The sequence below is a fragment of the Eulemur rufifrons genome, chromosome 11 (assembly GCF_041146395.1).
Source record: "Eulemur rufifrons isolate Redbay chromosome 11, OSU_ERuf_1, whole genome shotgun sequence".
NCBI classification, from domain to species: Eukaryota; Metazoa; Chordata; class Mammalia; order Primates; family Lemuridae; genus Eulemur; species Eulemur rufifrons.
The window spans coordinates 2,613,296-2,871,554 of record NC_090993.1 but is presented as its reverse complement, the minus strand read 5'-3'; the positions used below and the strand labels follow the sequence as shown (position 1 = coordinate 2,871,554).

Sequence of the window (258,259 nt, the reverse complement as noted above, 5' to 3'; positions counted from 1 at the left end):
TAATATAGGGTGCCTAAAAATCTTATTTCAAGGACTATTCAATAACATGGAAAAATACCTCATGTTAAATTGAACAGAACATAAAACTTTACACACTTCATCATCTGAATGTTCCTATAAAATGTATGTACACACAGGACTTGCAAGAAATACTGCAAAACATTAAAGGTGATTATCTTTGGATGGTGGGACTGTGGGTGATTTTAATTTTTTCTATATTTTTCTGCACGTCTCAGGTTTCCGTAATAAACATGGACTGTGTCTGTAGTTTTCAGGCTATTAATTTCTTAAAGGGAAATAATGAGCGTCAACATTTAGACAGGTTTTCTCCTCCTCCTGCCCCTCTGGAATCCCCCCTCATTGGCCTGGGGGGACAGGAGGGACCTGATGAAGCCACTTTTGCATGTGTTCCTCAGCTCCTCTGACTGACCCGGCTCCCGAAGGAAAACAGAGCTGCTGGGATGTATTTTGCTTCCCTTTGCAATTCCCAAGAGCCTGCTTTGCGAGACTCCTGAGTCGGTACTGACGCCTGACGGGGCTCTGAAATCCTTGGAGGGAAAACCCCCCAGGAGAATGTGTGCAGATCAACAACCTGGCTGGCGGTCTGTCCACAGCAGAGTGTCCGTGACACAGAGAGCTCCCGCGGGAGGCTGACTCACGGGGGTGGGGCTGGGCAATGCTCCCACTGTTCACGTCAAATCCCATCAGCGACAAATGACAGCAACCGGCTCTCCCCATCTCCCACCCCCTGCCCCCCCCCCATTCTCTGAAAAAGTGGCAGGAAAACGCAGCGGGGCAGAAAGGGTGTCCAGTGTGCACACTGCGTTCTGGAAACCCCTCCCAGAAGGAAGCACTGTGGCTCACAGCTGCCTGGGTCAGGATGCAAAAACCGAACTTCGGAAGCAGCCGCCGCACACGTCCGTTCCTCGACTGATCGGGGTCTAAAGGCTGAATCAGCCAAACCAAGGAGCCCGACCCGGAGACTCTCCCCCACGATGGTGCTGCGTCAGCAGTTCCCGCAATCATTCCGGAAACCGGGTGACCCACTTTCCTCCACCTCCTTTTCATGGCAGAGAAAAGTAAAGGTTTTGGCCTTGACATTCAAGGCCAACAGAACCAGGCAGCGAATAGATTTTAAAATGCCACAGCCAACCCCAGTGCTCATGGAAAAGGACAGAACGAAGGCAGACCGGAGTCACGGCGCTTTCCACAAACGCTTGGGGCTGCAGGGGAAGGGCCGCATCTCAGACACTTGGTTTCTTTCTCCCAGCAGCTAAATGAACAATGCCCCCCGCCTGCAGAGAGGGCAGCACGGGTTTCAGACACGTCACTTTCAAAGGTCATGTGGCGAGCTCGCGGCACCTGCATGACTCCTGGGAAGGCCCAGAGTCTACCCTCGAAATAAGGAAGGCCGCTAAGGTCAGATGACACCCTGAGAAATTCCCGCAGCTTCCGTGCCCACTTCTGTCCCCCAGCCCTGGGCACCTGACCACGTACTTGGCCCCAGCTGACCATGCCTCTGTCCGTCCAGCTCAGCTCGCATCGTGATGCACCACGGACCCGCTGTGTCGGGTTCCGCCCGACACAGCGGGGAGGCTTCAGCCAGAGCTGGGGCCTGAGTCCCAGAAGGAAGCCCGGAAGGACCACCCCACGCTCCCGGACCACAGGCCCCAGGAACCCTCCGATGGGGCCTCCAGAACCTCAGCCCAAGCTCTGGATTTACCTCCATGAAGCCTTTCCCACGCGGAAGTACCCAGGGCCCAGGCAGAGTTCTCTCATTTCCTGGAACAGCCTGGGAAAGGGCAGTTTGGGGGGAAGTGGCAGAGGGAGCCCCTGGCATGCCACCCTTGAGTAAGGCCCAGAAATCTGTTGTTTTGTTTTGCTTTTTTAAATGAGAAGCTGCAAGCCAGAGGTTCGAGTTGAACCACGTACTCCCTGGCTGCATGGCCTCGGACCATTTAATCTGACAGAGCCCATCTTCTCTTCTGTGTAAAGCAGAACAGGCATACCTTGCAAGATTCTCGTAAAAGCTAGAGATAATACGTAAAGCATCCAGCACATAGTAGGTGCTCAATAAATGGTAGCTCTAAAGAAGACAAAATAGAGGAGGGGACATCGTGGGAGGGGATATATGGAAGCCTCTAGACGCACCTCTGGAAAAGTTACTAATCTGCTGGAGCACCAGACACACCAGCTGGCCTCAAAGGCCGGGCCCCAGGGGGAGATCCTGTTTCCATTTAGGCCCAGCCCAGGGCACTGTGGCCACGTGAATGTTTTGTCAAATGAAAGGGCACTTCCACAGGACAATGTCAGAGCCGGAGAGAATCTTAAAGGCCATTTAGTCAGTTCTTCTGGGTAACTTAAGTCCAGAGGGGCAAATGGAATCAATTAGAGTGCCATGACCAAAAGCCACCATTAAAACTCAGGTCTCCAAAGTGCCCATCAAGGCGCTCTTCCCTGCCCACGCAGCACCTGCGAGGGTCACACCGACAGGCAGCCCCCACTGCACACCACGTGGGCTCTCTGGGAACACACTCATATTTATTTACAAGGCGTGTACTTTTGCCACGGGCAGCTGTGTGTCTAGAAATGCCCCTTAATCACTCGCTCACTGGATCATCTTAAAATCCAACGAATTCTCGATCCTGTCCCCCTACCCACAACTCCCACCCCAGGGCCCACTCTGCTCTCCCTCGGCTACTTCTCTGCTGTGTGTGTGGCTCCGTGGGGGAGGTGACAGGGCCCTGCTTTTCTGGGCCAAAAGGGAGGATGGGAAAGTGTCCTGCTGTTGCGAATGCTAAGATAAATAAATGCTCAGATAAATTGAGTGCTCTCTCTCCACACCCATCAAATCCGGTTTTCCAATACTCAGTGAGGGGAAAATTCTGAAGGCATAATATCAACAGAAAAAACAGGATGTGAAAACTTCATCTAGCATTTCCTACCTCCACAGATACATTTGTATGCGCACAGAGTGGAGCCCTGGAAGGAAATGCATATTAAGAGTGGTTCTCTCTGTGCTGAAGGCTAATGGATGACTTAATAAAATATTTCCTCTATTTTCTAGAATGAATATGTAATACTTTTATTAAAAAAAAAAAAAAAAGCCAGGAGGTGTCTGGTTAAGGTACAGCAGAAAGGTGGGTACCCTTTAAATGTTTCCTCCCCTGCTCTAGAATTTTAGCGAAGATGAACAAGCAAGCCATCTTCCCAGACAATGAAAAGGCTATAAAACAATGATCTCCCCTGTTGACGTTTGGTCTTTCCTGAGGCCTGATCTGAAATCATTCTTTTCCCCAGACATTAACATGGTGGTCAGACCACCTCCAGGCTTGGAGCCCATGTCAGATCCAGCCGGAACATTCCTCCTGGGCGAGCCTGCCTTTCGGCCCACCAGCCTTGCCCCCAGCTGTAGCGGCCCGGGAACAGGTGGGAACACTTGCAGGAACATTTGCTGTCTTGTCGGTTTCCAACTAAACAGCATCCAAAAGTCAAAGCAACAGCTGAAAAACAGCCAAAGCCAAATGTTTCATCAGAAACATGCAAGTGACCTACACACATTGCTTCAGTTTCTTTGGGGGGAAAAAAAAAATCTTTTTTGTTTGTCAGGAAGTTGCTCATGGAGACTCTGCAGAAACTTTCTGGGCACCAGTGCAGAAACATGGGGCCGGGGGGGGGGGGGGGCGGTGAATGTGGCGAGCCTCTTGTGCAAAAACTCAAAACATAAAGATGACGTAGCCCACTATGTTCAAATCCAGGTGCTCAAAGGCACGGAACCACGTAACTGGACAGCTGCTTAAGTCCCTGAACTTCAGTTTCCCTGGGGAAACTGACTATAGTAACTACTTCAAATCCTAGCACTTTGGGAAGCCAAGGGGGAGGATGGCTTGAGGCCAGGAGTTCAAGACCAGGCTGAGCAACACAGCAAGATCTCATTTTTACAAAAAATAGAAAAATTAGCTGGGTGTGGTGGCATGCACCTGTAGTCCCAGCTACTTGGGAGGCTGAGGCAGGAGGATCACTTGAGCCCAGGAGTTTGAGGTTGCTGTGAGCTAATGACACCACTGCACTCTAGCCTAGGCAACCCAACGAGACTCTGTCTCAAAAAAATAAATAAAATAAAAAAATAGCTACTTGAATTCTTAGGATAACTGTGATAACTACTGCACAAAATAGCTTTTCATTGTATATGAGTAACTCATAAACAAGGTACGTTATGTCATTACTAACATCAATAACAGACAAAGGCCAAGGTAGGGGAGAGTCCCTCATTTGGCAAACCGTGGGCTGCGAGCAGCCGGGGAGGGCAGGGGAGAGAAGGCACACCAAGCCTCCACACTGGGCAGAAGACTCCGGCCAGGCCCTTCCTCAAGCTCATCCTCTTCCTCCTCCTCCCTTCCATTTTCAAACAAGAATAGGCCACTCACTCCCCATACACGAACAAGTCTTGCACTCAACGCTCGGCACACGGGCATTTCAACACCAGAGGATGCAGCTTCCCCCCAAATCTGAAACAACATCCACTCACTCGCAAGCAACATGCCCCCCGAGCCCCTACTCCAGCCTCTATCCGGGAACCCAAGGCCGATCCCGGAGGGACAGACGGCCTGCCACGTCCGCCAGCTGAGGGCAAGGACCCCAGGCCCTCCACCAGCCGGGCGGTCACACCCCCACACAGCCACATTCAGCAGAGCGGAAGCAGCTTATCCAAAGCCTTTAATTACCACCAAAGGTCTTGGCTGAAGCTCTTGGAGCTCAGGTGTCAACAGAAAGGTCTATGTAGACGCAAGGGGCCTCCATACTGGAAGTTTCTTCGCCCACAACAATGGCAACCCAGCCTGCGGCCTTTGAGTCAGACTGGTCCGCAGTTGTCTGCAGGGGATGCTCCCAGGTTCTCACCAGTGAGTGGGGACGGAGCTACCTCACCAACGACACCTCACCCAGCCCACACCCTTCATGAACTTAAGTAACAAGAGGACACTTGCTAAGCCAGCGGACGCGGAGGTTTTATCTAACTAGCAAAGGGCTGAGTTCTGGTCCAGGGGATGGACGGCACAACGAGAGGCCGGCCGGGACACCGGGGTCTCAGCCTGGCTCTGCTATGTCCTACCTGGGCGACCTCGGGCAAAGTCCCTTTAGCTCTGTGCGCTCAGTTTCTTCGTCAGGAAAATTCGGGGTCCACGCTAGCTAGCTTCAGTTTCAGTTTCCTTCAGCTTCGAAAGCTTGATTCTGGGCGTCTCCCCACAGCTGTCAGGTGCCTGATAAAACCACAAACCCCGCCGCTCAGGCCGGCCCCGCGGCCCTGCCCCTCGCGCGCGGGGCGACCCCGGCTCTCCCCTCGCGCCGCAGAGCACGCCCGGGGCCCGGTGGGCAGGCCGAACGGACTGGGCGCCACCGAGGTCCCCGGCAGGAGGCAAGAACAAAATGCCCCCGCCACACGCCCCCCAGCCCCACGTGCACTGTTCCTTTAAATGCACCGGCCCCGCAACAGCGCGCACCGCGCCACACCGCTTGCGGGGCTCCGGCGGCGGCGGCGGGAGGGCGCGGGGCGGGGGTCCCGGGCGGCGGGAGGCCCGGGGGCTGCTCTGGCGCCCCTCCCACGCCGCAGTTCCGGGGCGACCCCACCGCCGCCTCCGCGGGACCCTCCCCTCTCGGCCGCAGACGCCGGGAGCGCTACGCACGCAGGGCCGCAGCCCGAGCCGGGGAAGGGACCGCGACCCGGGGCGCGCGGAGAGCAGGGCAGGGCCGGGCCCGCAGGCCGCAGCTCCGCCCGGCCTTCCGCGCCGCGGGCGACAGGGCCCGCGCCCCAGCCCCGCGCGCTCACCTGCTCCGCCGCGGCGCCCGCGCGGTTCACGCCGCTGGCGGAGCGCCCGGGCGACCGGCGCCGGCGCAGACCCCGCCCAGGCCGCGCGGCCTCGCCCCGCCCCGGCCTCCCGCGGCCGCGCCGCGCTCCCCGCCGCCTCCCCCGCCTGGAGCCCCGGGCGCGCGGGGGGCAGGTCCCCGGGCGCGGAAGGGCCTGGCCCAGCGCCTTCTCGGGCCGCGCGGATGGCGGCAGCAACCTGACGCTGGAACCGGCAGTGACCCGAGATCGGGTGGGGGCCGGGCCTGTCACCTTCCTGCGAGCCAGGCTGCTCCACGGGGCAGCAGGGCGTTTGCTGCGTGTGCACTCTCTTCTCTTGCAGTTTTAGCACCACGTCCCCTCTTCCGCCCTCACTCCCCGCGGGTTTTACTCTCACAGAGAGCACCGGTGGCCCGCTGTGAGCTGGCTGGTGGCTGGCAGCCCCTGGACAGCTTCAGGATGGGGACCGGTCCCCAGAAAGACTAAGGCAGGGTTCGAGCGTTGAGACTTCCAGCCCCTCCCCCCAACCACTGGGGAGGAGAAAGGGGCTGAGGGTCAAATCCATGACCGGTGGCCGGTGGCCGATGATGTCCTCAATCCTGTGTACGCAATGCAGCCTCCATAAAAACCCAAAAGGACAGGGTGGCGTGTCAGGAGAGGGGTGGGGGCGCCCTTGCTCTTGCGCCCTTGCTCCCACATGCCTTGCTCTACGCATCTCTTCCCTCTGTACCTTTGCAATCCTTTGTAATAAACCGGCCAACGTGAGCGAAGTGGTTCCCTGGGTTCTGTGAGCCGCTCCAGCAAATTAATCGAATTCGAGGAGGGGTCGTGGGAACCTTGATGCCTTGCTGGTCAGAAGCGCAGGTAAAACAACCTGGGCTTGCAGCTGTTGGAAGTCGGGGCAGACTTGGGGACTGAGCCCTCACCCTGTGGGACCTGACATATCTCCAGGTAGATAGTGTCAGAATGGGATTGAATTGCAGGACACTGAGCTGGCGTCCAGTGCAGAACTGATCACTTGCTTGATGGGTGGGGACCTCCCCCACCCCCCACCCCCCACAACATCTGGTGTCAGAAGCGTGTTGTGACATTATAGTGGGAGAAACTGCATCATATGTTATATGTTTATTTCCATATCTTTGAGTGATAATGATGTGTCAATGCAGATCTTGCAAAACTAAAACTCCCTACCCATTAAACAATAACTCCCATTCCTCTCCTCCTAGCCCCCAGGGGCCACCATCCTACTGTCTTTTTCTGGGATTTTGATGACTAAAATATGTCATATAAGTGAAATCATACGATATTTGTCTTTTTGTGTCTGGCTTATGTCACTTACCGTAATGTCTCAAAGTTCATCCAGGCTGGAGGATGTGTCAACATTTCATTGCTTTTTAAGGCTGATCATAGATCGTTGTGCACACAGACTGCGTTTGAGTTACCCACTCATCTGTCATTGGACACTTCGGTTGCTTCCACCCTTTGGCCATCGTGAATCGCGCTGCTGTGAAAATGGATGTGTAAATGTCTCTTTGGGACCCTGCTTTCGATTAGTGTATTTATATGTCCAGAAGTAGAATTGCTGGATCATACAGATAGTAATTCCTTTTTTGATTTTTTGAGGAACCACCATACTGCTTTCCATAGCAGCTGTACCATTCTGCGTTCCCACTCACGGTGGACAAGCGTTCCAATATCTCCATCCTTACCAACTCCTGCCTCCCTTTTCTCCCTTCCTTCCTTTCTTGTAGCCATCCTACTGGGTGTGAGGTGATGTGCACTTTTACTTTTTAAGCTTTTATTAAAAGCCTGGTGTCTTTTCTTAAAATTTTTTATTTCAATACATTTAGTGGGTATGAGTAGTTTTTTGGAACATGGATGAATTATATAGCAACAAAGCCAGGGATTTTAGTAAACCCGTCACCCAAAGAGTATACATAGTACCCAGTAGGTAGTTTTTAGGCCCTCACCCTCTCCTCCCCCTCCCCCTTTCTGAGTCTCCAAAGTCCCTTATACCAATCTGTGTGACCATGTATACCCATCATTCAGCTCCCACTTATAAGTGAGAACATGTGGTCTTTGTTTTTCCATTCCTGAGATACTTCACTTAGGATTATGGCTTCCAGTTCCATCCAAGTTGATACAAAAGACATTCATTCTTTTTTATGGCTGAGTAGTACTCCACGGTATGTATTAATATCATATAGACCACATTTTCTTCATCCACTCATCAGTTGCTGGGCACTTAGGCTGATTTCATATCTTTGCAATTGTGAATTGTGAGGCAATAAACATACAAGTGCAGGTGTTTTTCTGATAGAATGACTTATTTTCCTTTGGGTGGATACCCAGTAGTGGGATTGCTGGATCCAGTGGTAGGTCTACTTTTAGTTGAGGAATCTCCATGCCGTTTTCCATAAAGGTTGTACTAATTTACATTCCTACCAACAGTGAATAGGCCTTCCCTTTTTACTGCTTCCATGCCAACACCTATTGTTTTTTGACTTTTTGATAATGGCCATTCTGACAGAGGTAAGGTAATATCTCACTGTGGTTTTTGTTGTTCTTGTATCCTTTCCTGGAAAAGTCTGGTGTCGTTTAGGCCCAATCTACTTCTTTCAAACCCTATTAAGTAGGCACTTTACTGTTCATTTGTGCATTTTATTTCTCAAAATATGTACAGTAGGATTTAGGAGTAACTGAGTTGATAACTTCAGGTGGGAGGACGATTTGGCCAGCGGAGACATCTGCCCCTCAGGGTGATTCAGCCAAATATCCTGACTTGCAAGATATTTCTTTCCCAGCCTGAGCGAGAGAGAGACTCCATCTCGACTAAAAAAAAAAACATAGAAAGAAATTAGCTGGACAGCTAAAAATATATATAGAAAAAATTAGCCGGGCATGGTGGCGCATGCCTGTAGTCCCAGCTACTCGGGAGGCTGAGGCAGGAGGATCGCTTGAGCCCAGGAGTTTGAGGTTGCTGTGAGCTAGGCTGACGCCACGACACTCTAGCCCGGGCAACAGAGTGAGAGTCTGTCTCAAAAAAAAAACAAAAGACATCTCTTTCCTCTTTTACAGCTCCTCCTGAATGCCTGTCCCAAAGCTAGATGCCTCTCCCCAGAGAATAGCCTCCTCAGATGGAATTCTTGGTGTGGAGTCCAAGGTGCTTGGATATCTTCACAGGTTACATGCTACACGTGTGTGAATTTACTTGTGGTTGCCTTAGTCTCGCTGAGATTACGGAAGGCAATCATTATTAGAACATTATGCATTATGGCAATGTGCCCTAAAGTCACATTGAAGTTAGTACAACACAGTAGCACAGTTTTTCCCCTTTTGACCCCTAGTCAGGGGCTCACCCCCTGGTTACTGCCCGATGGATGGGCTCAGAGGCAGCCCTGAGCCTGGCGGGCAAGTGGGGCTGCGAAGCATGTTCTCTCCCACTGGAGGGCGCTCAGCACCTTTGTTGAGATCTTCTTGGGAAATCCAGGGAGTCCTCCGGCTCTTTTCCCTTTTAACTCGGCCTCCCTGGGTTCTCATTTTAGATGCTGGTCTTGGGTGTTCAGACCCCGAGACCCACCTGAATCAGGAACATCATATTCTCCCGGGGTTCTTGGCGGTGACCCCCCGAGGGAGTCAGGGTCCCTGCTGGAAAGCGGGCTGTGAGAATGGGGTGACACCGGGCCGGGGGCACTTTTCACCGGGACACTCCAGGCCCACACAGGTGAAAAACGAAAAAGAATGCCTTTGCTCCCCTCTTGTTTTGAGTTCTCCAAAGGAAAATAAAATTTAAAAATTAAAAAAAAAAAAACAGTAGGGGGCCAAAGAAAACTGTGTTCATCTGCTTTGCCTTCCTCTGTGGCACTTCCTAAAAAGTTGAAAATTGTGTGGGAGGCAGAGGAAGCCACCATCTCTGCTTCCTCACTTGATTGTGTGACCTCTGAGCAGCATTTGGATTTTGTAACTCTTAGAGTCGCCTGGAACTGGCGACCGGGCCCCACCTGCAGGGGTTCTGAGTCAGTAGCCCCTGGGCATGGCCCACCTCGGCCTTTTTGGCAAACGTTGCATGGCCTTCTCAGGCAGATGACACGTAAAGAAACTTTCCATGGGACTTGTGTCCTCTGGTGCCATTCACTTAATCTGATCGTTCTAATGTAAGTCTGACATTCCCAATGGGAACCATCCCTGCGGGAATGCCATAAATTTTAACATTTCAATTAGACAGCGCATCCCTTTTTCTCTTGCCTAACCGTGAGCGCCCCCTGGGTGAGTTCTATCTTGGGTTCCGAAATGTCGTGTTTCCCCGGAGCCCCCACCTCGATTCTAACTTCTATTTCCCATTCAGGACCCTCAGTCTCTGACTTCTGATGCTTTTGGGCTCCCCTGGGCCTGGCAGCTGTGTAAATTGCTTTCATACATTGCATTGAGCTCTTGGGAGAAATCCTCCCTCCTGGGATAGAAGCCCCCAAATGAGAGCCTGGCTTTGCCTCTCCTTCCCTAATATCTGGGCCTCCTTCAACTCCTAAGTCACACAAACACACACACACACAACACGCAGCTGTAACAGCGGTGGCTGCTCTCCAAGCACAGCCCGGCTGCCAGACAATCACTAATTTTAAGGCTTTGTGTGGTACCTTCTGCTTTGATGGTGCTCGGTAAAAGTTGAGGTCAATGCATTTAAGAATCGGTTGTTACCCTGCCCGTGTGTGGGACAGCTAGGATTAGGACATGTTGAACAAAAATTCACTTTGGAGAACTTGATGCAGGGTGGCAGGTAATTGGAAGGGGAGTGCTCCTGGCACCTGTTAGACTGACGCGAGGGGGGGTCTTTTGTTAGAGCCGGTTCCCCTTGGCCCCAGGAACAGAGAGGCAGAGTCACTGAGGCTGCAAAAAGGCAAAGGAGTTTATTGGCTAGTTCCAGCTAGGCTCCAAGTCCCAGAGCGCCAATGCAGTGGCCTCTCCACGAACCAGGACCCCGCCCTGGGGTAAAGGTTAAGCTTTTATACTTTTCTGTATGCTAGTTTTCACACGACACATTAGTCTGCACACGACACGTTAGTCTGCACACGACACACTGGTCTGCACACGACACGTTAGTCTGCACACGACACGTTAGTCTGCACACGACACACTGGTCTGCACACGACACACTGGTCTGCACACGACACGTTAGTCTGCACACGACACGTTAGTCTGCACACGGCACACTGGTCTGCACACAACACGTTAGTCTGCACACGACACACTGGTCTGCACACGGCACACTGGTCTGCACACGACACGTTAGTCTGCACACGACACGTTAGTCTGCACACGGCACACTGGTCTGCACACAACACGTTAGTCTGCACACGACACACTGGTCTGCACACGACACACTGGTCTGCACACGACACGTTAGTCTGCACACGGCACACTGGTCTGCACACGACACGTTAGTCTGCACACGACACGTTAGTCTGCACACGGCACACTGGTCTGCACACGACACGTTAGTCTGCACACGACACACTGGTCTGCACACGACACACTGGTCTGCACACGACACGTTAGTCTGCACACGGCACACTGGTCTGCACACGACACGTTAGTCTGCACACGACACGTTAGTCTGCACACGGCACACTGGTCTGCACACGACACGTTAGTCTGCACACGACACACTGGCCTGCACACGACACACTGGTCTGCACTCCATCCCCCTTTAGTTTATTTGCTCTTTTAGAAGTGGCTGATCGTGTTGGCTCCTGGTTTGTTGACTCTAAGCTTTGGGCTTTTCGCTGGCGCCAGTTGTAGTTAACGTCATCCAGGGGAAGAGGAGGGTCTCCGACGGGGGAGGGGGGCTGTTTTGCATACCTTCTAGTTTTTGGTTACAAGCGATACTGGGAACACACGCCCTGCACAAGCCGTTCATGCGCTGATCATGTCTTGCCCTCCTTATCTACTTAGTTGGTTGGAGGCCCCTGGACTCTCCAGCCCTTTATCAGGAAGCAACTTGCGGTCACCTCCCCGGGGCCTTGTTTTCCTTTGCTTTAGTGAAGCCTGCCCTGGCTCCACTTACGCTAAGCACCAAGCCAGCAAGCCATATACACAGAAGCAGAACTGGGCTGTTAGCTTCTCACATCCAGGAAGCCTAGCCTATCATGGAGTTACCCTTGCTCTTATCCCTGTTTTTCATTCTGATTAACTATATTTATCAAACAACTAAAAGCAAGCACAGTCACAGAAGCGAATAGCATCAGTTCGAACCAAAGAGAGCACACGTTTTCCTACTATCAATTCCTGTTCTTCACTTGAAGACTCACAGCGGCAGAAACTACCGCATCTTCAGCACACGTGAGAATGAACACACACGACACCAGTTTTTCCATTTCCTACCCCTTCCAGGCTCCCAGCCGTCAGCACCTTCTTGCTTCGTTCTTACAGTAATTACCAAGTCTCTGGTTGGCAGTCCCCAGCTATCTGCCTGGGTCTGCTGTTGAGATCTGGACCAAGTCTCTCACCAGTCTGTAGTGACCCTCCCCCCATGACTCAACTGCCAGAGGCAACTTCTTGGGGATTTTTTTGTTTGTTTTATTTTTTTTGTTGTTGATTTTTAAAATTTTTCTTTCTTTCTTTTTTCTTTTTCTTTTTTTGTTGTTTTTAGAGGCAGCTTCTTGGAAGACTGCTCCCGAGCCTGCCTTCTGAGCGGCCACCCCACCCACCCCCAATGGAGTATCAACTCCCAGGCCCAAATGGCAGCCATCAAAACAGCTGTCCGGCAACACAGAGAGGCCCAGAGTCACAAGGAAGGGGGCTCACAAGTTTGCCTGGCCCTAAAGAAGGTGGGCACCGTGGCCCAGGTTCCAGACCTCGCTCGTGAATGCCGAGAAACTTTGTCTTGTCCGTGGCTCAGCAGTGCTGGGACCCAAGGAGCTCTGGGTCAGACGAGAGGCTGATGCATGAAGCCGTCACTTAAACTGACAATAGGATCAGATAGTTGCATCAGCCCAATCAGCCCGACAGGCGGGGGCAGGGCTTGGGGGCACTTTGCTTGGTGGGTGTGGCTCACAGTAAGTGCGGGGAGAGGTGCGATTCCAGTGTAAATGGGACGGCTCTCTGCTTGCCTTCGGTCAGCAAATATTTAGCTGGAATCTTTTTCATAGCTACGCCAGTTGTTGATGGCTGGTGTCTGTTTGAGTTGGCCAGTGACTGTGCATATCAGTTAAATATTAAGGCCACCACCCTTAATAACAGGTGCACGTACACCTGCTAGAACAGTCAGAATTTCTAATAGCCTGACGGGACCGACTGTCTCTCTCCAGGACTGACTATAAGCACCTCATTAGACTTTAAGAGGTTCTACTCTTTGGTTAACTACCAGCACCTCGCATGTAGTAAGCTGTTCAGCAGCACAATTAGGTGCTCATAATGTCGCGCTCATGCTGGTGCCGGGATGGGCTCTGCCAATTTGCCCCTGTGCTTCCCTTTTCTGAGCCTCCATGGCTGACCACGGAGTGTCTGTAAACTGTGACACTCTTTCTTTGCACACACCACACTGTCCTGGGAATCACTGTCTTTCAGGTAGCCTGGCTGGCTCACCAATGAATATTTTACTGAGCACTTACTGTATGCCAGGCTTTGGAGAGGTGGCAGTGGATAAAACAGTCATGGTTCCTACCTGCTGGAGCATAACATCTGCGGAGTCAGGCCTTAAACACAAGAGATGAGTGATATAGACAGAGAAGGACCCAGGGCCAAGGGGGCACAGGGCAGAGGGGTGGGGTTGCCTCCAAGAGGAAGGGATGTTTCAGCTGAGACTTCCGTTAGTTGGGCGAAGGGAATGGGGACAGGCAGGTAAGAAGATGAGAAATCCCGGCAAACAGCATTTACAAAGGCTCAGATGTGGGAAGGTAAGCGGGGTGGCGCGGCAGGAGATGAGTGGGAGAGCTGGGCTGCAGGTGTGATGAGGATTTGGGGTGTCATGGCCAGATGAATGCACTGTGTGGGGGTCTCTCTCTCCAGGGAGCAAGGGCTCCCGCTGCTTGTGCCAAAGCCAGGCTTCCCCCCGGCGTGAACTCCCCTGTTGCCAGCTGTGGCTTGAGCAATCCACGACGGCTTTGCTGAGCCTTCCTGAGACCACGGGGCCGCCTAGGATATGTCTACCCTCCAGTCCCACCCTCCCCTTCCCTTGGGGTCAGATTTGCATCGCAGCTTATGACTCTCCCAGACTCCTCTAATTCCCACCCACATTTCTTCCAGACAGTTCCCCAGGTAAAACCCTTGCATGTTTAATTCTAACTTGGGGTCTGCTTCTTGGAGGATCTGGGCTAGCACACGGGCTTTACTCTAATGATAATGTGAAGCCATTGGCCGGCTGTAGATGAGGGAGAGACAAGATCAGATTATATCCGCCAAAGATCAATCTGGCTGCAGGGTGGAGAACTGGACAGGAGGGGACCGAAAGTCGGGACCGGAAGGCCCCTGAGGAGGCTGTTCCAGTGACGCAGGTCGGGCGGCTTGGACCAGGGCGTGGGAGAAGAGACTCACACGTGGGTGGATGTAGGAGACAGCTGGGAAGAAGAGGTGGCACTCGGTGACGGATTGAATGTGAAGCGGGAGGGAGGAGATGATTCTAGAATCCTGGCTTATGCCACAGGGGGACAAAGCTCATGCCTGGGAGTCGCATCCAGTCCTGCTTAGGACAAGACACAGAGTCTGGCCCATGGAAAGGTGAGCTCTGTTGTCAGCTGCTACCTGGGCGGAACAACCCCTGGGAACCTCCACCGCCACTGGCTTGAGTTCACGGTCACCGAGCAGACTTCCGATTGTTCACTTGGCCACACAGGTGTTCAGACAGCAGGGGGACCTCTCTGGGAAGGAATCATGTCCACTGAGAAGCAATAAACACACTCATTGGCATTCTAGCTTGTTCCGCAATGTCATGCCTGTCCAGTGGGCCGGAGCCAACATCTCCGAGTCTGGGATACTGGCAAGGCCGGAGGCTGACTCTGGACTGCGGCGAATGCACCAGAGGAACTCACTCTGCTCCCGGGCCCTTTGTGTAGCCAGCCGGCCGCCCTTCCTTAGAGACACACGGGGGCGAGCTGAACAACGGTCCTAATTGTGTCCACGCGCCGAATCCCGGGAACCCGTGACTGTGTTGCCCGATGTGCTAGAAGGGACCGTGCAGATGTGATTACGTCGAGGACCTTGAGGCAAGGAGACCCTCGGGCTATCCGGGCAGGGCCAGGGGAACAGCAAGCGTCCTCGTAAGAGGGAAACAGGAGGATCCGAGGAGATGTGAGGACAGAACCAAGAAGGGGCCGTGCAAGGAAGGGGCCGTGAGCCAAGGAACGCAGGTAGCCTGAGCAGCGGTAGGAGCCAAGGAAACAGGTTCTCCTAGGGCCTCCAGAAGCAATGCCGGCTTGCCAGTGCCTTGATTGCAGCCCCGTGAAGCTGACTTTAAAATTCTGACCTCCTGAACCGCAAGAGAATACATTTTTGTCATTTTAAGCCACGAAAACGACGACTTTGTGGTAAGTTGTTACAGCAGCTGTAGGGAACTAATACGCACACCGACTGCACCATCTAACCTTTGCAAGAGACAACCAAGAGCAGACTGAGTGTAGACAAGCCTGTGTTCAGGCCACAGTGACTAAAATGAGGGACCGTGCAGAATGGATGTGTCACCTGCTGAGCATCTTTTAAATAAAACCTTTCCTATTTTTAGGGACTTCTAGGCCAGACTACATTTCCCAGGATCCCTTGCAGCCAGGACATGAGCCCCACCCGTCAGATGCCCCTTTCCGGGAAGACCCTTGGAGGAATCCTCCCCTGGCCTTCGCTGGGCTCAGTGGAGCAGTCACTGAGAACTCAGGGGCGGCAGGGGCAGAGGGCCTGGCAGGGGCGTCCCATCCCGGTATGCAAAGTGCCAGCAGCACCTGCACTCGCCGTGGGGGGACGATCATCTGGGTGTTGTTCCAGGCCGGAGAGCCTGCAGGCCTGATTTTCCAGCCTTCCTGGAGATTCTGTGAGCCCCCCAATATCCTTCAATAAATCGGACTGCTACTTCATCGCGGACTGTGGATTCTTTCGTTTGCCATTAGAATTCTGACGGACGTGTCGCCTTCGGGTGCGGTGGTAGCCTGTGGATTTCAGCGCTGGAAGGCGAAGCCTCCTGCCTTCTCAGCCAGGCGGAATTGTTCAGGGAGATCAGGAAATGGGAGCCAAAGCGCACATTAGCGTCCCGTCCCAGCTGCAGGGCCTCACGGCAGCCACACAGCAGCTGGTCCTCCTTGCGCGGCCACGGCGGGGACCGTGTCCAGATAGTAAGTGAGGAATGAGTGACCACAAGATGCTCAGGGGGGCCCGTCTGGGGGAGATGGGGGATGACCGGCTTGGTTTCCTCCGATGCAGGTAAAAGAGGTGCTGGAAGCATCCTTCAGAGTCAGTTTCCCCCAGGGGCAGCCAGTTCCCATCTCAGTTCGGGGCGAGGTGCCCGAGCGCTCTTGACTTTCCTCGGCACCTCCCGCCCCCCGAGTCTGGGCCAGGAGCACTCACGCAGAAGCCAGATGTGCGCCGAGCCCCGACACACAGCCGCTTCCAGGAGCTCCCGCTCGGCCTGGAACACTGTCAGGGCGATGACAGATGGGCCTTCTCCCCGGGGTCGGCTGCCGATGAAGTCATCCTTTCCCTCTGGACTCCATCAGGGTTAGCCTTGGTATTTCTGAGTCACTTGGCAGTTTATAAGCACCTTGGAAACCAGAAGTCCTGTGTGAAACATCTCCGCAAAGGAGATGTTTATCCTGCGCCTTTACTTCTGAGGATGCTCTGGAGACCCTGAACCAAGAATGTCGACCAGAAAGTTAAATATTAAATCGAGGGTTTTGAGACTTAAAGAACATTAAAGAAAAGGGGGAGGGGGGAGAAACAAATTGTTACTGGAAGTTCAGGAAGGCAAAGGAATTGTATTCGCAGCTGCTGTAAAATCAGATCCCCGTAGCTAAGCTCTCCCACGCTCTCCAGGGGATGGCGTTGGTGAGTTTTCTTGGATATCATAGGAGCAGGCAGGTGAGGTCGGCTCACCTACGGCTTCTTCCAAGAACACTGATCCCAGGAAGTTTTCCTCCCACGTGATTGTTGAGGAGGGGTTTTCTGATTACTATTGCCTGAAATCTACCCTTAGACATTTTTATTCCTTTAGCCTAACACTAAAATATCCTAATCCAAAAGTCTTTAGGAAGATAAAAGTTAAGACCTTGTCAATAATACGTGATTTGATAGTAGTTAGTATGTAAGTCTTCAATCTGATGCTTTCCAACATCCCTTCAGCAGAGCAATTGCTCAAGAAATTAGTATCAATAGTTACGTTTTTTATGCGAGGGAGGGACAAGGACATTAACTGATGAAGAAATTACAGTGAGGGAAAAACTGATGCTCCACAGTGAGCCGTCGGAAAGGAGAGTGGACAGCTGTCGTGTTGGGACCCATCTCCTTCCTTGGTGTGTGTGCGCTTTATTTATTGCACTGGAAAGTAAACCCCAGAGAGGGTTTGCTCTGAGCCTGACCCTACTAATTAAAAGTAGAATTCTGATAGAAACTGAGATTACTACCCAGTGTAACGCAAAAACCAGTGGTCTGTGTTAATCGTGCTTTGCTGATACGGCTGCAAGACATTGGAATCATTGCTGAGTGGATGCAGGGAGTTCTGACGGAAGAGTAATTTCGGTTTAACTCTTGTTTTCCCAAGTGTGTGTTCAGTTAAAGAAGAGTCTTCAGGCCAGGGGAGGTGGCTCACCCCTGTAATCCTAGCGCTCTGGGAGGCCGAGGTGGGAAGGATCACTTGACCTCAGGAGTTCGAGACCAGCCTGAGCAAGAGCGAGATCCCATCTCTATTAAAAACAGAAAAAATTAGCTGGGTGTGGTGGCACATGCCTGTAGTCCCAGCTACTCAGGAGGCTGAGGCAGGAGGATCACTTGAGCCCAGGAGTTTGAGGTTGCTGTGAGCTATGATGATTCCGCTGCACTCTAGCCTGGGGGACAGAGCAAGACTCTGTCTCTAAAACGAAAAACAAGAATCTTTAAAGATCTACACTGCGGCTCCAGGTGCAACCACTAGGTATACATAGTAAATGCAGGAGACCAAGAGCTGTCCTTCCCAGCCAAGGGCCTCTTGAGTGACATCCCCTTGTCCTCACAGACACTCAATTCACTTCCTGCAGGAAGGGTCCCTGTCCCTTCCCATTTCTGGAGCAAGTATATTACTTTTCCACCATGGGCATTCTTGGCCAGTCTCTGTACTCCTCAAGAAAATCCAAACATTGTTCTCTCTCCTGTCGTTTCAAAACAGTCTCTGTCCCCAGAGCTGGATCTCAGAGCTTGGCAGTCCCTGGTCCTGTCTCCACGTGTCCAGGTGGGATGCATTTGACAGACAGACCTTAACACACTCATCTACCCACCTTGGCCCCTGGACACTTCTTGACACTGTTTAGACCCCACATAATGTGCAGACTTTACTCAGATGACCTGCTTTGCAGGGTCTGGACTCCTGGAGCCTGGAAATCCCTGGAGCGATCAGTAAAGGTTACCGGTTAGTTTTCTCCAGTGCTGGCTCCCGTTTAATTCCAAAATGGTCTAGTACAAATGACCCAAGCGTTTTGTTGTTGGTGTTGAGACGACCCCAGCCCTTCCTGCACCCCAGGAAGCAGGATGTAGTCACTCTTCAATAATCTATGAAACACCAAGCATCACCTACTCCACGTTCTGAAAATGACAGCAAATGTTTTAAAGTACAATTGCAGCCGGAGGACATGGCTGCCTTAACGTGCATCCTGCTTTAGAACTAACAAAACATCCCCTTTAGCTCTTGGCTTCCTCTCCCTCCCCAAAGGAATTTGCTATTGTTTGTAAATATAGTATCCCCCTAACACCAGCTTTATTTAACCACATTTCAAACTTAGCCTTTCTGAACATTCAGACTAAGTAGACTTTAGTTTTTTGGAATCAACCCCAGGGGGTAGAATACGCATACAATAAAATGCACTTTTTTTTGGTTTTGTTTTTTTGAGATAAGGTCTTGCTCTGTTGCTGGGGCTAGAGTGCAGTGGTATCATCACAGCTCACGGCAACCTCAAACTCCTGGGCTCAAGTGATCCTCCTGCCTCAGCCTCCGGAGTAGCTGGTACTTACAGGTGCGTGACACCACTACGCCCGGCTAAATTTTCTATTTTTTGTAGAGACGGGCTCTCACTCTTGCTCAGGCTGGTCTTGAACTACCGACCTCAAGCGATTCTCCTGCCTCAGCCCCCCAGAGTGCTAGGATTACAGGCATGAGCCACTGTGCCCGACCCTAAAATGCACTGTTTCAAATGTACAGTTCAATGAATTTTAACAAAGGTATACCATGAATGTATGAGGAATGTAACCATCACCATATTGAAGACATAGAATGTGTCCATCACCCCCAAAAGATCCCCAAGTCCCCTTGCTTTCAACCCCCATCCCCATCCTCAGCTCCAGGGAACTACTGATCCACTTTCTGTCATTATAGTTTCATTTCAATGGGCTTTAATTTTAATGAGAATATACTATAGTCAATAAAATGGAGTTAGTTCTACACACTTTTCCTTGAAACCTTGCAAGGGGTCCTCATGAGACAATTTTAACATTAAAAACATAGCAATTGGTATGTTATATGAGCCACACAAAATCAATCCCTTTGCTGATTTCCTTTCCTTCATTAATGTGGTAAATTGTTTTCAACAATGGCGCAAAAAATTCCTCCCTCCCTATGACCACACACCCCTTCTCTCATCAAGAGCCACGGTCTATCTTCCCTTCCCTTGGACCAGGAATAACTTTTGACTTGATTTGACTAAAAGAATGAGAAGGAGGGGATCTTTGCCAGTTCCAGGCTCACGGCTTATAACACCTGAGAATGTCTGTTCCCTTTTGGGGATTCAGCTGCCATGTACATAAGCTCAAGCTAGACAGAGGCCGTGGGGACAGGGAGAGCCCAGCCAGCTCCCTGCTCCTCAAGCCACTCCATTTGAGGCACCAGACACGTAAGTGAAACCACGTTGGGCGTTCCAGTCCCAGCCAAGCTCCCAGCTAAAGGCAGCCACAGGAGTGACCTCAGTCAGCTCAGTGCAGAGCAGAAGAACCGCCCAGCTGAGCCCAGCCAACTCACAGCATTGTGAGAAATAAAAAATCCTTTCTGTTTTAAGCCACTAAGTTTTGGAGTAGTTTCTTACACAGCAAAAACAATAACTAAAGGCATTAGGAACATTGATGGAGGGCGATGCCCTTATAGAAACACTGGAAACAACATCAGCAAAGGGAAAGGACATGCAGCCCCACAACACCATGAAGCACTCTGTCTGCCCACTTGTGTATTCCCAGATTCAGCTCATTACGCCTGCTCCCACCAAAAGAACCAGAACCCAGGGGGTAGTCACTGCCAAGAGAGCCTTTTCTAGGGGCTCTCAGAAACTCAATGTGGGGAGTTGGCTCAAGGAGAAAAGGGGCCCCAGATCCTCCCTTTCTCTTTGTGGCTTTGAAAGGCAGAGTCTCACATGGGTGGGAGGAGTCATAGCTGAAGAATGTGAGTCTCTAAAGAGACCCAGGATGATTTAAGAGGTTAACAGCTTCTCAGGGCCAAGTCTCCCTAGGAAGACCCAGATGAGAAATGATTTAGGAATTCCTGTGATCAAAGGCTGGCATGGTCTGCAGCAGGCAATAGCTACTCACCAAAGTGTGTGTTAAATCAATCAATTTCTGCCTGAGGAATCTGGATATTCCACAGGCCGATTAGATTTAGGGAATCCAAGACTGGTGCTAACATATCCACCAGGCAGGAACAATTCACTTTGACAATTCCTAGATCATCATGCACACTGCACACCAGAGTCAGCTGTAGAAAATTTAATTTGGCGATGAATTATTTGGCCTGTTGTAGACTTAGCCTTCACTTGGCATTTAACCACAGGGTGGGAACAAGTTTGGGACGTCCACAAGAGCCCATCCTCACTTGCTCCTCGTTCTGTCTTTCCTGGAAGACCCAATCATCGTCAACCAAATCTCCAGGGCATGGAAAAAAGACCTCCTCTAGCAGCAACTCATTTGAATAGAGGAGGACTCCTAATGGGGTATATGTAAATCGCTGCTCTAAATGTTTGAATAACCAGGTGGTAAAGGCAAGGGGACCAGCATTTCCTGATAAGTACAGGGAGTCTGCTCCTAGCAGGGGCTGTTTTGAATTGCATATGGTGAGTGACAGGAGTAAAACTCCTTCACCTGTTTCATCTGAAGGCTCCACACGTCTGTGAGCCCTTACAAGGAAGGAGGTTGGGGACAGGAGGAGTTTCCTGGGTTGGAGCCAGATGGATGTTTCTGCACCTCTAGCTTAGTTTTTTAATATTTGCAACGTGCCTAGCACATCCTCTGGGTCTTCACTGTTCCCTGTGCATGCATTGAGGTGGCTTTCCCTAGTGTCACCTCCCAGGGAACTGATGGGGGGAGGCGGAGTCCTCCTCCTGCAAGAAGGGCCATGGATGAGTAGCAAAGACCAGCAGTGTCTGGGACAGGCCAGCAGTAAATGTGGAGCAGCACCAAGAGGATGTCAAAAAGTCAGAGTTTTCACTTTCTAAATTGGTTTGTGTCTTCTTGAATCAATCAAAAGGACTTGACCCCGTGCTTACGCAAGACCTCCTCACGCTACGTCAGCGTTTAGAATCGCTTTGAGTGCTGCACACATAAAAGGTGCAGTGACTTGTTCTGAGCTCTGTCTGTAACTGGAAGATGGCCACACCCTTTGGCATCTGAATGAGTCGGAAAAAGGCCCCAGGGTGTCCTGGGCTGGGGACACCAGGTGACTGTACAGAGTCCATGCCAGCCAGGAGATCCCAGCAGGTGCAGGGCTGATGGGAAATGCGCAAGCGTGGACGGTTTTCCTGCCTAGACGGAGCAGCGTCCGGCTGAGTCACTGTTGCCCCTGCCTGGAGCAGTGAAGTCACGAGCTCTGTGCTCCGCTGTCCTGTCAGCCTTTCCTTTCCGTCCCCTCCGCCCTCTCGCCTTCTCCACGACAGCAAACTAATTGCACCTAGATCCCAGAGCACGCTTATTTTAATAGGCTTTCCCTTATAAACTTAAGATATGAACAAGAGGGTCGAATGGCAAATACCCCAAAAAGCAAGAACCAACCACACTCTGCAAAACCAAGCTACCATCAAGGATTTTTAAAACTAAACAAGAAGCCGAGTATAATCCAGGTTCAGGGCAGTTACCAAGAAATCTCTATGCTTAGTGCTTTTGCAGGCTGAGGAATGATATTGACGTTCTTAGTAATAGCCTTACGACATGGTTAGATCCTCAAATATATTTAAAAATTATTTTTGAATTTTGTTATTAATATCTAATTTGTATGCACTTCACATCCATTTTGGAAAGGAACAAGGTACCGTAATAATAATATATTTTCATGTTTAGTTTGCAAGTATTTTCACATACCCACCATTTCTTTGGTCTTGCCACAGCCTGTTGAACTTGAACAGGTCAGAGACAGCCTGCCTTCTTGGATCTGTCTGATCTGTAAGCACAGGGCTGGAGCACCCACCAGCATGAGGATCGTGGCAGGTGTGTATGTCTGGCCCGGCCTGCAGACGTCTGGAAGGCTTTCCTGGGCTTTCCAGATACTTTCTGACGACGTGTTAGGGATATCCCTTTAAGCTCTGTGGCACGCAGGAATGCAGCCTCATTGGCTGGGGATATTCCTTGGACCTTGATAAAAGGTGAAGTTTACCTTTGGATCCTTTTAGTCACAAGATACAGAAACGTGTTTTAGTTGGCTCAGGTAAAAAGAGGACATTGATATCAGGATGTGCTGGTGTCTCAGGAAACCCAAGGGCAAAAAGGGTAGGTGGCCTTTGTGGGGGACTGGAACCAGAACAAACGCAGGTGTCAAATGGTGTCCCATTTCTGAATCTGCGAGCAGAGAGTGTGAGACTCTTCCACCGCCCGGGCAAGGCTGGGCGTCCGACCTGCTCAGTGTGACCATGCAGTCCCCACCCAAAAGGGGCGGGGCAAAGACTTGAAAGCCAGAAAACACACCCTATTGTATATAAAAATTGGGTGTGTGATGAAGAAAGCATAACCAATGGGAGAGATTAGCCAACAAATGGAACCAATACCATTTAGAGGTTCACTTTAGTTAATACACCAAAATAAGTTCCAAACTAATTAAAGGGCAAACATTTTAAAAAGGTATTTTTAAAAGGATGCCATAAAAACAAAAAGAAAATACAACTCAACATTAATTAAGGCTTTAATGAAAATAAGAGAATGACTTCTAAGCCCAGAAACCACAGGGAAAAAATCATAAAGAAATGTTGAACAGGTTTGACACTTACTGAGTGCTTTACTGTAACTAGTCTGTTTTTAAGGACTTTGTCCACATGATCTAATGTATCTGAATATGAAGATGGTATTATTATTCTCATTTTTAAAGCTGAGTCAGCTGAGGCACAGAGATGTTAAGTAACTTGCCCAGCTCCTACAGTAGGCCGTAGAGTCCATTCTATACCCAGAACGGCCTCTCCCTAGCCATGCTCTCACCCTCTGTGCCCTGTGGTCTCTTTCATACAAATTTAAGTAGGTTAAAAGGGGCTAAGTGCGGTGACTCAAGCCTGTAATCCTAGCACTTCGGAAGCCTGAGGTAGGAGGTTCCCTTAAGGCCAAGAGTTTGAGACCAGCCTGGGCAACATAGCAAGATCCCATCTCTAAAAAAAAAAAAAATTAGCCAGGTGTGGTGATGCCCACCTGTAATCCCAGCTACTTGGGTGGCTGAGGTGGGAGGACTGCTTGAGCCCAGGAGTTCAAGGCTGCAGTGATCTGTGATCACACCACTGCATTCCAGCCTGGGTGACAAAGTGAGACCCTGTCTCAAAATAAACCAACACATAAATAAATAAGTTAAAAGGACAAAGTTCATTCACTTTTTCATTCCACATGTGTTTGCTGAGCTCCCACTGAGAGCAGACACTGCAGTGGACACTGTGCAGGGACACAGAAGGCCGACAAGACCCCTGACCTCACGGCACTTCCGTGCCAGGCTCCAGAATCTAGAGGAATGCAGACCCTGCAGAAGCAAATGAATGAATGAACAAGAGGGTTTCTGACTGGAGCAGGTGTCGCTAAGGAGAAAACAGGGCTGTGAGGTGCACGGTGACCAGGCAGAGGCTGGGTGGGGCTGGGTGTTCGGAGAGGGCTAGAGGAGGGAGACCGGCTGGTGGGTGCGATGTATGGAGTGAGGGAAAAAGAGGGACTGAGGACTCTGAGGCTCAGGGCTAGGCTGAACTGCAGTGTCATTTACTAAGATGGGGAGGACCAGAGGACGTACAGCAGGTTTAGGGAGAAAAATCTCGGGTTCCATCTTGACATCTTAAATAGCCCATTCGCCATCCAAGTGAGGTCACAATCCATGCAGAGCAAATGTCACGAAGCATAATCTCAGATACATTTACAAAAACCCACTCAACTCCCAACAGATGTGTTGGCAAGGGACGGGGAAAGATACTATGGGAAAGATACTATAGGAAAGGGAAAATATAACCAACAACAAAAAAAAAAAATGGAAAAATATTCAGTCTCACTAGTAATCCAGGAAGTGCAACTTGAAACATTGATGAGATGGTACAGTCCTTCCGGTATCCTTGGGGACTGGATCTAGGATCCCCTCGGATACCAAAATCCAGGGATGCTCAAGTCTGGATACAAAATGACACAGTATTTGCGCAGAACCTAAGCACATCCTCCCGTATACTTTAGATCATCTCTAGCTTACGTATAACACCTAATACGTGTAAATATAAATGTTACGTAAAGATTGTTAGACTGTATTGTTTTAAAGTTGTGTTATTTTTATTGTTGTATTGTTTTTTGTTGTTTTTTTCCCCCCAAGTATTTTCAATCTGCAGTTCGTTGACTCCACAGAGGAGAGGTCCAACTGTTTATTTTTAGCTACTAAAAATATTTTTTAAATAATAACACCCAGAGGAGCCCGGGTGAAACTGGTACTCTCATACATTGATGGTGACATTGTAAAGTGGCCCAAATACTTTGCAAAGTAACTTGGCAGGATTCATAAAAATTCTTATATTCTTTGTGCTAGTTTTTTCACTTTGAGGATTCTATCTTAAAGAAAAGACACCGTGTGCCCATGGCATTTACCATGGGGATGTTAATGCTGAAAATTCAAAACACAAAAACAAAGTAGGGGAATGGTTATATACATCCTGGTAAATCTCCTCCATTTGAATGCTGTGCAGCCATTGTCTACACTGGCGGGTTTACCTCAAGTAACTAATGGGGTGGCGGAAGCTCCAGCCTCCTGGTGGCCGAGTTGATCCCAGCAGGAGCTGAGGAGGCCAGGGAGGCCGTGGCCTGTCTCAGGCCTCGTGTGGGGCCCACGCTTGGTGAGGGCAGGCTGCAGGCTGGTCTCCACAGCCTGGGCACAAAGGGATGGGACGCTGCGGCTCCTGGAGCTGGCTGCAGTCCCTGAGATGCCCAGAAGGTGAGGGGACCTACCTCCCGCAGGCCTGTGCCCCATGTCTACCTTACGTGGTGGGATTTGCAACTCCAGCCTGCACGGCGGCACTGACCCTTCCCTGGGATGACGATACAGCCCGGTGACCTGTGCTGCCTGGGGAGGGACCTGGCCGTGGATGGGAAGCTGTCACCCTCCCGGTTGACCTCGCTGCATTCTGCATTTCTCCTGTCATCTGCACTGTGCCTGGGCTTTGTCTTAAAGGCACCCGAAATCACAGGCAAAGTGGTTCAAGGTCATCTGCCGTGCAGCTACTCAGCGAGCTATTCAAACACAGTCAAGCTGCTGCCCCCAGTTACCAGGCAATTTCTGCGGCGACGGCTAAAGCCGGCTTGGAATGCATTCTTCGGTCTTTGGTGGCTAGCTGGAAATCAGCAGCCTTCTCGGAGGGATATTTGGCAGAAGTCAAATGACCTCCCAGTTTTCCCATCTGTGTAAGCAGGAGAGCGCTCAGCCGCTGCCCCCGGAGAGCCTCTGCTAGAGCAGCCTCATGACCCCGCTGAGCTGCTTTGGCCAAGGGCCCTTCAGAAATGACCTGAGGAAGTAAAATTGACCAGAGAATGTGGCCAGCAGTATCGGAGGAGGCTCAGAGGAACGCTCCCATCATACCACGGAAAATCAGGAATCCGGAATCATTTCACGCTCCTTCCCATGACCCCCTCGGACAGACTACTGTGTCCAAGCCAAACAGCACTCGGGAGCCTCCCTGGCCCCTGAGCTGGGCCCGGGCTGCAGTCCAGGGGCGCCTGCAGACGGGGCTGCCGAGGGGCCAGCCTTGCCCAGCGGGGCTGCCGCAGGGGCTTGCAGAGAGCTCCAGGGTGAGGGCAACAGTAGCAGGCCACCGTCTTCTGCACGCCGCAGACACTGTCCTCAGCCTTTTGTTACACATGCCACCATAGCTCCCGGTGGCCGCACACCTACACCCTCCACCAGGCACAACGCAAGCCCTGGGACCCTGGCTTAAATACCAAGGAAGCCTCAAGCTACCGCATAAGAACGTCCCTGATGGGAATGTTGACCGCTTCCTGTGCTGCCCTCCTCGGTTCCCACCTCACTAGACACTCAGCACCGGGCGGGCAGCGGAGACCTCTTTAGAGCGCCGGTCCTTGCCCCCACACCACGCCCTGCCAGGGATCTGCCCCACGACCCCGCCCCGATGAATGCAGGGGGTTGGGCCTCTTACCCGTTGGCGCGGCTGGAGCTCTGGCTGGAGAGGGGCTGATCTGATTTCTCTCTCGATTCATTCTGAATCGGGAAACTGAGGGAGCAAAAGATGGTATTGTCAGTTAGGAGGGAGTAGGAAGCGTGGGTAGAACAAGCCGGCTCGAGAGACAGAGCAGAGCAGACGGGCAGGGAGAGACACTGATTCTCGAAGAATGATCGTAAGAGCTAGAGTGGGAAGGAGAGACAGAGACAGAGATACAGAGAGACTGAGAGAGACAGAGAGGAACAGTGTGGTCTGCATGGGTTTCTGTTCTTCTCAAGCTCATCTCCCTGGCCTTGGACTCCCATGAAATATCCCCAGGATGGGTCCCTGTTTTCCCGGGACGGAGCAGGCTTGAGTGGACTCTGCTCCCAACACCCACTCCTGGGCTTCAGCATGCACGGCCCAGCCCCTCTCCTGAGTCCCCCTACGGTGCCCTCAGGGCCCTGCCTTGCCTGCATCGTCTGCAGGGCCGGGGTGGGGTTTTCCTGCTGGCTCCTCCCTGCCTCCCGAGGGTTGGGCACCGGCTCTCAGAGCGGCGGTCAGTCCACAGGAGCCCTGGGAGACCCGGGTGGCACCACGCAGCTGCGCCCTCCGCCCTCGCAGACACAGCAGCACGCAGCCTGTGGCACCATAGGGCCAGCAAGGGGGCTCAGGGTGCCCCGAATCCCCTGAGGACCATGCAGAGGACCTAGCCCCGGGAGCCTGGAATGCCGGGAAGAGGCTGCAACAGTGCACAGGTGTCTCCTTAGCACGCAGAGGAAGCACCTGGCTCCCGGGCAGCAGCGGGGGGCACAACTCTTTCTTAGAAGCCCTCTGGGGTGACTATTGTCCCTACGTTACCAGGCTCCAAACAAAGGGAAGCCCCCCCTGCAGAGCCTTTCACACAGACTGGAGGCTCTGACGTGTCGTCCTCGGGACAGCAGGTTCCAGAAGCATCCCCGGGGGCGGGGCTGACATTTCCTTAGACCCCAGGAGGAGGAAGCCGGTACTTCCTGTTAGCTCACCCCTGCTCCCTCGCAGGTGTCTGGCTGCACGCTGGGCCTTCTCGGGTCTGGGAGCCCCACAACCACCCTGATCCGCACACACACAGCCCCGTCCCCAGCTGAAAGCCACGGCTCAGTCCTCACCGGTTCCAAGCCCAGGGCGTGGAGGGCTGGGTGGGCCGTGTCGCCTGGGCTTGCCTGCATTCCACGCTGCACCAGCATCGCTGGGTGCTAACGCCGGCCAGGGCTCGGCCCACACGTGGTGAGTGGAAACCTCCAGGCCTGCCGCTCGTTGTCTGCGCTTTCCAAAGCTCCCCAGGCTGGGGCCGCGAGTGAGCCACCCCAGCCACTCCAGATTCAGACACCGGCCCAGGGAGGTGAGTGTCTTGCCGCAGCCACTCAAGCTTTTAGCCGCGGCGCTTTCCTTTCCAAACAAGGCAAATCCCCACCGAAGATCCCCTCGTACAGTCTCAGCGGGGCTGTTTCCTCCTGGGCTCCAGGTGAGAAAGGAAATGGACAGGTGATATTTGTTTAGCACTCGCTGGGGGCCGGGGCTGGACACGCCCATGTGTCCACACCCCCGTGGAGATATGTGTGTACACGTGTGTACTAAAAAGCTTCTTAATCAACCCTGGTAACTCCCAAGGGCAGAGCCAGACCAGGTCTGTCTGCCACCGTGCGCATTCTCAGGCCTGAGCACGGTGGCCGCCATAGGGTGGTGCTCACCCAACATGTGTCAAACAAATCCAACTTCCAGCTTTTAATGGCTTCTGGTAACCCCGCCTTCCTGGTGACCTCTCTTTGCAGATCAGCTCCAGCGGTGCTCCTGGCCTGCGGAGAGAGGGGGTGTCCTGTCGAGCAACACCTGCTTCTAGACCTTTGCAGAACTGCCTCCCCCTTCGCTGGGCCAGGACAATCGCCTCCTTCTGGGCTGCTGTGCTTCCCACCGCGGTGAACGCCACCTCCATCGCTCAGTCGCCCAGCGGGCATCGGGGCTCCTCCCAGACGCCGACCTCACCCACTGGACCCAAAGGGTTCTACCTCGTACATAAGTCTCTCTCATTTTTCCTTTCCTGCCTGCGAGCCTCAAGCCCCCCTCTCTGCTCCTCCCACAGATGATTTCTCTCTCCTCTCACTTCCCAAAGAGAAAGCGTGTCGGGCTGATGGGTCGGTTTCCCAGACACTAATCGGGCCACCGTTCCTTACAGGTGCCACTGAGGATGTCCGTCACCCGTAGCAGGGCAAGCATGTCTACACCTTCCGGGGCTGCCCGAGGCTTTTCCTCACCCCTTTAAGAATCCTCGCACACTGTCGGTGGGAACGTAAATTCGTGCAACCACGATGAAGAACAGTATGGAGGTTCCTCCAAAAACTAAAAACAGAACTACTATAGGACACGGCCTTCCCACTGCTAGGTGTTTGTCCAAAGGAGGGGAAACCAGTGCATTGAAAAGGTATCTGCACTCCCATGTTTATGGCAGTATTTTTCTGGTTGTCAGGGCTGAAGTATTCCCAATCTGGGTCATCTGAAATGTAGCTCAAAAAACTGTGGTAAAGTTCATGTAAACCCAAATGAAGAATCCGGTTCAGATTGCTTAGCTCGGCATCAGTGCAGAAATCCAGACATGTACTACCTGTCTTCCAGTGGCTGCACGTCTGACAGGGTGTAAACAAAGTGTTTAGACAACTGACACATTTTCCCACACCCGTCCGGACCTTTGGGGTCTACAGCAGTAACCTCGGCTTAGAGTCTCTAATCCATTCCAAATGGAGCAATGAGAAGGTTGAAATCTGGTAACGAATAGTCATCAGCCCAGTTCTCTCTGGTCCCACAGGGACGCCATACTGTTTAGGATGAAAAATCTCAATTTAAAGCACGTTCGTGCTAGCTGCCACCCTATGTGCTCCCTGCCCAGCATGTCACAGATGAGATCTGCAGCCCATAAAGGCAGAACTTCAATGGCATTTCCACCCAGCTGGGTGCCCTCACCCCCACACACAGCAAGGAGAGAGAAGGGACAGAGATTCCCATCGCCTGCCTTGAACATGTCACCGTTCCATGCGCGGTGCAGACGCAGCCCTGGAACTGCTCTCGTCCGCCTCCTGCAGAGGCTCAGCTCTGTCCCGAGCACCCTCAGGGGCTGACGTTCACTCCCCGCCCGCATCTTCCAGCCCCCGCACAGTGGGGCGTCCAGAGGTCACCACTGTCCCCTGACCAGTCTCTTCTGGACGTGGAACTCAGCCTGAGAGGCGTAAAGTAAACTGTTTTCTGATGACAGATGGTTCTGGAGTGCAAAATAAAAGCGAGAAAAGAATAATGATACTAGTTATTCCAACTTTTTTTTTTCCTCTAGGGGAAATGTCATACATAAAACAGAAGGAAGCAAGGTTTTGCCATAAAATAAATTTTCCCAGAATACTCCAACAGTGGCTCTGTTGAGTGGCCAAGGCCTGCTTTAGATGGACTGGACACTTAGCTGAGGATGAGAGGAGACCCCAGCCCAGGCCTCTGGAGTTCCCTAGGACTTCCTGTGGGGACGCCTGGAGTGGGACCCGGCTCGCCCAGACAGAGCAGGTGGCCAGCAGCAGCTTCTCCCGTCCAAGTACTGTCCAGACCCGACCCTGCTTAGCTTCCAGGATCAGAGGAGGCCGTGCATGTCAGGGTGACGTGGCCACAGACACGCAGGGGCTTAGCAGCAATGGCCAGCGTAAGGATGGAGCCCACCGGCACTCACCTTTGGGGGGTGTAGTGTGGTCAGTTCTTCTAGATCACAGTATTTAGGAGAGGTGGGCGAGAATGGAGCCAGCGGGGGAGGTGGAGAAATAGACAGCGTCCCTAGAACCCTTTAAAGACCCACAGTGTTCATCTCCTTCCTCACTAGCCACTTCTGAGGTCTGTTTTTAAGATCATTCTAAGCCAAGTCTTCTCCAGGACTGGTAACCTTCAAGAGGGACTGCTGGACCAATGGACATTGGGTTTGACTGTTTGTGACCTGGGTCCACCAGCAAGCTGATGGAGCCCGGTGGGCAATCAGGTGGCACATTTGTTCACTGAGCATTTATTGTGCACCTGCCATGTGCTAAGTCCTGTCCCAGGCAGTGGGGTACAGGTGCAAGCAAACAAGCCCTCAGCCGTGAGAAGCTGACAGCTTATTGTACGCAATCTGTATGATCGCAAGTAAAACAAAATCACCTGAAACACACCCCTACTCACCTGAACAAAAAACAATACAAAGGATTAAGGAAACAAAAAGTTGGTTCTTTGAACAGATAAACAAAATAGACAGACCTCTTGCTAGATTAACCAAGAACAGAAGAGAAAGGACCCAACTAAGCTCAATCAGGAATGAAAAAGGTGACATTACAACTGATACTGCAGAAATACAAAACATCCTCCATGAATACTACGTAAATCGCTATGCACATAAAATTGAGAACGTAGAGGAAATGGACAAGTTCCTGGAAACACTCAACCTCCCAAGAATCAACCAGGAAGAAATATAATAGAACTCCTGAACAGACCAATAATGATCAGTGAGATCAAATCAGTAATAAAAAACCTCCCAAACAAACAAAAAAGCCCTGGACCAGATCGATTCACAGAAAAATTCCATCAGACCTACAAAGAAGACCTGGTACCCATAAAACAGAAATTACTCCATAATACTCAGAAGGAGGGAATCATCCCCAACTCATTCTCAAAGCCAGTATCACCTTGATACCAAAGCCAGGAAAGGACACAATGAAAAAAGAAAACTACAGACCAATATCCCTTATGAATGTAGATGCAAAAATCCTTAATAAAATACTAGCAGACCAAATTCAACAGCACATCAACAACAAAAAATCCACCAGGACCAAGTGGGCTTCATCCTACGGATGCAAGTTTGGTTTAACATATGTAAATTAATAAATGTGATTCACTACATAAACAAAGACCATATGATCATCTCACTAGATGCAGAAAAAGCATTTGACAAAATCCAACACCCCTTTAAAAACCTTCAACAAACTCGGCATAGAAGGAAAATATCTCAGAATTATAAAAGCCACATATGACAAACCCACAGCCAACATCACACCGAATGGGGAAAAGTTGAAAGCATTCCCCCAAGAGCTGGAACAAGACAAAAATGCCCACTGTCACCACTCCTATTCAGCATAGTGCTGGAAGTCCTAGTCATGGCAATCAGGCAAGAGAATAATATTAAGGGCATCCAAGTCAGGAAGGAAGAGGTCAAACTATCACTGTTCCCTGCTGATATGATCTTGTACCTAGAAAAACCCAAAGATTTCACCAAAAGTCTCCTGGAATTGATAAATAAATTCATCAAAGTCTCAGGATACAAAATCAATGTATATAAGTCAGTAGCATTTTTATGTGCTAATAATGGTCAAGCAGAGAGTCAGATCAAAGACTCAATACCATTCACAATAGCTACAAAGGAAACAAAATACCTAAGAATATATTTAACCAAGAAAGTGAAAGATCTCTATAAGGAGAACTATGAAACTCATTTTAGATTTCTTTAAAAATAAAAGCCATTAACTACCTTTTTTTCCCCTTCTTTTGCAAAGATTTCCTCTCAAGAGCTGAACTAAGTGTCTCTGCATCTCTGCTTACTTGCTAAAGCATGCAGTGTCTTAAGCAGTTTTCTTCCTATGCCGCTTTTCTTAAGAAAAATCAGACACGCATCCTTTGCCTTTCTTCTAATGATGCAGCAGAAAACATTTTCAACTTGACACTCTTCCCCTCCTTCTTCTCCCAAATCAGTCTGGCATTTTCCCACTTTCCACCTTCACGTTCAAGGTGAGTCTGCATGGTGAGAGCCAGGTCGTGGCCAGAGTTCACCTGTACTCTGTATACTGTAACAGTCTAGTTTTCCTTTAACTCAACAGTAATACCTGGGCATGATGGGAAAGGAGCTTTGGAATCAAGCAGATCTGAGTTCAAATCCTGGCTCCAATACTTACCAGCCCTAACCTTGGGCAGGTCACTGAACCTCTCTGACTCTGTCTTCTCTTCTGTAAAATGGGTTGAGAGGAGCCACTGAGACCAATTGTTGACCTTTCTAGGTTGCGAATGATGGAGACAAATGCTGCTCACCGCAGGCCAGGAGGGCTGTTGTAAAGCCAAACTGGAAGTAAAGAAACACAGGGGATCAGGCGGCGTCAGCACCGTCAGACCTTAAGGAGAAGCGGGGTGTTGCTCCGGTTCACAGCAGCAGGTGGGCACGTGCTGGGTCCCACCTGAGTGACGCTGCCCAACTCGTGACTCAGATCACCGGGGACTCTGCAGAGTCTGTGGCTGGTCCCCGCTCTGTCTCTCCTTATGAGCCTTCTCTCACCTCCTGGCCTCTGCTTACTCACGAGTTTTGTCACTGCCCTTTTCCTGGCCATCGCTCAGCCTCAGGAGCCCTCCACGAGTGTCCCCTCTGCCGGCTCCCACAGGGCTGCGTAGGATGGGTAAGGCTCCCAGGCCCAGTCGGGAGCAGGTCACAGGGACACAGCAGGGTTGCTGTGCCCAGGAAATGGCCAGGGGCTTCCTGGAGAGCCACAGCCAGGCGGTCACGCGGCACACAGCCTGTCCAGTCATTGGCCCTTTTCACAGATGAGCAAATGGCTCCCCGGGAAGACTCAGCATTCCCGAGTGACAGAGCAGGTGTCAAACGCAGCTCTGTTATCTCCAAACCCTGTCGCACTCCTCTGCTTCCCGTTGCTGTTCCCCCACGCAGGATGCCGAGGGAGGAGGGGCTTCTCCTGACTCCGCCTGCTTTCAGTCCCTGTCTTGATGTGACCTGGGTGTCCCCCTTCAAAAGGCCCATCAACCCCCAAACATTCCCCCACCCCAAATCCCCTACTGGTCCCCGATGAACGAGACAGCAAGGGCCTGGCCTCCCCAGGGCCCCGGTGAGCCTGCCATTGGCGTGACGGTCACATGAGTCCCGGGATGGGGCAGGGGAGGGCCCAGCCTTAGGAAATGGGGGACCAGGAGAGGTGGCCGCGCGCGGCTGCAGGGCATTCAGGGCAGCCTGGGGCGCCAGAGGGGAATGAGGCCCATGCAAGGGCTCCACTCTGACCGCCCCCAGGGGCCCCTAATAGATAGCTGATGGGGTTTTGGGGTCCCAAAGTAGAGCACATGGTTAAACATATGTTTAGACAGTGAGGCGAGAGATTCAAAATCAGGACTGCCCTGGAAAATCCAAGACCCACTGCGGTGTTCAGGTTGGGTGGCATGTGGTCGGGTCAAACTGCATTTGAGAGCTTCAGTCAACCACAGCTGGCAGGGGCCCAGGAAGGGGGCGGCTTCTGCAGACAGATAAGGCCGGTGTGAGAGGCGCCCGCCCCGCCCGCCCCAGCGGCCCAACTGCTTCTCAGTTCCTGCGGTGAACTCGAGTGACACAGGACCTGTTACCTCCTCCTTCTCCTCCGCCACTTGTCTTCATCCTGTGTCCCCTCAGCCACTGAAGGTCTGATTTGTCGTCCCCTCCCAGCTGGCTGGAGCAGCAAGTGCCCGCCATTCCTGCCACTTTGCAGATGGAGAAACGCAGGCCTCGGGGAGGTGGGAACACTGACCGAGGTCACAGAGCAGGTGCAGAGGCCGAACAGGCTCAGCCTGAAAGCTTCTGCCATTTACAAGCCCGTCCTTCGTATCTGTCCCCAGGAAGATAGGATGCCACGTGCCCGGCACTGAGTTAAGTACCACGGCAATCAAAACACGAAAAGATGGAGATTCCCGCTCAGGAGCTACACGGCCTCCTTGTGGAGGCGAAACAGGAAAGCAGAGAACAGGGCCTGACATTCAACCTGAGCTCAGCTCCCCACGCTGTGGTCGGAAGAGCTGCCTTCTGCAAGTTTGCACCAAAGGTGCCACGTGGGCCAGGGGAGCCCCTGGGGGGTGAGATTCTCCCAGGAGGGGCAAGCCACACAGGGTCCTTTAATGTTGAGGCCTGTGGCAGTAGGGAGCAACCGTGTGTTGTGGAGCGGCCAAGTACAGAAAGCAGGGCTGTGGGGGGCGGGGGGTTTACAAGCATCGCAGGATGGACCGGGAACGGGGAGGCAGGAAGGAGGCCCTGCGGCAGGCCACGGCCAACGCAGTGATGATGGGGACAGCGCAGAGCTGGGACTGACAATGGGGCTTCCTCTCCCCCCAGCCCAGGCCATCACACCCGCACGGTAACACCTACAGCCTCTCCTCCGCGATACTCGGCCCACTTGTAACCTAACATCCTCGTGTGTGTGTGTGTGTGTGTGTGTGTGTGTGGTTGTTTAATAAATGTCTGTCCCCACCTCCCTCCAAGCCCGAACGCTTCATGAGGGCTGGGGGTGCATCTATGTCATTCTCTGTGTCCCCAGCACGTAGTAGCCTCTCCGTAAATGACTGGTGAGCGCGTGACTGAAAGACAGACTGGACAAATGAGTGACCAGGTCACCAGTCTCCACACAGTGTGTTTTGATGAGGCCGTTTTTTATTCCCTTTCAGTTTCCAATTCCTGCTTTCCTGGGGGGTGAACGGATATGCTCTGCTTTTCTGTTCCTCTCTGGTTCTAAAGGTAGAGTAATAGTACCACTTAAAAAAAAAAAGATCGATATTTCTCTGAGATATGTTTCCTTTCTTTCTGTTTATTTGCTCTTTCACTTTTTGACCATGAGAATGAATCCTGGACATTAGAGGAATTTTGAAAAGTAGAAAAAAGCATAACAAAGCCAGAAAAAAACCACTCATGATCCCATCAGGAAGAGGCTTTGATGATCAGCTTGTTGGCGTGTTTTCTTCAGGACTTCGACAATTCTCAGGGGCAATTCTTAGGGACTTCAAGGGCATCACCCGGAGGACTCCCAGGTCTCCAGCCCAGCTGCCCCCTTTCTCAAGCACACCAGGAGCCATTCCTCTCCCCGTCTCTCCCCCTGTCCTGGGGTCTTCCCAAGGTCTCGGCGAGCTTTGGAAAGGTTTGTCCTTCCACTTATTAATGGAAATGATGAAATGTCTTTGGACTTGAGCTTTTCACCTGCAGCCTGGCAGCCACGCTTTCCCAGTGAATGGGTGTCAGGTGTACATGTGTTTGGGATTATGCTAATCTCTTGCACTATTATCCTTTTCTAATTTTTCTCAGTCCCCTGGTTTCCTCGACACTTTCAAACAGTTGAATCAGCCATCAGTGTATCACCAAAAGGAGCTACGAGGTTTCTTCAAAACGACTTGCCCTAGGTATTTATAATTTGGGGGTTTTCAGGATGATGTTCATTCACTCTCCTGGAATAACGCTGGTACTCTGGAAATGATAGAAGAAGTATAGGAATGATGGAAAGAGGTTTCATCTGTATGACCAATTTACACAGTTGGCCATTGCAGCCCCAGAGCTCTGTTGAGAAGGATTCGGAGGCCATGTCCAAGCTCAGTGGGAAAAATCGATGCGGTTGATTAGTGATGTCTGCTGTGGGAATGGAATTGGAATATAGAACAGAAGCTTTTATTGACATCCTGGAATATAAGAGGGTATACCTTTAAGGAGCTTAAGGATTCCTACGGGAAAGGCAAGTTAAATTCCAAGTCAAATAATATGTGCTAAAATGGGTGGTATGGTAGGAGTTCCCCGGAAGGAGAAATGAAAATGGGCTGGAAGAGTTTTGGAAGAGGTGGACATGAGCTGGTCCTGAGAGGAATCTCGACAGTGGCCAGGCAGGGAGGGGACAAGAGCGTACAACAGACTAAGGAAGGTACCATGATGCCATCACGTCATGTCTCAGGGGACTGTGAAGAGCCCAACCTCTCCAAAGTAAAGATAAAACTTTAGAATATGTGTAACCTGGATTTATCGGATAAGTTAAATCATACCTAGAACAGACTAAAAATGCATTTAAACTTTTAAAAGCAATGCTTACCATTTTAAACTTGTGAAATGTTTAAAAATAGAGAGGAGAAAACCTGAAGAATGACATATATACATAATACACATGTATATTCTATTCTTCATAGTTTACATTCTGTCACACTTGCCTCCAGCCTCTTTTTGTTTTTAAAGAAATAAAATATTACAGATAAAACCTCTGTCCCTTGACCGCCCCCTCCATCTCCTTAGGGACAACCACTATCAGAAATGTGATGTTTATCCTTCTACTTAATTTCTCATGCCAACCTGTGTACGCACAGACATCTCTTGACTCCTTTGCATTCCTTTATTTTGAAGAGCTAATAGTAATTCTCTACTTTAAATCCACTCAAACCCACAGCCTCCCTTGCCAACCACTTCTCTTAAGCCATTTGCTTCAGAACCCCTCAGGACCCTCCCGCCGATCCCGTCCCCACCTCTGCCAAAAACAGGCCCTTCCCCAAAACATGCTGCCTCTCCTTCCTTCCAGAATACATCTTATCTTTTTCTTCCCTCCCTCCCTCCAAGGCCAAGGCCACACGATCTTTCCCTTATTCTGAACTCCCTCAGTTCTGGCATATTGGACCTGGCCCACGTGGTGACCCATCTGTATAAGTTGCATATTGTCTGTTTTCTCAAGTATTTAGGTGAATTAGAGAATCACTATGTGAGAGGAGAGGTCACAACGTATCTCGTCTTCGTCATCATCTAGTGGCACAGGCCTTGGCTTAAAATAGGGCTTCAACGATCGCTTCCTAAAACCGCTCCGAAGGGTTTTGCTAATCCCAGTGTCAGAGACGGACAACTGTCCCCCTTTTTCTACACGTAGACGGGCAGAAGGGATTCAGAACTCGGGCTTCACAGGCTTTGTCAGTACAACCCTATACCGATAGAGTCGGATTCCTTTCTCGTCTTACGTATTTTATTTTAATAATTTAAAAATATTATCCTGAGAAGGGGTCCATAGGCTTCATGAGGCTGTCAAAGGGGTCCGTGGTACAAAAAAACAAAACAAAACAAACAAACAAACAAACAAAAAAAACCCCTCAAAATCCCCGCCCCACCCCGTTCAGAAATGAGCAATAACCAACATGGCGGCGGAGTGTTTCCATTTATTGTCGCGCATTTGTGTGATTGTCGTACACTTCATGCATTTTTATTTGACGATAATTTGTGTTCGTTCATTCGTTTCCCAACACGCTTAGTCCAGGTCAGGGTCGCGGTGGCAGGAGCCTGTCCCCGAAGCTCAGGGCTCAAGGCGGGAAGGAGGCCTGGAGAGGGCGCCACCCGAGACAGTCACGCTGGGGCCAAGGAGGCCGCCAACGACCCCACGGGCCCAGCTTTGGGCGGTGGGCGCAAACCAGAGGGCCCAGAGAAACCCACACAGACACGGGGAGACCGTGTCACCTCCACACAGACAGCAGCTGCAGCCGGGAATCGATTGTATTTTTCCTCATCAACATTACAACGAAATGACATCGAGTGAAACGATGTCATTTGAGGACTTGCACCTGAAGGGTTCCAAGTGGGGAGGATGGAGGAAAAGCTCCTCAGAGAGTTTAAGAATAACTCGTCACCACGCCAGGTTCACAGCCACCCTGAGGTTCTGCTGTGAAATGCTATCATTGAACGGATTACCTGGATTTAAAAAAATTATTGAGGCGCAATTCACATGACATAAGATGAACCATTTTAAAGTGACAATTCAGTGGTATTTAGGGATTCACTGTGCCATGCAAACCCCAGCTCTGTCTAGTCCCCAAATATTTCCACGGCTCCAGAGTAAAACTCGCACCCGCTGAGCAGTTTCTCCCCTGTCCCCACCCCCAGCCTTTGGCAGCCACCAGCCTGGGCTACGTCTCTACGGATTTATCTGTTCCAAATATTTCATGCAAATGGAACCAAACAACACGTGACCTTTCGTGTCTGGCTTCTTTCACTTAGCACAATGCTTTCGAGATTCATCCACACTGTAGTGTGCGTTAGTACTTCCATTTTATGGCTGAAATATATTCCACTGTGTATCCATAAAACAGTTTGCTTATCTTTTCATCCAATGATGGGCATCCGGGCTGGTCCTTTTCCTTTGATCAAGGCCTCTGTAAAAGGAAATATTTGCAGATCTGGAAATTTATAGGCAGGGTCTCATAGATAGGGGGCCGTGATTCATTTGGGGTCACCATGTCAGGCTGTGTCACCCTCCGTTTGGGAGTGTCTCGTGCACTCCAGTGCCCCTGGGGCTATAAATGGTGCGACTCAGAAAAACTCATTACAATTATATTTCATATTTGCTTCTCAACTTTACAACGACCACCTGAGACGATCAGGACAGAAAAGATTATCCCCACTTTATAGGTGAAGAAACTGAATTCTAGAGACTAGAAGTGAAATGACCTAGCTGGGAATTGTGGAGAGTGAGCCCCAAGCCTTCCGACCGAATCTAGCCCCCGCCTCCTCTAAACAGTTATGGTTGACAATAACAGCAGTCAAAGACACAGTCTCGGGTAGGAGGCAGATTTATGTGTCAGGAATAAATCTAACGGCGAATAAATGGAAGCAAACAATTGCAAATCTGTATGAGCAGGAATGAGATTCTACCCAAAGACGGAAAATACTTTTCTTGACCCAAACACTCCATCCTCATTGTTCTCCATCTAATCGCTGCATCTACTGCCCACACCGCAAAGCATCTGACCAGCAGTTCACATTTCATCTCTGTGGATCCTGCTTCCTGAAGACCTGGGAAGGTGGCTTCCCGGACATGGTGGGCGTAGTGTGGGCAGAGAATGTTCGGTATGGGAGCCAGGCAGCAGACTGCTCCCTTATACATGGAGATGCTTGAGCAATGTTTGCAGAATGAATGAACATGGTTCAAAGCACTTTCAAGCCCTTTCTTCTGCTAGGCAGCTTATTGTTTTTGCATTGTCTCTACCAAAAGTCCCAACCAAACAGTGGCCATCAATAGTTCAGGGCCTGTACCTTCCCCCATCTTCAGGGAGAAGGAGGAGCAGAGCTTTCTATGTGCATTAGTTAGGGCAGAGGCTAGACTGTTGTCACAAATAGGCCCCAACATGCCCGTGGCTTAGAACAAATATGTTTCAATCTCTCTCATGTATAGTTCCGGGTGAGCATTCCAGGCAGGTGGGAAATTCTGCTCTGCCTGGTCATTCAGAGATCCAGGTCCTTTCCAAGTCATTTTTCTGTGACATTGTTGTCCTCTGCATGACAAAGCTTGGTTGCTGCAAGTTCCAACTGTCCAGATGGAGGAAAGAGAGCAAAAGCATGGAGGAGGAATGCCCATTCTTTTAATGCCTAGCAAGAGTTGTGCATATCGCTTCTGCTCATACTCTATTGGCAGGAACTTTATTACACGACCGTACTAACTGCAACAGAGGCAGAGAAAGGTAGTCTAGCTGTGCGCCCGGGGAGAAAGGGAGAACTGATTTCACGTATCTACCACCTCCTATGTGCTTGCAGTTTATTTTTAGCAGGTAGCAGAGAAGGCTCATGTCCACTCCCAGACAGAAGGGCTTCTCTGCTTGGCTGGAATCTTTTTCCTGGCCTGCCTGCTCTCACGTGGAAGACGGTCCAGTTTGAAGGATGCAGATGAACACAGACGTGCCCGTGGGAAGAGGAACCCCTCAGTCTGGAAGGGTGAAGGGAGAGAGGGAAAACCATTGAGAGAGAGGAAATCAAACATGCTTGTGTACCATAAACTCTCAATCCATACAGGGTGGTCTCCTCCGACATTTGAAAAAACAGTAGGTTTAAGACAAGGTGCTCAGCTTCACATAGTGAGCGAGAAATGCATAGAATTTTCAGAGAAGTGTCTAACAACACAGGGATTCACCTTTCAACTTGACTTTGGGGAGGATACCGATGCCCCCTATCCATGTGCATGCCCCTCCCCCGACACCCCACCCATCGTATCCTCTTGGGTTGGGCCCCTACTAGCAACTAAGGGAATGGAAGGGGCTGACCCCGCCTTTGTCTGGGCACCTATGAGAGACCTTTGAGCACAGGGACAGGCCGGCCTGGAAACAGCTGGTCTTCATCAAATGGCATTCATCCATGTCACAGCCACCTGCAACGAGAGCTCTTTCCTGGGGACTTAAAACAACACCAGGAAGCTTTTAGGGGAGAAAACACCGGCAAGTGCCGAATGAAACCCCTCGATGGCCATCTTCATGGTTTGAAGACTCTCGGGACTGAAAACCATTTTTTTATCTCCCTGCTTCTGGCAGATCCGTGGCCCGAGGAGGCTTCTTCCCCAAGCCCAGCAGCAAGACAGCTTCACCTCTCTGTTGTGATCAGGGCTCAGTGACTTTAAGGACTTGCCCCAGACCCCAGAGTCCCTTCCAGACTTTGTGGTCCCCCGAGGCAAGGTCCAGATGTCTCCAGAAGCTCCGCTGCCCGACGGTGGAAATTTTGATTGCTTTCCTGCAGCTTCCTGTTCATTTCAGCCCTACGAAGGTGCTGTGGATTATCTCAGCAGTGTCAAGATGCGAAATAAATTTCCATGCGAGGGAAAGGCCAAAAACACCAGGACTGGGGGGTGGAGCGGCGGGACAGGAGAGGAGAAGGAAGTGAAAAGTCCTAGCTGACATACTGCAGGCCGAAGAAACATCTTTTGCTCTTTTCCGGCCCTAAGAATAAAAACTCCCTGATAGGGCTGTGCTCTTCTTCCCTATTAAGGAGATGTGGTTTGGGCTGGAGGAACGACTATTCCCAGTAAACGGAGGTGGACACCCTGCCTTTCCCTTTCTTTTCCTTTGGGAGTCACACGGGCTCCTGCCTGTGGCCCGAGACACCCTCCCCAGCACGATCACGCTTCGTTTGAATCACTAAAACCGTGTGGGGTTTCTTGCTGTGGTTCGGGCCCAGCCCCTTATTTGGTTTTGGAAAAGGCCACTTTCCTGCTGATTCATTGTGTTCCTATCGTGCTGGGGACAAGGAGAGAAGGACATGCGGGGGCTGTGAGTGAGGGGACAAAAGACTCAATCAACACAGCAGAGACATGGGTGAGCACGTGTGTTCATCCCTGTTCTCGTATGATTAAGCACAGCAGCTCGTGTGAACACAGTTGACTATTGCTTTGCTGAGAAAGGGCTTTCGGGACATCCAAGTTCATCCTGTTAGACGTTGCTAATATAAGAAGCCATAGGACGGTGCTAATGGGAGACTTTTGTGGTCAGACAAACGTGGGTCCAACGGTTGGTGCCCCGGCCTCTTGGCTGTGTGCCCCAGGACAGTCATTTAACCTCTCTGAGCCTCAGTTTCTTCACTTGCAAAATCAGACTGAGAACACTACAGGAGGCGGATGGTCGGTGGCATGTGGCAGGATGGAGAAGGTCACTAGGGAGAGGCCGGCTGGGCAGCCAGGTGGAGGCCTCTCAGGGCCACAGTTAACTTGGCAGATTGGCCACGGGTTTGGTTCAGTAGTGCAGGCTCAAGAATCAGATGTCACACGCCATGAGGGTGCTGATTTTTTTCAGGGTCCAACTAACAGTAGCCAGGCTCACAAAAACTGATGTATACACCAGAGTGCCAAGTCACCGATTCAAACTGAGAAACCCAGTCACTCAGAGGACCAGCTGCTCCCATCCCCAGTCAGAGCATTCCCAGTCCACAGCTGAGTACGTGGGAACTTGGCTGAGGAACAGGGAAACTGATTATAATTATATTAAATGGTCTGTTATCTGCTTACTCCTTGAGTCCATCTCCCATGAGTCTCCTGTCCCCACACCACAGCCACAGCAAGCAGCTTCTCCATGGACGCGCCACGTTCTCTATTGTGCACATTTGTTGGATCCCCACTCGGCATCACGTCCACTCCTAATAATGTTTCCTAATGATGCTCACGTTTTGATCCACGTCTCACACACACACACCCTATGGGCCTCAGGAGGATGGTTCTGCTCCCAGCTCCTGCTCCAGTCTGGACCATGGTTGGCCAAAACAATCCATAAAAAATTCCACATCTCAGGTAAACTATCCATCAGGGCAGATATGTGACTTCGTTTGAGCTGGTCAGGGTGGATCTCGGGAATCTTGCTGGAAATACAGGAACAGAGTTCTTCTCTTCTTCCGGTCTCTGTAGTTTGTGGATTTTCTCCTAAAACAGCTGCCGCCAGCTTGCCTCAGTGAAGAAAGCTAAGGATGAAGCTGACACACACAGGAAGGCAGAGTCCAGAAAATCATGGAAAATAGGTCCAACGTCCTGATCAAGCCATGCCTGAAGCTTCATTCCTTTAGCCAAAAGGTTCTCAATTTAAGGGTGTGGGTGAGTAAATAGTACTGCTCCTTTGGACATTTTTGAAACGTATAGTGATCTTCTGGTTGTCACAGTGATTGGAGAAGTTACTGGTATTTAGTTTACAGGTGCCAGAAATGTTAGACGTTCTGCGATGTGTGGACAAGCCCACATGGCAGAGAACTGTCTCTGATCCTGCAAGACTTGTGCGTGTCTTACCCAACAAAAACGTTCGGGACAACCCTGTTGTTTTAGTTTAGACCTCCCCTCCCCACCCCCATCTACGAGGGGGTGACAGCCCCTTCTCCGCCTCCCCTGGGCTGTGCTTGCCTTTCTCATCACGTGCACCTCACGGTTTGGAGAAGTGTCTGTTTATTTCTCCCTCCTCCAAATGCAAACTTCTTGAGCACAGAAGCTGTGACACATTCCGTGAGCTTAACAGAGCTCCAGGTAGGTCGTAGGAGCTCAACAAACCTTTGGTAAAAACCAGGCAGGCAGATGGACACAACCATTTGTCTTCCAATTCTCTGTTCCCTGTCCCCTGCCGAGACTCACCCGTTCCTTTCTGACCTGTGATTTTTTAACCACAGCCTGGTTCTCCAGCTGCCTGTCAGATACGTGAGTTCCCAGATACCTTTCCAGGCAATCCCTGCCCTCGCTCCTGCCTTGGGTTCCTACTCCTTTCTCCGCGGCTTCCTCCTGTTTCACCCGCCCAATCTTCATCCTCACTGCCCCCATCCCCGAACGGAACCGTCGGATTCCCCACCCTGCCCCCAACACACGTCTGACCATCTGAGTCACTGGCTCCCCGTCCCCTGCAAGGCTCGCAGCTGCACCAGGGTGCCGCCCTCATTCCAGGAGGGGAGCGAAGGGAGCTGCCCAGCAGCTGCTGGAATGTTCTGGTAGGTATGCCACTCCTGTGAAGCAGATCTGAAATCTAGAGAAGCTATTCGATTAAGACTCATGTTCATTTTTTCCTGTGCACCTAAGTTTCATTTTTTATTCTCCAAAGCCGTATTTAAAGAGGAATTCTTTTCCAAGTTCAAAAGGAGCCCAACCAGCCCTCCTGGTCAATGAGCCCGCGTTGCCGTGAGAATCAGCTTCGGTTTCTTCCTGCTCTGCCCAGGAGCCCACGCGGATCATAAAAGAGCGACGTTAATCGTCAGTGACTCCTTGCACTGTTACCCTGGGAACGGCTCCAAATCGGTGAGCTTCTTTTGGTGGCAGGGAATGGAGGGATTATTCAAATCCTCTTGCCACACTGACGACAATGACCGGGAATGTGCGCTGAGCACTGGCTCTGTGATCCCCCAGATGGTGTCACGCACTGTCACAACAGTTCCATGCACTGCGCGTAATCGTCCCCTCTTTATCAACGCAGAAATGGAGGCACAGGGGGACTTTCTCAAGTCACAGAGCGACCAACGGGCGGTGCTGGATGCTAACCCCCGAAGAAAGAAAATAACACGGGAAAAGGAGAGGAGGAAAGATTGCAGGAAACATTCTAGAATGGCACAGTAGCAACTCCTGGGGAAAAAAAAATCAAGATCGCCTAACAACCCTGATCTAGACTCGGGGACGGAGGTGGTGCAAAGGCTGGCGTGTCAAATGAGGCACATTTTATCATCATCGCCACAATAATAATATTGTGTTTTTTTAATGCATGGACTGGGTGACTGAGGAGAACTCTATGTTGTCTTTTCCCCAAAACAATCAACAAACTTCCTCTTATGAAAAGGGAACTATGAGAACAATTTAACGCAAACAGGCTATTCTGGAAAAGCACACGTGACATTTCACTATCCTGCTGGGACCTCAGGGACGGCGGAGATGGATGGTGGTGAAGGAGCGGAGGACGAACGATATTGGTAGCGGATTTGGTGTGGAGGCCTCCTGGGCGGGGCCAAGGTCGCTGCACTGTGACCGGCCATGGACCACTCTCCACGCTCTGCTCCCCCCGGGCCGTGCGTTGGGGGCCCCGCATATTAAACACATGCACAAAAAATAACACATAGGGGGCTTTGTCACAGGCATCTGGTGCTCAATGCCGGCCCTGGGCACCGTGTGGCCCTAAACCTCCGTTCTATCGACTGACACTGTTCAGGCCCCAGAGAAACGCTTCTCCGCCTCTCTTGCCCTATATTTTCAAAACAAAAAGTGACCCTATCTGAGTGTCGTGGTTTGTGGGTTGCATCCCTGCCAGCGCTGGAGATGGACACTGTTTTTGGAGTGTGGGAAGATTTGAGCACTGGAAGAACTTAGATCAAAGACGAATCAGTGAATTTCAGGTCCTTCAGCATGAATGCAATGTATTTTTGTACACATCATTCCCAGGTCATGTCAAATACCCGTTTTCTTACTTCTCTTTGGCTTCCCATGTGCGATTCTAGAGGCCTCACTGGTGCGGTATCTGCCAGAGTCGCACATGGTGGCCTTGGCATGTTTGGCAATATTAATCCTGTCTCTGAAATTTGTGTATATAGTCAATTCTCACTATGTGAAGTAGGCTTGCTCGTTGTGTGTTTCTGTTTAGACATCTTTTAAAATACATATTGGTGTGTTGTGTATTTCAAAGTAGCTAGAAGAGAGAGTTTTGGATGTCCTCAGCAACAAGAAATGGTAAATGTTTGGGATGATGGATGTACTATTTACTCTGACTTGATCATGACACGATGTCTTAATACATATGTATCAAAACATCACATTGTGCCCATAAATGTGTGCAATTGTTACGTGTTGATTTAAAATAAAACAAAACAAATAAAAATAAAATACATATTGTTGATGCATTAACAGTGAACTCATGACCAACAGCACTGTAACCCGTACCCGAATGACGCTTGTCTAACACACCGTGTCAATAAAGCACGTCCCAGCCTCTTGCTCTGGGTAACGCTACACAGCGCTCTAGCCCTGCCCCTGGCGGCCATTTTAAACAGTGTAACCACTTACGAAAGGCACACAAATTTAAAAACAGATGGCGCTAAACAGACTAAGGAAAGGACCTGTGGTTACAGAATGAGAGGTGAAACAGGAAGGCAGAGTGTCACCTTGTTTGATCTCGGCCTAGAAATGCGTGGGGAGGGTGACAAATTTTTCACTGCTCTTGCACAGACGGCAAATGCCCTACAAGGCGCTGAGGATCCACTATGAGGTTACAAGAAATTTTATCGAGGTAGCAAATTTGTAAATACATGGTCTGTGGATAATGAGGCCAAATAGCGTATGGATCTAGATGCAACTCGCGAAGTGATACTCATTTTCTGTAGTACGTTAACGAGTTGAGACCAAAATGCTGAAATTGTAAACAGCTTTATTTTTATAAAAAGATGTCACGAGATTTAACTACATTTTCAAAAAAGTAAAAAAATTTCATCTTTGTTTAAATCATTTTGATCTCAAATGTTCGTCTTCATTCGTTATAACTTGGCTTTAAATTTTAATAGATTTAAATCTAAATGTTTTAGAAGACAAATAACTCTAAAAACATACGATTTTAATTTTTTACATTTTCTTTATATGTTTGTGAAAATATATTAAGATTTTGAGCACTTTGCAATTGCTTTTATTATTTAACTTAGATCATTGCTGATAATGGGAAACAAATTATGTGAACATCTTTATAACAATAATATAATGTTGCTGAAGTGAAAGCAAGCAAAATTGGTTTTGTGGAATAAATAATATGCTAGTATGTGAATTATGCATGTCTTTATTTTGTTAATCATGTAGGTATCGGCAGCCCATTCACAGAAGAGCAGATATGGCCTATATCAGGCATTAGATTCCCATAAGGAGTGTGCAACCTAGATTCCTCACATGCGCGGTTTGCAGTAAGGTTCTTGCTCCTATGAGAATCTAATGCTGCCGCTGATCTGAGAGGAGGCGGAGCTTATTCGGGGATGCGAGTGATGGGGAGCGGCTGTAAATACAGATGAAGCTTCGCTCGCTCACTCACTGCTCACCTGCTGTGCGGCCCAGTTCCTAACAGGCCCTGGATCAGTACCGGTCCTTGGCCAGGGAGTTGGGGACCACAGTCCTGTGATAATGAAATTCAGAGGTCTTGATAGTTCATTGACTTGCAGTCATATAAAAGTCAGAGCTTCAAGGATATTTTAACATCTTATTGTTACAAAGAGAAATGTATTAAGGTGGAGGATAGAATATATTTTATATAACAGCTTATTGTCTTAATTTATTACTCCTTAATATGCAGACCCGTGGTACGGGGAGCTCCAGTCATGCTTTCCCGCTGGGACCCATTTGCATCTTGGCGGGCGGCTCCTGTGGAGACTGGGGGTACCCAAGGCACTTTGGGGGCTGTGTGCCGGAGGAGCAGCAGCCTAGTTTAGCAGATATTCTGAGAACCCCATCAGGTGGAGCCCCAGACTGCAGGCAGCAACAGTGTCAATGAGTTAGAAACTTTCCAATAATGGTGCTAAACACCCTCACAGTGTTGGAAAAGGCCAGGCTGGTGGCCGAGAACACAGGGATTAGGAAAATGCACGGTGGCTGTGACAGTCACAGCAAGGAGAGGACCCTTGAGCAGCAGAGGGGGTCAGAGGGTGTTTGTTCTGCTGAATAGAGCATGAAATCAACGTGCTTTGCCAACCGGCTCTGGAGGAGACACGGTGGACCTCTCCAATGGGACCACGTCCCGGTCCCGGGTGTCAGGACCCATTCTGAGCATGGAAGCTTCCAGGCTACAGAAAACATGTCTGTCCTGAGGCTCCCACCTCGGAGTAGCCCCATAGCAAAGCTTCTCCAGAGCGTGTTTACGGGACGCTAAGGAGAAAGCGTGGAGCCCACCCGCTTAGGTTGGCACGGCCTCCAGGTGTCGAAGTTGGGCTGTGAATCGTCTCAGCAAAGGTTCGGCATCTGCGAAGCCTCCGGGGACACAGAAAGTGATCTGGGTTCTGCTTCCAGTTCCCAGTTTTTGTACTGACGAGCTGCACGACCTTGGACGATTCCTTTAACCTTTGCAGGCCTCTGTTTCCTCGTCTCAGAAACAAAAGCACAGTCTTAGAGATGATTTTTAAGGTCCCTCTTGCTTTGCAGCTCTACAATGTATCTGCCAGAGGGATTCCTTCTGTGTGTCTTGGACTGTTTCCAGTCTCAGGATTACTTATTCCAACAGGCAGTTGTTCTTCGTGTGCTGGCCTCGGGGAGAACCCAGACATTTTACGATGTTCTGGGGAAGCCGGGGTGGCAGGGAGTGCCCGGTGGCCGTGCCCTCTGCTCCAGCCTGAGTCCCTGGCGCCGTCCCAGCCTCTCTGTTGGAGGTCATCCCACCCTTGCTATGCGGTCAGACACGCTACCTTCAGGGAAATGCTCACAAGACAATAGTTGTCTTTGACAATCTGAAGTCCTTTCAGCTACGGTAGACAGCCCTTGCAGTCTATACGGGGTTCAGCTGGTAACTTTAAACCATGATTTATTTGCATTAACTTAGTCCATACAGATTTAAATGGGGGATAACAGTACCTGCCTCATAGTGTTGCTGTGAGAGAAAACGAGTTCATACAGAACTTCGAACAGTGCCTGACATCATAAATCCGGTAAGAGTTAGCTATTAGGCACCTACTGCATGCTAGGCAGGGGCTCGGTGCTGGAACGCCAACGGAGCAAGGTGAGCTCCTGGAAGAGCGCCTAGAGGCCAGGTGGGTGTGTGCACAAGAGTCCACCGTGAGCGATCACACAACACAGGGACAGACTGAGGTTACGGGGGTGCAGACGAGGAAGGTATTGATGCTTCAGGGAAGGGGAGAGGAACGGAAGACGAGGTGGACACCTGCCACCTCCTCATGCCCAACATCACATCCTCCCTTCTGCAGAACCCATCTCACCCGGGGGAACCCACCCCAGGTAGTCAGGTAGGGCTGACCCCAGAGGAGGGCAGGTGACCCAAGTTTGGCCGCTGAAAATATTCTATCTTCCTGCTGAAGTCATCGGCTCAGGGGTGAGCATGAGGCTCCCACTGGGACAATTAGAAAGCTCCCCGGCACTTTAACCAAACCCATCGGAAAAGCATTCATTCTCGCTTTGTCTGGGATCGTGAGACTTAAGGGCAGCGCACGCCTGCAGCTCCCAGCGTGACCGTCTTTAACCTTAGGTGGAGAGAAACGAATCCCAAATCAGAGGAAAAGCTGGGCGTCAGCGGAGAAAGAGAGAGAGAGACAGACAGACAGACAAAGAGGCCGTGACAGTCTCTGAACCTCTGGATCCACTTGAGCCTGAAGCTACAACCAGCAACTCCAAGTTACAGGAACCAATAAAGTCACCCTTTTCCCAAACTGAGTTGTATTAGGTTTCTGGTGTTTGCAACCATCAACCCTGGCGAATACAGAAAGTTTCAAAGAAGAGAGGACAAGTGAACTGGAATTCGAAGAACATGTTCACCAGGCAAAAAAAAAAAAAAAAAAAAGACACATTAATCTTTGAGATTCAGGAACAGATCATAATTCCCAGGAATTCTTGAGATTTCTCAAAAAAATCATTGTTATTCTGTATTTTTATGATACTATTTACATGTTTTTAAATGAGTGACCACAATAACAAACGATGAATTGTGTTCCTAGAGTAGGGTTCCTATGTTTTGGAGGTTTTCTGTTTAAAAAAAGATATAATAATAAATGTATAATTCATTATTGTTATGAAGAAATATATGGTGCTTATAGATTATATATTTCAATAACATAAAAATAAACTGCACCTGATATAGACAGTTGATAATAGAAAACATCAAAAGAGAAGATGAACACATACTACATACAAAATAAGTCATTAAAAATGGAAAGATACTATCACAAATACTAAAAGTTATTATTCTCAAAATGAAATGTTTGAACAGCTTTAATTGCCCTACACAATAATCTCGATCTTTCTTTCATGACAACTATTGTGCAGGTGGAAAGACACCTTTCATTTTGTGTTGACACAGGTCGTATTAACGACGCGCATTCGTCTTCAGACGGCTTCTTTCCTTAAACCTCATGAACCCCCCTGTGCTAGCTTCAAACCTTCCTTCTGCAGCTTCCTCCCCTCTCTCAGCCTTCGTAGAACTGAAGAGCATTCGGTTCTTGCTCTAGGCTTTGGCCTAGATTAGGCTTTGGCTTAAGAGAATGCTGTGGCCGGTTTGATCTTCTATCCAGACCACTAAACTTTCTCCACATCAGCCGTGGGGCTATTTTGCTTTCTTATCATTCACGTGTTCACTGGAGTAGCTCTTTTAATTTCCTTTGAGAACTTTTCCTGTGCGTTCACAATTTGGCCAAGTGTTTGGCTCAAGAGGCCTTGCTCTCAGCCTGTCTGAGCTTCCAACCTGCCTTCCTCCTGAGCTTAATCATTTCTAGCTTTTGAGTTAAAACGAGGGATGCGCAATTCTTCCCCTCACTCGAACACCTGCAGGCCGTTGCGGGCTTATTAAGTGGCCTAATTTCAGTGTTTTCAGCAGGAGGGAGGCCGAGGGGAGGGAGAGAGATGAGGGAATGGCCAGTCAGTAGAGCAGTCAGAACACACACACTTATTGATTAAGTTCACATCTTACATAGGAGCAGCTCGTGGCATCCCAAAACAATTATAGTAGTAACCTCGGAGATCACAGATCACCATATCAGATGTAATAAGAATGAAAAATGTGAAATATTGCAGGAGTCACCAAAAGTGACACAGAGACACAAAGTGAGCACCCGCTGGTGGAAAAATGGTGCCGACAGACCTACTCGCTCAATGCAGGGTTGGCACAAACCTTTGATTTGTAAAAATCACGCTCTCTGTGCAGCACAAGGCAAAGCACGATAAAACCAGGCACACCTGTACGTGCGTGTGTTTGAGAGGGAGAGAGTGGGAACCAGCCGATCCTCCGACCCTGAGGGCTCCGCCTCACACGCAGCCAGACGCAGACCGCTGAGCACCCCGCTCCCCTCCTGGTCCCCACCTGGCCCCCGCAGCTGCCCCCCGTCACCTGCTCTCCTGCCCCTCCACAGTCTGTTCTCCACCAACAGCCAGAGGACTCCTTCTAAAACGTGAGTCGGATCGTTTTACTTCCCTGTTCAAACCTTCCAGCAGCTCCCCTCTCGCCCTGGCAAAGCCTCCATGGTCTCCCGGACCTTATGCTCTCTGACTCGCCTGTCACTCGCTCTGGCCCAGCCACAGTGGCTGTCTTGTTCCTAGACACCCCCCCCCCCCAGGTGTGCCCCTGCAGCCCAAGTTCCTGGGCAGGGGCAGGTCAGCAAATACCTATCAGGTGGTCATCAAATGAAAGGAGCGTGAGGATTCAATATCATGTCATTTAATCCTTCAAGAACCCTGTGGGTAAGCAGCAGTACCCGTATTTTGTGGATTAGGAAAGTGATCTTTCAGAGAGGCTACCTAACTTCCAAATTCACGCAGCTGTACGTGGAAGATCTGGGATTTGCACTTATATCCATCATACTTTTTTTTTTTTTTTTTTGAGACAGGGTCTCACTCTGTCACCCAGGCTGGAGTGCAATGGTGCAGTCAAAGCTCACTGCAGCCTTGAACTCCAGGGCTTGAATGATCCTCTTGCCTCAGTCTCCCGAATAGCTAGGACTACAGGCATGTGCTACCACACTCATCTAATTTTGTTTATTCTTTATTTTTGTAGCGATGGGGTCTTGCTATATCGCTCAGGCTGGTCTCAAATTCGACCTCAAGCAATCCTCCTGCCTCAGCCTCCCAAAGTGCTGGGATTACAGGCATGAGCCACTGTGCCTGGCCCATTGTGAGCTTTTTAACTAAAGGACCCTATGGATAACAATCAAATGATGAATAGGGAAAACTGAGGTATTTGGCGTCTTATACCAGGACCACAGGAATGGCTTCTGCACTGAGCTCTTTGGGGGAGTATCCTCTTAATCTCCAGATCAGTCCAGATAACCTCTCTTTGATCTCTCATAGCCCCAGAGAATACGGCTACCTTATTTTCCCTCCTCACTCTGAGATAGCTTAAGGTCTGTCTCCCTCCCTAGAGACAGACTCTAAAATGCCTTGAAATTATTCCCGCCCGCAGGTGTTCACAGCCGTGTGTGAGTGGCCCAAGACTTGCTTCTAAGCAATAGAGACAACGGGATGTCACTTCTGTGATTATGTCGTATCAGACTGCAACTCTGTCTTGTGAGCAGACTCTCTCTGCTGCCTTCGCAGTGTGCGTGCTTTGATGAAGCAGGCGGCCACGTTGAAGAGGTCCCCGTGGCAAAGCACCGAGGGCAGCCTCTGGTCAAAGCCAGCAAGTTGCTGAATCCCAGCAACCGAGCCAGCTTGGAAGCAGATCCGTCCCCACTTGAGCCTCAGATGAAACCCCAGCCCTGGCCAACACCTTGAGTGTCACCTGAAGCAGAGGACCCAGCTAAAACCACATTGCGTCTTGCAGAAACACCGAGATAATACATACTATTGTTCTCAGCTGCTAAGTTTCTGGTAATTCGTTATACCAATAAATAACTAACACACGCTGTTACTCAGGTGCGAGCTCCTGAAAGGCCCAGTTGGTGTTTGAGTGTCTTGCTCATCTTTGACGTCTCAGTGCCCAGCACTGGAGCTCTGTACATATTTCTGGCCCCGCTGAACTGTTACAGCAGGTGTTACAGCGTGTGGTCCCGAGGACAAACCAAGGGGCACATGGCGAGTTGGAGAATTAAAGTTTATTCGCCGGCGGGCTCAGAGGGGTCTCATCACCAAATTCTGAGCCCCGTCTACCCAATTTTTCTGACTTTTATTAAGTTAGGGTGGTCCAAGGGGTGGGGTCTCAGGTGGCTAAGGTAATAGGTTAGTTGAGGGGCCAGGTAACAGGTGTGGTGTTAGGCTGATGTGTCAGGTAATAGATCAGTTGATGGACCAGGTGTTAGGTTAGTATTATGTTGATGCAGGTCTTCCGTGAGGGTTGGGGGTCCTAGGTGGGTGCTGTGCCAAGTAATAGATGGGGGTCTTCCTTATCAAACTGGTCTCTGTCTCTTTCTCCTCTGATATATCCTCCATGTTGCCTCAGAGAGATCTTGCTAGAATGCTATTAATAATTTAATTGTGTCACTCTTTGCCTAAAACTCCTCAGTGGCTCCCTCTCATTTTTAATGAAAATCCAAGCTACTTAGCATAGTAATTAAGGAACTTCACCATATGTCCCCAAACTGCTACTCCAGGCTCTTCTCCCCACACTACAGACACCCCCGTCACCCGACGGTCCAGCCACGTGGACTCACCACTCCACACACCTGCTCCTCCATGGCTCAGGGCACGGCACATGCTGTGGGAGACTCTCCTTCTTTTCCTAGTGAACTCCTATTCATCCTTCACAGCCCACTGAAATATCACCCGCCCCTAAAGCCTTCCCATCTCCTCCCCTAGCCCAAGGTCAGCCCCACCACTGTGCTGTCTTGGTACTGTGAGTGCTGTTATATCACATATCACACTGAATTTTGGTTATTTTGAAGCTTGGCTCCCCTTCTAGTCTTTGAGTTCTCTTCATGTCCTTCTCTTTCCCTTCTCGCTGGCTGCAAAACCCAGTGATGGTGTGATGAGTAAATGAACGGCATCAATAACAATACCCAAAGCTCAAACAAGGATCAAACAGCAGCTAAACAGGCTGCATTCGTGGATCCACAGGAGAAGTTCTGTAGACACCTGGCGCGTCGACGGAGGGTGGTTTGCAAGCAGGATAGATACAATCTCCTGTCGCTGGTGCTGTCTCTTCGTTGTAGGGAAAGGAGAAATGGGAGGCACAAGAGATTTCCCGTTTGTGCTGGAGACAGCTGCCTATTCTGTGTTAGAGCATTGCATGGTAACCTTCCCCGAGCCTCTGTCCTCAAAGACCCAGTATGCAAACCTAACACTTCCTTCTCATTCCTAGACTCTTAAAGGAAGGATGGACTCGGAGGCCCTCCTGGGCTCCCCTGGACTTCCTGCTGGAGACCATTCAAACACAAGGCCCACTGTGGCAAAACCCCAAAGAAAACATTCTGTGCATTTCCTGTAACTTATAGGTCCCGATGCTCTTTCTCACCACTTATTTTGGTCCTCGAGTTTCCACAGATGTCACATAAATCCATGCAGCCAGAGAAGGGTGCTGAGACTGTGCCTCGCCCCTTCACCCTCTGAGATTTAGAATGAGGGCCGCCTTTTCGGTTACAAACAGGCGCAGCGTGTGGGAGGGATTTCTGCAGAAGGCTGCAGTGCAAAGCCGCAGTCAACGCTAGACTGAGAGCAACCGACTCGGTTTCACTGAAAACCAAGTCTTGACAGCACGTTTCAACAAAAGTGTGTAAGTTGATATTTAGAGATGAAAAACAAGATCACGTCTTTTCAGTCGTTCTCGTATCAGTTCATGGTTGTTTACAGACAAGGAAAAAAGTATACATCTATGTAGATAAACCATTGGCTCAAGTAATGGCTGTTCTGCGGCTTTTGGGTCTCCGTGAGTAAATGAGATTTGCAACAGACACAATGCAACTGCACAATCTGTTGTTCACATGGTTAAAAAGAGACCATTTGTAACCAGATAATTGTTCCAGTGTGCACGTGTGCATGGGGTAGATTTATAAGTGGCCTGTGCTTTGCTGCAGAAATATTTCAGATCAGCTTGGTTTTCCTGTTCCAGCACCACCACAAAACACCCTCTGGATTTAGGAGAGGCGGAAATTCCTTCTGCTGTTGCCCTTACCTGAGTTGGAGACGATAACCAGTCAGTAAGCATTATCAATTACCTTCCCTACACCAGACGCGGCAGATACAAATGAGAATAAGTCCTCAGAGAGGAGGAGGCGAAAGGTAGCGGATTACAGCAGAGTGTGTAGGGAGGGAAGTGTTTAGTAAATGTTTGATGAATGAATGAATAAATGAAGAATAAGCTATTACAATAAAGAGGTGTGCTCAGGAAGACATCTGGCTAGGACTAGGGTGTGGGAGGAGGAGGAGGAGGCCATCAGGGAAGGGTTCCTGTGCAGGAGACATTGCAGGATAGATGGGAGAGCTGAAATGATTGTAGGTGGGAAAAGACAAAGAGGTCAAGACAGGTGAGGAAGGCAGAGGAGCCAGAGGGAAGGATCTGGAAGGTGAGAGATGGGTAATCAAGTTGGAGATGCAGGTTGGGTAAAATTGTACAGGCCTTGAATGCCAATCTCAGCACTCTTATGTTCGCCTACAAGAGTGGAAAGACAACAAACGGTTGATACAGATAAATAAAGGTTCTTGGAGAAGGAAAGGAATTTGCACGTCTCCTGAGCCATACAGAGGATGGGATGACTGGTCCCACTTGCAAGCCTGAACCATACTAGGGTGGGAAAGAAGAATTAATAAGACAACAATGTAGCTTTCCATGGAAACACAACACGGAGTTCCCCAGGCAGGTGACTGGACCATTCCAAATGAATGAACTAGTGTTCTGGCATCTTAGCCTCTCTTGGCCTGAGTCCAAGTTAATGGGGAAAATCAAGGAGCCAGACCCAAGGTTAGTCAGGGAGCCTCTACCAAGTCCAGCACACTCTGAGAAACCAGCCTGTAACTCTTCAGCAACCAGCCTTTCTGGTCTGACTTCCCAAACTATAAGACTCACTTCTTTCTGAAGTGTCTGGTTGGCTCCCCAACTGGAAGGTCATCCCATAATAAATTGTCTGCTGGGCCAGGTGCAGGGCTTACATGTATAATCCCAGCACTTTGGGAGGCCGAGGCAGGAGGATCACTTGAGGCCAGGAGTTTGAGACTGGCCTGGGCAACATAGCAAGACCCCATCTCTAAAAAAAAAAAAATTGTCTGCTCCTCCACATTGGGAAATTGCTAAAGGCCTAGCAAGTCGGGCCTGAAGATGGGTCTTTCTTATGATTAAGGCACTTTGGGTTGCAAGGAACAAAGCTATACTCAGCACCAGTAAATGCAAGTGTGTTTTAGGGAAGCACTTTAGGCTCTCACATGAACTAAGGGCAGACACAGATTGCCGCCAGGCCTCGTAGGGACGGGATCTGGAAAGCCACCAGCGAGCACAGCAACTCCCTGCCTTTCTCCCTCCATGGCTTGCGTTAGGCACCGTGGGGTCCCTGTCTTGACTCATCTGTTCTGTGCTCCCCTCTCGGCTCACCAGACATCCTTTGCCCATTCCTGGTTCTCCCTGACAGCTCTCGAAAGTGGCCTCATGCACGGGCCCTGTGATCTCTTTGCTCAGTTCCAGTAAGGAGGATCCCAAAGTCCCAAGCAAGGAACTCAATCAGGCACCTCGTATTTTCACGAGGGTCATTGGCCAGCCTGCAGATCAGAAGTCTTTGGGACCCTTGTCCAGCCTGGTCTAATTAGCTACAGCTCAGAGTGGTCCTCACTCAGGGAGCAGGACAGGAAGAGCACGTGTGTGGGCTGTGAACAGGCATCCCTTGTGTAATTTTCTGTGCCCGAATATGGCGTAGCTGTCTAGATGTTATCAGACTTCAGAGTTTCTGAAGCAGGAACAGAAAGAAACTGCTCAGCCGGACCACAGGCTCCTCCATGGTTGCTGGTGCTGCCCTCCGGGAGATCAGAGCTGTGCCAGCTCAGGAAAGAGGGATTGCTGTGTGCTGAAGAAGCTCCTTCTAGAAGCAATTATTTATTGAGTACCTGCTATGTGTAAGGCAGACTCTGTTCTAGCAACACTAAATCTTGGATCCTTTTTTGGTATGAGACGCTAGGGGGTTGAAAGCCTACTTTAGAAAAAGTGTATCTTTTGAAGCACTTAACCTGTGCATTATCTAACAGGACGTCATGAGAACACCCCAGAGGTGGGTATTACAAGGCTTGCCATTTTACAGATCTCAGAGCCAAGAGTGTTTCAGTTACCTGCCCGAGGGCACATGGCTACGGTAGATGGAGGCGTCTATTAGAGCCTCAAATCCATCCGAGCCAGGCCTCCCTCTTGCCCTCCTTGGCACAGCTGAATGGTGGTGACACCTTTCTTGTTCTGGATGTGCTCGTGGCTCTGGCCCCAGACTGGAGGGCAGGGACTGTGTCTTCACCACCCTGTCTCCAGTAGCCATCGCAGCCCTGACACACGATAGCCATCGTTCAATACCTGAATGAATAAATGATTTATTGCATTACTCAGATCAAAGGGGAGGTGAGGGAAACGAGAGAAGAAGGGCCCAGGGAGGAGACAAAGGGCGGTGCAAAGGGGCTTCTTTGTATGCAGCCTAGGTCTGTGCTGGATGGGAGAGGATGTGGTGACCTCCCTTAGGGACACGCCTTGGCCTCAGTCATGCCTGGGGTCAATGGTGTGTTGGGAGCCTTGGACTAAGTTTTCAAGCAATGAGTATAGGGCAAGGGGAAGGCTGACGGAGACCTTGGCACTAGCCAAGCGTAGCAGTGGGAAGTACTTCTTGCTGTCTGGGAAGTAGAAAGTGGCTGATGGTGTTGATTCCTTGGTCCTTTTGCATAGTGATTTGTTGGGTTGCGAGATTCATTTATTTTTTACATTTAATAAACAGGAATAGATCCATCCAGCGGGGAGCTAAAATGTAAGGCTAAGAAGACAAATTCACCAGGGTCCTAGCCCCCCAAAAGCTCACTCCCTTGTTAAGAACAAAGAAAGACAGGAAGATTAAAGATTATTACACGGTGCACAAAATAATTTAACAGAGTTATACACGAAGTAGAAAGAGGACACAGATATTTCTCAGACACGACACCAGAATTAATTGGACCACATCACAGAAACATGTGAGTGAATAAATGAATGAATGATTTGACGTTTTACCCAGAAGGGATATTATATGTCAGGCATTATGCTTGGGACCAGGATGAAGGCCAATAACATCCTCATCAAAGGCCGTACCTGTCCATAGCTGTGTTTTTAGAAAACATCTGTTAAGTTGTAATTGCTATACAACAAACGACACATATTTGTATTACAATCTGATAATTTTTCTCATGTCCATTTAAAATCATGGAAGACAACTAGATACTGCTTCCAGAGGCAAGAAGCCCACCTTGCTCCATCTTTTCCCCACCTTCTGCTGCTCTTCGTGGCACAGTTAGAATTTTAGAATTATTATCTATTCCCACCTCCAGCCCAAGGTAGGACTCTCTTCTGCATGTCACACCTGATAGCTGCTGGCTGCCTTCTGAGTGAGAATTCTTCAGGCTGACTGTATATTCAGGAAGTCTAAGTTTCTCAACTAGGGAAGGCTGATAATGTCTGGCCTTGAGGTGACAAGGAGGTTTCTCAGGGCTCAGGAAGCTAAGTTTCTGTGCTCAACGTATGCATTGCTAGATCCTTCAGTTGCTTCCACCTTGACATCTGAAATGGGTGTTGGCCTCTCCTAATGGTGGCCTCTCAGCCATAAACTCTGATGATTGTTCTCCTGGGAACTGGCAGCTCCTCATTCTTGCCACTAGGAAATCAAATTAGGGGCAAGGATAGGGCTGGCTTCTCTTCCTTAGGAACTGCTCAGATCCTGAGTCAACATCTGGGAACTCTGGGCTCTTTTCACTTAACCCCATTGGGGGTGGGAGGGGAATTAGATTCAATCCTTCCATCACATGTTTAAAAAAATTAGAAAGGATTCAACAGTGTCTGATTCTCAGGAATTCTTGGCTAGAAGAGCTCTTGATTTCAGATTTAGCATGAGTCTTTTTTCCTGATTGAGCAGCAGGTTGCTTTGCTCACTGAACAGTATTGTTACACAAACAAGCAGGAGATATTTGCTGCAAGCAAAGTCAAAATTTTCATTTGAATTTTAGCTAATCAGGATTTAAGAACTGATTCAGATTTTGGACTTTTAAATCTCCTGAGTCTTACAGCTGTGTTTCCCCCCCTTTCCACTAAATACTGCAGTTTAAGATTTAGGGAATTATGCAAAACACACTGGCAGTGCCAAGGGTTTAAACCGGGTAGGAGTGTTTGGCCAGTAATGTTGGCTTATGCTCCTTCCCCCTTTTTTTGCTGATGGTAGGGGAGAAAGGCTCTGGAAAATTATTGCACCTGCAGGAGTCTATGGGGGAGCAAGGGGGTTTCAGACATTACTCAGATCTTCTTAGTTCCAAGACTATACTTTTTCTTAAAATAACTTTGAGAATTAAGTGCAAAGATATGCAAATGTCACATTTGCTGTGTGCATTTGTAAATGTGCAACGTAAAGGTGTATTTATGCATCTAGCAATTGCACTGCAAACCCATCTGCACCTCATAGCCCCACCAGTCGTCCAAAACACTACTGTGATGCACTTAAATTCTTCACCTTTGCAAGGAGGTGCCCACAGTGTACCTTCTTTGAATTTGCATAATTGTGTACAAGAACACAAACCGTTTATACAGGATTTTAGCTTGCTTTAAATGGTGTAAAAAGGTCCCCATGATTTGTTTAAAACACACACTCAAAACTTTATTAAAAACATTTTTTTTCAAAAATAGTTTCATAATGCTAGACATCAGCAAGCCTCGATCGAGGGGTGGAAAATGAATTGTATATCTTTAAACCGCAGAAGTTAAAAGGCGTTTTTTTTTTTTTTTTTTTTGCTCGCTAACAATGGAAACTTTTTTTTTTTTAAGTGTTTCCCTCCCTCGGTCTTGCCAAGCAATACAGAAAAAAAAAAAAAAAAAAAAAAGAAGAAAAGAAAAACTTGTTCCGCTGAGTTCAACCCCAGACAGGCTCACAACTTCCTTCCTGCTTTGCTCCCCCCCACCCCGCAAGCCTCCGCCTTTCTACCTCCTCCCTCCTCCACCCCCCCAACTATTTTTTTTTTTTTTTAATCCTACACTGAACAAACACTGAAGTAGCCCGGAGCAGACACTGACAGGGGTAGCGTCTCCAGCGCCGAGAAGGGCGTGCAGGGCCGGCTTGGCGTCGCCACCGTCCGGATCGCTGGGCCCCTGCTCCGGGGGCTTTTCCTCCTTTTGCGCACCCCCTTTTCTGTCTCCCGTAGCCTGCCGCGGAAATTACTTCTGGGCATTCTTTCAAAGCCATCTCGTCCCTACAAGGTCTGCGTCTCTGGGCACACAGTCTGCACAGGACCTGGAATCCGAGGAATTGCAGGTAAGCTGGGCGGCTTTTTCCCAGTCCTGCCTCTGCACCCCCTTTCCCCGCGCTCTCGGCTCGGGAGCGAGTCTGGGCGTTCCAGGGTCGGAAACAGCGCGAAGGGGTAGGCTGGGGAGACGGAGAGGAGGAGATTTGATTTTGGAGGGTGGCGTGGAGTGGCGGTAGGGACAGGAGGAGAGAGGAGTTCTCGGCACTTCTCCAGCCCGGCTTCCGGGCCGCTCGCGCCGCGCCGCCTCCCCCGGCGCGCCCGGGGAGTCGCCGGGCTCGGGCCGCGGGCGGCTGGGCTGGCGCCGGGCGAGGCCGCCGGGGATGCGGAGGAGCCCCGCGCTCGGCCGCGCGGCGGTGGGGGGCTCGGGCGCGGGTTGGGGGGGGCGGGTTGCAGGCTGTGTGTGCCCAGGGCCGCCGCCAGGCTGTGGCTGTGCACGCCCCGAGTTCCTCCGAGTGGGCGCGGGTCCCGGAGCCCACAGGGGCACCGGCGTCCTCGGTGACGGGACTGACTGGCTGCACGCGCGTGTGCGCGCGCGCACACACACACACACACACACACACACCTCCCTCCGTGGGGGGCGACGGCAGGGGGACGGCGAGTATTGGTTCCGGTACAGGGGCCGTGCAGAACCTCGGCCCCGGGCACGCGCAGGCGCGCCCACACTTACAACACACACTTGTTTAGGGACAGGCGACAAGGCCAGTGCTGAAAAATGCTTCGGCCGCGGCCCCGCCGACCACTCGGGCCTTCGTAGGCCGAGAGACGCAGCCCCGAGGCCAGGGTCGGGAAGGTAACGGCGGCCGCTGGCGGCGGTTCGGGGAAGGCAGGGCCAGCTCGGGTCCCTCCGAGTCGGTCTCTGACGCCCAGAGAGCGCGGAGCAGGGACACCCTGGAGTCCAGGCGGGGGCTGCCCCGTTACCCTCCGCAGCCAGTGTTTGCCCAGGCCGAGGACACCCGGCGGCGGTGGCGGGAGCGTCCTGACCCTGGGGGAGGCGGGAGCCAGCCGCGCCCCGCACAGGATACTCGGGGACCGAGCAGTTGCACATCGGCCCTCGCGCCCGCGTGGCTCCGGAGACGAGTCTGAGAATTTGGAATTTGAAGGGACCTCCGGGCGCATCACAACCTGGGGCGGGGGTGGGGGTGGGACACCTATAACCGCGCTGGCGACCGAGGCAGCCGGAGCCTCCCAGTCCTGCAGGTGACTCGTCCAGCGGCACGGGGCCCCAGGCAGACTGCGTTCCCGGGGCTGCCTCTGGGCTCCGCCCGCGGCCCCCCAGCCACCCCCCGCCCCCGCCCCCCCCCGCCCGCGCCCTCGGGGGTCCTGACTTTTCCCCTTGTGTCTCCACAGCGGCTCGGCTGTTTATGGAGCTCTGGGCGGGGGCTGAGCCCGCGGTCGTGCCCCCCGCCCGCCGCCCCAGCCATGCCGCCCCGTCGGCGCGCGGAGCCGCGGCGCCCAGGCCTCCGGGGCTGAGCCGGGAGCCGCGCGGGGAGGCGGCGCGGGCGGCGCAGCCGGAGCGGGAGCCGCGGCGGAGGGCAGCGCGGCGGACCCAGTACTATGGCTGTGTACTGCTATGCGCTCAATAGCCTGGTGATCATGAACAGCGCCGACGAGGCGAAGAGCGGCGGCGGCCCCGGGCCCAGCGGCAGCGAGACGCCCCCGCCCCCGGGGAGGGCCGTGCTCAGCCCCGGCAGCGTTTTCAGCCCCGGGAGAGGCGTCTCCTTCCTCTTCCCCCCAGCCGAGTCGCTGTCCCCCGAGGAGCCCCAGAGCCCCGGGGGCTGGCGGAGCAGCCGGCGCAGGCTGAACAGTAGCAGCGGCAGCGGCAGCGGCGGCGGCAGCAGCAGCAGCAGCAGCAGCGTGGGCAGCCCGAGCTGGGCTGGCCGCCTGCGAGGGGACAGGCAGCAGGTGGTGGCCGCCGGTACCCTCTCCCCGCCGGGCCCGGAGGAGGCCCAGAGGAAGCTGCGGATTCTGCAGCGAGAGTTGCAGAACGTGCAGGTGAACCAGAAAGTGGGCATGTTCGAGGCGCACATCCAGGCGCAGAGCTCCGCCAGTCAAGCGCCCCGCAGCCCGCGTTTGGGGAGGGCCCGCTCGCCCTCCCCGTGTCCCTTCCGCAGCAGCAGCCAGCCCCCTGGAAAGGTCCTGGCTCAGTGCTCCCGGAGCGAGGAACGGAGGACAAAGTCCTGGGGGGAGCAATGTCCGGAGACTTCAAAGGCCGACTCTGGGAGGAGAGAAGGGCCCAGCCTATGCCCCTCGCGGGACAAGGAGGGAGCGGCCCCTCTCCCAGGCCGGGCTGACCCGGCAGGATCAGGGACTCAGAGTCCAGCTGCTTTGGTGAGGATGGAGAAGGGCGTTCCTGCCGGTCCTCCCTGTGGCTCGCCCACAGCTGTGGAAATTGACAAAAGGGTCTCTCTTTCGGGAACTCAGAGCTGCCCGGCTCCCTCACTGGGGCTGGTCGGAGCTTGCATAGTGGTGGACACAGAAGTGGCATCGAGAGCCACATCCTCTGGGCCACACGGTCCACAGGATCCTGCCCTCGCTGAGCGGTCGGCGAGGGCTTGCGAGCCTGAGGATCCGCACCCCTGGGAGGCCCCGGTGGGGAGGCAGGGGCAGTTTCTGGACAGTGAGCCGAGGCCAGCCTCAGACAGGGGCGGGCCCCACGGTGGAGAGCCCCCTGGGCAGCTGGGGAAAGGAAATCTGCCCTGTGCTGTGCGGGCCTCCAGGGCGCCTGAAGCGGGTGCAAAGCCAGAGGACACAACGCTGAGTGTGCAGAGCTCGGAGCCCTTTGATGCCCCGAGCTGGTCCAGAGACTTGGGCGCAGTAGGCCCCGGGGACGCCCGAAGTGGGGCCCTGGGGGGCGGAAGCCCTCGGCAGCCCTCAGACAGAGCGGAGGAAGGGTCTCCAACGCTGGGCTTGCTTGGGGGCAGCCAATCATCGCAGCTGGGGACTAGAGAGGTGGAGGCGGGAATTCCTTCTGGCAGGATGCTGGAGCCTTTGCCTTGTTGGGAAGCCGCTAAAGATCTGAAAGAACCTCAGTACCTTCCTGGAGACAGGATGGGTGCGCAGCCTGGGGGCGCCCGGGCCTGGCAGGGCCCCGTGGAGGAAGCCGGTTTGGCCTGGACGCGTGGCACGGGGGTACAGTTGGAAGGGACTTGGGAAAGCCAGCGGCAGGACACAGACACCCGCCCCAGTCTGGAGCTGCTGCCCCCAGATCAGAAGGACAAGCCTTTGCTGAGAGAGGCCTGCAGCCCCAGCACCATCCCCGCCGTGGTCATCACAGACGTGGGCGCGCAGGAGCACAGCGGCCTGGAGGAGGTGCAGGGAAGCCCCCTGGGCAGCCTGCCCCTGCGGAAACTGTCGTCTTCCTCGGCCTCCTCCACCGGCTTCTCCTCATCCTATGAGGACTCGGAGGAGGACATCTCCAGTGACCCTGAGCGTACCCTGGACCCCAACTCGGCCTTCCTGCATACCCTGGACCAGCAGAAGCCCAGAGTGGTAAGTCTTGCCCCGAGATTTTTCTAGAGCTCATGCTGCTTTCAGCAGACCTTTGATTCCCCCATGTGTCTCCTTTTTCTGACTTTCTACTGAGTCATGAAGACTCTGACTGGGGCCCCGGGGACAGTCACAACTACCAGTTCTCTCCAGGTGTGTTTGCGGGGGTGCTGACCCGGCACTTTGTGGCTTGGACCGGGAATCCGGGTGACTTCTGCTATTTCCATGTAATCTTGAGAAACAAATTTTTAAGGTACTTCCTGTAGGTCACCACTCTTGTTGGGAAGATAATACTCATGAGTGTCACCAAAAACTTCCTGATTAATCCCCAAAGACAGGAACGGAGCTGTGCATGTAGCTTTTGTCTGATCAGGTGGAACACTTGAACCTGTGATTCATTCAGGCTGAGGAAAACTGACAAGGATGTCATTGAATTAACTTGGCCTCTGCTCCTAGGCTAGGAGAAGGAGTGGCGTGATTCTCTGACAGGGCCCCAAAACCTGTAGCTGTGGTTGTGGCCGATCTGCTGGGTGAGGAACCACCAGGCCTCGGTAAGTGAAGCCAGGTCATTGCAATGTTCAGTGTGGTCACTGTCACAAACTGACTGCATCGACATTGCAGTGTGATGTATGAACTCAAATGAAAAACCTTGCTTTGAGCTAAGCAGTTTTGTTAGTGTCAGATTATCACACTAGGTTGAGTTGCCTGGGACAGGCACGTCAGGTAGATAGCTCCTAATGGATGTGCACTGTTGGCTCGTATAGGTCGACATTTCAGGTATGTTTTCATGCGAATCTAGTTTGGTTCATCCCACTGACATCTCGTTCTGGCTACGGCAGTAGACAGGGGTTTATTTCTATCACATGGTTAATCGCAGTTGAAGGCTGTTTTTACTCTGGAGGATCAGAGCGTCTTACGGAAGACGTAAGAGTTGAAGCTAGCACTTCTGCAAAGGTCTGGACTTTCTCTTAGCTTTTCCAGAGAGCACGGGGAATTTCCTACTTCAGCGTGCGGGGGGTGGTTGTGCTACCTTGAGGGAAAGTCTGCATTGTGTTACGGTAGGCAGCCTTCCGATTTCAACGTGGATGTCGAATACTGTTCATCATACCCCAGTAACTTCCTCCACCGCCGGTGAAGGCGTTCTATTTCTACCGTACATCCTTCACTAAGGTATTTTGGATATCAAAGTGTGTTTCTCTCTGACTCCCGTTTCAGAAATCACAGTCTGGATTTTTGAAGACCAGGCGTTTCTTTTCATGAAACTGCTTTCTGCTGATCTGGAAGCAAATGTGCATGCAAAATCCGGCCCCATCAGCCTGGCATTTGTGGCCGGCACAGGGCCCCGGGCATCTTGCACCTGCTGTCAGGCCTGGGCAGGCCACCTTTAGAGGGGGGACGGTCCACCTGGCGGGGCAGGTGGAAAACGCTTCTCTCTGAAGGTGTGGCCCGCACTTCTCTGCCTTCCTGCCCAGCAGTTAGAGGCCTAGTGAGTAAGGGAGGGTCCCTCGTCCCATTCCTCCCAGTTGCTTTTGGAATCCCAGCGCATAGCGGGCGCAGCCAAATCGCTTTCACTTGTTCTCCAACTTTCTATTCGCCCTTTCTAGTGGTGCATTAGCAGCTTCTGTTGGCTGGTTATCAGAACGATTCGTATGTCCCGATGTTTGAAAAGGGCTCTTGTCTGGAGGAGAGTTAAAGGGGAGATAAATAATGGCAGGCGATAATTTGTTTTTTTCATTTGTCAGAGGAGTGCCCACTAAGAAACCAGGGGGTTTAGGGGTGTTTTCAAGTTAGCTACCAGGTCCAGAGGTAGAAATGAGGCCGGCCTGTTGGTCTAGCCTCCCTCCCACCTTTAAGCAGGTTTTCAGGCACCCACAGAGTAGAGCCAGGGAACAGCCAGCTTTGCTCTCTGAATCACGTGAGACTGATGGGGGGAGAGAGAGAGAGAGAGAAGGGGGGAAGGGTGGGTAGCCAACTGGAAATTATGGGATCCGAGGGACTTTGGAGCTCTGGTTGGGTGCTTCCAGGACAAGCAAAGTTTTCTTCTTGCACAGATTGTTATCTGTAACACCAAAGCATCTGTTCATTGGATCAAAAATCACTAGATTACCTCAGATTGATATTTTGTCTGCAGAAGGCCAGACATCTTGATCGACTGGGCCTTTCGGCCGGGCTTTTCTGTGTTGGGTTAGATAAACCCCAGGCCGGCTCTGTCTGAGCGTCTACCACTCTGAAACGTCGCGCTCCCTTTATCGGACTTTGCTGCGTCTGTCTACACTGCTGCACAACACTGAAGCCGCACGCTCTTCCTACGTGCTCACGCTTGCTTACACTCACCCGCACGTGCTCACGCGCGCGCACACACAGGACTGAAACGGCATGGTCAGCATTCCAGTCGCACAGCTGACCTTTGGCCCTCAGACCCATCCCAGACACTGAGAATTGATCGGGGCCGCCCTACCTGCCCACGGAGGTAATTGACACGCCTCCTGCGGCAGTCCAGTTCCTGCCTAGGAGTGAGCGTGTGTGACGTGGTGTGCAGGCCAGAGGCGACAGCGTATCTGCTTACAAAGGCCCAGACGCTTGAAATCTGCTCGGAAGTAATTGTGTCACACACCTAGTGTGCAGGGGCTTTAATTCGGGCACATTCACACTTACCTGTTCTCTGAGCTCTGAACGGGACCACACTGCACTGAACAAGGATGCTTCTCTGTTCTCTCACACAACTGAAAATTAATCAGCAGTTCTTTACTCTGCTGTATCATTCCATGGAAGAGTCTCTGGGCCATTGAAACACCAGGCTGAAAGTGCTGTATTAAAATATGATCGCATCTTACTTTAAAAAATAGATTTTATTGATTTATTCCAAAATTGTACTATCAATTATATATACAAAAACAAAAACGCTAGCCTAGTTACCTGGGGGATTTATAAGGAAATATGATACAAAACCTTTGCCTTCTTGGTGCTTACTATTTTCTAAGGGCTGCTGAAATTTTTTTCCTTGGCCTTTTTTTTTTTTTTTTTTTTTGTATCGACTAGTTTTGTTGTCTTTTTTTTTTTTTTTAAGTGAAAAACTAACTCATACACATAGTAAAAAATGCAAACAGCTTAAAGTGGTGTTATGTGGTTTTGAAAAGTGTGTCAAAATTTTAGTTTTGGGTAAACCAAAGTAAAATTTAAAAGCCTTAGAGGGGCACTTCAAAAAATGGTGAGTAAACCTTTTAAGTGGAAAATTCTTTTTTGGAGGAGGATGGTGAGAGCCCAGATTTGTGGGGTTCCGAGTTCAGGCTGCACACTCTCTCGTGGGTAGGCGGAGAGAATCTTCTGGCAAGGCCTCGGCAGGTGTCAGATCTGGGAGGACCTGAGTCATTGACGTGAGGTCCCAGGTGTTACTCTGACCTGTGTGGGGACAAGGAAACCAAGACCCAGAAAGGCAAAGGGACCCAGGAACACATGCATGAGCTCTGCCTCTCTGGCTTGGTTTTCTCCTTTTAAAAATGTGCATATTCCATGAGGATAATCTCCTGGGGTCCGTCCAGTTCCAAATCTCTGTGACTATATAATTCTGGACATTTGATTCAAAACCTAGTGTATGTGACGTATGCATAAGGGTGTCCAGAAGTGTAACGAGATTTCTTTGGTGTGTGCCTCAGGCACCCAGGCCAAAACTGGGCACCTTTTTGTGCTTTTGCTTGAAACCAGCTGACCGATCTTCCTGTCTGCTCTCTCTACCAGCAGAATGGCTCTTTGCAATTTCACACTGAACAAGCATTGTCAGAATAAATCATCAGTGCGGTACCTAAGACTTTCACTAGACTGGTAGTAGAGACTGCCGGGAGGATGCCAGTACATGGACCTGAAATGCAAAAGCTGCATTTTGTTTAAAAACGAAAAGGCTTTGGCCCCCTCTGATATTAAAGTTTGGAAACTGAGGCTTTGTCTACACAGAGCCAAAACATCACATCAAAGACCTTGTCTTTGCAAAGATAGAAATATTCAGCCAGCTTAAAATCCTTTCACATTAAAGTGAGGTTATAGAGAAAAAGAAAGGTTGATTCTCAACATTGTTACTTTTCATGCAGATGTTTAGGCTTTGCAAAAATACAGCTCAAGCCTTACCTAGCCTTGCAGGTAAGAAAACATATTAGCCAGTTGGTTGCTGCTTTTAGGGAAATGTAGTTCAGGTGTTATGGATTAATAAGTCATGTTCAGAACTTTCGTTTTTGAGTGCTGAATTGCTACCCAGTCCCTTTTCTGATTTTGTTGGCACACACCTGTTAAATGTAGTTAGAGATTAGATTAGGTCTGTGTAGTTTATTTATATTCCTAGGAGTATTGATAACATTATTTAGGCTTATTTTATTTTGTCAGGTTTCAACTTAGTTCTATCTAAAGGTAGAATTTTAAAGTATTTAATGGAAAGGATTTTGTGTCTTGATAGAAAAAACTCTGTAGACTTCAGATAATCCGCAGGTGATTTGGAATTAACTGGGGAACGCTTCTCAGTTGTGTTGTGGTCACACCATCAGCGTGGAGGGTTCTGTGGGTTTTGTTAGAAGAGACCTTGGCATCGTGGGTTATGTCCATTGTGCTCTCAGTTGCATGACAAGAAGGGCTTGCGGTGATTTTTTCCTTCCCTCGCTGGGTAGAATCGGCGTTGTGAATGACGTCTTCCAAAACCGATGGCACCAAACCCAACCGTGAACTGGTTGGTAATATGAAAAGTCCTTGAGGGTGCCAGCAGCCTCTTTGGGATTTTGTGTGACCAGACTGGGTGCCCTTCCCGTGGTGACAGTTGTGCCGCAGCCAGTCTCAAGCAACATGGAGCAGAAACACCTGTCATCTCCTTCAAATCCGTGGGTCCAGTCCCTCTGACTGTGGAGCGCCGCTGTGGAAGTCTGGAAGAATCTGCTGACCTGGTGCTACGACCCTATGGTCAAACTCGACTTCTGCAGTTCTGCCACCAACCTTAAGTCTCACGGAGGTCCTCCCAGACCCCCCCCCATCATCTTCTTACCGGCCCCCTTTCATTCACCCCATCTTCCTGGTGAAGACGGCAGCCCTGATCCATTTTTCCAGGAGTGAACTATTACTTTAAAGACAGTTCACGTCTCCTTGGCTAAAAGACAACATAAATATATATGATCTCATTAGGAAGTTAGGCCTCTGTGCTTGCTATTAAAAAATAACCAAAACTTTTCTGTAGCTTCGATAATTAACACACCCTAAATCTGGGTTTGGAAGAGGCTTTACAGCTCATTTCCTCCACTGTCCACATTTTGCAAACGGGGAAAGCAAGGCCAGAAAGTATTCAGTGTAGTTGGAAGACCCATGTTGACACTCTTCTTTTCACGTATGAAACTTCTTTAGTGGGTAAGCTCCTTACACGCTTTTGCAGATACACCTTGGCTTTAAACACGGTACGTGCGTTTAAAACATTTGTTAAAGGAATGAGTGAATCAGTGAATCAGAGAAAATATCTCTGCGGCAATATCTACCCATATAAGCAATATTGAAGCACCTGGAAGATGAAGAACAAAGAAAGCGAAAAAAGGACAGAGAAGGCAAGTTCGTTGCTTGTCCCTGTGACCTTGCTGCCACAGGAGTAGGGATGCTGGACTTGGGGTTAGGACACCTGGGGTGGAATCTTAGCCTGCCCATGGCCTGGAAGCGCTGTGAAAAATAACGAGAGTGGTTGTCACTTCATGGAGTGGTGAGCGTTCGGGGATGTCATGATTCTAAAAGTGCCTGGCACAGCACCTGGCACATAGTAGAGGCTCAATTAATATTAGTGGAGGTGGAATCAGGAGGCATTGTGAGTACTGGTGAGGCAATGTCTGGAACATTCAGTGGGGCCTGGAAGAAATGCTCCGTAGCGATCCCAGCACTTTCATCCTAATGCAATCCTGGAAAATGATGGTGCTTCACCAAGGAAGGCTGGGATGAAATTAATTTCTCAAAGACCAGTATTCCCAGGTTACCTGTGAATTCACAGACTGTTGCGGAACCAGATTTCATTGCCCATTTAGAACAAGGCTGGCCTTGCCTTTTAGCTGTCTCCTAGTGTAGTTGTCTTTGGTTCAGTTGCAGGGTGGGGATTACTTTAAGGCTCAGATGCCAAGAGACAGGAGTGAATTGCTTGGTCAGCAGAAGTGCACGCTGTATACAGTCCCCAAGGGACAAGGTCAACCATGACACATTTGCAGACTGTGTGCTGGGAAGACCACTCTGGTGTTTCTTATTTAAAGGCAGGGCCTTCTGACTTTGTCTGACGTCGAATGACTTGTGATTATCATTTCACCGGCCAACACTCAGGCTTTTGACTAACTTGCCCGGCGTGTTTCTCCACAAGTCACTGTTAGAAATCTGATCTTTTCCCCTCTGTTGAGCTTTACTTGGGCATTTTATTGATGTGATATCCCTTAAATGGAAACCCGTTCAACAAAAGATCTCTTCAGCCACAAATCAATACTATATTTTTTTATCTCCTGAGCTTTTGACGTCTATTTTGCTCCAAACCATCTGTTAAATTTGGTAAATAATCAAAAAGTAGGAGCTATAGACAATAAGAAAACCAAAGGCAATAAGGAAGCAGAACGAATCCCTGCAATCCATGTTTATGAATGATTTAATTTGGGGTGGGGGGGGAGGATATGTTTTTTATTTTCCCTGTCTCTGAATAAATAGAAAAATGTCTCACCCTGGGGCGGGGGTGTTGGTGGTGAATTTTCAGCCAAAGAGGATCCTGCCTCGTCAAGCTCACTGTTATCCTGTTAATCTAGCTTCTTACTTTTGTGGTGAGATGATACTGGGTGGAAAGGGAAAATGAAATGATAGAGCGTCTCAAACAAAGGCATTGAGATTATTTCCGTTGACCTGGTGACCAAGATTAGGGTTTGCATAATGCGGCGATAGGAACGTGCGTTCATGACGCAGGAGGGTATCCTCGGCCAAGAAGAACCAACTGCTCTGGAAGGGTCACGTTTATAAAGGCGGTCTGGGTGCATCCAGGGAGGTGCTTTTGCCTGTGGCCTTTTGGACAGTGGTGGCAGTTTTCTTTCTTTACTCCCCTTTAAGGCTTCTCTGCGTCCTGCCCCCTCCCCCCATGCCTTTGAGCAGAATGAATAAACTGATTGTACTGTTTTCCGAGGAGACGCTGTAATACATTTTATATTACCGGTGCTGGATATTTTCATACGCCGCGGGGAGCGTCCAGCCTGCTGCGGGCTGGAGGGATTTGGTGCCCTGGGGGACTGGCCGTCCACCCAGCTCAATCCTCAATCCCCCTTGGTATGCCCCGACTTGGTGGGACCTGGGCAATTACAAGGGAGGTCACGGCACCGCCCCCCCCCCCCCAGGCGGTTCCCAGCGAGTGTTTTTCCAATTTCACTGACATTCTTTCCAGGCTCAACTCCATTTGTTTTCCTCTTCTCTATGGCAATTGGTGACTGACCGCGTCTTAAAGGGTCTAATTCAGCAGGATGTCCAGGGAAGGGCCTTTTCTCCTCTTGCATAGGAGCCGTTGTTGTTTTAATTCTTTGCATCTGCGGGGGTGTGTCATATTTGCTTTCTGCACTGAATAGCGGACTTAATAAAATACACCACGGAGAGGAATTTGGGAGTATCGCTTCTGTAATCCTTATCTAACCTGAATCTATGAGCAGGAAACTGAAAAGGCCTGGGTATGACAATGAGATAAACAGTTTAATCTCTTAACAATGTCAAGTGGAAAATCTAACCGCCTGCCAGTAGCTTAAGAAAAGGCCGGGAGATTTGGTTTGGGACAAATAACCCCGAGACCCGGATTGCTGAGCCAAGGGTAGGAAAATCGGTTGCCATGTGATAAAGCTGGGAGGTCAGAAGGTCACCGTTAGGGTTTGAGAAACTACTAAAAAATCCTTACAGATACAAAATGTGCTCGTGTAGGGGACGCGTTGAATGTGTTCTGATTGACATTTTAGTCTGTGTGAGGCCACTGAAACTTTTTCTCCTCTTCTTTTAACCTTTCTGCTTCATCACCCTCATAGTCATCGGAGCGTTAAGCATGCATTAGTATGAGTATCTTGCTAATTCCAAGTAATTTAGGAGACTCGGGGCCTTGGGGGAGGACTTCCTGGGGCACACTCGAGGAGGGCAGTGTGCTTGCAAGGCCAGTGACTCTCAGATGCAGCACTTGGTCTCTTTGGGCCTCTCCGGGCTTTGGTTTCCTCATCTGTAAAATGGGTGTATTGATGGTCTTCCTACTCCATGCGGTCTTTGTGCAGCTCAGATGCGATTGTGTACACAGAGTCGTTTTGGGAGAGGGTGAATTATTTCCTGCATACATTAATGTTAGTTATGAGCACTGTGACTTTGCTTTTAAAGTGTTCCGAATAGAAGCTGTACCAGGGCAAGCCCGGCACTAACTCGGGGTATTCCGACCTTGTTTGTTAAAGAGCAATCGCTAATGACCGTGTCAAAAACAATCTTTCCGTCCGCAGCAGAGCCACTGCAGAAGTGCATGTGGGAGTGGGGGACACCCGGGGGTGAGTAGACTTTCTGGGTAACGTCCTGGTTCCGTTCAGCTGCGATGGGGTCTCCTCCCGCCCGAGTGGCCGTCTGGGCCGGCGCGGACCGTGGCCGCGCCTCCCCCGGGGCTGCGGTCTGCTCACTCCTCAGCGGGCCTGCAGATGTGAGGGGCGTCAGGGAAGGCTGGACTGAGCCAGGAGGGCGCCACAAAGCCGGGGTCTGGTGTTTCTAGAACGGGGCTGTCGGCTGCTGAATAATTTCGGGGAGACTGCACTTTAGAGCACTGATTGTTTTTTTTTTTCCCCAGTACCATGTAGTAGTTTTCTGTGTCCTGCAAAGTGAAGAGAGGAATTCAGAAAAGTCTTGAGATTTTAAAGCAGATATTACTTTCAGCAAATATATATATATTTTTTTTTTGTTGTTGTTGAGACAGAGTCTCACTCTGTTGCCCAGGCTAGAGTGAGTGCCGTGGCGTCAGCCTAGCTCACAGCAACCTCCAACTCCTGGGCTCAAGCGATCCTCCTGCCTCAGCCTCCCGAGTAGCTGGGACTACAGGCATGCGCCACCATGCCCGGCTAATTTTTTCTGTATAGATTTTTAGTTGTCCATATAATGTCTTTCTATTTTTAGTAGAGACGGGGGTCTCGCTCTTGCTCAGGCTGGTCTCGAACTCCTGACCTCGAGCGATCCACCCGCCTCGGCCTCCCAGAGTGCTAGGATTACAGGCGTGAGCCACCGCGCCCGGCCTCAGCAAATATGTTATAGTAGGTGCCTGTTGTGTGTGGCCAGGCCCTGGGCCGGGTCCGGAAACTTCTGCCTCCTTTCTCCTGGAGATGGGTCCTCCCTTGGGGTGCGAAGTGCATGGTGCGCCCCAGCAGCTGCCCAGACAGTAGACACGGACACCCTCGTCTGCAGATACCTGTGCTGAAGAGAATGGCTCAATTGATGCCGTCCCTGTCCTTGGGGAGCTGCCCTCTAAGACGAAGCTGGTGCCAACAGACATACTTGAGATTTGCGAAACTCCAGAACAAGTTGTATCACCGTTGAACAAGCACATTCATTAAATATGAGTTAATAAATAATGAACGGGTGTTGGCATGCGGATTACAGAACGCTTTAGGAGGTACTGTGAACCGGGAGGAGAGGAATTGGATCTGGGCAACAGCCACTGGGGGGGTCTGGGGAAAGGCTTTGGGGAACCTGCTACCTCTGTGAGCAAGGAGAGGTTGGCGTGAAAGAGGGCACCCCCACCCCCACCTCCAGGCCTTATCGGTGCGTTAGATTCTGCACAAACTGATGCTCAGCTGAGGAAAAGTGCAGAGCTTGGATGGTGGCACTGTCCCTGTGCTCTTGGGAGCCAGGAGGGGCCCCAGGCTGTCCCTCTCACCTGCAAAGAGCCTTGAGGGGGGTGGGGCCAGGGCAGTCCTGGGGTTGAGTCTAAACTCTGGTACCTCCTGATTTATGCTGGACCTGTGGCCTCCGCTGTTCTCTCTGAGCGGGTGAAAGGGAACCAGGGTGCCCGAAGGAGGATCGCTGACTTAGGCACTTCTTCCGCCGGGAGAGAGGAAGCAGGGGTGCCGGGAGCTCTGTGACACGGTCTGCAGGAGGGGCCTGCGGGAGGAGGCTTGCTCTGCCGAACGCATAAGCAAGACGCTCTGCTGGGGAGCGCGGGGCCTGAGCCAGCCAGACCTGAATCACACCCCGACTCTGCCCCAGACCTTGGCAGGGGCTGGGCTTGTCTGAGCCCCAGTCTCTGACAGGACGATAAGGACCCTCTGTCAGGGGCTGTTGTGAAGATGAAACGGAATAACGTGGCTCGAGTCCCAGGCGAGGAGCCGGCGTGGAACGGGGGCAGCGCCCTCCTCCCGGTTGTGAAGAGCATCTCGTAGGTGGCTGCTCCAACTTGCCTTCACCACGTGGCCCCGGTCACGTCATCCCAGGGACAGCGAGTTGTCGAGGATGATGGCAAAATAGGCAGCAGGATTTATTTTTCCAAGAGGTTCCTCAGTGGCGGGAGAGGCCTCACTTTGTTACCAGGGCTCAGAACTTGAAGTTGAAAAAAAACAATCCCCTGTATTCAGCTGCCGGCAATGGGTGTCGGGTTGCATATCCCGCCCCGCCCCCTCCCCCAGCCTCTTGGAGGTGGCAAGTGGCTGAGGTCATCCAAGCACACAACGCCCAGCCTTTGGGGGTGCGAAGTCTCCCTCCCTTTTCTCCCCTCTCCTTGTGGCTCTGCTCTCTTGTTGTGTCTTCAAGAGGGACCCAGTCCTGTTTTGCATCGCTTTGGCATCTCTCGCCTGGGAGGTCTCTGCACCTGTGTGTGATGTCTTTGGCCTTCATCTCTTCCCTGCACCGCACCTGGTGGCCGAGCTGGGCACCTGCGTGTCAAAGCAGGCTCTTTCCGAGATTGCAGAGATGCTTTATTTTACTGCACACCCAGCGAGGCCCCAGCACGTAGACGTTCGCAGGGACTCGGTGGACCCGGTGGCTCTGGGGTCTCTGAAGTCCTCTTTGCAGCACCCCGGCCCCTCTGAAGTGAGCAGCGCAGAGCCTTCCCCACGCTTCGCAAGTCACAAGGCTGCACCTTGCCGTGGTCCTGGAGTGGAAGGAAAACCCCGGCGTGTGGCCGGGCTGAGCTGATGAGCCCAGGACACCAGCTCACTTCCGAGTCCCGGGAGGGCCTGCAGGAGCCCACGCAGACGTGGCGGGGGGCCGGGGCTGTGTGGGGACAGGTTCCATCTGAGCGGCACCACCCGACGTCACCACAGCCCTGCGCACCCCCCGGCTGCCACACACAGGCCGCACACTGCATGTGTGATGTCCAGCTCTCTCCTTCCTTCCGGCCGTAACAGGGAGTGGACAGCCTGCAGCGCTGACCCCGGGCGTTTGCATCTGTCCTGCCCACGCGTGTTCCAGTCGAGCCTTCTCGGGCCCCAGGACCCTAAGGCGTGTGCACAGAGCTCTGCACATGCTTCTGGAGAGCCGTGTCTCAGGCCCGGCGTGCGCTAACGTGTCCCCAGCCCCCAGTCTCCTCCTGCCCTTTGCCGGATGGAGGGGTGACGTCTGGGAGGAATGAAACCACAAAAAGAGCTTGTTAGCATGTGGCTGTGTTGACCTCAGGGGTGGTCTGACGGCCAGGGCGCCGGACAGTAACTCCCTTATTGCCCCAACCTGGAAACGTACACAGCTTGGTGATTAGTTTCGATCCCAGGCTAAAGCCGAACGGAGCAGCATCTGGGCAGCTGTTTGCTTTGCGGTGTCACACTGTGCATTAAAACTCGGCTGCTCTCCCCCGGCCGTCTCCCACCTCATGCGGACGCTGAGAAGCTGCACAGAGGCCTGCAGGCCCCGAGGCCCTTCCTGGCATCCTTTCTTTGGCAGTCCGGGCTGGCCTATATTTTCTGGTCTGTCACCATTGGCCTCAGATACCACATTCCCAGGGGAAGGCAGCAGAGTCTCCCAGGAGTCGCAGCAGCGGCAGAGAGCCCTGGGGACCCAGGTGGTGCCGGAAGGGAGGTGCTCTGAATGCACCAGGTGGCAGGCCGCTGGGGACCGTGAGCCCGGCCTCTGACTGTAGTTCGGGAACAAGTGACACTGACTTTGGAAAGAAGATTTTAAGAGCTTCAGAAAATAGGTCAGTACGGCCCCATGACCGGGTCTCGTAAAAAGAAATGTGAGTCCCGAGTATAGGTTTTAACAGGTAAGTTGCAGGAAGCATAGACTGGAGCGGATCGATATTTCTTACGAAATTCACTGGGAGTTGTAACCATACTGCAAGTTCAATACGAATTAACCGGTAGTGCAGCCGTGAAAAGTGCTGGGCGGTCAGAATGCACAATAATAATGAAAATAACGGCAGCTGTGATTTCAGAAGCATCTCTTAACGTACTAGGCATGTCCCATCGGTTACTTGATTTAATTTTTGCAAGGTGTGTCTTGTTTTCTGCCTTTCACAGCGAGGAGCCTGAGGATCAGACAGGTGACGCTGTCAGTCCCAGGGCCACAGCGGGTCAACAGCAGGGCTGTGGTTTGAACTCCTCCGTCTCCCAAGTCCTTGCCCCATCCCGTTCCCCCCCCCCCACCCCGTCTGCCTAGAGGACAGAGGGAGGCGGCTCTGTGCCGAGTGAGCGCTGGGTTTCGTCCTGGACCTTGTGCTTTGGGAGGATCGGGGCCCAGTTTTATTGGCTGCAGAGACAGCTGGGCTGAGTGATGAGGGCTCCGAACCATCACCCTGGGAGGTGGTTGAGGGAATTGGGATTGGCCGTTGCCTTGGAAATACTAGACCTGGGGGGCAGCGAGTCACAGTTGCCCTGAAGTAGTGTTTCCGTCGGGTTCCAGATCAATTTTCTATTCGCAGAGGTGGAACTAAGAGAGGATTCTTTTCCTTCCAAATGAATGGGACTTTGTTTAAACGCACAGACTTAATAGCTGCCACTGTAGCAAGAGTGAGCTTCGGGAGCTGCCTCTCCGCCCTTAGGCTGGGGGAGAGGAAGAGAACTCCTAACCCTAAAGGGCGAGAAAAGGTCACGCTTCCCCCTGCTGCGGGTCCAGCTGGCAGAAGAGGAGGGGGCGCCCCTGGGCCCCCCTGTAGCTCGGCAGTGGAGGGGCAGTGTTGCCGGCAGGACTCGGGGTGGTGTGGTTGCTTCTTAGCAGATACAGAGCCCAGATCTAGTCCTGTCTCCCTCCTCCCCACCCGATCAAAAGACACAGGTAAAAGCCTATCGTAGGCTTATAGTATCAGCACCTAAAAATTGGAATTAAATGCAGTCAAGTTGGGTTACCTGCTTACAGACGTCATTTAAATTAGGAGGCACGGGTGCTGGTTCTGAGGGGGTGGTAGACAGGAGGCCCAGGTTTTTAGTAGGCGATTGTCTGGGGGTTCCTGACCTACAGAAGAGACGGCACGGGGACTGAAGGGTGTGACCTCCAGGCATGCGGTGGCACCTCCTTGGAAAGCACACAGCAGCAGTCACCACGTGAGCATTGTGAGCCAGGCGGGGTGGCCACCCGGGATGCCTTACTGAAGGCGGGTGACTCAGCCGCTGCCTTACAACCTTCAGAGATTCTGATTAAACTGTCCCTTTTAGGAGGGGACATCTGTGTTGCTTCCCATGTTCAGCAATTTTGAATAAAGCTGCTGCGAACATTCGTATACACGTTTTTGTGCAACCGTAAGCTTTCATTTCTCGGTGATAAACGCCCGTGAGCGCAGTCGCTCAGTCGAGTGGCAGCTGCGTATGGGTTCTGTAAGAAGCCACCTCGCTGCGTCCCCGAGTGGCTGCGCCATCTGACATCCGCCCGGCGGCGCACGGGTGCTCCGGTTTCTCCACGTCCTCGCCTGCATTCGGCATTGTCGCGTTTCATTTTAGCCACTCTGGTGGGTGTGCAGGGCCCGCTCCTTGTGGCTTTCACGTGTTTTTCCCTAACGGTTAGTGATGGTGACCACCTTTCCACGTGCCTGTCTGCCGTCCCCTCCCATGGAATGATCTGGCTAAACAACAGAACGATTGCACAGAGGTGCTGGGAAGGTGGGCTGCTCTGGGGGCTTTGCCTCTCGGGGCTTCAGGTGAGGGAGGTTGGTCACCTGCGAGGTCCCTTCCTGCTCCCAGTGTTCTCTGAGTCCAAAATAGAGTCACACTCGTGGCGGGCACCGTTGGCGTGAGCTGTGGCGTGTAGGAAGCCGGGATGGGGCCCGGCCCACGCCCCCTCCCCTCCCCTCCCTGCCCAGGCTGACTCACAGGTGCCGTATTTAAGGAAAGTTGTTTATTGATTGTTGGGCCTGGAATTAAAAAGAAAAACAAAGAAACAGATACAGAGAATATCTCCCGGCCTTGGTGTCCCCAGGCCTCTCCGAGAGGTGGGTGTCACCGACGGTTCCCCTTGCGTCTCTGCAGTCTTGGGCCTGTGCTTTGGGTTTAGTTTTGCAACAGGGTTGGTCATGCTGAAGGTTCAACTGCTTCCCTTTTTTATTTTAATCAAACAAAAAAAGAAAAAGAAAAAGAAAAAGTGTGTATATAACGTAGAACTGCTACTTACTAACCGCAGTGACTGAAGTGATTTTTCTCTTTAAAACCAGCCCTGGACATCACCCTTTCCCCCCCGGGTCACGAAGCTGAGCTGTCCTTCCTGGCTTTTTCCTCCCGTCTGGGGAGGAGGCGGCAGGAGACAGTGTTGGTGGGGTCGCCGCCACTGGAGAACCTGCTGGAAGGTTCGGTCTGCGCTGGGAGCAGGGTGGATGTCGTCGGCTTAAGAACGTATTTGTGTTTGTCTTCCTGCCTAATGATGGATACGTGTCTGAAATACAGCATCCTTAGTCCTAATTTCAGTGAGTCATAAGAAATTAAAAGGCATGGTTGTTTCTTCCTTGGTATAATGAAGTATAATATTTGCAGAATCTCCTTTGGTGAACTTGTATAAACAATCTATCACAAAGCAAGTATTGTTTTCTACGTGGGCCTAAAGGAGTTTTGGGAAATGAGCAGAGGAGTTTTACATGTCTCCTCTGAGCCCCGGGAATGGACATAGCCCCACGGACACAGAGGATCACGGGCTTCCCGCCCGGTCCCCGAGGCCCCTTGGAATCACCCAGCACATTTCAGGGGTCATTTGATTGGGCCAAAGACCAAAGATGGATCCGAATCGAATGATGGTTTGGTTCGGAATATTTTTTCTGGTTTGGTATGTATTGAAAACCTAGGTTTGATGCCGGTTTGAAGTTGTTCAATAGGTTTTTCTTTTTAAACTCTCGTTACCCTCCTGATTCAAATTAAAATTTGCGATTTGTGTTTGGTTTGACTTTGAATACATAAAATGTATTAATGGCCCCTGGGGAGTAGTTCATTCTGATTCAAGTCACTTCTCCAGATAGCATCATTGTTATAAAATTTATTTCCCGTGAACTTACATTCTTCCACGATGGTTGTGTGTGTTGACCTTATGGTTTCTTAAATATTCTGGGCAAACTGAGAGTTAGCCCACTTGGATCTGTACTTTGCAATGAACGAGAAGTAATAAATACTTTATGTCAAAACCAGCAGAGGTTTTGTTAAATAGAATGCACAGACTTTGCCCTTTTGGTACCAGGCAGAGGGCTTTTTTCTACAGCTTGCAACTGGCTATATTTCAGGAAAAGGTGAACTAACTCTCTACTCATACAGTCCACAAACATTTATTGTGTGCTGTTGGGTAGGGTAGAGATACGTGTATAAGTAAACCTCAGGAATTCCCTACCTTCTAGGAATTTGCAGTTCAGGAGAGGGGGCAAATTACAGTGCCTGACATCTATCACACATTTATTGCGTGGCAGGCACTGAACGAGAAGTTAAGTGACATGCCTAAAATCACAGTAACAGAAGAGTCAGGATATGAACCCAGACATGCTCATCGTAGAACCGAGTTTGTCAACCTCGGCACTGCTGACATTTTGGGCCAGATAATTTCTTATTGTCGGCGCTGTTCTGTGGACCGTACGATGTTTAGCAGCATCTCTGGCAAATACTCACAGCACCTTCCCCCAGTTGTGACAACCCACAAATGTCTCCAGGTATTGCCAAATGTCCCCGGAGGGGCAAATTGACCCTGAAAACCACTTCTCTAGAGCTTGTCCTCGTAACCACTACTAGCTACCCAGGTGGGTGAGTGCCAGAGCATAGTGTAAGTGTGTTTATAGCAGTAAGTCCAGATTCCTGCTGGAAGCAGAGGACAGATGCCAGCACTCTCCGGGGCCGTAGAGAAGAGAAATCTTCTCGGCTATGGTGCTAGTTGAGTTGCTTTTTGAAGGAATTCACCCAGTCATTTGGAGTAGAAGAACCCACATGCATAGAAGCATGAAAGTACGAGACAACAAGGCAGCATTAGGGGGTGACCTGTCGTTTGACCCTTCGCTTCGCTCTCCATTGCTGTTTCCTTGTTTCCTCTGTTCCAACAGCCAGTGGGGCTCACGGCAGCTGTACAGTGGAATCCTTACTTCACATCAACGGTGCGTTAGTCAGGATGGGCCAGGTTGTGCTGCAGTAACAAACAGCCCCACAATCAGCAACTGAAAACAGCAAAGGTTTATCTCTTGCTTCGGACACATAGCTGGTCTGGGTCGGCTGTAGGCTCTGCCACTGTTGTCCTCACTCTGTGACTAAGGCTGGTCACCGGACAGAGGGAACCAGGAACACAGTGAATCACACGCTCACTCATAAAACTGCAGCCCAGAGAAGTGACACTTATCCCTTCTGCCCACATTTAACTGGCCAAGCGTGTCTCCTGTCCTCACCTAAGTTTAAGGGGGCAGGGGAGTGGAGTCCTACCGTGTGCCCAGGGGAAGAACTAGGATACTTAGGTGACAACACTGATGTCTACCACAGACGTCAAAGGCCCATACCCAGAATGTTCAAGCACGTACCGCTCCTCATCCTCTCTCTGAGAGCCTCCCTAGCTTGGCTTTAACGAAGGGCCCTTTGTCCAACTCAGTGAGAAATTACTGAGCAAAAAGAGAAAACCACACGGCCAAGATTCCAAAAAATTTTAATTCTCTGAGTAAGTCAAAGGAGGTCCTCGTGGGTTGGGACCAGGTCACAGGCCCTCAGTTTTAAGAGTCAGGATATTGGGAGTGGGAGTAGGAGAATTAATTTAAGTAAATAGAGCCCGGATGTGGGATATTGTTTTAATGGGGAGGGGTAGTTGTTTGGGACACCAGTAGTTATCTCAACACCCAGGATGCTTTCTTTGGCTGTGACCGTAGTGAAAAGAACAGTTTAAAAGCCGGAGCCAAGTGTCAGGCACTAAGATGGTGTCCTTTGTGAACTCTAAATTTATGGGGCCGTATCTGAGATATAAGACACGCCAGCAGTAGCGACCGAGAACATTCTGGATGATACTAGAAAGCCTAAACATTCATTCCTTATAAACCAAGGAGCATTCTCCTCGTTAGAAACTCGTTCAGACCACGACTCTGTCCCCGGCCCTGGGGTGAGCAGATAGAGAGGGAAGCTGGCTGCCGTGGATCTAAAACGGGATGGCACCGGAAACTGTGGGGAGGACGCGGTCCTTGTCACCCCTCGACAGAGGGGGCACAGAGGTCTTAGGAAAACAGAAATAAAAATAGCAGTCGTTTGCCACTTCCCTCCCCAATAAAGTATTCTCTCCAGACCTGGTCTCTATTTCTGAGCTGGTTCTCGCTGTGGGGTGCAGGGAGCCCGGGGAAGCGAGGGAGACGTTGAGGGTGGGCGTGTGCGGGAGGGGACACCGGCACCGTCGCAGAGGGAGGCACAATTGGCAGCAGGCTTGGGACCGTGGGGTGGGGGCGTCCCAGGGATGTGAAGAGGCCGAAATGGCCAGCCGGGTCCCGAGAGTCTCCTCCCCTCTGGGGTCTATCGGAGCACGTGTGTGTAGGCGTGTGCACGTGCAGGGGCGTTGTGGGGCGTGCAGGGCGTGCGGGGGTGCGGGCACGTGCGCCCACGGGAGGCTGCAGTGGCAGCCGTGTGCAGCTGGGTGAGCATTACTGACCGCCCTGTGGTTTGCTGATAGCTGCCTAGGCCGGGTTGCGTGTGCTTCCTCCCGCCCCTGGCAGACACTCCAGGGCACCCGGGGATGTGCCGTGACTCCGACATTTTCACACCCGAAGCCTGTGCTGTTGTTCTCACCCAGAAAGGCCGGCCCTGTCCTCCTGGGAGCTCACGCAGGACACCCAGGACCAGATGACAGGCGGGGAGGAGGCTGGGAGCCCAGGCGGCAGGGACAGATGAACAAGGCGTCAGGCCGGGGAGTGGGGGGCCGGGGTGAGCACCGCTTCCTACCGGCAAGCGCACCCTCCACGGCGACACAGCCCCTCCAACACCTTTGTCTTCTCCGCTGTAAATGGGCGTGTTGCCTACAACTGTGCAGGAAACATCTGGAAACGCAGGCTCGGGGGATGTGTTGGAGTAATGGGGGCCCTGCTGGTGCAGCGGAGGGCTCTCTTTGCTTCTTTCTCGGCTGCCCACTCCGTGGGAGTAGCTGCGGACACGTGCTTACCCTCCACTTGGTCTAGGGCTGGGACTGTGTCCACGGTGACCAGGACGGCCGGGGAGCCAGACCACTGTGGCCCTCAGAGGGGCCTGCCTGGTCCCAGGAAGAGGCTCTGGGCTGTGGGGACGGGGCGGCAGCAGGCCTCGGAGGGGGCTGCCTTCCAGGGAGCCCTGCTCGCCCCTCGCGTGGTGGGAAGGTGGTTGAAACCCTGCTCTTACCCCCAGCCGTGAGGTCTCCGGAAGACAGAGGTGCTATATATAAAACTGAGGCTTATCTCATTCTTGCTAAGTTTCCACCCTCGCGGCTTACTGTACCCCGCCGGGGAGAAGATTTCCTGAAGCCCTTCTCTGGAGCTCTGGGGCCCGGCCGAGGGACGCTTTGAGACAAAGAAAACCTTCCTTCCAAGGAGGCCTGTTGCAGAGGTTGCTTGAGAAGAAGGAGGAGAACAAAGGTGTCCAGGAAAATGCTCAGCCTCACTCTGGTGAGCTTCCCACCAGATGACTCGGGGGCCACCCAAGTGGCACCAGCCTGCAGTGAGACCCTTCATTGTCCCCTTCTTGCCTTTTGACACGGAGTGTCTGGGGTAGGGGTGGAGATGGTGTTAAGCCATGGCAGAAACCCTGGTGGGTTCAGCTCAAACCCCAGAGGAAGGACGGGCAGCTCCGAGGAACTTGTGTTTGGCGTTTGTTGCCGCCATGACAAATGATGGGAGGTCCAGGTGGGTAGTTTCCACTTGAGTTTGGTTACCCACAATTTCGCTGGGCAGTTTTGCCAAAAGGGCCATGGCTGGCGTTGCGGGTGGCACCGTTCTCATTGCTGGGGACTTTCCAGCACGTGGCAGGTCATTGACCATCTTTGGCCGTTGAGCACTATTTGTCAGTAGTAACTCCTCAGCCACCATGCAACACGCACACATACACACACACACACACACACACACACACGCTTCCAAATACCCTGTAGGGCCGGGGGCAGGTACTGCATCTGGTTAAGAACCATTGCAAGGAATTATTTACTTTGGCAAAATCTCAAGAGGATATCAAGCTGGTGTCAAAGGATTTGGGGGAGGCGGGTAGGAGGGAGGTGGGGGGTGTGAGGTCGAGAAATGTCCTGTTAGCTTGGACAGGGTATTGGCCTAATGTTTTTACATGATAAAGTTTCATTTTATCGTACTTATGAGCACCCAAGTAACTGGCACCCTCAGTTCATTGGCGAATCTTTCCCATTTGTTTTATTTGGTTTTTGTTCTTTCCTCTGTCTTATTAAGCACTGTCACGTATGGGACGATGTCACAGGTGTGGGACCAGAGCAGCTGCACAGGCCCCATGCTCAGAAGGGGCTCACCTTTAGGGTCGAATGCTCTGCAGTCGCTGTCTTGAAGTTCTTAGTCATTCTGGGAGTTGGGGTTCTGTACGTGAAGGCCAGTGGGACAGTGGAGCACGAGACCCGGGGCTTCAGCCACACCTGGCTTCCCTCTTCCCATCCCAGCAACTGCAGAGGCCGTGGATCCCACTGGGGCCTGGGCAAGGGTTTGGGGAGGAGCAGGGTTGCTAGGACGTGGTGGCCATCCCCACCCCAGGCTGGCAGAGCCACCAAGTGGACAACTTGGTGGGAACAAGCCTCCAAGTCACTCTGGATCCAGACACCCAGCATGTCTCGGTGTGGAGGTTGCGGCGACTTCAGGTGCTGCCCGTCCTCTGGCGGGTCAGTGGGGACAGGAGACCTGGTGTTCCCGGCCCAGCGCCTGGCGGGACAGGAAGCCAGTGGGCCGGGCCCCCAGGGCCTGTGAGGGTCTGCGCTCACCCAGAGAGCATGACGTTCAATAGCAAATGAGAAGCGCCCATGAGGTTGAGAGAGAGCCTGCAGAAGGAAGGAAGGAAACCGTTTGATATTTTGGTACCCTTCCTGGCACTTTTTCCTGCTTTTTGAGCAAGGGGTGCTGCGTTCTCGCTTCCCACTGGGCCCCGCAAGTTCTGTGGCCGCCCCCCGATGACCTCAGTCCTGCCTGCAGCTCCTGTTCAGTTTTTCCCTCCGGTTTCTAGGAAGAAAAAAGACAAGTAACTAAAAGGGGTCACCGTGAATACAGAAGCTTCCATTTGTTTTCTCCCTTAAATCCAGCTGCCCTACCGCAAACTTCTCTTCCAAGACGACCCGCTGGCACAGCACCTTCTAGAGGAGGCAGCGCTGCAGGGGCGCGGTGACAGGCGGGGAGGACGAGTTCGTCTGTTGCTGGGATGCGGCTGAATTTTATGGCCCGTTGGTCGGGAATCTTCCTGCCGGGGAGCTGTTTCTTCACAGGCACTTACTGTGTACCCAGCTCTGGGCGGGACGCTGCAGGGACACAGACGGTTCCAGGAAATGAGGCTCTGTGCTCGTCCGCGGGTGCGATGAAGGGATTGTTCGTGAGCATGGAGACAGGGCCTCGCCAAGCAGGTTAAGCCTTGTAGACGGTGGACAGATGGCAGCTGGGCCCTGCCCACTGCCTCTTCCCATCGCTGGTCCAGAGTCATGGAAGTTTCACACTTAGACAGAGCTGGGTCAGGGAAGGGTCGTCTTCCACTTCCTCTAAGCGGTTCTTGTAGGGCATGTTGGATGTCCGCAGCCACTGTGCTCCCCTCCCCCACCCCGTCTCCACTCCACAGCTGGCTGCATAGTTTCCAGACTTGGGACCACAGTGACACCCGCGCCACACCTACGTTTCAAGGCTCAGCCACTTCTTGTTTACTGCTGTTTACTCGAAAATACACATCAGACATTCCTGGACCCATCAGAGACCTCGAGAGGCCAGACGCTGGGCATGCTGCGGCTGCTGAGCCAGACACACCCAGGGCAGCCCTGGGCAGGGGAGGCCGGCTCTGTGGGGTGCAGGCGCAGATCTTTGTTCGTCACCTGGCCGGGGGCGGGTGGGGGAGGGGGCGGCCCATAGGGGACACACTCATGCTAAAAAGTCATTCACTGTTTACCTGAAATTCTGACTTAACTGGGCATCCTGCACTTTCTCTGGCAGCCCTGCTCCAGAGGGCAGTTTGGTCCCAGGCTTTGCTGTGAAATGGGTGACTCCCGAAAGGAGAGAGCTGATGGCCTGGAGGCCTCTGGGGAGGTCCCCTATGAAGCAGCCAGACGTCCAGGACTCCGCTGCCGAGTGCTGCCACCTGCTTGCTGTACCGTGCGGAGTTGTCCTTAGGCCTGGTGTAGCTCTGTTGTCCGGTGGGGATGAAATACCAGTGCCTTTTCTTCTTCCAGCCCCACCAGGCTCTCTCGCAGGGTGGGACAGAGTTGAGGGGTCCTGGCGGATCCTGCCAAGGCTTGGGTGGGCCTGCCAGGCCTTCACGAAAAGGCTGCTCCGACTCCCTGCCTCGTGAGTGAAGATGTCCTCAGCTGCAGGTGGCAAAACTGCAGCCCTGCTGGCCGGAGTGATAAAGAAAATGTATTATTTCACCTTAATTAAGAAGTCCCAGCAGAGGCAGCTCCAGCCTTGGCAGATTCATTAGTGCAGCAGCGTCACTCAAAGACCTGCGTTCGTTGCGTCTCTCTGTCCTGTCCCCACAGCACGCTGACTCAGCCCTTCTCTCGGTGGCAGAATGGCTGAGTGTCCGGTGTGGACATGGTAACATCCCAGGGAGGTAGAAGAGGGAATGGCTTCTGCTGGTGTCTAAGACTAAGACATCTTTCTCAGAAGGCTCCCAGCAAACATGATGTCTCATTGACCAGAAAGTGTCACATGCTCGTGCCTAAGTCTGCCCCTGGCATGGGTGTGGCTCAGACCAATTAGCATTGACTCTCAGAGTAGCTCCGGGAACACACGCTGTATCGTCCCTTGGGGCAATAACATATGTAGACACCCAAACGAAATTAGGTCCCTTGGATTGTTCCCTCCTTCCTTCTACACAGGGGTTGAGACAGTGCTGATGTTTCTCTTTGTTCTTTTTGGTTTTTAATAAAAACTTAAACATTACAGAGAAAGAAGCTAATGATACCCGTATCTGAATGAACAGTTTAACTCATTCTAAGCACACTCGGCCTTGGATAAAGTGCCTGATGTTGTTTTACGTAGCGGTGATCTGATTGCGCTAGTTTTATCTTTCTTATCATTTGAATGTCATTTCACGTTTTCATCTTCACGTATTGGCGCAGCTCATCAGCTCGCCTTTGTAAATGAGTGCGCGATGGTAATCACAGCTGACTTTTATCAGGTACTCACTGTGTGCCGGGCGCCGTTCTAAGTGTCTCCAGTGGAGTCAGTTCTCATTAAGTCCCCACGGCAACCCATCTTCCGAGGAGGAGCAGAGCCATGAACTGCAGGCTGATTCCTGAGTGCGAGCCTTGAACCGCGACCTACCGTACCCCGTCCTACTTCTGCCCTCTGGGGCAGCTTCCAGCTTTTGTTGCAGCTGTTCTTGCCACAGGCAGCAGTGAGCATTCTCCTAAAAATTAATCTTTTCCTCCTCCCTTTAGTTATTTCCTTGGGAATTGTTCCCCTCGGTGGTATTGCTGGGTCAAAGCCCAATCCCGAGGATGATGGATAGTTTGTTTTATCTTCCCACACTCCTCTCCGGAAAGACGGAACCAATTACAGAGTTATCTACAAAGTCTGAGTCTCTCCACCACCGTCGGGTTTTATTTGTAGTTTGGAATTGTCTCATTGTCCCTTAAAGTTTTAATTTGTGATTCTTCAGTTTTCAAGAGAGACTCTAGACAGTTCCTTGTGACGGTGGCCTTTAGTGACTCCTGTGTCAACTGCCTATTTGTCCCCATTGAGCAGCCACTGACCGCACGTGTTGGTGGCATTTGTATATAGTAAGCTATCAGTTATGTTATTTATAAGTCTTTTTCCATTCCATGTTTTTTTCTCAAAATTGTACTTTATTTTGCAACAGTATTTTTATTCTGAATTATTCTAATAGATCCTTTTTTTTTTTTTTTTTCCCCCTTGTCAGCTTGTTTTTAATTGCCCTGGCCTGGAAACAGACACCACATGGTACTTGAGGGTGATGGTTTTTACTAATTTTTGTTATGCAAACAACCTCTGTGATGGATCCTCAGAGGATTGAACTGTGCCTCAACTTGTGGACTGGGCTTTGTGGAACCTCCTTTTTGAGTCCCCAGGAAGTAATTTGTCTGACAGCTGGTGCTTGGGTGCTAGCTGGCTGGCCACTGGCCACATCCAGCCACCTCAGTCCCCTGGCCATCTGTACACCTCAGCAACTGAGTGGCGACCGACACACCCAAGCCCAGAAAGCCAGACAGAGTGGCGGCTGGAGACCTCACGGAATCCTTGTAATTAGAAGTGGAAAAGACCTGTTAGCGCATGTGGTCTCCTCCTCCTCCTCCCACAGGGCCCAGCCAGCTTTAGAAGGTGACATATAATTTGGTCTGTCACCTGGAGCACTCAATTGCATTTTCTGGGCCTTGTCTGTGAAAATCTAAGAGTTGGACCAGATCAGTGGTTTTTAACCCCTTTTGGGTCTTGTGCCATTTTGGAAAGTGGTCGAAAGCCACATACGCTCTTCCTGGAGAGAGGCACATTTCACAGACCACGTTGCCCTTTCAGGACATTTATAACTACCGAAGCCTGTCTACATCCCAGCCCACAGTCTGCAGGCTTAGAACCCAAAGACTCGTTGGTCCAACGTCCCTCTCGGCTCAGAAAAGCCACATTCTAGAAAGTTTCCTGTCCAGGAACCTGGGTGTGGAAATGGGCAAAAGGGAGTCTGTTGTACTTACTTGGAGGAAACCACTGTCCAGCCCAAAGGGTTTCATTATTGGGTATTTTTATTTACTGTTTTATCATTTGCTATTTTTCAAATTTGGGTTCAATTTTTTGGTACCGTGTGTTCTTTCCCTTCATCTTACTCTTTTTAAACTTTGTACTGTCTCTGACAGAAACTGTTGAAATCTTCCAGGTTTGTGGAGTGGAGATGGGCTTGAAGTGCATCTTGACCTCCCCTCACAGGAAGGGGGAACATCTGCCCAGGTGTTCTTGGCAATTTCCAGCAGCTGTTAACCTCTGCCTGCTCACCCGTAGCCTCCTCTCAAGGCCCTTATAGCAGCTTGGAACAAGACAGGGTGAGCTGGCTGGGTTGATGTTTATGTGAACAGATGGGTGCTTGGAAGATGGGGGAAAATCTCTTTTGATTGCTCCCTGAGTGCTTTCCCGGCACTCTGGGCTTGCTTGGTTAAGAGGCTTTGCTTTAGTTCCCAGGGACTTAAGGATTTCCAATTGCTCAAATGACCTGCCTGACAGGGAGTTGTAAGGGATGACTTCAGCCTCAAAGATCTGTCCTCAGCGCTCAGGAGAAAACTTCCAGTGTCCTTTGATATGGCTGGAGAAGAGATGCCCACAGCCTCCAGTTGTAGAGGCCAGCCTAGCCTCCTGGAGTGGGTGGAGGTAGTCGCAGATACAAGTCTTCCTGGTGGGGGGTTGAAGGTATGAGCACACAGGTGCTTTCGCATGTTTAGATTTAACCCAGGAAGTTGACAGGGCTCGGGGCAGGAGGAAGAGAAGCAGAATCTTCAACTCTAGTTTTATGTTTCAGGAATCTCTTCCCTCCCTCTGGCCACCAGAATGTTTCTAGGAAATGTGGGGCAAGTGATAAAGGAATTAGTACCTGAATATTTTACAAAATTTTATTTTATTTTATTTTTTGCTATGTGGGAGAGTGATTTGAGTGTGGGGAGCCTTTGGGTCACCAACCTTTAAACTTTCTTGAGCCCTTCTGGTTCTACCATTGTTAACTGATGCTGTTCTTACTTCCTACCCATTCTGGAATTCATCTGAGCATTTAACACTTTTGACCAAGCAAGAGCAATGCTGTGATTCTTTTTGAAGTATGCACTTTTGCCAGTACTTCTTTCAAATTCTGTTTTATGAGGAGCTTGTCCCATGATGCAGAAAGGAGCCTATGATTTTAAGAAAGTTTATTCCAGCTCAAGATTTCAAATGAAGCTGAAGCTGTATGAAGTCACAGGTTTCCTCATATCAGCTGCAGAGGTGAAAGCCGCTTACTCTTAGACTGGACACAGCATCGTTGAACATCCATTACTTACTGTTTAAGTAGCCAGTGATGTCTGAAATAAGCCTGGCTATAAAGTTGCCAGAATGATGCACTGGTTTGTTTCACGCCACTGTAAACTCTGTTCCCCTGAGCCATTTTTATCTCCGGTGCTTTTGTCGCATCTTTTTGCTCATTTCCTCTGACTGAAAAAATATTGCACTCCCCAGAAAGACAATTTGCATTGCAGCCTGCTTAATTCAATTTTTTATAAAGACCTAGGAAAGAAACTACTGGGTTCTCCTTCAGCCTTAACATCTTCATCAGCACACACAAGAAGTTTATACAGGAAATTCTCACAATGTTGACCAGTTATGTTGGCTGTTGGGGTGTGGCCAGCCTAGAGTATGTAATGTTTTGTAACGGTAAGTCGTGTTACTACTTTCTTGGTCATGTATAATTACATTGGGGATCTAATTATTGAGTTAATAATTTGTAATTGGTAATTTTTATGGCATGCTCAACATTTTTCTGAAGTGCTTATACTATTAATGCTTATACTATTAATGCTTATACTACTTAGTCGTTTAGCAGCCCCCTCTCCTTTTCATACTGGAAAGGTAAGCTGAATTCAGTTTAAGACTGAATTATCAAAAGTTGTTTGGAGTCTGAACAAAGAGTATTTAGAGCCTGACCCTTGCACTGTTTGAGGTGTAGGAAAATAGAAGCTTCAGGCCAACGGCTTTGGATGCAGAACCAGTATCCTTTGCAAACTGTCTCTGGACTTGGGCACAGTGCTATTGGAAGAAATGTAGCAGATTTTTATTTTATTAGTCCTTGCACAAACTTAACTGGTAGTGGGACCAAAAGCTGTTACTCCTGGGGGTGAAGGGAATGGGGGAAGACTTAAGATTTGGGAGCCTGCTGACTACAGTACCCCTTTCAGTTCTCCCCAAAAGCCCTGCGAAGGTAATACCCAGCTCACAAAGGAGGAAACCCGCGCTTAAACACATCCATTCTCCCAAGACCACGGAGGTGGCGAGTAGCAACTGGGATTCTGTCCACAACACGATGCAACAGGCAGCCCCCCGTCTTTCCCGCCCGAAAAGCGAAAGCGAGCGTGCAAGGGAGCATTTCAACCGCGCTGCTGCCTCTGCCGCCGGCCGCAGGCTGGAGATGCCCGCTTAGGGGGCCCCGCCTCCCGGTCACGTGACCGGCGCCGCCGAGCATGCCGGGAGCGGCTCCCCCTGCGCGGCTGCGGGCTTCCGCGCGTGGGCGGCGGCGGGCGGGGCGCGCGCGTGGGGCCCGCGAGAGGGGGTGGGGGCTGGGCTGGGGGGGGAAACCGCGGCCAGGGAAAGACCCCCCTGGCAGAGCTGGCCCTCCCCCACCTTCCCGGGCCGCGCCCCCCGCCTCGGCCGGCGCGCCTAGGGCGGTGGGAACCCGGCCTGAGCTGAGGGCGGAAGGACCCGGTGTCCGCGTCCGCCGGCTAATTGTAAACAAGTCGAGCGAGAAGTGAAGTCAGGCCCGTCGCGGGGTCCCGGGTCTCCCGGTCCCCTGGTCCCCTGGTCCCCTGGTCCCCTGGTCCCCTGGTCCCCTGGTGCAGGCCCTGGCTGGTTTTGCAGAGGCCCAGCACATAACACCCACTTGTTCTTTCTAATGCTTAAGGCGTAGGACTGTGTGCGATCTGATTTTTCTAGCAATTTCTGCACGTTTTCTTCCAGACACACCAGACATTCCTCAGGTTTCCTCATCATCACTTTCTCTCACGTAAACATACACACTTGGCCCTTGGCAAGCGGAGTGGAATCTCGGGTCCTTGTCAGACCTCAGTGTTTAAGCTGCTGAAACACAGGGCATATTTGGTTTAGGTATTTTACTGTTATGAAAATAAACCACCTCCTGCAGTTAGACCAGCTCAGATTTTTTTCCTGGATAGGGTCAGTGTAGATTAGCTTTCAGAGGGAAAAAATGTTTAATTAGAAAGGAATAAAATTTTAACTCCTAGATCCTTGAGGTTGCAGGGAGCTGGGGCAAAGAACAGTTACAGATAAGTACAAAATATGCCAGGGGCCAAATTGGATTGTAGATATCTTTTGGGTATCGGTGACTTTCCTTAAACTTACTTTATTACTCTTAGCACACTGCCCCTGGTTTCCCAGTTGGGACTCCACTCGAGTCTTAGAAGGTTCTAGACTGCCAAAGTGGGACGGTACCCTGTTAATGGGTCTTCATTATCACCTGCCCAGTAAAGAGACTGGCAGGAGTTGTGTTTCATGGGTTTCTTGGAGCTGAATGAGTGAAGTAAAGTAAATGATTGCTTGCCTGATTGAATGAAGTACTGTGCACCTGTAGTCAATTCCAGCTTGCTTTCTCTAGGCTTAGTGTGCATTGTTGCCTGCCTTTGCAACAAACAGCCACATGTGGCCTTGAGAAAGGTAGAAGCAACCCAGCATAAGGGAATACTTTTTCCATCCTCACCGTGATGAAATCCAGGCAGCCATCAAGTGGACCTTTCTCTTGGGAGAAGAGTTTCCCTGCTCAACATAGACCTGAGGCAGTTTTCCTGTCTCTTTTTGTTCCCTGGCATTTTTTTTTGGTCTTAGGTAAGCATTTCCTGCCTTTTCTGATCTCCTCTCTGTGTGTGAGCCCGGTGTTGGGGGAGGAAGGAGGAGGGAGTTTTCTAATAGGGGAACCACTGGTAAGCAGGAAATGGCTACTTGTGCTGCAGAGTTGGTGATGCCGATGATGCTGATACCACGAGAAGTCAGAGTAAGGAGGATTGTCACCATGACACTGAGCTCTCAGATCACAACCGGTGGGTTAGTGAGTGCCCCTGAAGTGTGCTCATTTCAGTCCCAGTCAGCAGCAGGCTTTGGGAAGACTCTTCCCACCCCTCCTCCTCCCTGCAGTGCTGACAGTTTGCTGAGCGAGTCTGCACAGGTCTGTGGAGCTTAAGAAATGAGGTCTTTGGAGAAATGGAGAAAATCAAGTTTTTTGAAGTAGGGCTGTTGTAAGCAAGATGTCCGCGTGCTCAGAGGAATTCTCCTGTTGGGAAGTCACTTGCTGTTCTGTCGAAATGATACTTCCACAAGCAAGAGTTCTGGGCTTGTATAGCAGGGAGCCTCACTGCAGCTCACAGGCTGGCGTCTGGTCAGAGCGCCAAAAAGCATTTGAAGTTCTTGGAGGTGTGTTAGCATGAAGAATCAGTGCCGTTGGGCAGCGAGGACGTTGAAAAGTCTTGTCCATGTCCACAAAGGCCATTTTGGATCGCCTGCTTGCTGGTCGAAGGCATCCATCTGGTGCTCTATATAATCTAAAACCCGGGGTCAAAGGGAAAGTTGCAAATGATGACAAACCCAGATCCAGAAGAAGATGCTGGCCTTGACGAGGTGGTGAATTTCTTCTGAGGTTCCCAGCATCTCTCTGGATTCTCTTCCTCTCTTGCTTGAATTTTGTTTGGGCTCCCGCTCCCTCCTCACTCTCTTCAGGGTGGCAGGACTCAGAAGGTGGTTTCCTGCAGTCGGGCAGTGAGTTTCAATCCCAGCCTGGCCAATCCCTATTAGCGTTTTAGGCAAAATACTTACCTTCTGTGAAAATACTTGCTGCATTGGGTTTGTGTGAGGACCAAGCGATGCAGGTGAAGTGCCTTGCATATATGGTGGATGGTGGTTATCGTCTGTAGGGTATTGTTTTTTAATTAAGGAAGTTGTGCTATACTGGGTGCTATGGAGAGTATCACAGTAAGAACTATTCTGAAAAAGCTGACAGTAAAGATGATGTTAACATTTATTGAGTGCCTAGTATGTGCCACACATTGTTCTAAGTGCTTTAAGTGTTTTGGTTTATTTAATCCTCATAATGCCCTGTGTGGTAAGTGCTATTAATGTATCTATTTTGCAGATGAGGAAACTGGGACACAGAGGGGTTAAATAACTTCTGAAGGGTCAGAGAAAATTCTAGTATGTGAACACAGGTGGCCTGGCTGCAGAGTTTGGGCTCCTAGCTGCTCTAGTCTCCACTGCTCCAGTACAAGCTGTTGTATCGGGGAATTGGACAGTGTCATCAGCAGCCCGCGGGGTGCCTGGTGGTGCTGAGACCATCAGAGATCATCCTTGGGGTCCGCAGCCTGAGCAGTCTCTGTGACAGCGCTGCTGTGACCAGGAGGCTGAGACCGTCCCCCTACTACCAACATGGTAGAAAGCCAGCGCTGTTTCCTAATGGGAAGGTGGTGGGAGGGAGAGGAGGCCAGAGGGCCATGGAGAGTTCAAGGACCCCAGGGAAAACTCAAGCCATTGTTCCTTGCCCATCAGCTCTTCCCTCTGTCCTTCCCAGCAGTTGTTAGAATTTCCTGGTTTGATACTGGGTTTCTAGCTCTTTCTTGAGCTGCCCGGCTCAGCCCTCTTAATTTTAAGCAAATAAGTGCAACAGATTGGAGGTGGTACCAGCTGGAGCTATGAGCAGAGTAGTGGAGCTGGCCCTGTCCAGGGCTGTCCCTGGAGACCACCAGCTGATCTGTGAGTATGCAGTCAGCGGGGCGGGGCGAGAAGCCAGGGCCAGAGCTGAGCTCCAGCCCTGCGACCTAGAGGGGAGAGGCTGCCCCGCGTGGGGTGCTGCTTTCCGTGACCTCCTGTCCTCCTCTTGCTGTGACCCTGGTCAGCGGCTGCCTAACTTTGGAGTTGGCTACCTGGGGAAAGAGTCTTCCATTCTTCTCCAGCCTCTGGCGACTTAATAACACCCAATTTATATATAAGTGAATAACACCTGTTACCCAGGCCTCTGTGTCTTTTCCGGAGACGGTTTAGTCGGGCCCTGCTCTGAGTCTGGGGAAAGGCAAAATGAAATGTCAAGACACACACTTTGCAGCCTTACGGTTCTGAAACGTGTGTCCTGTAACGGGCTCGGTGCATTCCTGCCCTGACTGAGGAGAGGTTTCTCGTCACCCGTGCAGGCAGCATCCCTAGCCCTGCCCCTCTGGCCTCGAAGGTCAGCTCTGCTGAGTCCAGAAATGAGCTGTAGCTGCTGCCTCGGGGATCTTAAGGAGGCTGTGACCTTTCTCATCTGTCACATCAACAGAGATTTCCTGAATATCCACTCTGTGCCAGGCACCAGCGAGGTGCTGTGGAAACAAAGATAAATCAAACAGAGCTCTGCCCTTAAGGAACTGTCCAATTTGGGTGATTCTCCTTGGCCCCTTGACAGTTACACCCATGACATTTAGGGGACAGAAAACAAGATTTGAACCGGTTGGGCAGACACATCCAAAGCTGCCTTTCAGCACACGGTGCTGTTCTGCCCGTGGGTCAGTGTCCCTCCGTCTGTCTGGAGACCCTGCCTCCGGGTCTGGTGGCTCGGGGCCTGTGGGCCGCCTGCCATGGCTGTGACCAGGACTGCCCCAAGAGGGTTTGGCTCTTCTCGGGGACCCCTTAGCACTCTACGAGGGCACATCTGACAGGCTAGGCCAGAGAACAGTGGCTTTCCTGGGGCAGCTCTTAGCGTGGAGAGTTTTGGGTTCTGTGCAGAGGAACCCAGAGAATTCTTCCCCTTTCACAAGTGCCACCTGGGGCAGGTGGCCAGTGTCTTCACCAGTCATCCCTGCCCTCTCTAGCTCCCACAGTCATGGTGAGGAAAGGGGACTTAAATGCTCATCCAAGTGCTTAGAACTACATAAGGCCCAGTTCACATGGGAGGTATGTTGGGTTTCAGCTTGTCCCTCAGGAGAAATGGCCAGCCGTCGTCTGCGGAGTCAGGCACAGAGATTCCCCCCCTGAACTCCAGACACTCATCGTTCCGGGGGTGATGAGAAGAACTAGGTGCCTTCCTTGCTGACGCCGGGGCTGTGTCTGCTTTGCAGAGCTCTCTCGTCTGAAAGGGGGAAATTCTGTGTCTCGTGTTTTTGGCACTGTGTATTTGTGATCTTTTCAGATTTGCTTATTGGTGCAGAAAGGGGAAAGAACCTTAAGATTTCTTGAATCTTTGCCAGACACTGTGCTGTGTGCCCTAAACGCATCAGGCCTTAATCACTCCTCACAACAGCTGTTTTTACCTTCATCCTTCAGACAAGGAAATAGATTCAGAAAGGTTAGCCGGGTTTCGACAGGCACGTAGCCTGAGTCAGTGGGATTCTTCCCGAGTCTACCAACTTTCAGTGGATGCCCGTGTTTCTGGTTCCATGAACTATATTGTGTGTCACTCTCAGATGATAACACTTCCACGTTAAAGTGAGTCTGTTTGTTTGGTGGTTGCTGCTATGATTTATTCCCAAGAAGCCTGGATGAATGAGCTTCGTGGTTGTGCCCCGTTTTAGGGGCCCTGTACTTGTTCTTCCTGCAGGAAGCTGACATCATCGATCTGTGCCCTGGGTTGTTTTTCTGGAGTGGGGACAGGTTGTGCTGGCCCCCTTCCCCCGAGTAGCTTGCTGTGGGGGGACTCAGGCCTCGAGGGGGGCTTGGGCCACATCACCTCTGCAGTGTCTCAGCTCTGAGATTCTGGGACTTCAGCATGTGATGACACACTTAGAAAATATTAAGAGCCCTAACCGGATATAAAGGTGTTCTGTTATTTTCTTTCTCATTGCCAACGCCAGCCGTGGGTTCTATGGAGAAGGTCAGGCATCTCAGCGTTCACTTGTCTCCAAAGGGACCGTGAGAAATAGTAGCAGCTGCTGATGCTCCAGCTAGAACAGGGGGTCCTCAGGAAACAGAGTAGAAGGTGCCGGGGCCAGCCTGGGCCGTTTCCTCTCTGAGCCCTGGCCTTGTCAGGGGTAGAGGCTGGTGTTTGAGATAGTAAAATGCAGTTGCTGTCTCCCTACCAGGGTTGTGTGTTATACCTAATGCTGGTTACCAGTGAGCGCCTTCTGTGTGCCCAGCACTGTGTTAAAATACACACACACACACAGATTAACAATTTTGTACATATGTATGATATGTAATTATTTAATCCCATACCAAAACTGTGAGGATAGATATTATCATCCCCATTTCGAGATAAGGAGGCTAAGGCTTAGAGAGATGAAATAACTGGCCCAAGTTCACACAGCCAGTGCTGGGCAGAGCCAGGGTTTTCACCCAGCAGAGTGAATTCCAGAGCTCCCCAGGTAGGGGCGTTAATGAGTGGGTCGTGGGCCAAGCTGGGCGCCCTGGGCAGGGAGCGGGAAGGAGCTGGATGGAACAGGAAGAGTGAACGTGGAGGGCTGGGAATGAATATTGGAGGGCTGGGAGAGGTTAGCTTTTCCCTCTGCTCCACCTTTTTCTGTCCTCTTCCCTTTCCTGGCCCTGTGTCCCCCTCCTCTGCTTCCTCCCCCCTTCTCTTTTCACCTTGAACCCATTGTCCTTGCCTCCCAGGTTGGGTTGGGGAGGGGGACGATGTTCACAGTGGTTGTGGCCCTGCCATAGTTTCTCCACGTCTCCTCTGCCTCCCCTGTGTCCCCTGTCCTCCCTCCCTTCCCCTCTCTTCCTCCTTGTCATTGATCTACCAACTCTGCCCAATTCCTGCTGCAGGGAGAGGAGCGGGCAGAGCTCCTGCAGGGGAGGTGGGAGGCTGTGCAGGGAGTGTCAGGTCTGGGGCGGGGTGAGAAGAGGGAGAGGGTGCTGGGGCAGTGCCAGGGCGGCTGGCCCGGGTAGGGTGTGGGAGATGCCTGGACGGCCTGCTCTGTCCCTGCAGCCCAAGGTCACGTTGGCATCTGCGGAGTCCTGCAGGGCTGCTGCGCGCCCAGCCGGAGGTTAAACCCACCCCTGCCCCCGTCACCACACACCAGCGGCTGGGAAGCCAGTGCCCACCTCGCTTGGCACAAGTGATTTCCGTGAAGCCACTATACGGACCTTCGCTCTCCTTTATTACTGATTTTGGCCTAACATTTCAATCAAAATAGTTTTGACTCTTTATTTCTGTGATTTATCGTACTCACTGTCTCTCTCAGCTTTTTGGAAGGGTAGGTAGGAAGAATGAGGAGAACTAAATTCAGATAATGCCCTGACAACTTTTCAGCTGTGGAGCTTGGTCAAGCCAGCTCAAGGTTTAACCCAGTGGTTTTCAACTGGGGGCTTTGTCATTGATAAAAAGGTTGACTAGGATTGGACTCAGAAAGGAACCTTCTAGGGTCCTAATGGAAGCAATCTTTAAGGTTCTTAGGGGTCCATTATCAGTGGCCTCTAGGGGAGTATAGCTGTTCAAAGAGCTTCAAAACTACTCAGTCATCATTTGACACAGATTTTATTTTTCCATCTTTTCACGCAACTGGATGAACTCTGAACACATTCTCTATGGCATTCTTCCTGGTTCTGTAACCTGCATCAAAGGAAGACATGAGATTGGTTTGTTGAGATTTTTTTTCTTAATGAACCCGTGTAGATTTTTAGCGACTTCTCCCTTTCTCTGTAAGGGCTCACAGATCGCCTGTTCTGAAATACAGCCCTGTGTTTGCCAGTCTGAGGCTTCCAGAATCCAGTTTGGCAAAACCTTAGGCAAACGGTTACCCAGATAGTCCTCTGACCCTTCCCGTACTCTCTGTTGTGTGGTCAAGGTTGTTAGCAATGGTTCTGTGAGCACGTGGCTGTGGTCTTTTAGGGCCATCCTTGAAGACAAAGCGTGCCGTGAGAACCCATTGGGGGTGGGGCCACTGGATAATTTGAATTTTCTTGAAAGCATTGGTGTGAGGTTTTTTGGGGAAACTCAAGTCATCCAGGGAAGAGGAGTAAGGTACAAGTCAACTTTCTTTCTGATCCATGAGGTCAGCACAGACCTTTAACTTAAAAAGGAGGAACGGGCTCCCATGAACCATAGTAGTTTTAAAACCACAGATCATGACCTTCAAATGGGGATCAGTTGAGATGGTCACAACCAACCTGTTTTAATAAAACAGAACAGAATAGAGTAGAAAATATCAAAATGTATCGCCCAAAACAGTGGTGAGTGCTGTCCTGTGAAACTTGTGATTTCAGTTCTATGTCTGTGCAGGTGAGGAACGTGCTGGGCAGGCTGTAAATTACATTACTTGCAAAGGGTCGCAGTAAAGGACACTGGTGTGTGGCGGTGGGGGAGGAGGGGGGGACAGGCCGTGCTCCCAGGTCCACATAGGAAGTGGTTCTGAAGTCTAGAAATTAAATTCTCAAACAGCGACTCTCAGACAGGGGTTTCCCTAATCCCGCGTGGCAAAGAGGTGCTCAGTGTTGCTGGCCGGTGTTCTATTCAGACCAGCCAGGAAAGGGAAGGGACGGTGGAGGGTCTGGATGCTTCCAGAAGCACGAGGTTGCCTGAGCTTCTGTCTGGTGTGTTCTGCTCCTGGCCCTCCGCGTTTCCAGCAGGACCCGTATGTCGTCCTGCTTCTGAGGAGGCAGAGCCCTGTGCTGTCTGCTCCCAGGTTGACCAGAAGTGGCTCTTGTAACAGTGCCAGCTGCAAGGGCTCTTGGGTCCCTGCGGGAAGGCAGCCCCCGAGCTGGGATTCAGATGCCCGCATTGCTCCCTGACTGGCCGGACTCCAGCACCGTCGGGCTTGAAGCAGCTCGTCAGGGATGCCCGTGGAGGCAGGAACCCCCAGGCCCACAAGAAGGCTGAAAGCTGTGAACTTGGGAGCTGGATATTGAGATTTTGTTGTCTGCTAATTCTTGTTAGGAAAGGAGGAGAGGGAGGAATGAGACCATGTTCACGTTCGCAAAAACACCTGCGCAAGGCAGTGTGGTTGCACGGGAGTTTTCCTTTTTACTCTTCTCCTTCTTTCTTTTTTTTTTTTTTAAAGTTGGTATGTTCTCAGCTGGGCGCGGTGGCTCACGCCTGTAATCCTAGCACTCTGGGAGGCCGAGGCGGGAGGATCGCTCAAGGTCAGGAGTTTAAGACCAGCCTGAGCAAGAGCGAGACCCCGTCTCTACTAAAAATAGAAAGAACTTAGCTGGACAGCTAAAAATATATATAGAAAAAATTAGCCGGGCATGGTGGCACATGCCTGTAGTCCCAGCTACTCGGGAGGCTGAGGCAGGAGGATCGCTTGAGCCCAGGAGTTTGAGGTTGCTGTGAGCCAGGCTGACACCACGGCACTCTAGCCCGGGCAACAGAGCGAGACTCTGCCTCAAAAAAATAAATAAATAAATAAAGTTGGTATGTTCTTCAAACCTGAGTGTTTATATTTGGGGCATTAACGATTCTACATTTGAAGAATAAATCCCTTGAATGACATGCTGCCTTCAGCTTTCGTTCTTGGGACTGAGCTGGGTCACCCATTTGGGTGTGACTTTCCCTTAGTGTGGCCGGCTCAGAAACAGCCGGCACACACCCTGCGCAGACCGGCAGGCTCCCTGGAGTCGGACGTGGGCTTGGGAGCCCAAGTTCAGCCTCAGCTGCTCTGTGGCAGGGTGGAACCCAAGTGGTTTATGTTAAGAAGTCCAGGGCTGCAGGATGGGAATGCTTTCTTTAGCAGCTTAAGCCCTTTAAAAATAATTTCCACTTTACTATCTATTTAAAGAGGCTTTTGGACTTGTGTTTATGAAATCTCTTCCCACCGTTTCATGTGAGTTGGGACATAGCAGCTGGGATGATGTTCTTTTTTACCCAAATGGAAAGTTAGGCTGGGCTGGGGGCTATGGAAAACTTGGAGAAGTTTAGAAGCCAGGCAAGCAGGATTTAAAAAAGAAAAAAAAAAAAAGTCATTCTGAGAGGCAGCCTAGTGTAATGGAAAGAGTGTAAACTTTGGAGTCAGATGACTTAGAGTTGAGTCCTAGCTCTGCTCCTTGGGCATATTGCTGAATTTCTTCCATTTCCTCATTTATAAAACTTGAAAATTACAGGGTTTTGAAGGCTCAGTGAAAAATAAAGCTGTGGCACTTTGCACATGCTAGACCCTTGATAAATACTGATTCCCTCCCAGGACTTTTATCCTTGTTTCCCCAAGGCTCTTAGGTTTCTTCACCGGCCTTTGGTAGGTCACCCATTTGGGGTTCAGCAGGTACCTGGGGGCCCAGAGGAAAACCATTGCTGCAGACTAACTCCGGGTGGGCCCCGGGTGAGCACTGAATCTGCTTTCTCGATTAGGGCCCACCCGACACAGAGATGCTTTCCGAGCACCCTTGCAGCTTCGTGGTTGGTTTGCGTAGTTTAAACTTGAGCCCTCAAGTACAGTGACACGATCGGGAGACACAAACAGAACATTTGGAAGCAGAGCTGTTGGGGTGGCGTGATGGACTTCTTGGCATTACAGTATCATCATTTATTAGGGAAAGTTGAAATGGGTCAGAGAACAAAGTTTTCCTAACGACATCAGTCTGGGGACTAGCAGTCTCTTTTCATTGTTCCTCCATAAAAATACTTGTGCGCCGTTCTATATTGGGCCAAATGTGGTAGCCAAAATACTGTTTTGTACATTTCGGGAGGGTAGTGTCTGCTGCTGATTCAGGCTCTCGCTGGGGCGGTCTGTGCGTCTGGGGGATTTTCTGGGGCCGGTTTTAGCACGCCTGCTTACCGTGCGTGCAGAACGCTGCCCGGCCGGGCTGCCCCGGCCTCCTGCTTCTCTGGGCTGAAGCCTCCTGAGCCACGGCTGGGAGGAGAATAGCAGATACTGGTCATATCCACGTGTCCACAGTTCATTTGAGAAAGAGACTATACAGCCACATCCCCAAGGAGAAGAAATCAGTTTGTGTTTTTGGAAAAAAAGTGGCAAAATATACATAACGAAATGCACCATTTTAACCATTTTTAAGTGTACAGCTCAGCGGCTTAAGCCCATTCACGTTGTTGTGCAGCCATCGCCACCATCTGTTTCCAGAACTTTCTCATCTTCCCAGACGGAAACTCTGTCCCCATTCAACGGTGACTCCTCACTCCCCTCTCCCCAGCCCCCGGGAACCTCCTGCTCTCTCTGTTGCTGAGAACCCAACTACGTAGGTCCCAGCTAGGTGGCCTCATGCAGTGTTTCCTTGTGCGTCTGGCTCATTTCACGTAGCGTGATGTGTTCGGGGTTCATCCGTGTTGCAGCATGTGTCAGAATTTCCTTCCCTTTTAAGGCTGAATGATGCTTCCTTGTGTGCCTACATCGAGTTTTGTGTATCCAGTCACCGCCGGTGGACACCTGGGTCACTTCCATCTTTCGGCTCCTGTAAGAAGCTAGTTGTGACGTGTGGAGACGCAGGCCTGACCTCCCTGCCTGCGTGGGAGGTGGGCAGGTGGAAGAGACGGTCCCCCGTGTGAGCACGGGAGGACGTGCAGACGTGTCTGGGTGTCCGTCTGTCTGTCTCAGCTGACGTAAATAGCAGAGGTGTGAAAAGTCCTGTTTTATATCTGGAGAAACTCTCCCTGCCCGCCAGGCTTGTCAAAGCCTCTCGATGAAAGGGTAACAGAAGGCGAGTGCTCGGCCTGGGAGGAGATGCAGGGAGTGTCGCTGCTCCGGCCGCCTGCCCTGCCTCAGCCTCCTGCCCGTCTGTGTACTGCCTGGTGCTGAGGACCAGTTTGGGCGGCTGACAGCTGCGGGCCAGGACCAGCCCTGTCATTGCTCGGTTGTGTGACTTGAGCTAAGTCACTTTAACCTCTCTCAGTCTCAGTCTTTGCATTTAAAAACAATGTTTTGATATATATTAAATGTAACGTATCAAAAGCTGTTGCCTGGTACTTGGCTTATGGCAGGTGTTCAAAAAAACCTTCTCCTCCTCTCTCCACTGGAGAGTGAGCATCTTGCCAGGTGGACCTGGTTGTATTTACCTGTAGGCCCCAGGCCTAATGCAGTGCCTGGCCCGCAGTGGCAGCTGCTGGCCGAACGCTTACTAACTTTATCCCGGGCTTTCTGGGAAACAAAGGCTTTCCCAGAACAGCACTTTCCAGAAATGTCCTGAGCAAACAGCACCGGTGGAGTAAGTGCAGAGCCTCCTAAGGGGACTGCTTTGGAGAGAACATTATTTATTTGGATGGGTAGATCATGGCTCGTTTGAAAAACAAAAACCTAATCCTGGCCTCATTACTTTTTCTCGTCATTGCCTCTTTGTCTGAGTGTAGAGAGCTTTTAAGAGATTATTGGTTGGAACTTTAAAAATAGGCCAGTTGTCAGATGGCTTGGCAAGAAAACATATCCCAATGGCTTTAGGAATGTTCATAAAGCTAAACATCTCTCCGTGGAGAGAGCTGTTTTGATCACTGGTTGCTGGATGCCCCGAGGAGGTCAGAGAACACACTCGGCCCCCGGCTAGGCCTGTGGAATCTTGATGGCAGTGAAGTGGGGGGAAGATGGAATGAATGGTTGGCGGTGGGAGCAGAGAGTCCAAAATCGATCATTCTTTCTGGACCCTCCCAGCCCCACCCTCATCCCCACCCGTCTGTCTTTGGTTTGATCGATGAGAGTCATACCAGCCTCCCTGGGTGGTGGTGTGGCTCCGGCAGAGAGAAGGGTACGAGGATTGTGGCCGGGTTTCCAAATGCCAGGTGAAAGGGGACGGAGAAAGTTCTTGCATAAAAGCCCTGCCTTGGACTCAGCAGGCTGCGCCATCTGAATGCTGCAGCGGCCCTGCGGTCTGGGCAGCCCTGAGCAGCCTGCTAATGGTGACGGGCTTCATTAGCATGGGACAGTGGCCCTGGTGCGCTCCAGGGCTGCTGCTGTCCGGGGTTGCTTTGGAGATGAAGACCTCCTTTCCTCCGTTCTCCTCTCGGGCCTCGTTACTGTCCAATGCCAAGCATAGCAGAGTGGGGGTGTCTGTTCTCTTGGCTTACATGGGACAGTCCTGGCAGAGAGGGGGTCAGGGGTGTGTTTTCGTGCTGGGTCTCCAGAAACAGCTCTGTAAAGTGGCTCCCCGAGGGATGTTGTCGGATTCGTCTTTGCATTTCTAGTGCCAGTGTGGTACCTGTCACATAGAGGGGGCTGCGTGCCCTTCTTTCCTGGAGTCCTTAAGGGCTGCAGGGATCTCTCTTATAATAACATCTGAGCCTTCTTTGTCATTTCAGAGGGACTCAGAATCATTGCTTAACCCTATCAGAAGTGTGAACCCTCTCAGAAGCGCTAAGCCCAATTTTATATTTGCTTGCCTGAGGCTTGGGCTTCAGAAGTGGTATTGGCTCCCACTTTTGGCCTGTTTTTCCTAAGGAAAAGTTAGGGTGGGTAGGGGCTTCCTCCTGTTTCTTGTTAAAAGCAGGGGGGAGAGTCACTTCAGAGACCCCCGTGGCTGCTCCGGGCACAGACCCCTGAGCGTCGTAGGAGCAGCTCTTTCCCGAGCACCTGTGCGAGTTTGGTGAGCTCCTTGGGGCGATTCGGGGGCGGCACCTTTGTACCTCTGTCTCTGTTGTCTTGAGCAGAGAGCCACACCTCAGTGGCCGCTTGAAAATGAGGGGCGACTGTGGTGCTGCCCCCCTGGAGCAGCTGCCCCCAGCTGGCATCTGTGAGGCCCCTTCTGTGCCAGGCAGGGCGGGAGGGTGCCGCGTCGCCAGGTAAGTGCCCGGCACGGAGCTGGAGCTGCCGGAGCTGCCGTCACAGGGCACCCCTCGGTTCTGCTGGCCTCGAGTCGACAAGTTCAGAAGCAGATTTTGTTTCAGAGCTGCGCTGCATTCCTTTCTCGGGTCGCACCCGTGGTCTCCGTGGAGAAAGCCATTCTAGGGACAGAGGGCAGAGTCTGTTTCCCAACCTGGTGCCTGCGCCCGACGCCAGAACCACAGGGTTGGCAACGGAGACTCCGGGCCCCAGTGTCTCCTTTTTAGGCCCACTTTTGGTGGCTTCTTATGGACGGTGGGCGCGAGTTTAGTTTTCATCCAAGGATGGGAGCCGTAGACTCATGCCTCTGAAAGAGCTCTCTTCGTGAGTAATTTACAGCTCTGCATCGCGTGGCCTAAACATTTGGCCGGGATTCCGCGCTAGTTCTGCCCTCCCTCCTTGACCAGAGTTTATTTTGCTCCACACTGAACTTATCTCAGCGCAAGTGTAAATGGTGCTATAGAAAGATTCCTTTTTTTAGGTGTTTCCCTTTTGCTCACCGGCTACAAATACATAGCACTAGAAACCCAAGGCAGCAAATGACTGATGCCACCAGTGGGGCAGGGCGTTGGTCCAGGGTAGCCTCATTCCCTGGAGGTTTCACACTGGCACCCAGCCTGAGCCTCGCAGCCCCAGGGGGCTCTTGCAGCCCAGCACGGTCAAATCCCCCTGAGCAGTAACTCTGATGTCCCCTGCTTGCCTTTCTGGACCTCAAGCTCTGCTCCGTCCTGTCCCGTCACCAGGTAAGCCGGCCACATGTAGCCCCCCGGGCATGGTGGCAAGTGCACCCTCTCCAGCCCAGAACAGCCCTTAGGAGAAATGGACACACACCCAGACCCATTGGGGTGTCCTTTTTCTCTGACATCGTGCTTAGCTACACATCATGCTTCACAAAAGAATCCCAGTTAGACAGGAGACACATGGCCAGAAGGTGTCTTTTTAGCGCTGGGTAGGTATGGAGTATTCCGGTTGTCTTTAACGAGGTGATGTCGTGCTGTGTCTGTGCTGGGGTGACAGCACAGGCCGGAGCAGGTCCAGGGCCCCGGAGGGTGGAGAGAGGCAGTGAAGAAGCTTTGGGTTTTTCCCACAGAGCTCAAGGGGGCTTGGGTGGTCGGATCCTTTTGAATTTCCCCCATTTCCCCAAAGGCCGAGGGGGCTCCCCAGCTCTGGACTTGGCCCTTACCACTGCGAGATGCTCCCGGGGACCCGAGTCCATTCGTGGTATCTGGGTGAACCCCAGGGAATTTTTCCACTTCCTTTTGAAACTCAGTGGCTTCCTTTCTAATTAATACCAGCCATGCCCAGAAATCAAAACAGGCCCACTGGGTGCCTAGGGATGTGGGGACATTCTTCGGCCAGCCAGAGCCTCACTGTTGATTCCAAGAAAGGTGCTTCCGTCACCTGCTGTCTGCCCACCCGCCTCCGTCACCTCATTAGAGCAGACAGAACCAGTTTGGAGCCTGCTGGCCCGCATGGCGTTCCCTGGGATTCTCCTGAAGTGTCCTGGGAAGTCCCACGTGGGGAGGGGCCTGTCTGCCACGCTAGATGGGCCATCGCTTTCCTGCAGCAACTTGTCAATCTCGGGCTGGTTTCTGCAGGTGACGTCTCTGCACTCCTACTCCTGCCTCCACCATCATCGGCTCCTTGGCCTGCACCTCACTAACCTGTCCAGAGGACCTTCCCCACGCTGCCCCCTGACCCCCCTGTAGCTCTCAGCAGCAAGCTGCTTCCCTGCCCAGCTCCAGAGCTCCATGACCAAGAAAGTGGAATTTTTTTTCCCTTATACAGTGTCTTGGGGTTTTTCATTGGTTATCTCCTGTGTTCATTCTGTAAACACTGAGCTAAACACCTGTTACATGCTAAACATTCCGGCCCAGCAAGCTCCGGTGCCTGCCCTTGGGGAGGTGCAGGTGTCACTGGTCACAGAGACATGCAGTCAGATCACTGGGTCCTGGGGTAGAGGCCGCAGGGAGGCCTGCGAGGGCAGGGCCGGGCCCGTGTGGGCACAGACGGGGAGGGACGGCGGCTGCCCTGGCGCTTGCCGGGAGCCTCCCGGCCCGGAGCTCGTCCTCGAAGGCTCCCTGGAAGCAGGGCCAGTCGGCCGGGTCCCCGCTGTCGAGTCGGACCTCGGCGGCCGGACAAGGAGGGACATACAATTCCAGGTTGGAAGATTGGTGTGAGTAATGACCAAGAGACCTGAGAGACCTAGGCAGGACTGGGAAATGGTGAGTGTCCCAGCCTTGCCAGGACTTGGGGGCAGGCGTGGGCCAGGGCGGGCTTGCGTGGAGCGAGGGTATTGGACACCGAGCTCGGCACCAGCCGAACTTTGAAGTGCCGCATTCTAAGGAAATTAAAGTACCCTGTGGGTGACAAGGGGACACGTAGAGTTTTGAAAGGGGCATTAACAGATTTAGATGTAGAGGGGTGGCTCTGATGACAGAGACTTTTGGATGAATCTCTTACTGTGCTGTCCCGTTGAAGGGCTATTTCCCCTTGGGGCGAGGAAGGCTGCTCCCTCCTTGCCCACCTTGGTTTCAGTGCCTACGCAGGCTGTAGGAGCGGAGAAGAAACCAGTAGCTCTTCCCGCCCCCGTTCCACTCTCCCTGTCAATCAGCTGACGGTGGGTTCAGCATTCTACCGCCTGGCCAATGCTGACCAGAGATGCGAGCAGCGGAGGGCAGGAGGCACGGTGGGACCATGGGAAGGATGGCACGGTGACCTTGGCAGGTCTGCACTCTGGTCCCACCTGTGTGATTCCAGGCAAGTCTTTGAGGCCCTCTGTGCTTGGGTTTTCTTACCTGTAAGTTAGATGCGAATGACTGCCTACCTTCTGGAGTCTCCACGAAGCACAAATGAAATAATATGTGAGAATATCATTTTAAAACCGGAAGGCCTGAGGTCTTTGCATGCATTCATCTGCATCCCTGTAGCCGACCTTCCCAAGGGCTGGTTCCCCAGCATCCTCTACTGTGGAAAGGACTCTCTGTGCCCGGGAAGGAGGCCTCTTAGAGGTCCCAGGTGTGATTTCAGGTTTGTATGTGCTGCGTCTGTGAGTCCCCCACCCTGGGGAAAGAAATACAAAAAGCACTGCGTCTGTCTTCTCCTCTGCTCCCTGAAAGGGTGGCTGCCCTGGGAATCCAAATGTAGGTGCTCCACACAGGCTTTTGAGAGAGGATGAGGGGCTGCAGGCTGACCGCCCTGCCCCCTGGCTGCTGCCCGTCTCCTTGCTGGCTGGCTGGGCGGGCCGGCTGGACAGTGCTTGGGAACAGATGAGCAAGTGTTTCTCCTGCTTTGAGTTCCTGGGGGTGATTCTACACTTGCTTCCACAATCCCTTCTGGTAATACTCGGGCTGGTTCCCCTGGGTTTGTTCCTAATGGCCCCAGCATCAGTACTTAAGGCCAAGGGTAAGAGAGAACTCTCAGGCGGTGAGAACTGGGTGCTGCGAAGGGGCTCTTTTTCTACTTGTTCAAGTTCATTTACTGTGGATTGGAGAGTTCCCCGACACCCAGAAAGCCAGATGGTTTGTCTACATGCAGCATGCGTCAGGGAATGGGTAGGATTCCATGTCGCCTTTGACTGGAATTTAACATTTCCCACTTTGGACTAGCAGTGAACAAACTCTCTTTGCAGCATGCCTCGTGAGACCCTCATTTAGTTTTTTAAAGTGAAGTTTGGTGAGATGAAAGCCACGTTCCTGGGGCACAAACGTAAGATGCTTGGTGGCAGACTTACAGTCCTCCTTCATCCTGTCCTTGGGCAGGGGGCTTTGCCATTTCCTCAGACGGAGGAAGGGAGAGAGGCATAGAAGAGGGAATAATGTGTTGCCCAAACTCAGTTTCAGAATTGAGACTCAAACCGGGGGGACTTTGAGTTCAGCTAGAGCTTCGATCAGTTCCAGGTCCACACTCCTCCCCCTTCCTCATTTCACAGATGGCTCATACTACACGGCAAGCAGGAAGGCCTTTGCCATGGGTCGGGGCAAGGGGCCACAGCACGGTGGAGAGTAATGGGCTCCTGGTACACAGACAGGGGTTCAAGTCCCGTTTCTGCCCCTGATGAGTTCTGTGACCTTGAGCAATTCATGGGGTCTACCTGGACTTCTGTTTTCTTACTGGTGAACCTGGGTAATCTTAATCCCTGCCATCACCTGCCTCACAGGGCTGTGTTGAGCATCATGAGAAACAGTGTACGGGAGAGAGCGCCATCGCTGTACGGATGTTGAAGGAGAAAAGAGAGAAGAGGAAAAGGATAAATAGTCACATTGGCAGCAGGTTCTTTTATGCTGGGCTGCTCAGAGCATGAATGGGGACCTCCTGCCGCCTGTCCCAAGGTCTGTCCCTTCCCTCCAGGTGTGTACGGGAACAGGTGACAGGTTGCAGTGCCAGCTGCCCCTCTGGGGTGTGGCTTCCCTCGGAGCATCATGGTGTAAAGTGGGAGAGAGAAGGCGGGCGTGGGTCTGCGGGCAGACAGACCTGTCTTGGGCAGAGCTGCTTGGGATGACACAACCCAGGGTGACACAATCCGGTCTGATTGCCACCCACTTTGGGAGGTTGAACTGTGGCCAAGTACAACTGGACTCTCCCTCTAAATATACACCTCCTCCCGAGGCCGACCTTGCAAGAGAAAAAGCGTCTGGAGGCGTCCTGGAGGCTGCAGTGGCCGCCCTGCCCGCCTCCCATACCACTTTGTAGCTTCTTTTATTGTCCACGGCTCCTCCCCAAGGAAGTATAAATCTACTCACTGAAGGGGACTGTCAACCCACAGTGTCTCTTCTTTTCATAGCAAACGCAAGCTAATCCCAGGTGCAGTTTGTTTACTAACAGTCCCAGGCATAATTCGCTGAGGACCCAGTGTGTGCCAATGTCCTAGTACAGCGAATTCTTAAAACAGCCCTGCGAGGGAGGCCGCCTCCTCCTCCTCCTCCTCCTTTTACAGATGAGGAAACTAAGGCTCAGAGCATCGAGTGGCTTGACCTAGGTCACACAGTGGGCAAAGTGCTGGAGCTAGGGTTCAGATTTCTGCCTGCCTGGCTCTAAAACCTTTGTTCTACCTTGCCACCTCGCTTTTCTTTGCCAACACACCGAAGTGGCTTTGGGCAGTCCCTGTTCTCAAGAGCCCTGAGTGGCGGGCCGAACGTTGTTTACACTTTGCTAGCTCTTTGGGGCCACTTTGACCAAACAGCAACCCAGTGGTTCTCACCGAGGCTGACGCGCTGCACACCCATGAAGTCAGAATCTCCGGGAGGGACCCAGGCAGCTGCGCTCCTAACGCTCTCAGGAGATGCCGTCCACTGCTCTCACCCACCCGCCCTCAGCTGATGGTGCTCCTTTGGCTAAAGGAGTGAGACAGTGGCAGCTGCCCAGCATTCTTTAGGAGGCTGAGAAAGTCTTCAATCAGTCCTTTAGGCGGCTTGTCTACATCGCTGCTACACTGTTTCCAGATAGCTCCGTGCCTGACTTTTTTTTTTTTTTAACCAATGGTGTCATTCAGCTTATAAACTTACAAGCAGCATCTGAACTCCCAGCCTGGACTTCTGCGTAACAGATGCTGGAGTACAGGCATTTGTTTTGAAGGGGGAGGTGGAAGCATCGTCGGGAGAGTTGGAAACTGTATTCTGCAGGGTTGCCAAAAACATGGCCAGCTGGTAGACCTGCATTTGCTCCCTTTTTCAGAGACTGGGCTGAGGAATTTAAATGTTGCAGGTGGGAAAGGATGAAGCACAGATCCAAATCTGTACAATGCAAAAACATGCAAATGGGGGTTTAAAAGAAAAGATTATATTTAATTGTTAAATCAAAGCTCTTACCTTGAGGTAGGTGTTTTTCTGTATGCCCCAGGCAATGACAGGAAGTCAGCCTGACATATGGCAGACCTGGGTTGCCTCTGGGCTCTGGCTGTATCAAATTTTCTACACTTACAACTGTGTGCTCTTGCCAGGGTGGCTGTAAAGACTCACTTAGAGAATAGATGCAAGCTCTTTTGCATCGTGCCAGGCTTAGAAAATATACCCAATACATATTAATTCCTTTCCTTTCCTTCTATGCCCCATTTTAAAGATAGTAACAGTCTGTAATAGTAAACATGCTGGTTAACCCAAAGGTAAATGAAGGAAAACCCCTCAAGAGCAGGAGGGCTGGTTCTGGGTGGGAGTGTTATTTACCAGCTGCCAAGAAAGGAACCATCTGACTTCTCTGGGAACCAGGAACAGCATCTGTGGGCTGAGAGGCGCCCTGTTAGATCTTCTCACTAGACCACTTGATGTAGTGCAAGGAGGCACGTGGTTAGTTTTTCTGACCAAGGCACTCAGCCAAAAGGCCACCAAGGGTAGCACGAATAACTTTTGACAAGCGAGGGGAGGGCAGTTTCGGAGGGCAGTGCGTCCCAAAGCCCTGTCTGGTGCGATGACTTGACCTCACAGGCTGACCACTTCCTACCTGGGGACTTTCTCTTAGCAATAGGAAAGAACACACCCACTTCGATTATTCACAAGGTGTAGGTGTTGGGGTGGGGGAGGTCTTGCATTCACCCGGGATGCAACCAACATTTCCCCATCTGTTGTTTATCCCAGGGACAGGCTAGCTCTCCCTTGCCCAAGGGCTTCAAGGCAAGAGGGCAAGATAAATGCTGTTGCTGAGAAGGAGGCATTTAAAATGTCTCTTGGACCACCGAACCTTGGTCTAGTTGCCTCGATCTGACTTTGCTTTGGCTTGAGTTGCGTCTTGACTAAGCTGAGCCCGCTGAGAAGTCCCCATCACGGATGGTGGCCTGCCTGCAAATGCCCTTGCTGCAAAGGCTGGGCCCTCCTTTTCCTTCCTCCCCGTCCTTAATACAGCTAAGCGTGGTCAAGTGGACTTTCCCCGAACCACAGGGCAGAACCAGCTGTTCCGGAAAAGGACCCTAAAACATTTCAGCGATTACTCTCTTGGGGGAAGAGCTGGCCACTTCTGTTCCTCCTGCTGGTTACCGGGTGCCCGCAGGCTTTCCTACCTGCCGCGCCTCTGCTCACAGGGACCCCGCATCTCTAAGCTGCCTTTCAAACCTCAAGGAATGCGAGTTAAATTTCAGGAAGCGAGGCGCGCTTTCGGGGTCGCGCTGGGTGGGCTGCTGAGTACGCCCCGCCCCCGCGCCCCGCCTTCCGCGCTCCGCCCCGCCCCACGCTCCGCCCCCACGGCCCGGCTTCCGCGCTCCGCCCACGCTCCGCCCACGCTCCGCCCCTCGTTCCCTCGCCCCGCCTTCCGCGCTCCGCCCCGCCTCCGCGCTCCGCCTTTTGCGCTCCACCCCGCCCCATGCTCCGCCCCCACGGCCCGGCTTCCGCGCCCCGGCCCGCGTTCCCTCGCTCTGCCACGCCCCACGCCACGCCTTACGCCACGCCCCTCCCAGCGAGTCATGGAAACACGGGGCGGGGCCGCGGTCACGTGGCCGCGGGCGCTGAGCTCCCTGGATCGTAGGTTCTCCGCCCTCGGGGTTGAAAGCTCCGCCCCGGAGCTGGGTTCGAGGCGGCGGGAGAGCGGAGCCCGCGCCCACGGCGGTCTGTGCCCGGCTCGGAGGTGGCGCGGATGCCGGGCCGAGGTGTCGGTGCCGGGAGGACAGCAGTCTGGAGGGTTCTGCGTTCCGTCCTCTCCCCCCGCCTGGCCTCCGCTTGAACTCCTCTCAGATTTTCTCTGGGGTCCGCAGTGAGGGCGTCCACACCGATGAAAACTCAGACTCTTTAATCCTCTCCCCTGCAAAACAGAATTTAAAACCATAACCTTTAGGTTTATTTTACGAATGTCATATGTCCGTTGTAGATAACTGGGTAAATATAGAAAACTATAAAGAAATGAAAATGATCTGTAGTTCTCCTCTTTTTTTCTAAACATTTAAAAAAATTGCTTTTATTTCTGCCTGATGCAACTTTAAGTATAGTCTTTGAAGTATCGCAGATAAGGAAGAAAGTTTCCGCTCTCTTTCTCCTCCTGTCTTCTTTCTCCTTTAAACAGCAGTTCAAAAGAGAAATAGGATATTGACTTAGGTTAGTCTCCACATTTCAGCTTTCTTTGAGACCATCCCAAGACCACGGAATTTCAGAGCCGGATAGTATTTTTTAGTTTCTGTGGTTAATCCTTCTGTTTTCCGAACCGGGACTCAGAAGTGACATGACTTTCTTGGGGTTGCCTAACTAGCTGCCGAGCTGGAAGCGGAAGAACCCAGGTGTTCTGCCTGCAAAGTCAGGCTTCTCCCAACCTTCCAGGAGCACAAGATATCACGGTTTACTTTTAGGTCAGAGATTTAAAGAGATCAAAGGCAGGAAAGGGAAGAGGGGAGACAGGCAGTCCCATTAGGAAAGGGACAGTTTTCTTTGGAATTTTGGTACATTTTAATTCCTTTTTACAAATGGAAACAAGGTAACATATTCTAAAATTCTGATCCTATCTGCCACTGGAAGAAAACACCAGCAAGAAAATATACTGAGAGGCAGAGAGCTCTATCTTGGAGAGGCATCCAGTTCTTTGAGACATAACCAACTCTGAAGAAGTTGGTCCGGTGACTTCCCGAGCCCGAGTGCTGACACCGGTGTGACTTCCCTCCATCAGTGGCCCTCTGCTGGGGCCTGCCCCGGGGATGCCCCTCTTTCTGCCATCCCCCCCTGGTAGCGCCTGCGGTTCTCTTGCTGGGAGCATTAACCGACACCTCTGTCGTCACTTCCTGGGAGGCCTTAGTCTTCGTACAGGAAACCTCCTTCCTGAGCACACAGAGCGGCCCAGAGTAAGTCTGTTGTGAACGTGGTTGTCAGGACCCTGTGAAAACCTCACCAGAGCTTAGCCCAGTCCTGGCTCCTCGTGGAATAGATAATTCACCCTTTTTCTCTCTGACCGGGACTGGTGGTGATCATAACAGTGAACACTTAGCGGTTAGTGCTAGACACTGTACATTGGCCCAGACTTGTTTTATAGGTGAGGAAACCAAGTCAGCACCGATAGGCTTGTTTGAAGTCACACGGCTAGGAAATGCAGAGCCAGAACTCACACTTGGCCCGGCTTGGAGACCGTGCGCTAGACGGGACAGGACTAGGCAGCACAGGGGCCACAGCCACCTGGAAGGGACTTTCTTTTTTTCCATCTTCAGTGAAGGTCTGTGGTCACCTTGTTTCCTATGCCGGGTCCTAAGTTTACATAGCAGTTTTCATTTTGTGTCGTTTTTATTTTCCATAAGCCATTTTTGTCCCATTTACTAACTGTTATTTAGTTAGTTGTTCTTTTGTACACTTTTTCACATGAAAACATTAGGTAAGCAGTCTTTGTTAGCTCCCATGTCCTGGTTGGGTGTTGGGACAAGCGTGGAGGTGTGGCCAGGTAGTAGATTCTGGAGTTGGACAAATTGTGTGAATCTAGATTTTATCATCGACTGGCAACATATCTTTTTTTTTTTTTTAAATTTGTTCATTCCTTGTTTTTCAGAGTATTCAAGTAATGCCTGTACGGGCTTGACATAGCAAGTTTAATAACACCAGTGAAATACCCGTACCAGTGAAAGAATACATTGCGAGACACATAAAGGTGCAGAGACCCGTCCCCCCCCCTTCAGTCCTGTGCCTCTTAGTCAGCGTAGCCGTGTTCTTCTCCCGGGCAGCTTACTCAGCCCCCGCAAGGCTGTTTTCTTGTCTGTAACGCGAGGCTGACGCCCCACCTTGTGCAGGACTGGAGATGATGTATGCAACGGTGCTGTTTCAGTGGCGGTCGTCGCTATGTATGTGGAGGGAGTGTGTGTTAGGGCTGCAGCGAGTTGCATTTTGGCACGGAAGAAGGGGTTCTCCACTCTAGCCACTGAGAGCCCAGTGGCATTGGCAGGGCTGCTGCTGCACAGCTCTGAGCAGGGCCCAGAAGGGGCAGGGGAGCACCTGGGGCGGGCCCGAGTTCCAGGGCTTCTCATCCCGGCCCGGGCTCTGCCGAGGTTCAGATGAGGTTAGGGAACTGTGGAGGAAGGAGAGACTGCTGTAACCCGCGCCTCCCCGCTCTGGAGAAGACCTCAAGCAGCTCCACCTGCCTCTCTCCTGCACACACACCTCTTCCTGCCTTCCCTACCTTGACACAGAGGTCTCTCCCCTGCCCTGGTGGCATCGTGCCTGGGTTACTAATAGCAGAGCAGGGTGCATCTGCCAGGCAGTGAATCACAAGGCTGTCCCAGCTCTGCTCTTTCGCCCTGCTGCTGGCAAGCTCCCGCAGGGCTGAATGGGTAAATATCCTTGTGAGCAGAATAAGCCTTTGTGTGTCCTGGAAACTCCTGCTGTCCCTGGGGTAATACTCTCCTGGAAAGATGATGGGGATGCCTTTGGCCTTGAGATCTTAGGAGGACAGCATTTCAAATAGCTCCAGGCCTCCAGACCCGCCTGGGGGCCAAGAAGAGGGTTTGCAGGTTTGGAGAAGGAGCTGCCAAGTTGCTCAGGGGATAGAAGTGAGAACCAGGAGGGAGGTGGAGGGTGCGAGAAGACTGTTTAATTTTTGCCTAGAAGCCAAACACAATAGGGTCGTGTTAGTTCTTTTCAGAGCTCAAAGGCTGAAAGAAGAGTGAAAGAAGAAAAGCGAAAGATCTGCAGTTTTCCTGTTATCCAAAAGCCTACTGCCCAATCCGAGGACTTGTTTTTAAGTAACTTGCTTGGGTAAACTTATTTAGAAATTATTTAAGCATTTTTCCAGGCAGCAACCCTATGTCCTTTTTGAATCAAGGTGTGGTATGAGTCCATTAAGGAATTAAAGTAAAATACTTCCAGATTTCTGGGTTATTCTCAAGGCAGTTTTGCTAGATAACAACAGCCCACACTTGGACGGTGTTTTGTGGTTTGCAAAGCACTTTCACATCTGTTTTCTCACTTGGTTGTCATAATAGCCTTGGGAGCCGGGCAGGGCACGTCTTGTTATTATCCCTGTTTTGCAGATGAGGAAGCCAAGGTTTTTAGAAGGCCGAGTGGCCTGCTCAAGGTCGCTTGGGGGAGGGGAGGGTGGGGAGTGGAGTACTCTGTAGTCTCCAGCCCCCATGTGCAGATCCGGTACTGGTCAGTGGCCTGTTAGGGACTGGGCTGCAGAGCTCTGCCACCCCCACCCCCACCCTTGCCCGTGGTCCGTGGAAAGATTGTCTTCCATGAAACTGGTCCCTGGTGCCAAACAGGTTTGCACCTTTCTGGCATTGCTCTAGAGCCCACTGAGATGAAACACCAGGATGGTTCCTGGAACCAAAGATCCCTTCAAATTCTTAAGATTTAAAAAATACACAAATTCTTCTTTATGAGTATGCATGGACTTGCTGGTAGGGGCTTTTCTGAATTGCTTCTTTTTGTTGTTAGAATTTGCGTGTAAGATTGAAACCAAGATGGCCGACTTCCACCGGGCCAGGCCCACCCTGTGTTTGCACCGTGCAGCAGCGGCGTGAATTATCTTGCAGGTAACTGTGAGTTAGAAGACTGTACACAAAAGGCATGGTGCAGCAGCCAGATGTTCATTTTACTAAATGGAAAATATGACTCAGAACTGGGGCCAGCCTGACCCTCCAAGCAGGCAAATTAGCCACTGAGGATTAATTAGCGGTCTCTACCTTCGGATTGCGGAGAATGTGGGAGCCGGGAGCCCAGGCTCGGGTGGTTTAGTTTAGCTCTCCCCACTTCTGTGATTTGGTCTTTCTTCTGCTCCTCGCTGGGCTCTGTAGGATGTTCCACCGAGATTCTGCAGAAATGTGGGCAGAATTACCAGGAAGGCTCAGAAGGGTGAGCCGGGGAAGAGCTCAGGGGGAAAGGTAGCTGAGGGCAAGTTGGAGGAGTGGAGAGGTCGGGACTCGGGAAGGCTTCGTCCAGACCTCACCCTGGGCGAGGGAGACAACCAGCATCTGCATAACAGCACATTGGAGCGTGGTCTTGCCCGTCTGTAGGATCCCCGCCGCAGCCTGAGGGTAGAGCAGGGAGGTGAATAGCAGCCCCACTTTGCAGAGAAAGTAGAAGCCAAAGAGGCAGGAAGGTTGGGGACTGGCCCAGATCTCCACGACCAGCAAGTGGCCGAGCTGAGACTGGAGCCCAGGTCTTCCGAGCCTTCCTTGGTTGCCTGTTCTTTCCAGCGGCCATCCAGCCTTCCCCCCTAACTTCCTTCCTCCCCCTGCCGCTCCCCGGGGGGCTCCGGGCCATGCGGCGTGCTGGCGGTAAGGGAAGCGGTCATGAGAATTTTTCCAGTGCCGAGAGGTTTCTGGAACAAAATGGACCTGTATCTGTGCCCCGATCTGTGCGTCGGGTTTGGGGGTGATCGGCCCGTCGATGCTCGCCTCAGAGGCTCTGAGAGTGCTTGTGCAAGCGTTTCCAAGTGTGACGGCGTCTCGAACGCTGCTAATGGAAAGTAGTAAGAGTTCCATTTTCCTGTTTCAAGCGAGCATTTCCCCCCCGGGGTCATAGCAACCACTTCCTCCTCTGCACCCGTACGACGTGGTAAACACCGGTTACGGCAGAGTATTCCCTTCTGAGAACCGCACTGGCTTCCTTTTTTTTTTCTTTGTCTTTAAACACATATACGCACGGTGTTGCGGGACGGTTCTCCTTCCCTCCGGTTCAGAGATTTTACCCTGCGATGACAGCTCACACGGGGGTCAGGGGCACTCCTCGCACTTGACCTTGTCGGTGGTGTCGTCCTGCTCCGCTTTGGAGGGAACCAGGCTGGAGTCCGCGTAGCAGGAGTGCAGAGTTGCTGCATTGGCGGGAACCCCGGGTCGGCCAAACACTTGTGGGAAAACAGGAAGGTCGTTAAGCATGATAAGGAATAGCTTCTAGAATAGTCCTTCTGGAGTGGGGTTGGGGAGCAGAGCGGGACTTGGTGGATAAGGTGCTGAGGAACAGGAAGCACACAGGGACTGTGAAGAAATGGGAAGGGTGTGGGGGATAGACGGAAAGGGTCGGGAAGGGGTGAGTGAAAGGTTTAAAGAGAGTTGCTAACTTTAGGTATTTAAAAAAACATATTGGCCGGGCGCGGTGGCTCACGCCTGTAATCCTAGCACTCTGGGAGGCCGAGGTGGGCGGATCGTTTGAGCTCAGGAGTTCGAGACCAGCCTGAGCAAGAGCGAGACCCCATCTCTACTAAAAATAGAAAGAAATTATATGGACAGCTAAAAATATATATAGAAAAAATTAGCCGGGCATGGTGGTGCATGCCTGTAGTCCCAGCTACTCGGGAGGCTGAGACAGGAGGATCCCTTGAGCTCAGGAGTTGGAGGTTGCTGTGAGCTAGGCTGACGCCACGGCACTCACTCTAGCCTGGGCAACAGAGTGAGACTCTGTCTCAAAAAAAAAAAAAATATATATATATATATATATATATATAAATTCTTAAAATAATACACATAATTGCTGGTTTCGAATTATAAGAACCTCTTCTGAATCTACTGCAGTTTTGCTTAGAGCCTTCGAGTCCCTGGAATTCTATCATCAGAAAATAAATGATGGTAGTGCAGAACTGATCACCCCTGAATTTATGGGGTGGCAGCTGAGGTCAAGTGGGAAATGGAGGAGACTGAGGCAGCCATGGGCCATAAAAACCTTCCGACTCTGTCCCCTAGCCAAGCCGTGACCAAGCTAAAAAGGGGGGGAAGTTAAGCCACACTTTGTGTGTTTGTGCTTAACCTTTATGCATTATTAAGTAGAAAATAAAAGAGCAGGTCTCTGAGCCTGTCTGGCAGAGATCTCTCAGCAGAATAAGCAGGAGCTTCCCGCAACTCCGGTGGATTTGCAGATATGAAAACTCAAATTGCCGACAAGCTTGTCATGTGTCCTACTTTGTGCAGAAAGGCCAAGAAATGTGACTGGGCAGTATATATCTAATGTGAGTGATGTGTATGTATGTATCAATGTATTCCATACAACATCTATGCCTATGTATCTACATCTATGTCTATACTGTATCTTTAGGCTTCGGAAGACCTAGCAAAGATGTCCATACATCTAGAGGATTTGGGAGGCTCCCTTTGTCTGCATGTTGGGATTTGGCTGAGCTAGTTTCTGGTACCACCGCCTGGTGGCTGTGATTGCCTTAGACCAACCAAGGCCCTGTATGAGCCTTCCTCCGATCATCCCCACCCCTAAGCAAGACAGAACCTTCTCTTCCACAGTTTCTCTGATGCCTCCCGTTTGAAATGGGAACATCTAGAAGAACGTCCTTATCGGACACTTGGTGCATTTAAAGCATGTTTGCCGCTTGTCAGAAAGAGGATTCTGGCGAGGAGGGGCCGTCATTCTGAGTGCGGCAGGATTTGGGGTTTTGGCTTTTATTCTTTCTTTCTTTAATTCCTGCGATTGGGGTAGATTGAGAGCCAAGTGCCTGCTGTTTACCTGGGGCCTTCTTCCTGTTTGCCTGCCCAAGTTCACACCTGTTTTAGGTCTGAAGATGGTGAGATGGCTACACCACCTAATCAAATCTGGGATCCACGCGGTGATGACAGCTCCCACCGAGGCAGGAGACAGGTTCTTCACTGCACACTGACACAGCGCTCCGCACCCGGGCCCACACTGACACAGCGCTCCGCACCCGGGCCCTCGGACCCAACCGTTCTTTATCTCTGGCATGACGATTCCTTCCCACTTCTCTGTCGTCAAGATCCTTAGGCCTTCGGAAAGCACCCTCGTTCCCAGGGACCGCACTTCCAGGTCGGGGCGGGAACACAGAGGAGCTGCGCCCCTCACACCGAAAACACTCATGGGCCCGTCGTCGGCCTAGTATTTGGGCCAAGGTCGAGGGCAGCTGCCTGGGACACACTTCCAAGTTGCCTTGGGGAGTGCTCCCCCAGCCTTTGTTACAAGCAGGTTTCTTAAGGCAAAGGGGACAAGGAGTGGGCTGACACAGAGTCATTTGACAGGCATTCTCATTGGTCCACGGAAGTAACAGGTTAGTGATTGGCTCTACGTTGTTGAGCAAAAGGGTCTGAGTTCTGGTGTCGGGTGTCTGGCGTTTTACGGCTACTGGGCATCATTCAGTCTACAGGCCACACAGCAAGTGGCCTCAAGGGGGGATTAATTATTTAGCTGGCGGGGGGCAGGGGGAGGGCGACGTGAATATTGTCACACGCAGTCACATTTCAGTGCCTCTCTGGGCTTTATCATTTTATCCCTTCGATAAAAAGTTTCTTTTCTTTCTTAAAGTGGAAGGTTTTTTAAAACAACCATCTTTCTCCCTCACTTGGGACAATGACTCAATGACTATGGCCTCAAAATCAATCTTTCTTGTTTTCACCCTTTTTTACCTGTTTTCTATTCACCGGGTCTACTCAACACACAGGCAGAGTGATCCCTTTAGAACTGTGGTCCCCAATCCCCGGGCCGCAGAGCTCTCTGCTGCTCCCCACACCCGTCCATGGAAAAATTAGCTTCCATGAAACCGGTCTCTGGTGCCAAAAAGGTTGGGGACTGCTGTTTTAGAACAGAAACCAGATTATGACACTCTTCACTCAAAACCCTCCAGCAGCTTCCTATCTCCCGAGAAATCCAAAGCCCTAAGAATGGCCTAAAGAGCACGGCAGGAGCCGACCTCAGTTCGTTCCACTTTCCTCTTTGCTTATTCCATTCCAGCCACTTTGCTGTTCCTGCCGGCCTTGGAAGGCACACCTGTCTCAAGGCCTGTGCACTTGGCTGTTCCCTCTGCCTGCAGTGCCTTTCTCCTCCACCTGCTTGTGGCTCAGCCCGTGGCTTCCTGCAGAAAAGGCCCAGCTAAAACAGCACACCCCTCCCTCCCCTGCCCTCGGCCACTCCCTGCTTATTGCTGCCTGATGCAATATTTATTTGTTTATCACCTGCCTCCCTGCACTTCGAATGTAAGCTGCTTCAAGGGTAGAGACTTTGTTGTGTTCACTGCTACATCCCCTGCACCTGGAACGGTGGCACCTCTGTCAATACTTGTCCAGCGTTGCATGAGTGGCGTGCATGCAAGAATGGATCCCTTGGCAACCACATTTATTGGGTTCCTTTATTGTGTTTGTAGCAAAGGGTCCCTGCTCTCAAGGAGCTCACTCCTTTGATCTGTTGTTTGTGGAAGGGTTTCCCACACAAGTCTCCCCTCCGCTCTTGTTCTTCCCGTGCTTTTTGAATATTGGGAGGGCCCTCCACCTTGGAAGTCCAGCTGTCTGTCATCCAGATGGCCCTCACTAATGTGTCTGGGCTTCTACAGTCCCATGGGGTCTTCACGGAGCCGTCAGCCTATTCAGGGAACGGTTTTCAATCTTGACCTCATGGAACCCACATAGAAGGGAAGAAAGCCCTATTTCTCCCTCACGTAAAGGGACATTTTAGAGGGAGCTTGTTCTCAGATCAAATACAGGAAGAAGAACTAAAAGTGATGGGTAAGATATAGCAGCATTTTTTTCATGTTACCTGTTTCTTCGGTGTTCTGCATGTTTTTTGAATTGTGAAAGCAAACTACGCTACAAAAATTTTGAAAATGAAGAGAAAGAATGTATATCATCATAACCAAACATCTAGATTCTGTTATTAGTTAATTGGTTAATTCATAGTCCACCTTATTCAAAAAGGATTTGAGGATGCTTACAAACTTATATGCACGTAGTACAACAGAATGTATTAAATCACTAAGAAATCAGAGCAAAGGGTCAAATAGTTTATTACAGTCAGTATGAAGTCAATGTGCAGAAATGCAGACTAATGCAGATACTCTTATAAATTGGTATGTTTGCTCTCAGCTCTTTAAAGTACGTACATTTTTCGTAGCCTATCCTGCTTCTGCACCTCCCTGAAAATTACAGCAGGTTTTCCATGTTTCTTGCTAACCCTTATGGTTAAGGACTGAATGATCAATCCCAAGGATGTGCCCATCGTTTATTTAATCATTCCTCTATTGTTGGAAGCTGGGTTATTTTCAATACCATTGTTATTGGAAACAATGGTATAATTAACATCTTTGTACTTTGTAACCTTTTCCATATTTTAAGAGTGTTTCCTTAAGTAGATTTCCAGAAATGAAATAACTAAATGAAAGGTTGAACCATTTTTATGGCCCTTGAAACATATTCCTGGGCTGATTTCCCAAAAGGTCATGTGCCTTCGGAATGTCTCCCGGCGGCGTGTTGGCGTGGGTCCACCTTACTCTCCTCCTCACAAGCGCTAGGACTTACCATTTTTCTATTTTTTGCTAATTTAGTAGGCAAACGATATGTTGTTACTTTCATTATATGTATGTCGGATTATATGTATGTTGCCAGATTATCTGTTGGCATTTTAGAATGCGTCTTCACATTGGTTTGAGTTCTTTGTATACAAAACTTATCAGTCCTCTACTATATTTTGTAAAATATTTAGTTTCTTTGACTTTTGCTTTGGTTTGCAGATTTCTTTGCTTTTGATCCTTAGAGGTTTTACATTTTGAATTGTCAAGGCTCTTGGTAATTTACTCTGTTACTTACCTAGAGAATGTAGTCCAATTTCATTAGCCCGGCCGTCAAGGCCTTTGGTGATCTTGGCTTAGTTTATTCCAGAAGCTTCACCTACTCTTTCTCTCCTCTTAAAATCTTCTTGCAGGAAGCTATATTAGTGGCTCATCTAGTGTATTTGGCACCAAGAGTAGATGATTTTTTTTTAACACTCCCCTCTTCTGTGATGATAAAAATTATTTTCGAGCACTCTGGGAGGCCGAGGTGGGCGGATCGTTTGAGCTCAGGAGTTCGAGACCAGCCTGAGCAAGAGCGAGACCCCATCTCTACCAAAAATAGAAAGAAATTATATGGACAGCTAAAAATATATATAGAAAAAAATTAGCCGGGCATGGTGGTGCATGCCTGTAGTCCCAGCTATTCGGGAGGCTGAGAGAGGAGGATTGCTTGAGCTCAGGAGTTTGAGGTTGCTGTGAGCTAGACTGACGCCACGGCACTCACTCTAGCCTGGGCAACAGAGTGAGACTCTGTCTCAAAAAAAAAAAAAAAAAAAAAAATTAAAAAAATTATTTTCGGTAATTAATTAAGAAATAAAACAAATAATCATAGTGGCCAGAGAAGAATTGCAGGCAGTTACACTTTTCTGTTATGGAACTTTTTACATATGATCATGCTAGTAGGAAAGAAAAGTCAGGGCAGGAATGAATATAACACTTGCTAATGACACGAACGCTTATTTTGGAAAAAGGGAAACTTACGTATTGATCTGTAGCAGTAAGGAATAGAACACGAGAGTGCATTTTTGAGTCTCCTGTCGATTTATCAGACTTCATAAAAGTACTGATCTTCTTTTCCTGTTTATCACGTCCTGTAGACGGAGCCGGAGTTGTCCGTCTGTCTTCCCTCATGGTTGGCAGCGGAGCACGTTTTATTCATGTTAATTTTGAACAGTTTCTTTTATTTGGAGCAAGCACGTGAATACGAATAGGAAAAATTTGAGACAGAGAGAAAATTGGGAAGACATTCACAAGAATCCACTTTCAAATAAATTCCAGAAATTATAATAAGGTCCTTCTTTTTTATAATAGTTTTTCAAGTTCGATTCCATGTCTCACTGTTGAAAAAGTTATAAAAATAAATAAAAACTCCCAAGTGGTCTCACGGAATGAGAGGATGGAAGTATTCCAGGTTCTCTTTCTTTCTTTCCTTCCTTCCTCCCTTCCCTTCCCCTTCCCCTTTCCCTTCCCCTTCCTCTTCCTCTTCCTCCCTTCCTTCCTTCCTTCCTTTCTTTTTCTTCTCTTTCTTTCTTTCTTTTCTTTCGTTTTTTAGAGACAGGGTCTCGCTCTGTGGCCCCGGCTGGAGCACAGCGGTGTGACCGTAGCTCACTGCAGCCTTGAACTCCTGGGCTCAGGAATGTCCTCAGCCCGAAGCTTCCCTAATCTATTCCCTTTCTCCCAAAATAATAGCTTCCTCTTCTGACCACCTGTGGCCCAATCCCTGTGCCTTTATACAGTCACTTACCATTTTCCACCCGTGTTACAGTGCTCTAGGCCCCCACGCTCGGCCCCCCTCATGGACGCTGGGCTCCCCGGGACTTGGCAGTGAACCTGGAGCCTGGTGTACAGGTGCCCGGTCCGTGTTGTCGGGTTGGAATGGGTAAAGGAAGGAAACAGGCAGTGAGGGCCACCTGATTTCATGGACAGGAGCGACGACGGAGGCTGCTGCAGTCAGAAAAGGTGTGGGGGGCTGGGGCGTGGAGAGAGCACAGCAGGATGGTTTGCCGTCACTGAGCGTAGACCCTTCTGGAGGGGGAGGCTGACGAGTCAGTCTTCCCTCTGCTGAGTGGGATCCCGGGTGACTCCCTCCCTCTCCTGGGCTTTCTCTCCCATAGTGGACTTGGACGGGCTGATCTCAGCGCCAGCTCTTCCTGCTGTCCTGTCCAGGGTACCACACACAGACCTTTGCGGGCTCAGCCCTATCCCGGATCTGCGGGAGAAAGCAGAGCCGGCTGTGTTGCGTGCAGCCAGGGACAGCGCTGGTCCCAGGAAGTGTGGGTGGCCTGATCGGGCAAGGGAGCCCGGGGTCGGCCCAGGGTGGCCTCCCTGGGTCCCGGTTCTGGAGCTCTCGTTGTCCGCCTCTCTCTCCCTCGGGGGCTGGCGCTGGTGGTAGGACCTCACGCTGAGCCTCTGAGGCTGCGGACTCTCCTTGTTGGCCTCCAGGTGTGTACAGGACGTCCCTTCCCGGTTCAGAAACCCCAGCCGTAAGGTAGACCCCACAGTTAGGGCTGGGGATTCTGAACCCTCTTCCACTGTCTCAGCCAGACCCTGGGTCTTGGGGCAGGCACTCCTGTTTGGTTTAACGTGCATTTATTGATACCCAACCCTGGGAAAGCCATGTGCTGGGTAGGGCAGGGGTGGGGAAGCTTTTCATGCCGGAAGCTGCACTAATTCAGCTGTCATCAAATAAAGCCACATTCAAGAAACTCCAATTAGATATACTTAAAAATGTACATTATTTTGTAAAAAACTAACTACTAAGTACTTAATAATTTCAAAAAATGAAAACTGTTTGTTATTTTTAAAGTTAACTAACCTTTTAATGACTGTGGTGTGTCTGCTTTTTGTTGGAAAACATTTGAATATTTGGTTGCAGCATGGCGGTCCACAGTTCCAGGTGATCCTCTAGATGGGTGTCAGCCATGTGTGACCTCCAGGGCATCTTGACTTGGGTTAGGTAGGAGAATGTAGGTTCGCAGCAGTAAGTGGTAAAAAGCAAGAAAGCATTTTTCAGGCATGTTGCCCAAGGTGTGGGTATTCTACTGCAGTTTTCCATATTTCAAGTGGATCTTTCTTGGCATCAGACAATGACTTTAAAATGTCATCTACTGAGAGCTCAATCAGCTCCATCTGTAGTTCTTTAGGTGCCTTGGTGATGTCAACTAGGTGAGGCTGAAACGCCAATTTGAGTGTGATGTCATGATTTTAAAGTCAGTGAATCTTTCATTGGATTCTCCCATTAATAGGTCTATAACAGCTGCATATTCTTCAGATGATTCACATATATCATCCTGCTCATCAGTGTCCTTTGCTAACTGGGGAAAGTGTTCATCCAAAATTTCCTTTTGAATAACTGTTTTGAAAAAGGATTTGAAAAAAGATAGCTTTTTTTGAAATGCTTGGCTTTTTTTGCCTATCGTATATAGACTTAGTTTTACCTTGCAAAGAAACACTCAAGTCATTTTGATTTGACATATCACACAGAAATGCTGCATTCTTATAGAAATCTTTTTTCAGTAATTCGCATTGCTGATTCTGTCTTCATAAAATTTAACTATCTGTTCTCACGGAGATAAAATTTAGGCTAACACCTGTCCCTGTGATAGCCAACACGTTTTAGAATGATACGGCAAATCCACGCCAAATACCTCAATGGTTCAACTTTAGCATGTTGCGAAACTGACCATGCCCTGCTGCTGTTGCAGGAATATAGTTAACAATACTTATAACTTGTTGCAAAGTATCACTTAAAATAGCAGCTTTAGCACAGAGATTTTGTTGGTGCAAGATACAATGAAAAGAAATGAGAGCATCTGGATCTGTTAATACTTTTTTTAAATCTGTGCAATAAACCCTTCATGTTTTCCTGTGATGGAAGGTGCACCGTCTGTACATATCCTCACTAAATTTACCAAATTCAGTCCAACTTCACGACATTTATCTTGAAAGTTGTTGAAGATACCTATTCGCTGCATTCTGTTCCCAAAGTCAGTAACTCTTAGTAGCAAAGAAAATCTTCTGTTACGACCTGAATGAAGTGTAAAACCTGCACAGAGTCAGTAGTATCAGTTGATTCATCCAAAGCAATTAACTAATATATATTTTCCTTTCGAAGTATTGTATGAAGTTCTTCTGTTAAGTTGAAGGCTAATTCATGCTGCAGATCAGTTATGGTTCTCCTTGAAAGAGGCAGTTGTTTGTCCTTTGAGACATCATCAGGGTCGAAGCATCCTGCAACTTCGACAATGCATTCTTCACAATTCCTACTTCACTGAACGGCTTCCCTTTTTTCCTTAGTATATAAGCTACTTTGTAAGTTGCTTCAGTGGTATTACTTCCAGGTCTTATTGCTGCTTGAAAGAATTGTCTTCGCTTTTACTTTTCATCTTTTAATTTCTGCAATACAACCTTTCACGCCTCTCCCTCTAATTTAAAATATTTGTGGTCCTTATGAGTGTTACAGTGTTGATGAGCATTGCATTTCTTTAATATTGACATTGCAGTATCACAAAGCAAGTAGATCATCTTATCTTTAGCAGAAACAAGATAACATTGCAATTCCCAATCCTCATTAAAAAAATCTGTTTTCTTCAGTGTTCTGTTGGCCTTCTTTGACTCGATGGGCTGTTAAGCAGACAGAATTAAAAGATACTGTCGAGCTGTGCAACTATTCAACAAATTCCACTTCAAACAGAAACACAGCGCACCCTTGTCAAACGCTGATAACACGCTGGTATACTCGACCCCCATAAACTCTCGCCAGCCAGCCTCGTGCGGTAGTGGCACCAGTCAGGCGGGGGAAGTTAGAACTAAATCATGAGTGTAGCAGCCGTCAGTTTAGCCCTAATGGCTTTACTAATGTTCTAATTGTGCCGGTCAATCTGGGAGGATTATTTCGTTGAAATCTGTGTTATTCTTTGGTATTGTAAATATGTTCATTTTTTAAATAAAATGAAAATATAAAAGACGAACAAAAATACATGAACCAAAATAAAAGGATTCACGCTGTAAAATTTGGATTCAGTCAAAAGGCTGCACTTAAGGACCTAGGAGGCCACATGTGGCCTTAAGGCTGGAGGTTCCCCACCCCTGGCCTAGGGTCTCAACAAGCCCTCCAGGAAGGCTTGCTGTCGTAGGGGTGATCATTCGAATTGGCTCCGAGCAGAGCAAGGGGTGGAGGTGTGAGGTCTGGGTAGCAGCACCGGAGGGAGAAGTGGTTAGCCCTTGTTGGTGCGTTGGGCAAGGGGAAACGGTCTGGGGAGAGTGCAAAGAGATGATAGCATGGTTTAGGGGGTGAGCAAGAGTTCTATGGGCAGGACAGGGGAAGGGCCTTCCAGCCAGAGGGGACCGCGCCAACGGCTCAGGAGCACGCGGCAGCATGGCGTGTCTCGGCAAACGCACACAGGTGAGTTGTGCAGCCCCCTGGGGAGCGAAGGGGCGTGGGGGGCCAGAGCCCCTTGGGAGTCCACACGCAGGAGTTTGGCTTTTGTCCTGACGGCTCTGGGGAAGCCACCGAAGGTTTAAAGCAGGGGAAGGACCTGATGGAACTGGCATGATCAGATTTATGTTTTAGAAAGATCTCGGAGGCCGAGGAGCAGAGAGCGGATTGCAGGAGGGCACACCCCGAGGCAGGGCGGCTGCTGTAATCCCTGAGAGAGAGGGAGAGCAAGGAGTGCTGGCGATAGGGTCAGGAGAGTGTTAGGGTGGTGAATCGGGGGACTTCAGTGATCTCCTGGATGTTTTGGAAGCCTGGTGCCAGCGTCTCCTTAGCTGTCCCCAAGTGGAGATCTTAGGGTCTCCCAGGTAATTAGTGATCCTCATTCATTCAGCACCGCCCCCTCAGACCTGCAGGGTGGGGGACACAGGTCTGGGTGCTGGAGTGGGACTCTGCACACACTCTGTCTGCCCAGAGCCACTCAAGCCCTTGGCCACCAGGGACCTGTCGCTGTCACCTATGATGCTCTGCGAAGGAGCGGGTGGGAAGGAAGATGACCTCTTGCTCCTGAGAGCAGGAAGATGACCTCTTGCTCCTGAGAGCAGCGCGTAGTGACAGCTCCGCCTCTGAGCTCCTCTGGCTCAATGGTAGCCTGAGTCATGGCTGCCGTGGGCCACAGGCGCCAGACCCTGCTGGTGCCAGGTGCCGGGCTCTGGAATGACAGCTGCCCACTCTCTTCAATTTGTTGTCTTAGGGAGGACTTAGGGCAACAGGGGACTGATGCCTGTATCATTTAAACCTCCCCTTATCTTGTGAGAAGCCCTTGGGACTCTGTCCTTCTGTGGCCATTTCTGTCGCTTCTCTTTCAGGCAGGCTGGTGGGGAAAGAGCGGGTGGCCGAGGGCCGTTGGGTCAACACTCAGGTGCAGGTGGCTGCTGCCCCGTGGGAGGCTCAGACGCCGCAGTGCCCTGCGATTCTCCCCGGTGTTTGCAGGCTTCCTCCTGCGCCCGCCGCAGACACTCCCATGAGTGTCCCCTCACCTGGGCGGGGCCGCGGTTGGCAGTCCCAAATGCCAGGTGCGACGGCTCCAAATTCTGTTCTCACTCATTGGAGGCAGAGCTCAGAGTCCGGTACTGTTCAGCCATGACCTCAGCGATGTTCCTTTTCTCCCAGCGAGAGACGGTGGAGCAGGCAGAGCCGGGTTGGCACGGTCGGCTGGGTCTGGAGTCCCGGCTCCTGTGTCACTCTCGCAGGTGACCACTGAGGCAGCCCTTGGGTGGCAGTTCCTCTGCTGCTCATCTAATGAGAGAGGCCAAGGTTGTCTTGGTATTTTATCTTGTCCTGTAGACCCAGAGGGCCGCGTCTTACCTTGCGTGGGATGCGTTCAGGTTTTCAAACACTTCCCTGTTTTCCCACCCAGTCCTCCCTCCGCTTTTTGAGTTGCGGCGTTGCTGTGTGTGTCTGTTTGCAGGTGGAGAAGCGGTAGCTCAGCCTAGTAGGTGACTTGTCCACGGTGACGTGGCCAGCAGACCACGCGCGAGGTCTTTCGGCCTTCCTCCGTGCTTTCCTCTTTGTCTCCAAATCCAGCAGCTCCAACTCGAAGGCCATCGGGGCCCGGGCAGGTGACATGTGTAAGCAGATGGGGCCCGGCGGTGGGAAGAGAAGGCCCCCCCCCCACACCGTGCCGCCCCTCAGCTCCAGCCCAGGGATGCAGTCTGAGATTGCAGGCCCAGGATTGGAAAGAGAAGGTGGAAATTTGGATTTCGGCGTGAAATCTGATTTTTAAATGTTGGCAGCTTATTTAGAAAAAGAAAAAAAATTGTAGCTGAACAAAACAAGGCTGCTGGCCACCAGCTCGAACCTCTGCCCCACTTCATCTGGTCACTTGTCACCAGCTGGCTTTCCTCCCGGTGCAGACGTGGGGGGACCTTCCGTTCTCTGACTTTGCTGTGAAGGGAAAGGGGAGAACTGAGTTTGGGGAAAGGGAAGAGGAAACGGTTTGAGGAGCTTGTGGTCCGCTGCCGGCGTCAATAGCTCTGCCTTCTGCATTCCCAGGGCGGATTCTTTCCGTCTGCCTCTTTGGTCACCTTGACTGCCGCGGCTCTTTGGCAGTTTGTCGATTCGCTTCCTTTTCCAAAGCTTGAAATGACGACTGCACGAAAAAATTCTCTTCGCTGGGGTTTTTCCTTGGTGACTTCACCCGGAGACAGATGTGCCCTAAGAATAGCCTCCAAAGTTAAGGGGAACAAATCAGCCAGCTGGCTCTGTCCCCTAGAAGTGATGTTACCGTTCCTAAATGCGAGCTGTCCCCAGAGGCCTGGGAGAGGCCAGGCCCGCGCGCGAGAGCCGTGGGCACCGTGAGATTCTGGGGCAGAGTCCCTGCCGCGCTCCGTTCCGCCGGGGCAGCTGTCATGCCTCGTTCGTCAGGACATGCACACGGCCCGGCACATGGCAGGGAGACATCGTGAAGGAGGTTTGCTCTCCCGATAGATGCTCAAAGGCTCTCATTTAGCTCCTGCCTCCCGCACTGGAGGCCCCGAGCTTGGGGAGACCTTTGGGGGTAGCGTGTCCGCACGGGCAGACCGTTCCTCCAAGTGGCACTCTGGTTCCTGTGCTTCACGATCACTGCCTGGAAGGACGCTCTGGGGTCCTAGTTAAGCCCGTTCCTCAGGCTCCACTGTTCCAGATTCATTCTTCAGGTAACCCATCCGCACCCCTCGATAACGTTTCATTTCCCCTCCCTCGGGAGGGAGGAGATAAAAGGAGTCTAGGAGAACCAGGAGCCTTCTGTGAGCTGTGCAGGCAAGAGGCTGACTTACGTGGGGCCCAGGCTTTAAGATCCTTTCACTAGGAAGCCCGGATGGCAGGTGTAGATGTCGGTGCTGCCTTTGATGGTTTTACTTCTCTGCAGATGGAGGGAGAAGGCAGGGAGGACCTGGGGTGGAACATAGGTGACCCGCACCTCAGTTTTGTGAAAACCCATCCTGTCTGTAATTATCCCCAGAGCTGCTACAAAATGTCAATATCTCAATATAAAATAAATGTAAAATCATTGTGGCGTAAGGCAAAAAGTGAAGGAAACAGTTGTGGGGTGTCCCTGGTCCCAGCGGGTCAGAGAACCTGGCGTGCAGAGCCCCCAGGTCCGCCCCAGACTGGGACGCAAGCCTGGGGGGAGGCCCTTTGCCCCCCCGTTTGCTTCTCTGGGAATGGGAGGCTCGTCTGCCGCCTGCTTCTCTGGGGGGCCCTGGGAGGCTCGTGCTGCCCTGGGAAAGTGCTACGTAAGCACCCCACTGCCACCAGCAGGGCCCCAGTTGACAGAGATTCGTGGGGAAGGGTGATGAGTCAATCTGCTTGTGAAAGTCACACACGCCGTCACACGTACTGTCAAGATGACCCAGGGGACAGCCACGTTCTGAGAGCCGATGAGTCTTGCTCGTACTTGGGGCTTCACGGGTGTGGCTTTCGGCAGTGGCTTTTGGCAGTGCGCATCCTGTGCTTCCAGCCGTCTGCGTGTGAGCAGACACGTGACGGCCAGGCTGAGATGGGGCCTCGGCCCCCAGCAGCTCCGGTCGGGCAAGGGACACTGGGTGACTCACAGCAGAATTCGGAGCCGTGCGTTGGCCTCTGCTGGGGAAGCTGCTTCTCAGAAAGCAGGTTGGGGTTTCTGGTTCCCTCTGCAAGTCTGCATTCCTGTTTGCCGAGCACCGCTGAGCCACGGGCAAATCCGTATCATCTGTCAGAAATGTGAATTGCACCAACATATCTTGCTTGGAAATATTTTCTAAATATAGCTTAAATATCTGATACTGCTTACAAGCTTTCATGTGGTATTCGAGTCCTTCCTGAAAAGTGTCCTTGTTAGAAATTCCTTAAGTAGGAGTTCCCAAAAATCTGGCTTTGGAGTTCGTCCAAGGTGACCCCCTTAACCAACCTCTTACAAGCTCGCTGTGCATTCCCAGAAGCTATGGAAAAGGCAGTCTTTTGACCATTAACGTGCTTGGTCTAGAAAGGTCAACCACGCTGGAGGTTGAGGAAATCTTGTCCCTTCTGCTACGTCCAAATAGGATGCTTAGGTTTTTAAATTTATGACGTGAAGATTTTTCAATGTCCGGGACTCTCTGAGAATGTACGAGGGAGTTTAAGGAGCTGCTCACACGGGAGCTCGTTCCTGCAGCCGGGCTGCGCCTGGGGATCCGGAGGGAGAGAAGATGACATACGTCCTTCAACGCTCTGCGGGAAACTTGCTTTCCGATTCCCGTCTTTTTAAATGTCACCTTCCAGCATGAAGAAGTCTGTTGCCACGTGTGGCCTCGCGGCAGAGCTGCCTCTGTCCTGTTGCCTGGCTGAGTGCCCAGGGAGCGAGCCCAGTTGCCTATTTCAGACCCAGGGTCCCCAGGGGAGGCTTGGGGTGGGGGGCGGGAGGGGTGCTCTGTAGGAAACACAGGAGCCACCGCGCCCTCTGTGCCCAGCCTCCCCGGTGTCGGAGCACTGCCCCCTACAGCTGGCGTAAAAGTGGCTCTTAGGCATTTTGGAGTTCCAGAAAGAAGCTGTCTAAGGCCAGCCTCGGTTTCTGGCAGGGGGTGGGACTGTTAGTTGGGGACCCACTTCCTGCTAGTTGCGGCCTGTACCCTTTGCCTTTTCCTCATGGAAAGGTGGAATTCTTTTTTTGAGACAGAGTCTCACTCTGTTGCCCGGGCTAGAGTGAGTGCCGTGGCATCAGCCTAGCTCACAGCAACCTCCAACTCCTGGGCTCAAGCGATCCTCCTGCCTCAGCCTCCCGAGTAGCTGGGACTACAGGCATGCGCCACCATGCCCGGCGAATTTTTTCTATTTTTAGTAAAGACAGAGTCTCGCTCCTGTTCAGGCTGGTCTCGAACTCCTGAGCTCAGGTGATCCTCCTGCCTCGGCCTCCCAGAGTGCTAGGATTACAGGCGTGAGCCACGGCGCCCGGCCGGAAGGTGGGGTTCAAGGCTGGGATTGGGCTTCGGGGAGCAGCTGGTCAGACCCTGCTGCCAACATCCTCTGGGCCAGTGCACGGCTGCTTCCGTGTCATCCTGGTCACAGGCTTTCGCCCTTGGGGGGGGTCACAGACCAGATGGCATACATGACAGGTATGAAACGCTCATCTATCGTAATTGAGGGTCCCTGTCTACGTAGCAGGCACTGCACACACAGCGTTTAAAAGCAGCCGTGCAGGATGGGTGGCATTCCCACTGTACAGATGAGGAAGAAACGGAAGCTCGGCTGGGAATGACCGAATAGTCTAAACCTGAGTCTGTCTGGCTGTGAAGCTACCTGTTACCAGTGATGAGGAATGGAGCAGCAGAATGATGAAAAGCGTGGATGCTGGAGCTGGCCTGTCGGATTATCTGTAGAACCTTGGGCATGCCGTCTCATCTCTGTGGGCCTCAGTGTTCCCACCTGTAGAATGGGAACGGCTCCGTGACAGGTTGAGATACTGTTATCAGACACACATTGAGCACCGTGTAGTACTCTAGTAAGCACCGAATACACGCTCGCTGTTTATTACCGTTCTAGAACAGCTCACACACTGTGGGCTGCACTCCCCTCCCGCCCAGCCGCACATCTCCGTGGGCTGAGAAGGAAGGAGTGAGCGCCTTTAGCCCCCCAGGCCAGGGAAGCTGTCCCCCAGAGGTGTGTTGGGGTAGGGGTGGGGACAGATGTCATCGCTGGCTCGGGCAGGATGCCGGGGAGCTTGGTGGTCCAGAGCCTCCGTGTGACTGTCCGCTGAGCAGCGAGGCCCCTCAGTAAATTTCCACCCTCTGTAACTCTTGGCCTTGTTTTTTTTCCGCATTGACCAAAGTAAAAATAAAGTCCCTGGGGAGGAGCAGAGGAGCCGAAGGGAGGGAGGGGACCCGCTGCGTGCTGCAGGGGCGGCCTCGGCAGCTGGGCAGAGCCTGGCGCCCTTTCCCAGAGGAAAGGCTGAGCCCCCTGTCCCGTGAGCTTTGCGTTAGGAAGTCAGCCTGGGGCAGGCCGCCCACCCCCCAGGCTCTTCCCCGGCCTCGGCCACTCCCTGTTTCCGCCCATTGTTGGTCCCCTCCCGGCCTGGGCCTCGGGGCCCAGCAGCCTCTGAGGCCCTGAGAGGCCGTGTGAGAGCTGCCCGGGCCTCTCTGCGTCCCCCAAAGCATTTCCTACGCCCGAGCTTCCTCTCCCCTGCTCCTCCAGCCCTTCATTATTTTTAGTTCTTAAGAGGGTGGAATCCAGGAGGGAGGAGGAGGGAAGAGCCAAGTGGGTGACCTTCTCACAGAGATGGAGCATTTGCGGGGCCCTGCCGGGTGGAGAGGGTTAGGAACGTTTCCATTGCGGGTGAAGGACACCTCAATTCTTGGGTAACCAAAAAAAAAGCCTGGTTTGGCAAGACCGGGGGCCCCTTGGGTGCCAACTCCGGTAAAGTTCGGATGAGGGTGGGCGCGCAGACCTGAAACACACAGTGGCTGGTGGAAGGACACTCTTCGCGGTGTCTGCAGCGTCCTGTTGCCCAGTGCTTGCCAGCAAAGACGGCTCAGATGTGGGGTGACTAGCCTGGGTGCAAGTGGCCCCCAGACCCTTGCATGTTGTGTGAAAGGACCCCGGGGCTGGGGCCGCCAGGGCCTGGCCGTCGCCTGGGAGCTGCAGCCTCCGGCCCGACCAGGTCCACACTCCACGCTGCGGCCCGATGAGGGGTGGAGAGGACAGAGCCGGTTCTCGCCACTTGTGCCTGGGGTAGCCAGGGGGTCCCAGCCTGCGGGGCCGGCGAGGACCCCCCCGTCCCTGTTCTCCTGCCCAGACCAGCAGTTGCTCCTGAAGGAGGAACTTGACCCACCGACAGCTATCCGTGTCGCTCTGTAAAGGGCAGGTGAGGAAAAGCTCGCGCCTCCCCCATGGGGGGACCTCGCGTGAGGGTGGGGACGGGTGGGAAAGAAATAAAACCTTACTCAGGTCTTTTTTTTGAAAAGTATTTTGCACTTGGCTCCTAGGGGGATTTTCTTGTTCGTTAAAGGGCAAAGACGGTTAGTCTTCTATCCAGATGTTATTTTTAGCTGCAGCTACCTGCCCTGCCAAGTCCCTGGGCTTAATTTTTCCAATCCTTGGTGTCTTGGCTTTGAAAGCCGCTTCCCTCCTCCCCTCCAAGCTCACAGCTCTTTTTTGGCAGGGGCGGATTTTGCTTCTTGGCCCCGGCCAGGTTTCTAACCGGGGCTCCAGGAGGGAGCTGTTGAGCCAGGGGCCCCTACCTGCCCGGGCTCGCACCCAGCCGCCGTCAGCCCGGCCAGCGGGAACACAATGAACAAAGTTGGCCGCGTCTGGGCTCTGCAGCCCGGGAGAAGCACCAGGCTTTTCCCCAGTGAAGGAAATAATGATCACTAGGGAAACCCTGACTGCTTTTTTAGAAAGACCAAATGAAGAAGCAGGAAGAAAAAAAGCATTATTTCCAAACATGGAAAACTCAATGACTTTTGCTCAGACTTCTGCAAGAGCAGAACACAAAGGCTTTGACACACAACCAGCCCTCCCCCGGCCAGAGAGGGGGTCCTTCCTCCACTTTCAGGGCTTTGTCAGGGGTGCCTGCCGTGAGCGTGGGTCAGCGAGGACGTTCTGGGAACAGACTTGGAGGGAGGGGAGGGAGGGCAGGTCAGGCTTCCCTGTCTGAAAGGTTCTTCTTGACAAAGCCCTTGATGTGTATGCGAGGCTACTTTGTAACTGGGGGAGGCAGAGGCCCCAGAACTAGGAGAGGCGAGGGGGACCCAGTAATCCTGTTGGCTGAAACAAAATCCTCAGAATTCAGCGGCACGGACCCGGAAGCTGTGTGACCTTGGGCAAATCAGTAAACCTCTCTGAACATGCATCATGATTGACAAAATGGAGATAACTGTATCCGTACTGAATGAGAATTACATGAGATACTGCAACAGTCCTTAGCAATAGGTCAGGCATTTAACACGTGACTCCTTTGCACACGCACGGGAACGCACACGTGTTGCAACAAAGACTCTGACAATACTGTTTTGGGAGAGTTACGGGGCCCAGAGCTTATTTCCCTTTTCTGATACTTTAGAGATTTCCCCTCATCTCTTTTACTGTTTAAAAAAAAAAAAAGGAGATTCTTTGTAATTATCTAAAAATAAAAGTCAGCTGATTAAACTATTTAAATGAAAACTGCTGGAGGGAAAGCAGCGATTTCAGGGAGCAAGTCAGGTGGGAAAGGAGTTAGGAAGAACCTCCTTTAGGAAATGAGATGTGTGGAGCAATCCGTGCCGTCCACCCCGAAAACAACCTTCTTTGGCAGCACCTCGCCGTGTCCCACACGTGCGAAACGGGTTATTTGGGAAACCGTCCTTTCTGCTTTTTGCAGCTCGCTTGACCTTCTGAACCAGAAACCGGTGTTGAGTCACCTGGGCTCTGGCTGGCTCTGGCTCTCCCCGTCGCAGGTCTCGGGGGCCCGAGGAGCTGCCCCGTGAGTTCCCGGAGCTGACGCGGGTGTCGGAGGGGAAGCTTCGTGAGCCACTAATCACGCCGTTAGCTCATCTGACTGCCACCCGGCAGCGATCGGCCGGCTGGCGGTGCCCCGTTGGAGACTGGCCAGTCTGCTGGGCCTTGGAGGAAAAAATTATTTCAATTAAAAAAAAAAATAAGACACAGAATAAAAACCAAAGTGAACCTGTAGCGTGTGCCTGTGTGTGGCAGTATACAGATGGCTGTGTGTCCTCTCATCGGGCTCCCGTGGTCACCGCGTGGGGTGGGCGGGGCATGTGCGTCGTCGTCGTGCCTGGTGTACAGATGAGGACGCTGAGTGTCACCCACGGCTGCGGTGGCAGGTGGCAGAGCGAGTGTCCCTTCTGACTCCCAAACCCGGACGCTGCTGCTTTGTCCCGCCGCCTTCTAGAAACAGATTCCGTGCCAGAGCCTGCGTCTCCAGCTCAGAGGCAGAGGGTTTCAGACGGAGGCCTGACAGCGGAGAGGGGAGGCCGTGGACACGCCGTGGGCCTCGCAGAGTCAGGGACAAGGGTGGCCGTCTTGGGGTCAGCGTGGGGCCGCGAGGAGCTATCCAGGAGGCCAGCTTCTCTGGGGCGGCCGCAGCGTCGCTCAGGCTCACGGGAGGGGAGTGTCGGGGGCCTGTTGAGAAATGGAACCCACCCCCCCGCCACCCCAGCCTGGAAACTGAACTTTCTGCAGGGGCCCCTGACCGGGTTCCCCGTGGGCAGGGGCAGCCCCTCACATGCCTGTCGGGTTTGGCCTCCCCCCTGCCGGACGGTGCGAGGCTTGGCTCGGCCTGCGGGCCCGGCTGACCCTGGTGGGCTGCCAGGGACCCCCCGCAGGGCCCTTCGTTTTCATTTTGCTCTGGGCCTCGCCTGTTATGTAGCTGATCCTGATGGCAGCTACAGCGTCTTCCAGGTGGGGTGGCCAGAGACCCCCCGTAGGCCCACTGCCTAGCCTGGGGCAGACTCTGGGTCCCTGCTTCCCCTCCCTCCCTGTCCCCCTCCCCTCCTCCTCCATCCCCCTCCCCTCCTCCTCCCCAGCATCCTTTTTTGCCTGCTTTATGGAAGACGTTAGGCCAGTCAGCCCTTTTATTTATCTGAGGCAGCGTCACTAGGGGTGCCCTGTAGCATGACGAGGACGTCTGCTGGGGAGAACCAGTTAGAGGGTGGCGCTTGCCCAGGAACCGTCAGCGTCCTGGGGAGGCTTGGAATGTGGTCTAGACAAACACACGGCGTCAGCGACCCTGCCCAGGCTTGTGCCCTGGGGCTCAGCCTGGGCCCCCGCAGGCCCACGGACCAGTGGATCATTTCTGCCCCGGGTTCTCCAGAGCTCTGGGCATCTCCGAGGACAGGCTGGCGGGGGGGGGGGGGGGGACAGGGGGCTCCCTGCTGTGCGTTCTGTTTGAGGACCCCCCCACCCCCGCCCCGGGAACTGGATCTGCTCGGAGGCTCCGTGTGTGGCATAGAGTGGAATGACTTTAGGGAGGTAACTCGCTGAGCCTCAGTTTCTTCCTCTGTCAAATGTTGGAAAGACACGTCTCCATCCCCAGGTTGCTGTGACGATGGGCACCAGGCCGTGCTGCGCTGGCCTCGTGCCTGTCACTTAGGGAGAGCTCCGTCAATGGGGGCAGGTATGGTGCATGCAGTAGGTGCTGGCCGTGGGGCTGGTGTGTGTTCGCACGGCCGCAGAAATGAGCCCTGTCACCTCCCCGAGAGATGACAAAAGCCACCCAGCCAGCATGAGTCCCCCTGTGCTGTGACAACAGACGTAGGGAGAACACCGAGCGCGTCCACCAGCCAGGCTGGGCGAGCGAGGGTCACGGCAGAGCTGGCCAGGCCCACCTCGGACTCACCCAGGAGCACCCCCCGCGGCCCGGGAGCCAGCGGGCGCCTGCCACACACACGGAGCTGTGGAGGGGCTCCGGGAAGGGTCCGCAGGGGACGTCCGGATGCCCCGATGACTGGGCGTGATGAGGCAGCAGAGCCAGCCGCGCCCTGGGCGGGCCAGGTGCCCTTTGCCGCCCCACCTTCAGGGCCTTTGAAGGCTGCTCCTGTGTTTCCCAGAGCTCTGCCTGAGACGCTAGAGACCCGGGACTGTGGTCTGACAAGGAAGTGACAGAGGCAGCCAGTGGGGACTCACTCTTGGGCCTCTCTCCCTGGGACGGGGCCAGAGCTGAGCGATAAATTCCTCCAGATGGGATGCTTCTTGCCTCGTCACCTGTCTTCGCTGGGGGAAGACGCCTGGAGTCCGTTTCTGAGGACTGTGGCTCCCTGGGAGAGACCGTCAGCCTCACCTGCTCCCGCACGGCCTCTGCCTGGTAGGGGAGGTTTGGCTCCTGAGGTCGTGCTGTGGTCTCCTGGACTGTCACAGGGGGATCGATTTTCTGTAACCTCCTCCCGTCCTTTTATTTTTCTCTGCTCCTGTGGGAGGGTGGGGGGCCCCCTGTAGCCCCCCTGTCCCCAGCCTGTACCCGGAATATGCTTTCTCTGTTGACTGTTTGGCAGCCACGTGAGGCCCTGCCGGGTCCTGCTATTTAAGAACCACGGGGAAAGCCCTGCGCGCTGCTGCCAGCAAGAGGAAAGAAGTTTCTGGTACGAGCGCAGGGCGGCCCTCGTCCAGGCAGGGCAGCCCTGGGCATCATGGGAGGACGCACGCGGGGGCCGTTTTCGTGGGGAGGGCAGGGCAACAGGACAATGTCCCGTCTCCCCAGCACTCTGCCACGTGCAGAGGCTCTTAGATCCCAAGCTGTCGGGGGACCCCCACACTGGAGCGCCCCTCTGCTGTCTGGACCCCGGGTCTTTAGCCTGTGCAGAGAAGTCGGGGCACTAGAGGTTTCTCAGCTTCAAATGGCCCTGCTGGGGCCCAGCCTTGCTGTGATCCCCCCGCCCTGCGCCTTGTGGGCCGTGGAGAGCTGCATCCCGCCAGAGGGGCCCCGACCCGGCCCCGGGCTCCGCGGTCTTTATTCTTCAGTATCCATGGCAACACCGCTGTTCCCCGGGTAACGTCAGAGACACCTGTGTCCCTTCTTGGACCACAGAGGGTTAAGAACTTCCACAGACACCCCTGTGGCCACATCTAGTAGCTTTATCTCCTGGGAGAAAGGGGATCTATGTGTCATTTCCATTTTACAGATAAGAAAATGGGGCCCCAGAGAGGATCGGGGGCCGGGCACAGTGGCTCATAATCTCAGAACTTTGGGAGGCTGAGGCAGGAGGATCGCTGGAGGCCAGGAGTCTGTGGCTGCAGTGAGCTGTGATGACGCCACTGCACTCCAGCCGGGGCAACAGAGTGTGAGACCCTGTCTCCAATTAAAAAAAAAAGAAGGGACCAGGAACTTGTTTGGGGACAGCCAGGGAGGCGGGATGGAGCCGGGACTCGGGCCCAGGTTGGCCTCCCCACACCACGCTCCCTGGAGCCCGGGCGTCTCCGCCAGTGGCCACAGCGCACCTGGCCTCCCCGCTCATCTCCCTCTGCCGCAGGTCTGTTCCCACCTGCTCCAAGTCCCAGTGCCTGGGCCTGTGCCCCTCGGGCCCCCCGGCCTGCTGTTGTCTTCCCTTTCCTCTCTTGAGTCTGTCCCCAAACTGCCCCTGGTGGCTGCAGCCTCTGTGAGCTCCTTCCCTGCACTGTGTGGTCCTCGCGGGGCCCCACAGGCTCCTGGGACCTCCCCCGCGGTGCGGGTTTGCTGCCGCACCGGCACACGCGGTGTGAGCTGACGCGCTGCAGTCGGTGAGGGAGGCCTCTCTGGTCTTCCTGGGGGAGTCCGTCGCGGGTGGGATGGGGGAAGGTTGTTTTCCGGAGTCCAGAGTGTCCGTCAGTCCCGGGAGCCTGGTGGCCCAGCTGTCCGTCCCTCACTGGGCAGGGGACTCTGAGGCCCCGGGAGGGGCATGAAGAAGGGCAGTGTGGGGTCAGTTGCTCCCTGCGGGGCAGCGGTGTGGGACGGAGGGGAGCACTGGACTGAGAGCATTCTGGGGTCTGCCGCCTGTCGGACCCTCCCCTGCCCTGAGCTCTGTTGCAGGCTGTGACCTGCAGGTGCTGAGCAGCTGGGCACTGTCCCTCTGACCTGCCCGTTGGCTGCCCTCAAGCCACCGCCCGGCTGTGTTACGGGATTGGGCTTCTCCATCGTCACCCTCGGGCTTTGTCCGCTCGACTGTCTGTGCAGACTCTGGGTGCTCAGATACAAACGCCTCCGCTGCCGTGGCCTTCTTTGGTGATCTCCGTCAGAAGGATCTAGCAAAACACCCTTGTCAGCAGAGGCCCGGCCCTGTTGTCACATGGCCTCCCGGGCTCTGCCCTCTCTCAAGAATAGAATCGGTCTTGGCGGTGGCAGGGTGAGGGCTTCTGGGATGGGGATAAAAACTGCCAGGTTCAGTGAGGAAGAATTCCTCTCCTTAAATAGATTTTGAACTTGGAACCTGATGACAGAGCGATGTGAGCCTCAGCAAGGAGAGAAAACACAAAGGAAGCTGATTTCACCTCGATCTCACCCTGGCACCCAGCAGCGTCCACGCTCTCCTCGGGGTGGGGCTGGGCTGGGTGCCGTCCTGGGGGCTCCTCAAACCTCTCTCAGGCAAGAGGCGCCTCTGTGGCCTCCGCGTCTGCGAATAAAACGTGGAGTGACACGTGGCGGCTGCGTGGGTGGCAGTGGCTCTCTCCGGCCTTCCTCGGAGGGGCCGTTGCTCCGGGGACAAGGGAAGGTCCCGTGAGCACTTTGCTCGGCCTGAAATGGGGCAAAGCCACCGCCGGTCGTGGGCCGCGTGGGTGGCAGCAGCAAGGTCCCCTATGCCACAGGCGTGGCCCTTCTCACGCCGTGGCCACAGACAGTGGATGCCCTTGCTCCGAATTCATCCTCACCGGACAGCGGAGGTCGTCTTTCTAACGCAGAGCCTTTTGTCTGCTTGTTTCTAGAGCAAATCATGGAGGAAAATAAAAAACATGGTGCACTGGTCTCCCTTTGTCATGTCCTTCAAGAAGAAGTACCCCTGGATCCAGCTGGCGGGACACGCAGGTAGACTCAGCTCCCCCGACCTCCCCAGGGACAAGCCGCCCAGCAGAGGGGGCGGGGCGGGGCCTGGACTCTGCCCTGGGGGTGACAGCGCCCAGCATGGGGTCTCTGGGAGAGGCTGGTCTGAAATGGCAGCCACACTTGCAGGTGTGGCCGTAATGCTGCCTTGTGAATGAGCTCGGACAGCTGCCCTCTCTAGAGCCTGTGCCCTCTCCCCCAAAGCACGCGTGCTCCCCCCAATTCCTGTCTCTTCCGATCTCGTTCTTTCTCCCTCCAATTTTACTCAGTAAGACAGAGGAAGCCATCAGTCTTTACAGCTTGCCCGCCATTTGTCACCCTGGACAAAGAGGCAAGCTAAGTGCTTCACTGAGTGCCTACTGCGTGCCCGCACCGCCACGGCCCTGGGGGCTCCAGCGTTAACAGAGACATCGTCTCTGCCCCGAAGGAGCCTGTGGCTGGTGGGAGATGCAGGCGCGTCACCCACAGCCACAGGACCTCGTGCGGTGCGGGGTGGAAGGTGACTAGGAGCCGGGTCAGGGTGTGGTTGCCAGTTGGCCCAGCAGTGACAGGGGAGGAGGAACGAGGCCTCAGAGTCATCCGGCCCAGTCATCCGGGGCCCTTCAGTGGCAGCCTGTGGGCTTGGCCTTCCTGACCAGCCTGCAGGTCCTGTCCAGGCTGGTGCAGGCTCCCACGTTTCCCTCTTACCCCTGACCACGTCAGGAAGGGGACACCTCTGTAAATACCTGAGGGTCTGGCTCAGAAGCAGCGCCGCCCACCTGGGCTGGGCCTTGGACCCCCACCTCTGAGCCCCCTCATCTCCCCTGTCCTGGCTCTGGGTCCCGTCCCACTGGGGCTTCTCCACTGAGGCCGGGGACAGCCCCGTTGCTGAGAAGCAGGTGATGATGGAGGTGGGGTTGCCATAGGAACACCAAGGCGCGAGCAGGTTTGGTGCTCAGGTCTCTCCGGTGGCCCCGGGACCCTCGCAGTGAGCACTGGTGTTCCTCCACCTCGAGATGAGGGGTCGGGGGTCAGGGAAGTTGGGGGAGCAGGCTGGGGTTGCAGTCAGTGAGTGGGGGGACGGGGACTTGAATCCGGTCCCCTTAAAGTGCCTGGTCCTCAGCGGAAACGTGGACACTCCTCCAGCCCCGGGCGCAGCCTCCCCGAGGGCCCAGGCACCGCGCAGGGGAGGGCACCTTCGCCCCCTGGTCGCAGCTGGGGACACAGGCCTCCTCCGCTTGCTCCGCAGGGAGCTTCAAGGCGGCAGCCAACGGCCGGATCCTGAAGAAGCACTGCGAGTCGGAGCAGCGCTGCCTGGACCGGCTGATGGTGGACGTGCTGCGGCCCTTCGTGCCCGCCTACCACGGTGACGTGGTGAAGGACGGGGAGCGCTACAACCAGATGGACGACCTGCTGGCCGACTTCGACTCGCCCTGTGTGATGGACTGCAAGATGGGTGTCAGGTGAGCCGGCGCCCGCGCCCCCCCCCCCCCCCCGTGCCCCCCGCACCCCCCGCACCCCCCGCGCGCCTGCCCCGGCCGGGCCTGGCCACGCAGCGACAGCAGAGAGCGCACGGGGCTTCCCGGAGGCTCCTGGGCGCCAGGGCGAGCCGCACGGGCTGTTTGACCAACGAGAGCCCACCCGGTCCCCCGGGCACCTCCCCTTACGTGCAGAGGGTGCAGGGACCCTGGCTTTGCCCGTGACAGCCCCTGCCCTTCCCTGGCGACCTGGGGTGAGGCAGGAGCCGCGGGCTGGCGGGGCCAGGAAGGGGGTCCTGGCTGGGTCCTGAGCCTCCCCAGAAAGGGAGGAGAGAACTGCCCCCGCCCCCCGGGTCAGGTGGGATTGCCAGGGAGTGGGGACACCAGGTAGGGGGTGGCAGGAAGGTGACTTCCTGCCAGAGTGAGGCTTCTCTTTACCCCAGGGCTGGGAGGGGCTGAGAGCAAGTAGAACATGTTGATTTGCCAGACACACCTGCACCTGCCCAAGGGCACAGCTGAGGGGGAAGCCCAGGTGCTCGAGGACAGAGATCACAGACTGGGCCTCGGGTGGCGCCACGGGGCCTGGCGGGGGCCTGTGTGCTGGGCTGGCCGCCAGCCCAGGGTCCTGCCTGCGGGGGACTCAGGCTCACCCCGACTCTGCCCAGAGAGCCAAAGCTGGAGAGGACCCCGGAGGGAAGGGGAGACGCAGGAGGGGGCCGGGCGGCCACCGGGAGCTCTGGGTCCCTGTTTTGGCTGCAGGGTTTTCTCATCCCCTGGTAAGCAGCGGCCCTTCACCCCCGGGCCACCCACACGGCGCCTTCTCCCTCCCCTGTGGGGAAAGGCTGATGAGTCTGTCTGAGGCCGTCAGCCATGTCAGACCCCGCATGCTGGGCCCATGTGGGGAGCCTGGCCCCGGCCGGACGGGGGTCCCCCAGGGCACCCCACGTGGGTCGCCTGGGACGAGGCCAGGCCCGGAAGCAGCGCTCAGAGCTGGAGCCTGTGTCTGCTTTGAGAAAGAGGGTTGTATGTGCGCGCGCGTGTGTGTGTGTGTGTGTGTGTGTGTGTGTGTATGCATGTGTGTGTTGGGGGGTGGGGGGGGCGGGGGCCAGGGGAGGAGTGGGCCAAGCTGACCAGTGTTTCTTTCCTCCCGCCCCTCCTGGGAGCCCTGCAGGCTGACTCCGAGTTCCCTGCAGTTGCCCCCAGGGCCGGGGTGCGGAGGGAGGGTGGGGGGGAGGTTGAGGCCCCACTGTTTGCTCCTGCACATCCAAGACCCTCACTGTCTTTAGCCCAGAGGGGCTGGGGTGGGGCAGGGGCGAGACAGACCATCCATTCAGCCCCCATTGCTTTTCCCCAGAGTCTGATCTCTGACCCTGGAAGACCCTCCCCGGCGTGTGCCCTCTCTAGGGGGGGGGGGCATGGCCCGTCCTTCCAAGCCAGACAGCGGGATACTCGGCTCGCCTGCAGGGGAGGGGTGCAGGTCACAGCATGAACACCGGAAAATGCTCCAATTGGTATTCACTAGACTGTGGCCAACAGACTTAACACCCTGTGTGAGGAATGCGTGGCCAGTCGTTTTTGGAAGTCAGCGGCCCCAAGGGCACCTGCCCAGGAGCCTGCCCGCTCCCCAGGCTGCTGGGGCCCCCCCTCCCCAGCCCTGGGGCTGCCCTCCACCCCCTAGACTCCAGCAGCTCCTCTCACGGTGCCCTAGGGCTCTCCGGAAAGACCGAGAGTGACTGGGGAGGCTGGGACGCGTTTTGCCCGGTCCTGGCAGGGGCCCGGAGTGGGTGGGATGAGAGAGGAGTAGGTGGAGGAGGAGAAGGGGGTCTCCCCAGAACCGGGGCCCACCCAGCCGCACCTTCCCTGCGCGTGAGTCTTGGACCGTCCTTGCTGCCAGCGCTGCGGGAGACGCTTGTGTCATGTGCCCCGTGCGTTCTCACGCCACCCTGGGAGTTGGATCACGGTCCGGTCTGAGCAGGGGGGTTCTGACACCCAGAGGTTCCGTGACTCGCAGGGCCCCCCAGCCAGGCGGCGGCACGGTGTGGATCTCCACCAGGCCCCCGGCCACGGCCTGGCGCTGCCCAGGAAGGCGGTGTGGGACCCAACTCCCACGGGTCTCTCTAGTGTGCCGGCCAGTTCCGTCTGGGCCGTGGACTCTGGGTTTCTCCCAAACACGTTAATCCAGAGCCCTCGGCCTCAGAGCCTCTCTTGAGACCAGCCGTCCTAGGCCACCCCCAGAGTGTGGCCTGTGTGTGCCAGAGGGTGGAGGCCGGAGCCCAGAGCCACCCCCAGCACTGAGCCCCAAGGCACGAGGGGCTGAGACGTGGCCCAGAGAAGTGGAGGGGCCGATCGGCTAACACAGCATCGGGTATGGTGGGGATGTGGGTGGCGTCTCCAACTAGGGGCTTCGTGGGACCCTGGTTCCGCAGGGACATGCACTCACAGGGCTCTGTTCTTAGATGTGTGACTCGCCACGGAGAGCCAGAGTGTCCTGCTGACAGCGGGACCAGGGGCCTGGGGAGGGGAGGCTCGTCCGTCCCTGGCACCTCTGCCCTGTACAAGGTGTTGGTGGCCTTGCTCTGCCACCAGCTGACTTCCCAGAGGCTTGCTGCCTTCCTGAGAGGGGCACTCTCGTCACCTAGTCGTGAGTCACCGTGCCTCCCAGCGCCCCTGCATGGGATGGAGCTTTGACCATCCCACTGGGCCTAGAGGGGTCCCCTCCCCATGTCCCTCTGGCCCCTCATCCTCCCAGCCGGTGGCCTTGTGGGCACTGCGCCCGGCCCCTCTCCTGTCCTGCGGGGGTGGCTCTGCCCGCGTTGGGCTGCAGGGCCCTGTGCAGAGAAGGGCCGTGAGAACAGGGGTCTGACTGCCGTCTGCTTCCTGTGGAAGGAGCTGCTGGAGCTCGTTGCAGAAGTGCAGCCGCCCACCCTCCCCGGCCGCCCACACAGGTCCCACTGCGGCCCCCACTCCGTCCCTCCCGCCATCACTGACTAGCGCTGCGTGCACCGCGGTGGCGTGTGCATGTGTGTACCCGTGCATTCGTGCACGAGTGCATGTGTGTGTGCGTCCATGCAAGTGCCTGACCGAAAGCTATTGACCTCCCCTCACAGTGCTCATCACCTCCTGGAAGGTCCCGGCCAGGCCTAGCTTCGTACCCAAAGGATTTGGGTTTTTCTTCCTGTTTCTTTCCGTGCAAATATCGGTGGATACGGTGGTTTCTGAAAACCCATCGTTTTTAAGGCGCGCTGAGTTTGTGTTCGGTCTGTTCCGGGTCCCAAGCCAGCAGGTCGGAGGAGGTGCGGTGGGAGGTGCTGGAGCGGGCGTGGGACATGGATGGGCCGGTGGGGGCCGCGTGCGGGGCAGGCGGGGCTCTGTGGGCAGCTCCCGCCCACGCAGGGGCAGAGAGGAGCCAACTTCCCCATCCTGCAAGTGACACTGCTGGTTTCTGTCTCCGAAGGGCCGTGGGCAGGGTCTGAGCCTGCTGTGGGGGGAAAGGGGGCTTTAAAAGGGGAGCAGGAAAGAGGGGCGGGGTGACTCAATTCCTCCAGGGTGGAGATGACGCTAGGGGCAGCCCCGTGCAGGCTGGGGGGAGGGTGTGTCCCTGCAGCCCAGGGCCAGTGATTCAGTCTCAGGCTGCTCAAGTCCTGTAGCGTCCCTGCCCCTGTCACCTCCCCGGTGTCTAGGTGGTCCCCGACAGGCTGGCGGGAACTGCCGTGCAGAGGGCAGGGCCGTGGCTGTCGGCTGGAGGCAGTTTCTCGGGCTTCGGGGCTGGCGGCTCAGGCTCGAGGGGGCCTGGCGTCGGTGGGGCAGAGTGAGCCGGGCGCCTGTCAGGGACAGCGGAGGCCAAGGAGCCCTGGTCTTTCCCGCCCCGTCACGGGCTTCTCTGTCCCCACTGTGCCCCTCCAAGGCCACCTTCTGGCCTGACCTTTGTGCTCAAGGTTTCCCCTCTTCAGAAAGAGCTGGAGACGTGGACGGGCAGGCGCAGCCTTGGGCTGCCTGGGAGGGTTGGGGCCGGGGGGGGGGGGGGGGGGGGGGATAGACCGAGTTCTCCAGGCACGACCAGCGCTGGCTTTGGAAACCCGAGCTGGATGGATGGGGCCCAGGCAGCCAAGGGGGCGGTGGGGCCCGAGCAGGACCAGCAACCAAGGTGGCCTGCGTCCTCCTTCCTCTGCTGGCCCGTGTGGGGCTGTCCTAGGAGGAGCTCCCTGGGCTTTGCAGGCCCCCCAAGTGGCCCTGGAATACGGGTGCTCCAACGCACTGAGGCTGGATCCAAGAGCCTGCCCCAGGCGGGGCAGAGTGTGCCGCCCATCCGGGTAAACGTGCCTCGACTTGGGGGCCGAGGGGCTGACTGTTGCCCTCGGGCAAGGCTCAGCCCTGAAGTCACCTCCCCCCCGCCCCATAGGACCTACCTGGAGGAGGAGCTCACCAAGGCCCGGAAGAAGCCGAGTTTGCGCAAGGACATGTACCAGAAGATGATCGAGGTGGACCCCGAGGCCCCGACGGAAGAGGAGAAGGCCCAGCGGGCGGTGACCAAGCCGCGGTACATGCAGTGGCGTGAGACCATCAGCTCCACGGCCACCCTGGGGTTCAGGATCGAGGGCATCAAGGTGAGCCCTGCGAGGTGCCACCCAAGGGTGCCCGGCTTCCTGATGGTGGAGTGATGGGGGCCTTGGGCCCCACCGGCCTTCACCCCCCAGGTCCTGGCTGCTCTTAGGGCCCTTCAGAAGCTGATGGCTTCTCCTGCACAGGCCCAAGGTGGGGCAGGCAGCCCCAGGGAGACACTTGGAGATGGCAGTCCGGGGGACTGGCGGGATGGCTGCGTGGGGGGGCTCAGACCTCAGAGCAGGGGGGCTTCTAGCCCTGCCCAGCTGCCAGCCCTCTGCTGAGGTCTCTGCGCTCAGCCCAGACCGAGCCCCACGCCGAGGATGCCAGGCGGGAGCCAGCATGGGGGACGCCCGTCGGGAAGCCGCTCTATGCCCGTGGCCTGCACGCGGGGGCAGGTGGCACACGCAGGCCAGGGAGGAGCGGCCCGCAGGGTCTCAGGCAGCCACCTCCAGAGCAGGTGGCCGTCCCTGCAGGGTCTTGGGTCTCCCATGCTCTGTCCATTCTTGGCCCGAGTTGTCTGTCTCCGGAGTCCAACCCCGGAGACAGGGTTGGGTGGCCTAGAGTCCGGATGGGAGGGTCCCCTTTGGCCTCTTTTCAGATGGCATTTAGGTTTCTGCAGTGGCCAGTGTCTGGCTGCCACAGTGGCATCAGGGGGGAAAGATCTCGCCTTCCCCCACCCAGGACAGCTGCTTTGCAAGGTCCAGGCTGAGAAGGCCGTTTGCCCGTCCTTGCCTTCGAAACCAGCCTTCCCTCAGCTTTGCGTCCTGCACCAGTGGGTACAGATTATGTCCCCCTCCTCCTCCTCCTAACGCTCCTTCCCTTCTGCGTCTGCTCAAACCACCCGCCCACCCTCCGCTGGCCCTCGAGCAGGATGTGCTCCTGGTCTCTGTCACCCAGCTGTAGGGACGGCAGGGATTGGAGGGCGGGGAGGGGCGGTAGGAGAGCTCTGTTTCCGGGGCTTGTGCAATGAGAGATCTTAGGTGACGAAGGCAGCTGAGCTTGGGTTGGGGCACTTCTCTCCTGTCCCTGCCGAGGGAACCCGAGGGAGGGAGCCCTGGACACAGGGACTTTCAGGCACTGGTTCCAGGGCCCAGGTCCCCCTGGTGGGCAGCCGTGGCCTCTGGGGCAGGGCCGGCTCTCCACCGCCTCCGGCCTTCCCTAGCATCGTCACTCTGCCTCGGTGGCCGTCCCCTCCCTGCGTTCTCCCGAGTCAGGGCACGAGTCTGGCGTCCCCCTGCTGTGCCCACCTGTCTCCTCACACCGTAGGTGGGCACGGGGCCCACCTGCTGTGTGGCCGTTAGGTGACGGGCACAGTCCCTGCCCGCAGGGCCTCCGCTGACTCTGTCCCCGGCGACTGTCACTCTCCTTCTCAGAAAGAAGACGGCTCCGTGAACCGGGACTTCAAGAAGACCAAAACGAGGGAGCAGGTCACCGAGGCCTTCCGAGAGTTCACGAAAGGAAACCATAACATCCTGGTGAGTCGGGCGCCTCCGGGAAAGGTCTCCGGGCCGGCCGGCGAGGGTCACCGTGCCCGCTCCGGGGGCCCCGGCCCGGCCCTCGCCTGAGCCACGGTGCCCGCACAGCAGGCCCTGGCCAGACTTCCGCTTGGAAGAGGAGGGTGACGTGGTTGTCCACAGCGTGCAGTGGGGACACCGGGAAGCTGAGGGGACACTCACTGCTCTCCCTTAGCCGCCCACCTCACAGCTTCAGAAAACGTTTCCCCTCCACTCGAGAGTGACAGCGTTTCTGCCCACCTGCTCCTGGCCGGCCACGTGCCCCCAAATCCTTCCCGGTGCAGAACGGAGGGACCTGGAGCCAGGCGGCTCCGCCTCCTCTGGGCCGCGGAGTCTCCGCTTGTAGATAAGGACGTTGGAGAAAGTGAGTTTTTAAGCAGTGTTTAATATTCCGTCACCTTTCTGTTCCCAGGTCGCCTACCGGGACCGGCTGAAGGCCATCCGGACCACCCTGGAAGTCTCTCCCTTCTTCAAGTGCCACGAGGTAGATACTGGGCTTCGGTGCTCCGGGCAGGGAGCTGTGCGTGTCCCCGGGGAGTGGGCGTTCTCAGGGTGGCGCAGCCAGAGGCAGGCCACCCCGGTCAGCCCCCTCGCTGTGTGGGGGACCCCGTCTTAATGCGGCTGTGTCAGGGTCCCTGGGCTGGCCCCACGGGCTGTCCTGCTCAGGGGGCCGTTGCCCCCTTTTTTCTCCCTCTCCCCCCAGCTCCTGAGCCTGTCGTCCCGGGCGGCAGTGGCAGGACGTGTATCCCACCCACCCCAGGACTTTAGGGCAGGGACTCTCGGAGCTGCTAGGGGAGCCGGGTGACCCCCGCCACCTTTCCTAGGTCTTCAGAGGAGACCGGGAGGGGGGCAGGCAGGCCTGCAGGTTCCACTCTCAAGCGGGGCCGGAACCTTCCGCCTGCTCCCGCCTTTGCAGACGTCAGTCTATGGGGCCAGTAGGCGGCAGAAGAGAAGTTGAGGCACCGGAGAGAGGCTCTGGGAACTGTCGACAGCGTCCCTAGGGGGTTTGTGAGATCCTGCCGTGGGGCGTGTAGGGCCCCTAGCCCTGCACACAAGCACACACATGTACATTCACACGTGCACTCATGAATCACACATGCATGCACAACTATACACACATTCTCACACATGTACTCATGAATCACACATGCACACATGCAAATATGCACACATTCTCACACATGTACTCACAAACCACACACATACACACCCATCACATGCATGCACACAAACACATATATACACACACTCACAAATCATACATGTGCTCACACACACATATATCCATGCACAAACGTATACGCCCTTGCATGTGCACACCCAGTTACACACTCACCCATTTCACACACACACACACACACACACAGAGCAGCCCTCTCGGCCCCAGCACCCCCAGGAGCGGCTGACACCGTGGGTGGGGGGTGTGAGGCAGCGTCTTGTCCCCAGACTCTGCTGCTCTTTCCGGACAGCGGCCTCTCAAGGGCTCTTGTGGGAGGGAGCTGCGGCCGGAGCCCACAGAGGAGAGGCAGGCGCGGCGGGAGGAACCCAGCGGCCGTCCCTGGCGGGTGGAGCACCTTCGTGCCACCTGCGCCGGCCCCTCCCCAGGCGGACAGCGGACCGTGCCCTTGGTTCGCATCCTCACCTGCCCCTCGGCCAGGCACACGCGTCCCACCCTCTGGACACGATGGCTGTGAGGAGGGAAGGGGACACCCAGAGGGCAGACTAGGGTGAACTCTGCCCCCAGCAGGGTTTGGTCCAGCCCTGTGGCCCCCAGCCCCTTGGCGCCTCCTGGGGCCTGTGCGGTTTCCAGCCTGACAAAGGTCTTAGCGCAGCCAGCAGAGCCTGCCCCCGCGGCAGCCCTCCTCTTCCTCTCTTGGGGACAGAGCGCCAGCCAGCTGCGGAGGGGAAGGCACAGGTTCGGCTGCGGTCTAGGATAGCGGAGTGTTCAGGCCAGAGTTGGGGGCTGAAGGCGTGTCTGCCACCCGGCCTTGCTCCCTGCCGCTGCACACACGGAGGGGTGGTCACCGTTCCCAGAGTCCGATGTCCTCTGCCCCAGCGTGGCCATGCACGGGCTGGCCCAGCTGAGAACGGGGAACAGAACTGCTGGCTCCGGTGGGGCGACGTGGGCCCGGCCCAGTCTCCTTGGGGGCCGGGTTGCAGGGGGGTGCAGGGCCGGGGTCTCCCGCCCGCCTGTCCTCATCGCCCTGCCCCCTGCAGGTCATCGGCAGCTCCCTCCTCTTCATCCACGACAAGAAGGAGCAGGCCAAGGTGTGGATGATCGACTTCGGGAAGACCACGCCCCTGCCCGAGGGCCAGACGCTGCGGCACGACGTCCCCTGGCAGGAGGGGAACCGGGAGGACGGCTACCTCTCGGGGCTGAACAACCTCATCGACATCCTGACGGAGATGTCCCAGGGCGCCCCGCCCACCTGAGGCCGCCCGCGCCCCCCCGGCCCCCCGGGGCCTCTTGTCCCCCCCTGCTTCCCTTCTCCTTCTGAACTTTCCCCCCACTCCTGCCTGGGCCCGAACCCCAGAACTGACCCTCCGGAACGGCACTACAGGACGCTTTGTAGACGAGGACATGAGGCTTTCCAGTCATTTCCCTAACTTAGGTCAGGGCTTGGAGGTGGCCTTTCCACTGCTCTTTGTAAATAGAATCGCCTGCTGGGACAGAAACACCCGACCGAGCTCGGCTGTCGGTGAGGTTGGTTGGGGTTGGAGCCAGGGGACCCCGCCAGCTCTGGGAGCCCCGCCACCCGCAGTGCCGCCCGGTGGGCTCCCTGTGGGGGCCTGCTGCCCCCTGGTGGCTGGCGCCCTTAGCGCTGCTGCCAAGGGCGGCCCAGGTTGTGCCGGGGCCTGCGGAGCCCGTTCCCGGTGCCTGGCGCAGACGCCCGGCTCTCCGGCGGTTGGGGCACAAACCACTGGGGACCCACATGCTGTGCCTGAGCGAAGTACCTTCTAATGAGCAGCTCCAGGGGCTTCCAGAGCTGCCGAGGTGGCCTCTCTAGGGCTGCTAGAGCAAGGACCCCCACCACCCTGCGTGGAAACCACCCCCCACCCCCCAGGGCGTTGGGCCGGATGGAGGAGCCAGGAGCAGGCTGACGCCAACCTGGCCGAGTTCTCTAATCGATGCTTTCCCGGAAGGGGACAGGCAGGAGCCGACTGAATCCGTCCATCGAGGCTTGCTGCCCGCGGATTCAGAGGGCACCTCTGCCCAGCTGAGCTCCAGGGATGCCGCCCAGGGGAGGATGGAACCCGCAGCATCTCTGGGACTCTGGCCCCAGGGGACGATGCTCTCCTCTTGCCCTCACCTCCCTGGTGCTGGGGGGTCCCCTGCCTGCATGCATGGGGTGCTCTCATGGGGCCCAGAGTCCGTGTCCAGGAAGGAGGGAGGGGCTCGCGCCTGCGCCAGGCAGAGAGAAGGCAGAATTTTGGCATCCTGGGCATCACTGTTTAAAATTTTCCCGTGAAATACGTCTTACGACCTGAGGGGCTCAGACCCCTGTTCCTCTAGGGCAGTGTGGGAAGCTTCCGGGGCAGGCGATGGGACCCCAGGGGCGGTGCCAGGCAGCTCTCCCTGGAGTCTTCCGTGCTGCTTGGAGACTCGTGGGGAACCGTTTTTGAGCCTTGTTTTAAGTGCAAGCCAGTAAGTCTGTATCACAGAGAGGAATGTAAAATTTGCGTGACTTTTTAAGAACAAAACTCCCAGATCCACGGCCGCTGGAGCTGTGTCCCCCAGGCCCCTCGGGGCTCACCACGCCCTTCCGTGCTGCGGGTTCAGGAGCACAGAGAGCCGAGGGGCCCTGCCGGGCACCAGGCCACGGGGGTTGCTGCAGGGTGACAGAGGGAGATGACGTGGACCAAAGTGTGCGCCTCGAGGGACCGCCACTGTGGCCAGCGCTGCCGGGGCCGCCCACCCGGCACCCCCAGGGTCTCTGGGGGAAACTGTCACTTGCCCACGGACACCGATGTTTCCCTCCTGTGCTGGGAGCCTGAGTGACAGTTGCTGGGGGTGGAGGCGGAGACACACGAGGATGTATAAGTACAGATTTTAAAAAAGGAAATCACTTAAACTTCCTGGCTCTTGTTCAAAACAGTGGTGCGCTCCTGTGTGGGCTGATTTGCTAAAGGTCACGCCCCCGCCCAAGCTGAGCACGAGAGACCGCGTGACGGCACGTGATCTGGAAGGCAGACAGGACGGGGGCGTCAGGGAGCCAGAGCCCGCTCTGGGTCCCCAGAGCTGCCGTCCCTTTGGGGTCTGAAAGGACCCTGGTGGGCTGCGCTTCAGCCATTTGCAGGGAAGGGACATCATTCATTCAGCTGTGGAAGTTCTACCGCTGTGCACTGGCCAACAGCGACCCTCATTTCATCCGTGAAAAACATTTGCTAAAGCAAATTAATGACGTGAACAAAAAAATTACAGGGGACCAGCTTAACCTGTTGAAGAGAACAAAACTTGCCCAGCACTTTAAGCAGGCACCTGTTGTTTGCAAACAATGTGCTAATATGCAAATGATTCATTGATTAGAGGAGGCCCCAGTGCTTTGCTTTGGGTTATATATGTGAAGTGGTCAAAAAGAAATTTTAGGGTTTTCTATTAGGGTTTTTTTTTTTTGTATTTATCATGCTAGTTGTCTTCTTCCACGCCTACTCTGTCACCCAGAGTACCCACCCCCTTGTCCTGCCCTCTGGCCCTCCCCGCTAGTCCGAGTGAGATAGAGGGATTCCGGAATGGAATCTTCCAGAACCCCTGCCCTGGCTGTCTAAAAGACCATGCCTGTCCGGCCCGGGTCCTGGCAGGGACTCCTTGGGTCCTGGCTCTGCAGGTGCCGGGAGGTGGGACGAGCTTTGTGCACCTGTGCACAGGTGAGTGGGTGCTGGGCCCCCCGGGACTCTTGGCGTTCGGCACTGCTTAGCATTCTTGGAAGGTTTCCTCAACTGCTTTGCCCAGACTTGCCTTTAGTGTCATGTAAGAAGTTTTTAAGTTATATTTATTTTGTCGGATTTTAAAATTGCACAGAACACTAAGACGGAAAGGCCGGACTCTGTTTCTCCTTTAAAGCTTTGACTTCGTTTTGAGCTTCCTGTCCCACCTGGTAGAAAGAGCCTGGACGCGGCCCGGGCCCCCAAGGGGGGACAGTTTCCTCCTTGAGTTGTATTTAGCTTTGAGTTTCTCTGCACCGTCAGCCCCGTGTGTATATAACCCGGCCCCTTGCTCTAGGGCGTTCACCCCGTCAGTGCCTTTTTTCCGGAGGAGGGGACCCTCCCAGAGAGGCCTTCCTTCTCTTCTGCACCCCCTCCTCACGGGACCTTGGAGAAAACTGAACTGTTACAAACTGTTACAAACGCCCTGCACGTGCCTGTCAGACTGCAGTGTACAAATAAAGCCCTGGAGACCAGCCTGTGTGCCGCGTGCTCCTTCCCGTCCTCAGCCCGGACGCGTGGCTCAGGGGGACGGCTGGGGGGTCTTTGGAAGCTGGAGGCTCCGCACTGGGGTCATCGGGGACGGTCACACTGGGGAACACTGTCATCGGCGAAGAATGTGAAGCACTTTTCAAAACCAGTCATTTCTGCTTTGTCCACGAAACTTTAAGTGGTTCAGGGACACAGAAGCCCGATCAAGAAGCGCTTCTTCCCCCCTCCACCCCCAAAGCTTGGGGGTCCCCGTGTGGCTGCTGCTTCTGGAGACTTAGGCCGTGCTGGGCGCCGGCCCAATGCTCAGTCTGGGTTCCCGTTTTGCCCAGATGGACTCCGTGAACGAGGCTTTGCAGTCTCTGCTTTACAGATGAGGAAACTGAGGCTTAGCTCAAGCAACCTGACCTGGGTCGTATGTGGGGAGCAGGGATTTGAACCCAGAATTTGCCTGGGTTCAAAACTGGTTCCGTTGTCTTCCTAACTGGAGGAGTGTCTAGAAAACAGAGAGCTTCCCTCACCCTCACCCTCACCCTCACCCTCACCCTCACCCTCACCCTACAGCCCCGGCTCCAGGCCGCAGCCCGACTTGGCACGTGGTAGCAGCCCGGGGGGGGGTTGGGGGGGACCCCGGAGAGCAGACGCCCCTGCCACACGCAGCCTTCGCCGTGGTGTACCGTGCGTCTCCCCGAGGCCTCGCCGGCTCTGGAACGCACAACTCAGAATTCTTTATCTGGGGAGGGGGCACGTCATTGCCGCATCCCTTTGAGAAGTTACAGGACAAAAGAACAGACAACAGAAGCCACAGGGCCTTTGCACCTTCTGTCCCTTTGCCTGGGGTGCTGTCCCCGAGGCTGGCACGTGGCAACCGCTCCCCTCAGATGCCTTCACCTGCGTCGTGTTCCTGTCGGTGCCGCAGCCGCCAGCTCGGCGGGGGCCCCGCAGTGTCCACACGGGTCCAGCTTGACAGTGACCTTGACGGTGACCCGAATGGCTCCTGCCCTGCGCCTGAGGTGCTTCCTGCCACGAGGCTTCCCTGTTGCCCAGAGGCGCGGGACACTCCGGCTGTTGCCCCTGTAGCCTGGAGGTCTGGGGGTCTGGTCGCCCGTGGTGCAGACCCTTCACCCGTGGGAGGTGAGGGTGCGGGCTCCCTCACGCCACATTAGGGGCCACGGCTTCAACACACGAGCTGTGGGTGCGACACAGACGTGCAGACCGTAACCGTGCGCCCCTCGCTAACTCACACCCCCCTGACTGCTGCCACCTGCCATGCGGCACCGTCCCAGACTCCTGAATGAATACAGCAGTCGGGGTCGGGGGCTGGGTGCTGGGTGATGCTAATTTCTGTGGTTTTCAACGTGGCAACCCATGTTTGGGTTATTTTAAAAATAGTTTCTGCAAATTATGGACAAACGGTGTCTTACTGAGACAATTTGCTGTCGCCAGCAACCCTGTTTTAATTCAATGGGGGGAAAAATGCCCAATTTTAGCCATGCTTCCTGCGAACACGTGCTGGAGGGAGCTGTAGACAGGCGCCTGCGGAGGCTGCCCCCTCCTGGACGGTCATGGGCATTACAAGGCACCCCAAGAAAAGGAAGGTGGTTCCGGCAGCTGCAGAACTCACTCAATGGAGAAGGGACAGTCTTTTTAACATATAGCGTGGGAACAGTGGATATGCATGTACAAAATAAAATAAACCTTGACTCAAACGCTGCATCATAGATAAAAATTAACTCACGTAAACCCGTGCAAAACCTATGGCCCCATCGAACAATGCCTCTGGGTTCTCCCAGCAAAGACAGAGCAAAGCCTGTTAAGTCAGAGGCTTTCACTGAAATTACAAGACACTTTGGAAATCCTTGTCAAGCCATCAAAGTGTCCCCACCCTTTCCTAAAGCTTGGCTTGTCACGATGCTCAAATGTTTGCTCTCTGTTTTGAGATAGGGTCTCCCCATGTCACCCAGGCTGCAGTGCTGTGGCGTCATCCCAGGCACAGCGATAGCTCACCGCAGCCTCCAACTCCTGGGCTCCAGTGATCCTCCTGCCTCAGCCTCCCGCATAGCTGAGATTGCAGGCATGCGCCACCGCACCGGGCCCTGTTTGCTCTCTTTCTGCATAGCTTCTCAGGTCCACATGGAATTCTCTGGGCCTCTGGGGCTGTGAGCTGGTGCTTATTTGCATGGCTAAGTAACCAACACTTGGAACGGGCAGGAAGCCAATGGAAACAAACTCTGCTTCTGCATTAGGCACAGAGGAGTCTTTGCATAAAATATTTTCCATTTTAGGTAGACAGTGGGAGGTGGGAGGAGGGGCCCAGTACGCAGGTGCGCTTCGTATCAATTAGCCGCCTGCTACCTTTAATTCCATCTTTTCCATGCAATTAAGTTTGCCTGGCGTAGGGCCACGGTTGGTATGAGGAAAATAAAGAGATTGCAGGAGCTGGCGCTGCTTGGGGGAGAGTTTCACGTCTGAGAAACCTGGCTCCTCTGTGGGGGCACTTGGGCCCGAGGCCGGGCTTTGTGGAGAACTGAGCAGGGTCCCTGGGAGCCCCAAATCTCGGAGGATTCCCGAAGACTTCAGAACGCTGACCTCGAGGCCCAGTCTTTGCCAGGGCTCAGAAAGGTGAGACTTAGACCGGGCTACCAAGACTGCGGCCTCTGTTTCTTATCCTTTCGCTGGCCCCTGGGTGGCCAGCAGGAGTCTGAGGTGCCCGGCCAGGTGCTGAGGAGGCTCTGACTTGGGGGCGCAACCGGGGCGTGGCTACACCTGCCTTCGGGGCAATGGGAAAGAAAGGCTTTGTGCGTGTACGGTCACCTTTCCTGCAAACTTTTACGTTAAGAAAAGGAGTTTCATTGCGATTGCTGTGCATGTGTCTGTCCACGTTTTTTTCTTCTTAATGCTGTTGTCTGTTACTGTAGTTTGGGGGAGGGGACGGGCGGGTGGGAAGGTGGGGGGATGGGCTGCAGGGGATGAAGACTTGGAACACGGCAGTGCCACGTCCAGCACTTGTCACTCGTGGAGAGCATGACGCACGTGCCCAGCGTGGCGTGTGTGTGTGTGTGTGTGTGTGTACGTGTGTGTGTGTGTGTGTGTGCGTATGTGTCACACTGTAGCAGCTCAATAAGACGGTGGCCGCTGTTCTCAGGTGGGCAGGGGAACAGTAAAGACAGAGTGAGTCAGGGGTGGCTCTGGGTAGCAAGGATTTAATGAGGATTTTTGCTTGTTACTAGTGAGAGACAACCTGAACCAGTTCATGGGAAGGAAGAAAACTGGGAAGGGAGGGAGGGGGGAAGGGGAAGGAAGAAGGGTTGGAGGGAGGGAAGGAGAGAGGGGGGCGCAGGCGGCTCATGCAATTAACCTGTGGTCACAGGTGGCTTCAGGCTTACAAACCACGGCCTCAGGACCAAAGAGGAAAGATTGCTTTCCCGTATCGCCAGTTAGAAAAATCTCAGGGAAGACCCTGACCATTGCAGGTTAGCTCAGTGAGAGGGACAAGCCGCCGAGCTGGCCGGGGCCACAGGACTGTGGGGCAGGGACTGGCGGCCTCCACCAGAATGACACGGGGTGAGTGGGGGAGGGGCTGGCCCCAGGGAAAGGGGGTGGAGGGCGGAGACCAGTTTCATCTCACCTGGCGCATGTGGTTCCTGAGCTGGGCCTGGGTGCGGGGTGCGGTCCGGGCGGGGGAGGCGGGGAGGCTGCACCCCTCTTGGGACACAGCAGGTGTGGACCGTGGGGCACCGTCCCGCTGGGCGACAGGATGCTCCAAGCAACACACCGACCTCTTTGTCACAAAGTGCACACGTCACCACCTCCGCGTGCTCACAGCATCCTGGGCGCCTTTCGGGTTTCCCGGGAGCCGACAGCAGAGGTGACTCCTCCGTCCCCTGACTTCCGGGCTCACCTCCTGACCGGGAACCTCGGAGGAGGGGGTAACTCTTGAGCGTTTGCAAAGTGCTCATTTCCTCTGCAGATGACACTCCTAGTTCTAGAAGTTTCTTTGCTTTCTAGAGTTTTCTTGTTTTTTGTATTTAGCATAGCTATTTTTGATGAAAATATAAATACCCACCACTCTGGGAGACAGCTGCAGGCTCCTGCTCTGAGCACAGCCTCTTCCTTCTCCTCTGGTAACTCTCCCCAGATCGAGGATCCCTTGGGGGGCCCCGAAGGCAGGGCCCGGCGGGCCTGGGAGGCCCCAGCCCACGGGGCCACTCACAAGCAGCTCACTGGCGTCTCGGGTCTCCAGGTTCATTCTAAGGACCTGGGGTCCCCGAGGCCACAGGGGCAGCGGCACAGCCACGCCTCACAGAGGCTGGGAAGTGGGGGGGCTCTGGAAGGATCCGAGGCTCTTGTGGGCCCAGATGCCATTGCGCCTGAGCCACGCAAGTGCCGCCATTCGGGACCCGCCGTCACTGTTTCACCCTTCTTTGGGGATGTCCCCTCCTCCCGCTACTGCAGCCAAAGGGACCGTCCCAGTGATCCCTGGTTCATGTCACTGCATCTGTGTGCTCTGGCTGCCATAACAAAGCGTCACGGGCTGGGTGGCTCAAACAGCAGTTCCGGAGGCTTCACTCCTCCTCTACGGGATGCATGGACGGCCCAGTCCCCACACCCAGGCGTGGCCTTCCCACCTCCTTGTGCCTCTCGTCCCTAGAGCATCCTCACGCGTCCCTTCCTGCGTCTGGCCACAGGCCAGCGTGAACTCTCCCGGGGCCTGGGGCCCGGGTGTGGGGAATTCTGGGGAGCAGATGGCTTCATGCTTGTTGCAGCCCTTTCCTCTGGGTTTGAGGAGAACGCTCTTGGTGGGGGACACTTAGTCACCCTTCGCAGAGAGGCGCTGCTGGCCCAACCCCCCGTCACCCTCCCGACAAGACACTCGGGGCTGGGGAGGACAGGGAATCTCGTGCTCTTGATTCTTCCCTTCCTCTGGCAGGCCTGGAGGGGGGGGCCAATGTCATCTCCCGTTGTCCCTTCTCACCAGCCCCTCTGAAGCTGGACGACTCTGCAGAAAGAATTCTTTGGCCGGGAGCACTCCCGGCTTAATAGGAGCACGCTGAGTATCTGCACGATGCAAGTGGTCGAGAAACGCTCCCCGGGTGTCTGGGGGGCCCTGCGGGTGCCTCGGGTCATTCTGCTGCCTTACACTTTGGGTCCTGGTCTTAGTGACTCAGGTCAACCCCAGGCACAGGTGGGGCCTTAGAGGGGCCATTGCAGCTGAGCTCAAAGTCTCACCGAAGGTTGTCCTTCGAGGCTGATTCACTCTTTGGAGCAACAGCAGCACCAAGGCCATGGAGACTGCAGCATCTCCCTGGGTAAGGGGACCAGGATGGTGGGTCCCCAAGGGTCCGGGACTGACCCCAGGAAATGGCAGGAGGTGGGCCCTTTCCCTCGGGGTGTGAGTAGCGGGGATGGTACCAGGACACTAGTCAGAGCACTCGCCCCCCGTGGCCCCCAGTGCTGAGGGCCACGCCGCACACGCGTCCGAAACCCCATGGTCTGTGCTGTCAGCCCCGTCACGCCACTGATGACACGGAGCTGCCTGTCAGGCGGGCCACCTCGGTGGGCAGGGAAGCACGACTCTTCCATTCAACGCTCTCGGGCTCCACCTCGCTGGATCGGTCGCCTCTCCCTGTCCGGAGCTTTTTGGATTCTGACTTGCTCGTCTAATAAACTTACGTTCCCCTCATCCTCAAGTTCGACGAGTTCTCTGGGTCGTCATCCAGGGGCCGCTGCCGGTGTCGGCTGGGTCGCGGCTGGCACCCTGCAAGTCTCTCCAGGGTCCACCCGGCCCTTGTCACAGGCGAACAGCGAGTTGAGGGCTCTCACCCGGGTGCTCATCCGCGCAGAGGACAGACGCCCTGTCACGTGTGTGTATGTGACGCGCACACGCCCCTCGCCAACCAGTGTCACAATCAGGAGAAGGAGACGAGCCACATCTGTGCGTTTATTCTGGGCAAACCCGACCCGGGGCCGACGCTTGGTTTAGCGCGAGACAGATCCGAGCAGCAAAGACGCAGCGGCTCGAGGGACAACTTGCACGAGCCCCCCACCCAGAGAAGGGGACTGAGTGACCGGGGATCTGTCCAGGTGTGAAAACTCGAGGACACAGGGACGTGAGAAGCCACCGGAAAGGTCACGTGGATGTTTATTACATAGAAAAGAAGGAAAGGGAGAAAAAGGTTTCCAAAGCCATATTTTCGAGGATTTTAAAAAAAAAACCAGAAACTTGGAATGCCAAGCGATGCCATGCCTCGTGTATTTATAATAGGAACGCGTGAGGCTGTAGAGCTATGTACACGGAGCTATGTACACGGGTTTGTCGTCACACGTGGTGTTTCTCACCGCATGGACAGCGAAGCTGCTTGAGTAAAGGGGTTTGAAGCTGGCAGGAGGCTGAGAAACTGGACCCCCGTGGAGACCCCCGAGCGGCAGCGGCCGAGGTCTGGCCGTCCTGGGGGCGCCCAGAAAGCTAAGCCGCAGGCAGGCCCGGGCAAGTCTGGAAGCTTCCCTAGGTCCCCGGCATCAGTTCTCTTCCAAGAAGGGCTCCAGTCATTGGAAAGGGCTGGAAACCGCCCCCCGCCCCCCTGGACTGGGTGGGCTCCCAGTGGGGGGGCAGAGGTGAGACCGGGAGCCCCGGGAGGCCAGAGGGCGGGTGTCGTCCGAGGACGGTGAACGTGCACAGCATTAGTGTGACAGAAGGAAGAGAGACCCAGGCGAAGCCCCCACGGCACGGAAACACTGCAGATCACGGCCCGGCGCTCACGCGTGTGTCGAGTCTGTGGCCACACACGGAACCGGCTGTCTCGTTTTTGTATACGCTGTTCAGCAAGACACGGCCCCACGCGCAACCGAGGGGAGCTGGGCCTGTGGAAAGGGCCAGCACGTGTCCCCACGGGGGGGGGAGGTGCCACGAGGAGCCGGTTACAGCCTCCCCCACCTCGTCGCCCGGCGTGAGACACCCCGTCCTGTGCTGGCCAGAACACGGGGTGAGCGGGGTCTCCCTCCTCTCCTCGCTGGCTCCGTGCTGGGGCGTGGACGGGGGTGTTGTAGGGACAGAAAGGGGCCTCGGAAGAGAGGATTGAGGAAGAGAACACTGTCCCCTCTCCGCTGGGCAGGCCCATTGCCCCCCGACAGAAGGCCCAGCCGGGGCGTGGCGGGTGGGCACGGCCGCCCTTGGCGTGGTCGGGGGTGCTGAGCCCGTGGACGCTGGGAGGAGGAGATCAGAGTCGCGGGGCCTCGGAGAGAAGGAGACGGCGTGTGCGTCTGGGCGGGGTGGGGTGGGCGGAGATGAGGGCAGAGCGTGCTGCCAGCCTGTGCCCGCCCTGGAGGAGGGCGCGGCCCCCCTGTATCTAAGTCCCAATCCGGAGTCTCGGACGTGCCCTGTCCTGCCTCCCCCGGCCGTTGTAGGGGCCGTGAGTGTGCGTGTGCATGTAGTTCTGCCCACCCGGGCAGCCTGGGTGGGGCATTCCGGCAAATCCAGGCAGGGAGGGGACCTGGGGACCAAGGTTCCCCGGCTGAGTCCAAACAAGACAACTTGTACCGGAAACTCAGGACACCTACGAGCTGGACCCGCTGTCCGCCCTCCTGCCCCGTGTGGTGGCGTCGGGAGGGTGGAGTGGGACGGGGGCATCTGGGGCCATGAGGGGAGGCCTGGGCACGAGGGGACAGCTTGCCTCCTCCCTGCCCAGACGGGGCTGGCCCTCCCAGCCCTTGGCTCCGACAGAAAGGGTGACAATGATGGCTGCCCGGGCCCCTCTTTGTTCCCAACCCATGGACGGTCAAACTGAGGCACAAGGCAGTCGGAGAGATGCGGACAGTCATGACGTCACTGAGGCCGGAACTCACTCCTGGGCCTCGGGGGGACATGGGTGGTCACTCTGGCTGGGCTTCATCCTATCTCCGCGTGGCCAGGGACTTAGGGTGGGTCCACGACCGTCCGAGCGCGAGCATTTCCTTGTCTGTGATCCCTGGAGCACCAGAAGCTCTAAGAACCTGAAGGGAAGAAACTGAGGGAGGGAGGACCCCGAGCCTCGCGCCCACCTGCTCAGGCCGACCTTTCTATTCTTATTTTAAACCTCCAGCTGGTCCAGAAGCTTCCCCAGCCGAGCTGCCCCTTCGTCCCTTACAACAGACGCACAGAACTCTCCAGAGGGAGAAATCGCAGCCCACCTTGCGGTCTCCCCTGAGGAGGCGGCAGGGGTGGGGGGACGAGGGTGTCTCTGTCCGAGCACCTGCCCACGCGGGCCACACTCACACTCCCCGGGCACTTGCTGAGCCAGTGAGCAAAGCAGACACTGTCCCTGCGGGGAGGACCGCCAGGCGCTGTCCCTGCCGTCCCTGCGGGGAGGACGGCCGCGGCTTCTCATTAAGCCCTGCAGAGGGGAACCTGTCTCTGCAGCCTCAGGCCGGCTTCCGTCCTGGGGGTGCCGGCAGATGGGCGGCAAGGACTTCAGGCTGCTCCCCAAGCCTGAGGCCTCCAACCACGGGCAAGGTCACGGTGCGGGGGGAGCCCTGGTGCAGCGGGGTGGGGGTGCTTTAACAGGGCTCTGCCTCCTCCAGGACCTCCCGTAAAGTCCCCCAAACAAGCCCAGCACGGGAGGAATAGTGACAGTGAACAAGGTCTTCAACCACCAACCGGACAACTTACACGTACGTGATACATTTCCGAGAGGCTACACGGTGCTCTGAGCTTTCTCTGCCCACAGCACTGACACAGCCAGACACCGCAGCGTGACTAAAGCCCGAGGTGGGCCTGGGAGCCTGGGTGGGGGTCTGGAAGCCTGGGCGGGGCCCTCAGGGGGCCCAGGGGCCCAGAGGGGCTGAATCCAGGCAACAGGAAAGGCAATTTTTGGAGATGCACCTGTCTGACAGGGGAGGGTTAGCTAGAGAAAGCCTCTAGAGTTTTTGTTTCGGGGGGATTTTATATTGCAAAGAGCCAAGCTGGGGCACAAGGGCCACTGTCATCTCAGTTTCACTCTCCTCCTCGAGAACCTCAGGTCTTTTTAGAAGCTCGAGGCCTTTGGAAAACGTTTGTCCTGGTCTGGGGGCTTCAGCCCCACCTGCTCCGGCCTGTGGCTCGGTGTCTGGGGTCTGTGTACGGTTTTTCTTTTTGAGATCTGGCGCTTTTACTCTCCAGGGGAAAGTTAACCCTGTGACATGTTTTCTTTCTGCATGGCATTTCGCATGCGTCCCTCCCGCCGCCCCGAGCCCTGGGCCTCCCGCGTGAGGCTGGAGCCCTGGGCGGGGAGGGCGGATGGGCCGGTCCTGTGTGTTAGGACCGGGCAGCGCCTCATACCGGCTGTCACTCTTCCACCCTCAGTAAGCGACACCCTTCCGGGCTCCTAAACGAGGGAGCCTGGGTTCGGGGGCTGCCAGGCGGGCGGGGCCGTCCAGCCGTTCCCCAGGTTTCTCGTTTCACCCCGTTGCCCCTGAGCGGGCCAGGGCCCCTCCAGACTCTCTTCTGGCCCCTGCCAGTCCCTGCCTTCTGCTGGGCGGCTGTAAGGAGAGCTTTGGCACAGGCTGCGGAGGTGGCCACACCGGGCCACCGCCTGGTCCGGCCACTTACGGGCCACCAGGGACTCACGCTTGCTCCAGGGTCCCGCTCTGGCCACTCTGACCACAGCGTCACAATTAGGCCCTGGGAGCATCTCATTCACTGTGACATTTTCTGCACATCTGTGACTCCTGCCTCCAACCCCCACAGCCAGGGAGCATCTGCTGGATTCTGACCCGCAAAAGGCGCAAACCTGTCACGTGCCCTGCAGCTCCTGCCCCGTCAGCCTCACGGCAAAGCGCAGCTTGGCCACCAAAGGGCTGTGTGTCCCCCGAGTGCCTGCTGGCACAAGAGCCTTAATTTTCGGCTGGCTGGCGTTTGAGAAACAGACTGTGGCCACCTAACGATCTGAGTGGCCAGCTCAGACCTCTCGGAGTAACCTGGCCACTGTCCCTCGGCTGATGACGAGGCTCCTGCTAAGACCACGGTCCAACTTAGAGGGATGCGATTTTGGGTTTTTTTTTTTTTTGAGACAGAGTCTCACTCTGTTGCCCAGGCTAGAGTGAGTGCCGTGGCGTCAGCCTAGCTCACAGCAACCTCAAACTCCTGGGCTCAAGCGATCCTCCTCTCTCAGCCTCCCGAGTAGCTGGGACTACAGGCGTGCACCACCATGCCCGGCTAATTTTTTCTATATATATTTTTTAGCTGTCCATATAATTTCTTTCTATTTTTAGTAGAGATGGGGTCTCGCTGTTGCTCAGGCTGGTCTCGAACTCCTGAGCTCAAACGATCCGCCCGCCTCGGCCTCCCAGAGTGCTAGGATTACAGGCGTGAGCCACCGCGCCCGGCCAAGGGGGATGCGATTTTGAACGGGCCCCACCTGCGTGGCCACCCTCGGAGACCCGTCATTTGGGAGACAGGTGGGGGGTGGCGGCTCGTGGCTCTCCCCACGCATCCGTCACCCAGCAAGGCGCTCCCTCCCGAGGCCGTCGGGTCCCAGGTGGGAGACGCAGCCCCCAGGTGAGGGGCGGCTCGGGGGGGGGGACGGCCGTGGCAGCACACAAACTGTCCCACATGCGACACGCAGTGACACCTGCCACTCCAGAAAATCCCACTCCAGAAAATCCCGCCCGCCTCGGGATGGTGTCACTAAACATGGGACATAAATTGCTATCTCTTCTCCACCCCCTCCGCGGCCGCCCCCAGCCCAAGCCAGGAAAATAATCTTCTCCTCCCCCACTAGGGGGGGGCGGCCCCCTCCTGGGACCTGTCATCACGCGGAGGGCGGCAGGCAAGCTCGGGCGCTGTTCGGGGTGCAGGGCTGTGGGCTGGGGGGCCGTGGGCGGGGTGGCCGGGACCGTCATTTTCCCCCGCAGAAGCTATTTTGTAGATTATAGGGGCGGCTCGTGGATGCGGCTTCCCTGAGCGCCGCGCGCTGCGAGCCTGGAGCGAGCTGTGTTCACGCAGCAGCAGGTCCCCGCTTTGGGGATAAAACCCGCATCTGATCGCACGCCCGTAAGACACAGAAGCTTCCACACAGGCAAGCGGCAGCAGAGGCCTGGCTTGGGGTCGGGAAGAAGAAAGGACAGGAAGACACACAGACGCTGCCAGGTGCTCAGGAAGAGCAGCCCAGGCCCGGGCAGTGAGGGAGGAGGGACGAGACTGTCATCAGAGCCGAGGGGTGGACGGCAGGGCAGGCCAGGAGCAGAGGACGCGCCCCGCGGCCAGCCAGGGCGCAGGGCTGGGTGAGGGGCTGCCCACGGAGGTCAGGGGGCTGTCCTGCAGGGCGCTCGAGACCGGGTTCCCCGCAGGGCTGGGGTTAGACAGCCCGGTGGAAGGGGGCGAGGGGCTGGGACCCCCTCTGTGCTGGGCACTGCTGCCCAGGCCCTGCCGTCCGGCAACGGAGAAGGTGGCCAGACAGGTCCCCTCTCCAGCCCTGGCCTGGTCCCCATGGCGTCTCCTACGGATCACCAACAGGCTAAAACACACACACACACACACACACACACCCCCCTCTGAGACAGGGGTGCGCCCGATGGCACAATGTCCAGTGGGGTCAAAACCTCAGCTTCGGGCCAGTCCTACCCGTCAGCGCTTCCTATGTTAGGAAAAAAATGAAAAGGAAAGGAAACAGACATGTACATGTCCATCCTGTCACTGTGATCTCAATCTCCTTTCTCCCAGTTTCAGACTGATACTCGATCCGCAGCAGCCCGGACAACTTCAGCTGGTTTCTGCCCCGTTAGGGCCCTAACAGTGCCACCATCGCTTACAGAGGGGCTCCTTAGGGGGCCTGGCGGTCCCTTTGCAACGGCAGGAACCCCTGCGTAATGGGACAGTCCTACCCTCGAATGCGTCTGTTTCCAGCAGGATTCTCAGACCGAGGTCCACGACCCCAGCCGACGGCTGTGCCGTCCTGACACTCCCAAAGCCCTCACGTGGGAAGCTTGTCCCCTGAACTTATTTAGTGGCAGGATTGGACTCGCACTGAGGTGAGGCTATTTACAGTTTTTATTGATCCCAATTAGTCTGACTCGTCACACGTTTCTCTGCAGAAATATCCACGTGCTGGATGGTGGGTGGCATGTTCCAGACTCCGCCAGGGTGTTATGAAAATATTCGGTAAATGGATCCACCTCTCGCTCTCAAATCTAACCTTGCTGAATTCGGAGACTCATCTGGCCCCAAGAATTTCAGAGAAAGGAGCGTGGGCCAGAAATGGTGTAAGTGTATGTGACAGGCTGCCGGCCCGCCTGTGCGCACGCGAGCTCCGGTCTGGTGACTTTGTGTGTGGACACCTGGCAATTCCAGCAGCCTCGCCCCGGGGGGGAGCCACTGCCCTCTCTCCCAGGGAAACAAAGGTCGAAGCACACCCAGCCCGTGGGTTTCAGGGACAAGGAGGCTGGGGTGCACTCAGGGAGGGCAGGCCTGTGGGACTTGTCCTCTCCTCTCAGGCCAGCTGTGGGGACAGTGGCGCTTTCCACGCTGGGCTGGAGTCTGCCCATCCTCCCCCCCGACTCCGGCATTGCCCCCAGGAGACCACAGAGAAAACACTCGGGGCACTAGATTTGAGGCAGGGGGTGGGGACCCAGAGGAAGTGTCCACCACAGTCCTGTCCCCTTGGCGAGCCCCCGCTCACCAGGATGGGGCCCACCGCGGCCCGGCCCAGCAGCTCCCGTGTGCCCGAGCAGGGGGCAGGGGACCTCCCAGCCTCGCCCTCCGCTGTCCCATCTCCGCCCGCTCCCCGCTGCTCTGCTCCGGCACCTTCCCGAGCAGGAGGAGGGACTGCTGGCCCTCAGAACCCGCTGAGAAAAGCAGGTGCGTTTTCAAAATAAATAATATTTTTAAAAATACCCCCTTTCCACCCCAAATCTGGAAAATGGCAGAAGAGAACACGTAAAGATCCTTGTGCCTGAAGCCGTCCGGTGCAGCCCTCCCAGGGCCCCCCCTGGACTTCCCCAGCGGCTCCTGAGGTCTCACAGCTGCTGTGGGATGCCCTGCTCCTTGTAGCCTGTAAGGAAGAAGCAAAGGAGAGATGGTTAGACACCCGCTCCCTTCAGGACTTCTCCAGGAGGTACTCCCCCAGAATACACTCATGAGACCACATTTATACTAAAGTGTGAATGACTACTAGCAACTATTTTGGCTTTGGTTTTTTCAATGAGAGAGAGAAAAAAAAAGAATGAATCAAGAATTGCAGAATATTGGATTTACTGGGAATATATGAAAGGAGGGTATTTGGGATGGGAGCAAGAAGATAGTACGTGTGCCCCTGAATCCACACCCCGGAAGCCACTGCACGGACTGGCCTGGGGAGGTTTTCCCAATACACAGCCTTGACAGAAGGTGCCTGGCAGGCCTCCCCCAGGCTTGGGCACCTGTTGGGTAGATGGAGAGGACAAGAAAGGAGGAAGACCGCACACAGGAGAGAGTGACCATCCTGTGTGTGTTCCACCAGCCAGACGGCCGTGACAGAAAAAGGTGGCCCAGGACTTCGAACCTTTAAAATAGGGTTGATAATTATGAGACCTTTGGGGAAATGTAGTACTGTGGCTATTAAGGAACTATGGCTAATTTATTTCGGTGTGAAAGGGTATTGTGTTTACGTCTTTCTTTTAAAGAAGATACCTGCTAAAATAGTTCCAGCTACAACTACATGAGTGGAATGTGCTGGACGCTTAGCCCTGAGCCAGTGAGCTCAGACTGAGCAGGAGCTTCCGTGGACTCGACTGTTCTCTCTCCATTTAGCAGATGACCCATCGGGTTTAGGTACTGATAATTCAGTGCTTGGGGGAGGGAGATGAAGGGAATAATAGTTGAAACGAGAGTGGCCATGGATGGTGGAGGCTGGTGTGGACATTTAGGGACTCATTAGACCAGGAGCTCTGCTTTGGTCTGTGTTGAAACATTTTCCAAAATAAAAAGCTAGAGCTAAAAATAAAAGCCCGTGGGCCAACTGGGAGAGTGGAGGGGGGGGTCTGTGCAGGGGTGGGGGTCCCCGGGGAGGGGCCCAAGCAGCCCCAGGCCCCTGTGTGTCCATCCACAGACTCACCTTGGGAAACTGCCGCAGCACAGAGGTAGGAGCAGCAGGAGGAAGAGGAGAGAAAGGAGAAGAGAAAACACAGTCTGAAAACAGCCACCGGGAACACCTGAAATGCAAGGCGGACCCCCCGGGGGGGCCTGGGAGATGGGGCAGGGGCTGTGCCAGGGGCTTCTCTGGCCCGGTGGCTTGGTGGGTCGCTGACGATGGCCATGGCGTTTGTGTGCCTTGGTCTGTCTTGGGTCTTTGCTGGATCCTCCACTCAGGCTGAATGGGCTACAGATCATTCTAGAACATTCTAGAGCATTCTAGGGCCCCTGAACCCTGGGTTTCCCCTCCTGCCCCTACTGCTTCCCTCTGGTCCTGACCATCCCATCTGTGAATGGTTTTTGGGGTGCAGGGCACAATGAGGAGGCGGGGTGGGGTGCGGAGTGAAGGTCAGAGGTCTGAGGGGACGTGGTCAAGATATTGAACTGAGGCCTGACGGGGTGGGTGGAACATGGGAAGACACAGCTGCTGCGGACGGGGGGACACGTGCGTGGCTGCTCAACACAGGTGACATTCAGCCAGGCACGGTGGCCCAGGCCTGCAGTCCCAGCCACTTGGGAGGCCAAGGCGGGAGGATCCCTTGAGCCCAGGAGTTCAAGGCCAGCCTAGGCAACAATAGTGAGACCCCATTTCTAAAAAAAAAATAACTAAAAGTTTAACAAAACTTTGTTTTAAAGGTGATGTCTATTTTAAGATTTTGCCAGGTTGTTTTGAACACGGTAACCGAGTTGTCTCCGGCGAACTTGCCTTTGTGACTTTACGGCCTTTCACAAACCAGTTTTGTGTCCGAATCAAGTTTGCACTGAGGGATTGACGAAGGTCCACTCAGTACGCATGAGGACTAGCAAGCTTGGCACCAACGCACACGGGGGCTGGTTTAAAAGAAGGAGGAATTACGCTGTTCCGGCACAAAAAAAATTAAAAACCAACACAGTTCTAGGGTTTCCTCTGGGCAAATACGCCGAGTGGCCTTTTCCTTCTCCTGGGAACCGCAGGATGGAGAGAGACAGAGACCGGGAGGCACAGAGGACCCAACTGCTGCCCTGCCTTGTCATCGGGTCTGCAATGACCGATGTGTCCCAGGTGGGTGGGGGCTGTCCCCTCAGTCACGTCTGCCGGCCCAGATCTCCACGAGGAGAGCCCTGCCTGCCCTGTGTCTGTGACTCCTGCAGTTGTCCGGGCCGGCATGGTGGCGAGGGTCCCCCTGTGCCCAGCAGCACGGGCCGGGGCGAGGAGGGTACAGGCAAGCCCTCTCCAGCACCCGTCCCCAAGGGGACAAGCAGGACCTCAGCCAGCCGAGAGGGTCCCCCTGTGCCCAGCAGCACGGGCCGGGGCGAGGAGGGTACAGGCAGGCCCTCTCCAGCGCCCGTCCCCAAGGGGCGAGCAGGACCTCAGCTAGCCGAGAGGGCCCCCCGGCCCACCGTGCCCTGTCCCCCTCCCCCACCGCAGGGGGGTGTGGTGCCCGTGCCTACTCACTGGCGAGGATGACCATGTCCATGCCCCAGAAGATGCTCATGATCCAGCCCACCATGACGATGGCCGTGAGGACCTGGATGAGAGCCGCCGCGATGTTCAGCCAGAAGACACAGCACACGTGCCGGTCCGGGAGGTCAGTGCGGGCCCCGCACAGCACGGTGAAGGCCGAGACGAATGTCCCTGTGAAGGCCAGAGGGGACAGCGTCGGAGGGTGCTGGGAGACAGGGGCACGTGTGCTTGTCGCCGACCTGGGGCCCAGCTGCCCGCCCTCCGAGAGCTCGGAGAGGAGCCACTGATGACCGGCACCCTGTCCTTGAGCGGCACCCCCCACCCAGACCTGCCCGCCCCCTGGCGTCTCCGTGGAGACCAATGGACCACCCGGAGGAGGCGCGGCTGGGGCTCCCGAGGGCCCAGCACAGAAGCCACATGACAAGCAGTCCCTGCCGTGAAGGGGCAACGGGGAAGCCACCTACAAGGACAGCAGACAGTGGAAAGAGCGATTTGTGTGGCAAAGATTCCGAGGGCCTGCGAGTTCAGAGATGGGAGGGGTGTCGCCGGGGTAAGACGGAAGCCAACCACAAAAGGAGACTCAGGAGAGGTGGGGGGGCCAGGAAGTGACCCCCCCAGCACACACTGGTCACTGAGGGACAGGAGCTGAGACCCCAGGTGGCTGGGGCATGCAGAGAGCGCAGACCAAGGCAGGGCTCTAGGGCCCCTCGCTGGGGGGGGTCCCCCACACCCCTGCCCTGCGAGGATCCTCGACACACGGGGCCCGAGAGCTACTGCGTACCCAGAAGGTGCCAGCAACGTGCTGGGTGGCTTCATGTTCCCCTCCTGGTCTGAATAATTGCAATTTCATATGGTTCAGCCTAATATGTATATGAAAGTTTCGTGCATAAGAAAACTCTGTCCCTGAACTCAGAGATTCTTAGAGTTAGAAGGTCATCTGTCCATCTCCCGTCAAAAGATGGAATCTCACTGGAATTGCCCAAGGGATTAGAGGCCGAAGGCCTGTACCTGTCCGCTCGTCACGGAGCAGGGAAGGCCCCGTGAGCCCAAGGTCTGCACACGTGCGGGGTGCAGAGTGCAAAGTGCAAAGTGAGCGACGTTGGCAAAGGCTTCGCTTATCTGTTTGGAAGAGACGGGCTGGCCCACGCTTTATGTAAAAGAGGAGACAACCTCAGCACGTGTGTGGCGTGGGAGGGACTGTTGGTCACTACTCTCCCTTTTATCCACGCTGACGTACTCGTGATCACTCTAAGACATGCATAAACATGTGAACACATTACACACACATCCTGACCAGTACAACACGTGCGCATGTTATCTGCCGTTACACTGATGTCGATTTCACTCGTTAGGACATCACGGTAACGGGTCCCTTTTGCCGTACAGGGTAACACACACACACCATGGAAGGCAAGGGTTCCGTGAATGGATTTATAATACAAAAGCATTGTTTTAATCTCGTCAGCAGTAAATTTAAGAGATGAATTTAGCACATTCTCACAGGAAGAGGTGTTAATTGTTTTAAATGAGTCTTAAATAAAGAGCTCTGTTCAACCGCCATGTGTTAGTTCTGACTTACTCCGCTCAGCGCCAGCCACACGCCCCTGCCGGTCCGGGGACTACAGAGCCCAGACGGGGATGGGGACCTGCCCACCCCTGCCCAGGAGTTCGCACTGTGGCAGGGACACGGGGTCACACAAGGCACAGTGACGGATTCTGATTGGCTGCAGCAGGAAAGACCTCACAGGACGGGGGGGTGATTGAGCAGGGAGCCAGGGAGGTGACAGCAGAGACAGCCAGCACATCCGTCCCGGGCCCGGAGGCGCACGGGCAGGACTCAGGGTGCGTGTGGGGGAGGGACGGAAACCGAGGCTGGCTCAGACTCCAGGAAAAACTTCGTAAATTAAACAAATGAGGCTGGAATGTGCAGGGGTCAGACCAGGGAGGGCCCAGCGGGCAGCCACGGGAAAGGGTTTGAACAGGGAACTCCAGGGTCAGGTTTGAATTTGGGAACAAAGGCATGACCCCAAGGGGAGGATGGGTGGGAAGGGTGGGGTAGAGCGCTGGGAAGGGGGCAAAATTGCAAAATCCCCAGTGCCAGGTGCCAAGGGGGGGCGTGGGCGTGGCAGCGGGACAGAGAGAGGCAGGACCTTTGGAGGACAGGGAGGTGGTGTCCCCGATTGCGGGATCTGCCGGCTGTGGGGTAGGGGAGGAACGGGGGGCACAGGAGGGGCCTGGGTTTGTGGTTTTCCACACTGTGCGGCGAGGGTGCAGCACTGACCAGGGCGGGGAGCCCGGGTGGTGGGGGGCGGGGGGCGGCGGGGGCTGTCCGTGGACGGCAGACGGCTGGGCCGGAGACCGGGATTCGGGAGGGGCCCATTTCCGGAAGTGGAGTCACCTGGAAGTGAAGGAGCTCGCCCTGGGAGGGCGTGGAATTCAAGACAAGGACCCTGGAGACATCAGGATTTTAGAGGCAAGCCAGGAAAGAGAAGCCCGCAGAGGGGTGGAGGCGCAGGGCCCGCCCGAGAGGCCGGGAGAGGGCGTTCCAGAACCGGAGAGGAGAGTCTCCCGGAGGAGGAGCTGGGGACAGGTCACCTGGGGCAGCGACGTTCAGTGACACAGGTCCAGGGGGAACCACAGACTGGGTGGGGCCGTGAGTGGCCCGGGGCAGGGAGCTGGGAGGAGGAGGAGGCGGGGGCGGGACGTCAGAGGTCCCTGGAGAGGACGGGGTGGGGACCCCAGGCCGGGGTGGGGACCGCTCTGGCTTAAGCGGGAGAAACCTTCGCTTGTCTGTCTGCTGGGGAGAAGCCGCCAGGGGAGGGGACGGGATGAAGATGTCACCAGACAGGGCATAAGTGGCCGTCAAGGTTCTTGAGAAAACGAGAAGGGGGTGGTGGGAGGGGCGGGAGCCAAAGCAACGTTTTCCAAGCCGGGTTGTGCATCAGAATTCCCGGAGGGTCGTAAGAACGCGGAGTCCAGGCCCTGACTCCAGACCACCAAAGGCTCAGGGGTGGGTGCAGGAATTGCTTGTTTAAAAAAATAAAACAAACATTGCCCCCGCTGACACTAACGGACAGCCGGGCGGGCGAACCCTCGCTGTGACGGTGAGGACCAGCCTCGCAGACGCAGAGCCAGGGAACCGCACAACTGTCAGACACCGGCCCGCCGTTCCGGCCTTGCCCCCCGCCCGGCAGCTTCCGCCCGGGAGTCAGGGCTGCAGGGGGGACCGTGCTGGCAGCAGGCGCAGGGAGATGGCGCCCTGGGCAGACTGTTCCCCGAGACGCCAAGGCCCAGCCGACTGCCAGGAGGGAAAATGACGGTAATGACCTGTATTGTCACCCACCGACACCAGTGCGGTGTGAGCCACCTGGAACTTCGGCGCAGACATGTGGTCTGCACGTCCCACCGGGATCCTGGGACAGAAAGGCGGCAGGAGAGGCCCAGGAAGCCCTCCACGGAGAGTTCCGGCAAAGACAGGGGCCGAGCAGAGCCCAGCTTTGCAGCCGCAGCCCCTCTGGCTCCCACGGCTCCTGCTGGGGTCTCAGGGCTCGGCCCCGAGACGTGACCAGGGAGAGGGAAAACGGTCCCTGTACTTCCATCCTGGGCGTCCCCAAAGGGCTTCTTCTCTGGGCTTGTCCCTAAGCTTGGCTCCCGCTTCCCCACCCTGCTTCTATCAGGCAGAAGAGAACAGCCAGAAGTGGGCTGGCGCGGCCTCCCGTCGGGAGAGGGGGCGGCTCTGCTCCCATGGGGGAGCCCGGGGGCTGGAGGTGTCCTTCAAGTTCTCGACCGGTTCGGCTTTTCACGTGACTCACGTGGCGGCTTTGGAAGGTGCTGGGTTTGGAGACGGGATCTCAGCGCCTCTTGAACCCCAGGGGGAGAAGGGCGGGGCTGTCTTCGGAAGCAGCCGCTCCTGATGACACGTGCCCCTGGGACCTGGGCCAGTAAGTCACGCCTGATCCCAGATGTCACCTGCAGCTGGCTCTGCAGTCGTTAAGCTGTTCTGCGTGTCAGTGGCCATGACTTACACCTGGACACACGCTCCTCCAGGGAGGGCTGGCTGCACACGGCCTTTCGTGCCCTACCTGGGCGTGAGCTTTTGGGGACAGGAAGGAAACGTGCAGGCAATTTGGAAGGACAAGCCACACCCTGAGAAACAGGTCCCACCGCCAAGGGCCGCCTAGTTCAGGACTGGAATGAGATAAACAGAGATCACGTTCAGGGTCAAAATCAACCCTATGAAGCTTCGATTCTCAAACCTTGTGGGGGCACACGAAGCAATGAAGATCCTGCTAAAAATACGCCTTCCCGGGCCCCACCGCCCCGAGAGTCTCATTCAGCGGGTCCAGGCGTCGTCTTTTCCTCATCGCGCAATTATTTCAATCAGAAAGGAGAAACGCAGGGAACTGACAAGTTCACAGATGCTTCTAGACAAAAGTCCCAGGGACAGAACAGTGTGACTTTGAAAGTCAACAGGGCTACGTGGCCGTGGCCCGGGTGGGCAGAGTGGTCGGCAGGGAGCAGGGTGGGGGCCGGGGGGCTCAGCGTGCTCCTCCGTGACAACGCCTCTGGGCTCCGTGTTCTCAGGACACGGGGCAGAAGGGTTTGGATCTTGTGTGCTCACGTGTGCCGGGACGCGGCACTGTCGTTCGTTCAGCTCATTCACTCGCGAGCATTTTTGTCACCCTGACCCCTCTCCAACTTCTTCAGAACAAACGGGCCTTTGAGCCTCACGTCCTGGACTGGTGGCAGAAGGATCTGTGAACGGTTTTCAACATTCCGGAAAGGACAGACACGCTAGTGAGGTCGCACCACCCCCTGGAACGCCGACCTTGTCAGGGTTTGGTTGGGATCCCGCCGTCCCAGTACGGGAACTGCGGCTTCTCCCCGGCTCTCGGCAGCTCCCCTTGCCCATAATCCACCTGTGATCAGCTAGAGATGGGAGAGTGAGTTCAGCAAGACTCAGATCTTTCTGAGCTTGGGTTTCATGGAAGAAGAACACGGAAAGGTGGACAGGTGGCCTTTTTGTGCCCCCAGCAGGGAGACGGTGTCTGGCATCCCAAACCCCTCCGCCCTTAGCCCCCGCTGCTACCCCACACCCAGGGCCCCCATCCTCTCCTCCCCTCCCCAGGAAGAAACTGTGGGCTCAGGACAAATGTCCTTCGTTCCTCCGTGGGTCTTGGACACATGTGAGGGGCTGCAAGGACTGAGGAGCTGGGGGGAAGGCGGGAGGCTGGGGGTCTTCAGACAGCGAGGGGTGTCGGGGTGAGACTCCGGCAGGTCACGGTCTTCGGTTGAGTTGCAGCCACGGGTGGGCCGCGGTGGTTAGCGGAGCCTTCAAGAATCCAACGGAACAGGCCCCGCCACACGAAGGAAGACAGGGAGCCTCCCTGGCGGCCACAAACACATCTGGTGACCTTCCTTCCGAGGACGGAGAAAATGAGCCCGGCTCCCTCCTCTGTCCTCAGCGCCTCCGCGGTGACATCACGTTGATCATCCCGCTGGAGGGTCGGCCGACTGGGCTGATAATTAATTTTGATGGCGCCGGGCGTCGCATCAGCGTCCCTGTGCTTGTCAGCAAACCACCCCCCTCCCAGGTGTCGGCTGTGCTCCCAGCCTGGGCGGACGACGGGGGCCGGGGGACGGCAGGACGGGCCACCTTGGGTCTCTCCAGGGGTCTCCTCAGGAGCAGAAATTTAACCACGTGGGTCTCTCAGTTCCCCGGCTCTGACCTTGCCAGGACATATTCTGGGCTTAAATGCCACAGGGTGACAGGGGAGACAGAGACAGGACAGGGGAGGCTGGCCATGTGACGGCCAGGGCAGGGGAACCGGGGACCACACCGAGGCCCCCGGGGACCTGGCCTCGTCCTTCCCACCTCCCAGCAGCTGGGTGTTAAGGGCGGCCAGTCAGGGTGACTGTGGTGGCATTTGTTAGAGAGGATGACACGTCTTCCGTCTCCTGAGAATTTGCCACCTGGCAAGATGACATTTCCACGGATGGGCAGACGGGGAGATGGAAAGCAGCGGGGGTTCTGCCCAAGGCCGCCGCGGCCGGGTAGCCCGCACGCAGCACCGTGGAACGCAAAGGCGGCGCCACCCAGATAACAGACAACATCTATGACGCGCCTACTGTGCGCCCAGCACGGAGCTAGGCAGAGTCGAGGCCGTCTCTTCTGTTGACTCCGGCCGTGGGAGCGAGTCCGCCCCGGGCCTTCCGTCCCCGAGTGTGTGGGAGCCCACGTGCGCCAGGCACCAGCGGGGGCCCATAGCCGGTGCCAGCAACACCACCGGGAGAGCCCGGGAGTGCTGTCTCCAGGTGGCCCAAGCTGTGGCCACCCACCGGGCGTGGGGGAGAACAGGGCGCCCTGCATCCCGCCCTGGGGCCCTCAGGCCCCAGTGGGCCTGTGACAGGTATCTCAGGGGGTGGCGGAACATACCCGATCGTGCCAGCCAGGCCAGGCAGCCGCACTCCCAGGTGCAAAGTCGCCTTGCTGTGGTCTATACCTTTGTGTCCTCCCCAGACTCCTGCGCTGAAGCCTTGGGCCCCAGTGTGGTGGTGTTTGGAGGTGGGTCCTTTGGGGGGTAATTAGACTCGCATGAGGCCATAGGGTTGGAGTCCCCGTGGTGGGACGATGCCCTTGTAAGCAGATGAAGAGGGTGGAGTGTGCCCTCCACCGCCCCCGCCCCTCACCGCTGTGCGAGAAACCAGGAGGCCGCCCTCCCTGGGACCCCGCTGGCACCCTGGTCTCAGACTTCTCAGCCGCCAGACACGTGAGAAATCCGCGTCTGCGGTGCGAGCCGCCCATTCACGGTCTTCCCGTCACAGCAGCTGAACTAAGACACGCCTGCCGCCTCCTTAAAATCAGACCCAATTCCCTCCCCCCATCCGTTTTCCCAGCTGCATTTACGAAGCCCTTGCTAGGTGCCAAGAACGGGCCAAATCCGCGTGCACCAAAGCGGAAAGACGGTGCCGCGGCCCTCCGGCTCTCACAGGGCTGTGAAGGACACAGACAAGCCACAGAATGCGACGCTGTGTGGTCGGTCCCGCCAGGCAGGATACCACCGCGGGGACGACGCGGGCTCTGGCACCAGCACGCCAGGCCGGGTCCCAGCTGCATCGCGGGTTAGCCGGGAGGCCTTGGCAAGTGACCGGGCTTCTCTAGACCTCAGTTTCCCCATCTATGAAATGAAGGTACTGACAGTAGCCTATTTCAAGGGGTGAATGTGAGATTAAACTCATGCACGTAAAGTGCTTAGAACACAGCGCGAACTCACCCAGGGCTACCCGGGAGCACGAGGAGGGCCCCGCCCAGACCAGGAAGGTGGGTGACCCGGGGACAGTCCTCCCCCAGAGGCAGTGCTGGAGCAGAATCTTGGCAAATAAGGAGTTATTTAGTTATGAATAGGAAAGTGAAATTGGAGATCTCAGTGAATCCTGCTCTCATAGTGGCTTGTGGCCAGTGGCACAATTCTGCACTCCACCTTTTTTATAAAAAAAAAATGTAGCACAATTGCTAAGTTCAACATGTCAGCCTCACAAAGCCTGCGGCTCGGGACTCAGTCACACGCCACGGTGCGATACAGTCGGTAAAAATTATAACTGCAACGGCTACGCAGCAGGAGGAGCAAGTGCTTTAAGCGAAATTACAAAAATAGTGTGTTTACCGTGCGGGGGACTATTTAAAAATATTTATGTATGTGGACAAGGACTGGAGTGTATTAAGCAAAATAAAAATTGTTTTGCCTTGGCAGAATCATGGGTGGCTTTTTCTCTCTTTTCAAAAGCAAATTTTCTTTTCAGTTAAAACAAAGTTTTAGGCAGCCCACTGAGATCCAACTCTGCAAGGATGTCCCCCAGATACCACCTTACTGGCCGTGGAGGTGATGTAGCAGCCAAGCAAACTAGGGGACAGATGGCACTCAGACATCTGACATAGACGATAAATGATGCCGGCCGGGCACGGTGTCTCACACCTGTAATCCTAGCACTCTGGGAGGCTGAGGCAGGAGGATTGGTCAAGGTCAGGAGTTCGAGACCAGCCTGAGCAAGAGCAAGACCCACCCCCGTCTCTACTAAAAATACAAAGAAATTCGCTGGACAACTAAAAATATATAGAAAAAATTAGCCAGGCATGGTGGCGCATGCCTGTAGTCCCAGCTACTTGGGAGGCTGAGGCAGGAGGATCGCTTGAGCCCAGGAGTTTGAGGTTGCTGTGAGCTAGGCTGACGCCACGGCACTCACTCTAGCCTGGGCAACAGAACGAGAGTCTTGTCTCCAAAAAAGAAAATAAATGATGCCATGGGACTATGCCAGGGCTTCGACAAAAGCCCCTGAATTTCCAGGAATGCCTCTGGAATGTGGTCTCCCAATCCTAGGGTGTCATTTCCAGTGGCCTTGGGCCCACCTGCTGGAGGTGAGACGAGAGGGCAGATTCCAAGGCTTCTGGTTTGGAAGCCTGGGAAGGACTCCCGTCCCAGGAGATGCCGAGGAGCCGCTGTGGATTCATTTAGGTGGCCACACAGCAACAACAGCCGAAAGGGAGGTGGCCGGGCTGAGCTGGCGCCCCAGCCTCCCGGAGGACCAGGGAGGAAGGAGGGGAGGCGGAAAGAGCCTTGTGCTGAGCTCATGCTCAGGTGCTCCTCGGCTGGCTGGGGCCTCCCCATAGGCCTGGCAGACACACCTGCTCCTCCTTGGAGCCGTGCTCTGCAGAGTGACCCAGGTGTGTGCTCCAGTGCTGGGGACGACTTCCTGCCGGGGCCCTTGGGACCAGGCTCAGGATGGCTCTCTCCGGGGGGAGCTGGGGTTGCTGCCCTTGCCACGGGGGATTCCCACACTTGCAGGGAGGGGCTGTCCCGCGTGGTCTTTATTTTGGAAGTAACCAAACCGGAACCCCTGGCCGTCCTGGGCCCCCACGACCAGCTCTGTCCCCCCAGCTCCCTGCCCTGCAGCTACCCAAGCCAGCAGCCCCGGGGGACCGCATGTCACTCCATTTAATGAGGTGCTTCTGCGGCCCGGAACAAGGACAGGCCATCCGTCCACCTGCCAAGGAGAGGCGGCAAGAGGAGCCGTGTTCGCTTCTGGTGATCCTCGTGAGATCACCGAGCCGGGGGGTGGGTTTTTCACCGCAGGGGCTCATTAGCCGGAGGGAGGCTTCACTGGGGCTTGGCAACCCAGGCTGGCGCGTTCTCTTTCCAGCAGTTTAAACAAGCAGGAAAATGACAGGGGTGACAGCCCCCGAGATGGGGAGGGCGTGACTCGGGCCCTGGCCAGACGCCAGCGCAGGCTCTGGGGAGAAACCGGCCCGCAGACATTGCCTATTAGGGCAAGAAGCCTCGCGGCTGCAGAAGGCTAAGTGGTGTCGGGAGTGGCGTCCTCTGCTACCCGGTAGCTCAGCCCGGCCACCGCAGCCCCCAGCAGGCCACCAGGTGAAACACGCGGGTCTGTAGAAACAGCTGGTTATTGTCCCCTCTCGGAAATGGCGCTTTGGGACATCTTGTGATAGACACCGAGAACGACTCTCACGTTTTCCCCGACAAAGCTGTTCAGACACAGCCTGGCCCTTTGCCCCATCTTCTCCCCAGCCCTGTCCTGCATGTCCTTGTTGCCACTCAGCCACCCACCCCCTCAGCTTCCTGTGACCCAGAGCCCGGCCAGGCCCCGCGGCTGCCTCCTGCTCCCCCCGCGGTGTGGGGGCCCGAGGGTGCCCGCTGCCCCCGGCCGGGCCAATCTGTCTTTCTGGGAAGCCTCGGCCGTCACCTGGGGGTGGTCCCTACCGCGCTACCTGTGTGACAGGCAGCGTGACACCGCCTGTGACACTCCCCTTTACTGAGGGCTCGTGCCGTGCCCGCCCCGCTCTGAACAGGCCTCGCTCAGTCCTCGCAAAGCCCTGTGCGGGGACAGGACAGGGAGGGCGGAGGGGCGGTCCTGGTGCCAGGCTGCCTGAGGCCACCGCTCTGCCCCTTCCTGACCCTGGGCGGGTCCTTTAGGCTCTTTGTGCCTAACGGTCCCCCTCTATGGGCCTCGGTGACGCTCACGGCCTGCGTCACAGCCCGGCGTGGGAGCAAGTGTGTTCATACGCGCAGACTCCCGGACGGAGCCAGCCACACTGCCAGCGTGGAGCCCAGCATGTGCCCCAGGCCTGTGTGTGTCACCGTGACACACGCCAGTGCTTCTTGTCACTGAGCGTGGATGCTCTGTTTGTCGGTTCCCGGGAGCTGGGGCCGTCCTGTCTCTGAGGGGCGTGAGGCCCTGGGGCCCACCCAGCCCCGGCCCGAGCCTCCTTGTCTTTCCCACTTCGCCCACTGCCCGGGCCTGCCCCCCACTCGCGCTGGGCTGCAGGAGTCCTACCACGTCAGCCCCGGGGACATTCAGAGTCCCCAGCTCCAAAGTAGAGTTCCCATCTCCCTCACAAGGGCGCTCCCTGTTCACACAGGGCAAAGGTGGACAGAAACCAGACTGGTGGCCACAGTACCCGAACCCATGTAACTGGGTCCCCAAGGAAACACCCCGGTCCCGCCTGGCTCTGTACGAGGGACGGACGACCTCTCTAGCACTCTGTCCCTTCTCTTGGCCTGCAGGCCAGTCCCAGCCCCTGTGGCCCCTTCCTGTCCTGCAAAGCTCTCCTCATTCTGAGACCCGGCAATGCTAACGTCCCCCGCCTGGTGCCCTAGACGCACGTGTTTACGTGAGGTCCCCCCACGTCGACAACTCCAACGGGCCTGGTCATCTGCCATTTTCACCCCCTTCACGTCAGTTCCCCTTCTGGAAACAGTGCCCGTAGCTTCCTTTGGGGTCCTCCTCTCTCCCGTGCTGGGCCATGAAGTTTGGGTGGGACTGACCTTGGCCCCCAGCTCCCAAGGTGGGCACATGACATGGGTCTGGCCAATCCAAGCGTCCCATTCCCCCCCTGCCATGGTGACTGGCTCAGAGAAGGGCACCTGACTCAAACCAGCCAATGAGATTCAATCCCAGGAGTCTCACTGGACAACGAGGGGGAAAGAGCCCTCTTTTGGAAGGAAGTCCTGCCATTTTCAATAACATGGATGAACCTGGAGGACACTATGCTAAGTGAAATAAGCCAGACACAGAGAAAAAAAATACTGCATGATCTCACTTAAATATGGAATCTAGAAAAGTCAAACACTTAGAAACAGGGAGGAGAACAGTGGTTGCCAGGGTTGCAGGGGGTTGGGAAACCGGAAGACGTGGGTCAAAGGGCACAAAGTTGCAGCTCTGCGGGAGGAGCAAGTCTACAGATCCAACGCTCAGCTCGGGGACAGTGACTGATACCGTATCGTACGCAGGGAATTGCCTGGGAGAGTAGATTCCAGGTGTTCTCACGTACTCACACAGGTAGCTGTGTGAGGAGATGGCTGTGTTCATTTCCGTGACTGTAGCCGTCATTTCACTTTCTGTATGTGTATCAAAACACGGGGTTGAACACCCTAAATATATTTAGTTTTTATTTTAAAAATTGAAAATAAATAAAAAGCCCTCTTTTCGTTGGAATTGCCAGTTTAAAAGACATTGTCGCCCTAGAGCCGCTGGGAGTCACTGTGTAAAAAGTCCACCGAAAATTCAAACCATATAGAGAAATGGAAGTAGGGCGAAGAACTGGAAAGAGAAACTGGGTCTTCAGGACATCTTTGAGCACCTGGATCCAGCAAGGCCTGCAATCCATCGTGCCCTGGACTTTACTGTTCTGTAAACCAACGAATTCTCTCATCTGTTTAAACCAGCTTGAGGTGGTTTTCTAACACTCTGAGTTGAAAGCGTTGTGACTAACCCGTCGCCATCTGTTGCGAAGGCACTGTGTATATTAACTCAGTCATGGCAACGGGCCGTGAAGTAGGTGCTACTAACAGCGGGTTCACCAAACCTGAAGCACAAAAAGCATAACTGACCCGGGCGAGGTTACACAGGGCAGAGCCAGGGACGGCAGGACGGATGCGCCACTTTGGGGACCGTACAGTGTACAGGGACTCACCTATGCAGGGACGCAGAGCACTGGTGTGAGCACCGCCCAGATAACACCCATGGGTGCTGGGCCAACTCTCTGGAAAGTGGTACTAAAACAACAGCAACAAAAGGAAGCCAAACTTCATAACCCGCCACAGGCCCAGGGCTCAGGCACGACCTCCATCTTCCTGCTCCCCGTGGGGTGAGAGGAGGTGAGAGGGGAAGGTGTGGTCGCCTCCAACTGCTCGGGGACCGGGGTCCGGAGACCTGGGTTTCAGCCCTGGCTCTGCCACCATGTGACCGGGGAAAGGCCTTCCTTCCTCCGACTCTAAAGTGAGCGGTTTGGACCGTGTGTTCCCCAAGGTCAGTTTCAGCTCTAACTTGTTGTGACCCTGGTCCTGCAAAACAGAAGAAAGCCATTCCGGCAGGACCAGCAGCAGGGACAGCACAACCTTCCCGCTCAGTGCCAGGGCAGGACCACGCGGGAACGTGTAGGCGTCTGCCCAGAGGTTGGGACACTGTCCCTGGGGCAGAGCAGCCAGGGCACCGTGGTCCCAGGAAAGCTGCCCAGGGCTGACTCGGGGACTCCAGGAACTCGGGGGGCTTCCCTGGCCCTCCCAATCCACCTGGAGGCCCTGCCCTCCGGCGGAGACTTGCACAGCCCACCTCCTCCCTGGTCTGTTCTCGGGGACACATGACCAGCTCCGCTTCCTGCCTCTGGCCACACAGGGCTGTTGGCCCCTCCGTCCTTGGGTTTCCCAATTTCCACCGAAGTCCAGCTTCACGAGGGCATCCCTGGAGACCCAGGATTTAGTCGCATGCCTACTATATCTTAGGCACTTAATGCCTACGTATTGAAAGTCATTAAATGAAGGTAGTAGATGTTTTTAAAAACAGACTGAAAAAAGTCCAGAGACTCTCAGAGTCAAAGGCTCTTATCTTTCCAATTCATTTCAATGACCTGGACCCGGGACGCCTGTGCTGTGGATGCTCCTCCGCGGAGGAAGGTGACGGCAGTGGCTTCTTTGATGACACGGGTGATAGCTTCTCACAGCAGCCTATATCCTTGTCATGCCCTTTAATTCTTGTTTATGGGCCATGCTTGATCAACAGTGTCTCGCTGCCTCCCTGCTCTGGCTGTCCGCGCCGGGACAGCGGCTCCCACAGGGCAGGCTGGTAAGCAGCTCTGGCTGAGAGGCCTCCAGCACCCAGAAGGGCAGAGCAGGAGGATGAAGAAGGGAGAAGGTCCTGAGCGGTCCACAGCCCCCCTGGGGCATCCTCGACCAGGGCCTGACAAAGACCGCATCTTAATTTTTCACTAACCTCTAAGTCAATTTGAGCATTTCCTTTCTTTATGAATGTAGACAACAACCGGAGTAATATGCAGAGAATCTGGTCTTCATCACCGATAGAAATGACGTACGTTTCTGCTGTAGTTGAGAAGTCGGTTTCTCAAAACATCGTTGGCACTTACCGCTGTTTCAAAGCTATATAGCGCTCACGAGACCCGCTCCGGGATGGCCTGATTTAGTGCATCAGTAAGGAAGGCACTGTGTTTCTATATACACGTTTGGAAAATATTTGGATAACTGTTTTTCAATATCATTGGGGTTTTTTTTTTAAGTATATGTAGTAAATACATTAAAAATGCATTTTTTTAAAAAACCATTATTCTGAGAAGGGGTCCCAGGCTTCTCCAGACTGCTACAGGGTCCAGTGGCACCAAAACAAGGATAAGAACCTCTGGATTTCAGTCTCTAATGTCTCCTCCAGGGTCTGACATCCCACTCTTTTTTTTTTTGAGACAGAGTCTCACTCTGTTGCCCAGGCTAGAGTGAGTGCCATGGCGTCAGCCTAGCTCACAGCAACCTCAAACTCCTGGGCTCAAGGGATCCTCCTGTCTCAGCCTCCCGAGTAGCTGGGACTACAGGCATGCACCACCATGCCCGGCTAATTTTTTCTATATATATTTTTAGCTGTCCATATAATTTCTTTCTATTTTTAGTAGAGATGGGGTCTCGCTCTTGCTCAGGCTGGTCTCGAACTCCTGAGCTCAAACGATCCACCCGCCTCGGCCTCCCAGAGTGCTAGGATTACAGGCGTGAGCCACCACGCCTGGCCTCCCACTCTTCAACTAGGAAGGACAGAGGCAGTTTAGCTGGATGCTGGGGCTCCAGGTGCTGGGGAGGGAGACGGGCGTGAGCAGGGAAGGGAGGGAAGGCCCCTTGCTCGTTGGAAGAAAGGTTGCTCCAGCCAGCAGGAAGCAGGTGGAGGAGGGTGGGCCGGCCTTCGTGCATGGGAACTTTTCTCACCCTGGAGCTGTCTAGTCTAAACCAACGGCGAGGGCATCTGTCCCGAGTTCAGAGTTTTTGCACCGTTTGGGGGAGCCGTTCTCAGAAGCTTCTCTCCTACTCTACACACTTGCGTTTTATTTTACAGGGTGCTCACGGGCGCTGGGCATCGTTGGATGTTCTGACACTGCCAGTGTGCTTTGGATGAGCCCCGTTGCTAAGAAACAAATCCCAAATGTATCTTTAAACACACAGCTCCATAAAAGCACATTCCTCCTCACTCAACTCCACCGTGTCTTTTCTTGGGCTGCTTAAGTTCTACCAACAGCTGTTTTCCAAAGGCCACATTCGGAGCCTCAAGGAAATCCAGGCAACTGCTCTGATTACCCCAACAGAGCTCGGGGCCACGGCCTTGGGCAGAGAGGAGAGAGGAGGACACCATTTCAACCAGCGTGGTCTGCAGAAATGGAGCTGCGGCTGCTGAAGGAGGGCCTGGGGGAGGGGCGGGGCTCAGGCCAGGGCCAAGCTAAGAGCAGGAGAGGGGCCCCTGACACAGGGCAGACACCCCAAGGGACTGGTGAGCTGTGGCCCTGTCCTGGGGGCTGCTTAGTATGTCTAAGATTGCTGACCCCGCCATTCCCTGCAGAGCGGCCCCAAGTCAAAAATGCTTTAAACCAAATCCAACCACAGCTCCTGTCTCTGGAAGGCTCCAGTTTGCCTCAGTGTCTCCACCGCGCAGCACAGGCCCCCACCACCCCCTCCCAGTCCTGAAGGTGGCAGCGGGCCGGGCCCCGCAGGCAGGCCACTGCCAGAAGCTGGCACCCTTGGTTCTCCTTCTTGTCCCCCAATCCCAGGCTTTGGGGGTACCCTACACCGGGGCTCCCCAGGAGTGTTACTCAGATGGGGTGCAAGTTCCTCGGCCCCACCCCACTCCTACTAAGACTATATCCGACTCTCTGAGGGTGGGAGCTGGAATTTTGCATTTTTACCAAGTTTGCAAGGTGTTCTGATGCAACCGGAGGTCAGAGACCCACAGTGGAAGGCTGCGTATCAGCCACGATTCTGTCCCCAAGTTACGGAGCACCTGCTGCAAGCCAGGCAGGGCGACAGAGCTGAGTGAGGACCTGTCCTGAGCTCAGGAGGCCCACGGTCTGGTGGCCCTGCCGGATCCCACGGCACTGGGCCTCTCGCAGCTGGAGTGGGAGGGCTGGCTTCACCCCAGGACAAATCCTACAGATAATAATCTTTAATCACTGTGTGAAAAGCTCTCTTCTAAGACTTTATGTATAATAACTCATTTAATCTTCAAGAGAGTCCTATGAGGTGTGTACTATTATCCCCATTTTGTAGAGGAAGAAACTGAGGCACAGAGAGGTTCGGTCACTTGCCCAAAGTCACACAGCTATCACGCGGTCGAGTGGGATCCAGGAGGTATTCCCTCAGTGAAAAAAAGTTATACCAGAAAAGGGTCACCGGGATTTGGGGAAGTGAGCACACACGCACCCCGGCATTGGCATTCTGGGTCCCTGACTCACCATCGTCAAACACCCTGTTGCTGGGAACCCACAGGGGACTCTACCTCCCACGCCCTCTCTGCTGGGCAGCGAGCGTGGTGAGCGCGGCGGGCGGTTCTGTGCTGCCTGCGGTTGCTGCTCAGAGAAGGAAATAGGCCATTCTGGGTCCCGGCAGGGAGCGCAGGGCCAGGCCTGCCCTTCCCACACGGGAAGCCTTGCTCCAGCGCATTCCCTGCCTTGGGCCTCGGGGCACCCGAGCCAGCGCCACGCTGCTCCCGCGGAGGGGCCAGTCCTGGGGCTGCGTGTTCTCTGCTCCTCGCCCCCGCTCACCAGCTCCAGCCAAGCTGCCTGGTACTGATGCTTAAAAAAAAAAAAAAAAAAAAAACCCTTTTTTTTTTTTTTTTATTTAATTAAATGTGTGTTTGAGGGAAGAGGCTGGAGCTGCGCTGCAGGCAGCGTTCTGGTTCCAATTCCCACTCTGGACGAGGCGGCGAGCCACGTTCCCCAAGCTGTCCCTGCCAAATTCCTCTGAGCTATTTCAGGGCAAACAAAAAAATGCCTGGGAAGCCCTGGGAGCAGCCCTGGCAGGCCCTGAACAAGCCGCCCCGCGGTGGGACTCGCAGCCCCGCGCACACCGAGCCCCGCCCGAGCCTCGCTGCTCTAGGACCCAACTTGTCACCCTGCACCCGGGCCCGTGCTCTGCGTCCTTCTGACGTGTGCAAACCCTGGGCGTGCACTTCCCTAGGCACAAGCCGGGCACGGGCACACGGGCTCCCGCCTCTCCGGGGCATCTCAGGTCGGGCTTCCAGGAGTGGAGAGGAGCCCCCGCCAGACACGCAGTCGGCTACCTCCTCCAATGGGTGGCCCTGTTTGCATTTCCCGCACTGCACAAACAATAGCAGTTCACACAATGGCTTTCGAGTAATTCATAATTCCTTATGATTCACAATTCTGTATGATTCAGGCCCCTCGGCGGTGCCCAGGTGCTCAATCAGGCGGCGCCTGGCACCGAATGTTCGACCTCGGTGGAATCGTCTGGTGCCAACGCGCTTCCCCTTTCAACTCCTTTTACTTGTCATTTCCTCTCCAAAGTGTTTTTCAGTTATTAGGAAATTCTCTCTCTTATTTGTTCTGTTCCTCCCTCGATCTCGTTGTATATCCTCGGGGAAATAAAGTTTAATGGTAGGCCCCTATTTGTGAGCCAAAACAAATGTCTGGCATCATTGATAAAAATTATGCCGTTTGGTGCCACTGGGACCATCCATCTCTTCTTCTAATTAAATCTGTTTTTCCTCAAGCACCAGCATCCAAGATGAATATAAAACTATTTCTTATTCACTGTTTTCTTAACAGCTAATGTTGTGTTTTTGCTTTCTTTTATTTTCCATTGCAAATGTTCGGCAGTTCAGGATTGTGCATGAAATGGGATTTTTGAACCAATCTGGTTAAAAGGGAAAAAGAATCCTCGGGCTCCTCCCCTCCCCTTGGGTAGCTCCAGGATGGCTAGTCCTCAAAGGGTTTTTGAAACCAAGGTTTGGAGAGAGAATTCAGGTCAGCCTGGCCTCGGCAGGACCATTGATTAGCAGAGCGGGTGCCCATGACTCACCACCCCACTGGCTTCATGGCGGGCATGGGCTGTCTCCTTCTCCCCGACCAGGTCCACTTCCCAGAAGCCTCTTGTGTCAGTTGTGTTGTTAAGAGATCCAGGTTTCTTCCAAAACATAGATTCTTGGAATCTTATTTGTAGCATTTGAGGGAAGCAGGGTTGGGGTTGCTGCCAAATTCACCACCTACTTTCCCCCCAACACTGCATATCAACCTCAGCCTTCAATGTGCAAAAATCCCCACAAAAAATCATGTTTATGGAAATGATATCGCCATGGCAACTGTAAAGGTCTCACAAGTATTTTTAAAATAGCAATTAACAAAACCCACTTATAAAAACCTAAAATCTGTTCCTTTACGGGAAATTAGCGAACACGCGGACTCTAACAAATACAAAATGTGTTTTGTGACCTGGTGGCAGAAAGTCAGTCAAAAGGGCTCTTGACCCTCGATTAATTGGGGGCAGAGGGTTGAATTTGTGAAAGCAAAGTTTGACTTTTTTTTTTTTTAATGAGAGGTTGCACTTCGAATTTATTCTGGAAAATGACACCAAGATCTTCTGGTGCAGAAAAATGCGAGTAAGAGGCCCGAATTGCCGAAATACTAATTTATTACTTTCTATTTTTCTCATCGCTGATATTATTACCTTCCCCACTCTGCAAGACTATTCCATTTTTAACTCATAGGTTTTTAGCAGTTGCATAAGCTTCTGCTGCTGTGATTTAGCCCGGCTGAATCTCTTTTATAAAACCTGCTTCTCAGAAGTCTGCACACAAATCACACAGGAGGGGGAAAAAAAAAAAACCGGATTCAGAAGTACCCTACTAGAACCTTTTTGCTTTTTAAAACTGTAATTGGTATGGCTATCAAAAGGGATCCTTTTGAGTAGATGATGCACTAATTTTTGGTGGCTTTTGTAAAGACTTAAAATGTAACAGGCATATTTTGATGACTTTTCTCATAACAAAGAATCATTGGGGGCTTTCACACTTCAAACAGCGGAGGTTCTTTCTGTGAGGGGAGGAAGACAAATCAAACCATGCAACTGATGACTTCATTCCTTAGCTGGTCTCAGTCTCCAAAGGAGGGGGACAGCAGGGAAGGGGGGGACAGAAAGGCAAAACGGTGGGTCCTAGGGAGTAAGAAGGACACTGGGCTGAGTAGTGAGTTGCTGTCAGTGTCTTCTGTCTATGGCGTGAAGGGTCAGGAGGAATCTCTGTGAGGTTTGAGCACAAACCACAGGCCGGGCAGGTGTTGCCTCTTCCAAAATGAGGGCCGCAGGTGAAGGAGGGAAACGGCATTCCTGGGGGCAGTGAAGCTTCCAGCCTTCTGGGCTTCCTGCGAGGAGAGCGAGCTGAACCCTGGATTCTGCCCCTGGGGAACACTCTGGGCAGGAGGGGCAGCCAGAGACCCCTGAGCCAAGTGCCTGGGGTGGCAGTGGGGGGACCAGATATGCAGTGGGAGGAGCCCGGGTGGGCAGCCACGCCCCCTCCCCGCCCCCTCTCGCAGCCCACTGGGGACTGAGGCAGCTCCTGAGCACCCACAGCCCTTTGGAAGCCGGACGCCCACGCCTTGCAATGGCAGGAAGCTCCGGCTCCGTGGACTGGCTGTTCCCGAGCTTCCAGGAGGAAGGAAGACTGCATTAAAAACCAACTTCTTTAGGAAAACCAGGTGCAGGGGCTGGGGACGGGGGTGAGAGCAGGGAGCAATCGTGGTGCCAAGGCCGGTGGTCCAGGACCCCACGGACCAGTCAGGGGTGCAAAAAACAAAGCTCTCTGTTTGTGTAGGAGGGGCCCAGCGGGAAGCAAAGGCCCTGGCCCTTAATGAAGGGACTCTTGGCAGGGGTCTGGGCAGGACCCAGAGAACCAAGGAAGGAGACTGAGATGTTGGTGACACCCCCGGGCCTGAGGGGACAGAGAGAGGGAAAAGGTGCCATTGAGTCTGGAGAGGGCTGGGTGGGGGAGGGGGCTGCAGCATGGAAGCCGTGGTCACAGACAGGAAGTTGGGGGGAAAGGGCAGCTGGTACCCCAACCTCTCCCCTGCTTCCTTCCATGCCTGCCAGTGCCTCCCATTGGCCAAGACACCTGGAAGGCAGAGGGCGAGGGCGCCGGCCCCGCAGGCCGTGGAGGCAGGCCTACTTGGGCCCAGGGCAGGCCAGGGAGGGGTAGGCATGCAGGCAGGAGGGGCAGTGCAGGGGAACCAGCCGGCCCACCCCTGCGAGGGCAAGGCTTCTGCTGGTTCAGAACCCGAAAGCACGTGACGGGCTGGGCTGCGGGTCTCGGCCCCCGTCGGCGGGACCGGGCTGCGGCAGAGCACGCACGCATTTCCTGACATCAGCTACGCAACGCACACGGCCCTGATGTTATTCAATACTCAGCACAAACAAGGAGGCAAGAGTAACCACCACTCCTGCTTCGACGGGTACAAAGTGGAGCCTGGCAGGGACGGGGAGCTCCATCGGGCCAGCAGGGCGGCTGTGCCAGGGCGGGAAGGAGAGGCTGGGATTCCAGATCTCAGCCCACGGCCTCCTTGAGGAAGGGGCGGTTTCCCAGCTCACTGCCAGTCAGCAAGCTGGGGCCATTCTACCGGGCGCCCTGCACGGGCCCTGCGCCGGGGGAAGATGCACAGAAAAGGTGTAGACGACGAGATAAATTAGAAAATCCAAATTAGAGTGGCAGGTAGACCAGGTGACCCAAAGGAGTGGACGCTGGGCTTTAATGTGCATTCCACCATCACCCACCCACAGCCAGCCAGGGTCAGCTGTCCTCAGACACATGTTAGGAATCACGTGCATTTCCCCTCTCGTGCTTGGTGGCAGTGCCAGTCCCCTGAAGTGTGGGGATGGGGGCTGGGGAACCCCATGCGGAATATGGAATGATGGGATGGAAACAGCCCTGGGAGGCAAAACCGCTCTCCCCCCCCTCCCCTGGGTCCTCCTGCAAGGAGCCAGCCTCAGAGTCCAGCTGTGGGTGGGAGGACCCAAGACCACCCACGCCTTATGGCCACGCCTGCAAGGGAGGGGGGCCTCAGAGGGCCCCACCCTTTCTGCCTCGAGCCTCAGAACCCCAGCTCCCGGGGACCTAAGATGGTTATGTTTACTTTTGTTTCCTTGTGAGTCAGGCCACAGGGTGATTCCTGGAAAGATTCCACTTGCGCGTTCAACCCACATGACCCCTCGGAGCAGCCGGGGCTAAGGGCAGCCCTCCCGTGCTCCCCTGGCGGGGCGCGGTCACCGGCCGTTGGTCTGAGCTGGTTTCTCTGGAGTCCACGCGTGATTCCTGGATTCCACACTGAGATGTCAGAAAGCGGAATAACCAAGAAAATAAAGACTTCTCCAAAACAGCTCTGCAGCACTGAGACCTGCTCTTGGCTGAAGCATTCAGTTCCCGATCAGTCCCAAAGGCGGGCTGCAAACGCGGCCTATTTGGGCGCAATGGGCCACTGAATGGGGATCAGATTGTGTGCCCTGACCCCAGCCCCCTGGGACACTCCAGCCCAGGCTTGAGGAGCCGAGAAACACCTCATGCTCCCAAACGCCTGCAGTAAACTTTTGTGTGCCTTTGGGACTTCCATGGTAGGGGTCCCTGGGAAAGTGTCCTTCGGGGCCGGGGTTTGCAAACCAATGTTGCCTTGTGCCATGACTTTCTTCCTGCGGCCCCCAGAAGGCCCCTGACTGGCTTTGGGCTGGGGGACCTTAAGTGATGGGAGAGAAGATGTGAGTTCCTGGGGGACGGTAGTTTGGATGTAGGTGCGATGGCTATGTCTGAGCTGCGTGACCATGTTTGGCTTTTTGCCATACAATTTAACTTTTTATTTTAATATACTTCCAAACTGGCAGAAACGTTGCGAGAGTGATACAAGGAACCGTCTACCCTACATTTTACTACATTTGTCTCGTCATTTTCTCTCTTTCTCTCGTCACACTCTTATGTATTTTTTCTGAACCGTTTGTGAATCAGCTGTGTACATCGTGGCCCTTTAGTCCTTAATAGTTCCGTGTGTTTCCGAAGAACAAAGACGTTCTTTTATATGTCCATAGTGCAGTTAGGAAGTTTAATATTGATGCAGTATTTGATCTAATCTACAGTTTAGAGTCCACTTTTTTTCACTTGTCTCAGGAACGACATTGGCATTTTTTTCCTCCAGCACAGGATCCGATCCAGTCCGAGATCACACCTTGCAGAAAGTCGTCACGTGTTTTACTCTCCTTTAAACTTTCATGACTTTCCCCCTAGATTTAGCTTTTATCGCCCAAACCGATCTTTATTAAGAAGGTTTATGAAGATCGAACCCCTGCATGCTCCTCCCACACTCACCAGTCCCCTTAGCTACACACCTGCCAGGGCACAGGGCAATTACGGACGGCGGCCCTGCTCTTCTCAGTGACATCACAACGGCTCTGTGAGTCCCCCACAGCGCGGGCCACCTGTCCATGCTCCTCCCCTGACAGGTCAGGGCACCCAGGACTCCTGGGGAACACACGTGCTGTGGCACAACACATCTGCTCCCCTCCTGAGACCTCTGTCCCTTACTTCCCTCTGAGCTAGGAAGGCTGAGAGATGACATGAAAGCCATGTCCCTTGGGTAAGGGCTCACTAGGTTAAAGGAACAAGGGGCCTGCGCTTGGTTCCGCCTTTCCGACCAGTAGTCCGTGTGCGTACGTAGCCTCACGTCAACAAATGCCGACCAGGAGAGCACTAGGTGCTCTGGGAGGCTGGAGGTAGATGAAGCCAGTCCCTAGCCTCAAGGAGATGACTTCACGTAAGAGGATTGAGACCAAAACAAAAGAACCAGAATGTCACGCAGAGCAAGGGACATGTCCTAAGTGACCTGATCGCCCTGAGGAAGGAAGAGCCCACCTCACTGGAGTGGTCGAGAAAGGCTTTCAGAGGAGGGCATTTGAGATGGGCCTTGAAGATTGGGTAGGAGTTCAACAGTGATGGTGGCGGAGGGTGCACCAGGCAGGGGGTACAGCAGGAATGACAACGCTCCTAAATAAAGGACTAAATAAAGCGAGGGAAAGAGTAGGTGAAGCTCACTAGACCCTTGCGGATCCGATGTGGAATATGAACTTCGTTCCACGGACACTGGGGAGCTACGGAAGGTTTCAGAGCAGAAGTGCAATGATCAGAGCTGAGACACGAGTAGAGATGTGCTTAATCTGCTGACAGAAATTCTACTGAGACAGAAATGTAATATTAGATCAGTGTAACATTAGATTCCACACCCAGATTCACCGCAGCACTAGTCACAATAGCCAAGATACGGAACCAACCCCAGTGTCCATCGATGGCTGGATAAATAAAATGCGACACCTATGCAACATGGAATACTATTCAGATTTAGAAAAGAAAGAAAAGTCTGTCATTTGCAACAACGTGGATGGAACTGGAGAAGATTGTGCTGAGTGAAATGTCAGGCACAGACAGACAGATACTGCGTGTTCTCACTGACATGTGGAATCCAGAAGAATCCAACTCATGGACGCAGAGTGGCATGGTGGCTGCAGACACCGGGGGCTTGGGGAGCGGGGAGATGATCGTCAAAGGATACAAAATCTCAGTTAGGAGAAACGTGATTTTTTTTTCTTTTTCTGAGTTCTCTTGCACCAGGTGGCGAACATAGTTAATAATAGAGTATTGTACATTTCAAAATTGCTCAGGGAGTAAATCTCAAATGTTCTCACCACAAAAAGTGTGAAGTATTTGCTAAACATCAACGAGCTCGATTTAATTATTCCACATTGTATTCGTAAATAATAGCATCCCTTTGTGCCCCACTAATTTATACAGTTATCAATTGCCAATTTACAATTTAAAAAAACACAGGAGATTTTGCTACTGTTAATTAATAACAATAATCCCCTTCTGATCATGGAGTGCTTTTAGTCGACAGAGCATGACTTTGTGAGGTGCCCGAGCGGGATTATTGTTTCCATTTTACAGATGGGGAAACTGAGGCTCGGAGAGGCTAAGTGACCTGCTCAAGGTTCCCTGCTACTGAGGAACCAGAATTAGGTCTAGAGCCTCCCGCCTTCTAGTTTGCCTCCCTTTCCATAATGCCTTGTGGCATCGGAAGTCTGATGTAGAACTGGAAATGTTATTTAGTTTAGACTTTCCAGGTCATTCTGTTCAGCCTGTTGCTCATTTCCCAAGCTGCCAAGTTCGCCAAGAAAGCACCCCCTCACTGCTGCAGACTGCGGCCGACCCTCCTCCGTTAAGCACACACCACTGCCTACATTAATTAGAGTCTCCCTTCCCATTAGACTGTGAGCTTCCTGAAGGCAGGGACTGCATTTTCTCCGACTCTGCCCTCCAGCTCTGAGCACAGCCCTGGCCCACGGCACACAGTGGGCGTCTGCAGAGTGACATGCAGCCGAAGGCACTCGGGAAGCCAGCGCTCCTCTGCTTAGCTCACTGTCTACACTGTATCGAGACACAGACTTCCTCTGCGTCAGCTGTTACCTGACCACGACAGCAGCTTAGGTTCCCCGCCAGGTCTCAGAAGAAACACTATGCTGTGCACACATCGACTTCAAATTACACTTGAAATGGGGCAGGTCCAAAGTGAGATGTGCTGTAAATATCAAATACATGCCACATTTTGAAAACATAGTACACAAGAAATATAAAAGATTTCATTAATAATTTTTATATTGATTATATGCTGAAATGATAATACTTCAAATATTGGGTTCAATGAAATATCTTATTAAGATTATTAAGGTTTATTTCACCTTTTCTTTTTTTACTTTTTATAATAAGATAGTTATGTGCTGGAACATTTTAAATCCCATATGTGACTCATATCGTATTTCTATTGCAAAGTTCTGGCTTAGGGCCTTGCAGGTCATGATAAGGGCTTGAGCTTTCACTGTGAGTGACATGGGAGCCACTCGAGGGTTCTGAGCTCAGAAGTGACATGATCTGACTCGCTTGTGTTTTGCAGGATCACTCTGGTCGCCATGGCGAGGACAGACTGCACGGGACGTCAGCAAAGGCAAGCAGACCCTTTAAGATGCCACTGCAATCATTCGGGGGACGGAGGCCTGGAGCAGAGCGTGGCGGGAAGCGGTCAGACACTGCACAGATTCGGGAAGCAGAGCCAAGAGCACTTCCTGACAGACGGGGCGTGGGGCGCGAGCAGAAGAGGAGTCCAGGATGAGTCCCCGTTTTTGGCCTGAGCGACTGGAAGGATGCCAGATGCTGAGATGGGGAAGGCTGAAGGAGCAGCTGGTTTGGGGAAGACCAGGCGTTTGGTTTGGGATAAGGTAAGTCCGGGATGCCTTTTGCTTTCCAAGTGGAGATACTGAGAAGGTAGAAGGAAGTAAGACTCGGGGGTTCAGGGCAGAGATCTGAGCTGGAGCATCTGAAGTTGGAAGTCATTATCATAAGGATGCAATGTACTGTGCAGTTATCAGGGGGTAAAAAAAAAAATAAATTAAAAAAAAAAGAAAAATAAGGATGCAATGGAAAGCCCAGAGACCGGGCAAGGTCACCAACGGCCACAGGCAGATAGGAGAAGACCGAGTGTCCTGGGGAACCCCCAAGTTCAAAGGTTGCCGAGAGGAGCGAAGGAAACAGAGAAGGAGCCACGAGGCAAAAAGAAAACCAGGAGAGAGTGGTGGTCCGGTGCCAAGTGAAGAAAGCGTCTCAAGGAGGAGGCAGGGAGCAACTGTGTCCAACGCCACTGAAAGGCCCAGGAAGAGGAAGACAGAGACCTGACCACGGGATTTAGCAACCTGGAGGAGATTGGCCACCCTGACAAGTGCAGCTTAGGTGAGCGATGATGATTAAAGTGAGTTCACAAGAAAATGAGAGAGGGGGGATTGGAGACAACAAATACACACAACTCTCTCAAGGGATGTAGCTGTAAAGGGGAGCAGAGAGATGGTCAATAGCCAGAGGGGATATAGGATCAGGACAGGCTATTTGAAAAAGCTGGGGGACAATTTCAGCATGTGTGTGTGCTGCTGGGAAGGAGCCAGTAGACAAGAGAAAAATTGACGATGCCAGAAAGAGTGGGAATGCTGATGTTTTTCCAGTCTCCGGAGAGTGTGGTTATGTTGCTTCCTCATGTTTCACCAACTCGAGACATCATGTGTCGCCTTTCTGCTATGAGACACCAGTCAGCTTGCTTCTCTCACCGCTCGTCTCACCTCGCCTCTTGCTCCCACATCATCCCAGCATCTCACTGTCGTCCTTTATCCCAACAGCGTCACTGTTTCAGTTTATCTACTGGTCACCTCGGTGCCCTATATTTCTTAGTCTATTAACTACAGACAGTGTCCCTTGATTCCTCACTTTATGCGAGGAGGGTGTTCACGCCTTCAGCCAGGTGGTAGAGCAGCCCCCATCTGAGACCGGCCATTGTCACGAGAGAGGGAAAAGGACGATGGTAGAACGTCACAATGCAGAGTCTGCTCGGCACGGCCTATGTCATTGCCACTCACTTGCGGTTGACCAACGCAAGTCACACGGCCAAGCCTGGTATCAGTGGGCAGGGGAGGAAGTATTCTCCTCCCACAAGAGGTGGGCAAGCCACACGGCACCAGGTGGGGGTGAGCCATTCTCTTTTCGGGGAGGACAGTGAATAATTGGCAACAATAATTTAACAGATCACAACTCCACTTCTCTATTCTACTCTCCAACTTCTACAAGCTGTGTTTTTCATTTTATGTTGTCAAGGTGGAAAACATCTGTACGACAGGGAAGGCAAGTGCTTGGGCCACGTAATACGTTTTCTCAGCGTGGTGGAGCCTAACACTGCTCCTTCTGGGAGACTGTCTCTGAACCCCCTCTCCTACCCGCCCCCCGAAGGAAGAATTAATTGCTGCTAAAACACTCTGTTCCTGCTGCCATCATAACACTTATCCAATTCAAACAAAATTTCCATCCATTTTCCTCAATGGTCTGTGACGTCTTGACTGATTTATTCATGCTCACATCCTCAGTGCCTGGGATGGGCAGAACCGGCCATGCACATTCAGTTGTCACAGGGCTTCAGATGAGCCAGGAGGCCTTGAGAAGTGGATCTGAGCCAGGGGGTGGGGCTTTCCAAGAGCTGGGGCCATTCCAACTACTCCTGGGGGGGGGGTGGCAAAAAAATACCTGCACGGTTCTCCTGGGCTGCTTTGTTATGCAGGACCCCACCGCAGGGGCAGAGAGGAGCAGAGGGATCAAAAGTGCTTGTGCTCCCAGAGATGGGACCAGTGCTCGGCTCTGCAGAACAGCAAAGAGCAAGCAGGACTCGCTGTCTCCAGAGAGCTTCCAACACGCCAGACCGTGGGCTTTATGTAATCACATGTTGTCCTCCCAGCAGCCCGGAGAGATAAGTAGGTGTCCCTGGCTTACAGATGAGAAACACTACCAAGGATCAGGAGTCCCCCCACTCTGTGTGGACAGGAGCAGGCACTTGGGCACCCAGCAAACTGTACAGTAGCAACCAAAGCAAAATGGAAAAAATGCCTGGATTATGTCACTGAAAATTCAGAAATCTGTACACCTATGGCTCATACAAAAATCCCATAGGGCTGGGCACAGCGGCTCGTGCCTGTAATCCCAGCACTTCAGGAGGCTGAGGAGGGAGGATGGCTTGAGCCCAGGGGTTCAAGACCAGCCTGGGCAACACAGAGAGACCCCATCTCTACAAAAAAAAAAAAAATAGAAAAATTAGCTGGGCGTGGTGGCATGTGCCTATAGTCCCAGCTGCTCTGGAGGCTGCGGCAGGAGGATCACTTGGGACCAGGAGTTGGAGGCTGCAGTGAGCGAGGATTGTGCCACTGTACCCCAGCCTGGGTGACAGAGAGAGACCCTGCCTTGGAAAGAAAAAAAATCCCATAGGATCCTGATCTAACAAAGGGAAATGTGAAGGTGGATCCCCAGGGCACCGGGCAGGGGGCAGGGGCAGGAATGGTGGCCTTTGGCCCGATGCTGCCAGTGCAGGGAGCTAAGGGTGGGAAAGGCTCCTAGTGAGGGGAGCCCCCGCAGGGCACGCTCAGGTGCGCGGGCAGGCAGCCCGTCTCCCGGGGCGGGTCTCCCACACGGTGGTTCCCTCCTGCAGCAGCGACTGGGTGCAGCCCCTCCCACCCGGCACCAATGCATCTGTTTCCGCAAAAGACCACAGGGTGGCATTTACTTCACCACTTAAAAAAAAAAAAAAAGTGGAATCAAGACGCGTTCTGGCTCACGATCTTCACCTCCTCCAGAGAGATGGACAGGCAGTCTCTTTCCTCTAGCAGGTGGGAATGGGTGACACAACGAAATTAGCATCAGCTTGCTTCCCTGCAGCGGCTGAATGTGCACCGAGAGCTGGTCTGATGACACCCGGAAGGGAGAAGCCCAGCTGAAGACCACCTAACTTGCTGCTCAGACTGGCGGCTCCGGCCGCAGCCGCCCCCTGGGGCAGAAAGACCAGCAGGCGGCAGGGGGAAGGGAACGCGCCCGGCGTGGGTGGGTGTGGCCTTGGCTGTCACCGCAGCGAAAGCCCCTGCTCGGCAGGCTGAGAGCGCGGAGGCCGTGAGAAAGGCCACAGTAAAGCAGAAAACCACTTCAGCTGACCCGGCTCCTGGGAACTGGAGCCCCGCGCGGGCCACGGGCTCGCCGGCAGGGGCAGGCTTTCTCCTGGAGCGGCGCGGGGTGCCTGCCTCTCCCGCCCCGCACGGGAGAGGGGACACCGCTCAGCACGCAAGGACGGCCAGTGCCACGAGCTGGAGGCGGGGGACGGCGGCGCAGGCAAAGGGTTAAGGGAATGATGGTCTGGAAAACTCGTTCCCTGCCTCTACTCACCCTTGTGGCACCATCTCTGGTGATGTGCCCCTGTTTTAAAATTTGGGACACCAGCGATGCCACCAGAGCCCCTACAGGCAGCCGGAGTCCGACACAGAATGACATCGGAGCGCTGCACTCCATCAGGAACGGAAGGGGTCGGAGGGGGTCTGGGGTCGTCGCTGGCCAGACGCGGTCCAAGCCCGCGCGCACGCAAGCTGATAAAAGCACCCGCTGCCCCGGGCGCCCTGCGCGGTGCTGGCGGAAGCGCAGGCTCCCCCGAAGGAGGCGGAGGAGACTAGCTGGAGTTCTTGTCCCCACGCAGTCCCTACCCCACGAACCGACGCGGGGTGTCTCCCAAGACCGGCTGTCCCCCCTTTCCCCAGCTCAGCCGACTTCTCGGACGACGCTCGGGAGCTTGGTCCCCGCCGCGGGGGTCCCAGATCTCCTCCTGCCCTGCCCCGCTCCCCTCGGGGAAATGGGCTCACGGAAGGATGCGGGCGACGGAGAAAAGGGGGCCCCCGGGGGGGGAGCCTCTCCGGAGCTGGGGGAGCCATCCGGGCCGCCGCCCGCGGGCTCCAACGTTCTCCCCAAAGTTTCCGGCTCCTTGGGGCCCGGCCACCTCGCCTGCGGGTCGCAGACCCCCGCGTGGCACCTCCTCTCCGGGGTGCCCACTCCACGCGCTTTTGCCACCTGCCAGGGGACGCTGGCAGCCAGGCCGGGCGCGCGTGGGCGCCGTGCTCGCAGCGGGGGGCGCCGCCCGAAGGTCTCCCGCCGCGCCCAGCCCCTCCCCCGCGCGCCTCCCGCAGCGGGTCCCGGGTCGCAGGGGTCGCGGCCGCCGCGTCTTACCCAGTCCCGGCACGAAAGTGTTGAGGAAGAGGCAGATGACAGCCACGGGGAAGGGCATGTAGGGGATGGCGGCGCGCAAGGGGCCCTTCTTCTCGCGGACCTGCACCACCACCCCGCTGGAGGAGGACGCCCCCCGGGGGTCTGCCGCCGCCACCGCCGCCGCCGCCGCCGCCGTCTCGGGGTCTTTGTGCGAAGGCTCCATGGTGGGGCGCGATCTCCGGGAGCCGGGCTGCGGCTGCCCGGGCTGGCGCCCAGCGCACGGGGGCAGGCGACGGGCGGCTCCCGGCTCCGCGCGGGGCTCAGGCGGCCAGCGGAGAATCCCGCCCTCCGCGTCCCCACTCGCCCGGCCTCTGCCGCGCGCTCGCCGCGCTCCCACACCCCCGCGGAGGGCGGGCAGGGCGGCGTGACACTCGGTGACAGCGCTCCGACGCCCCTCCTCGCCGGGCCCCTTCCCCGCCCTCCTCTCCGCCCCCCGCCAGCCAGAGACATCACGCGCAAGGAATGGAAAATCGGGGCGAAGGGAAAAGGTAGGAGAGGAAGGCAGAGGGAACCGGAGGTACAGACACACCTGGTCCTCCCCAGACAGGTGACCCGGGATCCTCGACAGGGAAACACTGCGTGCTGGGCGTGTGCTCGGCTGGCGCGGTCAGGAGAGCCTGGGGGCTGAGTCCTTTAATCTGGAGCACACATTTAGCGTTAGGGAGATGGGGGACAGGGGACGAGCAGCGCCTGATACCTACTAGACCTCCATTTCATTGTGATTTCAATAAATTTGTTTCAAGTCTCGGAGAAAGAGCAATCCTGGGATGGGATCGATAACAGAGCTGGGAGCAGGAAACACAGCCTTTCAAACGCCAGGCCGGGTCCCTGCAAGACCCGCTAATATGGGACACCCCCCCCCCCCGCCCCAACACACACACTCACACACACACACACACGCGGAAAGAGGTGCACCTGCCGCTGGGGAGGGGGGTTGGGGACCATCCACCATCCCCTGTGCTGCGCGGTGGGGGACCTGGGCCTCCCGTGGGCCCGACGTGGCGGTTACAGAGCCGGCGAGGACGCAGCGCCGTCTGGCGTTGACAACGGGGCAGAAGCGAGAGGACTCGGCTCTGCCCCAGCCGCAGCCGGAGGCCCCACGTTGGATTAAATTTTCTGGATAAGGCCGCCTGCACCTCCGCCCCTGGAAAAAGTGCATGGGTGACAGTTGTCGCCTCTCGCGTTGGGGAAGGGCTCGAGGCACAGGCAGCCAATCGTGGGAATAATTGGAACGATGCACCCCGGCAGTCCTCCTTCTTCAGGAATGGGAGCGACTGGCCCTGAAACCACCGTGGGGCTCAGATGAAGGGTATTAAAAGAATATGGATCATTTTATGGGTCTCTGAATAAAACAATTTTAAAAGCAAATGGCCAGGGTTCGTGGTGATACTTGGGGACACACACACACACACACACCCTCGCACGCAGAGTAACTAGCTTGGGCCTGGCAGTCAGAAAAACAGGACTGAAAGTTTTAGTGTCTGTCCAGCCGCTGGTTACCTGCACGGCTGAGAAGAACTAGTTTAGCCTCTTCTGGGCTCGAGCTACCGTGGCATCTCGCAGTTCATTTCTCAGATTCTCGAAGGCAGGGCTGGGTGTAACTCGGTTCTCTCTCCCGGAGCCCGGGTCGTGGCGGCCTTCGGCACGTGAATATTCAATGGAATCTCGCTTTGGTAGCAGCGTTCCCAAACAAAGAGATGGTCTGGGGACGCAGGGCGGACAGACACGGCTGTGGTGACCACAGTCTGCGAGAGAAACCGTCAGTGCGATTCTTGGGAATTAATTTTCTAAGTCACTGATCTTGAACTACCTGAGCCCCATGTTTGGACTTCCCTCTGCACGCTGCCTTCCCGTGACCCACCTCCTGGTGGCCTTTCCCACAGGTACCTGTTCGTGTGAAGGCAGAGCCCCAGCTTGGGCTCCACGCACATCGCCACCCCTACCCGCTGCGGGACTGTGAGCAGAGCGAGGCATCTCTCTGCGCCTCCGTTATCCGCTTGTTTCACAGGACTTTCCACGCCCACCCTTCCCGCTCTGAAAGGCCAGGAGTGTGACATTAGATCCTAATTATTATTTCAGGTCTTTGGATCAGGTGGTTTATTTCCCTGTTCTTCCGTGGATGGAGCTTCCCCTGCTCCTTCCTAAAGTGACATTTGTCTTCTCCAATCGTCCCCTGAAGCCATAATGGAGTAACGTTTGCAGAAGGACAGGATGAGAGACCTTCCAAAGCCAAGGTCAGCAGGGAAGGAAGGCATGAGTCTCCGTCCTCCCAGCATGGGTCTCTGTCCTGGTGCAAGGCCCCTCCCCTCTGTGGGTCTCTTTTTTTAATAGGGTGAGTGTGTCAGCAGAATAGTCAGGCCAGGCAGTCTAGATTTGGGCGCCAGCTGTTTACAGAAGTATTTGAAGAGCGCAGTGCTCACGGGAAGTCAGAGGGAAGGGGTGAAGGGTGACAGAAGCTATCAGTCCTGCAAGACGGTGAGCTTGGACATTGTCCCTCTGATGGGGACAAGATGGGACCCAGGACCCAGAGTAAGCACCAAGGTCACTGTCAGACAACCCGAACTCTTGCCCCACTACACAGCCTTTAAGGCCCAAGACATGTGATTACTTAACTTTATAAGCTAAATTAATTAAAATTCAGTCGCACTGGCCACATTTCAAGTGCTCAGTGGCCACACGTGGCTAGCGGCTGCCATATTGGACGGCGTAAATAGAAAACATTCTCAGAACGTTTTTGTCATCTCGGGAAGTTTGATTGGACAGCTCTGAGTTAGAATATAGACTGGGCTGCAGAGGAAAAACGCACAACATCAAAAGGGCTTAAGCAAGACATTGGTTTATTTTTTTTCATTCATAAAATTCTAGGTCGGTAAAGTAGCGAAATTCCCCAAAGTCACCAGGACGGGCTGTGCTTCTGTGATGCCCACGGACCCTGAGTTCCTTCCACCGTGACACTCGGGCTTTCCTAGGGTGTTTCCTTGTCCGCACAGCCAGAGATGGTGCAACGGCCGGGGGGAAGGGTGAAAGAGTATATCCTTCCTTTCCAAGTACCACCTACACCTGCACAGAGCCCTTTCGCTTACGTCTGTTGGCCAGAATTTGTCACATGGCCTCGTGTAACCACAAAAGAGGCTGGGAAACTATTCTGGTCAAAAATTAGAAGTTCATTACTATGGAAGACATGGAGAAGGGATGTTGGGGGCAGGCGGCACTCTCGTCCACAGCAGCGACATGTAGCACACGAATCCATCTCTGCCCGTATTCTCCTTCTTGCAATCTTTCCCTTGTTCTCTATCCTTCCACTCTTCTATTTCCACCTCTCCCTTTTCTCCTGCTGACCACTGCACCCTACCCCACCCCTAGGTATCAGGTTCCATGCTTGATTCTTCCACAAACGCAATCTCATTTTATCTTCACAACCACCCTGCAAGTAGGTATTAATTATGCCCATTTTACAGCTGCAGACACTGAGGCTCAGAGAAGTTAAATAATGAGCCCTACCTAGCTCCTAAGAATTGCTGGAAAGATTGGTCCCAAAAGCTTTCTTCCTATAGTCACTCAATCCCACTCTGCTTGTCACAGGCCTCTCTCTCCCTGTCCTTGGATTCTCTCCCCTGCCTCTCCCTCTCTCCTCGCCTCCTAACCCTCCTCCCTTTCTCCCCGGCTTTTGGGCTTCGTTCTTCTTTTCTATCTCTTGATGCAACAGGCCAGCCTCCCTCGGCCTGTTACTCAGCTCAGCTCCTAATAAGTCAGCTCCTAATAAATCTATTAAGTTGTAATCAATCTATAAATCAGCTCTCCTGATTAAACCTGGCAGGGATTAGGTTTGAGTTTCCCTGTAATTACAGCTGAAGACCTGAACAATAAATCAAATTGACTGGCAGAGAAAATGGGGTTACCTCAAAACACCCTGCCCGTTCTCTCCTGTGGTCCATCTGGCCCTGACCACAGATGTCTGGGTCCCTGCAGTCCCTGTCCCCAGCCCCCCAGGCTGAGGATGTGGGGGCCAGAACAGACCTCTGATCTCAGGCTAGAGGTCAAGGTCCTGACAGCCCCAGCGAACGGCGTCTCCACGGTGGGCAAGAGTCCGCCAGAGCTCTAATCTCCCTGCTCATGGGAACCCCTCTTCCTCCAGGTCTCGGGGAGTCCTGCCCCCTCCTTCCGTTTCATGAGGCCTCTTTCCCTCCACGTGGGGACAGGAGCAGGGGAGGGGGCAGGGCTTTCTGAGAGGTCTCAGCCCCCTGACTGGCCTGGAAACTGACTTTGAGTGGGGCTATTTCTGGCAGAGACAGAAGAGGACTGCAGGCAGCAGTGGACGTGGCAGAGGGGACCAAGACGGTGAGGAGAGGGGCTTGCTAGGAAGGACAGATGATGACAACGCCCTGGACACTCCCTTCCCCTCTGCAGAGACCTAAGTGCCGTCAGAGCCAGGGCCCGTGGCCAACGCAGGGACGCCGCCCGTTCCTCCCCTACCCTGAGCACCCTGACCGCCAGGCCGGGCCCTCTGGAGCCTCCACCCCGAACCCCGACTCTGCTCCCCGCGACAGGCTCCCACACCCGGCCCGGCGCTCAATCAGCGCGGATTGAATTCGCCCACTCATTCGGGCGCCCATCAGTTCCTGCCTCTGCACGTGCAGCTCTTATTCTTCAGCTGTCCCGGACGTGCCCCCATTCACTGATGTCTCTTCGGAAGCAGCAGGAGTCCCAGAACCACTGAGTCCCCAGAGGATGGGAGAAGCCAGGCGCGTTCACAGGAGGAACAGGGAAGAAGGGAGAGAAGAAAGCGGAGAAGCGGGCTTGGGGGGGGGGAGGGGGGAGGCAGAGACAGAGACGGGGAGACCTTGCCTTGTACCTGGAAGGTCATCGTTTCCAGGCCACCAGGGTGGATCTTGTGCCATTCCGCTCACTCCTCTGGCACCTAAGAAAGTCCTGAAAAAAAACAGGGAGAAACAACAAAGCCCGACCCACCAAGACGGTGGGTGCTGTGAGTCCTGGGATCCTCAGGTCAGCCCGGGGTGGTAGCAGAGACTCTGTCTTCGTGGGGATCTGTCCCCAAGTCCACCGATGGCTCCGTCTCTGGCTCGGAAAAGGGGAGGCCCAGCCCTGCGCCCCTGGCCCTGCCCCTCTCTCCTCACCTCACAGCACGCCGGGCCGGGCTGCTTTTGCACCAGTGAGTCGCGTGGTCTCGTGTTTCCTGTGGTGACACACGGGGACATGAAGCTCTGTTGTTCTGGCAAACACCACGGACTGGTCTCTTGGCGTTTAGTCCCGGGTGTAGGTTGATTTGTTTCTCTCTTAGCCACCCGGCGCATACAGTGGTGCCCGTGGGGCTGGCGTGCTGCAGAGGGCTCCCCGGGGCCAGGGCCGTGTCCAGCTCCCTCGGCCCCCTCCCTGCCCCTCCCTGCACACTCGCCCAGGCCAGCGGGGGCTGGCTGAGAGAGCCCCAGCCCTGGCTGTGCCCAGGGAGCTGTGCAGGGGACGTGCATATCCCATACCGAGGACGGCAGGGGCTCGGGTCTACCAGCGGCCGTGTCACACGGGCTTGGAGTCTGACTTTCCAGGAGGGGCCCTCTGGCTTCTGCCACTCACCAACTCCGTGACCTTGGACAAGAGGCTCAGACTCCCAGAGAAAGACTTTCCACATAGCTAAGATGGAGACATTAGCGTATACCTTGTGATGTTGATGCGAGAACAACACGAACAGCTTCTCGAACTTCTGGCCGAGATCCAGGGTGGGACTACACAGAGTGCTGAGCGCAATGCCCGGCATATGGTAAGTGCTCAATAAACGCAGCTATTACCATCATCATTATTATTAACGCTCTGTAGAGGAGACTACCACAATTCCTTTGGTACCAGGTCCCTGCAAGACACAGACACACAAAGTGTAGGTGACTTATCAGATCAGGGGTGGTGGGAGGAGGGAGGCGTAATCTCCAAATCCGATAAAAGATGGCCCCGTAGGGTTGCAAAGTAGATGCTCATCTAAGCACAGTGATTAGGAGCCACCTCCCCACATCCAAATATAGTCATGCACTACATGACGTTTTGGTCAACAACAGACGACACTCAGTCTGCAGGAAGATAACAGTGGACTGCTCTGATTGAGTGAGGTCGGTGGCCTCCCCCCCAGACCCCCCCCAGAGCCCTCCCTGCCCCTCCCCCCTGCCCCGGCAGCCTCCGAGGGGCTGTGTGAGCCCAAGTGCTTCCTGGAAGGTGGTTTGGACGCTCCTGTCCTGGGCCTGTCAGGCCTTCCTGTTTGTCCCCCTCAGGGCTCGCCGCAGCAGGAAGTTCCGCCCTTGCACCCCTCAACGCAGCTGTCAATCAACGAGAGCACCCAGAATCTTCCTAGTCCCTAGAGCCTGAGTCCCGAAACATTCAGCCGCTGCGGTATCTTCCACCTGGAAGACTACGTTCTCCGCCCCACCTCACAAGAACCCTGACGTGAATTGGCTATCTGTGAGACAAATGTTCTTGGCCCGCCAAGGGGAGCTTTAAATAGACTCAGAGTTGAAAGGAAGCTTATTCATTATTTATTCTGGCTTCCAACTCGGGCGCGCATTCCTTACACATCGCCACCAAGAAGTGGTCCAGGCCCACTTTGAATACTTCCCAGGATGGGCCACTCACTACCTCACGAGGCAGGTGTCGCACTGCTGGGCGGCTGCTGTTAAACTCTAATCGGCCTCCCCGTGACCCTCGCCCGCTGGCTCTGCCTCTGGGGCTCAAAGAGTAAGTCGTGGAACTTACGCTGAGAGGAATGGAGCTCACCCCAAGCCATCCGCTCTCCCACGCTCCGCTGTCCTCAGAGGCCACATGTGTGGACTGTTATGTTGGTGACCAAGGAGCTACACCTCCCGGTGTTCGTGGCCTGTGTGTCCCCTCTCCCATTGACACTTGGATTGTCCTTGTGACTTGCTTTGGCTGATGGGACATCTGCAAGCATAAGGCCTGATAAGCATTTGCAAACTGGGGCTTTCCCTCTTAGAAAGCTCTCCCGTGTGAGCCAGCGGCCACGCCAGGAAAGCTCAGGTTAGGCCACAGAATGGTGCCAGGCTGTGCGGCGACAGGCCCTGGAGGAGGGGAGTCCACGGTGGATTTTCCCACCACAGTCAGGCTCCCAGCCGAAGGCAACCACATGAGTGACCTAAAGCGATACGAGAGGAACAGAAGAACTGCCCCACTAAGCCCAGCCAAACCACAGAATCATGGGAAATAATAAATTGTTATTTTAAGTCACTACATTTTGGAATGGGCTGATGTACAGTGAGAGATAACTGAAAAACTACTGATAGAATTTTTCTGGGAGCGAGTTCCTGGGATAATACGGCCAGGATTTTTCATCCGAGGCCAGCCACTTACGAAGCGCACAGACCAGCTGGCTCAGCCAAGGGCGAGCAGACGTCGCTACTGGGGATATTGGGAGCCATGCTACTCAGAATTAAATTAGAAGGAGCCGGTCAGAGATGGGAAGCGGGTAGGAGCCTTGGGCTTGAGCATGTCACAGAGCCCTGGCTGGATGACAAATTATGCAGAACAGCTTGGCTTTCTGCACAAAATAGAATTATGCCTCAGCTCAAATTCCTTGCCACTTATAAATTATTTTTCATTTTATTACGCTATAAGCCACGTCCAGATAGACTCCAGTGCTGCTTTGTATACGCCAGTCATTCTCCAAAGGTACCAATCACGTGCTACCCCCAGTGGTTTGAGAAGAGATGCTTTTTCTTCTACAAGAGAGGTTTGGGGCCGGGCGCGGTGGCTCACGCCTGTAATCCTAGCACTCTGGGAGGCCGAGGCGGGTGGATTGCTCAAGGTCAGGAGTTCGAGACCAGCCTGAGCAAGAGCGAGACCCCACCTCTACTAAAAATAGAAAAAAAATTATATGGACAACTAAAAATATATATACAGAAAAATTAGCCGGGCATAGTGGCGCATGCCTGTAGTCCCAGCTACTCGGGAGGCTGAGGCAGGAGGATCGCTTAAGCCCAGGAGTTTGAGGTTGCTGTGAGCTAGGCTGACGCCACGGCACTCACTCTAGCCTGGGCAACAAAGTGAGACTCTGTCTCAAAAAAAAAAAAAAAAAGAGAGAGAGGTTTGGGTGTACATATGTGGTCATGACATAGAAGTGAAAAAACAGCAAGATCAGTGGGAGGTTATGGCGGCCTCCTGAACGGGGCGGGTTAGCGTGAAATGCCCCGGGGTGGAGGCTGCCCCAGCCTCCTTCAAGCATTCGCTCCATGGGCCTTTACTGAGCTAGTGTCCCTGCCTCCAGGAGCTCGTTGTTGGGGGCAGAGGGGACAGGTGCGCCAGCAAGTGCCCTACGGTGTGATAATGAGGCAGTGCCTAGCAGAGGCTGTCTCCTAAATGAAGCGATATCTAAGCCGAGAGCCAAAGGGCCAACAGAGCATGTTGAACGACAAGAAAGGGCATTGATTGCAGAGATTACTAACTCCTGCCCAATCGCCATTCGTCTCTTCTTCCTTACAATTAGAACATCATTTATGCTGGTGGACGATCTTTCTAGCTAAATGACTGTATTTCCAGACTCCTTTATAGCTAGCAATGAACAACGGAATATAAACGCAGGTTTATAGGGCTTCTTGGAAGGAGTTCTGACTCAAGTAGGAGAGACAGCCTAGGGCCTCCATCTTCCTGCCTGGAACGTGGACCTGATGTCTGGAGTGTCAGCAGCCACTTTGTTCCATAAAGCAAATTGCAGTGGAAGCCAACAACCAGGCATGGAGGAGCAGGAAGTTAAAAGGAGCCTGGGTCCCCGGCAACTTTGGTGGTGTTTTACCAGCCCTAGAGCAGCCCCCACTTCTGGCTTCTTTCACATGCCAAAGAAATGAATGTCCTATTTAAGTATTTATGTGGTTTGTTATTGTAGCAATATGCAGCTGAGCCTGATCCTAACCGACGCACCCAGAGGTGAGAGCACGTGGCATCTCCTTACTCTGCAAGTGGTTCCATGTGGAAGGCGCGCAGTGAGGTGCGTGATAGAGGAGGCGGAGGTGAGTGGGGCTGGAAAGGGAAGCGAGGGTGTGGCTGGAGTTCTTGGGACAATGGGCACAGAGGGAAATTATAATTGCTGGCATTTATGAAGGGTTTGATGTTTTTGTTTTGTTGTTCGTTTGTTTTGTAGAGATGAGGTCTCACTATTGCCCAGGCTGGTCTCGAACTCCCGGCCTCAAGCAATCCCCCCCACCTTGGCCTCCCGGACTGCTAGGTGAGCCACCGCGCCCAGCCATGTGAAGGGTTTTAAAGAACAGGTTCTCTCCTTCCTGTTCCTCAAATCCGGAGAAAGGACGACCTCCTGTTCCCCAGAGACTTCGGACTGGGGAACAAAATGTCCTGAGTCAAACGATGTGTCTCAAAATTGGGGACCTGGCCACAGACAACTGTCCCCAGATGCAAAAACTGCCTCATGACCTTCCTTAAACTAAGTCAAATCTGCTCTGGGTCACACTCTCCTGGGGGGTGTCAAATCCAGCCTCTTCCCTGCAAGGGCTGTGCAAGACCAGAGCGTGGAACCTGCGTCGCGGAAACCCAGACAGGGCCTCCAGCCTTCCACCGTGGGACGATGGCTTCCACGTTGCCTGCTGGCCGGGCTGGCTGGCTCCACGGGCAGCTCTGTCCCTGCCCAGCTCCCCTGGAGGAGCCCAAGTCTACGGCTCACTGCGAGTGGCCTCCTGCATCCACGGGCCACCCCAGCAGAGGTCTGACAGCCCCCAGCCTCCTCAGGGGAGTGTGGCAGCCAGGTGGGGACAGGTAAGAGGGAAGGGGAGGGTGAAGAGAGGGAAGCGGTGCAGAGGGTGGCAGCCGGCAGACACAGAAACACAGTATATTTGGAACTTCCTAATACTGGGTGGGACCCTGTCATTGTCCAGAAGAGCAAGTTCTTAACCACAAAGCCCCGTTGTAGCCCAGAGGGGCAGAATAGAGGCGAGCAACATGCAAAAGTTGTCTTGACTGAGGCTCCCCCGACAGAAGACAGAGGCTGGAAGATCCCTGCTCCTTCCAGGCCAGGTGACTCTGGTGCACACAGGTGGGCCTCAGCCTGGCTGCAGGAGGCACGGCTGCCCCCACGCAGGCCTGGGCCACAGTCGCCATGGAAACCTCACCATAAAGAGCTGGATGGCCTCAGATTCATCTCCCAACACAGGATTTTAGACCACAGAGAGCAGCTATTGGTCTCCTCTTGTTTCAATGCCAGCTGAGCGGCCGAGAGACCCCAGGAGGCCGCTCTGAGCCCCTCCGGGCTCACGGGAACAGGCGTGTGGGTCGTCCCCCCGAGCCAGCCTCTGCCGTGGCCTTGGCCTTGGCCACTCGGGTCTGTCTGTGCTCACCCAGCCGCAGTCTTCAGCCAGCAGGAAGTTGCAGGTGCCGGGCCAGGCCCCAGGGACACAAAGGTGAGTGAGAGACACATCCTGACCCAAAGAAGGACACAGTCGAGTTGGGGACACACATACACCAATACATCATTACAAACCCAGGTGGCAAGTGCCTGGGGCAACCGACCCGGAGCAGTTTGCTCCATAAAGCAGGTGTTAGAGGGGACAGTGCGGGGTGAAGGCTTGAAGAAAGGGGTAAAGAGGTGGCTGGTCATTAAGGGGAATCAAGGGACCAGGCCGAGTGGCTGCTGGACGGCACCGAGTGTCCCCGAGGCTGGCCCCTAGGCCGAGCCACAGGCCACGTGGTTTTTCTCCAGCAGGACTCAGCTGAGCAGGCAGATCGTGGGGGCTGCGGTCGGAGAGTAAAGGTTGGAGGTGAAGAGTTCAGAAGAGGAGCGGCTCTGGGAATGAAGGCGGGGACCAGGCTGTGCCCCGGGAGTGGGCGGCCGACCGGGAGTGGGGGTGACAGAGGCACAGGGACTGCCACCTGTTTAAGGATGCGTGGTTCCCACAGACACGCCGTCCCAGGGCCGCAGGGGTTAGCGCAGGAGTGGACGGGAAGGAAGGGGAGCCGCATCCCAGCGTCTGCAGAGTGGGCTCCCTTCCCGCGCCCCAGCCTCCCCCCTGCCGCAGCAGGGGTGCTCCTCCCCGCCCCCAACCCTGTCCCGAGTTCACCTCTCGCCATCACTCGGAGAGACACAGGCATCGCGCATGGAACGCACGTACACCTGGCTCCGGACCCTCGCCAGCTCAGGGATAAATTTGGACACTGAGTCGTGATGGAACATTGGTCCTAGTAAGAATTCAGCGCGTGTTATCACATGAAGAGAGTGGGAACTCGTAAAGCAACTCGCAAGACAGGCACACCGAGGGGGGGTGAGCCGAGAGGCTTTGCCCTTCTCCTCCTCCCCTGGGGGAGCTAGCGAAGCGCTCGCTCCGTGCAGGAGCGGCTGGCAGCCTTTTGACACGCCGAGCAGGTGCCTTTCGAGCAGGGTGAACGACAGGCACCCCGAAAGGAGTATTTAGGGGACCTTCAAGGATCTTGTTTAGAGACAGTCAGGTTGAGAAGGGCTTGCTTGTCCCCTCCCCAACCGCATGACCGCAGCTGAAAGGGTGACGTCACCCCAGCCCTCCCTCTAGGCCGCAGCCCCTCTCCACGCAGTGGGAGTCCCGGGAGATGAAAGCGGGATAGCTGCGTCCTCGTGCCCTCCTTAGCAGCGGAAAGGAGAGACCTGTGGGACCGGCCTCAGTCTTGGCACCGGAAGACCTGAGTTTGAATCCCAGCCCTGCCACTTTCTGCTGTGTGACCTCGGGTGGCTCACTCAGCCTCTCTGAGCCTCACTTTCCTTTTCAGTACGGCAGGCAACTTGGGGTTGTGGATGCGGGTCAAGCATCCGAGTTACACGTCTGGAGTCCAAATCCTGATTTTGCCACTTACTTGCCATGGTCGCCCTCAGCCATGACGCCCAGCCTTGCAGGCATTCGCCACGACCACGCCACCCCACCCCACAGCCACCCCGGGCCTATGCTGGAGCCGCTGGTCACTGGGTGCCTAGAGGGAGGTGCCGCTTGCCCACGGGATCCGCTCCCCAGCCCACCCCGCACCCCCCGCTCCCCTGTGGAACCGTGTGTGGGCTCGGCTGCCTTCCCCTTTCTGTCTGTGGCCGTCTGGAGTCTGCCTTGGTTGTCATCTCCCTTTGGATCTCATCAAGTCCTCCCAAATTCCCTCCCCCGACTCTGATTTTTCCTTCTTTGGTGCCGTTTCCATCCACATGCTTTCATGTGCTAGCACAATTTGTATGCGTTCCTCTCTCCTCGGAGGCTAATTTAACAGCTCTTTAAGATGCAGGAGGGTAGTGTGTTCATCGCGGCCTCCTCTGGAGTGCCTTCCGCAGACGCGGCGATCCAGAAGGCAGCCACTGTGATTTGGTGTGCGCTTTCCCAGCATTTATTATCATTTGTAACTCCTTTATTGAGATATCATTTACATAGCCTCCAACGGGTTTTAATAAATTTACAGAGCTGTGCGACCGTCACCCGCAATCCGATTTTAGAACATTTCTATCACCCCAAAAAGATCCCTCCTGGCCATTTGCAGTCACTCCCGGTGCCACATCCCAGCCCCTGGCAATTTATCATCACTTTTTACTAAAAAACCGTAAGAGTCAAACTTTTTTTTCCCCAAAATGTTTTGCTCTTGGCAGTAAAGCTGCGATGAACGTTCGTACAGGAAAATTCTCACCGCCGTCTATGCTCATTTGTCACGGACTCACGGAAGATTCAGACGAGGACCAAGTGTCTGACCTGGACCCCGCATTCCACAGGTGACAGGGGTGTGGATGAGTGCCACCCCTAAGGCCACATAGCCTATAGCACAGCAGGGACTGGGAGCCCCCAGCTCCCCACTCCCAGCAATGGTCACCCCAGTAATTCTACCCCTCCACTCAGAGCTAAACTCGATAACTGGCCTTAATTAATTTAATTTGTTTTTCTAGCCACCCTTCCCCCACCCGTTCCTCACCCTCCCTCCACCTAGTGGAAGCGCGAACTGGAATTGAGTAGCCCAGAAGCAAACAGCAAAGAGAGAGGTGGAAAAGAAGTTATGAAACCCCAGGTCATTCACCCAACTTCTCACGCAAGGCAGGCGCCTTCCCCTCGGCTGTCCTGATTCTGAGGGTGCTCCCCTGGGTCTGGGGCCTCGCTCTTTGAAGGTCTGTCCCCATCTCTCTTTTCCAGGTCCAGTCGGCTCGTTTCCTCCCTTGTGTCCTCAAGTGCCACGAACACGTTCTTCTGGGTACACATAGCCGTAAGTGCCTCTTTGGAGCCAGAAAGATCAGCAGTAGGATGGGAGCAGGGGATCCTAACACCACTGTTCACTAGCCAGCCGTGTGACCTTAGGTACCTTCCCCACCTCTCTGAGCCTTAGTGTTCTCATCTGTAAAATGGAACCAGAGTCGCCTGCCTCAAAAAATTATTGTGAGAATTCAATAAAATAGCATAAGCAGAACACCAGGTACAAAGTATGTGGTCAATAAATGGTGGGTTTTTTTTTTTTTTAAATATATATGCTTCTTAAATTGTGGTCTCAGTAACAGCTACCTGCATACACTCAGAGAAGGCCGCCCTCTCCCACACGCAGTGCTACGGAACGCCTTCCTTCTGCGGTGGACGGGCGTGTTTTCCTGTCCTCTTTGGGAAACTGCTGCCTCACTCCATAGAAGCTGCAAGTCATAAAGTGTTTAAAAAGAAACTCTGCTGGCAATGCAGGCAATAGATTATAACAGCAGAAATGAGAGGCCGGGAAGCCTGGTACGAGATCGTGCAACACTCCAGGGTCTGAACCGGAGGGGCAGTGGTGAGGCTAACGCCCGCCTCACCACGGGCAGAGAGCGGCCAGACATTCGTGCAGGTATTAACTGAGCACGTACTGCGTACCAGGCTCTGATCGAGGTGCCGGGAACACAGTCTAGCAGAAGACAGAGAGGCCCTGCCCTCTTGCAGCTTACAGTCAAGGTAGAGAACGATGTATTTTAAGGGACCGACCCATTGTAGGCACTTAATCAGTGGTAGCTGTTACTGTTACCACTAATGATACAGTGCATAAATACCTACAGTGCATACGTGTTCTGTTTGGGCCACCTGACGTCTCTCTCCTTCCCGTGCTGTGCCATCTCGGCAACACAGGAAACGCAGCCATCTGTGCTTGCGCTGTGGGTGCCAGGGAGGTTCCTGGAGACTCTGCCAGCGGGAAGGAAACTCCCTCCCCACCGCGGTCCCCAAGTAAACCGGAGCCACGCCGGGACATATGGGTGCTCTCTCTCTAGGGACTTCGGATCTTGAGCAAATGACCACACGGGCAAAAGAAACAGAGTTAATTCATCCAAGCAGTGAAGCCTGGCCTAGACAGTTCCTGCCACAGGGTTCTCCCCTCCAGGCTGGCCATCCGTAAGTGTGAGAAGTCAACCTACCAGGTGACTCTCGACATCTCGCTCCAGGTGGCTTTCAAAACTTTATTACTGCCCGGTAGAGAGCTTTGGGATATAACAGACATGGTAAATGAACTGGACTGACCTCAACTGAAAGTAAATGTGGGCCGGGCACAGTGGCTCACACCTGTAATCCCAGCACTGTGGGAGGCAGAGGTGGGAGGATCACTTGAGGCCAAGAGTTCCAGACCAGCCTGGACAATATAGTGAGACCCTTGTCTCTGAAGCAAAAACAAAAAAATTAGCTGGGCATCGTGGTGCACATTTGTAGTCCCAGCTACTCTGAGGCTGAGGCAAGAGGATCGCTTGAGCCCAGGAGTTCGAGGTTACAGTGAGCTATGATTGCACCTCTGCACTCCAGGCTGGGTGACAGAGTGAGACCCTGTCTCAAAAAAAAATAAAAAAAAAATTTTTAAAAAGAAATTAAATTTGATAGTTTCATCTAACTCTTGTCCAGCTTACGTTTGTTCTTTTCATTGGAATTCAAGTGCACGGAACTAGACTGATTATTGTCCTTGGTTTATGACAGACACTCACTATCAGTCTATGCATGGCTTGCTTTTATTTTTTTTTTTATTTTTTTATTTTTTTTTTTTTTGAGACAGAGTCTCACTTTGTTGCCCAGGCTAGAGTGAGTGCCGTGGCGTCAGCCTAGCTCACAGCAACCTCAAACTCCTGGGCTCAAGCGATTCTCCTGCCTCAGCCTCCCGAGTAGCTGGGACTACAGGCATGCGCCACTATGCCCGGCTAATTTTTCTATATATATATTTTTAGTTGTCCATATAATTTCTTTCTATTTTTTTTAGTAGAGACGGGGTCTCGCTCTTGCTCAGGCTGGTCTCGAACTCCTGACCTTGAGCGATCCACCCGCCTCGGCCTCCCAGAGTGCTAGGATTACAGGCGTGAGCCACCGCGCCCGGCCATGGCTTGCTTTTATTTAGTTCTTTTAGATAATATCAATGTAGCAAGCACCTGTGAACCCACCAAACCCAAACAAAAGCCAGGATCCTGACAATAACCTATGCCACGTGGTCCCACCTCCTTACATCCTCTGGGGCTCTACCTGACCGAGGTGATCATTCTTAATCCTGTGGCCATTGCACCTGTGCCTTCCTTTCAAAATAAGTCTTATTGCATCTATGTGTATGTCTAAAAGATACATTTTTATAAAATTTTAGTTACTTCAAACTTTATCAAAAGGACATGATGTTGTATGTAGTTCTTCCAGACTTACTTTTTTCCACCAAATATTATGTTGCTAAGGTTATTCATATGGTTGTTTGTGGTCGTAGTTGATTCATTTTTACTGCTGTATAATATTCCACTGTTGATACCACAGTTATCCGTTCATTTTTCCATTAGCAGACATTGAGCTGTTGTCAGGTTTTGCTATTGTGAAAAATGCTACTAGGAACACTTTTATTCAAGTCTCCTGTTTTACGTGCATGAGTTTCTTGTTCATATACACTTAACGGTGGAATTGCTGGGTCATGGGGTAGGTGGGTGTTCAATTTTAGGGGATACGGCCACGCTCTTTTCCAAAGTGTTTCACAAATATACATGATCTGTGATTCCACAATCTCTTCAAAGCTTCGTGTTGTCAGATTTTTAATTGCCAATTGAACAGGGATAAAACCAATTCTCATTGAGGTTATAACATATATTTCTCTGATCACTAAAGATTTTAAACATCTCTTCTTGTGTTGACGGGCCATACATGTTTCCTCACCTGTGAAATGTCTATTTACGTCTATTGCTTGTTTTTCCATAGGGTTGTTGTATTTTTCCTATTGTTTTGTGGAAATTCTTTATATATTCTCGATATTAATCCCTTGTTGGTTGTAAATGTGATTTACCTTTTCTCAGTTTGTAACTAGTATCACTCACTTTTGCTTTCATTAAGGCACCTTTTGAAGAACAAACGTTCTTAAGTTTTTGTAGTCAAATATATTAATCATTTATAGTATTGTCAATTTTTGTCTGTTGTTTAAGCAACCTTTCACTATTCAAAGTCTTAAACATATCCACCTATATTTTCTACCAAGAGGTTTAAGAGATTTGCTTATGACATTTAAGTCCTTAATTCCTCTGGAATTGTGTATGGTGTCAGGTATGGACGGGATGTTTTCTTTTCCATATGGATAATCTTTTTCTTTTTCTTCTTTTTAATGGATTGATTGATTGGCAGCTGGATCCTGAATCCCAAGGGTGAGCATAACAAGGAGGAAATGAAGTTCTCAGTCTTCTTAGGCCTGTAACTGGTGGGGCGTTGCTTCTGCTGGGTTCTAGACGTTAAAGCAGCCACAGAACCAACCCAGGTTCAAAGGGAAGAATGAAACCTCATCTCTCACTGGGGAGAGGGACAAGGAATTTGTTACCATCATTAACCACAATATGGAAGAGGAGAATGTGACTATGTCCGTATTTGTTTATATTTTTTAAAATTGATGAATGAATAAACCAAATATAATGAAAATAGTTACTTGTTAAGGGAGAGAGAACAGGATGGAGAAGACAAGGGCAGGGGCTAGACTTCTCTGAATATATCTTGTTATGTGGTTTTGATTTCAAATCCAATTAAAAAAAAATCAAAAAAGCAAGTCTTAAAAATTGAAAATAAAAGGAAAGAGACGTGCCACATCAAGTCGGTGGCACAACACAGGGAAAATAATTACTTCAAATGACTCTAAGATAAAGAATTTTGATTATACAGTCCTAGCGGGATATGTTTTAAGAACAAAATGAACCACGAAGAAATTCTATCCTGCGTTCAGCAATCTTACCGTTAGCAGCAATGTTCATATAGCTATTTTGAAACTATTATGTTAATAGTTATGTTGTGGCAAAAGGCAAATAAGTAATTATGTCAAAATCATTCAAAACCAAGCTTTTCGGCAAAGAGAAAAGAAATGAAAGTGTGAACTCAAACAAGTTAAGTAAAAACCCTGTAATTTTAAATTTGAAATGGAAGTATCAGTATAAATGCATGATTTTTTTTTTCCTCTGTAAAAAATAGGAGCATACGTACAGCATAGTCAGAAATCTGTGTGCCCAAATGATATTAAAAGCAATAAAACTCACTAGTCAATACACAAGGCTGCTGAAAACTAATGACAAAAAGCAGAGAAAATTCTGTTTTATAGAGGATAATCATCAGATAATAAATCAGAAGAAATGATAGAATTGAAAAATCCCTACATTGCAACCCCTGATGAAGTAACGAATCTGAGCTGCTGAAACCAAGCCAGGCTGGCAGGACGGGAACCCACGTGATCACAAAACAAGAGACCAGCCAGACACCCTGTGCCTCACGCCATGATGCAAAAAGGGGTGTGGAGCCACCCATGAATATGCTTGCCCCAAAACGGAATGACTTCGATCCAGTACCAAGGAGGGGCTTGGGGGCAGATACGGGTCCACGTGTTTGCAGGCACTAGCACGGTGCCTTGCAGGGAATTCTACATCAGTCGTAAAACCAACTCGGAGTCAGTCTGCTTTGTATTATCACCGTGCACCGGCAATTCTAAATAACGTCAGGGACAAAATACTCCTCCCCTCTGCGACACCAGTTCCCTGTGGTTCTCCATCCTCAGCCCCACTGCCTGAATCGAATCGAGTTTCTTGACCTAAATAACAGTGCACAGAAAATACCGTATACAGAAGAACTAAGTTAAATGACATCATGAGAAAGCATTTATCCCAGCCCAGAATGTGCAGCGTTCTACTGGACAAATCACTGAGGTTCTCTAGCAGAGCAAAGGCATGAAAAAGAGGACAGGGAGCTATTCGAGGATGAAGGAACAGAGGAGTCTTAAGAGACTTAACTAAGCGAGTGTGCAGACTTTGACTCCTGGTTTGGACAAACCAACTGGTAAAAGGTAATTCTGCAAAGATGATTAATTTCTGCATGGCGTGATGATGCTTCCTGGTTTTATATATACATATATATATACACACACATATTATCAATTCAAAAACGACTGAAAGTGTTTATGTATTTATGGCTGAAATGCCATAACATCTAGAATTTGCTTTAAAATTCTCCAGTAAACAAAGGAATGAGCCATTAAAATGCATGGAATAGAGAAAACGAGATTGGCTACAAGTTGATCATTATGAAAGTTGGGTGACAGATAGATACATGGGGGTTCCTTAGTGTTCTTTTTTTCCCCATATGTTTGGAATTTTTTCATCACAAAGAGTTAAAAAAGAAAAAGAAAGCAATAAAACTCACTAGTCAATACACAAGGCTGCTGAAAACTAATGACAAAAAGCAGAGAAAATTCTGTTTTATAGAGGATAATCATCAGATAATACATCAGAAGAAATGATAGAATTGAAAAATCCCTACGTTGCAACCCCTGATGAAGTAACACTGGAAAAAGCCAGTGTGGACGATGGTAGGTATCATCGTCACCATCACCACCATCATCATCAGACCCTGGCTGGGGGCTCGGGAGAGAGGCAGGGGGCATCCAACAGTCCCAGAAGGAAGGATTGGCAAAAGCCAGATCAGGGGCCGGCGGAGAGGGCCAGGCTGCACGCCCAGAGGCTGCACGCGGGCACAGCAAGGGGCACAGGTGAAAGCCCAGTCAAGCAGGTTGTCCCCAGGAAGCTGGGGACAATGTCACTGCGCACAGGGGCAGGTAATCCAGACATAGGTTCGGCGTCAGGGGTGAGGAGGGTTCTGGCAGGAGACAGAGCCTGTACCAAGCGACATTTGGACAGCCTCGGGGAGGGGCACTCATTCTCCTCCGCCAGCCAAGGATCTCAGTCCTGAGGGGTGGGGGCCGTGGTCAGGGACAAGACAAGGAGCTGGCGGTAGTGCAGAAAGTCGTCTTCCCTGGAAGGACTGACGCTCAATAGGTCGTAACAAAGATTTCATCACCAAATCGGGTTGCTACGGGGGCCCTGTGCTCAGAACAGCGGGTTCCAGACTCTGGATTTGGGTTGGAGGGGACCCCTGGGGGCTGGGCTAAGCCCTGGGCGTCCCCCAACCCAGGACAAGACCAGCTAATCCTCAGAGGCCCCCAGTGGGGGGAGGCTAAGCCGTACCCAGGGGGAGGGGTAAAGTATTGAGAACTAGTCACGCATGTGAACTTTACATAATTGAAAAAAAAAAAATGATTGCCTATATCGTTGAATATGTATTAGAATAATTTTGTTATATATGCGTTTTTTTTTAATTACATTAGTAATCTGTGTTCCCTTAACAATCTGTGTGCAGAGCTTCCTGCACATGTGGCGTAATCCCAGTTTCCTTTTTTTTTTTTTTTTTGAGACAGAGTCTCACTCTGTTGCCCGGGCTAGAGTGAGTGCCGTGGCGTCAGCCTAGCTCACAGCAACCTCAAACTCCTGGGCTCAAGCGATCCTCCTGTCTCAGCCTCCCGAGTAGCTGGGACTACAGGCATGCGCCACCATGCCCGGCTAATTTTTTCTATATATATTTTTAGCTGTCCATATAATTTCTTTCTATTTTTAGTAGAGGTGGGGTCTCGCTCTTGCTCAGGCTGGTCTCGAACTCCTGAGCTCAAACGATCCGCCCACCTCGGCCTCCCAGAGTGCTGGGATGACAGGCGTGAGCCACCGCACACCCGGCCAGCATGCCTTATTCATTGTTCTGTCCCCAGAGTGGCGCGCAGGAAAACCCACTCGAGAGCCACATCCTGGTTGCCTCTCCCGCCTGTTCCCCCCACAGCCCCACTCACACCCCGGCTGCCCGAACTGGCCAACGGGGTCCTCCTCTGGGGAAGAAGGGTCCCCGTGACAGCACTACAGTCTCAGAGTCCCTGCACAGCCTCTGAGAGTTCTAGAGAGAGCTGGCCAGAGCCGCTCGTTAGCATTCCAAGCCGCTCTAGAGAATGATCCCTGAGCTGGCAAGGGGCGGGGGACAGAACTAGAGACGCAGCTGGGGATGCCCGGCTGGGGGACAGTCTCCAGTGACAGGCCAAGGGAATCGGCAAAGGCCCTTTCATTGTCACATTTGGCTGTGCTGTTGTTTGGACAAGGAAGGCCTGAAGCCTCATCGGGATGCGCCGGGCAATTTGCAGAGCAACGAGGGACGGACTCCAGGCTGGAGCTAATCCCGCGCTCTCTGGGGTGAGCTTGTGCCTGGCATTAATTGGGGCTAATTAAAGTCTCTAAGGAGAGGCTTTCAGGCTTTCACGTGAACTGAAGGATCGCTCCAGCGGGCAGTGAAAATGCCAGGGGTGGCCTGGCCTTGGCCTGTAATGACATTAGTCGGCCCTTGAAGACACAGAGAGTTTCCACCAGAGCCGAGCCTTTGCTCAGCGAGGAAGTCAGATCACGCACCTGCCTGGAACACGCACACGCGGGGCCTGCAGACGCCCCCACCGGGCCAGGGCCCTCCCAGCCGGCTGCAACTGGCATTTCCTGGCGGCCCTGCTCTCGGGGGCCTGCGTGGGAGACACAGGAGGGGGCTTCAGAAAGGAGAGAAAGAGGCGAGCACAGAAGAGGGCGAGTGGGAGGTGTCTCTGCTCTGGTGGCACGGCAGTGCCACGCCACGTCCCCACGGGAGGCTCCAGGACCTGCCCCGACCTCGCCTCTCACCCCCTTGGGCCAGGCTGGCACCGCCTTCCCCGCCCAGGCCCCAGCCTGCGTGGAGACCCGGTTCGGCCTCCTCTCTGGGTGAGTGACCTCAGGGGTGTCGCGTCCCTTCTCTGGGCTCGGTTGTTGTCTCCGTGAAGTGGCGGTGGGATCCCTGGTTACTCTCGCACGTTGCCACCTGCAGGCCGGCTTGAAGGATTTGAGCGGAATACGGCAACCGTAACTCATTCCTTCCCAGGGTGGGGGCTTAGCCCAGACACGTGGCAAGCCCCCTCCTCGCCCCTGTGAGTGCCATCCAGAATGACCCATATGGCCCGCCAGGTCCCATCGACACTCTCCAGCCCACATCGTGGTCCCCAAGCCTGCACCTCGTTCGTCACCCCCTCCCCGGGTCCCCCACATGCCCTGCTGGTCTGGTTCACTCTGTCCTTTCTGCCCTGGGCAGACCAACCCTTGCTCCCTCCCTCGCCCCTTGCTTTGTGTCGTTTTGCTTCAAAGCACGTTTTCCTACCAGGTGTCATCACATCTAGGTGTTGGCTTGTCTGTCTCTCCCCAGCGGCAGGAGTAAGGTCTGCCGGGATCGCTGCTGCATAGTACGTGCTCATTTAGTACATGTTGACCAGGTGATGCCCGAGGGCGCTACCCTCCTGTCTTAGCTCCGGCAGCTTCCTCTGCCTGCCCGCCCTCCTCCCTTGCCCCCACGACCTCCGCCCCTCAGGCCTCACCTCACCTGCCTCTGGGAGCTTCCACGAGCAGCCACCCTGCTCCGAGGCCCCCTCGCTCTAATGCCTGCAGGACCAGGGTCCAGGTGGCACATTTCCCTGTGGATCATGGTGGTGGCAGAGTGTGGGGACACAGGCATGTTCAGGACGTCAGCCCCAGGGCCGAAAGTTCAGACACACGCAGAAAACCAAATGCCACGCACGTAATTGTGCGGAGGAAAAGAAATCTGCTCCTTGTCAAAGCCCGCAGCCCACAGAACTCCACTTGTCCCTTCCGGGGACCGCAGATGCTTGGTGACAGCCGAGATCTGTCTTGCAGAAGCAGGAACCAGAGAGTATTTCTGGCCCAATTAAGCTTTCGTGCTTGACAAGTAGGAAACGCAGCCTCACCTCTCTCTGCGCCTAATGTGAGAAACATATGGGCCCGTGTGCGCCCGTGCCGACTCGCTCGCCTGCGTGCAGGTGCCTCACGCCCCGGGCACGGCGTGCACACGGTCACAGGTGACAACAGGACAGGCGTGGTGAGGGGTGTCTCTCAAATAATGTGCTCAACCACCACGTTGACTTGTGGCATCCGTCCTGGGCAACATAGACAGATACTGTTTTTCAAATGTTCACTGTTAGGAAATCAAGCAGTTATCTTCATTTCACAAGTGTGAGGACTCTTCGCTATTCTTATTCATCGCGTTGGGTTTGTAAGTGCAAACGATGCCACCAGTGACAAGGTTTCTATTCTTTATTCTTCCAGGCTTGGCAGATTGTACCCTGTCAGTTTTAGCAGGAAGCCGGATTTGAGATAGGAGCTCTGATTCAATATGAAATAGGTAGGTAGAGGGAAAGACAGATTAGCTAGAGATTCTAAGTACATGCATTCGACGAACTCATAAATGGAGCGTGTCTACGCGGATGGAGCGTGTCTACACGGATGGAGGTGGCCGATTTGAAACAAGCCCTGTTCAGCGCAGCGAGTGTCTGACTCTCCTTGAGAAAGAAGCCGTGAGCAGGCGGCTTGTGCTCAGGGCAGAGAGCCTGCCCCGCCGCCCTCCCTGTCCAGGGTGGATGCCGCCCTGCCCTGGTCACCGGGAGGCCTGTCATTGGCCTATGGGTTCCCAGGGCCCTGACTCAGGGAACCCCACACCATCTGCTGTCCCTGCCTCGACTGTGAAGGAGGGTCAAAGGCCCGTCCCTGTGCCAGCAGCCCCTTGCCTTTGTGCGGGCACAGGCCTGGTGTGGCATAGGCCCATCTCCCTCTTGGCCTCTCTGTGGGAATACAGGAAAACGGACTATCATAGTTAGAAGTGTCTCCATGCAAGACAGGTGAGAGCTTGGTGTATGACGGGTAGGGGGGTGGTAATCTGTAGATAACCTGCTCGTTTATTTAAGCTCCATGTAGCACTGAGTGTGTGGCTTGTGGTATTCTTTTCTGAAACCCCAGTGTCTAGCACGGTGCTTGACAAAAGGTAAGCTCCCAGGAGAAGCCAGGACTGAATATGGATGTGGTCCACTCGGGCCATCAGAATCTAGCTAAGTATAGTATTACTAGTTAGTAGTTAAGTGCTTCCTCTGTGCCAAGTACTCTACAGACTTTTAACAACTGACCACTTGGGGGCCCCTAATGAGAGAAGCATGATTAGCCCCATGTTTCACTGGGAAACGAGGGCTCAGAGGAGTTCAGCAACATTCCCGAGGTCACACAGCTTGTGACACAGTCAGCTGTCAAAGTCAGCACAGTCTGATCCGGCACCTGAGTTCTTGACCACCCTGTGCTTCTCCTCTTCCCTCCCGCCCCCTCCTCTCAGAAAGAGCAAACAGGAACAGCACCAGGAGCTTGAGATCAGAGACCTGACCAGCCCCTGGGGAAGCCTCTAGGTGGCGCGGCTCCAATGGGGCCCCCAGGGAGACAGCTCTAGAATTGAGACTTGTTTTTCTGCCCAACAGACAGCAGAACCGACCGAGACTGCTGATGAGCCGGCACGCACCAGGACCGCTGTACCTGTGGATAAAATATGGAGATACGTTCACACAACTTTGCAGAGAGCTGCTGCCCTGACGTCTCCCCGCCGAGGCCCCGCCACCCGGACCACTCAGGGCCCTCCAGTGGAACCCAGGAGCCTCCCCTGGTCCCACACTCAAGGGTTAACAGCTGTCCCTGCAGCGGCCTCTAGAACCTCGCTCCAGGGCAATGGCCGGGCTTGCTCAGGGCTTGGACCCAGACACACCAGTTCTTCATTACCTTGAACTTCTCCTTCGGGCCCAGCCCTCCCACGCAAACCTTTAGCATGAAGCAGCTCCTGGGAGCCCGGATGAGGCGGTCCTCCTTCCCCAGACCCCCGAGGGAAGCCGTGTCTGGGCTCGGCTGTGGGGTCCGGCTCTTTGGGCATAGAAGGGGTGGTCCCCAAATCAGGGGACTCGCTGGGGCAACCATCTGTCTTTCAGTGACCCCTGTGTCCGGGCCAGGCAGCACCCAAGTGGGCCCGAAACAAGCTATGGGACCCCGTGAGCCAGACTGGCAGGAAGAATGGTCCTGAGAGACGGATCCAGTGGGCCGAGCAAAAGCAGAAGTTTAATCAAAGGAAGTGACAGAGTCGATCTGGCTCTAGAAGTGCAGGACGTACTGAAGTGCCCAGCGGGGCCCGGTGACGACGTCCCTCGTATTTTCTCCCGGAGCCGTCCTCGCCCTTCAGGTGACTCAGCCGCCAGCGTGGGAGCCGCAGGTAAGAGGGGCCGTGGGCTGAGTCAGGGCCGCGTCGTCCCGGGGCCGCCACAGAGCTCAGGGAAGATCAAACCCGGAATTTCCAGCCCATATCATCAAAGCTTGGCTAACGGGGATTGTCCTTTTTCTGTTTGGGTTTGTTGTTTTTTTTTTTTTTCTCTTGCCCTAAAGTTCTGCTGCAAGAGATTCTAAACAATGGCCTGGGATCCGACAGACTGGGTGTTGCCAGGACTTGCGTGGCAATAGGAAAGGGTCCACGAGGAGGGGGACAGAGTGTGAGACCTTGGGACCCAGCCGGGCGTGGCCCCCGTAACTGCAGGGCGGCTGGAGGTGGCAGGACCCGGACGGGACCTACCTGGGCAGACAGCAGGGTGGGGCAGGGAGAGGCCTGACCAAGCACGCACCACGAGCCCACAGACGATGGCCAGTTTGGAGGGTCCCGCCTGCGTCGCCAGCCTCTCCCTGTGCCCTCCTCCCTCTCATCACTGTGCTCAAACTCCCGGGTTCCCGCCCTGCACCTTGCTGCCTCAGAACCTTGCGCGTGCCATTTCTTCTGCTGAGAACACCCTCCCCTTCCACCTGGCTGGCCTCTGCTCTTCCTTCAGGTTCCACTTCAACATCCTTTCCTCGCCCCTCCCCCCGGCTCAGTCCCCCTAGAAAACACCATCACCGTGCAAAGCAGGTCCACCGTGCGCTGGCTACCGCCTCAGCCCACCGCATCTGGGGCTGCAGGTTGTGTCTACTAGTTGCAGGAGCCTGGCGACTAGACCACGCACACGTGTTACGTGAAGCAATTTCATCATTCACAGATAGGCAGAAAGGGACGGTAGAGGCCCAGGATTCATGGTGAACCAGTCCCCAGAGGCTCAGGAAAGCTGCGGGCGGATGGAATCTCTTGTCCACGTGCCTCGCTTGCGCGGCAGCTGAGGGACTCTGGAAAGCAGTCCTCCTGGGTTTTATATTCTGCCAGCAACCTGATTTGCTGGGCTGGAGCTTTGTAGGGCATCCTGTCCTGGGAGGGACGGGAACGGAGCCCGGGCTGTTCTGGCCTCTTGGTCTCAGGATGTCACATTCCCAGCATGGTCTGCAGTCATTCCCGAAAGCTGCAGTGAGAAAGGGGAGAGAACTGGGTGGATCCAAGGCCACCTGAACAGCCGTCCTGCCCTTAGGATTTTTGTGGCACTGACCACCATTGTGACGTTACATTTAATATCTTTCTGCCCTGCTGTCTGGAAGCTCCCCGGGGACCAACACCACATTGTCTTATTCTCCACTAAATCCCCAAGGCCCATAGCAGTTCCTGGCACGTATAAATGACTCAACTACATTAAAAAATGAATGACGTGAATCTAATCGTTGGTGTTAGCAAGATCTCAAGAGAAGGACAGAGCCGAATGACAGACAGTCCAAAGCAGGGAAGGCTTCCAGAGGGCAGCAGGACTTCAGTCTCGGGGGTGGGGGGTGGGTAGGATCTGCCAGGAACAAGGACCAAATCCCAGGGTCCTCCCTGCCTGGGCCGCTCAGCATGATGGACAGGAGTCCAGTTCTCCAAGACGAGCCTCCACTGGAGGAAGGTTCGTGCCTGGGAAAAAAATGAAGCCCATATGTGAGAAACGGGGCCCCAAATCAGGGCAGACAATAACCTGATGTTGAGTCACAGAAAACTGGACTGAGTCTACTTAGATCCTTTCAGCCTGGGGTCAATAGTTGGCAAAGGAATAGAGGGCAGGGCTGCGTCTACGCAGGAAAGCAAGCGAGAAGACAAAGTGCACTGAGTGGGCCCAGGTGGGGCAGAGGAGGAACAAAGAGCTGGGACTGGAAGTCCTAGCAGGGCGATTTGGCAAGAGACAGAAATCAAGGGCATCCAAACTGAAAAGGAAGAAGTCCAATATCTCTGTTCACAGGTGACGTGATCTTATATTTAGAAAAACCTAAAAATTCCACCAAAAAGCTGTTAGAACTGATCAACGAATTCAGTAAAATGGCAGGATACAAAATCAGCATACACAAATCGGTAGCATTTATATATGCCAACAGTCAACAATCTGATAACCAAGAAAAAACCCATTTACAAAAGCTACAAAAATTACAAAATGCATAGGAATAAATGGAACCAAAAGAATGAAAGATCTCTGGAAGAAAAACTGTAAAACACTGATGAAAGAAATCAAAGAGGATGCAAAAAAATGGAAAGATATTCCATGTGCATAGACTGGAAGAATTAATACTATTAAAATGTCAATACTACCTAAAGTGATCTACAGATTCAATGCAATCCCTATTAAAATACCAGTGCCATTCTTCACAGAAATAGAAAAAACAATTATAAAATTAGTATGGAAACACAAAGACCCCAAATAGCTAAATCGAACCTGAGCAAAAAGAACAAAGCTGGAAGCATCACACTACCTGACTTCGAAGTATATACAAATCCATCATTAAGAAAAACAGTATGGTGCTGGCATAAAAACAGACATATAGACCAACAGAACAGAACAGAGAACCCAGAAATAAATCCACACGTGTACAGACAATTCATTTTTCACAAAGTCGCCAAGAACACATTAATACATTAGAGAAAGGACAGTCTCTTCAATAAATGGGGCTGGGGAAACTGCATCCGCACGCAGAAGAATGACACTAGACCCCCATCTCCCGCCATATGCAAAAATCAAATTTAAATGGATTAAAGACTTTAAGCCCTAAAACCATTATATGGAATGGTTTCAAATATGAAACTATTATATGAAAACATTGGGAGAACACTTCAGGACAGTAGTGGGAGCAAAAATTTTTAGGGTAAGACCTCAAAAGCACAGGGTTAGCTGGGTATAGTGGTGCACGCCTGTAGTCCCCGCTACCCAGGAGGCTGAGGAGGGAGGATCCCTTGAGCCCAGGAGTTTGAGGCTACAGTGAGCTATGATTGCACCACTGCATACCAGCCTTGGTGACAGAGCAAGACCCCATCTCTAAAAAAAATAAAAAATTAAAAATGAATAAATTATTTTTTTAAAAAGCACAGGCAACAAAAGCAAAACTAGACATATGGGATCAAATCAAGCTAAAAAGCTTCTGCACAGCAAAGGAAATAATCAACAAAGTGAAGAGACAACCTATAGAATGGGAGAAAATATTTGCAAACTATCCAGCAATGGATTAATAACCAGAATATACAAGGAACCCAAATAACAGCAAAAAAAAAAAAAGAAGAATCCCATTAGTAAATGGACATCAGATCTGAATAGACATTTCTCAAAAGAAGACAAACAGATGGCCAACAGGGATATTTAAAAAGTTCAATATCATTAATCATCAGGGAAATGCAAATCAAAACCAGAATAGGATATCATCTCACCCCAATTAAAATGGCTTTTGTCGAAAAGACAAAAAATAACAGATGCTGGTGAAAATGCAGAGAAAGGGGGACTCTTACACTATCGAGTTGGAATGTTAAATTTAGTACAGTCATTATGGAAAACGGTATGGAGGTTCCTCTAAAAACTAAAAATGGAGCTACCATATGATCTAGCAATCCCGCTGCTGGGTACACACACGAAAGAAAGGAAATAAATCCATCCAAGAGATATCTGCACTCTCATGCTTATTGCAGCACTATTCACAATAGCCAAGATATGGAATCAATCTAATGGTCCATCAGCAAATGAGTGGATAAAGAAAATGTGGTACATACACACAGTGGGATATTATTCAGCCATAAAAAAGAGTGGAATCCTATTATTTGCAGCAAAAATCAATGGAACTGAGGTCATTATGTTAAGTAAAATAAGCTGGGCACAGAAAAACAAATATTGCCTGCTCTCCCTCATAGGGGGAGCTAAAAACATGGATCTCGTGGAGGTAGAAAGTAGAGGTAGGAGGGAGGTGGGGTTGAAGTTGGTTGATGGAAACAAAAATACAATTAGAAGGAAGAAGATCTAGCGTTCGATAGCACAGTAGGGTGACTACGGTTAACAATAATTTTTGTATATTTCAAAATAGCTAGAAGAGAAGAATTCTAATGCTCCTAACATGAAGAAAAGATAAATGTTTGAGGTGATAACTCGATTACTCAATTATCCTGATTTGATCATCATGCACTATATGCACATATCAAAATATTACATGTACCCCCAAAATATGTACAACTATTATATATCAATTGAAAAAATTCCTTTAGTTTTTTTAAAATAACTTTTACAGTGTTGGGGACCAAGGTCTGGGTATCAAAGGGTCCTCATCACAGGCCAAAGAATGAGGCCTGTCTACTTCACAGGATTGCTATGAGGATTAGGTGAACTCAGGACGCGGTAGCTGTTTTCAAAGTGTGCCTTTGCCTGGGTGTCTTTGGGGCTGTCTATATATCTGTATCTGAGTCTGTACCTGTCTACACCTGTCTCTGTACCTGTACCTGTGTCTACAACCATATATCTGGGCTATCTTTGATGCTATCTATATATCTGTATCTGAGTCTGTATCTGTCTACACCTGTCTCTATATCTGCACCTGTGTCTACACCCATATATATGGGCTGTCTTTGATGCTATGTATATATCTGTATATGAATCTGTATCTGTCTACACCTGTGTCTGTATCTGTACCTGTGTCTACACCCATATATCTGGGCGGTCTTTGATGCTATCTATATATCTGTATCTGAGCCTATATCTGTCTACACCTGTCTCTATATCTGTACCTGTGTCTACAGCCTTATATCCACAGCTACTTCTATTTCTATGGTATGCTGTGATGTCCCTGTAGCTTTTCCTTCTATCTGAGCTCAGTGCCTGAGCAGAGGTGGTTCGAGGCAACAGCTGGAGACGGCTTGGGGTTTGGGACTTTAGACACATTAACAGGACGGCAGGGCCAGCCCTGCCTGGATAATGTGGACACTTCATCACAGCTCACAGATGCCCAAGGCCTGATTAACTTGGCAGACGCAGGAGAGAGCTCAGGACAGGCTTGCAAATTAAATCCTGCTACCGGCTGCAGGGAACCAAGGGTGCTTCCCCACCCTCAGGTGTCTGTGCTGGGGAGGGGCCCACACAGCACTTGTCACAAGCTGCCACTGGCACACCAGGGCTTCAGGACGAGCGCTGTCATCAGAGAAGTCAAACCACCAGCTGATCCCAGGCCTTGGGCAACTTCAACAGCGGCTTTGGGTCATTCTAAAGGAGGTCCTGAAACCAAGGCTTGGACCCCACTCATATCTTGAAGGAACATGAATCACATCTCAGGAGGCAGCAAGGTGGAGTGGGGAGATACTGCCTTTGGCTCAGGCAACCCGGTATGAATCCTGGGTCTGCCACTTACTGGCCATGTGACCCCGGTCAACCTGCTCAGCCTCTGTGAGCCTTGGTTCCTCGTCTGTATAGGGGGGTGGCATGACCATGTCAGAGAGCTGAGATGGTGCCCATCGTCTCGCTCACTTCAACTCGCCAAGACCACCAGAGCTGCCAGCAGACACGCACGGGGCGTGCGTCTCTCTACTGCTCACTCCGCCAGAGCTGGTGAGAGACCAACGCCGGCTCCCCGCAGCCCCGGGAAGTCCTCAGGGGGGAGCAAGTTTGCTGGAGTTCAGGTCCTGGAGGTGGGTGAGATGTCCTTGTGTCCACCCGACATCACCTCCAGGATCAGGCTCTGACCCGTGCTTGGGAATCGATCCTGTCCCAAGGCTGTTGCAGGAGGCCTGACTGTCTGACCTGCCGTCACTCCGGCTCAGACTCCAGGGCCATCATCTCTGCCCTTGTCCTTCCTCATTCCTGTATCTCAGTCCTAAGAGCTGTCCCCGGCATTACCACAGTCTGCCCAAGTGTTCCTGCCTTGGGCCACCCCCCGGGAGCCGGCGTCCTCCCTTCCTCCAAACTCAGATTCTGGTCCTCAAGCGGAAGCTGGACTCCCCCTCTTTCGGCTCCGCCCGCTGCCCTATGCACCTGACCCCGAGCTGTGCCGAGTGCCTGCTGTCTGGGACCGCCTCCTCCTCTGACAGCTGCCTACTTACTGCCGGGATCCCTCCTGTCACCTGCGCTGGGGCCAGCCTCTGCTGTCTGCCTCCTCCAGGCCAGACCATGTCCAGGCTAGGACACTCATGAGCAGCTGGGTCATCACCCTAGAACAAAAGGCTGCAGGAAGTGGCCCTGACAGACACAGGCTCCTGGCTTCTGCTAATCACTGTCACAGTGTCTCCAGGGTGGGAACAGAGGTGGCATTTTATTTCTTAGAGGTTCTGACTTTTTGACATGAGATCCCAAAGACACAACGCCATCAGGAGTGCCAGGGAGCGCTCTGGCATAGGACAGCCGCTCGCGCACCTCTCCAGAGCGCGACCTCTGCTCAGGGCCACCAGGAGACAGGGAGACACCCTGGCACAATAGGAAAGGCAGATTCCTACTAAACCCGGCTACCTGCGCTCGTCCGTTCTCCCAAACCCCACTGAAGTCAAAGCAAATGCATTTTTGGACAGTATCGGCCCGATGACTAGCAGAATATGAGGAGACAATTATAGACGAGCGATGTCGACCGTCTGGAAGACGGAGAGCAGATGGAGGAGGAACGCTGACAGAGGGAGACATAAGCTAAAGTGCCTGAAAAGGAGGTTCCGGAGGAGCAGGAAACTGACTTGCTCTGCGGAAAGTCTGAGACGCTCGCTCGGGACTTGGCGGCAACAGGTACGGGGGACAGTTAAGGTCAAGGGTGGGGCTGAGGAGGGGGCTGGTGTGGAAGTCTGTACACTGAGTGGGACCCCCAGTTCTGCCCTTCACCCCACACAGCTGGGTAGCTGGAATCCCTCCTTCCCCTGCCCCGGGCAAGAGCTCAGGGATTGCTCTCAGGTGACGCGGTGATGCAGGTGAGACAGCTCTGAACTTGGGGACACAGGGCAAAGTGGGGCCGGGGAGGAGGAGGCGAGGTTCTGGACCGTAGTCTAAGCACTTCACAATGACGTCTAAATCCCATGTCCCACTCCTTCGACAAACACCCTGTCCCAAGGCAAGAGATTAGAGGCTCTTCTCTTCAGTGGCTCAATGCTCCAGAGAAAAAGATCTCTATATCCAACATCTGGCAATTTCCAGAGTCAAAGCCCCCCGAGTCCATGTGTTCCACGCGAGCATGCAGAGCTGCCGGTCAGCGTCCAGGGCCTCTCTGAAGTGTGGACGGACAGTCGCCATCACAGGTACTTGAGGAAGGACTCCAGCAGCAAAAAGAGATCAAAACAAAGACAGGGCTGGGGTTGGGCTTCAAAGGACTTCAGAGACAGCGCAAGGACCAGAAGACAATTTCCAGAAGGGCTCTCGTGAAAACTCTCGGGGAAGTAAGAGACTTTGCCCTCCACAGGAAAGGAAGTAACCAGAGAAGAAGACATTAAGAAAAATCGATACTCCATAAGTAAACATTCAATAGTAGGGAAATAGGCCAGAAAAGAGAACTGGAAGACAAAGAGACGAGACGAGAAAACGAAAGCATCAAAGAGACGGTAAAGAAGACAGGTGGGAGGTGTACGGGTCAGGGGTCTCCGGAGGGACAGAACAACAGGACAGACAGAGACATGAGAGGAGATCTATCAGGGGAATTGGCCCATGCAATCATGGTGGCCTGGAAGTCCCACAACAGGCCATGTGTGAGCTGGGGCCCCTGGGAGGCTCGTTGTATGGCTCCATCCACGTCCCAGGACCTCAGAACCGGGAAGCTGATGGTGTAGCTGATGGTGTAGCCGAAGACCTGAGAACCCAGGGACGGGGGTGGGGACGGGGGGTTGCTGGTATAAGTCCTGGAGTCCAAAGGCCAGGGAGCCTGGAGCTGTTGTCCGAGGACAGGAGAGGAAAAGTGTGTCCTAGTTCCAGCAGATAGCTCGACATAGTCACCATCTCCCTGTTTTTGTTCTCTCCAGGCCCCCAAGCCCATTGGGTGGTGCCTGCCCACACTGAGGGCAGACCTTTCCCGCCTGGTCTCTCAGACTCACGGGCTAATCTCCTCTGGACGCACCCTCATAGCCACATGCAAAAATAATGCTTTAGCAGGTTTCTAGGCGCTCCTTCATCCAGTCAAGTTGACACCTAAAATTAGCCATCACAGGAGGAAATAATTTTTTAAAAAATATAAAATGTCCCCAGAAGAGAAGGGCATGAATTTCCACGTGGCGAGTACCACTTGAGGATCCATCATTACAAATGAAAAAGACCTACACCAGTTTTGAAATTTCAGAACACCAAGGATGAAGGGAAGATCCAAAAAACTTCTAGAGGGCTGAAACAGGGCACCATAAGAGAACCAGGAATCAAAATGGCATCGACTTCTCAGTGGCGACACTACAAGCCTGGAGACTGGGGAACACAGCCTTCAACATTCTTGGGGGGTGGGGGCCACATGTTTCAACCTGGGCTTCTATACTTAGCTACCATCAGTAAGTGTGAAGGTAGAATAAAGACATCTTTCAGATATACAGGAACTTGAACAAATTGATTTCCCATGCACCTTGTCTTAAGAAACTGCTGCAGGATGTGCTCCACCAAAACGAGGCTGTAAACCAAGAAAGAAGCTATGCGGCTCAGGAAGCAGGACAGGATTCAGCAGAGCAGTGAACTCAAGTCCCCAGATGACAGCTGTGTACAGGCCCAGAATGCCAGCTGGACAGTTTGGGGCAGGAGGGAGACTGCCAGGGAAAATGGGACCAGTACATTAAGATACAGGTCTCACTATACAGAAATAAGATCATCATGCATTTACCAGAGATGCAGGAGCAACTGGAGAAAAAAATAAGGCAAGGTACACAGAACACTGAGTACATTTTTAAATGAGGCAATTATTAATCCCAAGATAAACAAAGGAAGAAAGGAAATATAATCACTGCACGTGACTCGCTCTGTCATAAATAATATTTGCACTGCTATAATAATTAAATGCTGACTACTGATTACCTAAAAATATTAGAGTTGCTATCCTGAGAGGTTACAAGGAGGGAAGAGGATGGAGAGAGAACAAATGCTTGTCAACCATAACAGGACATCAATAGATACTTTCTAAGCTTGATAAATCAAGAAAAGCAATATAAATACATTATTCAGGAATATAGAGGTAAATACCTGCAGGGGTGAAGGGAAACTTCCCCTTTCCCCCGAAAATTTGCTGAAAGATCAACTCACAATCAAGGCAGATTAATAAAAGAGAGAGCGAGGTTTATTTCCCACGTGCTTGGGGAGAATCAGATTGATTACTCAGTATCCCAATGAAGTTCAGATATTTTTATGCCTGTCTTTTTGGAGCAGAGAGGGAGATGAGTATAGGTAATTCTGCTTAGGGGCAATAAACCGTTGCTAGGGAGGATGAATGGATGGGAAAAACAGATGGACTTGTAAGTGATTCACTTTGCAAATTTAATTAACCTGAGAGACAGGTATTATATTTTAAATGATTTGGGCCAGATACGGTTGCACCCTTGATGTTTCTCTTGCAATACATGGAGGTAACAGGGAGAGGAAGGGAAGTCAATTGTTCTTGTCATCGGTTTATGCAGATAGAGGGGAAGCCCCTTCCAATGCTCTTTGATCTTGAAGGGTGTGTAATTCAAAATATTCTTCATACCAAGGGGTCAGATGTTGGAGTGAAATTTCCTGAGCTCCTTCCTACGGGAAGAAACAGCTCAAAGAGTGTATCCATTTTCTATTACTACGTAACAAATTACCAGAAACTTAGCAGCTCCATAGGATGAGTACTTATTGTGTCACAGTTTCTGTGGGTGGGGAGTTTGGTCCTCTGCAAAGTCTCCCGCGGCTGAGGTCAAGGCATCAGCCTGGCCGCGTTCTGTCTGGAGGCTCCAGGGAGGAAGAATCCGGGTCCAAGCCCACCTGGCTATCGGCAGAATGCATTTCCTTGCAGTTGCTTGATTGAGGGTGTTAGGGTGGAAAGGGTTGATTTCTCACGCAGAAATTAAGATATAAAAGTTAAAAAGTGGCCGGGCACGGTGGCTCACGCCTGTAATCCTAGCACTCTGGGAGGCCGAGGTGGGCGGATCGTTTGAGCTCAGGAGTTCGAGACCAGCCTGAGCAAGAGCGAGACCTCATCTCTACTAAAAATAGAAAGAAATTATATGGACAGCTAAAAATATATATAGAAAAAACTAGCCGGGCATGGTGGTGCATGCCTGTAGTCCCAGCTACTCGGGAGGCTGAGACAGGAGGATCGCTTGAGCCCAGGAGTTTGAGGTTGCTGTGAGCTAGGCTGATGCCACGGCACTCACTCTAGCCTGGGCAACAGAGTGAGACTCTGTCTCAAAAAAAAAATAAAAAAAAAAGTTAAAAAGTTAATTTTATCCTTTTAGGAGAGAGAGAGAGAAGGGGGCGGGCAAGAGAGCAGAGAGACAGCCGGCCACCGTGACATCCCAAAGAAAGAGAAGGGAGATGCCAGGAGCTGGTCCACGTGGCTTGCTGCTTTTATGGGACAAAGAGAAAAACAGTAATTGTTGTGAATTGCCGTATCTGCTCCTTCTCTTCCTAAGTGCAAGCGGATAATGGAATCCGCTGCGTGAAACTGCTGCATCCGGTCCCTTTGCTTTAGGGGTAAAGCGGCCTTGTCCTCAAGATGGGATTTTGGGCTGGGTTCTGACATCTGGAGATTGTCCCCATGCTGTCGTCCGGGAACTTCTCAGGCTCTAGAAAGAGGTGCTAAAAGGCAGTTTTAGTCAATAGGTCTAGCAACTGTAAAAAAAAAAAAATTACATTTCCTTTTGTCTGCTGGGCTCCTTTGAGATGTTCAGAGCAGATTGTCCATTAGCTGGGTGGAGACGGAGGGAGGGAGCAGAGAACGGATTTATTTCGCTCACAAGACCCACATCCTTTCAGAGGGACCCTGCTTTTTCCTGGCTGTGGCTGGCCCTAGATCTACAGGCCACCCAGAGTCCCTGAAGGCCACCCCCAGTTCCTTGACTCTCCAACATGGCTACTGCCTCTCCAAGTCCCCTGGGAGAGTCTCTGCTCCCGTCTGCTTCTGCTCAGATGGAGTCTGGTCTAACAATTTAATCACAGGAGTACTGTCCCATCCCCTCTGTCACACAGGTCCTGCCCTCACTCAAGGGGTATGAACACCAGCATGGGGGTCACTGGGACCACCCTAAAGTCTATGGGCCACAAGGACGAGGTTATTAACATTTTTTTTAAAGTAAGTAATCCAAGGGACATAAAAGAATATAACGAATCCCTCCTTGTGTTCTGGCCAGTGCCCTTGCCTGGGAGGTGGCAAATCTGGCGGGTTTCTTTCATAACCTAACAAGCGATTCCGTGCATACGATACATGTGCCCATAGGCGAGTCCCTCTTCACTCTCTCAGCTCTTTGCTCAAGTGCGACGCTATCGGCCAGCCCTGCCGTGAGCACACCGTATGGCCCTCATAGATCTTTCCTCCTCTTTTTTGCACAACTGGTAGCGTGCTATGCAAACTCACGTGCACCTTGCTTTGTGTGCTGAGTATAGCTCGAATATATTCAGATATATTATTCGAATATATCTTTTATATCAGTACATCAAGAGATTCTTCGTTTTTCTGCCGATGCATCACGTTCATTGATCTTTGATAGACATCTTTGATAGTGCATTTGCACGTTTTCTATTGCAAATAATGCTGCAATAAATATTCTTGAGGGGGATCGTTTTGCTAATAGTGTCATTTCTGGGGACTGGGACAGGAAGCCTCTATGTTTTTATTGTAAGACTTTTCGTACCATTTGAATTTTTTTTAGACCATGTGCACATCTTACTTTGATAACTATAAAAAAGGGCTTTGTGATCTCTCCCGCGGGCAATGCTGGCTGCCTGGGGAACCCTCCCGTCCCCACCCCCGTCAGAACAGGCTCCAAGTCCCCGGGGAGCTGCCGCCCCCGCTCCCACTCGGGCTCCGTCCCTGTCACGTGCTCAACATTTATGGAGCGTCTGCCGTGTCCAGGCACTTCAGAGAAAAATAACACTTCTCTCTTCGGTAAAAATATTCCACTTGTTCCTCTTAATGTATGAATCCAAACATGACCGCGGCTCTCGCAGACAGAGACAGAGACTCGGCAGAGACTCGGGCCGCCGGCCCCCGCGGTGGAGCCGGTGCCACTGAGAACACAAGCATGGCGGCAGCCGCAGCCTCCGAGTTTGGGGGATGGGGGACGTGTGTCATGCTGAAGTCCCACTTCCCAGTGGCTCCGAGGGGCAGCCCGGGCAGCAGGAGCTCCCTTGTCACAGGCACCCACCCCTTCCAGACCTCATCAGGCCCTTCTGGGGCACTGCCGAGGCCCCTCGAGGTCCCCACATGTCAACTGTAAGACTCTCTGTCATGAGAGGGCCAGGGTGGGGCCCCTCTGTGTCTCCCCCTTTCTGTCCCTCATCTTTCTCTGTCCCCTTCCTCTTCTAGCTTCCAGTTTTTTTCTTAGTTACAATCTCTTCTCTTTTTCTCCTCATCACCCAGTGATTAGCTGGGCTTCAGCCGTGTCCCTGAGTGTCCGAGGGGGGCCAAGACGCTGTGACCCTCCCTCCCATCTGCATCCCCCTTGGTCCCAAGCGAACAGCGGAGTCTGAGGCTCGCGGCAGTGAGGCCGGCACACAGCTCCTGCAACTGGCGAGAACACAGGCCTGGGAGGCTGGTTCTCTGCCTCCATGTCTCCGCAGCCATGTGTCACAGTCGATCTGATCACCGCTGGAAGGCTTTTTGGGGTGGCCGGCGCCAGAGAAAGAAAGACGAGCAGAGTTGAAAGGGATACGTAAAGAGGCTTTATTGGGGCGCTCCCGGGTGGGGGTAACAGGTCCCAAGAGAGGGGCGCCCAGGCGAGGTTCTCAGGTCCCGGGGGAGAGGGGCCTGAGAAGTCACCTGGCCCAGAATGCTGAGTGGGCTTATATATGTTTTTAGGGCTGGCGGATGGGGGTTTCTTCGGCGGGAAGATTTTTGGCGCCAAGAGTGAGGAATTTCTTTGTTGCAGTTTTAGGGCGGGTATTGAGAACTAGGAGGGGCTGGTGGTATGTGTGGACTCCAGGAACCGAGACTCCTATCAGGGTAACCATCCAGGTGTGGCCGTCCTCTAAATAGCTGGGCCCTGCAGGCGTTGTTCTCGGCAGGTCTGGTGGGCGTCTTGTTTTTCCATGAGGGAGGGGAGGGGTGCCCGCCACCAGCCTTACAACCACCGGGGTGACATTTACTGAGTGCCCTCCTGGGCATTAATCCTCACGGCAGCCCTTGCAGACAGGGCTGCTATGATCCCTACTGTATAGACGCGAGGCCGGAGCCCTGGCAGGGGACAGTGACCCGCCTGCGGCCACACAGCTCACATGTGGCAGGGCTGGCGTTTCAACCCGGATCTGCTCGTGTCTGGGACAGCGTCTCTTCGCCTCGGTGCTGTGCAGCTCGTCCTCTGAACACGCGGCAAACATATTCTCTGTTTTCTTTCCAGTGACCCACACTGACATCCGTCCAGTCATCACAGCCATCTGGGCGCTGTTTTTCCATTAGTCAAAAACCCACGGAAGCCCGCTACCAGCTGGCCACGATTCTCCAGCTTGGCGGCAGGGACCTGAGACGTTTCATCAAATGCCTCGCTGAAATCAAGGCTGCAGCCCGCCCGAGCTTTCATCAGGGATTTACCTCCCAAGATAATAAATCAACACGAGCCCGGCACGCTTGCCCCCGAGGCCTGCCTGAGCTTTCACATGCGGTGGGTGGGCCTGGCCCGGATCAGGGAGCCCCTCTGCCCTCCTGAAAGCCAGATCAAAAGGCTGGTGGTGCTGGGAAGTGACAGGGGGCAGTGGGAGCTGGCAGGGGAGGAACTATCACGGCAGCTGCCGAGTGGCAGGAGTGGGAAGATTAAGAAGGATCTGAACAGTGGCTGGCACGGTGCTGAGCTCTGCTCCTGCAGCCCAGGGCTCCTTCCCCGGGCCCCCTCCTCTGGAGCAGGGCTGCCAACTGCCGCCTGCAGGCTCGGGCTGGGACCCTAATAGGGGATGTGGGCCCCGAGGGGCCGTGAACACCGAATTGCTCGTGACGCGTGCCTGGCGCGTGGCCAGAGCTCCGTGAGTGGCAGCCCTTGTCATCCGTGCTGTCGGTAGCAGGGCAGCTGTTGTCAGCCCTGGCAACTGCTGTCCTTCAGCTAGCTGGGCACAGCGAGGCTGGATCTTCCTTCCGGTTAATCAAAAGAAGCTGAGAATCTGGATTTTGTTAGAAATCTCCCGATTTTTCCGTGTTGGCAACGGTGACGGTTGCTTTTAGGTGTCAACGTGCCTGGATTGCAGGGCGCTGGATGGCCGGGGAGGTGTTGTTTCTGCGCGTGCCTGAGCGCGTTTGCAGGGGAGGTGGCGAGCGAGTCAGTAGACTGAGCGGGGAAGACCCTCTCTGATTGCGGCTGGGGTCCCGGATGGACAGAAAGGCAGGAGAGGGGTGAATGCTCCCTGTTTCTCTTCCAGAGCGCGACCCCCTCCCCCTGCCTTTGGACATCAGAGCTCCAGGTTCTCTGGCCTTTGGACTCGGAACCTTGCGCCGGCGTCCTCTCTCGGGCCTTTGGCCGCAGACTGGGAGTGACACCGTCAGCTTCTTGGCTCTCGGGCCTTCCGACGTGGACTGGGCCACGCTGCCAGCCTCTTTGGCTCTCCGGCCTGCGGCCGGCCTGCTGGGCGCGGGACTGAGTCTCCATAAGTGCGTGAGCCGATTCCCCTGGTAAATCCCCCGTCATCCGTCCTCGTAGCCCACTGGCTGTGTCTCTCTGGGGAACCCCGACTGAAACAGCGACGACTGCACTGAGAACAGGACAAACGTATGTGGACCAGACCCAGCCAGTCTGCGGCAGCACCGGCCCGCGGGTCCCTGTCCGGTCTGCGAGCCCTGCCTGGGCCCGGGGCAGCTCTGGCACTGAGACCCTGTGACCTCCAGGGGTTAAGAACCTGCCGTGGTAGAGTATTCCTGGCCTCCTCGTGTCCCATCACCCCTTCCAAACACACACAGACACCAGAAGTCCCCCCAGGGATGCTGCGTCCCCAGCTGAGTCCTGGAGCCTGACAAGGGGCTGGCTGCCCTCGAGGCCGGGCAAGGAGAGCAGCAGGTGCGGGCTGGGTGGCGGGGACAGGAGCTGGGCGGCGGGGACAGGAGCTGCCCTGCGTGTGGTTGCAGCCCCAGCTCTGACCAGCTCAGCCCCCGCACAGGCACAGCAGAAAGGGGTCTGGACATCGGGGACTCTCGACACATTGGTCACGGAGGGAGGAGATCAAAGGAAAAGGGCAGTCACACTGAGGCATGAGCCCCTCCTGCCCCACAGCCCCCTGTCCACGGCACAGAGAGGATTTTTAATAGATTGCAGCATGTTTGCATCCTGCCGTGGAACACGTGCCGGGCCTATCCATAGAAGCAGGCAGAAGGTGGCCGCGGCGGCAGATTGCAGGGGGCGGCGGAGCGGCTCTCAGTCGTGCTTTGGAGCCGTGAGAGACGCTGCTGCCGCCGGCCCCCCACTTCCCCAGCCCGCGCCCCACTTCCCCAGCCTGAGCCCCACTCGCTTCATTCAGAACCGGCTTTTCCACGTTCCAGAGACTCTGCAAAGGCCTTGGGGCATGAGGCTGCTGGGCACACCAGCACCAGGTAGCTGTCCCTTCAGGCCTCGGCCTTCTGGGAATCTGCGTCTCTGGGAGGCGACCTCTCCAACCCCTCCAAGGGCCTCGCAGAAAGGTGGGGGACAGGGACAGCCGTATGTCCAGGGGGGACTTACATTCCACCTGCCTCCCTCCTCTGACCCGGGCGGCACAAGGCCTGGCGTCGCCACGCTCTCCAGCTCGTGCTCTTTTGGGCAGATTTCCTCTTCCCAAAACAAGAACCTTCTCTTGATCCCGCTTCCTCTCAGAGCAGTTCTCTGTGCACCTTTGTTTTTTTGTTTTTTGGGTTTTGTTTTGTTTTGTTTTTTTGAGACAGGATCTCACTCTGTCACCCGGGCTAGAGTGCAGGGTCTCATCACTGCATCTTGAAACTCCTGGACTCAAGCGATCCTCTTGACTCAGCCTCCCAAGTACCTGGGACTACAGGCACGTGCCACCATGCCTGGCTCATTTTTCTATTTTTAGTAAAGACAGGGTCTCAACTAAATCAGGAATGGTGGTCACACCCATTAGGATGGCTGTTATTTTAAAAAGATATACAGAGAAAATAAAAGTGTTGGTGAAGATGTGGAGAATTTGGAACACTTGTGCATTGCTGGTGGGAATATAAAATTGTGCAGCTATGGTAGAAAACTGTGTGGTAGTTCCTTAAAACATTAGACATAGAATTACATTTGATCTAGCAGTTCCATGTTGGGTCTATATACAAAAGAATTGAAAGAGCCAGGCGCAGTGGCTCATGTCTGTCATCCTAGCACTCTGGGAGGCTGAGGCAGGAGGATTGCTTGAGCTCAGGAATTCAAGACCAACCTGAGAAGAGCGAGACCCTGGCTCTACAAAAAAAAAAAAAATGTATATATATATATATAGAGAGAGAGAGAGAAAAATTAGCTGAGCATGGTGGCAGGTGGCTGTAGTCCCAGCTACTCGGGAGGCTGAGGCAGGAGGATCACTTGAGCCCAGGAGTTTGAGGTTACAGTGAGCTATGATGATGACACTGCATTCTAGCCTGGGCAACAGCAAGATTGTCTCAAAAAATAAATAAATAAATACATAAAAAGAAAGAAAAAATTAAAAGCAAGGAATCTCCAAGGCAGGAGGATTACTTGAGACCAGCTGGACAAGATAGCAAGACCCTATCTCTACAAAAAAATAAACATAAAAAAATTAGCCAGGTGTGGTGGCACATGCTGATAGTTCCAGCTACTTGAGAGCCTGAGGGAGGCTGAGGCAGGAGGATCACTTGAGCCCAGGAGTTTGAGGTTTGAGGCTGCAGTGAGTTATGATGGCACCACTGTACTCCAGCCTGGGCAACATAGTGAGACCCTGTCTCTAAAAAAAAAAAAAAAAGAAGAAGAAAAATAAAAGAAAAGCAAGCAAGCAAGTACTCAAACAGATATTTGTACATTTGTGTTTATAACAGCCAAAAGGTGGGGGCAACCTAAACACCCGTCACCATATGAATGGATAAACAAAATGTGATATACACATAGCATGAAATATTCTTCAGCCTGGAAAAGGAAGGAAGTTCTGACACATGCTACAGCATAGCTAAACCACAGTGAAGACTTTATGCTCAGTGTAACAAGGCAGGCACAGAAGGACCAATATGGGTGCTGTATGATTCCACTTCTCTGGAGAACCCAGAGCAATCAATGCATAGAGACAGAAAACGGAATAGTGGTTCCCAGGGGCTGGGGGAAGGGAGGAACGGGGAGTTATCGTTAAATGGACACAGAGTTTCAGTCTGGGAAGACAAAAAAGTTCTGGAGGTGGTTGATGGTGACAGTTGCCCAAAAATATATCAGAAATGTACTTAGTACCACTGAACTGTACACTTAAAAATGGTGAAAGCAGTGAATTGTATGTTATGTATCGTAGACCACATTTAAAAAGACAAACCAGGATGCTGGCCAGCGCCGGGGGAGGGAGAGCGGTGGGACTGAGAAGGGACCCACAAAGGGCCACCGTGCTGGTAGCACCTTCCGCTGGTGTACCAGGTGCCAATTCTTTTACCTTTGTCTAGTCCGTGGCCTATTTCCAGCCCACCTGTCTCCTCTGCAGCCACACGTGTGTGCTATGAAACTTATTTCACAGATTCTAAGGCACACCCTTTAAAAACCTACCCTCTGTGAAATGGGGATGCATCTCACAATGTGATAAGAAAAAAAAAACAGCCTTGGTTTATTTGGCAGCGTGTATGTTTTTTTGTGGTACAACTAAATAATGATGCTTCTGCCAATCAATCAACGGTGCCTTAGAGTCGATTAGACACAGAGCATGTATTTGCACATACAAAGCACTTCGTGATTAACTTTCAGTAACAGCTTTATGGAGATGAACCCACCATGCAATTCACCCATTTAAAGTGTACGATTCAGTGGTTTTGGTGTATTCAGAGTTGTGCACCCAGGCCCACAATCGATTTTAGAACGTTTTCATCACCCCAACCAAAACCCGTCACCCGTTAGCAGTGGCTCCCCATCTCCTCCCAGCCCACCCAGCTCTAGGCCCCCACTAACGTGCTTCCTGTCTCTTTAGATTTACTTGTTCTGGAAACTTCACAGAAATGAAATCACACTATGTGTGATCTTTTGTGCCTGGCTCCGTTTGTGTAGCATGATGTTTCTCAGAGTTCATCCACGCCGCAGCACTACAATTAAGTTTTAAAGTGGTGCACTCACCCCTAACTCACCGGAAGCCTGCTGCCGAAGCCACCACTTGGCTGAAATGACCCTTGTGCTGGTCACAAGTCCTGTCCTCATTGCGCAGTCTAGTGGCTGTTTCTCAAGCTTCATTTCGCCCTCATCCAGCACAAACATTAGCCAAGTGCTGCCTAAACGCCAATGCCCATTGACATCACTAATCTCTCCTCCTTGATGCTCCATCCTCATCCTCGTTCTCTTGTTTCTCTGGCCGGGCCTTCTCTGACTGCCACCTTGGTTCTCCCTTCCCTTCTCCGTCCTGGGCGTAGGAATTCTCCAAGGCTCTGTCTTTGGTATCCGTCCCTCCTCTTACGATATCCAGCAGACTGGCGTCTTCCATGATCACGCGCTCAAGTCTGTATCTTCAGCCCCAATCTCCGCACTTCCAACTGTCTGCTAGACGTCCCTCTCTGGGTGCTCCGTGGGCACCTCCACTCCACGCTGCGTGGAATCTCCTCTGTGTACGGCAGCACCTCCCATTTCTCTTAAGCCACTCAAGAAGTTCTGCCTTGTACTCTTTCATTCAACAGAAGTTCCTGAGCATCTGCTAGCTGTCAGACACTGTTCCAAGCACTAGAGATGTGTCAGAGAAGAAAACAAAGTCCCTTTCTTTCATGGAGCTTCCATTCTAGTAAGGGAGATGGACGATAAACAATTAGCTCTGCAATATGGCAGGAGGTGATACGTTCCTAAGAAAAAAATAATAATAAAGCAGGGCAAGGAGATAAAAAGTGACAGCGGGGTGGACTGGTTAGTCTTCCTTTGTGGCCCCTCCCTCCCTCCATCCTTCTCCTCCCTCTGAGCCCTGCTCTGTGCCCCCAGGGACTGGCCCATAATGACTTCTGCCCAAGCTCCCTTGCCCTCTGACTTCCATTAGACTCAGCCAAGGAGAAGCAGGAAGAAGAGACGAGAGTGTGGGAGGCGGTGGGGCGCTAGTGAATGCTTATCAGCATCCCCGCTCTCCAGGGAAAATTGTCCTGATTTGCAGCATCTGCCCATTTCTGCGGTGTAAATACCCCCGCCGTGAGAGATTGCAAATGGCTAACTTGACTTGGGCGTTGGGAGGAGCCGCACACAGTCAGCCTTCACGAACCAGTACAAACCAGTATGAACCAGTTCTAACCCACCCAGTGGGAGGAGAGGGAGGTCCGGGAACGTCCGCCCTGCTTCCTCCCACCCTCAGTTCTGGCAGGGGCTGCCTCCCTCCAGCACTACGGCTCTGTCCAGAAGCACCTCTTTCACCACCCGCTCTACCCAGACGCTCAGAATGCCCTTCCCTGCGCCTCCACCCCCCGAGCCTGCAGGGCCAGCACTGGGGGTGGTTCCCAGTGACCATCGTCCCCGGAGGGGGGGGTCTCAATATTCCAGTTAGTTGCCTTTCCCAGCTCCCACCTTTTCATCAATGCCTTCAAAATCTCCATGGAATGGACCTTCTGTTTCCCAGGGGACCGTGGCTCACGCAGGAAGGTGGTCATTTTCTACGACGTGCGCTGCAGCACGGTGACGTCGAGGCAGAGCACTGCGGAGTGAGAAGTGGTTTGCGTGTCAGTCTTGCTTCCCCTCCCCGCCTTCCCCGTGCCCCACGCCTCGTGACAATCTTCCTCACACTCAGTTTCCCGCAATGCCAATCCCAGTGCCTTGCGTGTGTCCAAAAAACATTTGTCCAGCTGTATAAAATCGAGACCATCTATTGCTTTGCTCTGGCTCTCTAAAAATCGTCCCTTGTTCCTGTGAATTTCACTGATGCTCTCTCATGCCTCATTTGAATCTTCGTCTGGGCCCATGCCCAGCCAGTCAGTGCTCGTAGGAGGTGGTGGAGAGCCCTCCTACAAAAATTACAGTCTTCTTTAAAAAAAAAAAAAAATCACAGTCTTCATAAAAATGGTTGGGTTCTGGGCCAGAGTGGATAATTTACATACATTTAGATGATGAATTCAAAAACCACTAGATCCAAGCCTGGGAAACAGGAATCAGCACAATTTGCTACAATTGTATTTAAACTCAATGGGAAGGCCAAACGGGTGGAACAGCATTGAGGTTTTGCCACCTTATATAGAGCGATTCCCGCCAGTGTTCGGGCTGCCTGGAAGGCTTGGGTCCAAGAAGATAACATTTCTAATATAGTTCTGGCCACACCCTGATGTTGTTAACCCCAGTGGGCCAAGGCTTGCTGGCTACGTGAGGCCCATGGTCCTAACTCACTCCACCAACCAAGTGGGCCCTGTTAGACCACCCCGTCTGGGGAGGTGAAGTTGTCTTTAAGTAAATAATAAAAAAGTCACAGAAGAATATATATGGTATAGTTCCACTTATGGAGCAGCTCAAAAATAACACTAAACAATATATCGCATGGGATGTATATCTGGGAAACCGTAGAGAAAACAAGGGAAGGACAAACACAAAACTCAGCAGAGTAGCTACCTGCAGGGCGGAAAGGACGAAAGTGCGGTCGTGAGACGTGGACACACAGAGGCCTTCAGTGGTGTTGGGAATTATTCTATTTCTCAAGCAAGGTGGTAGGTCACGGGCGATTAACAACTCTGACCCCAGAGTGGTCTTACAATTGCCATCAGCGAGTGGCAATTATGATGTAGTTGTCATTGCCTAGGAGATACCTTAACCAATTTTTTTCCACTTATACTTTCCTTTTGATGTATGCACAAGAGTAATGTATGACATAAATCTAAGTTTGAAAGATTTCTTTTTCAGTAAGTATAAAATTCTATGCATCAAGAACACACAGCTGGGAGCCATAGCCCACGCCTGTAGTCCCAGCTACTCTGGTGGTTCAGGTGGGAGGATCGCTTGAGCCCAGGAGTTCGAGGCTGCAGTGAGCTATGATTGCACCTGTGCATAGTGTTATACTCCAGCTTGGGCAACATAGCAAGACCCTGTTTCTAAGCAAACAAATAATTTTTAAAAGAAGGATACAAAAGAGAGAAGAGAAGAAGGGAGTCAAAGGTGGCTGGGCTGGTGCGGGCGGAGGTTTGGAGGGGCGGTTAGTGTGGAGTCGCAGAGAGCACAGGGCCCTGGAATTAGGACGTGAAAAGGGAGTGACTAGAGGCACAACTGGGAATTAGTATAAATTGGATCCTCCTGCAGCATCTTCAAAAGATTCAAGGGTGAAAATTACTCTTCAGTTCTTTACTCCCCGTTTTTATAAGTGCTTCTTCAGATGTGACCCAGCTCCAGGTCAAGACGGTGGTTGTCAAGGATTCTCCAGGGCTGCCTTGGGCAAGTGGCTTCTATTTGTACTGATAGATTTATATCTGCCTCTTTGCAAAGCAGTGACTTGTGGTGCAAGAACATGTAATCTCTCTGAATCTCATTTTCTTCATCTGACAATTGGGCTCCTGGCACCAGATGGGAAGTGTCCACGTGTCCAGATGTCCAGGTGTGAGGCTGTGAAGATTGAATGAGAGCCCATGTGGAGCGCGGGTACAGTGCCTGGGACCTAGTCAAGCTCCAGAGCTGCTGCTGCTTCCCTGCGCCTTAAATACCTGTCATTGTTCCCAACACAAAGAAACGATAAATGTTTGAGGTGATGGATATACTGATTACCCTGATTCGATCATGACACATTGTATACAGGTATCAAAACAACGCAATGTACTCCATAAGTACATACAATTACTATGCGTCAATTAAAAATAACAAAGGGAAAAAAGAAAAAAATGGAAACAACCCACATGTTCTTCAATTGCTGAATGGATAAACTATGGGGGGGGGGGGGAAACAAAACAAAACCTTGTTGCTGTTTAGTGGAATCATCAGACTGTTTAAAACGAGAAGAGAGGGGAGTTAGCGCCCTGGCAGCAGAAGCCTCTGTAAGTACAACTTGTTACTGCTGCCTTGTTATTACGTAAAGTGTTTTGCAGACCAGGGCGTTGACAAACGAGATGTAATAACAGCTTGTCCAAGAACGTCAAGGATTCTTGTGCATTACCCAAAGCTCTGGTGGCTGGGGAGGAGGGAGCCGGAGAGAGGAAGGCACTTCTAAAGGAAGAGGAAGGAATGGCTCTACCTGAAACACCCAGCCTCAGAGAGGAGGGAGCAAGCCCTGTCCCCAGCTCAGAAGCGCTGGCACTGGGGCTTCAGCCCACGCATTTGGAGTCCCACGTTAGCTGATGTTCTTTGCACCTCTCAGCCCAGCCTGACGAGCAGGGCACCAGAGCTGTGTAGACCAAGCTGCAACTGTGAATAGTGACAACCAGCCTTCTTGTCCGGCTGGCTCGGGTCCTGCCGGAGCTATTCTGCCCGATGGGAAACCAGCGCAGCACCCGGATGGACCTTCACTGACCCAACAAGGAAATGTTCCGATTAAACGTCTCAGCCCAGCGGATGGCCCCTTACAACTGACCAGTGAGTGGCAGGGGCCACTGCAGCCCCCTGAGCAGACCACACAGCGACCCACCCCCGCCCCTTAACTGCCCTCTCTCCTCCCTGCCAGGCCCTGCTCCCCAGAAACTCCTGATCTCAGCTAGAACTCGCCCCCAGGGTCAAACACAGGTGTGACATGAGGTCTCAAGTTCGTCTGCACCCGATTTGCATATGACTAGCATATTTCTGCGCAGGCTTTGAGGCAGTCACTTCTACTTCTTCCCCACCCACCCTCAAATCCTACCCTTCCTCCTGTCCCAGGAAAAGCATCCTTTTGTCCCCACGGCCTGACAGCCTCTTTTGTGATCCCTGAGCTTCAATCCCAACCATCGCCAGCGAGTGTAGCCTCGTGTGAACCTGTCCCTGTCTCCCAGCTCACCCGCCTCCCTCGCCACCTACACGTACCTGCTTTCAAAAATGCACTTAAAGATTTCTTTGTTTTCTCCTTCGATTTCCTCTACACCTTCTAGTTGAACTTGCTCATCTGACTTTTCCTTAGGAGCCCGATGGGGCCTAGAGTCAGGGCCTGGCCCAGGCCTGGCTCACGGTGCTCCTACCTGGTGCTCCTCTGCCAGGTAGCAGTGGGGATGCCAGGCTGAGCAGGTGGGCAGCCCAGTCCCGGCGCACCTGCCCTCTCTTCCCCTCCAGCCCAGGGTCTTCACTGACTGTCCCAGTGGGCCCTGCACAGCTGGCCTCCCGTAGTGAATAGGCACCCAGTCCCCAGAATGGATACATCATCTAACAAAATGTGAAGCAGAAGCCTCACAGTCCTTACCCTAAAGGAATTTCAGGGCACAAGAAGAAAGATGCGTCTTGACTCGGTTAAACTGCCAACACTCAGCCAGAGGCCCTGTGCTGGGCTGGCACTGAGAGTTCCAGGGAAGAGTCTGCCCTTGTCAAATGACAAATCACATGTCCCCTTCTCCCCCAACCAGGCCCAGCTTCCTGGGCCTCAAAAAGCCTTAGAAGTGCTGGCTCTAGAGCCCCTGGAGAGGCTTCAGAGAGGATTACCAGGATTGTTCACATGAGAGATGGATGTCAGGCTGCTCTAAAAGAAAGGGCACCCCGCGCGGGCAAACTGCAGGCATTAGGACTATTATTACCATTATTAAAGCAAAATGCTCTTCAAGCCTAAAAGCTAACAAGGGAGAAGTAAAAATAGCCAATCCAACAAGGCCTAAAGTGTGCTATCCTCTTTTCGAAGTCCTAATACTATTAAAACAGAAAAGGGGGAAAGGGATTCTGCCGTGCTAGACTCTATAAACCTCTCTCCTGCTGCAATTTGCTGTCCATGATTCGCCCTCGGGAAGGGTGAGTGAGTTAATGGGGTGCAGGAAAGTGCTGCTACAGCCCCCTGGAGATTCTCCTGCTCCAACCCACCTCGGTGAGAGCAGGGCTTGGCCCAGGCCAGAAAGTTATTTTCTGCTATTCAGAAACTTCCCTCAGCAGGGAAGAGCTTTCTGCAAAAGACTGCCCATGGAAATGGGATTTCTCCCTCCTCCTTGTCGGGTGGTGATAAAGTTTGGATGGCTCAGTGACCCCATTCAGCCACCGCTGCCACGTGACAGTGACCATGGCCCAGGCCCTCCCCCTCAGTGCCCCAGTGCCCTCAGATCTGAGGACCCCTGTACCCCGCTCTGAGGCCTGGCTTGGAGACAAACAAGACCGATGTCCTGGGCCGGGCGCGGTGGCTCACGCCTGTAATCCTAGCACTCTGGGAGGCCAAGGTGGGCGGATCGTTTGAGCTCAGGAGTTCGAGACCAGCCTGAGCAAGAACGAGACCCCATCTCTACTAAAAATAGAAAGAAATTATATGGACAGCTAAAAATATATATAGAAAAAAAATTAGCCGGGAATGGTGGTGCATGCCTGTAGTCCCAGCTACTCGGGAGGCTGAGACAGGAGGATCCCTTGAGCTCAGGAGTCTGAGGTTGCTGTGAGCTAGGCTGACGCCACGGCACTCACTCTAGCCTGGGCAACAGAGTGAGACTCTGTCTCAAAAAAAAAAGACTACATTAAAAAAAAAAAAAAAAAAGAAAAGAAAAGACCGATGTCCTAAGCGCCTCCGTCTCCTCTGAGCAACATCTGCAAAGAGCAATAAACACCGTGGGAGCCACAGACCCTCATTAGACAGTCGTGTGGAAGCAGGTGGGGGAGTTGAGCTTTGCCCTGAGCCCCCAGAAAAATTGGGGGAAATGACCCTGGACTTGGTGTTGCTGGGCCTCCTGGGGCAGCATGGGCTCTAGGGTCGCCCCTACCTAGCGGCCTTTGTTCTCTCCAGAAGTGCTGAGTTCAAAGATCCTCCTCTGTGCCCCCTTATTGGGCAAAGTGCCTGTAGAAGGGGCCCCAGCTGAGCGGGAAGAGTTGTCAAAGCTGGGTGGCCCTGTGTAGGTCAACCTGCAGGACACTGGCTTTGACCTAGTAATTAGTGGAACCCGACAAGAGGCAGTTATTTTCAAATTACTGTACTTTTATTTGGGTTGGTTGTTTGTTTTGAGACAGGTCTCCTTGGTCACCCAGGCTAGAGGGCAGTGGCATCACCGTAGCTCATAGCAACCTCAAACTCCTGGGCTCAAGCGATCCTCCTGCCTCAGCCTCCTGAGTAGCTGGGACCACAGGCCTGCGCCACCGCACCTGGCTAATTTTTCTAGTTTTTGTAGAGACAAGGTCTTGCTGTGTTGCTCTGGCCGGTCTGATATTTAATCAGAAAGAGGATCCGAGAATTTCCTTTGGCCAGTCTAAACATTGTCTTCTTCGTAAGAAAATCTACTGGAGAAATTTAATTAAGAAGGCCACTGGGTAACTATGAAATGAGATGAATGGTCTTGAATAGTCCTAGTGCTTCATTTTCATCCAGCTGGAATGACCAGCTGACTCCTGCTTGTCTGGTGGCCAGACGGTCATGTCCACGGGTCACAGCACCCTCTCCGACAGAGCCATGGACTTCTTAAGAAGTCCTTACATACAGTTCCCTTCCCTACATTCTTCTCTGTGTATTCGAGTTGTTTTCATCATTCAAAGTTGATTTCAACAAGAGACTCAGAAGAGAGCAACCAAGGATGAGAAGGATCTGGAACTCATGTCTGGGGGACATTGCTGGTTGTCTACCCAACATCCATTCCCCCTTCCTCTCTGCTAACGGAACTCCAGTTTAGCTCAGGTGTCGAGCTTACCTAAGCCGATGAGGTGTATGGCTCCTAGGAAGCTGGCCTCACTTTCTCCCCATTTAGCTGAGGCTGAACTTGGGCTGCCATCTTGCACCAGCCTGAAGATGAGGCCGGTACCCAGGGAGAGCTGAGAGAGAGGCCGACAGGGAAGCAGAGGTGGAGGCTCTGCCCGAGGAAACATGCACCCTGCCATCCACCTCCCCCCAGAACTGGAGTGAGCAGGACAACAGCTGTCTTTATTGCCTAAGTGAGTTGAGTCGTGTTTTTTATTACTTGCAGCGCAGGCAACGGAACCGAAACACCCCCTCGTCTGAGGCACATTGGAAGAGACAGGCGTGTTTGTTTGGTATCCTAGGGCAGAACGCAGTAAGCTCATCTCCTTTAACAGAGTGATTTGATTAGACTCTGAGCCACTGTGGGTGGAACAGGGACCCTCACAACCGAATCTCTAATGAGCTAACTCATAAACTTCATTTCTTCCCATTGATAAAATCTCTCCAACCTCAAGGGAAAGGGAAAAGGAGGAAAAGGTGAGATAATAAGACTAGTGCTGGGGAGAGGTTAAGAGTTTTGCACAGGACGGCTTGGCTACTGGGGTCAGATTGTCACTCCAGTGTGCATGCTGGGGGTGGGGGGTGGGGGACAGGGTGGTCACAGTGTTGAGGGGAGGAGGCAGAAATTACATTATTCTAAAACACTGGCCAGAGCCAGCCCTAAGGACACCTAGAGTCTCATCTCTCCCTCTCTCCCCATTCCTGCTTCGTCCTTCCCAGATAGGACTACTTTGACTTTCTTTGAAGCACAAAACCATAAGGTATGAATATTCTCCAAAATACCTTTAAAGGCCGGGCGTGGTGGCTCACGCCTGTAATCCTAGCACTCTGGGAGGCCGAGGTGGGCGGATCATTTGAGCTCAGGAGTTCGAGACCAGCCTGAGCAAGAGCAAGATCATGTCTCTACTAAAAAAATAGAAAAATTAGCCAGGCATTGTGGCATGCGCTTGTAGTCCTAGCTGCTTGGGAGGCTGAGGCCAACGGATGGCTTAAGTCCGGGAATTTGAGGTTGCAGTGAGCTACAATGATGCCACTGCACTCTACCCATGGTGACAAAACAAGATTCTGTCTCAAAAAAAAAGCCTCTTTGAACTGTATAATTAAAATGAGTCCATTTTATTGTATAAAAATGATAGCTCAATAAAGGTAATTTTAAAACCACACCAAATACCCTTCACCTATCAGATTGACAAAATTCCAAAAATTCGGTAACACATTCTGTTGGCAAAGCTGTGGGGAAAGGGGACTCTTGGACATTCTTGATGGTAGTACAAATTAGTACAACAGTTATGGAGGGCAGTTTGCCAAATCAATCAAAATTACAACTTCATATGCCCTTTGATTTAGCACCTAAACTTCTGGGGATTTATCCTAAAGGAATACTTGTCCACATACAAAATAATGTACGGACAAGATTTTTCACTGCGACATCATTCGGATTAGCAAAAGTATGAAAACAATCTAAAAGCCCGTCAATAGGAGACTGTTTTTGTTGTTTTCTTTTGTTTTTTAAATAATCAAAGCTGAAGTCTCTTCCAGCTTTTGTTTGTTTGTTTTGCTTTTTTTTTTTTTTTTTTTTTTTGAGAGTCTAGCTCTGCTGCCCGGGCTAGAGTGCTATGGCGTCATCTTAGCTCACTGCAGCCTCAAACTCCTGGTCTCAAGCAATCCTCCTGCCTCAGCCTCCCAAGTAGCTGGGACTACAGATGTGTGCCACCATTCTAGGCTGATTGTCCTATTTTTTTGTGCAGAGGGAGGTCTCACTACATTGCTCAGGGTGGTCTCAAACTCCTGGCCTCCAGCGATCCTCCCGCCTTGGCTTTCCAAAATGCCAAAGTGCTGGGATTACAGGCGTGAGCCACCACACTGGCCAAATAAAACATTTTTTAAATTCAGCAGTACAGAAAATTACCAAAAAAAAGCAGGAAAGCAAGAAAAGGAAAGGAGGGAAGGGAAGAAAAGGAAAGGGAAGAGAAAAGTCTCCCAATCTCATCTCACCACCCAGCAACAGCCAGCATTAAAGAGTTTATCTGTGCACTCATTCACTCCCTGAATGTTTTTTGAGCACTGCGCACGTGCCAGTGTCCTGGGCACCGGGTTATCATCAGCAAAAATCAAATGAGACTGGGCGGGGCGACATGGGTTCAGTAAATGCTGCCTTCCTTTCCATTTAAGTCAGGGAGCAGGGGTCACCTCCTGGGGGTCAGGAAGCAGGTCTGGGAAAGCCCAGCCAGGCGTGTGCCGTCCCCACGGGCCCACGGCTGCAGCCCGCGGCAGAGAGACGCCCCCTTTCCCCGGGGCCTGCAGCCCTGCGCACAGGACAGAGCAGCACCTGGGGACAGCGGTGGGCGAGAGGCGCCGACGTGCGGCCTCCAAGCACGAGGGGGCGCTGCCGGCCCGCGGGCGACGGCCGCCACCGCGGCCCGCTCTAGACGCCGGGGGGCGCCCCTGCCAGGCCCCGACTCTCCTCTCCGGGCCGCACGGCGGCGACGGGGCGGGGACGACGAGGCTGAGACCCCATGGGCCAGAGCCCGCGGAGGCGCGTCCAGGCTCCAAGGCACCCCACCGTCTCCATCGTCCCGTTGGGCTTCACTTACAGAACCAGATCCAAAGACCGAATCGTGAAGGGTGTCAGGGGCAGCCGCCACCGAGCACCGGACCCCAGGGGGGACCTCGTGCAGCTGCACCGAGCGCTCTCCCACGAAGCCGGCCCTGGCGTGGCGCTGGGATTCTGGGCTCTCGGAAAATGCTTGTTAATTAATTTAAGCCTCTCCGTGAATGTAAAGCAACTGGAGATGTTTGTGGATGTTTGTTAGTTTTGCTAGACTGAGGCCGGGCTTCTGCCGCCTGCCGGCTTCTGCTGGAACGCAGATCCCTGGGCCCCGGCCCACAGCGCCTTAACCAGAATCTGCGGGAGTGAGGCCTGGGATTGCATTCTGCACATCATCCTCAAGATCCTTCTAGGCTCTAAAGATCCAGAACCACTAAGTCAGGCCGGGAGTGCAGAAATCGTGGGATGTGATGATGGACTCCTCCCTCTGCACCCCCATTCTGCCCTGACTTCAGCTGCCTGGGACCCTTCGGCTGTGCCCATCTGTAGAATGGGCATGATGCTGCCCGGCTTAGCCCGCAGGGCTCCTGTGAAGGCCCCAGGAGGTCACATGCAGGGAAGGCCACTCTCCCTGTCCCCAGGTGTCTGTGGACACACCCAGCTCCACTTGGGACCCTCCATGCTGCACCCTGTAGGACGTGGCCCCTTGGCCCACCCCACATGCCACAAACGCAGGTCCCATTCCTTGTTCCTTGGCCCCAAGGCTTCCCCGAAGATGTGTTATTTCTGTTCTGTCATCCATTTCCCTCTGTCTTCCCACAGTCCCCTTGTCTAGGGCGGGACATGCTCAGCAAATAGGAGGGTTTCAGGGGGTCAAGAAGGTGGTGACCTGGATGCTGAGGCTGGGGCAGGACAAGCCACATGCCCACCACCCTCTGCTAGGTCCCCAGCCCACCAAGGCACCTTCCGGAGGATCCAGGGCGAGAAGGCGAAAGGCTGGTCCTGCCCCTTGGTCCACCTGTGGTTACCCACGAGGGCTCCCAGGCCGCGCTTTAGCCACACCTCAGAGCCCCCCAGAAGCCGCCGGAGAAGGCATGCAGGCTCCCCAGAGAAACACTTTATCGCCCGCTTTCGTTTTTCTCAGCAGATGTTTCCTTGGGTTTTATAAAAAGCTGTTTGCATCTGACAGACTCGGGTAAATCAATAGGGAAGCCGATACTCCCAGGGGCATCGCCGCTGAGGAAGGGGGTGTGGGCTGCTCCCCACGGACTCCCAGCAACTGCTCGGGAGCCACCAGTCAGTTTTCCAACTAGAGAAATGGAGGTCGCTGGCCCCTCCTTTCCTGTTACTGCAAATAGGCTCTGTCTGTCTACGCAGCCAGGGCCTGAGGTTTGGCCAGCTCCCCACCACTTTAAAGGACAGTCCCAGTTCCCCCGGCCTCTCTACCTGTGGACAGATGACGCAGCCCACCATGGGGGGGCCTTCCCGGGCTCTGGTACCGCAGCGTTCCTCCCTGCGGCAAGTCCAAGGTGATAGAAAACCCTATAGCTCTGTCCTCAGCTCCTGCTTGCCCCTCCCAAAGGAAGACCCAGCGCCTTGAGGCTCAGCCCCAGAAGTAAAACTCACTCCCAGCACCCCAGCCCCGAGGGAGATGTCAGGAGAGTTCACCCTACGAGCCCAAGGAAATGCCCATCCGCACCAGAGGGAAGCCAACTGCCCCAAACCAAGGGCTGGATGTCTCTCCGCAGGGATAACCTAATTTGACATCCATCCGTGCTCAGCACTGTCTCCGGCAGGGGCTGTGCCTTCATTAGTGTGGTGGAGTCTGGAGCCCGGAGCTGCCTGCCAAGATTCAGCTAATTGGAAATTGATGACAACCTCCATGGGGATAAACAGACTGTGCCAGCACCCTGTGGGCCTTGGACCCTCACAAGGCACTGCGTCCAGTTGCCCAAGTGGGAGCAACCCCCACCGGACCCCCTAGGCCCCCGTCGTGGTCCCTGTGCAATGCCAGGAGGTGCAGGGCAACGTTAAAGTTCTAACCTGGGTCTGTGGACAGCCCACTTACTTCCCCATTTATAGCTGGATTGGCCTAGTGCTTCTCTACCCGGCTGCGCATAGAGTCACCTGAGGAGCTTTAAAAATTAACGATGCCTGAGCCCCACCCCGGAGCAATTAAGCAAAGCATCAATATTTTTTAAAAGCACCCCTGGTGCTTCTAAAGTTCACCCAGGGAAGAGACCAACAGGCTCAGCTACGGCTGCCGTGGAGGGACAGAAAGGGTGGGAACACCCTGGGCAAAGGGGTGTTAGATCCTCCACACACCTCCCTTCAAGGCCGTGCAAATACCCAGCGCCAGAGGACTCTGGGCAAGTGTACCTGGCTCTGAAGGAGAAGGGTGTCCCTGCAAAGCTTGGCCTCCTAGAGGCAGAGTGGGGGGTCCCTGCTGCTCAGATGCTCAGAACGTCCCAGGGGAGGGGGCGCAGGAGCAGCCTGGGCCTCGGGCCTTTGCCTCCATTCTTCCCGGTCGCGTCCCCACCACTGTCTTCACCCGCTAGACCCTCCCTCTCCCAAAGACTCCGCCTGAACGGTACCTCCTGTTCAGTCAACACGCAAAGACACAGCACCTGCTGTGCGCCCGGCCCTGGTTTCTGGGAACGGGAAGACAAAGACATCTGGGCCCACCTGAAGCTGCTCAGAGGCCAAGGGTGACACCGGGAATCACGCTCTGCTTACGGCGGGGTAAGTGCCACAGGGACCCGGGAGCCCAGAGGGGGGGCTCTTCGCCAACCCCAGGGTCTGCCCAGCGGCGCTTTAAGGTATTGTGGGAGGAGATGGCGTGTGAGCTGAGTTTTAAGGGGCAACAGGATTCCCCAGAAGCTCAAAGCCCAACATCTCCCTTCCCCTGTGCTTGCTGCACCCATTCTCCAGCAGGTGTCATTGACAGCTGGATGCTCATGTGGCTGCCCCTTCAGAGGTGAGGGACCTGGGTGTGTCCTTTTTTCCTGAGGCTAGTTTTTTTTTTTTTTGTAGAGATGAGGTCTCACTATGTTGCTCAGACTGGTCTCGAACTCCTGGCCTCAAGCCATCCTCCCACCTCAGCCTCCCAAAGTGTTGGGATTACGGGCATGAGCCACCAGACCTGGCCTTGCAAGAAGAGTGTTATATTATTTTATTCACCTTGGTAACCCCAGGGCCTAGCACAATGCCCGGTGCACCATGGGTGCCCAATGAATGATTATTGAACTGAACTCAATACAATTTTGGTTTGCACTTTTGTTGGGAAAGGTACAGCAAAAGCCAGGGACTTGCCCGTGGCCATATGTGTGGGCCCCTGTGGGCCCAGGCCCTTGTACCTCTCTGCTGTCTGGACTTTGTATGCTGCAAGCACGGGTGGGGAAAACACGCTGTAGCTGAAATGAGGCACGGAGGGGATTGAAACTGGGGCCATTGTGGGCGAACAGCAAAAGACGGCACGAGGAAGGCTGGGATGCGCAGCTTGCTGGCCCCGAGGCCTGCATGTGGGGGCAAGGTCGGAGTCCAGGCAAGGAGGGAAGAGCCAGGATGCCAAGGACAGCCTCCCTGGAGGGCACCCAGTGGGCAGGACTTCTGTGCAGGAGGGCCCAGGGCAGACTCCATGATGTGCACAATTCCCAGGAGGGACAGGGACAAGGAAAAAGACTGCACAGGGCCTCGAGGTGGTCTGCAAAAAAGAAAGGGAGGAGGAGAAAGACAGCACACGCAGCAGTCTGAAGGGGGTTCGGGATGGCCTGTGGAGCTGGGCGCGGCGGCGTGCACCTCTAGTCCCAGCTACTCCGGAGGCTGAGGCAGGAGGATCGTCAGGTGCAGGAGTTCTGCGCTATAGTGCGCCATGCCAAGCTAGTGTCCCCACTAAGTTCAGCACCGACATGGTGACCTCCTGGCAGCAAGGGACCACCAGGTTGCCTAAGGAGGGGTGAACCGGCCCAGGCTGGGGAAACAGAGCAGGTCAAAACTCCCGTGCTGATCGGTAGTGGGATCATGCCTATGAATAGCCACTGAACCCCAGCCTGGACAACATAGTGAGATCCCATCTCTAAAAAAAAAAAAAAAAATTAAAAAATAAAAGAAAAAGATTGCCTATGGAGGTTTTTCCAAATACACTGGTCCAGGACCATCTGTTCCAGAGATTTTAGTATGAGCAGGGCCCAAAATGAGTATTTTGGGGGTAATAAAAGACATGAATACATGTAAAGTGCTTAGAAGGGCTGGCATCAGCACTCAGTAAAGGTCAGCTATGTTATTCGTAATTATCCAGAGCGTATATTGACTATCCACTCTGCAGGCCTGGCAGTATCAACACCGATAAGCCCACATCTCTGCCCCCGTGGAGCTCACAACTTGTAACGAAAGAAAACTAGCAAATGTCCCCAAGGCCTGTCTTTTCTGCCTCCCAGCTCCATCCTCTCCTCTCCCCCAACTGCCGCAGCCCTGGTCCAGGCCCCCATCACCTCTCACCAGATGGCTCCAACACCACCCCCCATTCTCTCTACCAACTGCCTTGCATCTCCCCTTTCTTCTCCAAAGTGCAACCAGAGGGATTATAAAAGGCGCATCTTCCTCCTCTCCTGCCGGTTCCCGAATCTCTTCTTCGAGCATGCTGCCAGCAAACAAAACAAGCGACCAAACCAGGCTGGATTAGATCACGTGGGTTTCCTTCATCAGCATCACACCTAGCTGTGTTCACGTTTGCGGTTCCAGAGGTGCGTGTGCCCGGGTGTGTGTGTCTATTGGACACCATCTAGTGGACAACGGGGCAAGTTGTTTCCAGGCTGCAGGATGAACTCCTCCCCGAGCCCTAGTCAATCTTCCTGATTTCAAAGATGTGAAATACATAGCCAGATTTCAAAAGCAAAGGTTGTTCTTGACCCTATAACAAGACCGATGCAGCAAAGGGAACTTACAGCCTGCTGAAGAAGCGGCCGCCCTGCCAATGGGCCAGACGGAAGGGGACAATAGGGGACACAATGCAAAAGGTCATTTTGGCCCTTGAGATCCTTTCGTCCATGCCCCAAATGCTGGTTTCCTGCTCTCTCTGCGCCTTCAGATTCTCAAGTGGCTCCCCAGCCCCTTTTCTAAAAGGACAGCAGCCCTGCCCAGCAGATTCCACATTCGAGTCTACCAAGCACTGCGATTTCCCATGGTAAATTAATAAATTGCTGTCTTGATTTTCCTATCAGTCTCCCAGTTGGTTCCCCACTGATTCCTTCTGGATGGATGGATGTACAAAATTGAGTTAGGAGAGTGAGAACGCCGAGGATCAGAGCATGGAACACGGTGAGCCCGTCAAGGTGAGTCTACCTGGTCACACCCTGTCTGAGCATCGGCCAACTGACCCCCGTAGAATGGCCACCTTGTCACCATCACAATTACACCCCAAGCACGTGAGTGCTCAGAGCATGGGCTCTTTTCAGGCTGGCTAGTCCTGGCCAGAGGACATTCATTGAACAAGTATTTATTGAGCTCCTCCTACGGGCCAGACTAGGAGCTTAACGTGTATTATCTTCCTAAAGCTTCACGTTGACCTCATAGGTACGTACTACTATTATGCATTTTATAGATGAGCAGCTGGACCTAGAGAGGTTAAGGATTTTACTCATAGACACAGAGCTAACAAGAGGTGGGGCCAAGTTTCAAACCCAGGTCTTCCTGGGACTTCACGACCTGGGCAATTTGACTACCTTGTGTGACTCTGGAAAGAGGGCATAGGTCATCTGTGAGGGACCTGGCCAATGCTCTCCTCCTTCCTCACGCTCTGAAAAAACTCTATGCTGGACCTGTCGAAGGGCCAGCTCTGTGATCTCCCAGAGGAATCAGCTCTGCCCTTGCTTTTAACCAGGATCTATGAGTGATGAGAGTCAAAGAACCTATCTGCTAGAGGACTCCAGAGCCCACTGGGCACACACCCTTGGGAAGCCCCAGTGTGGGGGCTGGAGGAAGATTGTCAATTTATTTCCCTTTTAAGGATGCTCAGAAAGCAGTGATGCTGGGGAGAGATACACAGTTGCCCTGGACCAAGGACACCTGCCCTGCCATGGTCCCTGTTTACCCTGCAGGCAGACACGTCCGATCAGAGGGACAGCACCCAGCAGACAGGCACAGTGAAGTGGATCACCGATCCAGCCTCCAGCAGACATGCCCATTACCTGCACGGTCAGACCGCCCACACGCCACGGGCCGTCCAGCACGTTGCTCTCGCCTCCAGAGACAGGCCCAGGTCACAAGTGCACCTGAGTTTTTTTTTGTTGTTGGTTTGGTGTTTGAAACTTTTATTATGAAATATGTGAATGTGTACATTGTATATAACCCTTTGAAAGAATTGTAATAAAATAGTCACGTACACATCATCCAGCTTAAGAAATAGAATGATACCAATAACTTCGAAGCTCCCTGAGTTTTCTTCCTTCCTTGTATTTCCCTCCATTCCCCCAGAAATAGCCACTATTTTAAAATATGTATGAATCATTTCCTTGCTTTATTTTAATGTATTATAATGTGCATATGCAACTTTTTTTTCTTTTTCTTTGGAGATGAGGGGCAGCCTGGAACTCCTGGCTCAAGAGATTTTCTTGCTTCAGCCTCCCGAGTTGCTGGAACTACAGGTATGTGCCACCATGCCTGGCTGATTTTTCTTATTTTTTTTAGAGGCAGGGTCTTGCTATGTTGTCCAGGCTGGTGTCTAACTCCTGGCCTCAAGCGATCCTCCCACCTCAGCCTCCCTAGGTGCTGGGATTACAGGTGTGAGCCATCATTCCTGGCACAATTTTAAACAGTATATTGTTTAGTTTTTTTCCTGGCTATGAATTTTGTAGAAATGAATCCACACGAAATGAATTATTCTCTGATGTACTTTTTTCACTTAGCACTATATTATTTATTTATTTATTTATTTGAGACAAGGCCTCGCTCTGTCACCTGGGCTAGAGTACAATGGCATCATCATAGCTCACTGTAACCTCAACCTCCTGGGCTCAAGCAATTCTCCTGCCTCAGTCTCCCAAGCAGCTGGGACCATAGGCGCATGCCAAAATGCCCAGCCAGTTTTTCTATTTTTTGTAGAGATGGGGTCTCGCTCTTGCTCAGGCTGGTCTTGAATGCCTGGCCTCAAGAAATCCTCCTGTTTGGCATCATGAAGCATTAGGATTACAGGTGTGAGCCACCACGCCTGGCCAGAACTATATTTTTGAGATTTATACATATTGATATGTGAGCCGTGGCTCATTCATTTACATTGCTGTATGGTATTCTATTGAATGACTGCACTGCAATGTATTTATCTGTGCTAACACTTGTGAATATTTGGGTTGTTCCCATTGGGGGCTATTACATGAGCAATCGTGATATAAATACTTTTGTAATCTTTCTGTCTTCTCTGGAGCCCATAGGCCAGAGTTTTCCCGGGGTACACCTAGGACTGCAATTATGGGTCAAAGGGGATGATCAAGTTCAAATTTATTAGGCAATGGCTGGCTATGATTTTATATTCCCCTTGGGTTGGCTCTATATGGGGCAGTTGCTGTCACTCATTTATTTTGCAAACACTTACTGAGTGCTTTTTGTGCCAATCATTGGGCTATGTACGAGGGTTTCAAAGATGAGCAAGATACTGCCTTTGTCCTCAAGGAATTCACAGGTTATATGGTGCAATGGACTGAATGTTATGTTCCCCCCAAATTTATGTGTTGAAATCCTAAACCCCAAGGAGATGGTATTAGGAAGTGGGGGTCTTTGAGAGGTGATTAGGTCATGAGGGTGGGGCCACATGAATGGGATTAGTGCCCTTATAAAAGAGAACCCAGGCCGGGCGCGGTGGCTCACGCCTGTAATCCTAGCACTCTGGGAGGCCGAGGTGGGTGGATTGCTCGAGATCAGGAGTTCAAGGCCTGCCTGAGCAAGAGCGAGACCCTGTCTCTACTAAAAATAGAAAGAAATTATCTGGCCAACTAAAAATATATACAGAAAAAATTAGCCGGGCATGGTGGTGCATGCCTGTAGTCCCAGCTACTTGGGAGGCTGAGGCAGTAGAATCGCTTAAGCCCAGGAGTTTGAGGTTGCTGTGAGCTAGACTGATGCCACGGCACTCGAGCCCAGGCAACAAAGCAAGACTCTGTCTCAAAAAAAAACAAAACCCCAGAGACTCCCTTGTCCTTTCCATTATGTGAGGCTGCAGTGAGAAGGTGCCGTCTATAAGGAAGCAGACTCTCACCAGCCACCAAATCTGCCAGCACCTTGATTTTGGGCTTCCCAGACTCCAGACTGTGGGAAATAAATTTCTGTTGTTCATAAGCCACCTGGTCTATGGTATTTTGTTATTACAGCCCAAATAGACTAAGACAGATGGGAAAACTAGATATGGGAGCAGATTATTGTAAAAAAGGATTCAGCACATGGCAGAGGAAAATCCACAAGTTTACACTATGCCAATCTCCTGTCTTGGGTTTTTTGTGGTTGTTGTTGTTGTTGTTTGTTTTTGTTTTTTTGAGACAGAGTCTCACTCTGTCGCCCAAGCTACAGTGCAGTAGAAACATCATAGCTCACTACAACTTCAAACTCCTGAGCTCAAGCAATCCTCGTGCTTCACCCTCCCGAGTAGCTGGGACTACAGGCATGCACCA

At 53.4% G+C, this 258,259-nt stretch overlaps 2 protein-coding genes across 3 annotated transcripts; one reads left to right on the top strand and one right to left on the bottom strand.

Annotated features, from left to right (window-relative positions):
• Window positions 1-61,280: 61,280 nt before the first annotated feature.
• ITPKB (inositol-trisphosphate 3-kinase B) lies at window positions 61,281-149,219 on the top strand. The gene is made up of 7 exons (XM_069484478.1): window positions 61,281-63,215; window positions 139,099-139,198; window positions 140,442-140,655; window positions 145,070-145,274; window positions 146,646-146,747; window positions 147,199-147,270; window positions 149,004-149,219. The coding sequence occupies exons 1-7, from the start codon at window positions 61,281-61,283 to the stop codon at window positions 149,217-149,219; spliced, it is 2,844 nt and encodes a 947-aa protein (XP_069340579.1).
• Window positions 149,220-165,134: 15,915 nt separating this feature from the next.
• Window positions 165,135-196,946, bottom strand: STUM (stum, mechanosensory transduction mediator homolog). 2 transcript variants are annotated; one of them, XM_069484761.1, is made up of 4 exons: window positions 196,745-196,946; window positions 167,753-167,932; window positions 166,241-166,249; window positions 165,135-165,199 (listed from the first exon to the last, which is right to left on the bottom strand). In XM_069484761.1, the coding sequence occupies exons 1-4, from the start codon at window positions 196,944-196,946 to the stop codon at window positions 165,165-165,167; spliced, it is 426 nt and encodes a 141-aa protein (XP_069340862.1). In that variant the 3' UTR covers window positions 165,135-165,164. The 2 variants fall into 2 exon arrangements, with proteins under 2 accessions (XP_069340862.1, XP_069340863.1); XM_069484762.1 differs by lacking the exon at window positions 166,241-166,249.
• Window positions 196,947-258,259: the final 61,313 nt, after the last annotated feature.

Bases quoted from the DNA above. Each gene is read 5' to 3' on its own strand.
- ITPKB (XM_069484478.1), top strand. From the start codon at position 61,281: ATGGCTGTGTACTGCTATGCGCTCAATAGCCTGGTGATCATGAACAGC. The intron at 63,216-139,098 runs GTAAGTCTTGCC...GCTTGTTTCTAG, and splicing joins ACCAGCAGAAGCCCAGAGTG to AGCAAATCATGGAGGAAAAT. The intron at 139,199-140,441 runs GTAGACTCAGCT...CTTGCTCCGCAG, and splicing joins CCAGCTGGCGGGACACGCAG to GGAGCTTCAAGGCGGCAGCC.
- STUM (XM_069484761.1), bottom strand. From the start codon at position 196,946: ATGGAGCCTTCGCACAAAGACCCCGAGACGGCGGCGGCGGCGGCGGCG. The intron at 167,933-196,744 runs GTAAGACGCGGC...TGGCCTTCACAG, and splicing joins CACTTTCGTGCCGGGACTGG to GGACATTCGTCTCGGCCTTC.